This window comes from Harpia harpyja, chromosome 1 (assembly GCF_026419915.1).
Source record: "Harpia harpyja isolate bHarHar1 chromosome 1, bHarHar1 primary haplotype, whole genome shotgun sequence".
Taxonomy (NCBI): Eukaryota; Metazoa; Chordata; class Aves; order Accipitriformes; family Accipitridae; genus Harpia; species Harpia harpyja.
In genome coordinates this window covers 104252615-104540972 of record NC_068940.1, presented here as the reverse complement: position 1 = coordinate 104540972, position 288358 = coordinate 104252615, and the positions used below count along the sequence as shown (strand labels likewise).

At 41.9% G+C, this 288358-nt stretch overlaps 1 protein-coding gene across 2 annotated transcripts; it reads left to right on the top strand.

The window, feature by feature from the left end:
* Nucleotides 1-103125: 103125 nt before the first annotated feature.
* On the top strand, nt 103126-265825 carry CRHR2 (corticotropin releasing hormone receptor 2). 2 transcript variants are annotated; one of them, XM_052807879.1, is made up of 13 exons: nt 103126-103317; nt 117199-117292; nt 151366-151485; nt 190532-190617; nt 196966-197072; nt 213437-213554; nt 217860-218013; nt 221563-221623; nt 228586-228658; nt 245188-245273; nt 248481-248616; nt 250367-250408; nt 264662-265825. In XM_052807879.1, exons 1-13 carry the CDS (start codon nt 103252-103254, stop codon nt 264800-264802), a joined length of 1284 nt encoding a protein of 427 aa, XP_052663839.1. In that variant the 5' UTR covers nt 103126-103251; the 3' UTR covers nt 264803-265825. The 2 variants fall into 2 exon arrangements, with proteins under 2 accessions (XP_052663839.1, XP_052663848.1); XM_052807888.1 differs by lacking the exons at nt 103126-103317; nt 117199-117292 and adding an exon at nt 150780-151223.
* The last annotated feature ends 22533 nt before the right edge of the window (nt 265826-288358 follow it).

Sequence of the window (288358 nt, the reverse complement as noted above, 5' to 3'; positions counted from 1 at the left end):
AAGGGCTCAAACATGGGTTTGGAGAGAATTGCAGGAGGACAGTAAGCAGGGCATGCTTGATGATGCCTGTTGCTCCCCAGGGGCATCCAGGGAGCCAGTTGATGCCACCCACAGATGCTGTGCTTGGATACCTGAGAGACTGGGATACAGAAACGGGCCCTGTCATCACCTCCATCTTCTCCATCACCTTTCCTCCTCTTGATGCTTAGAGGACAAATCTGTCCAGCGTTAGGAAGAGGTCAGTGAGGTGATACCACAGCCTTGGGTGGGGTCTTGGGTGGAGAGAAGGTAAACGGAGAGGGCAGGGGAGCAGCAGAGGCAGGATCAGGAGATGAGGGAGGAACCAGAGAGAAGGACCACAGCTGGGAGCATTCAAGGTTGCAGTCTGGAGCAGAAACGCTCAAGAGCTTCAGTTAGCAGTTGAACTGTCTGTCACAGCCACCTTCAAGTGTGGAGGTAAGGGGACCGCAAAAGTTCAGAAAAGGCCAAATCGTTCCCTCCATCCCCTAAGGAGATTCTGGGGTATATGTTTACAGCTTAAAAAGAGGATGGAGAAAATGGGAAAAGCTTTGAGTGATTGCAGTGAATCATGCCCAAAGGCAGTTTGAGAGACGCATCAAATGCAAAGACTTCAAAGAGGAGCATTTAGGAGGTGCACATTAAGTGCAGCTTTGGCCCCAAGCTCCTTGCAGTATGTTCCAGCAGCTTTATTGTCTCTATAGACTCACAGGCAAGGCTGTATGTCGTTATAAGCCAACACATCCTGGACTTTTATGCGCACCTTGTTGGGAACAGGCCAGTTCTCCTAGAACAGATCCAAAATAACTAGTCCCTTCTGAAAAAACTTGGCTCTTATCATTCTGTTATTTTTATTGGTTTCCTAAAATACTGAGCACTTCAGAGGAGAAACAGATGGGCAAAGATGCCCGTCACTACAAGCTCTCATTTTAATGTTAAATATAATGCAGTTTTTGGAGAATGAGTAGAATAGACAGCTTGGAGGTTACAAAGGACAGTCTTCACAGGAACATAGGAACATCTGTGTGCCATTGCTGCTGTATTATTTTATCCATTTAACTACCTGGCTTGTGTGTTTTTAATTTACTTTAAGCCAAAAACTACAGGATTTTACATTGAAGGCTTAAAGGTCAGACAAAGCTAATTTATACCCTATAAATATGACCTTAACATGGGAGCTCTAAAACAGGATGCAGTTTAGCCTTTAGGCACTTAATTTTCCCAGAAATCTTTCTAAAGCTGGGATGGTTATAAAGGTATTATCAAGGTTCATGACCTTTCCTGAGAAATCTGCATCTGATTTGAAGCAAACCTGGACTCTTCAACAGGTTTGCAAGAAACTGGAGTTAAGCTCGACAGAAAGTTCATGATTCTTATTAACACTACTTTTTGGAAGCCTATCTCTAAAGGAAATTCTAGTAATTTTTTGTGCTAAAAATCAAAGAAAGTGGCAACACCAAAACCAGGTGAGTATAACTTATATATTCCAGACTTCCTGCTTTTAACTTTGGGGTCCAGTGAAGTTTGAATATTTTATATTATTACTTATTAATCCATTACAAGAAAATTATATTCTGGACAAAACAGAGAGTTGTCAACTATTTGCAGGTGGTTCAGGCAACAGATACGGTGTTACCTCTGTCAAGATACAGGACACACAAAGATGAAGTGACGTCTCACAGGGTCTCACAGAAAAATCTGCGTTAGATACATGAGTTAACTCCTAGTCTGGTGTGTTAAATCCACTGGGTTGTTGTCAGCTTGAGTGCTTGTAGGCAGGCCAGTGTGTGAGTCTGTTGTCACTGTGTATAATGTAGGAAGACTGACATTTTCAGAAAGTATTAGGCTTAATTCTCACCTGGTGTAGATAAATCCAACATTTCTGGATGTACAGCAGTCTCAGACTGAGCATCAGCAAATCCACAGCTGTAATAAAACCTCAAATTCCACTCAGTCAAAAAGTCCAGGAAGAAAAGCAGGGCATCTCCAGTGAAATGTGGGCTTTATGATGGCCCCATCAAACCTAGATTGTCTTTGCTTGCTAAAGCAAAGGTAGCAAGATGTCATGCAGGATCCCTGCTGAGGCAATGTTAGCCACATTCAGGCATCTCATCTGTGATTGTTCCTTGCTTCGTCACCAGCCGTTGCCAGCGGATGCTGCAATTCAAAGCACTTGAAGTTGTCAGAGCACTCACAGTGCTGAAATGCTTCAAGGACCAATCGGTTTGGATTCTTCTCTTTAATAGGTTTTGTACTGCATTTTTAAACAGTGCTTTGCCTGGCCCTGGCCGTTCTGCCTCCGAGGTGGAAGTTCAGCTTTCGCAGGCAAAGACAGCAGCCTTGTCCTCTTACTCATACAGTGCTCTGTCATGTCACTAGCCAATTTTAGAGATTGGCAGGCAGCAACAAAAGCGCAGGGCTTGACTTCACACAAGCAAAGCAAGCGGCTGCTCACAGCTTTGTTCTGTTCCTGGCCCTTCCAGGAGTGCTGCGCTGTGATCTAGTGTATTGGTTTTGTGTGGCAAGGTTTTGGCTGCGGGTGGGGTTACAGGGGTGGCTTCTGTAAGAAGCTGCTGGAAGCTTCCCCTGTGTTCGACAGAGCCCATACCAGCCGGCTCTAAGACAGACCCGCCGCCGGCCAAGGCCGAGCCAATCAGCGATAGTGGTAACGCCTCTGTGATAACATTTTTTAAGAAGGAAAAAAAGTTGGGACGGCGGTATTCGGCAGCCGGAGAGAGGAGTGAGAACATGTAAGAGAAACAACCCTGCGGACACCAAGGTCAGTGAAGAAGGAGGGGGAGGAGATGCTCCAGGCGCCGGAGCAGAGATTCCCCTGCAGCCCGTGGTGAAGACCATGGTGAGGCAGGCTGTCCCCCTGCAGTCCATGGAGGTCCACGGTGGAGCAGATATCCACCTGCAGCCCGTGGAGGACCCCACGCCGGAGCAGGTGGGTTCCCGAAGGAGGCTGTGACCCCGTGGGAACCCCGCGCTGGAGCAGGCTCCTGGCAGGACCTGCGGATCTGTGGAGAGAGGAGCCCACGGAGCAGGTTTTCTGGCAGGACTTGTGACCCCGTAGGGGGGCTCACGCTGGAGCAGTCTGTGCCTGAAGGACTGCACACCGTGGAAAGGACCCATGCTGGAGCAGTTCGTGAAGAACTGCAGCCCGTGGGAAGGACCCACGTTGGAGAAGTTCGTGGAGGACTGTCTCCCGTGGGTGGGACCCCATGCTGGAGCAGGGGAAGAGTGTGATGAGTCCTCCCCCTGAGGAGGATGAAGCGGCAGAAAATAACCTGTGATGAACTGACCGTAAACCCCATCCCCGTCCCCCTGTGCCGCTGGGGGGGTGGTAGAGAATCCGGGAGTGAAGTTGTGCCCGGGAAGAAGGGAGGGGTGGAGGGAAGGTGTTCTGAGATTTGGTTTTATTTCTCATTACCCTACTCCGGTTGATTTGTAATAAATCAAGTTAATTTTTCCCCAAACTGAGTCTGTTTTGCCCGTGACGGTAATTGGTGAGTGATCTCTCCTATCCTTATCTCGACCCACAAGCTCTTTGTTATATTTTCTCTCCCCTGTCCAGTTGAGAAGGAGGGGGAGTGATAGAACAGCTCTGGTGGGCACCTGGCATCCAGCCAGGGTTAACCCATCACATCTAGTCAGCCTGATTGATGCAGCAGAGCCTTTCCCCATCGCAATGTGGCAGGGCTCTGCTCAATCCCCAGAGTCCGTAATAACTCTGGGAAGGATGTCAGAGCATCATAGAATCGTAGAACGGTTTGGGTTGGAAGGGACCTTAAAGATCATGTAGTTCCAACCCCCTGCCATGGGCAGGGACACCTTCCGCTAGACCAGGTTGCCCAAAGCCCCATCCAACCTGGCCTTGAACACTTCCAGGGATGGGGCATCCACAGCTTCTCTGGGCAACCTGGTCCAGTGCCTCACCACCCTTACAGTATAGAATTTCTTCCCAATATCTAACCTAAATCGACGCTCTTTGAGTTTAAAACCATTACCTCTCATCCTATCACTACACTCCCTGATGAAGAGTCCCTCCCCATCTTTCCTGTAGGTCCCCTTTAAGTACTGGACAGTCCCTATAATCTCTCCTCGGAGCCTGCTCTTACTCTAGGCTAAACAACCTCAACTCTTTCAGCCTCTCCTCATATGGGAGTTGCTCCAGCCTTCCGATCATCTTCGTGACACCTCCTCTGGACTCACTTGAGCGGGTCCATGTCTTTCTTATGCTGGGAGACCCTGAATGCAGTACTGCAGGTGGGGTCTTACGAGAGTGGAGGGGCAGAATCCCATCCCCCAACCTGCTGGTCACACTTCTTTTGATGTAGCCCAGGATGCGATTGGCATTCTAGGCTGTGAACGCACATTGCCGGCTCATATGGACTCTGCTTGCATCCCCCAGGAATATCAAGAAAGGTTACAATCTGAACCTGTCCTGGTTTTTCTGCCAAGAACCTCACAGTCTTCAAAGAAATGAAGGAATAACATGGATGTTTATATAAAAGGCACTAAGTAGTTATTTTTGTAGCTAATTATTAATAACTGTAGCACCATTCAAACCAGACAGGAATATACCCTGGTCCCTCTGTCAAATCTGCTATTCAAACTTTTGTATTACCCATCAGCCCCTACCCAATAGTATAAATGGTTATTTTTGGCGAGGTGGCTGGAAGAACACCAGTCTCAGGACTGCTTTGAACAGCAGCATGGTGCAAATTGTGCCATCCCAGAGGTCTCTCAAGGGACCCTCTGCTTGTCCCCTCTTTCCTGTTATCACCAAGGACAGTTGCCTGAGTGCCATGGTTGGGTCTAGTTTTGGGGATGTGGGACAGGGAGAGAACATCTCCCTGGAGGAACCTGGTTTTGTAGTGACCATCGCACCCTTAGCACATTTCCCCCCTTGCAGAGCTCCCTGGGTCATTTCTGCACAGCTTGTGAAATAAGGCAGTGGCTCTGCAGGAGGGACTGAAGTGCCCAAATGCCATTAACTACCATGAGGAGTGAATACCCTTATAGCTAAGGCCGGCAGTGCATTTCACTTTCCTTCCTAACTCACTTACAGACTCCCTATGATGAACACTGACAGACAGAGCTAGAAAAGGGTACAGGTGCCTACCACAGGATTTGGACAGATACTTAGAGCTGTGCCGTGCCATTAGATACTATTTAAGCATCTAATGCCACTTGATGAGCCTTAGATACTCGTTACTTTCCTCCTGGGTTGACAGAGGTGCTAGGTAGATCTGTCCTGTTCTGGAAGTTGGGAGAGATGCTCTAGAGCATGCCAAATGGCACAAGGCACATATATGGGGACAAGAGAGTTGAACCACTCGTGCCAGTGTTTGCAATTGCAGGCCAGCATCCTGTTGTTGAGCTCTCGTTTAACCCTGCAAGTTCTGCCTCCCTGGATGCCATCAGTCCTGCTCTTGCCTATGCCAAGAACTGATCCTGAAATGAGCAGAGCTGTACCAAGATGCAGTTAACGAGATCGTGCCTCATCCAACACATAGGTGGGAAAAGAAGACATACGTGCACCTTTCGTATAACAGTTATTGATTGAAATCTTGACCTAGGAAGAAATCTAGGAAGATGGAGAATGTGGACTCTGGGTATAATTGGGCAAATCTCACCCCTTCTTTGTAACTCAGGAGAACTCAGGTGAGTTAAATGTAGGCTGAGGATACCTAACCCATCCATCTCACTTCCCCCCTGCCTCCATGAACCATGCAGAATCGTTGCCTGTCTGCAAAGCCCAACAGATGTTAGAGAAATAGTTGCATAGTTCAACTGTTCAGCATATGTCCCTCTCCTTGGAGACCAAAGCAAATCTGAGCTCCCAACCAATACTTCTTGATTTTAAAGGCAAGGCTCAGTTTGAGATTTGGACATCTGACTGTCTGAGCTGGTTTTGTGCTCAAGAGAAAGCTAATCAATGCAGTCCATGGAGCCTAGAGAGCAGTTAAGCTGAGCAGATTTAAAGATCTAACTTAGGGTGAGCTAAACAGTTCTGTAGGTTTCAGTGAGTGCAATTCCATTACAGTCAATACAACCAGAACCCAAATACGAGTTAGCGAAACCTGGTTTGCACTGTAAGATAGGAGTGAAGTGGTGACAAAGAAGAAATGCATCAAACACCTCTCTCTAATCTAGATGCCTAAAATCCCCTTAAGATGAGACTTAAAACAAGTGAATAAGGACCACCTGAGGGTCAGGAATGCCTTTTAGCAGTTGTATGGTCAACACATGATAAATTTAAGTCTGAATTCTCTTGAGTGCTTCTGGGCCGGCTCTCAAACAAGTGGCCGTTCGCATGGCATCAGCTTCCACTTAAAGGGGGAAAAGGAGGACGTGAGTGAGGCAGCTCTATGCTTATTCAGGTGAAAATTAAGCATCTAAACAGTGACAGTGAGCTGAATTGCATTCAGTTCTTGACTGATTTTTTGCACATCTCAATACTGCCGCTCCCAAATTCCCTGCACTTTCTCACCGCACACAAAAATTGATGCTCCACTCTTTCTTAGCCCCTGTCTGCCAAAACTCTGTGAATGCATTGGAGTAGAAAGGAGCTAAACAATGCCCTATAACATTCTTTATAGTGCTGTTTAATGGTTATCTGTTATAATGCTGGTTTTTACCCTAGACTGTGGCTGTGATGGGGCTGTGTGGTGCTTTGTTCGTGTTCTAAAAGCTGTTTCTCTCTCACATACTTTTCTTTTTGCACTGAGTTGGTTTCTTGCCATTTCAGCAGCAGTAGTGATGTTACTGGAATGTGTAATTTAATACCTTGTAATTGAGACAGAATTGGGAGAAGTGAGGTCTCAGAAGTGCAGTCCTGAAATCTGTAGGTCTCTCCTTGATCAGCAGCTTCCCCAGAGAGAGAGATGCATTTTGCTGTCATATATATGTCCTTTGCAAGGGCTTGCCCTGTGACTTTTACACACTGTATGTTTTCCTGTGGCATTTAATAATTTCTAGTATCCTTCTATATGATAACGGTGGCATGTAATCACATAGGCTGGTTTCAATTTGTCATTGCAGTTGACAGTGCACCTTATAAGGAGGGTAAGGCAAAATGCAAGTCACCCTTTGCCGTGGTTTAACCCCAGCCTGCAACTAAGCACCACGCAGCTGCTCACTCACTTCCCCCCCACCCAGTGGGATGGCGAAGAGAATTGGGGAAAAAAAAAAAAGAGAACTCATGGGTTGAGATAAGAACATATTAATAGAACAGAAAGGAAGAAACTAATGATTATAATAATAACAATAATAAAATGACAATAATAATAATAATAATAAAAGAATCAGAATATACAAAACAAGTGATGCACAGTGTAATTTCTTACCACTCACTGACCTATGCCCAGTTAGCTCCCGAGCAGCGATCTGCCCCACTCTGGCCAACTCCCCCCGGTTTATATACTGGGCATGACGTCACATGGTATGGAATACCACTTTGGCCAGTTTGGGTCAGCTGCCCTGGCTGTGTCCCCTCCCAACTCCTTGTACCCCTCCAGCCTTCTTGCTGGCTGGGCATGAGAAGCTGAAAAATCCTTGACTTAGTCTAAACACTACTTAGCAACAACTGAAAACATCAGTGTGTTATCAACATTCTTCTCACACTAAATCCAAAACATAGCACTATACCAGCTACTGGAAACAAAGTTAACTCTATCTCTGCCAAAACCAGGACACCTTTTTACCCAGAGCTTTTGACAAACTGGGAGTCTGTACTAGAGAGGTATGTGTACAGGACCAGGAGGAAATCTGTTGTCCTTGAAAGGAAAGAGAAAGACTGGAAATTTTTCAAGTATGGATGCAATGCTAATGGGGAGAGAGAGACGAGAGACTAATACTCCATGAGCTGGTATTTCTACTAATCCCAGGATTTTTTAGATCTGATAGACTTTAAGGAATCCCAGTGTAACAGTGTAACACACCTTTGGGACAGAGGGTAATTCAGGAATAAGAAAACACTACTTCAGCTAGGGCAATTGTAACTTCACAACAAACAGCCTGTTTTTGTAGCACTCTTCAGTTTCAAAAGAGCTATGTGATGCTGGTGTGTCCTGCCAAACAAAGAAAATTCAGAAAGAAATTCAGCCTTTTACTCACTTTTGGCCTGACGAGGACATTTTTTTGAGGTTCATGAAGATAAAACTGTAAGTAGAAATGTTATTTTCCTGCTAGACACACTTGGGAGAAAAAAGGCAGGTTGTTTTCAGGAACCTATGGCAAGCGAATTTCCCACCTGGGTAAATACAATTTACTTGTACGTTGCATGCCAGAGAAACAATGTGTTTGCTCTCAAAATTAAATGTATGTCTTGAGGGATTACTGCATCCAAGCTGAGGCTGGAGGCACTCTGATCCTCCCACCATGGCTTTCGGGCATTAAGACACAAAGCAACAAAAGGTGACTTGATCCTGTTTGCTATTTTTCGTCTTATTATTCCACTGATCTGACCAAGAGATACGCAAGTACTGATTTAATCCAGCACCCATTATGCCTGAAGTCAGTGCGTTGTATAGGCATAGAAAGATGACATATGGATCCCTTTATGACCTCTGTGAAGTTATACGCTTTGCACATGCATTCTTCCTTCAATTTGTTACAATTACATTTTATAGATGCAAAACCCAACACAAGATCAAATTGCTTAAACAAAATGGTTTGTGTTGATTCTCGTAATGGAGAAACTCCAAATACATTACAAAAAGAATGAGTGAGTACCACCCCAAAGTGCTTGCAATGGAAGAAATCACTCAACAAATACATAATGATGGAGCTTGAATAGAACTGGAAATTAGGGGTCCATCAAAACTGAAATTGCTGTTGTTAATATTGATGTTGGAACGTGTTTGCAAGTGCTGCTTTCAGTAGCATTTGAAGCTAACTCCCTTCCTCCATGTCTAGCATGGCACCTATTTTTGGAATGCAAATATATTACAATGGGAAAGAAGGGTAAGAAATCAACATCTGGTTTTGTTGGAATTATGAATTTACCATGGATACTGACACAAACTACTAAATTCTAAATTCTTTTGGGATTACATTGTCTTTGTTACAGAGGTCTTGTCATGGCCATCCATTGTTCTGGCAATGGTCAGATGTACTTCAGAGCTGTCTCAAACCTGCGTCCAAAATAGAAGAGGTCAAGGCACGCTACACTTCTTGGTGCGTCCTCTGATCTGAAAAGCTTCAGCCAGCTGGACAAAAGAAAGGTAATGATGAGCAGACAGCTTCTGAAACCCAGTTTCTGCCCGTTATAAGATAATGAACATCACTTTTTTAAGAAGAGCCAGTTTGTATATTTTATATGGCATTGATTGCTGCTTCTTGGGAACCTGGCATTGGCCAGCTAACAGGTGATCTCTGCATATTGCCATCTTGCTGCATGGCCTTTCCAGAAATGTTCAACCCTCTCTCTAATAAGGTTATGAGGAAAATCTCATGTTTTCTTCTAAAGGAGGTACCATGAACCCATACTGCAAAAGGACTGATCTACGCAGTGCCATGGTGTGCAACTTTGGCCTTGGTTCCACTTAGAGAAAAGGACTTAATTTCACCCACATCAGACATAAATGTTTGCTGTGCAGCTTCAAATGTGGATACAAGGCAAAGTGACACCTAAGAGAATGCCTGCTGCAATTTTAAATCGCCAATTTAGATGCACCCTAACTGTTTACAAGCCCGCAGTAAATGGGCTAATGTCAAGAGGTGATGATGAGTGTGCCTGCTCTTCTGAAGGTGGCTTGTTAGCCAATAATTTATGTCTTAAACCTGAGACAATATTGGTTAAGTTAAACATGTCGATTCAGTGGAATTTGGTATCCAGCAGAAATGTATCTATCTGAGGAAGCACTTGAGAAATAAATTAACAGCTCTCCTTTGACTCTCATATTGACATTTCCTGCTCAGTAATAGCAAAATCAAAACAATAACATTCAATTTTGTCAGAGTGAGATATTTGGCACCAGTGCAGCCTGAAAAGAAATTTGGAAGCGTTTTTCTTAGGATAAAAATTCTAATTTTCAGCAACCTTATTCATATTTTTTTAATGACAACTTGAATTAAAATTAGTATGTTGCAGCAAGCCCTACATGCAAAATCTCTGTTTACCTGGTAAATATGAATGTATTTGAATGCCATAATGGAATTTGACTTTATTAGTCACTCTGTAGAGAATATGATAGATGCTGAAGTCTAGCCAACTTCTGTTAGCACTGATAGGCTTATCTATGCTTAGGCTGTTCAGTGTCTAAAATGTGCTAGAGAGATGCATAGAATTAGAAGCTTTGACCTAATTTGGTGTATTCCACCTGGACTGCACTATACACATTGGGGCTTAGGGAAAGATTTAACAATTTATCAGAGTGTCAATTAAAGATAATTTTGCAATACCTATTTCCATCATTTTGGGCCAAAATGTCGTGAGATTTGCACAACTCTCAACCTCAATGCTGGACTTAATTCAGCTCTGAGTGAAATTTCGCAATCTGCTTCAGGGCCCAGATGCTTCCCTCTTCCTTTGGCACCGTGATTTTCTTCTACTGCTTAAAATACTTACTATGTTCCCACAGATACTTGCAACTTGCTAAAAGTTTGTAGAAAACCGAGTATCCCAGAATGCTTAGATAGTCCTTAAATAGTCCCCGTTTAACTCAAAGAACAGATTTCCATGAGCTCCAGGGGACTCTGGGGCAGGATTCACTTGCCTGAACACAGGCATCTGGTGCCACTACCCTACATAGGTATCTGTGGGTGGCTACCAGAGATGATACAGGATTTATGAGAAGCAGCAGAGGCTCTAGGGGCTGGGCAAGATACGCCCACAGTGTCTGAGATTACAATAGGTGCTAAGACATTTAGGCAGCTGAACTGGGAGTTGAATAGGGCTGTACATTTCAGTTCTTGCCACATTTGTTCATTAAAAATGTTTTTGAAAAGGTCTTTTCCCTCCCATCTCATCTTTTCTCTTAATTTGTTCATGTAGTAATCAGGCAGAGCTTGTGCAGCCAAATTTTGCTTTATGCATCCTGTAACAGTAAGATTTATTTTCATAGCCTGTAGCTAGATCTGGCTGGGAACAAAGATGTTTGGGAGCAAGTTTACACTGAAGGGGTTTTTTTGGTTTGTTTTTTGTTTTGTTTTCTTAAATTATCAGGATCAAAGCAAACCCCAGAATGAGGGTATATCTTGGTTAAAACTTGACTAAATCTGGTTTTCACTCATGTGTGACTCGTGTAATGCTCTTGAAATTAAGAACAAGTGAGATGGTAGATCTGCCACCTATTCTAGCTCACCCAGCCAGTTTGTCTTATTTCTTTTATTTGTTGTAGATAGTTAATTAGAGGGAGAGAGACTCTTACAGTGGGTGATTATTCCTTCCCTCCCTTTTTAGCATCAACTGAATTGGTCTCTGGAGACAGCCGAGTCTTTCCATTGCCTGGGAAACTCATTTAGACCGGAGTCTAAACTTAGGGTAGAGAAATGTCCTCTAAGTGACTTGACCAGGGTTTCTCAGGAGGTCAGTGGCAGAGGAAGGAGTGACACTTACGTCTCCTGCAATCCAGTGCACTTTACCATCCACTTTGCTTGAAAGCAGCCTAACTTGTATATACAGCATGAACCAGCCTCTTAGAAATATCTTTCCCATGGCAATTCTTGTCTGGAGAGTGAAAATCTGAGAGGAGGGTGGATTTTTTTAATTTGTGTAACGTGCCAGGATCATATAATGGAAACAAGTCAGTGGCAAAACACTGGGGGAGGCTGAATACAATTCAGAGAATGGAATATGATTCTATATAATATCAACATCTGGGGAAAAAGATAACTTACCAGATACAAGGCAATTTCAGTTCATTAAAAATGTATGTGTGCTCTCCAAACCACACTATCATGGGAAAATTAACAAATATGAAAACAAACTCATCAGGACTATTGCTGTAATTGAGTAAAGGATCCTGTTGTTAATCTGAAACACATAACTAATTCAGAAAGCACATGTCATAGTCAGACACTGTGGATAATGTGATTAACACATATATACATGAACTCAGACTCATTACTGTGCTGACTCTTTCAATTTAAATGCATTGAGTTATCACCTCATTCCTCAAAGGTAACATTCACACCATTCTTAATTATGTCTGGTTAAGCAAGAGTCAACATTAAGGTGATTCATCAAAGTTATAAGGCAGGAAAAGTGATTATTTTTATTACTTTCTGCACTTTTCCCAGGCTGGCCCTACAGCCCAGCTCAATTCTAATGGATAGATCTTGTCAAGTTTGGGATACTGGGACCAGTGATGTCCCTTTTTACTTGTAAAATTCTAGGCTCAATTTCCAAAGTCATTTACGTGCCTGGGTTGATTGCGAGGTGTGCAGGCAGGCTGGGTGAAATCGATTGTAGTCCCATGAAGGGTTACATTTGAAAACTCTGCCCAGCAGTTGTCTGTATCACCCAGTACCTCAACTGGTAGGGTCAGCCCCTGGCTTGCCTCCAGGTGCTCACGCCTCTGCTTTTGACCATTCCCAGAGCCATCCCAGGTTTCAAAAATGCAGGAACCAGGCCAAAATCCCTCCCAGGGGAAGAGTATTTGGATCTATATCCCATTGCATCTCACCGTAGGACAAGCTAAACGGTGTGGCCGCATCTGGTGCAGCACTTCTGTGCCTCTGGTTGCAGTTGTGTCATGCAGCCAAGACCCGTCGCTCCAGTGGAGCAAATTGAATTTCTCTAGCCATAGCGCTGCTGTGGGAAACCAACCTCCAATCCCCAGTGGGTTTTAAACTGATCAGCACACTGCCCTTTCTTCCTCAGTGACTAGCTTTGGGAATCATACTGTGAGGTGAGCCGGTGTAAGAACTACCCTGGAGAAAGAGGGGCTCTGTTTCGTGCATATTACTGCAGGCTTAAATACCTATTGGAATATATTTCTCCCCAGGCCCATGAGGCTGTGAAATAGTCTTGAAGTTGCTTATCGGATGTAGCCCTGAGCTTTTATAGGTGCCTGGTGAGATTTTTCCAAACTGTCTTTCTCTGACTTGAAGATCTGAAGTGGCTTTGCACAGTCTGTAACCAAGGTCTAAATCATGTCCAGTCCAAATTCCCACCAATTGTAAAGAAGAAAAGCCTAATTGCAGTTCATGCACCATCAGGTAAAGAGTCCTGTCCATATGAGAAACAGCAAGAAGTCCTAAAAAGACCTTGTTAAGGTCAGATCTTTAGCTGCTGGAAATTAGCACAGCTTGATTATTACCTACATGCTTCGAGTGTCAAATACCAGCTGAAAACCTGACCCTGTAGCTGAAAGCTCCCTGTTCCGCTTGCTTTTTCTGGGCTATTAGCTGAGTTTGAGTGTCAAGCTGAGTAAAGCCAGCTAATGAAAGCATCTCTCTCTAGAGGGGGTTATGCCTTTCTGTTGAAAGAAATATGTTCCCGTGCACGTCTCACAGTGCAGTGTGGAGATATCCATCCTTATTGCTTCCTGACGTCTGGGTGAAATGGGTTCACCTGCCTTAGGGCAGACGGTTTCCTAAACCACTCATGCATTTGCAAATGCTTCAGGTGGAGGGACAGCAATAAAATGCAGCCAGAAGCATTCAGTGGGAAGGAAATGAGCTGCACCACTCCTGCGTGCTCTGCATGAAGTGGGACACCTGGACAGAGCTGTGTCCCCAGTGAGATGATATTACAATACAGCCAATGGTTCCCTGGGAAATTAATTTTTTTTATGTTGGAGTACGCTGAACCAGAAATAACAGAAGACCTCTTTGTATCCATAGCCCTTGTCCTTGTGATATCTTCCCATTAACCTTATATTTTAATGATCATGAGGCAACCTACGTAGAAAGGTCCAGAAGTTGTCCACCGCCGGTATCTGTAGTGCAAAACTGCCTCACCTCAGGCAAATCTGAGCTATTGGCTGTAACACCCATTGCCTCTGAGATACACCCCTGTCTTAATTTCCCAGCTTATCTTATTGATTTCAACTTACTTAACTAGGTGCATTGCATGCAAAAATGCTAACACGTGCAACCATAATTGTTTTCAAGTATTAACTCATAGGAGCAGCTAAAAACCCAAATAACTGCTCTATCCACCTGAAATTGCTCCTCCAATCCTGCAATGACCTTGCAATACATTTTCTCCTTACCTCTGCTCTGGGCTTGCATCGTGAGTAGTTCCTCACCTACTCTTACAATGTATTTGAAAAGAAATCAAATGTTGCATAGGCAAAGAACCAGACATCTTGTAGTCATATTTCCTATTGATTGGGAAATGCTGAAGCAATATGCAATTGAAGGTGTCTGAAAGGAGTGAAATGCCACCTGGTGACCATCACAATTAATGTACCACTGGGACCATAATAATTAGGAGGTGCCACACGGCAACACAGCACCGTTATCCAAATGGCTTCTGGTTTAATTTCACAAGTGGTTCCATTTTGTCACTTTAGCGGAGTGGCTCAGAGAATTGGGGAGGGATTATATAATTATTCTGCATTCCTTATTCTCTCTCACCCCTACTCCCTCTGCTAGTAATGCAATTTCAAAGTGGGCCAGAAGAGAATGACTAGAGATCTTGAATTTTGTTTATTTTTTTTTTGTTCCTAGTGTTGAGCATCCAAGGCTCTTACTGTATCACAGAAATATGTTTCGAATTGCTTTTTTTGTTCAAGGGTTGATTAGTATTTTTTTTGTTGCATAGGACTGTTGTTGTTTGTGAGCCTTTGCAATCTTTGCGATCAAATATCGCAGATAATGAGTCCTAGTGACACAGTGGCTTGGCAATGGTTGCAATTTTGTTAAAATGTCTTCAAACCCTTCCTAGTTTTCCAGAGATTATTTCAGTCATAGAAGCCAACTTTTGTTTGCATGCTCTCCCTCTGGAAAGAGAAAAGACCAGGGCGACCATAAAGGTGCCAGCTCCAGTTATTCAGCCCTTTGCCTCTTCCACACAAGTGGTTAGTTCCTTTTTTTAACTACAAGGTATTTTTATTATGCTCTGTGTTACATCCCTGAAGTCTGACTTGTATTTTTGAGCTGCCACACTGCTGCCATGAGAAGGGAAAAAAATTAATGAAGTGACCTGTTATCTGTGGTCGCACAAATTTCTTCTGGCCTTTCCTAGGTACCTGCACTTCGACCTCCACTCTCTCCTGTAGCATCACCTGATGATAAGCATTGATGTTCAAATATCCCAGAGACTCATATCTCTATGATTTTGGGCCTGAAGAATTGTTCACTGGCCTTAAAACAGTTGTGAAATGGATTGGTCTTTACAGCCTCTTTGGTCACCAGATGCAGCAGGTACATGAGCAGCTTCTGTTGAGTTTTTGCACTGCACGGGGGTCCAAACACCAGACTCCACCAGCCTTGAGTTGCTGGGCTGCGCTGTTGATGTAGGGCATCTTTAAAATTTGTGACTATTCTTTGTTTTCCAAGACTTCTAGTAATCCTGAGCTCGTACAGGCCGCAGCAGTTTTGCTGGCTGCATCTTCTCCTGGTCTTTGTGGTGCATATATCCTTTGAAGCTTGGAGGGAATAAAAGCAGTAGGTCTGTAAGGAAGCTGTGAAAACCTACCTGAGCTCAGCAGCTTCCCCAAAATTCTGCTTTCTAGCAGTCATCTCAAGGGAAGCAAGATTACATTTGGTGACTCACTGCGATGAGGCTCTCAAGAAGTCCCAGGAAATGTTTTTTGGAAAGCTGGGTGCGCCAAACAGCTGCAACAGAAAAATGAGCGCATTTAGCTTTGACGTTTTTGATGCACAACCAGTAATTTCATTGTTGGCCTTATTATGGCAGCAAAGCACGTATTAACAGGGCATAAATTACTTTAAAAAAGAGAGCAAAAATGTTTACTGTCTTCCTGGTAATGCAGTTGGCCTGTTATATGATCATCTATCAGGCATGACAGCATCTCCTATTTCTATGCAGATTTGTTATTTAAGCAAATTTTGTGTAGGTGCAGGAGGAGAGGGGGTGTTCTTTCTTTTAAGGTACACTTATAATTTATTTAGATCAGAGCTTCCCTGCAGGGAAGTAAAAATAAAATCTTCGTATCTGCTCTGTTACAAGAAGAGAGTTTGCAAAGACAGTCTCATTTCTTGTCTCCTTAGAGACAGCATTGGCAGCGTGGGACGTTCTGTGCCCCCCTGAGCATTACTGAAATTGTGACACATTAAAGCTGTTTGATCAGTGGAGCCATAACCTGGGGTTAGAAGCATTTCCCCTGGACCTAAAATTTTAAGAAAGGCTATTCCAGTTTATGACATTCCTTTCTCTTGTGAGGAATGGTGAGGAGCAGGCAGAAGGCTTAGGGAACCTTTAGCCTTTCCCTTCTCCAGCTAGAACAATTTCTGCCAGGAGAGTGCCACGTGCACTCTTGATTTCCTAATATATGTAGGACCAGGATCACCCTTAGAAGAAAAACAACTCCCAAGGTTGAGCTATGGCTAAGACAGACCTGTTCCTCTCCTGGAGGTGCATACTTCCTTCAACTCTGTGGTGAGTTTTCTCTTTGGAGAGGGACCCCTTTTAACTGGGATGAGCTGTGGCCATAGCGTGGATCTTTACTTGCAGACAGCCCTAGGCTAGGCACCATATCAAAAAGGTTGTGCTGTTCCTTGGACTTGAGACGCTGGCACTAATTCTGTGCAGATCTGCTTAGTTCAGTGCTAAACGAGGTCTCTGCAAAGCAATGCATCCTTTGTACTTAAGTGGTGGAACACCTTCCTGCAAGACATGATGGATGTTAAAAATTTACATAGATTCAAAACGGGACTGACACATTTGTGGTGAGGGAAAAAGTAAATCCATGAAGGCCTATTCAATTTTAAGACAGCATCCCTAATCCAGAAAATCCTTAAGCTGCAAAATGAAGGAGAGTATTTGGTTATGTGTTTGCCTGTTCTTTTAGTCTTCCTTGAGCATCTACTGGTGGAGATGAGTGGGGAGATACATGAGCCTGTGGTCCTGAAGCTCTCAAGGCAGAAGCTATTATTTGCTTGACAGGGGCTGGATATGAGCCTTGTATGGGTCTAAAATACTGCCTGCCTTGCTTATATCCATATTCTGGCAAGAGGAACTGAATCACCTAAAGTAGCTGTGGTTTAAGTTGGGTAGAGATCCCACAGCCACCTCAATTTCCTCCTTGGAAATTGCTGTTCCCAGGGGCTGTTTGAGGCTGCCAAGGAGGACACCTCTTGGGACACTGCTGGAGAGGGAAGGGGATCTGCGCTACCCAGCATAGCAACTGCCAGAGCAGAGGTTTTCTGGGAGGTTTTCTTGCAGGGAGGAGCCCGGTGGGCTCAGGCAGGCTGGGAGTGATGTCCCACCATGGAGAGGGTGGCTCTCATAGTGCTGTGCAAGGCCAAACACAACGAGGGTGCTTGGAAGGCTTCATCACACTTCATTTGGGACATTTCCAAAATGCACAGCTAAACTAGGTGCCCCTATAACTTACAGAGAGAAAGAAGCATTTGATCTGGTTTAGGCATCTGGTTTAGCATGACATGAATGGGACTCACAAAGGAGGGGTCTCCTTCCAAGATGGACAGCCATGCTTAGCTGAATCCCTCTCCTGCTTCTGTGCTAAGAAGGTTTTCCTTGCAGATAAGGACAAACATCTTATTTTTCAGGGAATGAAGGAGTGTGTTGAGGCTGTTGTTGGCCCAGACAAGTCTGGAGGCTTGATTAGTTTTCTGAAGCACTACTGTGGAAGAACTGATGAATTCAGTCCTATCATCTGTCTGTCCCTGTTGCTGTCTGCTTGTTTAGAAGGGGATTCAGAATTATGTTTAGCTGAGATAGATAGAGCCTCCCCGAGCAGGTAAGTCAAGCAGAAGGGCAAAGAGCGAGTCCAGTGCTTGGGCTGTGGGAGCTCATCTCCCTGGTTTGAGAGCTGTCCCCAAATCCTGCTCACTCAGGCTCACTTAACAGGCTAAATTCTCATAAAGGACAACAAGGCTTCACTAGGTTTCTCTGCTGCTTTTCACTTTCCCAGCATCTCTCTACAAAGGCATGGAGCAAAATCTCTGTGCAATTAGTGGCAAAATTCCCACTGACTTCTGTGGGGCCAGGATTTCATGTTAGACCTAATATTGCCTGTAATTTCCCTTCTGATTAAGTTAGTAGGCTGAACTGTTCTCAGTGGTGTATTGAGAAAGAACAGTTCTTTCCACTGCAGGAAATGGCAAGTTCAGTCCTACGTCCTGTACTATTTATAGGAGACCCACATCCTCTGTCCCGCCAGTGGAGCTCCTTTAATGCCGGTGAACTTCCATGACTTCTTACCAATGGGAATCTCTTTCCACTTGGTCCTCAAGCTGCTGGAAAGAATGAGGCCATGATTAAATTTCTCTCTTCAGTAAAGAGCTTCTAAATTTCTTCAGCCTATGAAAAATTTGCTTATCTGAGAAGTGATCACTTCACTGCTCCGTTACTGTGAACCTCAGATGCTAAATCAGAATAATTATGCGGCAATGTACATACACATTTTTTTGCCAGCAGCTGCTTCAGAGCACAGAGTGAATTAACAGGTTTAATTTTCTTTCATGGCACCCAGTTAGGGTGGTTGATGTTATCTGGGAACCTTGCCCAGAGGTAGTGTGTAAGACATTTTACATCTGTCAAATAAGAAATACCTACAAACAAATTCATCCCCCTCTGCTTCTGAGCTCATGAAGAGAGCATGTTCAAAGTAAGTATCCAGAAATCTTACAAAGAACATGAGAAGCCTGAGCACTGACTGGTCAAAACAGGAGAATTCCACAGATTTCTTCCAACGTTTTTTTCCCCTCCAGCAGATAAAATATTTATTGCTCAGCAATTGCAGAAAGGGTAAGCGTGTTGCATCCCTAACTTCAGTTTCCCTTGGCATGGATTAAGAGGGCAGCAGAATTACCAGGCAATCTTAATGAGGCAGGAGGCCATAATTTATATCTGCCTTGAGAGATGCAGACCCACCATCTGTGGTGCACTTTACTGGGTATGAAACTTAATTCAGGAAACCTGATTTCACAGGGCTTAAAGGCAAGCAATTTCCCTGTGCTACCTTGTGACACCAAGTCAGCCTGATTCTTCATCTGTTGCTTTTACATGCTGCCCTCGGAGCATGCCTTGAGACTGCAGGTACAGCAACACCTGTATCAAAGTTAGTCTCTGGGACCTCGCATGAATTTTCCATGTATGTCTAACAGAACCCATTCTGTTTAACCTGTATGTGATGAGAGAGGTAGAGACTAATTTATATTTCCCTGAGCTCACCTGAGTGGCAAATGACCATGAAAATGTAGTCAGCCTTGCTGGTTTCTCAGAGCTGCTGCTGGGGACAGCAAGCAAGTGTTGCATTTCAGTAGATTTGATTCTATATTAGATGTTGGTGGATGAAAGATAGGTCAAGTTTGCAGTGTATGGGAGTCTGGAGTCTGTCCATATCATCCATTTAAACTTTGCTCACCAGAGGTATCATCCAAGAAGCCAACACACGGGCAGAGAGGTCAGAAATCTCCCAGCAAATGTTCTGTAGACTGTGTTGGCATCATTGCAATTTATTTGTATAACCATGTGTTCCTGAGGTCCCAGCTATATACTAGCACTCAACTTTGCTGGATATGTGCCCTCAAAATCTTAGGAGATGCTTGTAGACACATATAATTTCCAACGGAAATAACTGTCCTAATTTCCTCCTAAAGGGGTATTAATATCACAGTCAGCTTCTTTAGAGCTATGGCCTTTGTTTATGTCCTAATGTTTGAAGGGCCAGTGGGAGCCCGTTCACCCCGGAATGGAGCGTGGTCCCAATGGAGCTGCCAGCAGAAATGCAACTATGCCAAGAAATGAGACTGTCAGACTTCTGCTCTGTAGGGACTCTGGGGCATTTGTGCATTGGGAGACTGTTGGTGGTATCTTATACTGCTGGGAAAAAAAGCATGGAAAAACCAACAACCTCCATCCTAGGAGCTGTGTTTAGCTATACCATAACAAAAGTCCTTACTCTTAAGTAATGCCCTCATTTTCCAGTAGGTGAATTGGTAGCTATGAAAAGCCCAGATTGCTCCTTCATGTCTGAAGTTGTGGTCGGTAAAATTGCATCAGGCTCAGTCATTTCCCAGTGGTGCTCAGGCAGGTTTCCATCCCGTAGGAAGGCAATGCGTCTTTCCCGTTCCTCCACACCATCTGCATACAAGGAGAGGGCATGCTGGGATCAGGTATGGAAGTGACTTAATCATTTCTCATGCAGCACTCACAGACCAGAAGCCTATTGTGTAACATGCTATGTTATCCCAATTACAAGGTGGATTTTGCCCCAAAGAAATTACAAACCCTAACCTGTGCTCTCTCTTGTTCTTTAGCACTGGAGGGAGATGGTACTCTCTTACCAATCTGCTCCTTTCAAAAAAAAAGTTTTCCATGAGCTCTGTGGAGTCTTTTGCATGTTTTCTGTTTTCTGTATTTATTTGTCATTTCTGCCTGCAGCTTAAATCAGAGAGAATTGCTATTTCTTTGCCATAGTGCAAGGTGAGCTGGCTCCCCAGTGTGCTTGAGGACCTTCAAAATCTTCGCAGCTATTCCAGCAGTGAGACAGAATGCATTGTAAAATGGTTGCCCGCCACCCCCAGCAGAATTTGAACACGGGAAATATAAAATGTTAGATTACTCAACCCCTAGGTAGGCCAATGAAAGGGAAAAAAACCCAACTCAGCAGCAAAAGCTGTGCGTGTGCTGTTATAACTGGGAAAGGGTTGCTTGAAAAAGGAGTTCAGCATCCTCTAATTTTTAGAAATTAATAGGTGCAGTGGGATTGGCTTAGAACAATGCCCTTTTCTCGAAAGGAAAATTTGGTCTCACTAGAATTACAGTTTACGTACACCAGCACGAGGAAGCGACAGGGGAATCGTTCTGCCTTGCTCCCAGCCAAGTTTCATCTGTCAGCTGGAGATCCTGATGCCAGCCAGTGTCAACTCCGGGTACAGCTGGGGAAGAGACATCCCTTGATCATATGGGTAAATGTACCCCGGGATCAGACTGAGTTAATTGCATTTTGGAAGTAATGACAAAATGCTGCTTTGAGAAGCTCATGACACGGATGATTAAAGATGTGCATTGCACAATGTGGAGTTGGAAACGCAAGCTGAATCTTCTGATTTGCCATCAGAGAGCTTAATACTATATGGGGTTCAGCCGTCACCCTGTTAGCTGTCTTCCAAGATCTGAACAATGAAATGGGCACTTATTTCAGATCTGAGATCAAAAAGTGCATAGGTCAGCTCTGATAGAAATTGCTGTAGTTCTGCATACTCCAGGAAAGAGAATTACCTCTCCAAAGACTGGGGCTGGTTTGGATCCAGGGACACAGCTGGACCCCATTCGGTGCACTCACAATCCTTCATCGCTGGACAAACACCACGTCACCAGTTGCAGGGGGGGTGTTGTGCCTGTAATAAATCACCCAACACTGCATTCCAGGCAGAGAAGCTAATAAATGGGAAAACATCCTGCATTCATAAAACCCAATGATAACTAAAACACAAAGCAACTGAAGCTGGAGCAACTTTACTTCAGCCCTATAAAACTAGGAGTCACACAGAGATTTGGAAAAAGCTTTTTTCTCAACCTGGCAAGTGTCATCTCGAGCAGTAAATCACAAAGCCAGTATGCCTGTGGGTACTGCCTTGGGAGAGCTAAGCTTTAACTGTGATAATCTAGAAAAGAGCAAGTCTCTGAGCCTTCCAGTTAATACAGAAAGTCTCCTGGGTTGCACTGCCTGGTCATCTCTTAGAACGTCAAGGGTCAGAGCGATCAGATTTGCATTTGTCTTGCCAGTCACCAGAGGTGTTAGTGTGCTACCAGCTGCTGATCTAATCTTTCTAGCTTCCATTGCATCACTGCACGCCAGCTTTCATCTGCTCCGTATGAAAGTCCTTACTGGACCTCAGAGACACTCTGGCTTTTCCTTTTTAGGTAAAAACAAACAAACAAACAAAATATTCAGCTTTGCCTGCATGATTTCTTTGTGGTTTTGAAGAGGAATGGGGGTGGGGTTTTTTTTCCAGTCCCTGCCTCGAAAACTATGCTTCATTTGCTTTCCCCAAAGTGCTTGTGATTTGAGGCAAGACCAAAAAAAAAGTATTAAAAAGTGCTAATCTTTCAACCACTGTATCTGATAGGTATGTGAAAGAAGGTGTACAGGAGGACATGTCTTTATTTGTCATCCAGTAGGTCCAAAATGGCAATTCCTAGTGTAGAACTGATCTCTGTTTTGCAAGTACTGGCATGACAACAGAGAAACTTTTTAAAGGCTGTGTCTTAGTTTATAAGAATAAATGCAAAACATCCAAGAAAGGTATAAAAGGGGAACTGGATTGTTCCTGTTGTTCTGCAGAGAAAGGCAGTACACACTGTTCTCATGGTCTGTCTCTCTGTTATTGCCTCCGAGGCTCACATCAGTAATGTGTTGGAGTGTCCCACGTCTTTAATATTCATGTTAATTTTTTTCAGAAACAAAATGGAGAGGCTTCCACCATTGTCTTCCATGGACATGAAACCAGGGTTCTAGATGAAGATTGGAAAACACACCTAATATTTGAGACATCTGAAACATTTGCATTGAGCTAGCAGATGTGAAACAGGACCTATAGAAGACTAGAACCCATCTGTAGAAACTGTTGTCAGGGCACCCCAGCTTATCACTGATGACACTAAGTGGCTGTTTAAGCAACTGAATTATGCTATTATGTACAACTCTGCAGATTAATACCCCAAACAGCTGAGAGAGAGTGGGCCTTTGTGCTCAATCTTGCAAGGGGCTTTGCATCCCTAGCAGTAGGATGAAGAGCTGCTGTTGAGTCTTCTGGTACTGCATTATCGAAGCTCATTCCCTACTAAACACATGTTCCTTCCAACATCTCCACCAGTTAATAAGTTGGAACGTGTTCTGCCTCATATTTCTGGAGTTAAAACAAGAATGTGAAGCACTAAACTACTGCAGTTTTTCACATCTGGGCTAATTACATACTCAATTAGCCCAGGATCCCCGCAGAGGAGTATGAAGAAGTATCCTGGCATAATTCATCTGATGTCAATATATCCTCCTTATAATTTGGCATTACTGTATTGCTAATACAGCATCCCTGTATTCTCAATAGTCTGTTGAGGATTTCCACCCACTGGCTTAATTATTAAGTATGAAGGGACATATTTATTCACATCAGCAGGGGCAATTTGTGACTTTATACTCCAAGTCCTGCCATCTAAGTAAAGAAAAAAGGGGCCAGAGATTGCGCAGAGCAGCACTAATGTTTAGGACCCATCACGGAAGACCTGGGCCACAAAGTTGAATTACCTACTCCTTCCTGATTCACTGATAGGTGATAGGTGCAGTGGTAGGTCCCTATTCTTGCTGATTGGTGACTCCAAGTTGTGGTCAAGTGTCTATGCATCCGGCTCTAGAAGTTACAACTCCCACAGATCAGCTCAGACATTCAGTAACGATTATTCCCAATGAACCCGAAGAACCACCCAAGCCCACTGGCCTCGTGGTCAAAAGACACCATTCCTGGAGTGCGAGGTAAGAAAAGGAAGCAATATTGTTAGCACAGCGCGTGGCTGCCTTTCCTGTTCACCGCAAAAGCTGAGTAGCCATTTCTAGCTGAAGCAAACTCAATCCAGAGCTGGGGATTTTCCGCCCAGGAATAATCAAAATGGCAAACTACTGAAAAAACTCCTTGAAGCTGATACTTTTTTCTCCAAGTCTTCTGAGGTAAATCCTACAACTAGGTCCTTTTCTTGGTCATGTTGTCTTTCTGTGCTGTAGTCACAGCGCCCAGGTGCCTGTCACCTGCCCAGGATTTACAATTGCCTACTCAGGCCTGAGACTGTGAGCCAAGTCGTAGGTCTGTTCTCTTCTGTGATATCCAGAACCACATCTCTGGACTCTCAAACCAACCACAAATACTTAAATGAACTAATTTGTCTCCTCAAATGAATCGTGGTATACATTTCTCACCTACAGTTTTTTTAAAGATGTGATTTAATTTCCTCAAACAGGCAAAAAAGAAACAATATTGATACAAAAGGTGATGCAGCAAAGTTTGCTGAGAAAGTTTCCCCAACATAAATTGGCATAGCACAGAAATGAATCTGGCCCACAGTTAACCTCTAGTATTTGTGGAGCATTTTAAGACCATTCACACTAAATCAGTATGATAAATGCATTTAACCCTTGGATAAATAATTTTGAGGAACAGCAAGCATCTTGGTTTTAATTATGACACTGTCACTTAGGAGCCTGAAGGCTCCTATGTAAATGCATTTCTTCATCTACTGCTCAGTAACTGTCTGTGTGTTTGCTTTTACCTTTCAGAAGACAGTAGTAGTAAATAGGAGGTAAATTGAATCTCTCTTTTCTTAAGGGATAAACTGCCTTCTATTTCCCAGCCGATGCTGTGCCCAAGAACATAAAAAACTACCATAAAGCAGCTAATGTGCAGTATCTTGCTGGTGGGTCAAAGCCTTGGAATATCAGTACTTGCAGGACCCAGATCTTCAAAGGGACTTGACTCCTTCTGATAGCACTGGGGTTTTGGGACCTGGGACATTTATGCGATTGATATTCCAGGCCCACGTTCGTAAGTCACAATGAAAATTTGATTTCAGGTCTTACAACTTCTTTTGAAAATGTTGCCACTTGGAAGCATAACTTATCTCAGCTTAACAGCCTTCAAAAATGATCATACTCTGGCTCCATGCCTGGAACCAAAATGAAAGGCTATCTGTTGGACTGGGAAGAACCAGACAAGCCTTGCAAGGTTAATTTTCAGCCATTTTCATCTGCTGTGTAAAGAGAAGATAAGGGAAAGACAGGAATCAGGACTAATAACAACCCCTTCTTTATTGAAGCTTGTAATCATCCTGTTAAGTAAATTATTTTTATGTAGAGGAATATATGAGAAAGGAATTAATTTTTAATTACACGTAATGCTTTGCTGCTAAGGGCAATACTGAAGCAGATATTTTTGTTTGTGACTATGGTTTTAATAGTACACGTCTCAGACAAGGGTATCTGCAAAAAGTGTGTGAGGGAGACAGAATAGCCTTCCTATTAGAAGAAGGAGAAGAACTGGGCTTTTGGGGTTAGATCTGCAGTGGTTGAGATCACCTGAGCGTACATGGTCTTCCCTAGTGGAAGCTGTGTAAGATTTTGTCTGCAAGCTGTTGAGGTCCTGTCTAACCTCCCTCATCTTTCTTTAATTAACCTTTAATTAGCTCACTACTCCACTGTAGAGGATTCCTCTTCAGGCTTGTGCCAGTCTCATGTAGCCCATAGGCATCTGCTGCTCTTCTACCTATACCTCTCGGTAATGGCTCTTTTGGCATTTGGATGTAGGCAGAATATTTTCCTCCTTCCTACAGGTTGTAGCAGACTCTGAAGTCAAGAGTCCTCACTACCTTCCACTTGTACTCATCTCCAAGTTGTTTAACTTCACAATGACGTTGTGTCCAGTTTAGGTCCTCTATCAGAGTCTAAGAAGCTGTTTTGTTTTTTTTTTTGACAGCTGCTCTGTTGCCATTATCCAAAGTATTTTCAAACTCAAGTTCGCATGGGTCATTAAACAGTTCTCCCTCCCCACGAGACTACTACTCATAACCTTTTTAGGGAGCTGGCTCAGAGGAGGGCTACATTTCTTTGTTGAACGCCTTGCCCATAGGTAAGCCCACACAAGAAGTGATGCAGCCAGAAACGGGGCCAGGGCTCATTGTGCCAATAAACCTCCTACCCACAGTCTTTCCTGTCTTCTGCGAAACTGGTCACTTCCATTAACAAACCACACTTAGACTGACAAATGAAGATGAGCTCTTATCCCAGGGGACCTGCACAGGCTTTACATCTGCTTGCATTCACACAGCAACATGGGCATCTCCTCCTGTCTGAACCATGATGGTACTTTCTCCAAACCATCTAGGGACAACTGCAAGAAGGTCTTCATGGAGCTCTCCTTATGACCTTCTGATATTCCTGTCTTCCAGGGATCTTCCTTTTAACTCACAGAAAGTCTCCTAACACCTTCACCCAGTTCTCACAAGAACCTTTTCAAACTCCGGTTTGAAATCTTTTGCTTTCCTTTCCCATTTCTCTCCCATGCCCTTAATTTGACATTCCAGGGTGGGAACTCACTGCCTGTGGTTAGGACTCCAGATTGCTGTATCTTGCTATCCCTCAAACTTTTCTCCATTTTTAACTGCTTTTTAACAGAATTTCTTTTCACACAATACACACAAAAAACAAGTCTCAGACCTGCCAATTAGTCCCTTCCATCTAGTTCACCTTTGCTCCACCAGATACCAAAAGGGCTCTCTGCTCTCCTGCTTTTGGGGCTGGAGCTTGGGGACTTTACACTCATTCTAGTCTCGTCCACCAGGCTTACACATGGCTGCTGCAATAAAGTCCCGTACTGTGTTTCTTGATATTCAGCATTGAATCACCTTTCTGAGTTTTATTCTATGATGTGAGACCCTCAGACTAATTCCTTCCCCTGCCTTTGGGTTAAACATTCCTGCTGTGTCCAGGCTAATGTCACGCTTCAATGGCAGCAGTGGCACAGCCAAGCTGTGCCTATTTAGGTCTTCTTGCCTGTGCCTTGTGAGTTTCTGACTTTGGTGCTCTCAGTTCGGGCATCCCACCATGCATGGAGCTGAGTGCTCAGGATAAAGCATGGTATAAGGAGAGTCAGACAGAGAACAGGCGCTGGCTTCATGTGTTGAGATGTCTTTACGTTCACGGTGGGTTTGGTAACCATCTGTTCTGCTCTCGCCTACACTCCCAGTTCTCTTCTAGCATTACCAGTCCTGAGATCTCTTTTTGTTTCCTCTCACCATCTCCCTTCAGATCTGCTTTTTGTGCAGACATCAGTTTGGGTTTCCCTAAGGAAAATCCCATTTTCCTCACTTTAGTGACACATCTACCCAAAATTACTCTAAATGTTCTAACAGGGGCCATGTCTATCAGATGGTAGCTGTAGCTACTCTCACACTGCCTTTATTATGTCCCATTTACAATACCTTCCCCAATTTCCTTCTGTCTTTCAGGGGGTATCATGCCAGGGGATATGACTCCCAGCCTATTCCAACAGTCAGAATCTGGGACTGGGGGAAGGCCACTTGTCACAGGGAGCAAACTCTCCCACAGACCATTCTGACAGCTTCTTGCACATCTTCCAGGAAGAAACCTGGAGTCCAGACACTGCTAGATCTTCACTCAGAGACCACTTCTATCCATCTCACATAGTCCCCTTACATAGCTCATCAGTTAGACTTTTCCTCTGTGGGATCCCATTTGCCAACATGCTGATGCAACCCAAAAGCAGCTTCTCCAAGACCAAGAGTTGATTTAATCGAACTGAGGTATAAAGCAGTGGGAGACAATTGTTAAAGTGAGGGGAAGTGAATGCACAAGGTTTTATTACCTACTCTTTATTAAACCCATGGAAGTTATGGTAGGTTGCACTGGTGCTGTTGCTTCCCTCTCTGCGGACTCTTCTCTATGATAGCTTGTGCCAGAGACCCAAAGGCTACTGTCAGTACAGTCTTCCTCTACCTTCTTGGAGGAGCATTTCAGATGTCCTTGGCCTTCCAAAATTTTGGGGCTTCAACTTGTTCACTCAGCCTATTGACCAAGAACTTCCATCCTCCCAGGCTGTGACCTCCATTAATGCGCCACGGAGTCTCAACAGCAGCAGCAGTCAGGCACACCGACACACATGCCGATCAGTCAAAGGTAACACAAGGCTGTCCTTCGCTTTTTCTGCCCCTCCAGTGGAATAGCCACCAGCTTTGTAGCACACTGAAGCCTCTTTGGTAGACAGTCCTTTAGAAGCACCTTGTGCATTTGGGATGTAATCTGCCTATGTGGTGGTAAATCCCAGTTAATTTTTCTACTGCTGACATTCTTTGTGATTTTGCTTGTCACCTTGCACCTGGCAGAGACATCTAGTTACTGTGCAGTGGTTATGTAGTCCCATGACACCACCTAAATCTCCAAACCACCTAAATCTGTTGCCAGTGCTTTCCATACAACCCTTCAGCTGGGTTTTTCAGACCACAGTGTAAGATTGAGATTAGGCCAATCTGAATACAAGTTGTGTGCAGGACTCCATTATGCGGATCACAAATACTCTGCTGAAGCGCTTGTACTTCAGACCTGCTTCACTTTCTTCAAGTATTCATCTCATTGTGCTATATTGAAAAGTAATTGCATTTTTAAATGGGTCTGCATTTAAGAAACCTCCCTGACAGGCTTTACTCTCCTTCATTATGTGCCTCAGAACACCCTGCATGCATGGCATTTCAGTGTAATCAAAAAGGTAAAATATATAAAAACCTTCCTGAAAATAATGAAACATCTTATTTTTCATGATGGCAATAAGTAACTTAAACAAGTTGCTACTTACAAATTGATTTTAAACAGTCTTTTACTTTTTTCAGTGTTTATTCATGGCATATATTTGAGTCATAAAGCTCCCAGAAGAAATGGCCTGGTGTGCTGAGCAATTTAACTAACAATGTTCAAAACTCAGCCCAGCGTTGCTGTGATGGATTGCTGTTGTATTTAATCACTTGGCCCCATGCAAAACAGCTGTTTGGATGTTTTGTTTCAGTGAAAACTTGTTCCCCCTTCCAACATTGCCCAGAGAGAGGAGCAGTGGTCCCCGTGAGCAGGACTCGTGCCATCCTTGTAAGCAACTTGCAGTCTTAATGCTTACTAACCACGGACATGAGCCAAGGGCTCTCCGATGTTGAGGTTTGCAGGAAAGCCACTGTCCCTCTGGAAAAAAAAAGATCCAAGTAGCTTTAGACACCTAAACCAATCTCCTTATGCTTCTTTTAGAGTAAGTGAGCAGAAGAAATCTTTGGAGCAATATTTAGCTGACCTGGTTTAGACATCTACTTTAATATAAGCTGAGCTATACTTGCGGCCAAAGGGAGAGCATGTAGCTGTGTTTATGCTCATTGCAATTTCCCGTCAGCCATCGAGTGAGCCATCTCACCATAGAGGAGACTGCTGGGGAGGCTCGTCCAGCCCAGACTTGAGGTCCCTCAAACATGAGTATTCCACTACCAACTGGGAATGGGTAAGAAGAAGCAATGGACAATGCCTTTTCTCCATTGATGGGACTGGAAACCATGGGAAGACTGCTCCTGGGACACCATCTACCTGAGATGAGGACAGCAATGAATAAAGAGAAATTTTGAGGGAGGAACTAGGGTAAAAAGGCATGGATGGGTGGGTTGGTCTGGGAAAGAGCACAATAAATACAGCATGAGTTGGTTGGGGAAAGAGCAGACTATCATCTGCAGCAAGGCTGAGCAGGGCTTCCTAGGGCTTTGGGGTTAGTCCTCTTACCCGCAATTTCCAGATATACCCTGCCTGTTCTGGGTTTATCCGACCACAGCGTGGGCTCTGGTATAAAGATTTGCCCATGGGCACACGAGTGACTCCAGAGAGCGCAGTCACGTCACTGCAACATCTGGATTGGGGTGGGAGTCCAGGGGACCCCCTGATTACCCTGCCTGGGGCCAGGCCAGGAGCTGCCTCACCAAGGGGGAGCTCTGGGAGACCCGGGAAAATGCCAAGCGAGAGGCAGCAAGCGTCCCTGGACACGCAGATTTGTGACCAGCCCCTGGACTCCACTGGTTTGGAAGCCCAGGAGGACTAGCTCAGAGGCACTGCTCCCTTAGAGATTCCTATATTTAGTCAGATGAATTTCTGCTTAAGAGCAGACAGTTGTCACCAGCTGAGCTGAAAGCAAAACAGATGCTCAGCCCAGCCAGGAGGCCATTACACTATGATTACTATTACCATATGCTTAATTTCCAGCTCTCTAGTGCTTGTCAGTGATGGATACTGTGACCAAAAAGTCCTCAATCCTGCAGATAACTGAAAGGATACAGAAACGTAATTCTCTTCCTTTATTCCAGTAAATCTCTATTGTTCAGGTAAACCATCTGCTCATTATCACATATGAACACTTAGGCCCTGGAGGCTTAAACCCAAATTAGGATAATCCACTGCTGAGCTGACAATGAGGGGTGACATGTCGTAAAATTAATTTTTTTATAGTTAGAGGTATTAAAAAGCCATTCAGTGAAATGAAGTTGTTGTTATCACAAATAAATTACAGTTCAGCAGGAAAGAATTATATTGAAAACTGATTGGCTGTAAAATTAATAGTGTTTTGGGCAATGTGCCTGCTCTTGGCACTTCCATGAAGTGTCAGGCTGTGGCAGTGATCACACCAGTCCCAGACCGTTGTCCGCATCCCACCTTCTAGGAGTGATGTGTTAAGTCTTGCTCCTGTGTATCTGGCATGGATTTCCATATATTGTGGAAGAAAAAGGCACAGTGTTTGTGTACTATCTGGGCAGAGCTCTACAGGGGACATTTGCCCATGTGGATAGCTAGCAGAGTGCCCGTGTGCCTCTTCCATTCTCAAAACAGGGAGAAGTTGTCCCTGTGCGAGGTATTTCCACATAAGCTGTTTCTATTTTAATGTGTGGGTGTATGACAGGAGGAGAGGAGTATTTTGATTACCCAAAGGTGAATTTTATCTTAACAGTCTGGTATTTCAGTTGTAGCGATGTCTCTGAAACAATTGCCAATAATTTGAACAGCAGCGGCCACATCTCCCTTATGCCAACAAGTGCCCTTATATAAACAATTACAGCAGCAAATAAGAGCCAGTACAACTTTCTTCACTTGGGGAACTGGGGGAAGCTATCTCAGATCCTGTCTGTTGGTATACAACATGTCTTCATCCAAGGAAGAGCCAGTTTTCTTACATAGACCCTAGTCTCTTGGAAAAAATCATGCATGAATTGTTAGTGGAAGAGCCACAGACATCTTATTTGCTAAAAAGTCATATCTGTCTTTTGCTCTGTCATATCTGTGTGTAGATGAAAGTTGCTTATGGTTGACACTGGACCTGATTGCTTGAGGACAGCTTGTCATTACATCTTCCCTGTGCTCTAGACAGGGAACCTGTAGTATTTGGTATACTTCAATGAGATGATAAAAGCCAAGTGTGTTGTGTGTGCACGGGGGTTTTTGCCCTCCTGTTCCATCAGCATGTGCCCATTTAGGATAACGTGAACAGGGTTTTTGCAAGAAAATTTCTTTTCGTGATCAACTCCTATTTTGCAGCACTGAGAGTGGCTGTGGGGTCAGCCACGGACAGTAGTCTTGTTGGGAGGGGATGGAGACAACCAATATCCTGCCCCACATACAACATTGATAACTTCTCTCAAAAAGTTTCGTTGCTTCCAGTCTCTCTGTCTCCGTCAGCTTTCTCTTGCTGCCCATCCCATTAAGCAGGAGTGATTTCAATAAAAAGTCCCCAGTGGACTTCCTGATGTCAGAAAATCCTGTTACTAATCCGGATTGCATGGATATAGCAGATAGATACCGTGGTTATAGCCTCATTAAAATTGCGTAGAGAATGAATGGGTTCTAACGAGACCCTTTGGAATACATGTAACTGTGTCAGTTGATTGTCTTTCAGCAAATATCAAGTCATAAAAATGTCATTGAAGTTTATATATATTCAAAGAAGATACAGTAAGTACCTTCTGAGTTCACAAATACTGTCCTTCACAATAAAAGTCTTATTTGTAGTGATCACTCATTTTTAAAGTTGTCCAAATCTGAAGTTGAATTGAAGTTATTGCTTGTTTCTTTCAGTCTCAGAACCAATTGCAAGAGATTTATCTACTTCCAAAATATTTTTGCAAAATATCAGTCCCCGAAGTCAATTAAACTAAAGCTTAGTGAGATATGATGAAATAAAAAATAATTAGAACACACATGTTCTAAAAAAAGAGTTTTCTGGCAAAAATGCATCTGTCCTTAAATTCAGATGTGCAGCAGCCATAGAGCTGAACTGTTTAACTCCACTTGTGATATTCCGATGCAAATATCACAGTGTGAGATAGTAACATGCGTTGGGTAGGTGGTAGCTTATCATGTAGTCTGGAAAGTCTGTCTCCTTAACCTGCCTCCATAGTCAGGGGAGAAGGAGGCAGCTTCTGTGGGACACCAGCTCTGAACTACCTGTTGGGGAACTCCTCGTCCTTCACCGGCCCTTCAGGGAGTCTGGGGAGAGGAGTCTTGGGTCTTAAACATTGAATACCAAACACAGACTGCAGTAGAGATTTAGCATGATGGAAGAGATGCAACAAAGTGCATTTCAATGGCAATTTTTTCAGTGGCGTAAAGGCACATCTTTTTAGAATCACTGCTTCATTTCAGAGGGGAATTTGCAATTTTACTTCCCAAATCTGAGTAAAGAAAAAAATAAACCATGGAGCAGTCATAATAGTTCCCAAGCCACCCCAAGAAAACCCCACTCACAGGACATTTCTTGTTTGTAGGTTTCAATGTGCTTCACTGGGATTGTAGAGAGGCATCTGGGGCAGGGCACCCAGCTGGTCTAGGTGTACCTGGCATGTTATCCGCTGAGATGGACCTCCCTTATTAAACCCATGACACCAAATGATACAGAATCTAGCTTGCAGCTCTGCTCTCTACTACTTATTTTCAGTATTGCAGTGTATCCTGTAAGTCCAGGTTATATATCAGATTTACAACAACATCTGGAGCTGACATGCACTTTCTCAACTTTTAGAAGGACACTGCCTCCCGTGGCTCCATTTGTGTGTCAGAAATGTAAGAAACCCCAAACTGAACAGGCTTTCCAAATACTTTATAAATATACATTTATCCTCAGGCTGCCATGCTGTGTGTGGTGAATGTGCATATGCTGTGTGTGACTAGACATACAAATTTTTAAGCTGTTGATGCCATTACATAAAATCCAATCCAGACTATTTTAGGTGCTGACAGCTTGGGCGATGTGTTTTTCCCATAGCCTGCTGATTTTAGGTCCAGCTTTCTCAGCGGGCACCTCTTTTCTTGAAAAGATAATAAATGTGAAATTATGAGAGTACACGCATGTCTAAGAAGTAAGGAAGGAAGACAGCATGATGCATTACCTTGAATGGGTTAGACTGGATTATATTCTTGAGGACACTGGTGTTTTCTCAATGTCATTTCAGGCTCACCGTAATTGCAGATTCAAGCAGCTCTGAAGGAGACTCGAGTGAGGATCTGCCTTTGGATGGTGCGTGCATCTGCACGGCAATGGAAAATTACCTCAGCAAAATGTGTTGTCACTGAGCAACAGGCTGTTGATGTCAAAATAGAGCTAATTGCTGCCCCAGCTCACTTACTTACATCAGCAGCGTGCTCGCCTCCCTCCCGGCGTTTTCCTTCTCCCTGTTCCAGCGAGGGATGACTCTGTGTAACGCATCCTTACAGCTGCGGTGGGGCCGGGAATGGCACACGCCAGTGATGCAGGAGGAGAAGTGACTGTCAAGGCTGACATCACACCATTGTTCTCATGACATATTGTTCCCAACGAACGCGGCTTATTCCCTGCTTCACGTGCGCTGAGGTCTGTGAAATCCCTGGCGCTGTTCCTCCCGAGGGCTGGCCGTTTCAGTGGGACCGGAGGGATTCATGCAAGGAGCATGAAGTCCTTTGGGACCACTTAACACCAAAGAGTGGTGAAAATAGCAATGACTGATATCTCTGTCTCAGTACTGTAACAGTTTATTTCGCGTGTGTTACCTAGTCCCTAGAGTCTTACACGTTTATAGCCAGAGGCAAGACTGGCTGTTAGCAGAGGCAGGGAATAAAATACCACAGAGCGCTGCGCTTTCAGCAGCCTGCTTAGATTGCTCATTTGTATAGGGCTGGTGCTAATGCCGGACTCAGATCTAGATCTATCTGTGTGCTTCCCTGAAGTTAGCAGTTGGTGGTGTGTCATCCCTTACTCAGCCCCTAATTTTGCACAAAACCCAGACAGACTCTATGTCCTCCCAATCCTGTCTGCTTTGCTCACTCTTTCTGGAGCTCTTTGCTCCTTTCCCTCTTGGGTTTATTGACTATGTGGTCTCTCAGATCTCAAAGCCCAGAGTTTAGGGCTCTGACCACTGCCTCGTGCTTCGCTCCAGATATGCCATGGCTCACACTTTGCCTTTCAGCTTATGGGCCTGTGGCCCGTGTGTCTTCTGCATGCTCCCATCCACACTCAGTGGGTTTTGGTTTTTTCCCTACCTTATCGTTGAGATAAAAACACCTAGTGGTTAAAGGACCCCAACTTCAGCCTGCAAAGGGATCAGACTGCTAGCTCTGAGGTTACATTGGTTCAGTTCCCCTCACATGAGAAATCTCTGCATCTTTGTGAGAGGGCTTTGGTACATGTATCTCCACACATATATATTGTATATAAAGCGTATACTTATTCATCATACATCGGTTGGCACAAGGGGAGAATAGGGAGGCTCTAGAGCTGACAGAATATCATGGAGAAGAGTCATAGTGAGACAGATGTTGGGACCCACATTCAAAAAGAATTGCAAAAAAGTTGTGCAATTACCCTAATTATTCCCATATTCAGAACTATATTTGTAGATGGGAAAGATTCGAGCTGTGACAGCAGCAGGGCTGTAATCAAATGTGCTGTCATGGGTTTCTGACCCCCACACAGCATATCTTGGGTTTGGCTGTCCTTGGTTTGCTCTGTCTCTACAGACTGTCTGGAAGAGTTAAAGTGGGCAAGTAATGAAGAATATTTGCTGCGACCAGCAGTAAAACCATGTGGCAAGAGGAAACACTGGAAGAAAATCTGCCTCATGTTATGACCTGGATGGACACAACCATGATAGATGGTTTCTGTCTGGGAACCCCAGCGAGCAGGTTAGTGTCCTGTCTATGTGCTGGAAATTTAGCTAAAGTCTCTCAGTTTCTGGCTTAGACCTGTGTATCCTTTTGCTGCTTGCACCTAAACAGCATCCACATGTACTGAACAGTGATGGGAGGATCCCGAGGTCTTTGGTGGAGATGCTTTACATGATCTGGGCCAGTCTTCTTGGTATGCCGTTTATTTTTCTTTGTTGACTTTATGAAATCTGTTCATTTCTCACAGGGAATTTGTATCGGGTTATTTGTGTTTAGGATGTTGTCCTTAGGCTGGAAACGCTCTTTTGAACAGGAATGCTGTACAGCCTTTTCCATCTGTACTGTGTTCAGTGAGGAGGCTGAGCTCATATGTTACGCTGAATTAAAAGCAAGAGCCTCCTTATAGCTATATCATCGCTGTCTCGCTGCCATGTAGCAGGTGAAGAGGGAAACACACTGCGGGCAGCTTGTGGTCTGACAGAGACCATCTGTGTGACTGCTGACACGTAATTTAAGCACTTTTTCACTGTTCCCAAGTTATGTTGCAAGAAGAGACATGCAGAAGATGTTGAGGAACTCTAATATAACACGGTGATAGGGGCTCTACAAGCACGTGCTGTCTGGGCAAGAAATTTGCATCTCCCATGCTGTGGGTTTATTATAAAAGGTACCTTCATGGCTTCTTGAAATGCCCTGTCCTCTCCATGGGCCAGTTATTTTTAATGAACTGTCAGCATTTGGCACAGCAAGCAAATCGAGGATTAATAAAAACCTGGTGAACAGGCTGATTTGAAGAACTCTGCTAAACATCAAACATCAGGAATAGGCAATATGAAATAGAGTCAATATGAGGGTGGGCTGCTTTCAAGCACAAAGCCAAGCATGAAATACTGAGCTGGCTGTACTTTTTGTGTTTGTTTAAAATACAGCTTTCAAAACCTTTCTACCTCAGAGGCCATTTACCCCTCTGATATCCTCAGTCATACGGTGATGATATCCTCTGATAGCCTCAGGGATACAGTCATATTCTTAAAACGCTGGTAGTGACAGATGGAGCGGTGGAGGTGTTTCTGGCAACCTTACAACTGACAAATGCCTGGAGAATATATACAGTACCTTGCTGCTGGCCCTTATGGTAATTCTTTTTCCCCTTTCGTGGAAGTAAATGGTGGGCAAATGACAGTCTGTCTTGTTGCATAAGCATTGATCTGCAGAGCCTTTCTACAGCAATATATGCAGGACTACAAATTTAAGGTCTCCATCCTGCAAGATACTCAGAGCCCTGCCAGCATGAGGAGTGGAAGGAGTTCAGCCTTGTTGTATGTCTAGGACAGGCTGCAGGTCAGTGACATAGCTGGTGTCTGCATCAATTTTACTGGCTTTTCAGACTCATGTCAAGAAAGATCTTCCAGTGCCCCTGGGGAGTCCGCTGTGTCATCCAGATAAATGCCAAACATTCACCTTTTCAGAGCAATAACAGTCTCAGCCCAGGACATCTCTAGGGATTAATAACTGTCTAATTTGCAAGAGAGCAGAAAAATCCATACATTGCTGATGGGACTCACACAAGGTTGCATGAAAAAGACTTGGCCCTTCAGAACACCCAGAGAGGCAACTCTGTCCCGCACTGTCTCCAAAGCCAATCCTCACTGACACCACCAGCAGCTGGGCAGGTGGAAGCACCTCTTCCAGTCTGAGCGGAAGGAACACATACTTCACTGGCTTAGGTCCCAGCTGCCTACCACCTAACAGAGCTCAACACACCAACAGACTAGCCAAAACCCCACCTAATTTTACACACCTGAGGATGTGGCAACATGTACAGCTAACCATCAGCAGATGCCTAAGCCTAAGCCTGGATATGCCTATACCCATACTAAAAGTTTTGGTGACATGAACAAATAAAAAACTTTTTGATTCTCCCATTCCATCATGACACAGCTAAAGCTGAGGCACGCACTGATTGCAATGAAAAAGTCATGCATGCTGACAGCCAGCTTTGGGAGGATTGGGGATAAATTCCTGCTTCCATGTTGTATAAATAGGTGCCTCAGGACACTTTTCGATCCGTGTGTCTCAAAGGAGAAGGAGCTCCTAGGAAAAGAGAAGGAAGCACCTTTCTATTTTGGCTACATCTGGTACCAGCGTGATCTTATGGTCATGGCCATAACACTTTATTAGTTGGGTTCAGATCAAGACTGCCCTGTGCTGTGAAAAGACAAAGCAAAGGAGCCTTCCTTCAACAAGCGTAGGCTAATGGATGTCCACTTCCTTGTGGAGCAGCTAAGCATGTTCTGGGATGTTCTTTCTGTAGCATTTTGCAGGCAGGAGTGAACTGTGCATATGTAGTCAGGACCTTGGTGTTGAACCTGGGTTAACCTAGTGTTGAACCTGATTTAACCAGACTTCTCCTGACTGTGGGTTGGAAGCCATACAGCCAAACCATTTTGTGTTGGGCCACAGCAGGACTTTAGTGTTAGGCTGTGTGATCAAGGGTTAATCACCATAAACACAAAGGCCCCATAAGGAGACAGACTAGCTGGCGAGTAGGATGACAGATCCAGGAGCTGGGTATAGGAGACACCATGGCCCAGGGGCCAAATACTGGAGAGACCAGAGGGTCTGCGAGTCGGCTACTGGAGGGACTGTGTAGATCTGAGTACCAGCAGCTGGACTGAGGCTGCAGACCTTGGGGGCTTACAGGTCTGGGTGCCAGCAACAGGGGAGACTGGGATCCAGGGACCAGCTGCTGGGCAGACATAGTGTCTGAGCCCAGTTACTGGAGGAATCCGCGTTATGTGTATGTATTCCACTAACTAACTATATATATGAATATATATATATTCCACTATTTATATATATTTATATATGTGTGTATACATATTGCACTAACAGACTTCCATCCTGATTAGCAAGAAGAGGAATAAGGTGAGACCGCTGGTGCTTGCAGGGTGTGTGTGAGTGCTGTGTTTTCTGTCTGCACTGACCTGCGTGACCAGCCGTGTGTATATATATGTATGTATAGATGTAGTATACACGTGTTTGTGTGTGTACCTGTGGGGAATACATACTCAGCCTCACTAAGGGCTGGACCTGGGGACATGAAGCTGTGGCAGCCTCGCCTCTGGCAGGCTACTGGATTTGGCAGCTCCCAGCAATCAGCACAGCAACTCGTGTCTTCCTGAAAACTTCACATACAGGCTGGTCTCTGCAGAATGGCTTTTTGTTTGGTTATTATCTTTTATTTAGATAGCTCTTCTCTTTCTTGCTTTCTTCCTCCCATCCCTGTGGTATTTGCCTTGCAGTGTCACTTTGTGCACGAGGGATGATTAGACCCAGTTCCCTTCTCGTTCTTCCAGACAAATCCCACTGGGCTGTTATGCAGGGAAAATCAATTCTCAGGGTCTTTTCCCATAGCGTTTTCTGCCTACCAGAGTTAGAGGGATCTAAGTTGGCACTGATAACTGCTAGTTTTGATATAAAGGTGGACAGCCTGCGCTTAATTGCACATGTTACTCATACCAAATTGCATAAACTCAAAACCAAATTGACTTACAAGTTATGATGACAACTTAATCATGAGAACAAACTGCAACTTTAAAACCCTGTGATTTAAATCATCTGTAAGTAAGATTTGGATCTAATAGTGTACCATTCAAGGCTGAACAGCTCAGTAATTGCAGCAGTACACAGAATACAATAAACCACTGGAGGGGGAGAAAAAAAAAAAAGAAAAGCTTTATTCAAGACAACAATGCCAGAAGAAGTAATTACCATTGCACCTCAGGCACTCCTAGGTGTTAGGCACTTCTGTAGCAACATAAGCTCTTCCCAGCTGACTGTGCTTAGCAGAGCTAAAATTGGGAGGAACAAAACCTGAACCAAAATAGGAATAAGATGAAACACGAATCCTCTTCATTCGATCCAAGCAGTAGAAACCAGTGGTTGAAGCAGAATAGCACATACTTTATGAATTTGTCTGGCTTTGGAAGGGTGTTTTCTGAACTGGTGTTTGGAGGCAAAGATGGTCAGTGCAGATGTAACTTCTCCAGTGCAAGAATGAAGTGACCAATCTCACTGTAACATGCCGATCTCTGCTTTGCCTTGCATTCCTGCACACACATTTCTGGTGCTTAGTTAGTTCAGAGATCGTTTTACAGCATGGCTACTTTTCTCTTGGATTTGACGTATTCTCCCCATATTGCTACTCTAGTGGTCCACAAATGAAAGCGATATAAGATTTAGTAGTCAGTCTTTTTTGTGGGATATAAGCTAATGTTTTCTCCTGAGCTGTGTGCTGTACAGGTAGAGTTCAGTTCTGCTTCTATTGAAGCCAAAGACACTTTCCCAGTTTTCCATCAGTGAGATCAATCTTTCTGTGGTTTTGTTCACACTATGGTCACTTTAATTACATCGGAGATGTTATATTTCAAGAAGCAGGCTCTTGCTTGGGACATAAACTTAAAACGGGCGGTCCACTATACTTATGGCAAAAAAAAGCTTTAGGGTCTGCATGAAGATGTTAATGTTTCTGATTTCCTAGATTGCTAAGAAAGGGTGCACTAGGTCATACAGACCGATCTGCTGGATGTCATGTTGTGTGTCCTCTAAGCCCAGCACCAAGGGTAAAACTGAAACATTTCAGTCCCCAGGAGACAGACATTATTTGTGTAGTACATGACAAGAAGAAAGACTTCAGTACAGATGGGTCTGAAGAGGAGAGATTAAACGACAGGCCCAGGTTATCCCACCAGGTGACTAATCTTTTGATAATAAACATGGGGAAAAACACACCAAAAGAGTAGCTATGTCTTATAGGGAAGAAGAGTGGATGTGTCCAGTATCAGGGTGCAGCAGAAAACAGTATTAACAGATTAAGGATATGCAACAGAGAAGCACGAAAATGAGGACAGGACACGTTTTTTGATATCCAAGGATGACATAGATACAGCAACAGAGAAAAATCTAACAGAGAAGAGCTGATAGAAACACAGGACTGGGGAAAGAGAAGCTTAGCAGCAGCATTTGAAATCTGGAATCAGTGAAACGTAGGGATGGCAGTGACCACTCTCTGTCCTGTCATCCGCCCCTGCATACAGAGGCTGGACCAAATACATCAAGAGCATCCCTGATATGTTTGCCCAACCGTGAAGGAACTCCAGGCCTCCTTGGTGCCATTTATTACTTGAAAGCTTTCCTCTGAGTCCAATCTAAATGTTCACATGACATTTTCCTTCCATTTTTTTAGTTCAGTGAATTTGCCTTCCCCCTCTCTTCTGTAGCAAAGGGTTTCACATTGACACATGGGTCAGAAAAATGCCAAACACGCAAGCCGAAATGTAGTTGGGTTCCACTCAGACTTGTTCAAATATGTTGAAATTTCAGACTTTGTCATCATCATTTCGTCTTTGTCATCATTGTCAGAGTGAAAGTGAGTGACTCATTTCAGCTGAGTCCCTAAGCAAACTCAGCCTCTTAAGGTTGTGTGTCCATCTGTCCACGTGTCTGTCAGTCTTCTTTCCAATAATTTTTGAATATAAAGAAACCAAGTTCGAGAGAGCGTTTTGAAGTTTAACAGAGAATTTCTTTCAAGCATTGTGAAAATCAGCACCTGGATGAGGGTGAGAAACCCAAATGAATAGTCACAAAGAAAAAAGCATGAGGTGCTCAGCTTTATACTTTATTTTCAGTGACTGTGGCTTTCCAGTTGGCATGTGTGTAACTCCAGATTAACCAGGGTACTTGCAGTCTTGGGGCTGGTGAGGAGGACTGAGGCAGCTGACTCGGTTGTGGTGGGTTGTGGTGGGATGGTGTAAGAGAAACAGGCTGCAAATCTGGAGGAACTTGGGCTTCACAGATACCACTTCTTCATTTTCATTCTCAGGACATCTGCCCATCAGAAAGGCATGTGGCTGCCAGAGGAAAAAATCTGCTTTGAAAAGCAACATTTGGAAATAATTCTGCTGATTTCAGGAGGCAGAAACAGCTCCTTTCGTACCCTGGGACTACTCATGTTTCTGAGAAGACAGTGGGCAGAGGTTTGGCAGGCTTCCCCAACAGTGATGTGAGAGTACTTTGAACACTGTGAAGTGCTCATCCTTGGGCATGTGATACAGACAAACTGATGCTGGAGGGGAAAGGCTTATGCAGTTTGCCAAGATGAAGGTCAAGCCTGATATTTGGTTGAAAATAATCCCTTTTCGGATCATTTCTGGTGGAGGGTTTATCAGCACGGGTTTATTTCAGTTCCGTTCTTTCTGCCTGTGGAAATAATACTTCCAGCCTCCACTTACCACTTTTAAGCATGAATTAAAAATCTGACAGCTTGTCAGGCTGTCTTGTGTCAGCACGTCCTTCTGCATTGCCAGAGTGAGGTAAGAGAAGGCATAAAGGATAGTTAAGAGAGTGAAGGACTGTTGTGCAGTGAGAGGAAATAATTTCCTGCTAATGCACATGACAAACTGAAACATTAAAAGCAAAGGTCATTTTGGGGGTTGTTTTGAAAAGAAATCTGTGCATTTCTAAATCATTGACTAGTATGCCTCAATATGACTGAATATCCCCAGAGACAAAATGCATCTGGAGTATTTTCTAAAGATCTGCAGGAGACCCTCGTGGGTGGAGCAGGGCAATGAAGCTGTCTTTCTACTCCAGCCAACCTGGCTTGTGTCGGAGACTAAAAAGAACCCTACAAATGTTTCTCTGCCCAAACAGCCACCTCTCCAAGTGACCTCAGAGCCCCAGCACTGCCTGGATTATACATGTCACTGTTTGGCCAAAGTAGTCTGAGGTAAGCAAGGGAAAGAGGCTATCTTTTACTGGACTTTTGCGGGGGGGGATGGACAAGGTTTCAGGTTCAGAGTCCCTTCATTGAGTCTGATGGGAAGCAAAGAGCCCCTGTGGTCTGACTGGAAGATGATTTCATATTAAGCAGCATGAAAGCAGCTCTCAGGGGACAGAAAACAATGAAGATTTCAATGAATTTTTTAAGGGAGGAGCTGGCAAAGGTCATCAAATTATGAAAAGCATTTTAATCAGTAATTAAAAGTCAGGTTTGCAATGTCAATAAACTATAGATGAGAAATTACAGCTGGAAGAGAGGGGAAGAGGAGCTTTTAGAGCACAAACTGTGCAGCATCCCTGAACCAGAACACAGTGGTCCATTGTAGTCCTGAGTGATGAGACCAGACCTTAAAAGAGAGCTCCTGAGCAGGACGATTTTGACTTTTCAGAGAGAAGGACCTGAAGGAAAGACCCCAGGTCATACTCCGTTTGTGGGTTATCTTTTATCATATTTGGGAAGCATTCCTTCTTAAAAAAAGGCGACAAGCTGAATCACAAGACAGATGTAGTAAAGCAACATGTAGAAGTTTGGAGAACTGACTATGCAGAAGTGAGATCAGGGTGTGGGCTACCTAAGAGAAGGCTGAAGTTTGCTACTTTAGGGTAAAAGGTACTTGAAAAACATGGTCCTCACTGGGTAGCGTGGGCTGTGTCTTCTCTCTGTGTGGCCTTTTTAGCAGAGAAGCCAGGAAACAGTGGAATGAGCTAGTGGAGGGGCTCAATGGTATTGACCATGAGCACCCCATGCTATTATGTCAGCTGTGTCTTTACTGAAGGTCTCATATCCAGCAGGTTGATTGGATCAGGGACAGGGACTTGCCAACTGGGATCTCTGTGTTACTACAAGAGGAGGGCAGTGGCCAGTGGGCTGGCAGTTGCCTTACCTAAAAATGAGAGGAGGGCTTTAAAGAAGTACTATCGTACTCCAGAAAATGCTTGGTGGTTGTCACGTATTTGCCTGCTTGTCTTCCTGTTGGCCTCGTCTTCCCTCGGTAAAGCATTGTTTTGTTCAGTCATTTGATTTACTGTTTGCAAGTAGGAACTGCACCTCAACCAGCATCCAGATGGCTCAGGGTGGGACCCCAAGATAGTATTTGTTAGTGGGATCTGAGAATTGAACCCAGGCCCTTTTTGCTCTGCACCTACATCTGCCAGCATAATATTTTACATTAATTGAGGTCAGGCATAAGGGGACTATTAAGAGTAAAAAAAAAAAAAAAACCATTAAAAAAAAATTGTCTGTTAGGTAAGAAATATATAGATCCTCACTTGGGTATTATTTTCTTTGTTTTATAGGAACAGTAGAGAAATTTCATTGCATTTGTAGAGGTAAAGTGGAATTTATCTGTAATCTGCTCCTTCTATTTCAATCTCTTTTGTCAAGGCTTCTCATTTCTATACTCTGGAGGTTAGTGTGTTTGATGCTTGCTCAGAGCAATACACCTACACCCTTCATTTTGACCTTGTGTTCTTACAAATTAAGTCCACTGGCAGCACAAGAAATTGAGCGTTAGTGTTAAACAGGGAGCGTGGAATCATTTATTTCCATCTCAGGTAAAAATTCTGGACTGTGTATGCAGGCAAGGCTGGCACTAAATTAATTGGACATATAGATTTGCTCACACAGAGCAGTGTGCCCAGCCTAGCCACCATTGTGTTCCCTACCACCACCACTCATATGATTAAAGATTGCCTCTCTGCTAAATTTACAAGGTTCTAAATCTTCCTATGTAACCTGCCTAAGGCTGGTTGGAAAGTTTGCTGGCAAAACAACGTGACTTTTGGACAATACTTAAAAAAGCATGGGTTTTTCATCCTCCTCCACCTGATTATACTGGGGCAAAGGAAGTTGCTGGGCTGAGCTCAGCTCTGCAGTGTGTGCCGCTCTCCTTTTACCAAGTGTTACACGACTGAGACTGCCCACAGTCCCCGAGTGCTCTCTTACCTCAATTTCTAGTAAAAAACTTCTTCTTTCATTGCAAGCCCAATGCTTGCCCAACACTTGACCCTGGCACTCATGTTAGCTGTTCCTCTGGGGCTCTGCCCTGTTTGCGAAGGAGGTCTTGGTGCAGGACCAGACCTGCTGCTCACTCATCCCCTAAGCATGAACTAGGAATGATTATTTATTTATTTATTTATTTATTTTGGATTGAGGAAGCAATCTCCAAGTGCTGGAGCTCAAACCTGTGGAGAATGTCCTCCAGTCACCTATATGATTTTCCTAGAGTTTCTTATACTGCCCTTGAGGGTCTGGTAGTAAAACAATCTTTTTATTTTTAGTTTGGAGTGTTTCTGACTATTTTCGTTCTTTTGAAGAAATTAAAATAGTAGTGTTTCTAATCAGTAAATACAAAGGATGTCCCATATATGAAGCAGTTCACAATTTATCTGCCACTAGAAGTTCCTGTCCATTACGAAAAGTACAGTTTAAACACAAATTAGCAGCTCACAAATGAATCTGTAGAGTAAGGCTTCCCTTACTTTAAAAAAAAAGCACTCTTCTCAAAGGTTTTGTTCAACACAGTAGAAAGTATGTCTGGGCAAATACAAAATATGAATAGCTCCAAAGAGAGATCCTTTATTCACAAAAAAAGACTAACATGAGCATCTACTTGCTAATAAACAAGTATCCTGCCCCTCTCCCATAAAATACTGGGCCAGTTAAAGGAAAAAAATCCAGCAAATTTAAAGAAACATTGAAATCCTCTTTAGAATTGTTCCGCTTAACTGGGTCAAGCTATTTTGAGGCTTAAAGGGTGATAGGTTTTACTAGGAATATGAAACATTGATATGGCCAGATTAGCAAGCATCATTGATTTAGAGAGCTCACAGGCCAGGAGTTGGAGAGGCAGTGTAAAATTCTGTTTATGGCTATATCTGGCCAATCACTTGTTTTCCTTGGAAGGTGCAGCTATTTCAGGAAGTCTTGACCTATTAGGAATAAGTTATCTAGTATTAGATATTAGCATTTAGCTTCTTCCTATTTTAGAAGAAGTCTTGATGGTAATTTCAGAGGGCTGATTAAAGATGTTGGCTAGATGGGAAATCAATGATATTGTAAGATCAGGGATTTGAGGAGGAGGTGAGGAGGGGCCAGTGCTGGAGGATCTGAGATTGTACTCAGAATGGAGGGCTGCGAGACAGCAGATGGGAGGAGGAGCATCACTTAAAGCATTTGTTTCCATTTTGATATTTAACTTTCTCCCACTTGCAAAAACCACCATGCTCCAGCTTCTGCTGAATGTGAAAGACTGGGTACCTCAAGCGCCCATGAGCTTAAGTAGCTGCTCAAATACTTAGTTTTTACTTCATCCATTCAACTTCAGGAACCCAAAGATTGAACATTTGGCCTGAAGTTAGTCTAATACCTGGTGCTATGCATGGGACATATATGAGACAGAACTTTGAAGAAAACAGATATCTATTTACCAGCAAGCATATGTATTTGAAAGTAAACTGTGATTGACTGGAATTATGTTTGTGTTAGGCTTTATAGTTAAATATTATAATAACACTGTCCTGCCTTAATTGATGTTCTCACCAAAAATTGCTGAAAATACATTATGTTTACTGCTCTTGGTTGTTTCTCCAAGGAAATTTGAAAGCTTTTGTAAGAAGAAGTTTGAAAGTTGTTGGTTTAAAGAGACAAAAATGGTTGTATTAGATGTCTCCTGTCAGACACTGTGATTTGACCAAGAATAGCTGAGATGTGTAGCTTTGATTTAGCCCAGCATGCCTTCTCCTTGGCTATCATCCTTGGTATTTCCCATCTGATTTTCCCATAGCATCCAGTCTCTAAAGACTGAGTCATGTTCTCTTTATGCAATGGTGTTATGTACTAGCACAGATGAACAAAATCTAGGAAAGAAGCAAATCCCTTCCTGTTGTGGTTTATTCATATTCTGGTAGTGTCCTTGGCCGAGAGCTTGATCCTAAGTATATATATATAACAGCCACATTATGCCTTAGATGACCGAAGCCTCAAACCTCAGCCTTGCAGATACTTAGAGGTCCTAACCAGGAACTGAGACCCCGAATGCTTTTTGGGGGGTTTTTTTGTGTGTCCAGGACAGACTGGGTGAAAGATAGGAATGGTCCCTATCTCTGTTTCACAGTTTGAAAACAACTGTGTTCATAAATGTCTAGACAGACAGCAGTGGGGTTAAAAAATGATCTGGCTGTAACATACATAAAATTCAATTTTTTGTCTGAGGTTACAAATTATGTATGTGGAAGAGCCATGCTTTGGACTGACTCTGATGCCAACAGTTTAACTGGATGTCTCTATCTGTTCTGTACTTCCTTCTCCCAAGTAAGCTTTTTGACCTGCTTTTTTAAACCACCTTTCAGTGAATACCGCATCTTAGCTCCCACTAAAGCTATATTTCATTTTGATATACCTGTTATTTGTAGTTATGCAACATTTTCTATATTAAGAACAAGAATTGTGGCATACAAGCCATTTGCAGCACGCATGATTAGGCATGTGGTATTGCTTCAGCTCCCCAAAGGATTATGAAGTAATGGGTAGTTACTGGTGTCGTGGTTTAAGTCCAGCCAGCAACAAAACACCACGAGGCCACTCGCTCACTCCCCCCCCCGGTGGGATGCGAAAGAGAAAATATGAAGAAAAGCTCATGGGTTGAGACAAGGACAGGGAGGGATCACTCACCACTTATGGTCACAGGCAAAAACCAGACTCAACCTGGGAAAAAAAAAAATCAATTTAATATACTACCAATCAAATCAAAACAGGATAATGGGAAGTAAACGCAAATCTTAGAACACCTTCCTGCCACCCCTCCCTTCTTACCGGACACAGCTTCACTCCCGAATTCTCTACCTACCCCCTCCAGCAGCGCAGGGGGACGGGGAACAGGGGTTGGGGTCAGTTCATCACACGTTGTCTCTGCTGCTCCTTCCTCCTCAAGGGGAGGAATCCTCACTCGTCCCCTGCTCCAGCGTGGGGTCCCTCCCACGGAAGACAGTCCTCCACAAACTTCTCCAATATGAGTCCTTCCCACGGGCTGCAGTCCTTCAGGCACAACCTGCTCCAGCGCGGGCTTTCCCATGGAGTGCCGGCCATCTTGGGGGGCATCCATCCCATCCCCCTGCTCCGGCGTGGGCTCCTCTCTCCCCGGGCTGCAGGTGGGCATCTGCTCCCCTGCTCCCCTCCATGGGCTGGGGGGGGACAGCCTGCCGCCTCACCGCGGGCTGTGGGGGCATCCCCTCCTCCCCCGCCTTCCACACTGACCTCGGGATCTGCAGAGGGGTTCCTCTCACATTCTACTTCCCAAACTCCACTGGGGGTTCTCCTTCTTAAACACGTTCTCCCAGAGGCGCTACCACCATCGCTGACAGGCTCGGCCTGGGCCAGCGGCGGGTCTGGCTTGGAGCCAGGGAAGCTTCTAGCAGCTTCTCACAGGAGCCGGCCCTGCAGAGCCTTCCCCGCTACCAAAATTCCACCACACAAATCCAAAACAACTGGGTAGCACGGAAGTTGGAAAAAAATCTCCTTCGATGGTGTTTTTTAGAAATTCTCTGTAAGAGTCTGGAAGAGTTAATGTCTCAAACATTGTGGTGGGGCAAGTTCTGCTTAAGGACGAACTCTGCATAACAACGAACCCTGCACAGCAAGGAACCCCAGGTGAAAAGAAGCCAGTCACCACAGATCAGCAACAGGATGGGGAGGCCTGATAATGCTGGTCTGATACGCTGAGCAGGGCAGCTCACCATGCATGGCCGGAGATCAAACAATGGTCACGTCTGCAGGGAAGGGGAAGTTACTCCCTAAACGACCCCCAAGCCCACCAACCCATTTCCCAAAGGTTCTGGAAGCACAAACCGAGCATGACACCTAATTAGCCGAATGACTTCAAGTTCTCTCCTGCAGGAGGGGCAAGGAGATGATAAAAGGGCACGAACTGAAGCCCCACGCACTTTGCCCACCAGAACTGGACCCTTAGGCTGGCTCGATCAATGCTGGACACAGGACTGGGGAAATCTTTCTCTTTTCTTTTCCTCTGTCTCTCTCTCTCTCTCCTTTTCCATAATCCCCACACCTCATCCCTTTAAGACATGAAACCGTTGGCCAAGTCTGGGACTAGGAGTGGATCCAGCTTCCCCCAGGCTCTTCTCTGAGAAGGAGCCTAGAAAGCAAGGGGGTCTGCTCTGAACCTCCTGACTCGACGGGAGGGATGTCCTTCCCTGAATTGATGTAGATGGTTACCATGGGTTACATGGTTTACTGAGGTAGTGCCATGCCAATTCCTGTTGAGGGAAATCCAGCCACCTATTGTTAAAGTCTTCCAAGTTCAGGCTGCTTCTGCCATGAATAAAATGTTTAACTGATCATTAGGTGTCATTTCACCTTAATTTAGCCTGCAGGAATTCCGAACTCAACACGACTCCCTGGTCTGTCCAGCCCAGGTCGTGACATTCTCCCTTACAGAAGTCTTGTGATTGTCTGTGTTCTCCATTCTTATCAGGAAAAAAGAGACAACTTATAAGGGTGCTAAATGAGTAAAGATGCTAGGTTCCTAAAATGGACTAGGAGGTGAATAACTTGTTTCCTGAACATGTTCCCCGATAAAGATCTTTCTGTTCTTTGACATTCACATACATTTTTCACTCTTGAATTTTATTCTTAGTGAGAATTGCCAGCATTTGGGGATTGCATTTTACATTTCATAAATCTCGAAATGTCCAAAAATGACAACAGCACACATGGGTATATGTGAGAGTACATGCACACATTATTCATGGCACTAGCTGGATAGAGCGCTTTACTTTTCACTCCCAGTAATTCTTAGCTAAGGCAATCTCACAGCCATAAATTCACTACAGAAAACATGCTAAAACTTAGGCGAGAAATTAGAAGTGTTTAATTCTGAAAGTGTAAATGTATTCAACTTTAACTGTGTGAGCAAAATATGTCTTTTAAATTTCTTACCCTGTCTTATTTTATTGCAGCCACAGTTAAAAGTGGTAGGTACGTCTGAATATAGGGGTTTTAACTGTTACAAGAAGACAATACTGAGGGTTTCAGCTCTTACTGAATCATTTGGCTGAGGCTTGCCTGACCCGCAGGACCCAATGTAGTCATCCTTCTGCCAGTCAAATGTTCTGTCCCCACCACCCTGTTCCTATGCTGGTGTTACTCTACAGGTGCTACTGTTGACTCCATGGCAATGATGCTGTTTGAAATGCCAAGTAACGTGCCAGTGATTCAGGTGGAAGAGCTCCTTGGAAGAGCTCTTATTTTGATCCTTATCTTGTTGCTCTTTGGATTCATTTTATTATCCTAATATATTACTTTAATAGATCATAACAGGGCCCCTACCTGCTGGGTGCCTTACTCCACACACATTCTTAAAATGTGTAAGAAAGTCATTATCCTATTTCCATGGAAAAGTTGCTTTGTTCAGAGAGAAAATGCCAGTTTCCACCATTACGTCATTTGCTAGATGTTTTTAATGAGTTTTTTACCGCTTTACCTAGGGCTTGTCTGCAAAGAATGTTGCTTCTTCCATTGTGTCTCTCCCAAGACCATGGTCTCCCTGCAGGTAGGCATGGTTTCAACCTGGTTAGCATTTATACAGGAGCAGATGAATTTCAATACAGCTTCACCATTTCTAAGGCCAAACCAGACAGTTACATTTGTCTGCACTGCTCTCTGAGGACACAGACAAGCTTCTTCCTCCCCTCCCTCAGAATAGAAATCTTCAGTTTAATTTAGAATCAGCTTCATCTGACATGAAAAATAGAGCTACGTGGTGCTTTTAAGGCAAAAGCACAAACGTTTCTGATATGGTTTGGAGGAAGCCCTGCATGCTTTTCGTTGGTCAAACCCCACACGATGTGTCTGAAGGTCCATCTTGGAGCAAAGTAGGAAACAAGTAGTACTGAACAAAGCAGAAAATAAAGTGAGATACACATTTTTCCTGAAAAATAATCAGTGCAAATGTCACTGAGAACAAAACACATTTCCTACTTAGGAAAAGCCATTACAATGTGACTTCAGGCAGCACCATTAATTACCCTATAGTTGTGAACTGATTTTATATTTAATGATTGAAGTTTTCTGTTTTCACTTGCTGGCATCAGGAGATCTGTGCTGGCATAAAATGCCATTCACTGTCACCTTCTTCAGAGCAAGTCCATGCAGTCAGTCCTCTCTGATAAGCTGAACGGACGGATGTCATTAATCCAGGCATCCCAGTGTCTTCTGCAGCCCCTGAACTTCAAATGTCCGCTCTTCTTTCTGTGGAAAGCTGTGATTTCAGTGAGAGGAGGAATGACTCAAATCTCACTGAGCTTTTAAAACCACCTATGTATTGTTCAGCTGTCAGTAATCCCTCTGGCTTTACAGACTTGGCAGCAATTACTGTGTTAGCTGATACGGAGCAAATCACTGATATTAATTAGGAAAACCTCCATGGGCAATTGTCTAATTTAGACACCATTTCTATTTCCTCTCATGCCTTTATGAAAACACTGGGGCAGCCTCTTCCTATTGCCTGCACTTCTGTTCATTAAAGCATTTCAGAAAGGAATTGAAATATATTTTACCTCTCCATGATTGTTCTCATCAATAACAAGAAAGACATTGCTTGGATTCCAGCACATCACCATGAGCCACAGAAAAGCTCCTTTGTGATGCATAAGAAGGAGAGGGAGCAGATGGAATTATGATATTTAAAACCAATTCTATGGGGAGTTCTCAAATGATAGCAACCTTTGCTACTGCCATTCATTATAGATGCTTTTTGTTGAATGTGTAAAGACAGCCATAATTATTGATTGCTCAGCAGGCTGAAGATGACAGCTAGTAAGAAGTATTAATACCTTGTATAAAGAAGTGAATAAGGAATCTTTTTTTTTTTTTTTTTCAGAGGTTAGGTTTATTCTGGAGATAAATTGCATTTTTATAGCCCTCAAGAAAGTGAAGTGTAGGAACAAAAAGGTCTCCTCACACTTTCCGCCTGAAGAAACACTGAGATACAGCATATTGCTTGTAAGTTAACATTCATCAGTGAATGCTGAGCATTAACATAGAGCTGTTTTGGTTTTTTTCTTTCACTTATCCCAAGCCATTGGCTTCAGTGAAATTACAGCTGATTTATGTCTTCATAAACAATTTTTTAGTGCTTTTGTAGCCCTCTGTACAAACTGTAATTATTGCAAGCATCAGGAAAGAGACCCATGGCTTTAGGTCTTGCAAATATTTCAGTAAACTATGCAGTAAATTTATTGGAAAATAAAGTTTAGAGAGAGTAAAGCTATGTCTGGCTCTTGGTCAAATTTGGCAAATATCTTTGGCTTGAAAAATGTTGAAAAAACATGAATAGCAAAGTGCTGCACTCAGATTTGCTAAACAAAATATTTTTCTATTTCATTTTGAGAACGGTGCTTTGAATTGAAAACTGGCCTTAAAAATAATTGTTTTAATTCCCTTAAATTCATGGAACATTTAATTTCAGTTCAAAAAAAATGATTCAAAACGAGCTCAAATGATTCTTTCTTCCTGTCCTTTTCTTCTTCATTTCAGCCGGTTGGGAAAAAAAAAAAAAAAAATCCTCTCTCCCTGTGCTCAGCCCCTGAGCTGAAACATCCACACTCCTGCCAGCTCTGCATAAACTCCTGTGCATTAGAGTGTTCCACATGTAATCAGTCTGGTTGCCCTGGGATAGTATGAACAGCAGTATAGGATCTGGCCCATAGCATCAGTGGAAAGAGTTGACAGCTTGCAACAGTAGAAACAATTATGAATTTACAGTAGGATATTGTGGATATAAACTGGACTAATATCCTGTAATTCCAGGGCCGTGGTCTGATTTGCCAGTCTAGGCTCTCTGTGGCCAACTAGAGAAAGACAGATTGACCTCCTGAAGGCATCTCACATGGCTTAGCCCTCACTTGGGGTAAGATGCTGCAGAGGGAATGAGTAGGTGGATGTTGTGGTTTAACTCCAGCCAGCAACTAAGCACCACGCAGCCGCTTGCTCACTCCTCCCCCCGCAGTGGGATGGCGGAGAGAATCAGGAAAAAAGTCAAACTTGTGAGTTGAGATAAAGACAGTTTAATAGGACAGAAAGGAAGAAAAGAATAATGATAATAATGATAATAATACTAATAAATGACAATAATACTAATAAAATTACACTAATAATAATAATAATAAAAGGATTGGACTATACAAAACAAGTGATGCGTAATGCAATTCCTCACCACTCGCCGACTGATGCCCAGTTAGTTCCCGAGCAGCGATCCGTGCCCCGCCCTGGCCAACTTCCCCCAGTTTATATACTGGGCATGATGTCACATGGTCTGGAACACCCCTCTGGCCAGTTTGGGTCAGCTGTCCTGGCTGTGTCCCCTCCCAACTCCTTGTACCCCTCCAGCCTTCTTGCTGGCTGGGCATGAGAAGCTGAAAAATCCTTGACTTAGTCTAAACACTACTTAGCAACAACTGAAAACATCAGTGTGTTATCAACATTCTTCTCATACTGAACCCAAAACACAGCACTATACTAGCTACTAGGAAAAAAATTAACTCTATCCCAGCCAAAACCAGGACAGTGGACAAGTAGATGCATGACGTTTAGATGGCTCACGATAGCTGTGGGGAGAGCTCATCCTTTCTGGTTGCTTTATGCTTGTCTACAGCCTCATACAACTCCCTGAATTTAAACTTAGAAAGTGTAGGTCTTTACAGAATTATTGTTAGCTCTGCTCGGGTCTCACCTGTCAGCTAGTCATTACGGGATATCTGATTTTTTTTTACTGAGCCAAATGCAGACTAAAATTCAGATAACTTAAGCATCAAGTGCTGTTGATTGGCACTCAGTGCCTTGGGGATGCAACGTGACAGCAAAGCAAGCAGCTTGTTCATCAGTAAATAAGAACTAATACAGGTGGTTTTCCTACAGCTGAAGTTCCTTTTACTTTGAAAAATTAATTCCATGGAATTATTCTATTCTATTAAAACAACTCTCTGGAAGTATACTTTATTGAGTTATTGGCCAGCATTTTGATTTCCCTCACCAGGGAAAAGTGAAATTTAACACATAAACACCTACTGAAACATTTCCTTTTGCATTGATCAGTATATGACGAAGGTCAAAATGCAGTTGCTATAGTTTTTCACTCTGGTATTACATTGTTTAAATAATGTCATAATATTATTTGTACATAGTTTGCTGTTCACGGGTTTTTTTGTACTCAAGCTGTGATTTTTGTATTTCCTGCTATGCTTCATCATTGTTGTAATACTTTGATGTCAGTAATCAACTCGTACTTTTTAAAAAGCACAGGAATCTGAACACATGCAGCCCAGTTCTGTAGCATTTATCCATACAGAATAATTCTTCGCTGCCTCTGTAACAACTGGGTCTTGCTGCGAATGCTGCCAGAGTAAGATGTAACTCCCAAGAATGTAAGTGGTAGAATTAAAGCCATAAAGTATGGCTTTAAACTTAGGCATTAAAGTATGCTGAAGTGGTTCGGGAGTCTCGTATCTTTTTGATATTCAGTGGAACTCAGATTCTTAAATGCCTGTCTGACTTTTAAAAAATGAGACTTACTCAGAAGATTTCCAGAAAATATGTATTAGCCAGGTATTCTGAAGCAATTTGCTGTATAATATAGGACCATTCCAAAGGGGAAAACAATAAAGTAATTGGTGCTATCAAATGAGTATGAAGGTCATGGGTTGTTCTCCTGCCACATAGCAACATCTAGTCCCCCTCCACCTCCCAACCCCGATGTAAAAAATGTTGAAAAGTTCAAAACTTTCTCCTTTATGTGCTTGAAAGGTGTCACAAGGCTTGAAAACTGATCGTCAAAATGAGAAATGTGGGTCCCCTTGCAGTCATTAGAGAAAAACATCCCCAGAGACTGCCACGAGCTTGGTCACGGGAAGCTCTAAGGACCATTTCCAGTCTGACTGAAACTGGGGTGCCCAGTCAAACTGCACCTTGTGTCTCACAAGACTGTGACTTGTTAGTAAGTTAAGCAGAGCCAAGGGTTGTTCTTTCTCCTCGAAGACAAATGGTGTGGCATGGCTTTTGTCTGTAAACTAAACTCTGCTCTGCACCTTCTCTCCAAAGTGGTGGCCTCATCCATATTAATTCTTAATCTGTTCGCTCTAAAAGCTCGGAAAAGGAAGAGCTATCTGTGCTTATCGTCCTGCTGTTAGGAAAGGAGGAAGGTCTGACTTCCCACATGGAGTGTTCTTACCTTGGGCTTTTTGACTCTGCCCCTTGTGTTGCTGGCTTTTATAAATTGCTGTCTGCCTAATATTGAACACAGATGCATCTGATTCATCCTCCTCTGGCTCAGGGCCTTCCTCAATAGATGACAATCGTGGGTTTGTTTGCCTGATTCTTTAATCTACATTTTTGCACATGTTGCTGTACAGTGACTTGTTTGGTGGCAGGAGAAATCCCTCTTCACCAAATACTGTGTAGCTTTTTTGATTTTAGGGGTTGTGGGTCTTCCAGAAATTTTTGGTGGAGGGCTTCTTAGTCATCCATGCAATCTCTGATTGACTTTGGCAGCATTGGACCATCTCTGTTGTTCCTTAGCTCCTGACAGAACGGTGTCTCTGGGGAGGTGAAAATAAATGCCCAGGACACTACCTGAAAAAGCATCAGCTACAAAAAGAAAGGAAGTAACAAAAGATTAATTTAGCATTGCTGACGTTTGTGAGATATTTGACTATTCTATGCTCAAAAAACTTCAATGCTTTGTTGTGCTAAAGAGAACCAAAGCCCTTTGTCAATCAACACGTCTTACGCCTGGATGCCCCATTTTAGTGACTTAATACACTTATTTTTCACAGATTCTAGAGGAAGTTACTTTTAGCCTTCCGCAAGGACTGATGGTTAATTCTCGTTGTATTTTCTGTCTTCTTTAATTTGATAAAATAAGAATAGCTCAAATCAATCATCAGAAAGGATGTCATACATAAAAGCTCAAAAAGAGATGGTGGGGGAAACAGAGAAGGTGGAATATTAGAAGTGCGAGTTGCCTGAAAAAACAGGAGGGTACTGAGTCACACCGCTGCACCTTGCTTCATGCCAGACACTCTCTTTGCTGTCAGTTAGCCCGTGGTTTGACACAAGCTCTGCCTTGAGTTTCGTTCTTTACCACCATGTGACAATGGGCACGATGGGCAGAGGGAGCACAAAGGTTTATTGATGAATTCAGGGCTGGTGTAGGAATTTCTGCTCTGGTACTGTCAGACTCGGCACCTCCTGCCACAATGGACTCACTGCTTTGCCCCACGTGCTCTCTCGGCATCTCCTGCTCTGCTTTGCAAGGCACCTGGCACCCTGGAAGATACAGTTTGCAGTTTAGCATTTTCCTCCCTCTGAATCATCTCCTGTGACTGACAGTTTAATTTTGAACCTAAATGAGCAATTTCAGGTTCTTGCTGAGATATGATCCTGCAAGCTAAATGACTGATTAGCGTCCGAGTGAATCCTTAGGATTCAGTTAGTACTGTAGCCCAAGCAGATGAATCCCAGAATTGCTATGGGATTCAAAGACCCCTCTCAAATATTGGGCATGCTTGAAGACTTTCTACTTCTACCCAGCTATGCGAAGACCCCTGGCACCACGAAGGTGAGCATGGAAGGGAGGGGGCAAGCTCTGCCTTGGCTACTCCATGCTTATGGGTAAGAGAAAATGGGGGAATTGAGTAGTTTGGGCTGTGAGCTGTTATCCCCAACTCCAGAAGCCTCTCTCAAAGACTATCACCAGTTGTTTTATGAGTAGGGCCCAAGGGTTGTCCTGGGCTAAGCAGGTGTCAGATAATCTGCCCACATCCTCATTACCCCTCGCCTCAAATTTGCTGTATTGGCTTAAAAAAAGATTTCAATAGCTATAATACTGCAGGATAGCCATGTTATCTTTGTACCTCCTTGAATCTTCCTTTATTCCTGGCCTGAGTCTATCCTGTTGCAACTGGTTTCCTTCATCTGCATGTTCATCAACTGGAAAATTGTTTTTTTCTCTCATTTCTGAATTTTATTTTTTTGCACAGGTCTTGTTCACTCCTCCACAGCAAGAGAGAAGTGACATGTCTGAGATATATTTCCTTTCTCCCTGTATAAACACAGTTTCATGCTGGCCAATACTCATATTTTACATTTGACAGTTCATGTCTGGCAATGGAGATCTACTGAAATCACTAGGGATCCATTAAGGAGATGGCCCCTTTTGTGTGAAAACACCATATGTCCATTTCTGGGGCTGGAGCAAAGAGTCCTCCTGCCTTGAATAACACCCAGGAAACAAAGTAAAACTTCTTTCTTAAAACTACGTAATTATTTGGGTGATCACAGGTGAATTCAACCCCTCCTCTGTTGTAGAGCCCCAGAACCGGAGGAGAATCCTACTGCTCTGCCTGAATGGGGCAACAGCAAATCCTGAAAATCAGCTCTTCAGATGCACGTTTCTCATGCAGGCCAGCTAAGCCTAGTTTGAGACACCTGCCTGACACTAAGCAAGTTCTCTGTAACAGCAGGTGCCTGTGGTCTGAGAAAATTCAGCAAACAGCACCGAAACATCGGATAGGAACTTGTGCCTTAATTTTACCACGTTGTCCCTGCTTTTTGACAGAATGACGAAAGCCCTATGACCAGGAAATAAAAAATGGCAAGTGATGCATAAGGAATATCCCCACTCTAACTAACCTTTTTCTTTCTTTTTTTTCTTTTACAGCTCCGTGACTGTGTCCCTGAAGAACAGGTGCCTACATTTCTGTTTGACACTGGGATATCATGAACAGTAAAGGCTTTAATCAGAGACCTGATGCTCACATTACAGCCTGTAAATTCTATTTAGTATGTGCTGAATCCAAGTAACTAGTGTGCTTCAGCTCCATGTACATAAGAAATAACCAGGAAAACACTGGGCTGTTCCTGTTAGGAATAACAAGGGTGGGATGTAGTCGAGGACAACAAGGAGACCATCCTGGATGACCTTGAGCTTTTTTTCCAATGTCATTCTGGAGTTTTCAAGTTGCTATAGTTTCTTTTTTTTTTTTTTTTTTTCATAATTACTGGGAAACTATTTGTACTCTGGCCTCAGAGACAGGGAGCACTGGGAAAGCTTGGCAACTTATTATTCAGTGAAAGAGACTTTCAAAGGAAGTTTGAATGTATAATGAACTGTGAAAATGTACAGGGATTTCTCCCCCTCTCACTCTTTTTGTGAATACCCAGCACTGTGTGGATTAAATGCAAAATATAGGGTCAAGACAAATGCGGCTGTTAAACTGTGCAAGTAATAACTGTGGTCCCTTATAATAAGGCCATATTGCTAAACTGCATCTGCTTAGCACAAAATTATTTCTGCAGTAGGGTGTCCTTTCATGTAAGCTCTGGGATATGGTATTCTCTTAAATGACTGTTTTCTTGCTTGCATTGTCTTCTTAGGTCAACATGTGTCCTGAAACTGAAAGGCAGGAGAACAGGCATGTTAAAAAAAATACAGGGGCAAAAGCAAGTCTAAATATGAGGGAACTTCAGGGTAGTGGTCTGAATGGTAACTTCTGCACCAAGAGTGTAAGAAAGACATATGCCAGCCTCACACCAGATCAGAGGTGGATTAGTTTTAAAAATTAGAATTCATCTTTTATAGCTCCCTGATGTCAAGCTTCCATCCATAGTGAAAGAGGATTATTAGCTGTTGGAGGAGAAGGCAGGGAAGATTTACAATAAGCCTATTAATCTCCAGCAGCACGCTACAGAAGTTAATTTACAGATCCCTGAAAAAAATGCGTACTCAGCCCGCCAGAGTCACAGCAAACAGCTTACCTGTGTGTAGGATCAGGCCTCATATACATGCATGTGTAGGGGAAAGAGTTTGTCTTTGGTGACCTCAGTGCCACCCCTAAAAAGCAGTCTCTGGCATAAAAATGGTCAGGTCTGCCCGACGCTGACTTTCTTTGAGCACTGCCTTGCAGAGCATCCCGTACAGAGCTTGTCTGCGTGGTCCTGATGAGGGACTTCTCTCCTCCTGTGTCCAGGCAGACAAGATTCTTGAGGTATGGAAAACTGGGATACGTGCAAACTTAAAGCCTCTCCATTCTGTTGCTCTTAACGAACACAGGAGGTTAGATAATTTGGCAAACTTCAGCACTGAGTCTAAAGCCTGCTTTAAAAGCCACGTCTCTGGTTATAGGTTGAGGTGATTTATAAAGTACAAGCAGCTTGGTGATTAGCCAATGTTCTACGATCTGGCAGTAAATTTTAATAAAAAATGTAAGACTGCAAGTAATCATGCAAATTAAGGAATGAGGAATGTACATCTGATTTTAATGCTTGCAAAATAATAAAGCTGAAAAATACAAATCTACCAGAATAATATATGCCTGTATGCATAGAGACATATTCAATGCACAGTGATCCCATATATCTTGAATGTGCAGTGGTGAATGTAACATAGAATGGTAAAGAAAATGCTAATTTGACTTTGTAACAAAGAGAGGAAGGCAAAATAGAGGGATGTAAAGCATAGACAGTATTTTAATGGAGAAGAGCAACTTACCTTAGGCTAGTGCCCATCTGCAGTTCAATGAAGCTGTAAAAATGTGCATGCTTGCTAAGATTTGCAACTTGGTATTGCCTCATTACTTGTACATTATGATTTATCTTTGGCTTAGTTGCATCTATAGTAAAAGAAGAACTGCTATATCCTAGGTTGCACTCTTCTCTGCTTCATGACTTCACCCAGTCTTCATCCTAAGGTTTCATGTGTCACTAATTGAAGGAGACAAACCTCCTAAATTATGGAATCTAAAATCAGGTTTTAATTAGATTCAGTGGTCTAGCCAACAAAAACTAAAGAGTCCCGTCTCGTGGGGGGAGGTTGATGTCCTCTCTTGTGAGTAGTGTCAGCTCTCACTTTCAAACCACAGTCTTTCAAACCCAGTTGAGTCACTTCCTGAGCATCAAAAGAGCTAATAATACTAGAAATTCAGTGAGTACATAACTCCTATAGACTCTTTTGACAATCCTAATCTCAGGGCATCTGTGGTCCCATGGAAAATGGGCAGCCCTCATATTTTCCTCTGAGAAAGTGTTAGGAAAAAGGTCCAATATCCCTTCGAAATCCTCCTCTGTGTCAGGGGAAATCCAAAATGACTTTTCCCTTCCTGACCTGTGTAATGTTATCTCCAAAAGAGATAAACAACCCAAAGAAAAGGGCTTGAGTTATTCAACCTGAGGAGACCATCTGCACCCTTAGGCTACCAGCCACCAGCTCACACTGGTGTAGAAAATTTATTTTGTGCGCTACAGGAGTTGGTCAAGTTTCTCATCAGGGGTCATGGTCCCATGTGCTGCTGAAATGCAGTGAGAGACGGCTTCTGTCTCGCAGGGCTTGGAATTGTAGCCGACAGAGCTGATAAAGGGAAAGTGTCACAGAAAAGCTGAGTGATATGCCAGGCTTGCACAGCAAGTCAGGAGTAGAGCCGTGAGCTGAGCCCAGATGGGTTTCAGTGCTGGGTCAGGCTGGTCTGGTACTTTTTAGAAGTAATAAATTCAAATCATATTTGCATTAGCCTAGCACAGGGTTGACAGCAGGGTGCACAAGGAGAGAAGTCCAGAAAGGAGGGCAAATCAAGGGCAATGGGGATCTGCTGGCTACTTAATGCAAACACAGTAACTCCTGGCTATTTGCATTCCGTGGAATCAGAGACATTTGGGTTTTGGTTGCATTTGATGGGCAAGAAGTAGCTTTTTTTAACTCCAGTCTTGAAAAGAGCAAAACCAGAACACTGTGTCAGCATTTTGTCCTGCTGCAAATTCTGGTAGGGTAGATGACTCTGTGTAGGGGGAGGCAGCTCCATCCCTCAGTTAGCCTCGGTAGTGCTGTTGGACCTCCGTTGGGACATTCCGGTTTAAAACAGACACAGTTCTTGTCCACCAGCAAGTAGCCTAACAGAGAGGGGATACATACCCTCCTCCTTCCCTCCATCCACCTGCCTCACTCGACTTTAGCTTCCCTTCAGCTACAATAAGGACTTGTCTTTGGTGGCAGGTGCCGAGTCCCAATTTTTAACAAAGAATTTGGCAGGAACCACGTGAGAAAAGGTTCAAAAGCTTAAGCAGAATCACTGTAAGTCCTAGCAGTCGGTTTATTTTTATTTGTAACTCCCCTTAACAGTGCAGCTGTTTGATGCAAAGACAGCCTGGGGATTATACTGTGTTGCCCCACGTTCATCTCTTCGGTGCCTGGTGGGACTATGGAGCTGTGGGTAAGCAGCGTGAGGAAGGGGTTTATACCAAACCTTGTCAAACCACTTCAAACTACCTGAGGTGTCTTATTTCAATTATCAATTTAAAAATAGAATTGGTTTTTGTTCCCTAATCTACTGATTCCTGCTTGGGTTATTTTAGAATTGCTTTGAGGCTTAGGGGCAGAAAGCATCTAATGAGGATTTAGCTAAATGGATGCTTATCTAGCTGTGTCTCTTCTGTTCTTGAAATGCCGTAAGTTATCCTACACTGGCTGAACTTTTAAAAATATGTCACCAGGTTGCTAGTCAGTAGGTAAAGGGTTAAAAAAAAAAAGGAGAAAAAAAAAAAAAAAGCAAGCCAGAACATACAACAGTGTTTAAAGCTTGGTCAGAAGTTAATTTACCCAAAGCTTATAATCAGTCCCAAATCCTGCAAGTTGTAAATGCTCTTTTTTTCCAAGACCATTTCAAAAGCTGCCTTCTTTCAGGAAGAAAGGGTCAAGGATTTCCTTGGAAATTTGGCCTTGATTGTGTCCGACCCTCAAAGCTTTGGTACTGTGTCATGGTCACCCCCAGCCACTTCTGCGTGTGGCCTTGGCCATCCGCTTTATTTGCGTGTTCCCACAGTCCCAGACTCTACCAGAAAGCCTTGTAGGAAGCAACAACACCATCTTGGCTTTCTATGTGGGAAGTGAGATAGCGGCATTAATTATACATTTCCCAGCTTCTCCCCACTGGCAACAGCATGTGCAAGAACAAGTGGTTATTTAGGGCCAAGGTGGATGTGAGTTTGGGGCTGTTGCATCGTTAGATGGAATCGTTATGATGACAACCAGAAGATGTCTGTTTCTCCAGGGAGTGATCGGGGGAATTTCTGATGCATGTAAAAGACAAGTCAACAAATATGCATGTGCTGAACTAATTTAAAGCCTCATCAGAAATGAAGCTTTCTCTAAACATGGAGGACAACATGAAAGAATTTAATAGCTGTGTGGTGTTTGTCTGCAGACCGAGGAGAATATGTGGAAAATAATATTGTTTCTGAGAGCAGGAAGTCTGAGGTGTTTGGTAGTTGGGGGGGGGGTCAGGTTTGTTTTTGTTTTTTGAAGCAGCTTTCAGGCAATTCATTCAGAGAAGTTTGCAATACAGGTATCTCAAGAATGTAAGTCTTCATGTAAAATTGAACTGGGTTTAATGTGTTTCTCTAGCCGTCGATAAAATGGCAGGGAGAGACACAGAGAAATTGTGATGTTGAAAAACCTCACAAAGCTGAAGAGCCAGGACTGTCATTTTAAGTAACTGAGGGCAGATGAGGAGACCATCAATTTTAAGGAACCTTGTTAGGTTATGCGATTAATGGCTTTTACCCTGCACACAAAGGAGCACAGAGAAACATTGGGAGGTGACAGACCCCAATAACCCAGGCAGAGAAACAATCCCTGGACCCCACTGGTGCCAGGGCTGCCCCAGGAGAGCCTCAACACCATGGGCCACGGGTGACACCCACCCCATGAGCTAATGAGGACAAGAGACTACTTATGGGGTATTTAGAGAAGGGATTAAAGGAGGGGAAAGGGAGGAATCTGGCTGGCTTGGGGGGGAACAAGCGTGGGAAAATAGTGGGATAAAGGGATAAAGTCACGTGTAAACAGTTTGCTGGCCTGGCCATGGTTGTCTGGCCATGGCCTGCTCCAGATCAGTGCAGACTGTCCCATCTCCTCATGAAACCCCATTTCCAACTACTGCCCTGGGTGCGGGGGTCCCTGTTCTGTGCTCGCATGTATGCATGGGGGTCCGGAGTCACTGGAGGCACACCACGGGTCGGAGGACCCGCGTGTCTGTGGTACCAACAACTACGGAGACCAGAGCGTGTGCATGTTGCGTGAGCGTGTGTGTGTCGGTGTGCAATCACGAGTGAACACAAGTCAGACAGGCTGGTGAGAGGGATACGAGGCTTGGGAGCCAGGTATCGGGGTAGCCGTAAGTCTGGGTCAGGTACTGGAGAGGCATGAGACTGGTGAGTTGGCTACTGGAGGGACAAAAGGGTCTAAGCCAGCTCCCAGAGAGACCATGGGGTCTGGGGGTCTGCTGAGAGACACGTTTGTGTGCTTATGTGTCTGTGCATGAGGCAACGGGAGATGGCTGGATCCAAGGGCCAGCTGCTGGGCGGGCAGTGTCTAAGGCCAGTTATTGGAGGGATCCGTATTGTATATATGTGTCACTGTAGGAGTCATCTTGCTCTTGGAAATCTCTTTCATGCACCGGAGTGACTGCTTTTTTCATGATTTTCTTCTCCAGTATCACATTCTCCCACTGCCATCACCCGATGGTCTTCTTTCAGACTAAAATCCATCATCTTTCAATTTCCTAGAACCATCTTAACAACTAATGCCTGGTCTTCTGCTGCTGGCCCCCACCCCGTAGTGAGAGCCCATTCAGAAATATCATACCAGTGACACCAGGTACCACTGGATTATTTCCTAGTTGTTGGCTTATCCTGATCCTCCAAAAACTGTTTGCCACGGCTTGTTTGATCCAAAGAAAGTAATAAACAACAAACTCAAAATAACTCCCTACAGCCATCCATCTAAAAGTAAAATTACTGTTTCTGATCTCTGAATATCCATTTGCAATTTTTAAGGATTGTTTTCAGATTTGGAGCAGGCACAGTTTAAGAAGGAATTAGACAGGCAGATATTTATCTGGCTGTCTCTGTCTAATTTCATTCCTGAAAGCTAATGCTTTTTGTTTTCTGGGTATGGGTCTTTTAAATAAAGAATTTCATATTGCTATGGTTTGCTCTTCTTTTCCTTTTATTTTATGAAGCCAAACCAGTTATTATTTCACAGTGCATTACTGAGCTTTTCTGTCATATTTTTCAGTTTCTTATAATAAATTAAGCTTAACTGACTGGTGGGTAAGTCCAAATTCCATACAAAGAGGCAGGATCTATTTCTTTATTACACCAGTGTAGGCAGACTGTTGTATGTATAGTTTCAGGTTATCCCTTCTTATTCAACAAAGGTTTTGAGCACTTCTTTAAGGGCTTTACTACATTGGATTTATGATGGTTATGCATCTTTTATATGGGAAATGCTGCCTGGAGATTGGGACAGCAACCCAAGAGTCAAAACTGCTAGATGGGTCATCTAAGGGTCAGGGCAACTTCTGGTGAATTGCTGTAGATGACTTCTGTCTTCCTTTCTTCTGATTCCTGTCATGGAAACAGGTAAGAAAATGGAAATGCTTTCCAAGGAAAGCTATGGCTCATTAGACAGCTATCTGTATTTATAGTCTACATATTAGTTGAGTGGAGACCTTTGGTGAAGAACATATAACAGAAGTTCAGTAACATTCAGGGTGTGTGAATGGTTTCAGTTCTGAGACAAAGGTTTGTCTACACCTGAGTGCCCAATGTTTCTATTGCCTAGTTCAAACAAGACATTGAAAATTCCTAGCTTGGAAGTCAGGAGTATCAGGTATCTGCTGGGGAGAAAGGGAGCCACTTGGAAATGATCACTAATCTAGCCTGAAACATGAAATCACCATCCTTGGAGATATTCAAAACTCAGCTAGATAATGTTCTGGACAACCTGACCTAAATTTGAACCTAACCCTGCTTTCACTGGGAGGTCGCACTAGAGACCTCCAGAGGTCCTTTCCAACCTAAACCATTCTAAATTATTATTAGTCTCTGGTCAATTTTTCTTTTATACTTTATTACATTTTGTGATATTTCTGATATTTTTCTTGTCTTATAATGAAATTTAGGAAATTGTGTAATTTTAATAATCCATTAAACTGGAGTACACCCACAATATTGATCTGTGTTTGTGATGGGTAATATCTCTGTAATCTAATGCCATAGCCTATAGCCCTGGGTGCAAAAAGATCTAGATGAAAAAGAAGAGCTTCTCTCTAAGTTGTCTCTCTTGGCCAGCAAAGGCTGCATGTGGTCTTGAAAATCATGGTGCCTCCTCAGGGGAGAACAAATATAAGGAACAGGAGTGCCTGCTAGGTCTGAAGAGTGAAGACACTGATATTGTTGGGTCAAATGAAGTTTGGATGAAGTTTACCTGCTAGCTGTAAGAGTTAATGAAGGCCCAAAACTTGATACAAAAAATTATGAGTGTTATGGAACAACAGAAGAGATGATGTAGATACCTGTTCCCCTCCAGAAATCAAGAGGCAGGCTTGCAAATTGTGATGGAAGAACTTTGGTGTGGTGGGTTGACCTTGGTTGGCTGCCAGGTGCCCACCAAGCTGCTCTCTCACTCCCCCTCCTCAGCAGGACAGGGGGAGAAAATAAGATGAAAAACTCATGGGTCAAGATAAAGGCAGTTTAATAAAAAAAAAAAAAAAAAAGAAAGATTTATTCTCTGCTTCCCATTAGCAAGTGATGTCCAGCCACTTCCTGGGAAGTAGATCCTCAGTATGCTTCAGAAGACGAACACCTTAATAATGACTGCCCTCCCCTCCCCTCCTCCTTTCTCTTAGTTTTTATTGCTGAGCATGATGACATATGGTATGGAATATCCTTTTGGTCAGTTTGAGTCAGCTATGTCCCCTCCCAACCTGTTGCCCATCCCCAGTCTATTGGCCTTTGGGGGTATGTGTGGTGAGACAGGTTTGATGCTGTGCGAGCACTACCTAGCAATAGCCGAAACACTGGTGAGTTACCGACACCATTCTACCCGCAAATACAAAGCACAGCACTATATGTGCTGCTATGGAGAAAGTTAGCTCCATCCCAGCCAGACCCAATACATTTGGAAATGGGGGACATCTTGAATTTATTTCATCTTCTCCTCCTCATTTTCTTTTCTTCCTTCATAAAGTACTATTTTCTGAAGCTATTTAATTCATTGCTTTAATAAACAAGAAAGTGTCAGTCACTGAGCAACATCCTGGCAGTTTACATAATTTTTCCGAGGTTTCTCAGTGAAAGTGTGGATGGGTGCTTTAAAGTGATCCCTGTAAGTTGGATTTGGCAAATATATATATATATATGAGAATGTAAATAAATACAAACCAAAATTAGCAAAACATTTCATTCAAAAAATGCTAGAACAGGATGCTTCTACAGTGTTAAAAGTGTTAAAGTGTTCCAGCTTTTCTGCTATCTGTTTTCTTCTGAAAAAAACCCAAGATTTTTGGTAAATCAACCTAGCTTCTCAAAAGTTTCAAGTTTTTTCAAACAGTGTATTTTTATGGAACATTCATCAGTTTAAAAAAGATCTGATCTACTGATGGTGCTTTAATGAGTGTGATGGGCCCAGCTGTCTTCCAACAACCCAAACTGAGCAGAATAAGTTGTTCCCGTGCCACAAACTTGTCATCTTCACCCCAGTTCTCTGGTAAGCCACGTAAAGGTGAAGACTCAGATCCAAAGGCAAAGTGTGTTTTTCCTCCACGTATATTTGAAACCAAGATCAGCTGACGGCAAATTCCATGATCTTTAATCGCTCAGAACAGATAGGAGCTTTCCTGAAAAATGCTTATGCAGTTTGTTGTTTCATGCAGTTATTTTCAAATCAGCGTCACAACTAGGAGAAATTTAAGTTGGTCCTGCACTCAAGGAGAAGTTTGAGCTCAGTCCTAGATGTGAGAACATGTAACCTGTCGCTGCTGCTCTAGATCCCCATCTACAAGTGTAGTATATGCTGTTAAAATTCTTTCACACTGGGCTGCAAAACTCTCCAGGAATGATTTCTTTTAATTTCTCTTCCCTTTATAAATACCTGCTTTTGCCTAAAGATAAACATGAAAACACTAGGAATGAGGAGAGGGCCATAGGTCCATGTGAGGTAGCACTTCTGGAGGAAAACTGCTTTAGAAACTTAGGCCGCCAGTCCTAAGTGCGGGAGCTGAAGAAGTCTCTTATTCACTAGGAATGTTTCCTTACCCCTTGCATGCCTACTTTGCCATATGCTTTGCCTGTCTTGTGTCAGAACTGTAAGCACGTCCTGGCTCTTTCTAAAAATTCATGCAGTGCTCTTGAGAAAAGCTCCAGTGCCCCATCACAGCCCCTCAGCCCTCCTGACGTACAAATAGCAATGAGGTAAGGAATGCCAACGTCCAGGAAGCAAGTCTTCACTATAATGCACTTTTTATCCTTGGGTTTTGTTTTTAATGCTGTGGAAGAATCTGCTGTGGGTTTAAAGGTTTGAAAGGATTTTGTCTAAAGACTGCAGATAGGTATTTAAGGGCTTGGGTCAGGTAATATTCAAGTAAATTGTTGCAATTGGTGAGTTCTGGGCTGGACTCTCGCCTCATGACAGTGGTAGAGATGAATGTTGTGTATGTTTGTGATGCTTTTTTGAATACAGAGGAGGGTTAAAAATGGACCAGGTTTCCTGATCTCTTAACTTACTTGCTAGAAGAAAATATCCATGAAGTCTGTGAAGCCAAATCAAGATGCAGCTGCAAAAAAGCAACAACAAGTGGTTTTTTCCTTCTTTCCTACTACTCCTTTAATTGGTATTAGTGTGTTTCTCAGTCACAAGCAAAGATCTGAGATTTTAAAGGGCTATTCTTCTTTCACTGAAGTTCAGTGCTAAGCGCATTTTGCAGGTAGTCTCATTAGGCAGTAAAACCAAGAGCAAAAAGATTCTGGTTTCCTAGCTTGTCCAGGTGACAGCGTCAGTGCTTCAGAGGAGAAACAAAACTCTGGAGTCAGAAGCCAGCAGATAAATATACCTGCAAATTGAGCTTTAATGAGAAAAGTGCTTTATGTCCCTAGTAATTACCTTACAGCAAGCAATGAGTTCATCTTGCATGTTCAATGAAAAGACCTGGGTTTTCAAGTGAACGGCATCACTCTGCTTATCAGCATTAAATTGCAGACGAGTTTGCAAGTGTTTAGCATTCAGTAACCTCCTGTTCTCACATGGGGAGGGGCAGAAGAGACTTATGCCACAGATCTGTCTTTGCTTAGGGAGAAAGTATTCCGTCCAACAGTATTTATGTTAGAGACACCATAATCTTCCAGCTGACTCTCTTGTCTTCACCAGCCTCTGTTTAACGCTCAACTCCAGAGAACACTTTGCACCTCTTGGTCATTCCTGGAGTATCTGTTGAGAGCAGATGATGCCTCTCTAGCCCTGCATCAATCCAGTGCGTTATGTTAACAGGTTGCCCTGACTTTGGGGATTAAATGGAGATGTTCTCTGAAATATTCTGTTGTGCATCAAAGGTGACTGACTAGGTGGTTTTTACAAGGTGTGGAAATCTGGAGAAAAGCAGTGCAGTGTGTCAGGGAACAGGACTTAGCAAAGTTCTTCATTGAGAGCTGCTGACTGGTGCTCAGGGAGAGCAAAGCTGCATGGTCTAGGAGAAACTGATGGCTTTCACTCTTACAGCAGAGGGGACAGTCTACCAGAGAACAAAAAATTTAGCAAGTAGAGGTTTCGTTCGGTACAGCAGACTTGAGGAAAAATAAATAGACTGTTTCATTCTGCTTGCTTAGAGCAAGTGCTTGATTTTCTACCCGAGCCCCCAAGGAGCGTTCCTGACCCTGAAGATGGTTAATCAGGACCAAATCTCAATATGTTTTTTAGTCCATACCAGCTCCACGCCCTAAGCTGGATACAGAAGCTGGAGCCAAGCAGGCTGTTGTTGGCTGCAGGGCTCAGGTGAGTGTAACGTGAATGGCTCCAAGGAAACCATGCCAAAGCCAACAGCTGTCTCTGATCACCTTTTCCCACCTATGGGTCTTAGAAAAAACACATGTTGTTCATGAGCAGGGAGGTTGCCCTTCCTAGCTTTCGCTGAGACAGACAGAGCACAGTTTGCACAGAAATGTCATTGTGAAAGTCTGCAGACTGAAAGTGGTTTGTGTGAGTGGGTTGTTTCCCACTCCTAAGTGTGGTGTTGAAAACTTAATAGTTGCCGGGTTGAAAAATCTGATTTGTCAGGAAAGTTTCCATGAGTTCGTATTGGTATAGCAGCAACAGGGAGAAAAAAACCTACACAAAAAACCACAATCAAGTTGTCCATGTGGCTTGCTTTGTGGAAATTTCAGCTAGGTTAATTACTGAGTAACCTATTTTATCAGCAGAGGGCATTCTGAGAATCTAATGGCATATCACCTCCTTGTTCCTGGCAGGTGTCCCTGTCTTAAAAAGGAATTAAGAAATTAAGTGGTAAGAAGCAGAGAGGGACATAAATCCTGCAAAGTAGAACAGCAGGGACTTCAGCTAGGTGGATGTGATCAGCACATGGAATCTGATTATCTTTGGACCCATTAGGCTTCATTATAATAGAGTAAATCTAGAGAGAAAGATGTACAAAAGTAGAGATTCCATCAGGAGACTGAAAAATATAGTAGGTGTCCTCTCATCTGAGACAGAAACTGAGCCCAAGACATGCAACAGAGATAACTTTTTTGTTGATGGAATATACAGTACACATGGTGCAAGTACAAGGAAATAAAGTCTTAGCTGGGATATTCCTGCAAGAACAGGGTAGAATCGGGAGATTGAGTTATATGAGCTCCCGCACCTGACATGACTTTCAGTAAAGGTTATTTACAATTGCAAGAGTACAGAGAGAACAGCACCAGCATAGTTTTTTGAAAGGTCTGCTATTTAAATTAATCCAGTGGGAATAGGTTTCTTCTCATAAACTTCAATTTAGAACTTGATTGTGGTCTCTTGCTGAAAAGCTGCTGTACAGCATGTCCAAGTTATTTTCACAATGCAAAGTTTCTCTGACAACAGGGTTTTGTCAAGCTGAATGGCAGCTTAGTTATTTTTAATTGTTTATAAATTTGTTATTCTCCAGAACTTGAAGCTGAAAGAAAACCGAGGCACCGAATGGGCATGTATTGCTCAAATTTGAGGAATATCTGTTTGCATTTGTACCTGCTGAGAAGAAGATAAAACTAGCAACCCAAGACTTCAAACCACTGCAGAAAGACTCTTTCTAAGACCTGAATTAGCAGACTCAGGCACCTCTGGCACCATTGCAAGTATAACCTAAGGTGAACATAAGAGAGAAAACAATTAATTAATTATTTTAAAATATTTCTACACATTTTTAATTTACTAAGACATTATTAGCAGAAAAATAGTATAGCAAAACGTTGATTCTGGCTTTGTCATCCCATTTGACCAAGCTAAGAGTATTTTAAAAAAAGAGGTTGTTTTCTCTTTGATACATTTTCATTGTAATTTTAAGTGGTCCTGCCTGTACTTTTCCTCTAAAGAGAGCCTAATACAAACACCAAAAACATTTTGAATTCTCCTTTTTTTTATATTTATATCATGAAGCAGAAACTGGTAAAAGCAACCTTTTAAACAGAGAAAACAGAGACCTCAGATGAGACATTAATATAAAGTGTTAAAAGAAAAGTCTTCCTTACTCCACTGTATGTTTTGGGGTGGTATCTGTCATTCATGCTCTTTCTCGGTCAGCATTTCTGGGTTGCAACAAAAAGCCTTGACATTTCCAAGACCTGACTATGTGTCTCCTCCCAGCTTTTCCCAGTCATTGTCCAGCTGCAGGCAACAGGCTTCCTGGGCTCCCACTATTTCTGTCCACTGCAATTAACCCTCTAAGAACTACCTGGGAATGTTTTGTTGTTCTCAGAGACTGAGCAGTCTCCCCTCCAAGAAATTCAGCCTGGTCCAGATAGCTGCACAGAATCAAACAATAACTGATATAGTTCAAGTTTAGAGAATCTTGTTTTATTAATTTTATTTTTATTTTACCTTTAGCAGTTGGCTTGTCGCTGCACATCAGTGTAAATCTCTATAATGGTAAGGAATGGTTTGGGTCTGTCTCCTTCCCTTGTTGCAGACCAGTTTTCTTCAATATTCATTTATCTTTCATTTTTATTTCTGCTATATGCAAGATATATGAAGATTGTCTTGTCTGGTCACATCTAATGAGAAGCTGAACTTTTGATGGACCTGTTAATATGGATTTCAGTGGCTGGAGGTGAAGTGTATGTGAACTCCCTAGTGTTCATTTAGCTTATTTATTTTGTAAGAAGAGAAGGAACAAATAGGCTACGAACTCCTCCAGACAATTTGAAGCAAGGATGTATGTGTACTGCAGACGCCATAAAAGCACCAGATTCTGTCTGGTGTCTGGAGCAGAGCTGGTTCCCGATCAAGAACAAACCCTTTGTGGAGTGCACCAGGGCATTCCCGTGGTTGTACGCGCAGGGATCTTGACTTTTGGAGATCAGTGGTTCCACTAGGCGTAGCAGAGAGGCTTCCACACAAGACACAAAGTGGAGAAAGGCCACCAAAAGCATGAAAGGGATCTAAGTAATAAGCAAAGGCTGATACAAGACATACCTGTCTAAATCTATGTTTCTGAAGATGATGTGCTTTGTGAGAATTGTTGACATTTGAGTGGTAGTTAGTTACATTATACACAAAGGTGAACTCAATTTTCAGAGGGTAGGTGGCAGGGATGGAGGACGGTTGTCAGAGACTCTGCCGTACCTAACAGCCCAGGACAGGAGAACTGAGGTTGATTTCCTGCTCTGAATGAGGCACAGTGGGAACACAGAAAATGATCCGCATGCTGACGGGCAGAAAATGAACAGAAATAAACAGGAAAGACAAAGTGGATTTACGCTGTGTTAAAATTACCATGTAACTACAACGAATGTCTCTCTGTCCTAGGTACATGTTCAGAAGGGGGGGGGGGGGGGGGGACACAGACGGACGTATAATGGAGGATGGGTGAATAGATGGTCATATTTACCCATTTTTTGAGACTTCAGAAAGAATCCTTTTCCGTATGTATTGGAATGATGCATGGGTTTAAAACCTCCTGTTCTACCTGGAATGGCTCCAAGAATTACCCACAAAAAGGGATTTGCCTACCTCAAGTCAAATCATTATAGGAACAGAAAACATTTTTTCACAGTGTTGTGGCCAGACATTGGAACAGGTTTCTTGCAAGTTTTCAGAGCTTGACTGGACAAAGCCATGGGCAACCTGCCATAACTTCAAAACTATTCCTGCTCTGAGCAGCCAGGTCAGAGATGTCCAGACATCTCTTCCAACATAAATTATTCTGTGATTCTATAATAATAGCTTGTTGGCTATTTTTCTCAAGGCTTTCATAACACCTTTTTAAAACAGAACAGGAATTTTTTTTTCCCAGATAGCTGGTGACCTTTTCTGCAATTTGCATGAAAAAACCCAGAAGTTTCAAGGATTTGGGTTTAATGGATGTATTTAATGGTGATCTTGAGGCCTACCTGTAGCAGTTCATACCCCAACACTGCCTCATGCTGCCTAGCAGCCTTCTCTTTAGCTAAGCATTACCTCTGCACCTGCTATTGGACATAGAAGTTAAGCTGTTGGCTTAGCCAGTGGCTTTAAGATCTTTTCCTTTAATATCCGGGATAAATCACAGGAAGTTTTCTAAGTGGATCCTAAAAATCACTTAAAGACTTTGGGAAATGCTATCTTCTATCCCTTCATCTGCAGCTACAGATGATAATTTTCCATGTTGCAGGAGGAATTGTGAGAATTCATGCACCTGTGTTTGTGTGTCATGCAGCTTGTGGTGATAAGTGGCTTTATAAGAGTGTGGATAATTCAATTAAGTCAATTCCATTTTGAGTGTAATGTTACATGCTCCATAAACTCAGCCATGTGGAGTTGCCAGCATTTAAAAATATATGCTCACTTCAGAAATATATCCAGTATTAAAAGTTGCTTTAAAGCTTGCTTAGAAATTCTGTACATAGGATAGGGAAGGAATTAACATCCTCTCCAACTTCCATCAAGAGGTCACCTCTCAAAAGAAGCAGAAATATCATTGGCACAGCACCAGAACTCACTCAGAAAAACTTAGTCCTGGCTTAGCAGGCGGGCAGGAAAAGATGTGTTTCTTCACTATCAGCCCATCTTCAGAGCAGACAGAGAAAAACTTATAACCCTCAGTCTTAACCACAAGTCACTCCAGTACAAGCTCCCATCAGTGGAGGCTTGTAAAGCACACATGGAGAAGGAGAGAAACACGATGCCATTTGCTGGGCTAGGCTGGGCTAGACCTTGAAATACTGATCTCAGCAAAGGGCGTGTATAAAGACATGATAGAAGTTAAAAACGCCAAATGGGTCCAAACAGAGTCAGCTTGATAGATCTGCTTCATTCTGACCGTGTCTCTCTGGTGGCACATTGTCAGCACTGGTGTTCAAACCCTGACTGATGGGAAGCAGCAGAAAGGAGTTTTATTACATCTAAAGCCAAAATAGGATGGACCCAGAGCAGCTAAAGGACATCAATGGTTGGAGCCCAGTGACTGTCAGGTCAATTGTGCTGTGACACTTTGGGAACAGTTACAGCCAAGTTGACAAAGGTGTTCCTGACCAACACAGGACAGAGTTGTCACAGTCCCCAACTGATCAGAAAACCCGCAGATCCTGCAGCTTGGCTTGCAGCCTACGTGACGCTTGGGTCCTCAGGGAGAAAGGCCTCAACAAATACAAAACTGGTCACATTAAAGACCTGTACAGAAATGTCAGCATTCATACGGAACTGTGGCAGGAGTACACAGAACTGATTAACATCAAGGTTGGGGTCAGTCAAGGAAACCAAATGTCATAGCTGCTGTTTAACCTGGCAAACAAGCCTCTAATCTTCCTGCTGAAGTCAGTTGGCAGCTGCAACTAGCAGAGTAAAACAAACCGCTGCAATGGCATTTGCAGAAGGTCTGATCCTGCTCAGTGACTCCTGGGAAGGAAGGAGTAGGAACATCTGGATCATGGAGTCATTCTGTAAACTTACGGACCAGAAGAGTCAGATTCAGATTAAATAGTGCTATGGGTTTCAGGTCAAACCTATCTACCAGTCATTCTCAGTCAATGACTGTGAGGCCTGGGAAGTATGCACTGAAAGTCTGTGGTCACTCCAGGTGAGATGGTCCAGCAGTAAAAATGGGTCCTCTTATCAGAACACCAAGGCCAGATCTAGATGAAACATGAAAGACTTGGCTGACCAGAAAGAGAAGATCATGTTAATGTACATTAAAACTTAGGTAGAAGTTCTTTCCATTTAATGTATTCTCTGTGCCAAGCCTCACATTTAGCAGAGAAGTCAGACATGAAGGAAACCTATCACTGCAGCAAGGATGCTGTCATTCAGAGGGTTGTTAAGGAATGTCTCTTTTCTTCCTTTCACATGCAGCAGTTTGCTAAAAACCAGTACTAGAGATGGAGTGCAGGGTGTGGTGAGATTCATTAGCTTCATACCCATATGTAGGTTTGCTGTCGGCACAGGATCACCCACTTCAGTAGCATCACAGCCTGCCAGATATCCTTGATGGAGGAGTATGGAAGAAACTTTAGATACTGTGGCTGGCAACAAAAAAAAGAGGAGGAGAGATCGGACGCTGAAAGTGAGATGTGGACATATGGGAATGAAACTCTTCTCAGCGCTGGCAGTGGAGATAATGAAGGGCAACAACCACAAATTGCAACTTGGGCAGTTCAGGCTGGACTCTGAGTGTGACGTTTCCATTAGCAGGGAAGGGTAGCAGTGGAATAAGTTGCTCAGAGAAGTTGTCAGATTTCCATCCTTGACTCACCATCCAAGACTCACCTAGACAAAACCACATCTGAGTTAATCTAGTGTTTGTGATAGTCCTGCTTCAAGCAGGAGGTCAGACTGAAGGCATACAGAGTCTCTTTCCAACGAAGAAGGACAGACTTAAGGCAACAGAATATTCATGAAATTTTATAAATTTCTCTGACCATAGTTCCATCTTCACACTCCAAGATCCTTACAGAGTTCTCCAAATCTTTTCTCCTCTTGTTTATTGCTTATCTTTTTGTTTGTAGACCAATCATACTAAGATATTATTGGAAAAGCAGTGTTCAGCACATCAAGATGTGTTGCAAGAAACTCCTGGGAAACCTTGCAAACATAGTTTCCTGAGAACCTGGAGAACAGAACAGAGACATTAGCAGATTCCTCGCTGCCTGCCACATACCTCCTGCAGAACCAACAACTTCAGCAATGGAGCCCAGTTCTCAGCTCATGAAATCTCACATGGCAGCATTACAGCCCACAGAGCTGTTGCTATGACTATGTTTTCTCTCTAGTATGCATTAATATATCTCCTTAGTCACGAATTATTGGGGAGGGATGTTATTTTTTTCTGGAGAAAGGCCAAATGTCTTCTTCAGTTGGTGTGATTTTAGACAAGCAAAATCAGCTTCTGATGTGTTCTTTTATCTTGCTCACTGACACTGTATTTCTGTTGTCTTTCCCTCCACACAACTCATATAGAGGTGTGAGTCTTGTTGAAGAGAATACAGAACACGTCATCTTTGTTCGTATTCCTTTCTTATGACTATCCTGAGGACTTAAAAATGCAATCAAGTTACCAAGGCCTAACTGGTTACCAAACTCAGCTGAGTTGTCTGTGCACTTGTTCGTATCCCAGTGCAAATGACAGGCAATACAAATTATTCTGGACTCCCTTCATTGACAGCTGTGCACTAAAATAAATTACTTCCTACTTCCCACGGGGTTTAAGCATGCACCATTACCACCCAGCTAAAACGGGCAAGGTTGTAGATACCTATAGCTGAGCACATTACCTGGTACTTCATTTGTCAATGCAGAGAAATGGGAAATTTTAGGGCACAGGTCACCTGTCAAGTTTTAAAAGTCTGTTTAGCATAAGATGAATAATACCCAGCAAGCACCTATTCCTTCCCATTATCTGCGCAGAGAATCTAGGCAAAAGCTCAAATGTGGCACTGTGGTCATCTGTATCTGGCTTTGTGAATCCCACTCACTGTCACTTTTAAGTCATCTTAATTGTGTGCCTGACATCTAAGCCTGGGAAGAAAGAGGGGAAAAAGAGGTAACACCTCTACCGTACACTGCCTGTGCTAAGAGTTAATACCCCAGCAAGGACTGGGTAGACAATCCGGATGGTTTCATTATCAACTTACTATTCCGAGTTTGGTTTATAATACCGCTATGTGGTATAATCGACATATATTTCAGAGTGCTGGGCTGATACTACATGATATTCTGATTGAACAAAATGGCATTGTACAGTATCCAGAGGACACATCTCACAAATGAAGAATAAGTTTAATGTCAGAACTTGGAAGTGTCTGTTAGTAAAGAATCACTATTATTTATAGGATATTTGTAGAGTTTTTCAGGCATTCATGTTGGTCCTGATACTGTTGAATATTTCCTGCCATTTTCTGGGTATAGATAAAATGATGTCTGACAATAAAGAAAGATGAAGACAGGGCAACAGTGGCCAGACTTGTCCTTTTGATGCTTGTTAGAGAAGGTCATCTTCCTTTTCATCCCCGGGCCTGTCCTCTACCACCAAATCTCAGGCACACTGGCCTTGTACGACAGCTCTGTCCATCTGAGGTGGGGAAATGGAGAAGATATTTGGATCATTTCCTTCAGCCTTTCACAAAAGTGGATCCCATGATTGCAGACCAAGCAAAGTAGGACCCTTTCTAGAGCGGCACGGAGTGCAGGCTGGCTTCCCTGGTGGGAACAGCCAATATCTGGTCTAGCAGTGCTGGTTTCTTGGCAGGGTTGTAACAAGAGACAATTTTGCATCATGGGGCTTTCTCCTCCACTCTTCTGCTCAAGGAAAGATCGTGGTTTTTCCAGTGACCCATTAAACTGTTTCTTTGGTAATAAATGTTGACAATTAAATTTTAACACCCAAAATATACTGTCTTCTCTCTGGCATTGAGTTGAGGGACCCTCTTACCTAGTCCATCCTACTGCCTCATGTCCACAAAACTTAGAAAAAGCTGAGATTTATGTCAGTTCTTCAAAACTTGTTCCTATGCCTGCCCTAGTACCCTTAGCGAATTGAAATCTTCAAAAGGATCTTGCCGATCATTCTGCCAGTGAGTAGAGAAATGTCCCAATGCCTTCTAGCAGTAACTTTTTTTTTTTGGAGTCCAGCTCTAGTTTTTTCCAAGTGAAGCTGATTTAAATATCCAATTGGCCGTAGTGGCAGTGGTGTACAGAGGGAAAAAGAAGCTGTGATGAGGCCTTCTTTGAAGTGTGGAGTGCCTGGAGAGTGGGAGACCTAGCTTGCGCTGAAGTTTCTGGCAAGTTTTCTATGTGGGATAAATTGGAATTTGATTGACCTTAAGCTGAACAGTCTGAATTACTGACCTGAAATATTTTCTATGGTCTGTCTTTTAGGGAAGATGCCAGGTAATAAACTATTTCTTGCTTCTGTAACTAGCTCCTACAAGAAGGTTGTGAAGTAATGTAGTGTAGCTGTGAAAAAGGAGGGGCTAATTGGGCAGTCCAATGTCAAAGAGGAAGATAAAATCATCTGCTGCACTTGTGGGAACAAAACAATTTAGGTTAGTACTCAAGCGTATTTGCACAGAGCATATTTGAAATTTGTAAACAGAAATATTCCCTAAGGAAATGCAATTCTAATAGCTCTGTTCCCTATGCAAGGAACCAAAATGCACAGCAGCTACCCAACACGTCTTGAACTTCAAATTCCTGTGTTCAAACTGGGTAATGAATGCTCGTAAAGAAAGTACAGACCAAGAATCACTCACAGATGTGATCTGAAAAATATATTCTTTCTCTGGACTGTTGCGCAAAGCAAACATGGTAGGAATACCAGGATAAGACACGGTTTATTTAAAACCAGAAGCAAATATTTGCTGGACATCTCTTGAATATTCGTACTTTAAATGACTGAAAATAAGAAGTATACATACTCAGTCTGCTCTGCTGTTTAAAGATTCTTCATATTAACAAATATCTACTGTATTTTTGGTATTGCTTAAAAAACTTGATTTAGATTACAGTCAGTCACATCCATAGCTATACACACCCCGAAACAAAATAGTTCTAACCTTTGGCTTATGCATCATTCATGCAGGGGAATAAAGGTTTTCTCAGCATAGCAGTCTCAACTTTTTCACTATTCCTGAAGCACTTCACAATTTAGGCTTGTCAACTGTTGACACTGAGGCAGCAAAATGCTACTGTTGTGGGTGGGTGTGGAATTTGAGCCAGCTGTCTCCTACATCCACTTTTTAAAATGATGAACAGGGAGAAAAACAGCCTTGACAGGTTTGGAGAACCTACAGATCCGTACAATTACTCCTGCTCAGCATGATTTGGAGCGTGTGAGGTGGACCCTTTCTGCAGCTCTGCACCCAGTGAATGAGTACACAGGACATTGGGCTGTGTTGATATGGGGGCTTTGTTGCAAGCCTTGTTTTCAGATGTCAGCACTGGATTATGGAAGAGAATTTTGAGTATCCTTACCTTTGAGCACTGCCAGAAACATTGTAATTTGATAAACAGAAGAGCCCCCAGATTTAAGTACAAGGTTATATCCTTTCATGCTATAGTTCATTGGCTGCACACACAACAGTTAGATGACCAGGAACTGTAACTTCACTTAGATTAGATTTTTTCTTGTGTACTTTTGTTATGGGTGAGTAAATGGGTTCCTTGGTAGTGCCTAGTACCCTGGCATCACACCACATACCTCTCTGTGCTAGTGCCATCCCAGACACCAACAACCTCATGTATACATATTACTATCTTCATCCTGGATTTCTCGGTGTCCCAGAAGTTTCGTTAACCTGTCAGTAGAAAGTTCAGTGAGGAGAGAGTGATGGACTGTGTATGTAAATTATCTCTTGACTGCAGGAAACAAGCAATTTCTGGTACATTTACATATCTATTTGCAGAACTCTCGTTTGTGCTGCAGCTTTGCTAATGCTTACATATGGGACCAAATCATATCAGAACCCTTCTCATTTGTTAACTAACACCAGCAAATAAATTAGATCAAGAAAGGGCCTATAGAAGAGATTACTCTGATAGAGGCTAATGGGATCCTAAGAAGGTTTGATCAAGAAATTCCTGGCATTTTTTTTTTTTTAACCCTGCAAAAGTATCAGCTTTTTTATGGAAATGAGCATAGCATTTCAACAGGGCTGTAATGTGTGGTCAAGGAAGGGTCTGACTAAAGGAGCAATAGTTCACTGTTTATTCCAGGAGCTTTGGGACTGCAATTCAAATCTCTCCTGTCAGATTTAGACCAGGGACTTGCACTCAGACTCTTCTATCACTGAGGGGTGCTGGTGCTGGGTGTAACATTTAGTCTTTAATCAGTCAGTACCATCTAAGAGCACTTTAGTGTAATAATTCTTTTTTAATCCAATCCATTCACTGTACTCTGGACACTATCTGCTTTAGCTTTCTGCTTATTTTCAACCACCCAGTTTTCATGTTAGCTGAATAACAATAATAAAACAATTATCAGAAATAAAAGGACAGCTGTACCATTGCCCAAGAGAGAGCGTTGTGTGGGTATGTGTGTGTCTGAACAGGCTTGCAGTAATAGAGAAATGACAGCTCTTCTCCCAGTCAGTCACAGTTCTTAGAAATTTAAAGACTCAATACACAGAAAACAACATCCTGGTTTCATAAACACATGCACAATATAAGAAAGCTCTCTGGAGGGAGCAGAATCGGACTGCCACCAGCAGTTACATATGAACTAGCTAGCTGCTGTTGTTAGTATTATCACTGTAGGACCCTGTCAGTACCCTGGAGGGAAATTTGTCAGGAGGTATGCTGCAATAATACTGCTTGAATAATGGTCAGGTTTGGTTACCAGTCACTCTGACCTGTCCAACAAGGCCAAAATTGCTAGTTCTATAAATTGCATAGAGTTCCTGCCTTTCTGAATGTGAGGAAAACCACAGCAGGAGGGGAGCTGCAGCTGCTCAGCGGAGTGCTGTGAGCAAGCATTTACCCTCCATAAAAGCATGTGGGGCAGCAGGATTGCCTACAGCAGAGCAAAATCCCACGTCTGGTGTCGACAGCTTGCAGTCACTGCTGTTTCAAATCCTTCACCCAGCGCAGCTCAGCACTCATGGGGTCCCCCCAGTAGTTGCTGGTTACCCTCTGGATGCTACAGCAAGTCTGGAGGCCACCTTAGACACATCACTCTACTGGCATCTCTGGGGTCCTTGTAACCCAGTGCTGTAGCAGAGCAGAGCTATCTATAGGTGCTGAACAAGTCTATTTTTAACCCCACTGATGTCCATAGCAGCGTTACTAAAGATAAGAAGGTGTGCAACAGCTCATTTTTAATGAATATTGCAAAACAATCCCAACGAAAAAAATCCCTCATGATTAGTATTAGCCAAGTAAATACAGCTGACAGGAGACTTTACACAACAACTGACATAAAACATTACACAAAAAACCTCCTCCCTCTTCAGCAGGCTCCAGTGGCTTGGAGGACAAAACAACTGCTTGTTCTTCAATTAAGCCTAGTTTTTAGGAGCATAAAAGCTCATTACCCAGAAGAGACTATTTACTGCTAATTGCTCCTTTCAGATTTGTAAACATGGCTCTTTGCAGTACAAGGATAAGTCATCTGAAGAGTTATTCTCTTCCAAGGAGGACACAGAAACCTACCACAACCTGTCCAAACAAGCTGATTCTTCAATGTCATACATTGCATTCTGGCAATAAACTGCTTGTGAGCAGTCTAGAGAGCATGGGTTACTTCCTGAACTGTTTTGATAGGAATTTCAGGGAGAGAGAAAGGCAAAGGAATAATAACTGTTGGACAAGGGCAATTTACAAACAGAAACAGGAGAATAAATCATTCATTTAAGGTTATTTGTTCATTCTTGATTAATGTGTTACAATTCCCTTTGTGCTCTCTTTCCCTGAATTGCCCTGATCAAGTTATGGTTGACCTTCTTTGTCTTTTTAAACAAGGCATTGACTTTGTTTCTATTTTTATTGAACTATATAATCCCTTTATGGACTTGGTGACATTAATATCCTCAGGGGACTGTCTCGATTCCAAGTCAGTGAGCTGTTTTGATTTCCTTTTCCCATATATACACAGCAATGGCATTACTACTGGCAATTAATTCAATAATCCACTGGATTGAGGAGCACCTTTCCAAGAATCTTGTGTGAAGTGTCATGTGAATACATCAAGCTTGATTAGACTTTTAAACTGAGCATTCAGAACTGACAGAAAGATTTGTGGTTTAGCAAATATAAACAAATATGCAGATTTAATCTGCCTTAGTTTAGAGCTGAAGGATTGTTATGAAAATATGAAAAAAACTAGAAAGATACCACATGGTTTTTAATCCATAGGATTGTGAAGATTATTTAGTTAAAAAGATCAGTCTAGTGGTACACAGCATAATTTAGTGACCAAGGGGACAGATCCAAGGTTGGGACAAGTGTTGGGATATTGAGATTATTCAAACTTCCCATGCTGACTTGGGCACCAGTCGCTGACCAGTAGGAAATGCTGAAGAGATGAATCTGACATCAGAAACACTTTCTCCTCTTGATTGAAGCACTTCTGGCTGTAGTTAAGTGCTGCCACAAAAATGGGGTTCAGAGCCCAGAGGATCCCTGGGGATAGATGTCTAAATCTCACACGGCAAGGGGAGGCAGAGGAATATATTCTTGGATTGTTTCTAGGATTTGCATTAAATATTGAGGGGGAAAAAATGCACTGAATTCCAGGTCTGTCAAGGTTTCCACCCCAAGCACTGCACAGTGGTTGACTTGTAAGGCAATTTAAGCAACATCTGGGGCAAAACTGCTTGCCTGAACCATCCTGACTGTTCCCTGCTTTGCTTCAGTTTCTCACAGAACACATCCCTTCTCTTTGAGATCTTTCCTCATGCTCAGATGAAAACAACCTGACTTTACTCCTGGCGAAGCCAATGCAAAAGGGCTGACCTTCAGTGCTGTATCCTTACCCCCTTTAGTTTCTCCGACACTGAGAAATTAAAGCATGCCAGGAACAGTTTCTGAAATATAATGGTCTCTCCTATCAATGCAGAGTGTGCTGCTGGGCACAGCTGAGGCCTGAGCCAACAAGCATCTCCTGGACAGGTCAGGAATTAACAGGCCAGCATCTGTTCCCAAAAGGCCCTTTGGTTGTGGGCCCCCTGTTTAATTCAACAGACATGGGGTGTTCTATGCTGGTTGATCCCCAGGGCCAGGGAATGCATTTAACTTATGGATATATATGCCTGCTTGGACTCTGTTGTACTGATGCAATGCAGTTTTGAAACCAGGACCACAGGTATCCCCAAACAAATGGCACCAGATGAGTGGCAGAGAGCTGCTTGCTTACCTGCCATATCACATTCAACTAGCCCACAGCCTTGTTTAGCACTCCCTGGAGGTCATTACACACGATCATTGTTTTAGACTATGCTAATGTGTTAGACAAATTGCTTTTGAGGAATCATGTATATCCAATCCTTCTCTTTTCCCCAAATTTTCTGTCCAAGTGACCTCCATTTTCAATGGGGTGTAATTTGTCTGCCTGGTTTTATTTTGTGCTACTGTCTGTCACCACAGCAGTGAAACATCCTCTGTATAAAATCAACAGCAATGGTAAAATCTGACTTTGACTTGAGCTGGAAAAGAATTGTGATGCCTGGATCTGCTGTTGCACAGACTAGTTCAGTATCTTCAGCTTCCTTTACCTCGAGTTACTGCTGGGCAAAGGAGGACAGACTTAGACTCTTTAAAGCAGTCTTTCTAAAAATAAATCTACTAAAACACTCACCATGAGGGTCCTGCAGCTGCTGGGATTTCAGTGAAGAATTTGAAAGTCTGGCTCCACCTTCAGGGTCAAAAGCCCCATGCTGACACAATAGGGAAATGCAATGGTAAGTGAGTATCCTATGGCACGGACAGGCAGGCAGTGTTCCCAAACACACACTGCTATTTTTAAAGGAGAGTTGTCTTATGAAACATATGACTTTATGCTGCAGTCTTAAACAGGAAACATGTATGTGTGTTCTTTTAACTGGGTAAGTAGAAAGATTGCATTAATTACTGTATTTGTGAATGTTTGAAATGGAGAGACAGTGGAGTGGACAGAGTACACCAGGCTAGAAAGGGTTGTTGGGAAAGAAGAGCAGCATCAAGTCAATGCACGGATATCCTGAATGAAAAAAATGTCCCTAAGACTCCTCAAATTTTCATAGCTATTGTATTTCCACTATAAACTCTGAAAACCTGATCAAACAAGCTTTCTGACTCTTCCTTGCTGGCACACTGCAGAAAGCAATCAGTGACTCACGATTTGTTACATAAATTCTTTGATAACTCTGTGCTACCCACCAATATGGAAGAGAACATTAATTTCATGCCACTCCACGATTCAGTGCTGCCAACTCACACCCTTCACTGTGAGTATCCTACTAGTTCACACTTCACTTATTTCTCCAGCTTCTGCAGGAAAGCCATTGGAAAGAAACTTAGTGAAGAAAACCTACAGAGCCCTCCAAATTTCTTCTGCCCTGACTGGTTATGGAGATTCCCGAACACTCGATGCAAAGAAACCAGATAATCCCTATAAATATAGGAAAAGACTTGTAAATAAGCATCTTCAAAACTCCCCTTTCAAAGGACTTCTTATGATTTCCAGAAATTTAGCATTGGCAACACCAATTTTTAAAATTGCTTCCGATCTGTGTACTTAGCAGAAACTGCCCGAGAAGCAGGTCAGATGAGAGTGTGTTAAAGCATGGTACTGGCTTAGCTTGCTGTTTCTAATAATAACAGTTCTTGGATAACTTTTCATCAGATCTTAGTAATTACAGTCAAGATTAGCTAACTCTAATAATTAAGATTTGGCACTGAGGTTTTTTTGTTTGTTTGGGATTTGGGTTTGGTTTTGTTTTGTTTTTAAAAAGTCTTTCCAAGGCATTTCAGCAATGAATGCAAACCCTGATTTATGATGCACAATGGAAGAAGGAGGAAAAAAACCCAACCTATCATCTTTTCTTTTTTGGAGTTGATTCACTACCTGCTGGGTATCCAGCAACCTTCACTGTGACCAGTATTTCAGAAGTGTGATAGTTATCTAAGCAGAAATCATGGTTCCATATGGCATTTTCTGCAGCAGCAAAGACGGTTCACGCTCCTTCACTTTTCACTTCCATGTTTATGTCAGTTCACTTGCACCCTCATTAAGCTGTTATAACTCTTTGTGAGTCAAACTGCAAGCCAGATCACTAAATCAATTGGGGTAAGAAAAAAAGCACCAAACACAGGTAAACCCTTTTACTGACTATTTCTACCACTTTGCATTTCAAAAATACCACCTAAAAGCTCCTCAGGTGTGCTGTCTTTCAGGAGGATCATATAAATGTCTTTGTTTGACCATAAACTCTAAGTTCTCTGGAATTTAATGTGGAAAATACTATTGCCGTGGTTCAGGCTGATTTGGCAAATATTCTTCAGCTCCATCATCAGCTCAGCCTTTGAAGGAAAAAAACATGAAGTTAGAGACCATAAGTTCTTCTTCCAGTAAGTGCTAAGCAATCCAAGCTTCATTTGTCTTGTTACAGAACTAAAAAGAGCTGCATATTGGAATAAAGGAATTACAGTCCCCTGTCAAGCTCACTTTCTTGCATTTGCTGGATATATAAGGATATCCAAACCTGATCAGCCTGGATTCATTCAGTTAATGTCTCCTGGCTGAAGCAAGATATGGGGGAAAAAAATACCTGTTAATGTATAGCTATTTATTAAACTTCTATTTTAACCTGCTGGTAGAGTAATGCTTGGCTTAAACATCAAAAGCTTATCAGTATCACTTATAAGTCTATACATGTAAGTACTTCACAGGGGAAGTTCCAATTACTCATTTGAATATATGCTTCTCTTCAACTTGTTCCACAATTCTGTTTTCACTGCTCTCCAGTGGCACAAGATAATTTTTGTTTCCTTCATTTATAAAAGTCTCTCTCTCTCTCTCCCTTCACAGATGAGGTTTTCTCTGCAGTGGGATTGGTGGCCTTAGGACTTTGGTGCTATGAGCTGTTCAACATGGCTGCTGATTAAGCCACATCTCGACTACTGAAAAATTGCTCACCACTTTGTGGGGGTTTGGCAGTCTTTGTAAAGCGTTGGTGCTGTTCCAGGTTGTAGTAGACAGCTGTCATGCAACAGCACGAGCTATAAAATGCCTTTGTCAGGGAGCAGCAATGGCCAGCTGCTCCCTGCGGTGCAGAGAGCCAGGAACTAAGAGTGATAAACCAGCCAGCAGGACTAGGACCTCCCTGGCCAAGATCCTGCTTCACAGCACCCCAAAGTGAGGCAAATCCAGAGACGGCACCGAGGTTCAGCCAAAAGTCGAAATCATCAGTCAAGTTCACGCTGATGGGGCAAGTCCAAGGTTAAGCCAGGAAGTCAAGGTTTGGATCAGGTCTAGCAGTAATAACCAGAGTCAGACACAGTCCTGTGATTGCCATGCAGGTCCGCGGTGACAAGGTAGGTCCAAGGTCAAGCTGGGAAGTCAGCCTCTGTGTCAGCATCTAGATCAATGGCGTCCATGTCCAAACACAGCTATGACTGAGCACAAGACAAATATTCCTACAACATAACTCAGGCCAAGGCTGAAGGACCAGGACTGAACTTAAATGGAGCCCATGAGCATGGGATGTTCACAGAGGCCTCAGGAGAGGTTGGTCAGGGTTGATAAGGCCCATTAGTGCTCTCAAGACCCTGGCAGCCTGTTTCTGTCCACTGATTATAAAGGGAACAGAGACAATAAGCTCAGACACCTGCAGCTGATCAGATGAATCTCACATCGGATCTAACATCAGTGTTTTCCTGAGTCTGTCTTGATTTCTGGTGGAGCACAGCCTAAAATGAAGCCCTGCTTCAGAGGAAACTTTTCATCCCAGTTAGAAGCAGGGCACTTTTGAAAACTGGAATTTAAATTATTCAGTACTATTTAGTTTCCATCAGAGGGATATACTGTTTTCTGTATGCAGAAGAGAGTAACTGAATTAGGTAGTGCCTCCTTAAGATCTCTTAAGATCAGTTTGCTCTTGCCTGAAGGGTGTGAAGCAAATGGAGGCCCAAAAAAATCCAGCTTGATGCTGCTGAAATGCTAGAACCAAAGACTCAAATAAGAAACTGTCTCCCTGGAAAGTATAACAGGCCTTATTTATGAAGGTGGTATGAAGTCTTCTAGAACAGTTCGACTGCTCAGTCTCAGATGATCCAGATTTCCTTATTGTGGTACTTCGTTCTTACTGATGATTGCCATATTTTTCTCCTGGTAAGCCTCTGTAATCCATGCATCTATCACCTTCAGGCTATGGGTGACTCATTGTTACCTGGACACCAGCTAGTACAGGACATGAGGATTTGTATCCCCATGGCTCTGTCAGTTCAGTGGTTCTCACACCAAGGTATGTAAAAGCCTAGGACAAACTCCTGCATGCCTCTGCTATCTGTCTATGGGACAATCTGCTCAAGAAGTTCAAGCAGTGCCGTTTCCTGGTTTTCTCCAGGAAAGATTTCAACTTCTCACTCTTGGAGAAGATCTCTTCCATTTTGAAATTCTCCCACACTTTCTCTCACCACCACAAAACAAAATAACTGAGCCAAAAAACATTGTAGCCTTAAATACATTCTGAATCTAAGAAGGAGAAATGCCAGAAAATCTGTACAATACTGCTGTTGCTCTTGATCGTATATGGAAAGCAATAACATATTATTGTGATAGCTGACAGCATCTGTCTCCAAAGCAGATAGATTATGGATACGTCTCCCGGGAAATATCTACGCTCTGCAATGTGCTGCCAAGGCTGAGATATTCAGTCTAGTCTCAACCAAGCTAATTCTGGACATGGAAACAATATAGTTTTGTTAGTAGGATGTTCCACTCAGATAAATTAGCCTTTCTCGTTGACCCATCATAGCTCCATTTTGAGAGGGATATGGCCTGTGAAACAACGAGTTTCCATGACTGTCATCCAGAGCTTTCCACAGAAAGGACAGCACACATTACTTTAGGAGACAACAATGGCAGACCCATGGGTAAAACGAACTAGTCTCAGAAGAAGTAAAATATGCCAAATTACACAAAGACTAGTCGTGGCTTCTTGCTTCATTGCTAGAATCAACCTAAGTTTATGCTGATTATTGCACTGGAGTGAGCCCTGATAGCAGTCCATATCTGCTAAGATGAAGGTGTTCATGTCCGTGAAGATTTTTGTGCCGTCAGCCAGATTCCCAAGGTCAGATGGTATGTCTTTGCATTTAAAAACCCTTAATAACCTTTTCTTCTATGCATTTGCCCCTTCTATTTCAATACATATTCCGGTATTCCTTATTAATTCTATGTATTTCTGTGTTTTCTATATTTTCCTTTCTCTTTCTGGGAGTGTATAATTACAGGGAAAATATACTTCTACCTGTTCTCCCCAGTTTAAAGGGGAAGGAAAATCTGATTTGTCTGCCCCTTTCCTTAGATAAGAATCTCTTGCCACAGCTACACACTGAGTCCTCAACACCTCCCTGAGTGGGAGCAGGAAAAGACCTGGAATTTTAGGGTGTGATAATGTCATGTGGTTCCTGAGCACAAACATGCTACTTCTAAATCAGTCTTATTTTTGACCTTAACTGTAGCTATTGAGTTGCAGGTAAGGAGTTGTCTCATCCAGGGAACTCAGCATAGTGTAAGCAGTTCCTGCCTTCAGCAAACTACACAGCCAAACATAGCGATGCACAGTAAAAGTGAAAATCCATGGCAATTACACAGTGGTGTACTTATGGATAAAATACATGTGGGAAAATGATTTGGAGGGATGTGGACCCAAAGGCACAGTTTATGGAGGGAATGCTGTCATCCTCATTTAAACTATTTTTCTTTTTTTTTCTCCTCTTTCTTTCTGGCCCCATATTCCTACCACAACTTCATAGTACCTGTTTCTACCCAATTTAATAATGCTTGCAGGACTTTAAACATTCCAATTGTGTTTAAATCTTTGGGAAACACATGGCTTAATTAAAACTAGAGAAGGAAATAGATTTTCTTTTTCACTTGAAATTTGGACAAGTGAAAACAAAATTCAGTTTTAAATGGATAATAGAAAAACATATTTCCCCACGAAATGAAACAGCACTTGAATGCTGTTTGTTTGGGGGCATTAAAAATGTTTCATTATGATTTCTGCTGTCTTTGTTTCATGGGGAATAAAGTAAAACAAAAAGCTCTTTTAAAATGGAAAACAAACCCTGCTGCTCCCGAAAGACTGACAAGAGAATATTTCTATGGATGTGTTCTATTCTGATTTTTCAATACAGTGTTTTAACAAACTTGACGTATTTCCATGATACATTTTTCTTTTGACAGATTGACATTTCCCAGTGGGAAAACATTCCCTAGGAATGTTTCTGATGGGTTGTTTCAGATGATCTGCAGTTCTTAAAGTAAAGGCACAACTTGTGGGATGCTGAAAAGATTTATAATAATTCCATGGGTTGGAGGGGGGGAGGTTGGAAGCAGACAAATCACTGCATTTTGTGTTCTGCTTTAATGAATCACATAAACAAATACTAGGGCTTAATGAAGCAGGTGACCTGATGCCTCTTTATCATGAGAACACAGCCACTGTAGAAAATCCTTAATGTGAGACTTAATGTCTTGATTCTTAATAAGCATTCCCCTACTAATCTCTTAAGTCCCCAGATTTAAATAGCTGCTCAGAAGCTCAGCAGACTGAATTTACTCTTAGTGAAAAGTACACTTACTTAAAGGCGTTTATTTCTTGAAAACAAATGAGTGAGATGATAGGGACTCAGCTTTTAAACTGAGACTGATGAGAATTACCGCCTTTTCCATGTAACGATGGCAAGACCTGGCTCAGTACTTAGGCCATTTTAAAACTATGAAGCTGTAATCTCACTGGCACTAGTATGAAACTAGAATAATTTCAGCAAAGCTGACTTGCTCCAGCCATAGCACATTATTTCTTTTCTGCTTCAGATGATGTTCTCACAAAGGTCTGTATTTTTTCATTATTTAAAAAAAACCCCACTCGTGTACTTTTTTGTCCTCTATAAAATGACTGCTTGTTTGCACTATTGCTTGTACTGACAACCTGTCTTTAGACATTGAACTTTTTACTTAAATGCATGAGCCTGGGAATCATTATGTCCTCAATTCTGAAACTAGTAAAATTATTGATCTTGGACCTTGAACTATCAAAGAAGGACAGGAGAGATTGTTAGCCAGTGGACTACAAATGTGCATGGTAAATACAAAAAAAGTGGTTATTTGCTATGTTATCTTATTTTCGTTTCACAATAGTATTCTGTTGCAAACACCATGGTTTCTGAAAGATTTGGAGCCTGCAGAAGGTGATCAGAGGACATTTGTTTACTGTTTCTTTCAATTCAAGAACTAAGAGTTGTAAAACAAAACTACCACGGGTCAATCTCAAAACCAATGGTAGAAAATGATTCTTCACACTACATGAACTGTGAAACTCCTTGACACAGCATGTTGTGAAAGGTAAGAGTATACATGGGTGCAAAATAATGGACATATATAAAAAAAAATATGGAAAATGGAATGTATGTGGAATAGACAATTCATAGAAAAGTTATTTTTAAAAAAGCTGTTAATAGTTTTTAAATGTAAAGACATACCCCTGACCTAGGAAATTGCTGGGACAGAAATTGCAAGAGGCTGGGTAAATACTCCAGGAAAGTATTATCTGCCTGTCCCATTTTCATGGTAGTCATACAGTCCTAGCCCATGAAATGGAGCTAGACAGTCCTTTGTTTTGACTAGGCACAGCTATCGTTATGCAGTTATATAGCCTATGGTGCTTTTACAACACTGCAATTTCAAGGAGGCTACTCCTCCTTTAACCTGGGGATCACTGCTGTGCTCACACAGACCTGTCCAGGAGTCAGTGGCATCTGCATTTTCTGTTCATTGTAGTCAATTTTTTTTCATAATCATTTATGCCTTCTCACAGTTGAGGAGCCAGGTACATAATTTCAGACTTCAGTTCTGGAAAGAGAGCGTGTGTTTACCTGTGAAGGTTTGTGAAATTGAAGTAAGTGGAGCAGATGTGCTTGAAGGATGAATCTGAGATACAAATGTTTACTCAACACATTTATCCTTATCCATTTTCCATTGCTGTGTTTCCTCAAGCTCTTGGAAAGTTTATCAACATGTTTGTCATTGAAGTTTCCACTTACTTAAAACACCACTGCCTGTTGCTACACGAAATTAATCCAAAGACTGCAGCCTATTCACCTGACTGCAGACCTATTAATAACATTCTTTGCATGCTTCAGTAATCACAGACAAGCCATACATCTAATAAGTGCTTTTGAACTACTGTCAAGCTCCTTTTTAAACCTCATTAAGATTGGATTACTTGGTTATATTAATCCTGGCAGCCTTACGCCAGTGGTCCTGACTCATACTGGTTATTGTAACATATTGGCGATAAGAGTACAGGAAACGGCAAATTCAAAACCGAGGCTGAAAGAAAGAGAAAAGCAAGAAGCTGTCCCTACGGCTCTTCTTGTTTCATAGTGCTATCCACAGGTCAGATGAAGTTAGGAGCCAGCATCCTGTGCTTTCAGCATTAAATTATTACGTAGTTGAGACACATAAAGAGTTGCCTTTAGTTCACTTCCAATAAGCTCAGTAATCAGTGCACCCACCATGCAGTGGAGGGGAGGTTTCTGCCTGCCATCCAACCACAAAAATATTTCTTGTTGATATAAACACAATGTGCTCCATGTTTTGCATACTGATGCTGCATTTTATGGTAACCACAAAAACATCCTGGGTCTTTCCAACTTTACAGGTAGGGAAAGCAAAGAAGAGATGACTTGATTTAAAACACAACATGTCAACAGTGAAACCTGTGATTTGAATTCCTAGCTCTCATGCCCTTATGCTAGCCAGTAGACCAGGGCAGTCTTTCCTCCATTTTATGTTTTGGTTTTTTTTTCCTGAATCTGAGAATCAAGATATCTGATACTTGGTTAGTTTCTGAATATTGTGGGAACTACACAGCCTGGAAAGCCTCATGGTGTAAGTCTTGCAGTATGGAAAGAGAGAGGTTAGAGGAGGCTGAAAATCAATGGGCTTCCTACACAGAAAGACTGGCATAGTGTGAGAATGCAGAGTATTATATCCTAATGCTTGGCAAATTTGAGACAATCTGCTGTTTGCATTCTGACAATCGCCCGTCATAGGCTTAGCATGGTGAGTCTCCTTTACTGAACAGAGGAAGGAGAAATGGGCATTCCCAAATCTTGCTCTGAGTCCCCTTGGATATCACTGAGGAGACATGCTGTCAAAAATGAGCCCTTCTTGAAGACAGCACCACAGGGGAGAGGTACTGCTGAGATGGCTCATCTGCTGATGATGGCAGATTAACAAGAGGCAGATGTCAGGCATATTACAGTTGCCTTTTCTTGTTTTTAAACTTTACTTCTGTAACCTAGAGTCTTATTCTGTAAAGGACTTCCCCACTGGGCTCACTAGACTAAAGCCTGCTGTCTTTGTTTTAATCCTGATTGCTGCTTAAGGTAGAGGAACGTGATTCCTCTGGATAGAGGGGTCAAGGGATCAGTTGGGTTTTGTTTCCCTCTGCTGCAGAAATTATTTATATGGCAAGTATGGTCCTCTTGCCAGAAAAGGGGATAAATCCTCTAAAGCAGGCAGTGCTCTGTGGAGAGTCACTCAGCTGTGGGAAACTCCCTGTGCCATAAATGCCTTTTCCTTTCCTTTAGTAAAGCTATTTTTGTCTGTGTTTCACTCTGTGGTCCTGTGAGCTTTGTTTATCTTCTCCACAATTTTACTCATGAGCCAGATCAGACTGTTGACTCACTCAGCTTTCTCCTGACTCCATTTGGTTGATAACACCCTTGGCAGGGAAGTATGTAGAAATCAAGTCCAGGTATTTGAGGAGCAGGATGTGAACAACATCTGGCTCCTAGTGTAAATCACATAGGTAGAGCATAAGCTGACAATGACCACAATCTACTGATAACTAAACTAAGCCCCCTCAGGAGTTCTGCAAAGATTTTTCCCAAAGGAAAAATGTTGCCTCTACATGTAAAATAAATGGCAATGAAATACAGAATCGTAGAAAAACGTGAGTTGGAAGAAGTCTCTGGAGATGTCTAGACTAACTGCTGCTCAAAGCAGGGCTGACTTCAAAGTCAGGCTCAGGGACTTGTCCAGTGAGGTAAAGAAAATCCCCAAGCTTAGTTTTTAAATAGATTAGTTCCCTGTGGCACTGACAGGAACTCTTTCAATCCCTTTTTCTTAAATAAAGTAGAATACATTGGAGTTCTTTCCAATTTGGATCAGAAGAGATGTGCTGGCATGGTACAAGACAATGTTGGTTTCATTCATTACTGCTGCTTGCTTTCTGCCTCCATATATGGAAATTTCTAGATTTTTAATTTTTATGAAATATTTTGATGTTCAGTAGGTCACTGCAAAACTTGTGGAGCACATGCACTTATATCTAAATTTTAAGTCAAGCCTTACAAGGATGATGTGATTTTGCAGTCCAGCTGCATTTTATCGTCATACCTGTCACTGATTCACAGGATGGTATGCAGGAACCACTGTTTTCAGGACATGTTTGTATTTGTATGTATCACCATCATCCTGCATTTTTTCATGTGGATTGAAAGAAAGGTCTGTGAGGTCTGCCTGTCATTCGGCCAGTATTATTGACAGTCACAGGTACTTGGAGAATATTACTCTGTCAGTCCTTGCATGCTTCACCCAGCTGTTTCAAAGATTTCAAATGAGAATGAATAAAGCCTTTGTTAAGTCTGTCAAACACCTTCTGTATCTGTCCCTGCAGTCAAAGAGAAGTTGAACTATTTTATACATAAAATTTCAGTCTTTCACAGACTAGAACTTATTTTTTCTGAGAAGAAGCTCTAGATTCAGTCAATTGCTCTCATCAGCTTATCTGGAAAAAGAGTGTCTTGCTTGCTTTCCACCTAAAAAAGAAGAAAACAAGACAGAAATTACACACCCTTAAGCATTTCAACTGCAGGTGCCTTTAGCTCAATCTCTCTCCCTCTGTTTTCATTAGAGTGTAAATTGCATTAGCCCTGACAATAATCTTTTCCTTTCCTTTTCATACCTCAGTGTGTAATGCAGCATTTATTGACAAACAGCCAATACCCAAGGAACTCAATTTCTGAGCAAAAAGAAATTCATTATTACCAATTCTCTGATAAATAAGCATGAAATGATGCATCCCTTTTCTGCTCTCATAACTCATTCTTTCATATCTTAATAGTAGAATTAGCTACTTTCACAGATACTTCAGCATGACTTTAAAGGAAACCCTTCCTTTTATGAAGGTTTTGGCAGTAGAGCTAGCTCTTTACCCTCATACTTCACGGTGGGAAGATGAAAACCTGAATACATTTAATTCTCCTCTTAGAATAAACAAGGCCAGGGTTCCCTTTCCATTGCCAGATAGTGTGGTACATTATGTTCTTCCAGGTTTGTTTGGTTTCTTTTTTTTTTTTTTTTTCAAAAAACGGCTGGAGAATGTCATTGATAGGAACATGTTACAACTCAGTACTCCACTTTGAGAAGATCATTGTCTTTCTTACAGTAAGAAAGTGGTAGAGAATGACAGTTCTGGAAAAGGTGAAAGTAAAGGCAGCGCAAAGGGAAATGGATGGGTCTCTGGGCAAGCAACAAGTCCTGCTGAATGATTTCCAGTACCAACCAGTGTGGTGTTGTGCTCTGATGTATCATTTGCTCGTAATCATTGAATGCTATGCCCTTTTTCTTATAGACAACACATTTTCCAATTGTGTTTGTAATCCTAGTTTCAGGCATCTGGTGAGACAACTGCTTTTTGTTATTACTTACCAACATGGCAGCCCCTTTAGCTCCTGTGATGGAGGTCTGGGATGTGATGCTGAAAGCCCAAGGACCCAAATCTGAGCCCATTGGTAACTTTACAGAGGACAGGTAAGAGGATCAGGGAAGGTAAAAAGTGGTTGTGGAGAGAGTGATCACCATTTGCTTATGTTCCACAGCTTTTCAGCTTGACATCTGCAGAGCCCAGACATGCTAGAGGAAGCTAGGGCTTGGATGGCTCAGTTTTTCCCTACAAATTGTCTAGAAAAAAACACTGCTGTGCAAAGGATAGTTTTCAGTTGAGACAGCAGCTCAATACTGGCTGGATTAGAGAATTAGGAGACTAGATGGATGAAAAGATGGTTAAGAAATACAAAGTAGTGAGCAACCAGCATAAAAATCTTTCCCTTAAAGAGCTGGAAGGACATTTCTGGAAGTGCTTGGATAGCTTCATCTCTGCTGAGATGAATAAAGTGGTGGAATTTTACAGGAATGCCTTTGCATTTTTATGAGATGTTTCCCTTGGTAATCTACAGGCTGCATCCACCCACTTTGTCACCTTTTCTGCACTGTGCATGGAAACATCAGGGTAGAGCTAGTAACGAAGTATGTGGACCCCAAAAGCCAAATCTTTTTTATTGATAATGTACACAGCTTTATCCTTTGGAGGACTATGGAGGATCCACTGCTAACTTCATCTAACCCTTCAGGTCAGTGGTTTCAATACTGACATATGTTATCTAGCCTGAAAAAAGTTCAACCATCCTAATCTAAGGTAGCATAAGTAAGGCCATTATTTCTTTATAAAATAAGTTGTGAACCTCCCAAAATGACTCTTAGTGAAAATGAAGACTGTTGGATCTAAAGACATCTGATGCAAAGAACTCCTGTGGAAAGGGATTACGACTGATCGTCAGAAGGGCTAAAGGAAATGAGCACAAGCAATCTTGGCTGAGCCACAGTAAGCCTGCCAGCATGTATTTTAATTAGATACTGACTGAGTGCATGAAGCATTACTCTGTAAAATTTCATACCCCAAGCTATCAAGTTTGAAACTGCTGTAGCTGATTGCTGCAATACTTAGGACCAAATTAACATGAATGACTAAAAGGTCCTACAGCTCTCCTGCCTGTAAGAGCTCTCATATACAATAAGGCAACGCATGCAGCTTTTATTCAGATTCTGGGAGACAGATGTTCATTATACGCAAGTATTGCCAAAGGTGGCACTAATTAATTGCTGTGAACAGGATGGGTGTCAGAAATCAAATGCTCTCATGCCTGAAGATGATGCTCCTCAGTAAGGATTTAAGCATGTTGGACCAGATCTTCAGTCACTGTAAACTGTCATAAAACTGTGGCAAGGAAGAACAGCTAAGTATATGGCAAGTAATAAAATTTGCAGTGTAATTTCTTCTCTCATGAAAGATTGGATGGGATTCATCTCATCTGACTTCAGCTATCTACAATGCAGCTGTTCCCATCTGAACTCACTGCTCTCAGCTCCTTTCGTAGTCAAGGGAAGAAACGGTCAGAACTGGGATGTGAGTCAACAGCCTGACTGTAGACATTGCATTTAGGGTGTTGTGAACTGAGGCTGGACTTCTGTGACTGTATTGATTAGATATCCACTGACTATAAATGGAGAGTGGATAAACCAGATCATCTGTAGGTACATTATAAATAACAACTTTTATTCGGCCCAGTCCTACCTATAATGGCAGTTTGTCAAGCCAGAAAATTTCCTAGGAACCGATGTCTCATTTCCTACGCACTTTTTTAAAATTTCAGTGTCCTACACTGGACATTTTATGAATGTCTTGCTCAGAGACTGAAATATTAACAGGAAACTCTGCTTAGTATGCAGTCTGTCTGCTTGCATTTATTTCTATTTATCAGCATAATTTCTAGACCTATTGCTTACCAAATGGAGTATTGTACCGCTGCTGACTCTAGTAACTAGCAAAACTGAGGTGATTGAAGGGCAAGAAGTAAAAGGAAAAAAACATTATGTGCAAGTCCCTTGTTTCTCTTTCCTAACAGAAGATAAATAATTTGTTTGACTATCAGTTGCTTGGCAGTAAGATTTTTGCAAGCAATTTATATACCAATGCAAATCTTGTGAAAGCAAACTCGACGGTCGTATTCAATAACTTCAGGATAAGTTTTATACCTATGTGTCCAATCTAAGAGTCCTAACACACAGGGATTCCCAATTCTAATTTTTTCTGCATGGATACATATGCTTACGTGACCAATATGGCTTCAAGTGGCTAACTTTAGGCACCCAGAAAGGAAAAAATGCAGCAAGCACAATCTAAAATAGAAGGCAGTTATTCCTGGGAAAAGAGCGATGCTTTTCTTCAGGGATGACACAGCACTATTAGGATAGAGATGAAAAGAAATAAATTATGTTGACAGCTGAATTCTAGGCAAGTGGATGTAGAAAATCCCCATTTTATGCCTTCTTCCACTCTCTAAGCCTGGTTCTCCCATGTGTACCCCCAGTATTACTTCACTGAAATCCACATGGCTACAAAGTGTAAAATTGGAGTATTATTGCTGTGGCTGACAGACAAATATTTGTAAAACTGCTTCTGATTCATTTACCTGCCAACTGCTGAGTCAAATTTTAGAGGTTCCTCCACTAAAGCTGACAGTGTCAGGCAACTATTTGAAGAAATATCATGAACATTTTTTGCTTGTTTGTTTGTTTGCTGTGCTGTGAACTCCCAGAGAGCTTGCAACAATTCTTGGGGAAAAAGAAAAAAAGAAGTGATTTTCAAATATTTCACTACAAAAGCTAAATGAGCAGTGTTGTCAGATGATGGCAAGAAATAAAACAGACATTGCATTGGCAAAAGGTTTTTCCAAGGAAATTCCTGACATGCTGAGTGTAGTGATGTGATAACCCCCCACAAGGAAATCCCAAAGTGACTTGGCAGTTCTGGGGCCAGAAATTGCTGACAACTCAGCTACTAAAATAATTGAAACCTCAAAGAATTCAGAGCAGCCTGCTCAAGGGAAGGATCCTCTCAAAACTTCATCTGGTGAAACTGCACTTCAGCAAGGAAGCTTTCAAAGGCAATGATGAAGCTTTTGAGAAATGACAGACTGAAATGTAGGGAAATCAGTGAAGACCTAATTGAATTACCATGTTCTGGCTGCAGTCACCTGCCATGTGCATACACTCAATCCACAGCAGAGGCTAAGCATCTTAACTTCTCTGTTTCCCTGAGACTTGTGATGGGCTGGGAATATGCAAACTGTGAAAACATGGTTCAGCTGACATGCAGTGCAGGATTCAGTACAAATAAGACACGCTGTATTTAGATGTCTCCATGAGAGCTAGGTGCCTCACCCATTATAGATCTACTCCATCCAGCCAGTGGAGCATAGACAGTGAGCCCCAAAGAGCTATCTCTGTTAGACAGAAAAGTACTTCTTAGGTTTCATTGGGTTCACTAGATCTCCACTGACTATGATATGAGCTCAGCATTAAAATATGGAGACACCTGCATTTATTTTTCTCAGTCCATGAGGGAAGTCCTGACCATAGTAACCCATTTAAACTGCAGGACCTGATTGGCTGTCCGAGCCTCAGTTCAGAATGAAAGTTACTATAGCATGAAAGGTGATATTGAAAGCTAGAGATGAACAAGTTATTTGAGCCAATTACATATGTTGCAGAAAACAAAAATCTAGACAGATTAATTGAATCAGAAGGATTCAAAGAGAAAGGAAAAAATGAGGAGAGGAGTAAGAGTTTTATGAATCTCTTTGCAAACCAGTAAGTCTCTCACTTATATGCTGTATGTTCCCAAAAGTATTGTAATAAGAGCTCTTCCTATTGAGGCCTGAACAGTAAACTATAACATTATTTCAAGTTAAAAGGATTGGGGATTTGGACCTCAAGCTTTGTTATTTATTTTTCTTTAAGACTGCTGATATAAAAATATCACACCTTGGAGAATGGGCATTGTTTGAAGACATTGCCTGTGAAGTGGGAAAACAAACATAAAATTTAGGAAACAGCACTGAAAACTACATCCCGCAGAAAGGACTACAACAGAAAAAAGATGAGTCAGATTTAAGCATAATCAATGGATTAAAGTTGGATGCAGAAAGTGTGGGTGTCAATCTTCATTTGATTGTCTAATGCCAGATCACTTTCAGCATCAGTGTGGTAAAATATAGGTTAACACTGCAATCTAAATGCAAAATGCAGAATATATGTCTGATAAAGTAGTGAAAGAGAGAGGCTGAATAAGACGTTCCTGTCTATTATTTGAAAATCCAAGATTTACTTCCACAGAAGTAACTTGAAAGTTATTTGGAAATAATCAAGTTGTGCCGACGACCCACCAAAATGTCAGATCTACTTAGAGGGTATCAGCATGGCTTGAACTTCTGAAGCCAAATTAGGTACTTACTCTCATGACACATTTTCCTCCCCGCCCTTTTTGTAAAGGGAAACATTTCCTGATAATCCATTTAACCACACTTTAAAGTCCCACTGAAGTAATTCCAACCGTGGCACAGGTTTATAGAGGTCTCAGTGCTTAGATAAGTATGGATGGGTCAAAGTAAGTGCAAGTAAGGATTTCCTCAACTGGGATCTGTATTGTCATTTGTGTAATCAGTAGTTCCTCTTTCTCCTTCATGTGATCCATGCAAAAAGGAGTAGCTTATCCTTCCAGTGAAGCACAGGAATAATTTCCTGGATAACCAAGGAAACCATGGAAGGAAGACACCTTGAGATATGAAATACAAAGATAGCTGTATCAATAAGTACATGTCACAGATCTCTGGATGATGGTAGTATCACTCCATGTTTGCCCTGTCCTTGTAATCATCTCTCTGCAGTAGATACTGGTCTGACTATCTTTTTAAGCCCTTCCTGACAGGTCAAACTACCTTCCCATCACATATGATATGGACCAGCTGGGAGTGCATTGACCTAGGTACTTTTTCACCTAGAGAAAGGTGAAGGAAAAAGTGTTGTCCTGCAGTCAATACCCCTAGATTTTTGCATGAGATGTCTGCCAGGCACTGATGTCTACAGCCCCTTCCAGAGGACAAGGACAGAACAGCACTAGTAACAGCAATGATTTAATGACAACTGTGGTTTGTGATAGGATCTTCTCCCTCCCCTTGCCCCAGGGTGAGATACTTGAGTTGCTGGGATGTATTGCCTTTGTTTTCCCTTGGAGAGGGTCCTGGGCTGAGAGGAGGCTCCATGCCTGCTGGTTTGAACAGGAAATTTGTCTCTGAAACTGCTTTGTCAGGGAACTTCGGGACCCCCTCAGAGCAATGGTGTCCAGGCTGCCAGTTGTTCTTCACAGCCTGCCTGTCAGCTGGAGCAAGGCACCTGAAAGTCTGACTGCAAGGCACCCAGATCGGCATCTCCTGATGTGGCAGCTTTGCTCTCCCCCAGCCAGCTCGGGAAAGAGGAGCATCTGGCAGTGCCTGCAGCCACCAGAACAATTCGCCCAGCCCATATGGGCTTGGTGCTACCTTAGGTTTGTGGGACTCTAGGGAAGCGATGAGCTGATTGCATTGCCTTGGCAATAAGATGTGCAAAACACTAAGCTGGGGGTACTGCCACAAGGAAAAGCCCTGTGTTATTCCATGAGAATACTGTGTCCACATGAGTTCCACGGTACAGAAAGTCAGAAAAATCTATTTTATGCCAAAGGGGTGATGATGCTTCCACCTCATTTTCCTCCTCTCCCCCCAGTCCCAAGGTTTATACTACACCCCAGAGACTCACTATTAGGAGCCATTTCAAACAATGGAACTTTCTTTAAATATCACCATTTTCTCCTCCATCCTACTTAGATTCCTCACTCAAGTGTAATTGCAAGTACTAGCTTGCTGAAGGGGAAGAAACTAAATGCCTTTACTTTGTCAGAGTGAATTCTGTTACACTGAGCTGTGCTCGTTACCAACTCTGCCCACCATTATTTCAGGAAATCATTACATTCATTATTAATAAGAGCCCTCCAGCTAACTTTCCAACCTTGCAGACATTATTCTGGTTTCAAATGTCATCATGTGCTCTTTTCCCTATGGCATTCACTCATTTTGTAAGAAGCAGGGGAGACTCCTCCCATTCTTTTTCCCAGCCTGACCTTTTTCAGATCTGGCATACCTAGATCAATTCACTTGCCTCTTTGAAACAGAGCTGAAACTGATGCAGTCAAAAGGAGACAGGGCAGTACAACACTTTCAGAGATTTGTAGCTGTTCTGAGCTGTCACAACATCTCTGGAAGGAGTTTAACTTTATTAATTTAGGGGATGAATAAAACATCCAATACGTACTTAAAAATGGATCCACTCAGATCCTGCACAAGAGACCTAAAACCTATCTGAGGTCCTGAATGGGGACCCAGTCTGTCCACCGTCCCCAAAAGCCTTATTGCAAATGATTGCATCATTTGATTGCTGACAATAGGAGTAAAACCTGCATTTTGCACTGAGTATAGAGAGAACCTAGATAGAGGTTGAGGCTAGGGTCAGCAGCTGAACCCAGGCTCTTGGGATGTTTTGATCCACTGAAGGTCTAGCAAAAAGTGCAAGCACCACTCTGCATCCAACCAGATGTCTGTGATCACCACATACTCATCTCTTCTTGATGCCAGAGCTTTTTCAGTCCAGGCTCAACTTCAAGAGGAGATACAGAGTGTGCTCATTCAAGATACTCATAGGACAGATGCAGCAGCTGGAGCTCAGCCCCAATAAACTGACCTATTGCTTAAGACCCACAGTGTCCCACTTCTCAGATAAGCACTCCAATCGTGTCATCCCTGCCATCGCTCTGCTGGTAACATATCCATAAGAGGGCTCTGTATCTCACCTGGAAGGACATATTTGATACTTTCTGTTGGTTCCTTTTACTCTGAAACACATCGCATCCCTCTGAAAGGTCATCCAGTATTTCAGAGAGACAAAGTTGGCACCTGTTTCTGTCCGATTCCACCCTTTGTGTACTTATGTCTTGTGTGATGTTTGTGCTTATTATTAAAACTCTTTATCAAGTTACTTAGTTGTATTGTAGAAACTCCTCAAGGTTCCAGACACGGCAAGGTCCTTACTGTGTTAGATGTTACACCAAGAGCTGGCCATGCCCTTCCTCCAGTGAGGATGCCTTCTGTACGGTTTCACCACTGAGAGAAGTCGGAATACTTGCAGGCTTAGAGTTGAAGATATGACTAAGTTGTTTCAGGAGCTTTAAAAAGAAAAAAAAAAAAACCACCACCAAACAAGCAAGGGGGAATCATCCTTGTATGGGCATGGTTGCAAGCAATATCTGAAAGTCATTTGGGCAAGAACTGAACAATTGGATCCATGCCATGATCCCATATGGAGACTCTCTCCATTCAGCTGATCAGAATTGTCACGTTCTTCTCCTGCATTCCTGAATCTCTGCATATTGATCTCATGGGTCTTTGTTTCCTAAAAGAACAAGGTTTATGTTTCATATGCCATATCCACATGCATGAGTGTGTATGTATTTCTGTGTATGTGTCTCTGTCTCCATTTTAACTCTGACCAATTTCACCCATAAAGCCAGACAGTATGATGAATAATCCTTAAAGTTTTGTAAAAGGAGAAGACTGAGAGAAGAGTCCCCAGGCGCACCATGACTGAAGAAAAAGCTGCAACATGAGCTCAGCCCTTTAAAGAACACAAGGGGATCTGAAGGGGAGTGACCTTATAAGCAACGCAGTCAACGAAAAGCTTTGGTTGGACTTTGCAATCAGCTATAAGAGGAAAAGCCCTGGAAACGAGACCAAGGGAATGATTTGTTTAATCCTTAGATAGTCACAATTTGGGGATGTTTTGTTCTGTTTCAATACAGCATTTAACATTATGAGGCTCTGGCTCTGGACAGCGCAATAAACACAGATCAATCATAACAGAAAGCCATGGAGAGGCATGCTGGAAAACCTTTCTGGTTTCAGGGCAGTTGACCTATGTCTGTGCACATGCAGCTTCAGGCTTCCTTTACCAATTCTCATAAGTTCACGTAATCCTGTTGCGTGAGTTTCCAGTCCTGGAGGTGGATGTTTAAATGCAATAAAAAATGGTGCTGGATTTATTCCTCCTTTTGCATTTTCATGAAAGCATTCATATTAATTGGAAGAATGCAACTTTGGGTTATGGTTTTGTTTTCTTTTAATAATGAAAGGAAACAAATGTTGGTGTGCAACTGACAGGGGAGGAAAAACTAGGCAAGCTTAAATATTTAAATGCATTCAAACTGTTGAATAACTGGAGGAAAAGAGAAAATAATGCTGCTTTTTGAAAACTTTTGCTGGTGTGTTAGGAAGATTCCAGGTCTACTAGTGTATATAAGTGCCCGTCTCCTTGCTGTGATATTCACGCTGTATTAAGTGGGATTCCTGCGTGGGATTAGGGTTGTAAACCTCCTTGTATGTGTTTTAGAGAGGGTGGGAAGCTGTTGTTTTACGGCTTTCTGAGCAAATGACAAAAGGCAAAATAATTCAGCAAGGCCCCAAAGAAAGACGTTCAAGTAGGTCTGCTTCTAAGTAAGGCTTGCTAAGCTTTTGCAAACTCTGAGAATTTGTTGGGACTCTTTCCTCTGTGCCACCATGACCTTTATGCCAATTGATTTTGATTTAAAAAAAAGCCGAGGAGGGTGGTCGAAAGGCAGTGTCTCAGGGAGGAAAAGGCACCATCTCCCTGAAAGGAGACCATTGCAACAGGTGACTAGGGCAGGCTTTGCCCATCAGAGGTGATGGGCAGTGTATGACACTGCTCCATGCGGAAATCCAGCAGCTGGGCTGGAAAGGAGCAGGTCATATCTGCTCCTACTCCAGAATTGTGACTGAGGCTTGTGTGCCTCAGGACACGGCTGGGCTTTTGGGGACAGTGCCAGCTGCAGCTGTGGGCAGGTACTGACTGTGATTCACAACACAGCTGGCTGTTCTCTGGAAAGATGGAATGGTGCAGAGGAGAAAAAAATCTTATTAGGCTCATTGCTGGCACTGGGAAGACCAGGGCTTGGCCTGATGCCCACACTCTAACAATACCACAAATGCATCCATTGTATGGAGAGGCCTAGCTGGATGCAGAAGGCAGGGAGTAATTAGTCTCTGTTAGGCCCAGGAACTTATGGGCCCCAAAAGGATTGGGCTTCCAAATCTGTAAGACTCCAATTCCTTTAGCACCAACAGCCACCCTAGGGCAATAGAGCAGAGGGCCAGGAGCCCCCTGGGCAAGTGTGTCAGTGTGCATATGGCATGAAGATATGGGGTGACCTTGTTTTGCCTTTGCTTGCATAGGGGTCCAGTCTGGCAAGTATCCGTAGATGGGAAGAGCAGGACAAATGTCTCTTGTTTCAGAGACCAAGTGCACAAGAAACAGCCACACAGGCTGCTTTTGGGCTGCCTGGCTAGGAGGATGTACATTCCCAGCTGAGACATGCCGTTGGGGAGTCTTACAAGGCTTGGTGCTGGGGAAGAAAAGGCTTCCCATTGCAGCTGGGGAATAGCACAGGGGATGCTCCACAGGCTTGCAGATTTGGGGGAAGGTGCGCTGGTGAATTTGGTGACCAATAGGCTGGAACTCTTTTGCCCCTGGGGTACCCAGCAAGCCTGGAGAATTGCTCCTCATTATCTTGGAGGTGGAGGTCCTCATTGCATCTAGTAACATTGCATCTAGGGCTGGGTGGATGTCCCCTTACTCCTGAAGAATTGGCAGGTGGTTCTCACTGCACACACGGTGTCAGGGAGGATTCCCCCTCCCTTCTCAAGGCTTGTAGGGGGTCCACAATACACTTTGTGCTTGGGCAGTGGGGGAAACCCATTGCTCCTGAATATTTATGGGTAATGGCGTTAACATTGCACCTAATGCCTGGTGGGAGAGGGTGGTGGTGAAGGGATTCTTATTGCTCCTGAAGGATTGGGGGGGGGGGTGTCTGCATTGCACCTAATTTTGGAAAGGGGTACACATTGCACCTAGGGCCTGGGCAGGGAGAATCCTCTTGTTCCTGGAAACTCTGAGGTAGAGAAATTCCCCATATATCTGGGGGGGGGGGGGGGAGCGGAGGAGGATCCCCGTTATTTCTGGAGGCTTGTGCGGAAAGCGTCCCCCTTGCACCCAGTGCTTGGGGGAAAGGGATCTCCATTGCACTTAGTGCTCGGGGAGTAGGTTACCCCATTGCTTCTGGAGGGCTGTGGGCAGTGAAATCCCTATTGCACCCAGTGCCTGGTGGAGGGGGGAACCCCTCTTGCGTTCCGTGGAGGGGGAGAGGAAGGTCCCCCTTGCTCCTGGAGGCTTTGAGGGTCGCGGTCCCCCGGGGAGCCCCCAGCCGCCTCCATCCCCGAGGCATCCTGGGCGGAGGGCGGGCTTGGCTCCCCCGCCCGGCTCCCTCCCGCCCTCCCTCCCGGGGGTTTGCCCTGGGACGCGCCGGCGGCGCTGGGGCTGGCTCCTCGGCGGCGGGCGGGCAGGGGTCAAGGGCAGCAACCGGGGGGAGATGCCAGCGCCGGGGCAGCGCAGGGGCTCCGGCTGAGCGGGCAGCGCCAGCCCCGGGGAGACCCCCCTCACCCCCCACCTCCACCCCGGCCCCGCCGGCCACATGGCGGGGCGGGCTCCGCAGCACAGCCTCCCGGCGGCGGCGGCCGCCGCGCTCCTGCTCTTGCCCGTAAGTGCCGAGGCCGGGGAAAGGGATGGCGCGGGGGCAGGGAGGGAGGGCGGGGGACGCCCCGCCACCGCGGGGAACCCACTCGGTCTGTGAGGGAAAGCGGGGGCTGTGCCCCGTCCCTCACAGGTCCCGCCCGCCTCCGGGGGTGTTGAGGGATCCGTCCCGGTGGCCGTTACCCGCTCCCTCACAGATGCCGCCCCTTTCCCGGGCTCTGGGAGACCCCGTCCGGGCGGTGCTTGACGGCTCCCTCGCAGGTCCCGCCTGTCCCCGGGCACTGAGAGACCCCGTTTGGGGACCATTACCCGCTCCCTCACAGGTCCCGCCTGTCCCCGGGCACTGAGAGACCCCTTTTGGGGACCGTTACCCGCTCCCTCACAGGTCCCGCCCGTCTCCAGGCGCTGAAGCACCCTCTCCCCGTGGCCGCTCGCCTCAGGGTCCCCTCAGAGTCCCTGGGCTGAACCATGGCCCTTCTTGCTGCCCCCTTCTCTGTGAAAGTCACGTCCCTGACCCCTTTCCTTGCCAGAAAAGGCCCAGCACAGGGACCCCACCGGGGTCGCAGCTGCCTGCCCCAGAGGAAAGGGGTTTTCCTGCCAGTGGGTGGCCCTGGCTGGTGCCCGTGGTCCCCACCATCTCGCCCTGGTGCCTCTCCTCGCAGCATGCGCTCAGCATCGGTCGCTCTTTCACCGCAGGGATCGGCAAACAGGGGTGGCGAAGGGCAGGGCTCAGCTCGTGCGTCCATCCAAGTGTTTGCTCTGAGTTTCTCTGGAGTCAAATGTAAGGGAGGCTTTTCCTCGTGGTCCTTCTTCATCACAGGCTTCCTGCTGGGTGATGCTGGGATGAGGTGGAGATAAGCTCGGCCTGTGTCAGACTGGAGTTAAAACAGCTTTCCCAGCCCACACGCCTAAGTCAGGCTGACTTCTTTGGTGGCTTGTTTGTTTTAAGCGATAGTTTTAAGTGTGGTAAGTGATATTTGCAAAACTAATGTGACAGGTTAAGCAGGAGGTACGTCGATCTTGTGCAGAATTTGTAAAGGCTCTTCCCGCAAAATTAAAACATGGCAGTGATCCTTCTGGACTGTAGTGTAATTGGCCCACCTTTAACATTTCCTTAGATAAAGAAAGAAAATCTATTTCCATATGTTCTGTCTTTTTTTTTTTTTCTCTCTGTCTAATTTACAAAGAAAGATAGAGGGAAGCCAGGTCAGGAAAAGCAACAGGCTCCAAAGGCAAGCAACAATTTAATCTTAAAAGCTTTGCAGTAGCTTTCTTAGAAGAGAGACAATATTTTCTCAGCTCCGCCAATGTCTTTTTTCCCCAGTCAGAGATCAGTGCACATGGGATCAGGGTGCCATGGGTCTACACACTTGCTGTTTTCAACTCCAAACCCGTTCTTCCTAATCTTTGTTTCTTAGTCCTTCTTCTCTTCCAGGCTCTGTTTTCCCTTATTGATTTCTTTTGGTCCATAAAAATATTTCATCTTACGTTTAGAGAGGGGGACTTCTTGCCAGTGAGGTTATCAAAAGTACCCAGGTACTGAGAGCTACCCAATTCTTTTTCAATTGATCAAAAAATGTCATGTGCTTCCTGTGTATATGTAATCTATGGACAGTTTTCCCATTCCCCTGTAACTTTGCATTTGAATTATTTATGTAAATTCTGGTAGTTACATTGCTGCTGTAAAAACAAAACAGCTGCATTGAAATTAAAAAAAAAGAAAAAAAAAGTAGCACAGATTAAGAATCAAAGTGTCAAGTTTCCATAAAATGCATTGAGTCTGAGAGAAATGTGTACTTTGAGTGTATTCTGACTGTGCTTATATAGAAGAGCTTGTTTGGATGTCGCATGCTTGCATCTGATAGAGACTTATGTGTATGCCTGTGCGGTATGTGGAAGTAACGCTTTGGAAGACAATCTTCAGCCTCGTATATAGAACAGCTCTTGTTGCTCCAGTTGTAGCAAAACCAGAGCTTTTACTGTTCTTTTGGGGTGTGTTTTCATCTGTGAATGTTGTTGGTAAATCTGTATCTCTGCTTTACAGCTGGATGAAACTTTGCACCAAGAAACTCAAGAGCAATGTTTTAAAACTTTGGCTCAAATCCAAAGCTCTTAAGTTCCTGTTTAACTTGAAAGTACTTGAAAGTTGACTCGAAGTCAATGGCTCTGTTCACATTAGTGGATTTGAGAAAAGGCATAGCTGCTTATGGGAGCAGGCCTTTACGTGATTGAGGAAGCTTAAGTTTTCCCAGCAGCTGAGCAATTGTGTCTTATGGGAGCTGCAGGTTTGCAACACTTATGAAATGAGGCAACTTTCTAGTACAGAATTAGATCTGCCATGTGAAAATGCTGGTGCAGATGACCTGTCAGATTTCACAGGGCTGGTCAGCAAAAGGGTGAAGACTTGCACAGCAGGCTCTGAGATTTATGTTCTCTTAGAGGGTTTCTGTACATATAATACACTAGAAAATACATTTACTTGCATGTGAAAAACAAATGATAAAACAAAGGCATATGAATCTTTTGACATTTTGATATACAGTTCTTGCTGAGTTCACGTAATTTGGAGGAGGGAGGATTATTCATCAAAAACAAAAGCAAAGCTTGCTATAATTCATATGCTCTCCTGAAGCTGTTAAAACAGCCAGAGCAGTTTGAATATATCAGCCAGTGGTGACAAGTTAAATAATATTCCTGGTCTGAGACTGCCAAAATTCAGTCCTACTGTGAATTAATGCAGCATAAACATTTCATCATGAGAAGCCTTTCCCGGTGTAGTATGTTGGCAGGGTTTAAATCTGTAGCCATCTTGTGGTAATTACTGGATATTTGAAGGAGGTAGTTGTATGCAAGGAAGAACGGCTGACGTTGGCTAACTGGTAGTTTTGCCACAAAACATTTCAGTGATACTCATAGCTGCCCTTAGCTAGAAAGAAAGCTGTCTTTAGCTTTTGTTCATATAAGGCATCTGCTTACATATTGTTCTGTGAAGAGCGGAGGAGAAATAATGATTAAGTCCTCTAAATTCTGTGGCCTTCGTACTGCAAAGCAGAGCAATGGTGCCTGCCCTGCTTCTCGCATGCCTCTGCTGAAGCTGGTGGAGGAGGACAGTGCAGGGATCTCATTGCAGAGTGTGCACTATCAGGTGCATGCTTGCTTCGTTTCAGTCTCACAGGTTATATCTCTACTAGTACATTAAGATTGCCAGGACAGCTCTTCAGCCTTCAGGCCAAATGCCAGAGAGTGGCTTGTGCCCCTGCTGTTAAGCTCCTTCAGCTTCTAAAATGGGGAGACTGTGTGCAAACTGCCCATTGAGAATGGTCCATGGTGCAGCCTAACTCCCAGATCATTCCCGGGAGGGAAGTGTTTGAGATACCGCGAGATTGCCTGGGGCAAAAATGTGGCCAGGAACCATTCTAAAAATTTAACAGTATAAATGATTAAGTACTTAAACCAGACTTTTGCACTGTTTGATTTATTAGCTTAGATGGGGTATGCTGTACTCGCATTGCTTAGGGCTCTCAATGAGTGCCTGAGGGAGGCATTTTCCTCTAAGGCAAACTCTTCATTGCTTTGAATTGAGCGATCAGCTTTCTTTGTGTTAGAGATTACTGTGGGATCCTGCTGGTGGTGTGATGATCTGAGAGATTCACAATGAGAAAACCAGGGTAGTGAATGATACCAACTTTTTAAGGAAGTGTGTTTCTGCTTTTTTTTAATTTTCATTTTGCCCTATATATTATTAAACCAAATATTTTAAAAATACTATATTAGAACAAACATTTGCACATTTCTGGATTTTTTTAATAGTTCTGCAGATTTTATTTTTTGGGAAGGGGGGGAGGTGAGCAAATAGGGGTAGTAAAAACAGGCTATGCGTGCTGCTGAATCTGATCCTTTTTAGTTGATGTTACTTTCAAGTTTGCAGCACTTGCAAATCCAACAAGGAGGCTTTGGGGAAAAGCTGGTTTACTTTAGATTAAAATTTTATCCAGTAAATTACATTTTTGCAGGAATTTACTTTTCCAGTCTGTGTCTATAAATTGAAACAGATAGATCAAATCTTGATAATGTACATATCCTTCTTTCTTTTAACCTACACCAGTTTTAATCCCAAATGTAGTCTGTTCTCTCTTAAAGTGCAAACATTAATTCTTGGATGTAAAGCTGGAGCTGTCCAGCGAGCCACAAGGCACCTCCTTGCCTCCTGTAGATATGCAATGACATGTATCAAAGTACTGCATAAATATTGTCTTTGCCTCCTTATCTTTCTATTCGTAACAACCAGCTTTGACAACTAAACACTTCCTGCTGGCTTGCTTTAACAAACTATTTCTTTATACAGAATTACTTTCTTTTACTGCTCACCCTTTTTTTAATCTTAATAGATTTGAAAATAGCTGTATTTGATTTGAGCTGGTAAGTGTTGGGTAGCAAGCTTCATGCATTCTATTTTTTGTCTCTGAAAAGTTTGATAAATTTTGCTGTGGCCCTTATCACAAGAGAAGACAAACAGAAACTAGTAATTTACCATTGTGATCAGTCAGCTAACAAGTACCGTCCTTCAGATAAACAGCTGCTTGAATTTCATCAATCATATCCAAATGTATGAAAATTTCAGTTCCAGTTTCTGGTGCCAGTGTGGGGATAATTGTTAGATGCTTCCTGCAATGCTCTGACATATAGCGTGTCATGCTTTTGTAAGTACTGATCAGTTCTCTGTGTCTGGGATCATTTGGATTGGCTCTCACAAGCAGAAGTTCTGCCGGCTCTGCATCATCTTGACAAAGGCTGTGCTGTTTGGGAAGTGCTGTGGTGGTGACAGGGGCATTCTGAGAAAGCCAGTTCGCAGAGGTGGGTTTCGACATTCTATCCTGACCTCTGGCTCTTGAGTACCTCATTGCTGTGCAAGTGAGCCCACGTTGAGAGTCAGGTGCTGGGAGCGTGCTGCTCCTGCCCATGCATGTCTTGTTCCCCAGATTGACAGCTCTATTGTGGAGCTAAATGGGTGGAGAACTTGGAAGCTGTCCTTCTCTGGGAATGATCAATTAAATGGCATGTGTTTATACAGAAATGCAGCTTGTTTTCACTAAATAAGAAAGAAAATCCATTTGGTATTTCAAGAGCTGAAAAGTACTTCTTCAAAAGAGCTGTAAGAAAGTGAAACTAATTAAAGCTCTGTAAACTTTTGTGTAATCCTGGCTGAATAACTATCCACTCTGGGTTGTGTATGCCATGCCGGGAAAGTAAATAGTGAGCAATGCAGATGGAGATTAAAATACATTAGCTGTCCTCACTGCAATGCTAAACCCTTGCCCTGGTAATAGTAGCTGAAGTGCCAGAGAACTGGAAAGGAGCCACCTGCCTCCGAGGGCTATGGGATAATCTCTCTTGCTGTTACCCAGGTTCCTGGGATGTGGGAGGCTTTCTGAGTGCTGTTATCTCTGCGCTGCCTTAGGTTTTGGAGTGCTGTGCTCTAGCAGGGGTGGCTTTTCCAAGTGGAAAAGAAGGAGGAAAGAAGGTGAAAGTGAATAAAAGGAAGTGTGCTGAAGAGTCCGAACAGGTTGCCTGCAGGGCTGCCAGGCAGGCTCTGCTAGCAGGCGTCTCGGTACATGGACTAAAGTATCAATTCCCTTTGAGTGGCAGTAGCAGACTCCCACAGCCCAGACATAGCTTGGGTTTCAGGAGACTCATGCCAGCAGAAGCAGAGAGGTGGCCTGTGAGCCAGCACCAGTGGCTGTACTTTGCAGTGTGACCATTACAGGCGTAACCTTTCTGCTTGCTCGGTTCCAGTCCCCAGGGCTACTTAGAGGAGCGCTGTGCTCCTGCTGTTTCCTTGTTCTGGGGGCGAAGATGTCCAGGGACCAGTCTGCTCCTTCTGTTGTTGATTGATTCTTTCAAAGCAGAGAGGAAGGCCAGCGTTATCCCTCTGGCTGGCAAGAATGATGTCTCAGAGCACATAACAGGATTTTGGCTAGGTGAGCTCCAAGTCAGATGGAGTAAGGATCTTTCCTCATCCTGCCTCATGCCCTGTCTGCTGGGAGATCAGCTATTTAGTCCACCTTGAACTTGAGAGACCTTCCTAGGTGTAACAAACCCCTACTTTCCTAAAACAAGTGTCTTTTTATGAAAATTTTCTTGCCAGACTTAAAGTATTTCTCTCTTTTGGACAGAAAAAAAAAAGTTAAAAAGAAAATTCTATCTTTAAATAAAAAAATAATTTTAAAATACCTTTTCATAGTATTTGGTATAATATTTTAATTCTGATTATGTGAACAGAGTCCAAAATATTAGAAACATGAGTGAAAAAAACCCTCAAAGCCTCTAGATTGCTGATTATTGTTCAAGATACAGTCTGTAAACTGTTAATTACAGCATTGCCAATAGAAAGGGTTTGGGAGTAAATGTGATCTATTATTCTTTTTACCATAGGGCTATATGTCCTAGAATCAAGGAACTAAAAAAGAATTTATGCTGGAAGGGACTGCTAGAGGTGTTTTGTCCAGCCTCCTTCTCTAGGCAGGGCTAATTCCAAAACCAGATCATGTTACTCAGGGCCTCTTCCAGTTCAGCCGTGAAAATCTGCAAAGATGGAGATTTCACAACATCTCTGAACCTCTCTTCACAACGTCTCTGAACCTCTTTTCCAATGCTTAGCTGTTGTCATGGTGCATAATTTTTTCTTTATGTCCTGTGAGATTTTCCCTTGCTGCAACTTCAGAATGATGCCTGCCTCTTGTCCTTTTGCTGTCAGCTTCTGAGAAGAGTCTGACTCCCCTATAATTCCCCTTCAGGTAGTGACAGACTGTTGGTAGACCTTCTCTTGTTCCAGTCTTGGGGTTAAATTTCACTGTGATATGTGCTTTTCACATACTAAAGGTGAGCTTCAGACAAAAGTTAGCAGTTTAAGGAAGAAGCAATGGATGGAGAGAAAGAAAATTAAGAATAAGCCAGTGAGGTGGCACTGGTAATCAGCAGTGAACTATCATGAAGTCTTGGGTCAAAGGAACATTTTATGGAGGATATAGAGGTACCATTGTTGACATTCAATGGATAGTGAGAGCAGCTATCACTAGCTGATTAAAGTCTCGATCTAGAATGGGAGATGGGTTTTTACATTTTTTAGGTGGGAGCATGCTGGCAGAGACCTGAAAAACAAAGATTAGGAGCTCACATTTGATGAGCTAGAATTAGCAGAACCTGTGAAGGGAGGTCTTGAAGTGTAGTGTCAGTGTGGTAATGATGGATGGGTGAATGATCTTTGCAGAGACTATTCAGGTAGGTAAGAGTTTGCCTGGGAGAGGTAGCTGAGCTATTGGCATTCATTTGGGCAAATGTGACTTTTAAACTTGAGCTACTCTGGATTCCCTGCGTGTTTTGTCTCCAGTGTATAAGTCATCTCATCCTAAAGTGCATCTTTAAAGCAGAAGTGATGGATTGTTCCTTGATAGTGCTTCCTTCTTCCTTCCTCCCTAATAGGAGCCTAAAGCAATGCCTTCTGAAGTGAGTGAGTGAGGTGAATCACATTTGAGCTGCTGAGGGGCTTCATAGTAATGTGAATTGGTTGGAAAGAGTGGGGAAGAATTAGTCACGGGTTTGGTGTGAAGACCTAGGAAAAGGGTAGACATGAAGGCAGGAGTGCTGTGAAGGGCTTGCTCCCCTTCCAGATTCTGAATATGGTGTACAGAGATATGGGGAATGAAGAGCAAAACTCTTTAAGGATGTGAAATTCAAAAGTCATTCCATTAAACAATTCTATTTGAAGTAAGCTGTAGCCTGTGATTCAAATGTTATTTTGCTCCTTTTTAATATCTTATGTTGCTCTGGAAGGACATGGAGGCTTGGTTGGACAACTTCAGCTCATGGGTGGCCTTAAACGGTTTTTCTTTGTATGCTGTGACTCAGAAAACCACTTAGCACATGCACGGTTTTCAGTGGATGAAGAACCTCCCCTCTACACCCTTATTCAGCAGAGCATGTAGGCAGATGCTTAATGAAGGCAGATCTCCAAGTTTCAAAGACAACAGTGAAGTTCAGTGGTGAGCTTAGTGTAGCAGATGTTTGAGTTTTTTAAACTTATTTCTGAATAAAGATGAATTTAATTTCATGCTTAGAACTGCCTGTGTTTAGTTGCTTTATTGAACTGAGGTCCTACTTCCCATTCCATGCAGAATTATGTTCTCTTTCTCCAGACTTCCTGGAAGAGCTGCAGAATACATGCTGGCCTCTAAGATTATAGAGCAATGTCTCCTGGATCATTTGGGGTTCACTAGCTAGTAGCACTGTTTTATCTAGCCGCTTGGATTAACTTAGAGACAAGTAATGACAGGGAGTTGAAAGAGCTGAAGGATGATTCGAAAAGGAGACTGTTTTTCTTGAACTGCGCTAGCAGTCTTTCCTTTTACTGTAACCTTAGCTGGCTCAGGTTTCAGGTTGCAGGTTCCTGTGAAAACTTGTATTTAGACCTTCTATGACAAATGGAAATTATTTTTCTGGTGAACCAGAGCCAAATGATTGTATACTGCCAAATGCCACTGCACTAGCAAAGTTAAGTTACTGAGTTGAGAAAGGCCAAAGATATCTTGAAGCAGAGGACTGACCTTTTTGGTTCTTCAACCAGCAAAGTATTTCCACTGTGCTGGCCCTCTTAGCACTGTCCTTTAATAAGCATCTCTTGTGCATACATCTTGTGTACAAAGTAACCGCATGACAGTGAATATAAATCCATCCTGGCCACAGAAAAGACTACCTTCTCTTCCTCTCCTAGGCTGTTCTCTTGTTTTCCTTCTTAAGTAGCATTCTTCGCTCTCCTGGTTGTGCATATTCCTTCAGGTGATTTGTAGTCAGCAAATATTCTGGCTCTCCTTATTCTCTCCCATGTATTGCCATCTCTTGTTAGAGAGAAAGAGTTTCTCAGATGAATGTTGGCATTTGTTATAAGTTCATTCCACTGAATACCTGGTGTTTTTCCCAAAGCATCTGTTTTCACACACAAGTACTGATGATGGCAGGAACCCCTGCCATCACTTGCCAGATGCCCCCCTGCCCTGGAAACTCCCTAGCTGTATTTGAACAGAGTATGGGTTTTGTCAAGGAGGTGTGGGATTTGCTTTGATTTTGCTGCATTGAGCTCTTTCACTAATTATATTTTCATGGTTAAGTTAGATGCATGTGTTTCCCTAAACTGAGCTTCTGTGGACACAAAACAGTGTGGTTTTGCATTTGATTGGACTGCTGCTCTGAGACAGTCCTTCCCAAATGTTTAGGTGAACACTTGATCTCATGGTAGAAATGGTGCATTTGGAAAGCTTAACTTGATAAGATTACCTTTGAGTGAGGAGTATTTCTCAAATTAATTTATTGGAAATGTCTAATTAAAGAACTAAAAATTAAATACAGGTTTTCTTTTTTTTTTTCCTTTCTTTTTAGTTCTGGGGCAAAACTACGAAGCGGCAGCTTTCTGTGTGCTGAAGGCAATTTCACTGCACTGTTGATGTTGAAACAAGGTAGAACTTAAGGCCTCAGCACTCCCAGATGTTTTACCGAAAACCCTGGGAGGAGGTGCAGCTGGAGTCTTAACAGCAGTGCAACTTCACAGAAATGAAGGGTAGGCATAAGCATCCTCCTAACATCATCCATGCCGTTACCATAGATGTCTACTCAGGAGGGGAGAGTGCTTTGCCTTTATCAGGAGCACAGATGGCTAGTTTAGTCTCTAGTTTAGACTGAGACTTCATTTTTATGTGGCAATGGAGACATGAGATGGATCCTTCTCTTGTCATGTGTGGACTGAGGACATGTTTTGTGGTTGACAACTACAAAATTGTTTGGTGTTGGAAGGTCACTTCGTCATGCTCAGTAAAAGAAAGAAAATAGTAGTACTCCAGATAATTTTATAAGATGGTTATATGGTCCTGTCTTCTGTAGCCATCACCTCTAAAAATGTTTTTACCTCTCCTTTTGTATTTAATGTCTAAAGAAAATTTAGAAAGGTTCCATCTAAGTTACTCTGTCCTTATAGTGGGTGAGACCCAGCTAATGCAGTCAGTAGAGGTCAGCGACTAATTCATTTCAACTTAAAGATTTAAAATATGGCAGATGAACTGCACCTGAAAAATTCCTACTTCTCTTCCTGAATTACAAAGCAGTCCCTGGGTGATCAGCTCAGCTGTTGCTCTCTCTATTTTGAAGTCTGAGCTAGTTGAGATAAATCCCACTGCTTTTCTGTGAGTGGCTTTCTGATGAGATGGTGTTACGGTTCCACTGCATGGATTTCTCTAGGACCTTGTAAGTATTAGATACTACATTTTTTTAAAAGGGAAAGGTTTTGCTCTGTTACTTTGAGACTATGTCTCAGATGTCAGCACCTCTGCTTTTGTTCAGCATGCCACCAGCAGGTGTTTTACAGGGAGGCATAACAGCTTTTTCTAAAAAGGTGGCTTTTATTAGACAACTAGGATATGGCATCTGGGAATTCTAATATGTGAGAATAGGAAAGAAGAGCGTATGCATCTGTCCATGTTTGGCAGCATTTGCTGCCTCCAGCTTACCTTCTCCATCGTGGCAACAAATGTTGCACTGTCTTGTGTCATCCTGTTCCACTTCAGCTCTTTCCTTTAGTTTTCAGTCATGCTGACTTCATCCACTCTGGTGCTTCTTATTGCTAGATATTTAAACTCACAAGATGCTGTCCATTGTATCTCTGTGGTAGCCCCATGCCTATATTGACAGTTTTGGATCCTATTCGTAGCTTTGGGGGCTTTTTTATATTACTGTAGCCATTTCTTACATGTTTGAGAGAAGAAAACCTCTCCAGTGCAGGTGAATTACAGTACCAGTGTTCATTTGTTTTTTATCTCTCTCTCTCTCTCTCTCTCTCACTGCTTAGTAGAACTCAATAATCTTTCAAACCAGGACTCTGTGTTTATTGTTTTTAAAGTTAAGTTACAAGTCCTCTCCAATCTGCATGAAGCAACCATAAATTCTGGTAGGAACTGAGAGGAGGCAACACTATGATGGGTCAGATATTCTTCTATGCCCAGAGCTCTCCATATAGATCCATTGAGGCATGTTACATATATCATATAATGTTGCATATGTATTTTTATGACTTCATGTTAGGAATTTATGAGAGTACTTGTGTGACAAAGAACAAATTCTGCATAAATAAATGTTTGCAAGATTGGAGCCCTTCTGTTTGCAGAGGAGCACACACTACTATTAGTGTCTTGCAACTTCGAACAATGTAAGGTAGCAATATGTTACTCTCTCTTAGGTTGTTGCCCTTTTCATCTGCTCTTCCCATATCTAGAGGTGATCTTATGGTGAGTTCCTCTGATTGTGTCTTGTAGTTGCATGCCCTCTGACAGAGATGAAGACCTTTCATGGATTAATGAAGAGCAGTGACCATGGCCAAGGGGAAAGGTCTAATGAAATGACCACAAGAGACACAGACGGTGACACACTAGAGCAATTCATCCACTCCTTTTCTGAAAGTCCTCTCAGATGTGAACAGGAAGTTGACCAAAGGCTCCATATATTGTTCTGAAGAGTCAGAACTGGCCTGCAGACTATTAGTTGTTGCCCCTGCTTTAGGAAGTAAAGGACTCCTTTTTACCTTAATCTCTGGCTCAGTGCATTATTTTTATTTGTTCATAAATGTCCTCAGTGGCTCAGAGAAATTAAGATAGATATTTCTGTGCATGTTTCAGGTAAATGTGCAAGGCAACGTAGAACTGATTTGGTGGCAAGAGGTCACGGAATAGTAGCTGTCTTAAGAGAAATGCAGTTTGAGTGAAGTAGTGCATTAGTTACTCAAAGCAACTAATATTTCAAAATATATATACAGTCACAGGCCCAATTATTTATCTTTAAAATTCTACATTACTTAAATGTTTCTTTTTTTGCTGTTCTTTATTATTTTTAAGAGGGTTTTTTTAGGCTTTTGGCACTTATCTGCTTTAAATACAATTTTTAAAAAGTATCACACACAAACTGTTCACTGAGGTTAGCGGAGAGAAAATGAAAGCAAAAGTAACATAATATGTGGAAGGCGCTTTTCCCTCTAGCCAAATGAACCTAAGTTGACCCTAAAGCAAGTGTGACATTTAACCTTTCTTGTTCCTACACATGCTGCGCTAGGCTTGACCTCTGTCTGTTCTTTCCCATCATCTTACGAAGCAGACAGCTGAACATGCAGTGTATTTACAGTACATGGAGATGTCTCAAGTTTCTTCTTTGAAGTGAGACAGTGATTTGGCCTGTGAGGTAGCAGAGGGGCAGAGGGATAGAAGGGAAGAAATGCCTTTGCTATGTCAACTCACGTGACTGGGTCTGACATGAGACATGACCACTACAGAGTTTGCTTTCTGGCAGGCTCGGCTGGAGTTCTGTGCCTTGTAAGATGGCATTTCCCCTGACTGCAGAACAGAACCATTGCCTTTCTCTGTCTCCTTGACCTGACCATGCATGGTGAGTACCCTGGAAGGCCTTGCTGTGGCAGGCAGGAGTTTGAGTCTTCCTGGAGGAGAAACAGCAGCTTCATGGTGTTTATTTGAAAAGAATGAAGACTGAGAAAGGCTTTTTGTATCTCAAGACTTCCTATTTTGTAAAATAACAGCAAAGTGAGAAATAGATAGAAATGTTGTTGTACAAAGAACGGTTGTTCTTTAGAGACCAACATTGCTGATGAATTCTATTGTCATTATCATTTACTCCACTTCTTATTAAGTGACAAGGAATTCAGTGACATAAAAAGGGTTCTGCAATCACTTAACACATCTTAAAGCACCGAAATGTAATGTCAGCATTCAAGGAGTATGGTCATTTCCCTAAGTAAAAGCTGCCTGTATTATGTTAGAGTCATTCTGCATAAATAGAAAAGCAAAGGCATTTTGTGTCTTACTGCAGCTTTATATCCCCTCAGAAATAGTTAGGAAGATTTTGTTTCATAGGTTGAAAATGGAAGTTTCTGTCATTGATGTGTCACTCCTGAATTTTCTCACCACGTTTAGTTCTGCCTTTCTTAAAGGACTTTTCAAGAGCTTCTCTTGCTCCAAGCAGTATCTGAACTCAGCTGTATGTTGAGATGTACAGTTCTGTGGGCTTCTCTCCTCTGTCTGCAGTGGGCATTTCAGTATTTTCATTTTTGAGTGTGAAAGTGACAACATATTCCTTGGTTTCAACTAAATATACTTATCCTAAAATTTACTTGGAGATGTACTATTGTCCTGTACTGAACTTGCAGCTTTCTTGAAGTGCCCATGTTGATATTATTGCTCTCTTTCTCACTAGCATTTGCCCTCGGTGGAGGGCTCAGCACTCTGAATTCTGAGGGTCAGAAACTCATGTCTTTTTTTACTGGCTGAAAAGAGCCAAGGATCCCCTTATGGGGATGCCTGCTTTTCCTATGCAGTCAATGGAAGCACTTTCCTCAAGCCTTCTGAATTGCCCTTTGCCAACTGCTGTCTCTCTTGAATGTGTAAGGATCTTTAGCACCTATGTAACTATTAAAAGTTAGTTGAAAAAATTCCACATGTGATCTTTAATGGGGTGTGATTCATCTTCTCTATTTTAGGCATCTACTTTTAGGTGAGATAAATTGTGTCCTGGTTTTGTTAATGCTATTGACTAGCTCCCACAAGAAGAGGTCCAGAATAGGTGGTTCATTTGTAGTTGCCTACATTTAGTCAGATGAATGCCATTTGATGTCATGGAGCTAAGCAAGTATAACCGTAGATCTTCTCTGTCATGAGGCGATGTCTGTACCTGAACCAGTTATGAATGGAAACTGCTATGAAAGTGCTGGGGATTATTGTACTCATGAATGAGAAAATCTATTCTGTGCTGCTACTTTACTGTTTTGTTTTGTTTCTGTCTGTTCATCCAGATAGTTCTCCACTGTGAATCTTCTGTGAACCTGCCCTTGTCTGTTCTGCTGGAAAAGTACTGTGAAGCTTTGTCAGCCCGCACCAATGTCACAGGTATTTATTTCTCCATTTTTTGTTGACTTCCATTTTCAATGTGTCCTTGCCTCAGGAACATCTTTTCCTGCTGAGATAAACATAGTGCCTCCAGCCTTGGATTTTCATTGGTGACAGCGTACAGTGGTGTGACATGGAAAGAAAACTTTGAATTTTGCACACCTGAAGAGAGCTTCAGGTGAACTAATAATGACAGCCCTTTTTCATAATTTAATCTGTTAAGCTGACTATACTTACTGACTGACATGATAGTTGAAGGTTAGTACAGTTAGAGTGTCTGTATCCAGACTGGTCCAGACTTGTTGCCAAATGCTGTTTGCATTTCTTCAAGTGCAGCATGGGACATCCAGGATGAGTAGGTGAAGGTAGGTGGATGTGCTAATAAAATCCATCCCTTGTGTGGCATTCACTGTAGAAACTGTGATGCTCTGACCGGACTGACAGCTCATATAAGCTGGGGATGAACCTTGGATCATTTCAGCCAGATCAATGGAGTATTTACCATGAAAAACACCAGTTCTTCAAATCAAAACACAGTACATATATTTAACCACAAACCTTTACCATTTCTGTTTCCTGATCCCACCATCAAGTCTCCAACACCTGACTCTAACTTTTTAGGTTAGGACAGAAGGCTTTTCTGACACAGAGGTAGGGCAGAGGCACTTAAGGGCACTGACGGTGGAGTAAAGGAAATATTACATACTCTCTAGAAGGCTAAGGCAGACAGCAGGAAGGAGTGGGCGGAATATGGCGCCTTTGCTTTCCTCATACCAGTTTTTGAAAGCAGGGCAAAGCACTGATTATTGTGCTTGATTCTTGGCTAAAATGCACCAGCACAAACATGACACTGTAAGAGATGTGAAACTGGATCCAGCTTTGCTTCAGAAGTGGGAGAAGCACACTTGGAGCCACTCCTCTGCGGTGTGACTGGGAGGGTGTGCTGCAATGAGTGATGCTACTGGGGGAAAAAGTAAGTTTGTTTCTTTCCCCTTCACTTCTCTTTCCCCCTGGTAAATCTTCATGGAGGGAGGAGTTTAAAATATCTTATAATAATGTAGATATTATCATTCAGCCAGTTCTCCAGCCCTGAGAAATGACAAAGGAAATGAGGCTCAAGGAATAAAAAATCTTTCTGTATAATATAACAGATCAATTGTGTTTTACTCTGACTGTATCAGTTCCTTAAGGACAGTAAGCTGATGTCGGTAAGCTGATCAGACTGAGGTCTGAAAGTTGTGTTGCCTTAACTGCCTCTTAATTTGCATATAAATGGGTGTGTTGACCTGTGTTATGAATCTAGCCTGAGCTCTGTGACTTGTGCCATTGTGTTCCAGGGAGCAACTCTGCCTCATGTGGCGTATTTGCTTGTATAAATTTTAATGACCATCTATTCCATTCTGTAGCTGGAACCAAAGGAAAGGTAGATGAGGTTCTGTGAAACCTTCCATAATTTTGGACCTTTCCTTCAGGTGTTCTTCGCCTTTTGAATATTTTTGTAAATATTATTGTAAAACTTGTCATTAATTCATAATGTATTTTTTCTTGTCCAGAGCTTCTATTGCAAAAAACCAAATTTCACACCAGGCTGTCTTAGAAATTGGCAAACAATTTACTTGTCAATTGTTGACAAAAAAATAATTTTCTGGGCTATTTACATGCTGCATGAACACAGGGCATCTTCTCAGGCTGAGTGCAACTACTATAATAGCATTTTTATATCAAAAGGAAAGAGAGAAGTCACAGAAGCCTCTCTTCTATTGCATTATCATTGTAAGGTATCACTGATCAAAAAGGTAAAGCACTGCTCTAAAATTAATGAAACGTGATTGTTATATAGAGACAATCCAACGTGCAGCTTTTCTAGAACATACCTTCTCATGATGCTTGTGACCATAGCCCTTTCTGCAGCATGCTTCAAAATCCTGTGAACCAGTATTCTGCTTTGAGCACAGGCTTATACATATAGTAAACCCCAAAGCTGCTTCATGTTCAGACCAGTTGGACATAAGTGCAGACTCAGGCATAAGCATGAAGTGAACTTTGGGACATACTAGGGACAAAAGTTCACTTTTTTGCTTAGCATGGGCTGATGTACTTTTCTCAGTGTGGTGGATCATCAACATGGTGCTTCTAACCACCACTACATGTTCTTTTTGTCTTCTATGACAATTGTAGGATCTTCAGAATGGTCTGGACTCCTCAGCTCTAAGTCTTCTCATTAAAAATAGAGGTCTGCAATACAGTGATCTCCTCTTCATAGTCAGTAAAGTTCTAGTTGATACAGTTAAATTCCAAACCATGATTGCATCCTAAACTAGGATCTAAAACAGAGCAGAAATGAAATGCTTTTTCTTTAAAGGGATCCACGGATAACAAGCTCCTGTGACTAAGTCTGCTCTAATGTGTTGATGTCCAAAATTAGATGAGCTATGTGCATCCTTCATTTTGAACCCTCATAGCAGTAAGGATGTATCACATTGAAACATTGGTGTGCTCCATTCAGCTGCATGGATGTATAGAACCAGACCATAGAGTCTGCAATGTCTGAGTCTTTTCTTTCTGGCCCACGTCTTTTGGCACAGTGCAGAAATCATATTTTAGAAGGGAAAAAACCAGCAAAACCCAAGGAGACCCATATTGAATGATCTTTATTTATAGCTGGGAGAACAGTAAACATTGAAGTTTTGTAATTGGTTATCTTCCCTGTCTCTTTTCCAGAAGATGCTGTTAATTAGTCCAATATGTTAATTTCCTCCCCCTATAATTACTAACTTCACCTCCCAAATATGTTCACACTAAGTATCCCAAACAGATGGCATAAAATGCTTTTGAGAATTTCATGTATGTGCAATTTCACTGAATTGCTGAGTGAATGACATTGAAAATTCAGTCTGAAGTGATTTAAACCAAGCAATGCTTTTTCAGAGTTGGAAGGCAATATAACTCACTCTGTCTTTAGGGCATTCTTTCCTTGAAAAAATCCCTGGATGACATCTTCATGATTGCTTGGGTGCAGCTTTTGAGCTTGATGGGAATACGTGTTTGTATTTGTGGACCTGAAGAAGAATTTTATTTAATTATTATTTTGCTTTCATATATGAGAGGAACATATAAGGTTGAAATGGCAGGATTTTTCTACAGTGACTAAGATGAAGATGATTCTGATGTTGTAATCTCCTGATACGGTTTGGCTAGAATTACAGTAATATCCAGGATGACCAGATGACTGTAATTGTATATATCTGTATGATACATGCACTGAGTTATAGCTTGAATTTTTATAGGAACTTAGAGGAAGTGGGTCCTCAGTTCACACTGATATTCCATGGGCTTTGTCATGCTTCCCTTCACATCCTTTGAGTTTCCCATCTTATGTGTTTCCACTAGAGACTACAAGTCTTGACTTACATCTGATCCTACTCAATTTTGACCTCCATTGAAATCTTTTGATCCCACTTTTTAGTCCATTGGCATTTTTGGCCACACAATCTTTAAGAACTTGTCAAAAGATGATTTACCTGAAAACAGAACTTTTGTCCAAAAAATAAACCAGAATGTGGACGGCCAGTGCTACTGTGCTGATTGTATCAGTATAAGAATTACATTCTGTGTTTTCCTTCTCTTTCTTACTCTTCAGTCACTTTGAAGGTTGTAATTTGCATTTATGGTGTTGAAGGCTATTCAGACAACCCAGTAAAGGAGAGACAGTAGATTAGATGTCATGCATTTCATTTCATGAAGTCCTGGGATACACTGAAAGGAAAAATGGTTTGTTCTCCCTGGTGACTGGATCCTCTTGAGGTGGGGGTTGGTTCCTTGCCCTTATTCTGGTCACTTTGTGGTCCGGTGAAAGACTGTTGTCTCACGGAAATGGTGTAAACCCCTTGATTCTGAGTGGTGCAGGATTCCACTTGTACAAATTCTGGCTTGCACTACTCTGATATTGTTTTCTCAAGTCTCTGGGGGAAGCTCTGGTTTAAGGAATGTGTTGGTGGGGGTGGAAGGAATGTATCCAGGAGTGGATTCCAACACACAAATCCTCAAAGATGCTCATCAAGTCTCCAACTAACCTGACATCACTTGGAGATTGCCGTAATTTCCCCTCTTGCTGGGACACTGTTTTATACTAGAGGCTTCTCCAACATTTACAATACCACAAAACTGGGAACGTATGAAAAATGGTCTTTTCTTAATCTTTGTTGAACCTCTTTTTGTCATAATATAACCCTGGTAGGCAGCTAAGCACCACAAAGCCACTCACTCGCTCCCTGCCCCCGGTGGGATGGGGGAGAGAAACAGAAAGGTAAAAGTAAGGAAACTTGTGGGTTGAGATAAAGACATTTCAATAGGTAAAGCAAAAGCCATGCATGCAAGCAAAGCAAACCAAGGAATTAATTCACTACTTCCCATTGGGAGGCAGGTGTTCAGCCATCTCCAGGACAGCAGGGTTCCATCGTGCCTAACAGTGACATGGGAAGACAAACTCCATCACTCCGAACATCCCCCCTTCCTTCTTTTTCCCCCAGCTTTATAGGCTGAGCATGACATCATATGGTGTGGGATATCGCTTTGGTCAGTTGGGGTCACCTATCCCAACTCCTTGTGCCCCCCCAGCCTGCTCGCTGGTGGGGTGGGGGGAGAAGCAGAAAAGGCCTTGGCTCTGGGTAAGTGCTGATCAGCAGGAATGAAAACATCCCTGTGTTATCAACACTGTTTCCAGCACAAATCCAAACCATAACTCCATACTAGCTACTATGAAGAAAATTAACTCTATCTATCCCAGCCAAAACCAGTGCACTCTTTTAGACCCTACACCGAATCTTATCCAACACATCTGATGTAAGTTTGCACTATTTCTCCTGGACAGGCTTTGATTGGTGTCAGAGTCCAGTACATTCTGACCAGGTTCTTTTAGATATTCCACATGTGGAGGGTATGATATTTAATGACAGATTTAGTTATTTGAAGATATTTGATGTTCTGATTTAGAAGAGTGATACAAAATATACTGAAAAGACAATACAAATGTAAGTTACACTTAGGAAAATATAGCAATTGCAATACACAGTTCAATCCAGTGTGATCCTCATTACTGCTCTCTCTAATATGCTCACCATTGTGACACTGGGTGTCCCCAGTCACTGGGGAGGAATATGTAGGTTGAAGCCAGCTCAAGACCGTTGCACTCTTCAAAATTCTTTTGTTAGTTGTTTAGTTTTTATACTCTCTGTTGGGCTGAGCCATATATACATTCCCCCCATGCTGGTCTGCCTTTCAGGGAGACACTCACACTCTTTTAAAGAACTCAGGGAGAAATATTTACACCACCAGCTGATCCACTCAACTGTTGATAGGTGTTTATCTAAAACAAAGGCCACCCTCCATCCCCTTTGTGTTGAAATAAAGTCAGCTTCTTTGCAATGGTTGTGGTCAGTCACACCTTACATTATTCCCTGAGCTTCACAGGCACATCACCCCTGCCTATCTATCTCCTCCGAGCTTTCTTCCATTGTGGGGGTTTATTGGTCAGTCACAACTGGCCAAAGCAAGGTTCATTCTAGAGAAGGATTTATGAAATCTCATGCCATTGTGAAGCATGAATCAAACTTCTCTCTGGTCGCTGTCACACTTCAGATAACTTCTTAACATGGCTATCGGTGTTGAGCTACCAAAGACGACATCTCGCCTAGAGGTCTCATGTAAACCAGCTACAGATAGCCTTATGCTCAACTGCTGTGGAATAAGTTATTACCACTTTTCAGAGGAAACTGTTCACAAGTATGCTAGACAACAATAAAAGCAACTTAGGAGAGGGAGAGAGAGCATGTGTACTCACATGTCTTTGCATGTTATTTTAAGTGTATATTGAATGACAGTAGCTGATAGTGTGTGTTTGCTGCATAGTCTTTGTCATTCAAGCCTAAATTAATGAGATTAAGATGCAAAAGGGCTCCTGCCATGACAAAAAAACCCCCAACTACATACAGAAGGGTTATTTCAGACCTTTGAACACTGCTTCAATATTATGGATCTGGTTCTGTTTCCAGCTATGAGAAGTACATATGTACAAAGTAAATATGTGTGTATGTGTGTGTCTTGGGGGGAGTATATGGATGTGTTTGTGTTTTTGTATAATGGTGGCAAAACCACATTGGGGGAAACTAGCATTCTAAAATGTGGATTTCTTGTTGAAATGAAAATTTGAAAAATTTCTTTGGAGAACCAATTAAATACATAACTTAATTTTATCACTATTTCATAGATTGCATTTATCTTAACATTAATTTGAAATACTCATGCACAAAAAAAGTAAAATATTGTAAAACTTCCTTTCAAATGTTAAAAACCGTCAAGTTCATTTTTCAGAAAATTATTCTCCATGATTTTGATACGAAAGAGTTTGAAAGCTTGATGCTATGTTTGTGCAGTGTTTCTGCCACCTTGAAGCTGACCATTCATTACAATGCTTTTGTTTCCATCATTTTTTGTTTTGATGTTGTCCCCATACAGATCTGCCTGTGTGAACATGGCACAAGGGCAAGTGTCTTTAAACAAGGTTTTATAACAGTTGTGAGATAATGGACCTTGCAGACTCTGTGAACAATTTAATTTTTAAATGATTCCTGTCTTCCTGGAACTTTATTCAAATAAAATGTAGCTTTCTAGGTTTGTTTATGGAGGATTTATCTGTGCTACTTTACTGGAAAGGGTTTTCTCATCTGTGGCTAGAAGACTTTCTTTTTCATCCATATTGTTTGTACTGTGTTCATTTCTAACCCAGAAGCAACACAGGTCTTTTCTCAAGGCAATATTCATGCCTATTGTAAGGGTAGTGATCCTATGTATGGCCTGTTTGTGTGGGGGAAAGATATTCAGTGTTAAGTTGTTCAGTTCAAAACTTGGTAAACAGCAATTAACTTGACTACCTGGTTAGATTTTTCCCTTGGTTCACTCTTTATATCTGATTGGAACTTGTAGTGATCATGAATCTCTGCAGATCAGACAGGTGTGACCACCTTGGGCTTGCAGATATTTTAGTATGGCTTTATGTGCTGGTTATAATACCACCATCCTGATTTGCTGTTAATACAGGCTTGATATTGGGTAATTTCTGTTTAATGCATGTATAGAGGTCACCTCTGTGAACCAGGCAGGTGGGACTGAACCTGGAGTTTCAGAGCAAAAGCTAATAGCTGAAATTAGAAGTGCTTAGGAGCCACTGCACTGTTGCTGGAGGTCTCGTGGATTTATAGGCTGGGACTCATCTCACAAATTGCACATCTGAATGTTTGTGTTTACATGTAAGTCTGAGCTTCTGTTATTGTCAGTGGAACGGGATTTAGTTGCCCTTACATCAGTGCCCAGTGCTCTTTAAGATGCTTTAGGGTAACCAAGACCTGCAGGGCTGACAGATATGACACAGAATCTACAAGAGACCTGTGCCCTCTAGAATAGCCGGTGCTGGCTAGAGGGATATCTCAGGGCAGTAGTGGCAATAGGTGCCTATGTGTGGCCATCTGAATCCTTCCTTAGATCTCCAATGACTGCACTAGATGAACTAGATGAGTTGAACTAGATGTTCAACTCAATCTAGATGTCCCTATACAGGCACTTCCACACAGGAGTTTCATAGAAATCTTCAAATTGAACACCATATAGCATGTAGTCTGCAAGATGGGAGTTAAATCCACATTTGTAGCTCAAATGCATATCTGAAATCTTCTCTGACAAGGTGATTTAATCACAGATGCTTAGGCCACCAAAAAAAGTTATGAGTGTTTTGCCTTGCTGCCCCTGCTGCTGAGTGCACACAGGCTGTAGATTTTGCTTGGCTGACTGTTGTTAGTTTTTAGTAGTCAATTTCAATCAATCATTCTTTCAGTAGTTGAAAGTTTCATGACAGACAAGCATATCTGATAACTTGCTTTCTATCCAGAACTGCAAAGGTGAGGCACTCACTGCTCTAGGGGTTATTTATTTCTGTACATTGCACTATTCTGTTTCTTGGAAACGGAAGATTTGGCCTCATTACATCTCTAAATATCCCTCCACAGTAATGGCATGGCGGCAATTCTCACTGTTTCCCTTTTGATTTTCCCAGCAGGTCACATCAATGAGCACTTCCATTTATAATGATACTTGGATGAGCTATTCATTTTAACGTATGCTTTGCACTTTCTTGGCGTCAGCCTGCTGGCTGAAGCTACATACACTGCTCCTGCAGCTGCCTGTGGGGCACTTAGGAATGTCCTTTCATCACATTCACACAACCCAGTTACTGCTCACAGGCTTAAAGTTAACCTTGAGCATCAGCATTTGCATGATCAAAGCTCAGGCTAGACACAAGCAATCTTCCTAGCACTTCCTATTTTCAGATGTTGCAATAACACTATTTAAATAGAGGTGATGATGTTGGTTTACTTTCCCAATGCCTCAAATGACATACCAGGCAGTCTAGCATTGCTTGCTTGTACTTCCCAAAATAAAGCTGACTGTGTTGTATGTTGTTGCACAATATATATTACTGCCACGGGTTCTTATAATTTAAAAAGTTGCATTTCTTAAGTCTGGTGCAGTTCCAAGCTGAGGATATGGAAAAACTCTCATGTATTAAGAAACTTTGTAAACTTGTTGGACAACAAGTTCTGTGGTCCACTAGAGAGGATTATTTAGAATCATAGAATCATTTAGGTTGGAAAAGACCCTTAAGATCATCGAGCTCAACCATTAACCTAACACTACCAAGTCCACCACTAAACCACGTCCCTAAGCACCATGTCTACTTTGTACATTTGCTGTACAAAGAAAATATTTGTGATGGTTTGGGTTGGGTTTTTTTGTTTGTTTGTTTGTTGGTTGTTTTTGTTTGTTTGTTTATATAGTTTATGGATGAGATATATAAACGTATCTAGAGGTCCCCACATTTACCCTAGGTGTCCAGAGGTTGACAAGTTCTTCCAAAATTTACAGCAAAAAATCTCTAAGCTTTGTAAACAAGGCTGTAAAGTGCTCAGCTATTATAGTGACAAGAGCCACACAGGGAGTTTTGGTTTTTTGGGGGGGTGGTAGGTTTTTTTTCACAAGTAGCTATTGTTTCTCATCTGGCCATGTGTTGTGATTCTGCAAGTGAAACGTTTCAGTAAGAAGTTGCTGCAGTGGCTTGCTCCCATGAATGGATGCTTTTGCAGAACCTCAGGAAACTATCAAATGAAGTAACCTTGGCTTAGAAGAGGGACCAACTACACCAGAAGTGGTGCTAGTGATTTAGGATGAAATATCAACTCCCCTGATACCAGTAATCACTTTCCTCAGACTTTACATTATACAGGAAGATAACAACCCTCTAAACATCTTCATCAAAATGGTCTTTCAATGGCATCAGCTCTGAACTTATTGAAAATCTGTAGCCCGTCTGTCTGGAGTCACTAAGATTTTGGGTATATGGGTCTGAGGAAGGACTGGAGAACAGGATTGCTGATGGTGTGAAGTCAGGGCAGATCCCATGATCCTGTTAGATACTAGAAGCATTTACAGTGATCAACCTGATGGCATTGTCATGGTGGTTCCATGCTGCCAGCCTGGGACGCTGTGAAGAGTAAGGGAAGAGAAAAGTGAACAGTGTAAAATTTTGGAGGAATGCAAATAAGACAGGCATACCTCATTAAAAAAATACGTTACAGTGGGAACATGCCATTGAATTTCGTTTCATATTTCAGAAGAGTGGCACACCTCAATCCTGGATCTGTCACTTCTGCATGATATGTTCTCAGCAGACTCTCGGTAATGACTGTTACAATGCCATACTTCATCAAATACACTTAAATCTTTGAATTTATACGGTTGGTACAATAAATACCATTTGCTGAATGTGGTTTCTAAATTAGATATAATTTTTTGTACACTTGGCAGATAAAAATATACTCTGTAGAACCTCTCATTTTGTCAAGTTCTACTAAACAGATGGAGTGCCTTTTCTGTTCACATGGAATCACGTCAGTGAATCTGGTCTTAAATGAAAACACCTCCTGTCCTTTAAATCAACATTTCTCTCTAGGTTTGTGGGTTGATGAGCCCTTCGAGCAGTGAAATAATGCTGTGGCCAATGTAGAGAGTAAACCCACATAACAATAGTGTTACTACAAAGTGCACTGTTTGGAAGGATGGGTGGTTCAAGAGAATGTCTAAAATACATAGTGCTGGAGGATAACTATTATTAGGAATGGGAGAGACAGGCTAGAATGGGAAATTTTTGTTGTTGTTTCCGATTTCAATAAAATGCTCAAGACCTTATGACCGCATGACTGAGTTGGCTATCCAGTTTAGGAATGAGCCTCTAGATGTGCTCTTGTTGACATGCAGTAGTTTTCTTGCCTTTGTCTCCCTGCTTTTGACAAAATGGCTGTTTCCATGCTTCTTTTGGAGGAGTGTCCCTGAGCCACACTCAGAGCCAGATTCACCATATAGACAGACCAAGGTGAGACTGGGCTCCATCCATTTCTTTGTGAAGCTATAATTGTAAACTCTGTATGTCTTAGGCCCCTGTGTATAAAATCATACCTGCCAGCACTGTCTTTCTTACTTCACTAGTGTCTACTGAAAGCAAAAAAAGTGGGTGACCTTCTACCATCTATTATTAGTACATGCTCAAAGCTATTTGAGAATCCAGTGGATGGTCTGAGGAAGAGAAGGTGGTAGGATGCTTCATACTTGCAGATGCATGGACTTGAATGAGAACATAAGACAATGGATCAGAAGTTCAGCTTGCATAAACCACCTATTGTAAAGTTGCAGCTGGCAGCTCATCCCTGCTTGTTGAGCTCTCAATTGCATCACTTGGTCAACCTTTTCTGAATAAACTCTTATGCATGGAATTGATTTGCCTTGGCCTCCAACCCTGAGGTGGGGACATCTTATTGTATAGTCCCCTGTATGAAAAAATAGTTAAGCACTAAAGCTAGTCAAAATGCAAAGCTGACCTGTAAAGTTCCAGCTCTGTATTGTTCAGCTTTCTCATTCCATTACAAAATAAGAACTGTTTGATTTTTTTTTTCCTCCAGGCATTCATCTTACTCATTAAACTGTCAAAGTGTGGAAGCTGGCTGTGTAAGAAAAAGATAATGGAAAATGTTAACACGGTTTATGTAAGCCACTAGGACCTGAACTGTTCAAGCACTTCACCCTGTGTATATCTTGTATGAGAAGACTCATACACTACAGTGATACACTCCACTGAGCAACGTTACTCGTGTGCATAAACATGTTTGTTAGACAAAAAGTTTGTTTATGGATGCAAATATTTCAAGTGCACATACCCATAGCTAACACAGACAAATGAGAAACAGATTCCTAAAGGTGTAAATACTATGTGGTATCTCAACTCCGTTAATGTGCTACAGGAACTGGATGTCGTGACTCTAAATAGCACAGCTGTAAAAAACCTACTAGCCTACCTGTGGATTTGTTTGTCCTCCCTAAAACCCTCTAAAGAACACCACAGGGAACCGTACCATTGCAAGGCTCTGTCTTCATCCTGTTGAAACTCCATCTTGTGCAGATGCCCTTGGTACATAAGGCCAAGCATTTAGAAGCTGATCTCTTGACTGCTAACACTGTTAAATGCACGGAGGTTTACCATACCAGAGAAACCTTGTCTTGCTCATGAAATCCTCTGAGATGAATATGAAGGCTGGGAGAGTGCTTATGTGTCTCCTGTTCCTGTGTTCTTCCCTAAGCATCCACTTACAGCTGGAGACAGGAAGATGTAGTAGGTGGATCTTTAGTCAGAACCAATAGGGCTGTTCTGGTATTTTTAAACAAGCCTATTTTTTTATTGAGTATAGAGGCAGCCTAAGGCCCACTGAGCTGCACATGTCTACTTTGCAATATCTAGAGTTACAGGAAATTAATCATACTCCTAAGAACCTTCTCTTTGAAAGTATCCCTGAGGTAATTTAGCAGTATGTGGAATACTATTACTTTCTGCCTTCTGTGTAAATAAAGGGGAAAGAGTTAATACCAGAAGGGAGTTATAGTTGCAATTTCATTATTAACCTGCTCAGAGAGACTGCTTGTGAGTTTATCACTGTGAATGTGGGTATGAAATCTTTAAATGAATCCTCTATGTGTAGCCACACTTCAGTGGGCATCAGGTCTTTGAAATTTGTATTAGCAAGCTGAACCCAAGATTTCTGGCTAAGGTGGGTGGCTTCTTATCTGAGCAATTCACTGTGGGGTTTTTAATATACATATATGTATAAAAATATATACTTATATACGTATAAAAATATATACTTATATATGTATAAATATATATAAATATCTGATTATTTTAAGAATGAAAAGTCACTGTGCTGAAATTGTTCTTCTTCCAGTAGCCACTGGGTGAACTTTGAAACATTTGAGTTCTAGGATTTTGGAGTATGATGGGTGTTTTTTGCTGTTATCTCTCCAGAAAAATAGATCCTGTTCTCTTGCTTGAGTTAATTTAAAACTTTGCACAAATCTCCATTTTCTTCATGGATAAATAAACTCAATGATTTATGCAGGGTGCTCACCAATTTTTCCCCCCTGTTTCTCCTAGAGGTTTTAAATTCTTGAGTTTCAGAGGGGTGAAATGCTATTTTAAATGCCACAGTTGCCCCCTAAAGTGCTGTCATTTCTGCTTGGGAGAGACTGCCCAATTCACTCAGACCAGGCTGGTGTTCTCTCATGTTGCTTTGATTGATTACTGTTCTTCTTTTACTTAATTTCTTATGAAGCCTTCTCAGATCCAAATGTAAAATTCTTCTTAGCAGAAAAGATACAGTTTTTCAAGTTGATATAAAACAGCTTGTTATGCTAGTTAGGATACAAATCTCTGAGATAAGTGATACAGAATTTCACCCAGTATATGTACTTTTAAAAAAAGCAATGATTTTTTTATGAGATGACAATCAAAGTTAATATAGCTATATATGTTATTAGACTTTGGCTACTATTTCCCTAACCTGGAGGATAAGATTATATGACCATTTTCAACAGGGAGACAGAGAGTCCAGGGGCTTCAGTGGAAACATGCACAGTAGTAATTATTATGCCTTCTATTTTTGTGTTATAATCATTAGATTTTCATCAATATCCAGAAGAAAATGAAATAAATGTGTCCATTTTATTTGAGAAAACACACAGTTGAGCAAAAATGTATGCAGCATTACACAGTATCTGTTACTTTGTTTTTCTGCAATCCCATAGTCCACAGATGAAACAAGCAAAGAATACTTGATTTTTGATCTGCATTGCAGATTTCGGAGCACTTTCTAGCTCTTCATCTAATTTCAGGAGGCCTGACTGTTATGGATTATTTTACTTTAAGTCCACCATTTTCAGTTACTTCTTGTTTCCAGTGTTACAACAAATAGGAATATTTTGTTCTGTTTAGCTTTCCATAATTTAAAGTTTAAAAAAATAATAACGAAAACATTCTTACAGAATCCATGGAAATTGAGGAGTAGATATTTTTATCTCTGTTTTATATATGGTGAAAAGTTAAATGGTTTGCCAAGAATTCAAAGCCAATCACTGGAGGAATATTAGAACTTGAGACGTTCTCACTCTGCAGCCTAACTGCAGTACTTGGTTGGTACTAAAAACATAGCAATTAAAAGTAAGCAGCTGACATTTTTGCATTGCAAAAGTTTTAAATATCCTATGGTAGCCTTGCAAGCCCACATGCAACATGAGAACTTTCTAATTGATGGATATAACTGTTCTTGCTTTTAGCTGGAGCTCTTATGTGTTGATATTTTCATTTGATCTTCTTCAGAGATCTTGGAGGCCCAAAGGTGAAACTGACACTTATAACTCCATGGAAAAATAAGGGATTAAATTTGGGTTTCGGTGGCTGGTGTGAAGTTCCAGGGAATAGAAGTAATGATTTTAGGGAAGGGAGTGCTGAGGTGTTCACAATGAATAATTATTCAATGCCTATTGGAAACACACGTAGGGCAAGTGAGATAACTTGCCCAAGATCACAGCGTTAGCTAGAAGTAGATTTGAAATTCCTGTCTCTCTGCTCCATGCTCTAATAACTGCTCTCTTCCCTTATGAAATGTGGTACTTGCATATTTTAATGTAGAGAAAACAGGGTATACACATGTTAGCATGACAGACAGTGGCTGGCACGTTATATGCTGTAGAAACACCTTTATGCCATACTAGCCCACAAAAGACCATGCCTGTCCTCTTTATCTGTTCCATGTATACAGCTCTTGATGCATATGTAAATGCTACTGATGGTTGTTCTGAATTGTCATGGTTGTTGGTGTGTTCATTGGATAAATATATTAGCTTAAGTAAATAATGGTCAACGTAGACAAAACTGTTGTGGAGAGAGTAATAATGTGGGCAAGCCAACAACTACAGAAGTCTCACCTAATCATGTCCAGCCTTCATTTGATATATAAAGTTGGCTTTGAACAGTAGCTGGAAATTCTCAAACACCTGAAAAACTCCTGACAGGAGAAAACAGAAACACAGGCCAAGTGACCTGAGTTAAAGAAAGCTGTTGAGTCATTCTGGTCCTGAAGGACCCCAGTGAACTGTTTCAGGATATTCTGGCACAAAACCTAAGAGAGGGTCAACTGCAGGATTTACCTCAGAGAGAGATGTGGCCAAACACCTCAGCACATGCGATTATAGATTTTAATAAGAGACAAAAATGCTTCTAGCCTTGTTACCATGACAGCCTTGGGTATATAAAGCACTTTTCTTCCTGGAATCTCTCAGAGTGTCTGTTAATAAGCATCAGAAGTGCTACAATCTTAAGCTCTTTTTTTATTTCTCTTCCTGTCAATGCAGTCTGAATCAGTGGTTTCCTTCACCGTCTATACTCTGTTCTTGGTAGCTCATTTGTTGTTGGGCCAAGTGTTCTGTGCAAACATGGAGGCTCAATTCTGCTCCCTCATAAACAACAGTGTGGGCCAAACACTCTTTTCTCATTAGTGTTTCTTGTACTTCTGTGGCTGCCAGCAGGCTCCATCTTGGAGTGCCATCACCTCTGGCTTCGGGTAGTGGAATACCTCTCCACATGCTTTTTTTCTCCTATACTTTCTTTATTATTTTCAAGGCCAAATTTAAAACATCTCTTGTTTTCAATTGTTATTTTTTTATTTGACCTTTGTCCCATGATTGCATTATACCTTGCAAATAACAGTTCTGCTTTGTAATTACTACCCTTTGCCCTCTCCAGCTGAGCTACCAGAGGGTGGAGGAGATGTGGCCCCATTAGCTAAGTGCTACCAAAGACTTTGTTTGGGGAAGCAATGTTTTTCTTTCCCAGGCTGTATTATCATGTTGAGTAATTTCAAGTCAGTGTTGTTTCAATTCCTTCTTCCCAGTGCTTTCCTCTTTATTTATTTTTTGAAATCAGGAGTAGTTGTGAGAGAGTGTCTGCTTGCAGATAGGTGTCCTTGTCCCTCACAACTCTGCAGCTGCTGCATGTGTTGCATAGCTGTACTTTATTACTCTGGATTGTGTGATTGTGATTGCCTGTGGTGAAATAAATCTGCTGTTCCTTGCAAGTGAAGAGATTAGGCTGAGCTGGTTCCTGATAGAGAGCAGAGAGGGTTAAGAGTCTGCTAATTTGGAAATTTCACTGCGTAGGAAGGGGCTGAGAAGTTGGAGGATGGATGGACTATGTATCTTTCTTCTCTAGGCTTTTCCTCTACTTTCTCTCCTCTTTCTTCCTGCTCCTTCACAGACTCCTGAGATAGGATATCCTATCTCTCACTCCAACCTCCTCTTTGGACCCACAGATCCTCCTCTACATCCTCCTTGTTGCAGGTGTCTAGAAATCCCCACCAGTCCTTATTCATCCTTCTGACCCTGTCAAGCTCTTTGAAAGATGGGGGTGATGGAGATGAGATAGAGCAGGATCTAGAACTGGGCTTTGCTCTTAAGATCAGGGCTGGGATAGATAACTGAGAGATGTTAAGGTTTTCTTCTGGTGCCATTTCTGCACAAGCTTATTGGTTTAAGACTTAATGGAGAAGCAATTGTCATGAGATATTCCAAACAAGATTAAAAAAAAAAAGTGCTTTTAAAACTTATATTTGTATTAATTGGATGCTATGTCAAGGTCAGTTTAAATCTGAAATCTTTTGATACATCTAGAAAAGCGGTATTTTCAGTACTTGTTAGCATGCCAGAGTATTTAACAACAGACACTCTTAAAAAGTGTCAAGAAGCACTTAAACATGAACTTCTTAGTAAATTAAATATGACCTAGATTAAAAATAACAACACATAGTAGCAGAAAAGCAATATAAAGGTAGTAGTGAGAGTATGCACCTAATTTCAGTGCCTTTTCTTTCAGTTCCCCTAATGTACTGAGGGGTTCCCAAACACTAAATATAATTACAGTTAGAGTGTTTGCTGTTCCTGTCTGTTTAGGAATTTCCAACACAAATTCTTAAGGCAATGATAATATAAAATTTCCCATAGGCAAAAGCAAACTTAAAAAAAAAACCCAACACTTAAATTCATAATAATTCTTTTTGCTAATAGATGTTTAAGTGAGAATAAAACAAATTTTACCTTTAGGAAGATTTTTACTTTATAAGATATTGAAAATATTTTGGAAACTACTTTCAAGAGCATTAAAACTTTCAGAAAAGATAAAACAGACCTCACTTAACTGGCTAATTTTTTTATTAAAAAAAAAAAAAAGAATGTTAGCCTGGAAGAAAAGCAGAAGGATGTTTTATTTAGGGTACAGTGGTACAGTCAGATAAGTACTTGTTATCACAGCCGATTTTTAAGAAGGCATTTCTTCCCTCTCCTTCTTACATGCTGAAACTGATTCAGGCAAAGACAGTTAGGTCTCAGAAAAGACGGAAACTTCTCAGTGTGTGCTACTCTTATCATGACTGACCACATATATTTTCCAGTAGTTGTCTCATCAGTTGACAGCCGACTCCAATAAGAGTATAAAATATATGCAGTGAAGACCAAATAACCCTCAGGGGGATCAATAATAATCTTATAGCCTCTTCATTTCCAGGCATCCATTGGGCATTGGTCGGTGGTGGAGCTCCCTCTCGAGCTCACCAGTTCCATTCTAGACTCATCCCAGAGGAGAAACCTGCTGACTCCCAACACCATTTAGAACAGGGTGAATGTTTTCCTTTAATATTCCTTTCAACTCCAAATCATACAGATTTTGACTTTAGGAATGTGTTTAATTTCAATGATTACTGCCAGAGGAAAAAAAAAATACCTGGTTTTACATAAATGTAAATGTTTTCTTTTGACAAAGTAAAAACTTTGACATGTTTGGAAAATCCATGTATTAAAAAATCACATTAAATCCATAAATGAAACAAACCTTCTTCAAATCAATTTCTTTAAGTTATGCCTAATCAGAAAATGGAGAGGCTTGTCTAAGTAAATTCAGACATTTCCACACTTTAAAATAAGTAGGGTAAAAATCACTCTCCACTGTGGATGCCTGAAATTAGGTGGGATTAATTCTACCCCACTTGTTTGTATAATGAGGCCTTTTCTCTGCTTACATTGATTTCAGTGCTATTAAGGTATCATTGACATTTTCTTTTTGTAGCCTTTGGCCTGCATTTTTGGGGTTTATCTCATAAACGGAATAGTAATTATCCAAGGAAAATTCTGTTCTGAAGAACTATGGGGTTCAATTAGGGAAAGCAGCAAACGCATTTCTAAGAATGATCATAGAATCCTAGAATCACTTGGGTTGGAAAAGACCTTTAAGATCATCAAGTCTAACTGTAAACCTAACACTGCCAAGTCCACCACTAAACCATGTCCCTAAGTGCCACATCTACACATCTTTTAAATATCTCTAGGGATGGTGACTCAACTGCTTCCCTGGACAGCCTGTTCCAGTGCTTGACAACCCTTTTAGTGAAGAAATTTTTTCTAATATCCAATCTAAACCTCCCCTGGTGCAACTTGAGGCTGTTTCCTCTCATTCTATCACTTGCTACTTGGTATGTAACGTTTCTTTTCCATTGCTATGGGCTTCTGTCCTGCTTCCACAATTTGTGTACCACTAAGGATCATTTTCAATGATTCATAATGAAGGAATCTAATGGTGAAGAGATACCATTTTTTTATCATCAGCACACTGTGGTGTAGATTATGTAGTTCAGAAACATTTACTTCCTCTTGGGGTCACGAAGGTAGGGGCTGTTCATGCTTTTGGCTTCTGAGAATTGAAATGGTTGTTAAAGTGCAGATAGGCTTCTTTGAAAACATTACAAAATGCCTCTTTTAGCAGTAGGGAAAAGGACAATTTGACAGTATAAACACAAGGAGGGCTGGTTATGTTGCTGCAGCTGGGAGAGGAGGATGCATGATATCTGAAGCAAGAGAATAGCTTGTAGGTAATTGAACAAGGACAGGAAAGATGTAGGGTCTGTTTCTCTCTTGTTGGGGCCTTGCACGAAACACTTTGCCTTCCTGGAGCAGCACAGTTCACCCAAGTGTGTGTCTACCTCTCAACTAGTCACTAGTCTTTACAGACCAGTGGTGCAGTCAGTATGCAGAAACAGGCACCTCCAGAGGGGTAGTTCCCATTATGAGCAAATCATAGGATAAAATGAATTGATCCATGGAGGCATTTTATTCCTCTGCTGGACATAAATGGAAGGTTACCAGCTTTGTCTTGGAAACCTTAATTTTCTATACCTCACTCTCTGCAAATCCATGTACACTCTGTGTACGTAGATTCCCAGCTGCTTTCTAGAATAATAGTTTTTCCTTTCTTTTTATTGTTTCAGCCCATTAATGAAAGCTTTTAGGAGACCAATGAGTTCTCATTTTCTGGGGCACTTCTAATCTCAGAAATGAAAACTCAAAGTCTGTCTTGTGGTTATAAATCATATTGTTATTGTTATTATTAATTTTCTTATTATGATAGTATCTAGAAGCTAAATCAGATCAGCATGTCTCTTGGGATAAACACTGGGCAGATCTCAACATCCTCAGAAAGGAAGAGGTTTTTATCCTTTAAATAGTAAGAGTTTATAGTTGCATGTTTGCTTCCTTCCTTCCCTTTGTATTTATTCTGGAAAGCATGGGCTTCAATGAGATTTTCTGTTCTTAACTAATGCTCTTAAAATTACCTAAGTCCCAAACTGATGGGCTGTATTAACAGTAGAAGTGTAAGCTCTGAAAAATAAAAATCTATTTTCTATGCAAATGGAATCTATTCAGCAGAAAATCTGCAAACTCAGCACATTGCAGTAGCTGGATATTTTTTGAGTGCTTTGTATGAATCTGGCATTTTCTCCAGCAATGCCGAGTTTTTAGTCCTGAGCAGTTCAACTCCTACTGGGTCCAGAAAATGGGGCAAAATGGGTTGTTTTGGTGCTTTTGTTTAGCTGGTTAGTTTCTTACAGCCTCCCACATGCTTGATCACAGACCATTAATTTGTGAAGTCAGCAAGTGCCGTTATGGCCATTTACAGTATATACGTATATGTATACTGTATATATGTATATATAACATACTGTATATGAAGACAGCTATTGCTTCAGCTTTTCCACAGTGTGTTTTACTGGGCTGGGCTGTAGCATGAGACAGTGTTGTTTCCAAATTCAATTAATCTTAGGCTTAAAGCAAATCACAGAAAGGTCAGTCTCACATGAAGGGTGTACAGCCTACTCTAACTCAGTGCTACGGGTACTGAACACATTAAAGGCGCATTCAAGACACCTTTTCATTCTGCCTGTGCCCACAGTTGGGCATGAGCAGTTGTCAGCTGGGTTAAATCATTTTAGTTTGATCTCTGCAAACTCCTATGAAGAACACCAATTCTTCTGCAATATAGATAATTACCTGCATGAGTACTTCCTACTTCAAAGACCCTGGTGGTTATTTTGGGGAGCAGGACACAGCTACACATACCAATGAAATGAAAAAGTGCATTTGATCTCACGGGGCAATGCTGGTTCTGTTGTCTGGTTTGTCAAGGCCTATCCATCAGAAGGCCCCAAATGATGGCTAGTATTAGAGATTAAAAACCCAAAGTCATGCTGTTTGAGTTATGTGTGAGTAAAACTGTGGAAGTTATTTCTAACTCATTGTTCACTTTTCTCTTAGTTGGTGCTATTGGTTGGTGAAAACCAAACATTTGTTAAATAAAGACACTGTGATTAGGAACAGGATTCTTATGTAGCCATAATAAAGATCGTCATGGAAAATTGTACAAAAATGAAAGCAAAAGCAAAGAAGGCCCCAGTGGAAGTGTTCAGCTCTCCACAAATTGAGGCTATTTTTACAGGAAAGATTTTCTAGGCCTGATTTTTCTTTTATATTCCCTACAGATGGGATTCCTGTCCCTATGTTTAGACGTTTATAGTGCAGACATGTCCCAGTGAGCAGGTCAGCCCAGGTTGCCTTTATAGTTAATGGTAGGAAAGAGAAACTTTTAGAAGACAATTTATCTGACCCAATTTAAGTATCTTCTTTATGGTGACAGAAATCATCCCGTAGAGTCCACTGACTGCACTGACTAGATCCCTCTTGACTTTTAGCGGAGCCTAGAGATTTCTCTGCCACTGACAGCTACTCTATAGACTATTAAACTAAGACAAATGATCCCATCTGCATCATCTGTAACTCAGAGGAGAACTGGCCTGAGCAATGCCCATCTATCAGTTCTTTTATGGACTACTTGGTTTATATTTTCTGCAGATTTTGCCTCCAGCAAAGACTTTTAGGGAACATAATCCATAAAAACAAGTACAATTCTTCTGAAGAAGAGTGTTGTTTTCTTCTAAAAAATACAAATTGCTTCTTATTCTCAGAAGTTTCTTGTAAGGAGGTTATTAATTTTTATCTGAAGCGGGTAACATGGGCTGTTCTTTCTGATGGTTGGACTCAATGATCTTAAAGGTCTGTTCCAACCTAAATGATTCTGTGATTCATCTCCATCAAGTAAGGTTATTTCAAATGAAACCATGGCTTTCTTGGTGTGGAGGAACACTCAGCTGTTGATTTCAGTGGGGACTGGAATTTTAACGTTAAACACACAGGACTGTATTGGAGGAATTACCTTCGCTCGTAATCAGAGGTGGAAAAAGAATTCATCTCACCTAACTTCAGATATGCATAGTGTAGACAGCTGCAATTAAGTCAGACACCTCAGGCTCCTCTTATGAGCAATTGCTACTGCTGTAGCATTTATACATTCATCTGATTTAAATGTACACATTATAATGAGATGTGCCCAGTTCTTTCATAGGCTGTTAAGGGAGTCCAGGCAGTTAATCTTGCCGGCAGAGACTGCTTGCACATCCACGTGATATGAGTCTTCTCACCTGGAGCTTCCAGTCGTGTTTGCAGATGACCTACTACAGGTCAAAGCACAGAAATTTTATTATTAACTGTAATACACCAATGATATCATAAAGGCCTTTAGGATAAGCTAATCAACACCTAAAATTTAAGAATCCCAACTATTTATTTCGTTCAGGAAACTGCAGATTTCAAAAAAGTCTAGGAAACTCATGTAAACTCCTGCTCCAGATTTTACACATTTGTTCTTCTCCCATCTACATTTTCTGTCACCTGGCAAACTAAAAATCCCATGGAATTCAGACCAAGTTATTGAAGTGTAATTTAAATGACCCCTAGGGTGTTCCAGCCCAACTAGCTAATCTCATATTCAAAGACAGAAGCAGAGTTACAGAGGCCAAGAAAATCCATTTGTCCATTATCGTAGGTAGCTTTTCTGTCTGTGTTAGCGTATCTCAAAGGATCTGGGATAAAATGGTCATAGTCAGGACTGTTTATTCAAGCTGGTGTCCTTCTGGAGGTGGACATCTTCCCATGAGGCCTGTGCAAGCTGCTGTGCTCTCTGCATGTAAATAAAGTTCACTTTGGTGGGGTCAGGGAAAAGAGAAAAGAGATTTTGATTTAGGATATACCTAAGAGTTTGGCTGAGCAGTGAGTGACAAAGGTATGGGGCAAAACTGAGTGAAACAGGTCCCTACAGCTGGTTTTCCTCATGACAAAGGAAAGTCCACCCTTGGGATGGTCAAAGCTACTTGTCTTTTATTTTGACACTGGAAATACTGCCCTAAGAAAAGATTTAACAAACTGTTCCATACACAAGACAATTTAGCTTTAACTAACTCAGTCCTTTTGATCACAAAAAAAACCCCCAACCCCCAAACAGGAAAATAGAAACACTTTATCAGAGATTCTTAATTGGCAATAGTCTGTAAGTACTCATGGCAGTGTGGACATAGTGTGCCTCTGCCCAGAGGGGAATGGAAAGCCTTACATGATCTCCTCTTTCCACGGGAGCAGCATTAATGTGAAAAGGATGATCGATCCATCAGTGTTTCCATCAGGAGCAAATTGAAACAGCCAGGGAAGTTGGTCTCGAGGTGGGGAAATAAGTTGGAAATCAGATGACAGAGGTCTGAAAGCACACTTACTTGAAAAATGAATTGAATTGTGCAGTGATTTCAGAGTGAAACGATGTGGTGATGAGGACAGACCTTATTTTCCATCTCAAACCTGTAATCTCTTGTGCAGTTGATAATCTTGTGTGTAAAAGGAAATTTTCTGTTCAGTGAAATTAATCTCTTACTGTAGCGACATTTTTGCTGTTGAAGAAGAAGGGGCAGTAATACGCACTTTGTCCACATGCAGATCCTTGTATGAACTAGTTAACTCTCCTGTTTTGGTTGTTTGGTTTTTTTGTGTTCAAGTAACTATAAACAGGTTTTCTTTTATTATGTTTTAAAACTCAATCAAATGTTTCTTTTGCAGTAATGGAGAATTAGGAGAGCCCTCCAGTGGCCAAGCAAAAGAAACCAACATTACTCTGGCAGTGAGCCAAACAAGTCTAGAAACTAGGGGGAGAAACATGTGCTGCATATTTCAAAGGTAGTAACTTCCAGTCCTGTTAAGAATGACTTATATCCTGCTTACATTGGTCCTTTGATCCAGAAGAATTCCATAGCACTTGACAAACTCTCTGTCTATCCCTGAATGAAATAGTATGTATTTATTCATTCATCATTTCTGTCTAGGAAGGGCTATTTGCATGCAGGGGAAAATACTTTAGGGATAAACTAATAGGTTTTATATTTAATAACTGTACAGGAAATGAACATGAAGATAATTTGGGCCTCACTGAAGTAATTCTTAGTATTCAGTCTGCAATAACTGCAGAAAAATCTTTTCACAAAAAATAATTATTTCTTCATTAAATAGCCCCCAAAGGCAAAGTTGTGATGACCAGGTGCTTGTTGCATGTAGTATTGCTGTAAATGATGATTCTGATGATTTTATTAGCTGGGGAAGGGAAGAAGTGCTGAAAAAGAATATCTTTTCCAGGCATCAGTCTGCAGAGTTTGACATCTACTTATGAAAACTGCCAATTAGCAACATCATAAATGGCTACTGTGGCTGGAGGTAGGAGATTTTGAAAGGTTAATGAGGAGATTCAATGAGTCCATAAGAGAAGCAGCACTTGCTTAGCAATAAGATGATAAGTTATCTTCTCTTTGCAATTGAGTGTGAGAGCATATGAATGACAAAATGTTTAATCAGAATGTTACATGTTTTCCCAAAACTCTTTCTTTAATATTCATTGGGATGAGATGTGCGGTTTACCAAATACAAAACAGATTAACATGTCATGGGAAAAGAAATCCAGCTGTGCTGTCAAGTAGATTGGAAGTGCCACACTTCCCAGGATTAATTTTTTGCTGCACCCGTTATTAAAATATCTATCTCAATATCAGCTATTTTATTTTAATTGATGACAGTTACATGTATTTTACATCTATGCTGAAATAAATCTATTTTAATGTTAGTGCTTATTTCAGTCTTCAACTGTTTTGCATTGAATTCTTAGGGACTGATCCTTGGCTTCTGTAAAAATCCACTGTAATCAATGCTGATGTAACCAGTTATAGATTGAGCTCTCCCTATCTAAACACTTGATAAGAACAGAAAAACATTGTTTTTGAGGCTTTTAACTGTTTTCCAAGGTTTATTCTTACTCTGAAAGTTCTCATCCATAAAATGGACGCAGTTAGTTTACAGGTGGCTCAAAATGTATGTTTCAGAATGAAAGATTCTATAAGCTTTATACAAGACCAGTAAAATTCAAGGGAAAACATAATATATGCACAAATAAGTGTGCCTTTCAACAAAGCAGCATTTAAGTCCTGGTTTAACAAATTACCTCTACTTACCAAGCCACTCAAACTCCTCCTTAATTCCTGAAGTCAGCAAAAGTTAGGTGCGGGTTTAAATTTAAGCAGTGTTTAAGCACCAAAGAGCCCATCAATGAAACTGACTTTGAACAAGAAAACAGCCTTTACCAAAGAGCATATCCCCCAATGATGGGCATGCTTAGAATAAAACCCAACAAAACTAATGATAAGCCTAATGCATATGTTTCAGTATTTTACAGTGTGTCACTATAATGTGAACAGGGCATTTTTATTACACAAAATTTTAAGCTGTGTGATCTGAATGATCTTAAAACATTTTTCTATTACATACGGTGCAACAAGTGAATATGATCACACGGGCTACTTTTTTTCAGAAACTGCTGTATGTGAGCATGAGTGTGTGTGTGTACAGTAGTTCCCCAACACAATTCATAGTACACAAGGCTGAATGAAATGGAGGTGTTTCTCTGCCTTCAGTGGAATTCTTCCCCATCAAACTACCTCTACGAACAGTAGTTAATATAATTTATCTTGTGACGATAGCTTAATGTAGGCATTTTTGTTTCAACTTTGAAACTGTGCTGCACTGCATGATTTGTCCTCTTCAATTTATGCCTAACTTATATCTACAGCTCCAATATCCATCTCAGATATGTGGTGTGTTGGCAGGAGAGAGCTCTGTCTAAAGTACAAGTGTATCTAACCATCTCTTCGGCTGAATTGCATCCTACTAAATAGGATATCTAAGAGTTACTAATCTCCAAATTAAATGAATCATCATTCTCTGAAAGTGGCCATTTCCCTGGAGACTGTTAGAGAGCCTGGATACCTGGCTTAGTCTAGACACCCAAATTTTAGATGGCTGAAATTAGGTGAGATGAATCCCTCTGCTGCTATGGACTTCTCAAATATCCAGCCTATACCTGTGCAAGACCTGAGGTACCCTGTGGTACAGAATCAGAAATATTGGCCCTGGTAATAAAAAGGTCAAAGGGTAGTGAGTCAAGCTAGGGAAGAGATCTGAAGGGAGGTAGATGGATTTGTTATCCCAGGAGGTAGCCAAAATGACATAGATAGCAAGGGTCAGTGATTCTAGACAGAGGCACAAATTAATGCTACAGAGATAATGTCCTTCCATCCATTCTATTCTCTTGGGGCTGCAACCTCATATGGTAGCTGTTTGAAAGCGCTTTGCAAATCACAAATCAGGGGGTCGTTAAGTTATTTTTCCTCAGTTATAATTGTCCTAATAATATTATGATAATCCATTTTCATGCCTAATCATTCCAGCTTCTGTCTAGTGTGACTGGACCCTGTCTCACTATCTGTTACAGAATGATGCTCTTGAGGACTACTGTCTCACTTCTTGAAGTTGGCATGACTGCTCATGATTTCTTCCATTTAATTTCCAGGCATTTTCTCTGGTGGTTGCTGACTGTCCTGGAGTCCTTATAATAATCAGCTGGCTAGCAGAGAGTTCCAAATCTATTATACAGTGTTTGTATTGTATTGGTTTCCTCTTGTAAATAATTACGTTAAATTTAAGACATGGAATCTCTAAGCATAATGATATGTTGCTAGCATTGTGCTAGTCCTATCATAACAAGACATTTTTATTCTCAATATGTTTAAATTAAAATATTTCTGTTTGATCTCCCATGAAATGATAGGCCCAAACTCATGGGATTACAGTTGCCAAATGCTCCAGGGAGACAAGGTACTGTGGGCCAGTGGGGAAGACCTCAGTGAACAATTCAATCTTTGTTCTAAGCATCTGGAATGGGATTCACTTGACTAAATGCAGACATTTACATCAGTCTAAGTTGTTATATGTTCCTCTTACAGACAGAGATCTACTCAGGGTATTGGATGGAACTGAGGGCAAAATCAATCTCATCCTAACATAGGTGATTACAATAGATCTGGTGAATTGCATTTTAAAAGTTCCTATTTCTTTCCACTAGCTGCAAAGGAAACCTAGGTTGATTGGCACCTCTGGAGGCATCTGCACTGGAGATACTGTGAGAGATGTAACATATCTAGAATTTCTTTCCTCTCTGAGAGGATGTTATAAGCATAACAGTTCAACCAAGAGAAGAAAATTGTCAGGAAAGCTTCATTTGCTCTACAAGGCTGCTACTTGTGCTACTCTTTGTTTGTGTTTTAGGAGGTTTCCCACATTTATGAAGGATTCAAGTTTGGTAACATAAGGAATAAAAATCTATTACATAGGGTAAAGCCTAAGTAATAATAGTGAAATACTCTCCCTAGTAACATGCTGGTGGTGGGCTTCTTCCCTTCTGTGGAAGGTCCAGTTTTTGCTCAGTCTAATATCCAGTAGCCTGAGTGGAGTGAGTTACATATTAGAAGATGAAATGCTTATAAGAAAATTTGTTATTGTTGCTCCTTGTTGAGTTTGACAATGGTGAGGTGCTTGTGGGGATTTAGAGGAGCAGTGTGCACTGATACTGTCCTGCTAGCTGGAATTCGGATTAAGTCTTCAAGATTATGTGCCCATGCATACATATCTTTGAGTGAGATCTGATCAGCCCTTATAATCAATGGATATCTGAGGCTCTGTTTGGTTGCTTAGATACGGGTGTCCCAGAACATTTGAGATGCTTGAGGACAAAATCCCTGGCCTCCAGCTGCTGCTTCAGAAGGGGTGGGTCTTCCCTAGGTCCTGTGTTTATCTGCCAGCCTCATGTGGCTATCTCAGATATGCTAGAGTATCTCCGATGGTGCTGGATATGTATTTTTGGGCAGTTGAATCAAAATCTAGATCCTCCTTGGCTATAATGGCAGCTTAGATAGCTCATGAAAAGCAGAGTGTCAAAGCAATCTGAATCTGAGAGCTGGCTACTCTGCAGTGTTTAAATTTGTTACGATTCCCAGATTTTGCACCTGGGTTGGGCAGAGATGCCCAAAGGAGTACATAAGCCACTAGCCCAGGGTCTCAAAGCCAGACTGCTGATGCTTCTCAGAAAAACAAGCAAATATGAGTTGGGTGGTTTAAAACTATGAGTTACAATACTGTAGCTACAATGCTGTATGCTGGGCAATAAAGGCAAGACCCATAACCCAAAGAATTAATTATCTTACTGCATATGTTAAGGTTGTTTAGGATGCCCCAGTAATTAGATCATGGCAATTTGGAGCATGCTGCTTTTGTTGGTGGACTAAATAATTTTCTGAAGCATCTGATTTTGGTCATTGTCAGAGATGGGATACTGGGCAACATGATCCTATGTTATTTCTACCTTGTCTGCTTTCTGAGCTATATGATGTTTCAAAGTCAGTTATCATGCAGAGTGTCTGTGTGTTTTCAGAGGAAATGGGGGATTGACCTCTGAACATTTTATTACCCTCTACCTTTTCTTTCTCTGCTTCCTCCTAGCTTAAGACCATATGGGATGACTACTCAGATCTTCCCAGCATGCACTGAAAGTCAGCACAGTGAAGCAGAGTGGGAGGCAGAGAGAGCAAAAGCTTGTCTGGCACAAGAAACCTTGTTGCCTAATGTATTGTAAGGAGGAGAGCAGGGCAAGACCCCTGATTCTATACATCTTATTTGGCAATGGTCCCATTGTACGTAACAGAAAGGAAGTGGGACCAATGAGACACATCATCATGGTCATCATTTGTTCAGATGTGACCTAACCCCTCTTTTTATTTATTTTATTTTATTTGCTTATGCTGTAAACAGAGGACCGGGCCATTGCCAGGCATAAATAGATGTATAAAATGGGTCCTTTGTGTTCTTGTATGTCTGTGAAGTGCTGACCCTGAATTTGACCATGTATAAAATCACAGTTATTCTGGAATGCATATTTCTGTGCTCTCATATGGTAGATGATGTTCTGCACATTCACCCAAAACACTTCACTTCAAAAAAAAAAACATTGGCAGTTTATGAGGGTGTCAAGGTTGGTTCTTTTGTGTGTTCTTATAATCTCCCTGCAATGTCTCATCATTTGTCTCATGTAACGTGATTCACTCGTACAGGTTTTATAGCTGTAGAGAATAACAAGTGTATTAATGTGCTGAAAGACATATATTAATGTGTAGCTACAAGCCATTTATTATTTATGCTGTTGATTCTTTTTACACCCACAGTAAATATTTTCTAACATCAGTAAAGATGCAAAGATTCATCACCACAGACCTGCATTTTTTAATTTTATCTCTGCTCACTACAGTCATACTTCATTTCTAGCATCATAAAGGATGTCTCCCATTTCTAACAAATGAGTTGACCAACAGAAACAAAGATCTGTATTTATCTATGTCTCATATTCCTCTCCACATACAACAATTTGCAACTCTGCACATTCTGTGTAAATTTCAAGTACATACAGTAAGGACTAGATTTTGATTAGAAGGGTAGTACTCAATTTGAGAAGTGGTTTTCTTTAACAATCTACTCATGTAGCAGAGTATAATTCATTGTGAGAAGCCATAGCGTGATGTGGCAAAGATAGCTGTATATGACATTCCTATGGTAGTTCTAGAGGTGTACTGTCTGGGAAGATCTTTAAGCTGTTGTCAATCTCTTGCTGCTTGAACTGTCTTGCTCCATATGGTATGAGGCTGTCTTGTTCCCACTCTGAAAATTGCGTTTACATTCATTGCTGGCATACCTTGAATGAGAAGGGAAGATAAGTATTTACCAGGTAATGATCATGTTGTCACTGCATTTGAAAGTGCAGTCAGATCAGTTTTGCAGTGCATGTTGAGAAGGAGGGCCTTCAGGTTTATGGTTCAGAAGCCACTCTGGTAAATTAGTACCTTCCTTAAAGTGTATGGTCTTGCATTCCTTACCTAGCTGAATAGTCCTACTAACTTTAAATTCAGATGCTGAAAGATCATTGCAATAATTAAGGATTACTGGGGGACATTTTTCAAACAGAAAAAGGAGAGATGAGAAAACACTTACTGTGCCATTTGAAACCCTCCTGCCTCATATTTAAAGGTAACAAAAATGTAGAGGTAGGCAAATGCAGAGGTAGACACTAAACTCCAAACTAGATCAGCTGGGCTGTACAATCAATTAGTTGATGACCCTGTCTTTCTGCCATCAACCTTAATTCTGCCTCTTGATTGTCCTCTGGGGATTTAAAGACTTCATTTCTACAAATAAGACAGATGTTTCTTTCTCCTCCTCTTCCTTCTCCTTCATCTATCTCTCTGTCTGCCATTTTTCCATCAAAACCAGGGTAGGGAATCCTTTCTTTGAAATTCACCTCACTTTTCTTTCCCTTGCTGAGGATGTGATAAACATCATAAAGTGCTCATGGCATTTCACATGAACCTGTATTAACACCATAAGGGCCGGACAGAATTCAACCAGAAGGTGTTGTACTTGGCCTGCAGACCATAACACACTTTTGAATCAGTTATTTGGCTATGTAGCTCTCTTGCTTATCTCACGCTCCAAACACAGATCCATGACTGTGTTAACAGACCAATTTATAGTGTTAGATGATGAGTATGGATGTGAAATTACTTGGATTAAAGAGACCCAAAGAGCCAATACTCAGACCGTGACTCCATTTGTTACTTCCATATTGGTGAGGTAAATCCCTGAAAGCCAATAGAACTGAAGTAAAAAGGGTATTGGTGTAACCAGGTTGTTTGATGAGTGATGTGCATTTCTTGTCCTAAGCTTGTGTTGCATACCAGAAGAGATGGTGACTTGTGCCTAGAAACCATGAGCTTTTCACATCAATGGATAGGGAAATGGGCGATAAAACCATTACTGTAGTGGGAAAAGAAGGCTGGATGAGGTACAGTGGGCTTTTCTTTCTCTGACAAAGGGAAATGAGGAGAGAAATGGTGCTTTTTTTTCTTCTTTCTTCTTTCCTTTTTCCTTTTTTTTTTTTCTTTTTTTTCAATACCCATCTTGGATATTGAAATATATAGTGATCTCTTGATTTTGTGGAGGTTGAGTGTCTGGGGAGAAGAGGTCCCTCTAGCAGACATGACCAAGGATCAGTCAGCTGGTTCTGGAGGTACTGTCACCCCACACAAACACATACGTTGGCTGCCTGAGTTGGCATAGAGCCGAGTTTTGGTGTTGCTGGTTAAACAGCACAAGGTCATCCTTGTTAGTCACTGTTAGTGGGGCAAACTAAAAGCCATCCTCTGGCTAATTCTACCAACTGTGGGTTGGGTTGGAGATTAAGAAACCAGCTGTGTAGCAGTGGTGCAAGGGCTGGTATATAAAAATTTCCTTTACCAGGGAATATTGTGTCCCATTTATGAGCAGAGCTCCTTCCTTTACTAGAAGAGCTGTAGATCACTTTCCAATACCTCTTCTGTAAAAGAGGTTTACTGAGCTGTGTGTGTGTTTACATGTTTATTTGTCTGTCTTGTTCACTTCCATAGCCTTGCATATTCAGATGCTCTTATACTGATTGGTTGTGCTTATGTCTTGCATATGCACCCAAACAAACCAATGAATACCACCACATAGAAACAAGCCTACTTTTAAGTTGACAAAGTTTTTCTGCCTGCCAAGTGCAATTACTAGCTTTCTTGGGTTACTCAGTAATTTTTAAGGTAGACCTCTGCTACCTACTGCCTGGCAAGATCTAGTAGTTACATGCATCAGATGCATCATGGAGGCATACTGCACCAGCAGAGAATCAGCAGTGTCAGCAGCTACAATATTTCTGTCAATCTTTCATTTCATTGCATTTGCTTCTTTTATAAAGAGCAACATTTTCACATCAAATAAGTCAAATTGACATGGTCAGGATTTGACTAAATCCAGCCGGAGAGAAACTTTCACTAAGTAGTTGATTGTACCCAGGGAAAGTTGCAGAAGTAGCTTTTCATGAAGAGGCTACAGTAGAACTGGGAAGGGATTATTAAAGAATGGTGCTGATTTGTTGACTGAGGAACAATAAATTATTTTCTTCATTCAGACTTACTCCTACACAATTTGTTCGTCACCTCTATATTTATTTCTGAGGTGGGTTTTTTTGGTTGTTAAATATATGGAATACAATAGTATTATCTGTGTGATATTTACTGCTTCTGATTTTCTAAAGTTAGCTGAACTGAAAAGATGGCAGGAAGAATTAGTTTAGACTGAAGATTTTCTACCTCTTCTCACTTAAATGAAGAAATCATTCTCTTAATCCTGAAAAAATATTTAGTTTAATCCAGGGCTGTTGTTTCAGGTGTTAACCACTATAAAGAACAGTTTTGAAATGAAATCCAGCTTAGTGTTCGACTCTGTAATATCTGAACCATTTGAAAAATCTTCAAGTGTTTATGCTGGAAAATACAGGGCAGCATTTAGGAACATGAAACAATTACCAAATTTAAAAGTAGTTGATTTTTGAAACAGTCTTTCTTTTTGTAATTTATTAAGTGATGGATTCCTCCAAAAATTCAGGAAACTCTAGTGCCCAAAGCCTCCAGCCAAGTTTTTGATTCCAGTGTGGTAGGTGCTGCACAAATAATGTGATAAAATAGACAAGGCAGACAGTAGGTGAGAAATGAAGACTTTTGGCCTGACTATGTGATTTGTCCCCTGCAGAGAGGCAGCAGAAGTAGAAAAAGATTATCTTATCAGCATCCTGGACAAGTGCCCTACTCACTGATCAGTTCTGCCTCAGTTGAAATGGCTGCTGGGCTCAGTGATGCCATTGGGCACTGACAAATGCTGTCTTCTGAGAAGATCTCATAGCCATCACTGAGATGCTCTGCTTGAGGAACAAAAATAAATTTTCTGAACTCAACTGCACTGTCAGAAAGAAGAAAGAAACTTAAAGTGTAGAGTTGAAGATACTTTGAGGGATAGATGTCTGTGGATTGTTTAGAGGTTTAGAGCATCCTTTATCTCCCTCACTTTAAAGTTCAAGAAAAAGGTTTTTTTCCTCAAAGCCCTGGTTAAAGACAACCAGTATGTTGGTGGTGGTCATGTTGTGTGAATGATGCTAAAGAAATTTTCTCTCCTGCTTTTGGGGATTATAGAGATGCATGGAACAAAGAGATCTGGTGGTGTTGACAAGGGTTAATTTGTTGAAATGCAGATTTCTCAAGAAGGGGTTGCAATTTTGGGAACATTCACTTGGGAAAGAGATCATGGCTCCAGAGAGAGAAACAGAGAGATGCATTCACTTGCCTCAGAATATCATGCTGCCTAGAGAGTTAGGACACTTGTTATCTTTGTGGGGTTTTACATATTTAAAACAAAAATACTCATCCCAAACTCATGATGGCACTCCTCCCTTCTTCCCCCATTGCAATGTGAAAAAGTTAAAAAATCTCCAGATTTCCAGATGGCAATATAGTGTCCTGGCTAGTTCTCTCATCAGCACATGTTGTTAATTTATTTGCCATTCTAACCCAGTGATTTTTTCTTTTTCCTTTCTTTGGATAACAAAACTCTTTTGGTCCTTGAAGACTAAAAAATAAAGCCCTTCAATCTTACATATAAATAAAGGGAAAGTCCAGCCCATTGCAGGGTGGGAGGTAGATGTTATAGGAAGTTCTATACCGCTGCTTTGAACTCAGTGTAAGCACCATGTCCGGTCTAAAGCTGTGAACACAGACTGCAAACAGGAGTTCATTTCTGGATCACTTTCTTTCTGTCAAAGCTTCTTTATTGTCCTTGCCTTCTGTTTCTGCATTAATCTCATATCCTGATGCAGAAAGTCAGAAAGGCTGTTTAGGTCCATTCCAAAGCTCTCCTCTGCTCTCTGTGCCTTGCCCTACTTACTGTTCACCCCATCCCATCTGCACGAGTGGCTAAAAGATGTGTTGCCTCTGTGCCTTGCCTCTCCCAGGCTGGGTTCCCAACCCTTCTCTCACTCTCCCCACTCTGCCTCTCCTGTGGGTCATTACTTCAGATTCCTTTGTTCTGATGCCTCCCTTCTATCAGACCATCTCCCTCATCCCAGCTTTTATTTCTTTTCTTTCTCAAGGCCTGCTCAGCATCCAGTACTGCAGCTACTGGACTGGGTCCCTTCTTCCCCCTCCCTGTCTAAGCATCTCTGCTTATCCTCAGTTCCACACAGTAAAGGCAGGAATTGCTTTGCTTCACAAAAAGCAAGAGGAGTTTTTCATCTGGTGGCTTTTCCTTTTCTCCCTGGCTCTAATTTGCAGTGAGTATTTTTGCAAAAGTGCTCATCCCCGAAGCCAGCAATAAAACTCTGTGTGTGCGCGTGTGTCCGCGCGCATGTGTGCGTGTGAGAGAGGGAGAGGGAATGAGAAGAGGGAGGGAGAGAAAGCAATACAACAGTCTGGCAATGTGAGGCGGCATTGGAGAGCTGCTAGACCAGGGAAGCTGGCTAAGAGACGCAAACCCCTTACTCTGGGCTCAGCGTGATCCCATTGGTTCCTGAGCTGCTGTTTTAAAGCAAAGAAGAGCCTGGAGGATTGAACTGCACAGCCAGACGCAGACTCTCAGCCAAGTTGTCAGCACGCTGGGAGGAAGAGAGGCTCGCACACACAAGATTGCAGGGTGTCCGCAGCTTGATGTTCATTTGTTTCCAGAAAGGAAGAAAAGAGAGGGGAGAAAAAAAAAAAACCAGAAAAGGGGAAAGGAGCCTGATCCAGTCCAGCAGTCCTGGGGCAAATAATGGATGTGACCATATCTCAGTTCATCTTAGAAGAATTTGATGTCAACTGCAGCCTCCTGGATCGTTTACAAGAGACTTTTTTAGAGAGTTCCTCTATCCCTTTCCTGGGCTTTGATGGTAGGAAATGTTACCTAGCGCAGGGCTCAGAAAAGCTTTATAAGTGTTAGGATTCAGTTTGCTTTGTGATGCAAAGTGTGTCACTTTTGTATTTTCTCAACTGCTTCTTTTTCCCTTTCTGTCTCCTTTTTTAATGCAAAAGGTCCGTACTGCAATGCCACCACTGATCAGATTGGGACCTGCTGGCCCAGAACCTCTGCGGGGGAACTAGTAGAGAGACCCTGCCCGGAGTTCTTCAATGGGATCAAATACAACACCACGAGTAAGTACAAACTCCTTTCTTTCTCCCACAGATCTGGTGTTGAGAAGGCGCATGGGGAGATCCAAAATATATTTTCCATTTAAAAAAAAAAAAAAAAGAAAAAAGTGTTTGCCTGGGAATCAACATTTCCTCCACATTCCAGCCTGTATATTCAGAATTCCTGCCTGGAATGATGCAGATTTCTCAAAAGCACAGAGTTTTGCACACCGATTCTTCTTTACTTAAGCGTATTTAAGTAGATCTGGGCAAAAATATCCTCTGCAGTCTAAGGAGAGTATACTGTGCTTTGTATGCTTGTTCATGTGTAGATATGTGTAGCTGAATATATTTGTAGCAGTGCTTCAGCCATTTGGATAATTAAAGATCCTTTGGCTTGTGAAGTACTTAGTCTTAACGCCTAAGAACTGTATTTTGAAAGGACTCTCACTTTGAGAGGCTGTTTGTGTGAACAAGGGGACAAACTGGGCTGGAAGTTGTATCTAACAAACAGAAGGCTGAGGTCTGAAATCTGTTTAGCAACTTCATCAGCAGTTGGCTTATGAGGCTGGAGTGGCTGCATCATTACTGCAAGGGAGACAGTAGAGGATATTATAAGGCAAGTAATAATCAAAGCAAGGGAGCATGGGGGCTCCTTAGAAATCTCTTGGAACTGATGTTTTATTCTTAGAGGTAAACAATCATGATGACTCACTAAAAATTTATTATTCAGGCTGTTGGACCCAGGCACTCATTTCCTTTTCCTTATCTGTCAATACTGTTTGGACCTTTCATTAAGAGTTTTTAACATATTAGTTCCAGGTATGTGTACCCACTTGTTTGTCACTCATTTTTTCAGACTACTCAGTGTGCTTTTGACTGCGGGGACATTTCATTCCGTGTATCACTCTGAACTGTTGCTCAGGTGTTAGTAGTCTAATTTTTAGGTAGTGTTAATTTTGTGGGGCTAGCATTCTTATTAAGTCCCATAAAAGAATGACCCTGTCATCTTAGACCTTGTTTTTTAGCTTGTTGAAAGTGAATTTATTCTTTCCCCAGCTCTAGGTGTCAAGGGTCAGATAACTAGACAAAAGGTCTGTGTATTTGCTATGCAAAACAAAGCCCTCTTCCAGATTTGTTCTTAGGGACCAGCTTCTGTCATCCTTGACTTTGAGCAGAGTAAGGAAGTTACCTCAGAGAACTGCAAGATCATCCTCAAACCCTATATTCTCTGACCTGTGCTCTTTGCAATAAAATAGGTGGGAACATGCAAAGGGCTGGGTTATGCTGTCTTTGATTATAGCAGGTAGTCCACTACCTTTACAGTCTCGGCTGAGATCAGAAGAAAATTTCTGAGAATTAAGGACAGCTCAGACAAGAGCAAGTGTATCAGAATAGACCCTAAAAGAGCAGCCATATAAAAGGTACCTCAAAGAAGTATGGCCTTTTTTTTTTCCCATTTCCTTTTTTTGGTGGGGGATGTCAGTATTTCCACTGCCTTATTTTTGTTTCTCCAAAAGGAAAGTGAGAAGGAAAAAAAAAAAAAAAAAAAAGAAATGCATTATCGATGATTCCTTATTTATATCATAAACACAGTGGAGAGAATTTAAATGCTTTTCCTGTGCATGGAAGAAAAAAAATCTTGAATACCTCATTTTATTTTGATAAACTCTGTTAATGCTTTTAGTAGTTCATCAGTGACCTGATTTAAAGTTCTTCCCTGATCCTCTCCTCAATGGTGGCTACTGCTTGTATTACAGTGCTAATAAATTTTCTTAAATTCATTGCTCTTAAAACAATGGCATGTTAATTAAATTAAAGACTGATGAAAATATATTATTGAAAAACTGAAGAATTATTTTGTCGTAGTCTGGGGAAGTGGACATTTTTCTCCTTTCAACATAAAATGTGAGTAGTCACATTGAGACAATGTATGTCTGCAAGACTGATTGGTAGTGCATACTGGTGCGCAGATGTGGTAGCATACCTAGCTTGCAATAGAGAACTAAAGTACACTGAAGCCACTGTAAGCGGCTTTCAGTTGATTCTGTACTCTTCCATGTAGCTCCTCCAAGTTGTGGCGCAGAAAAGGAAGGGAAGGACTATACCGAGATTCGAATCAACTTGTAAAATCAGTAGCTTCTTGGGCAATAGTAGTTGGTGATTAAGGCTTGGGAAAGCGGTAGGACAGCAGGTTAAGATTCGAATACAGAGGTGCAACGTCTTTTGTGATTTGAAAGATGTGGCAATTAGTACATGCAGAACTTGTCCAAATTTTGGGAAGGCCAAATACTGATGTGGTCTGACTACTTTTACTTGCATGGTTTCACCAAGTTAGTTTGTGGGCTGACTAGAGGGCCATTTGTAATGAGACTCAATGTGCTTAAAACCTAGACTGTGCACCTTGTGCAGATAATAAAATAAGGACAGGAAACTGATAAAAAATGGGAAATGGTTCTTGCAAATTTCAGAGGTGAATAATCCAGCTACAAAGTGAAGGTTTGATCAGGAGATGGCTTGGATCAACGAAAGATTTCTGCCTAGGATCTGTAGTGTAGTTTTGTTCTGTTTCATTTTGCACTTTGGTGAGGCAAAGGGAGAAATGATGGTGTGTAATATTCTACTGAACTGTACTGAAATCAGACAAGTTTAGAAAAAGCACTGTGCAATGCCTTTCTTCTACTAAGGGCTTATCCAGTTCTAGGTTGTAACTCAGCCATTTATTATACTGTCATTCATCCTGTGTTTGTGAGCTGCCATCTTTTAGGAACTATAGTGCATCTTTACTTTGGTTCTCTATGGCTGTGACTATATTACTCATTCTAATGCATATAAAATTTTTGGATCAATTTCAGTGATTTTTTTTTTTGTTTTAGAAATAAAGCTTTCAAAGATTCCAAGTTCCTACCAGTTTCATAAAAGTAGTTCATCAGCTGGAGGGAATGAACCCAGTAGCATTCCCCATAAATGAAAGCTTTTGCATTGTAGACACTAGAAAATCCAGACTTGGAAGTACCCAAACTATATGAAAAACTTATACCAGACTCAGTCAAGCACAAGACGCTGATCCATGACAAATCAGGCAGCCCAGGTTCTGGTACTCATGGGGCTGTTTCTGTGCCTTCTTGTAGTCTCTATGCACGTAGTGTATGGAATTCAAGACAAAATGCGACAAGTAGTTCGCATCACCACAGATGAGCTCATCAAAGGCTTTGGATGGACCTACCCTGGCTTGGTATCCATCTTGTCAACTGTCATGCTTTGATTGTCGCTCTAACGCAGAACCCCTGTGCTTGGATGGGGAATGCTATCAAACCCCGCAATATGCCAGCAAAGTTTAATGAAAGAATATTTGAGTCAAAAAGCTTAAGAACAAGAACTGGTATGTAAAAAATCCCCTCCTTTTTGCCACTACAGAATAAACTGTTTGCGTAAAACATTTCTATTCTAACTGCAAAAAATTCCCGTGGTGATTTTGTGCCTGTGTCTGTGTATCTGTATGTCTCTTGGGAACTGCTGAGTGACTCAGAGAAGTTTCAGCTGGATTCGTAAAACAAAGTCTGTCAGTCTGTGAGTATTTTTCATCTCTGACACTTCGTTGTTTTGGTGTTTTTTTTTCTCTCTCTTTATTTGAGAAATAAAGTTGTGCTGACAAATCAAGACCTGGTTACCCTGCAGTATGATTTGTGAATATAGGCAAAATATTCTTTGACCAAGGATCTGAAAATGATGCCATCCACTTACAACTTTGCAATTTTGCAGCAAAGCTTATGTATTATTCTCAAAGAAGAAAAAAAAAAAAGGAAAAATGTATGTATTGGTGCAGTGCGTGGCTGTGCACTTGTCTCTGCTCAGGTTCTATATTTAGCTAAAGATGACAATATCATTGCTGCCCTCTAGATGTGTTTATGCTTTGGCAGTGTGAAGCTTTTATTCTTGTTTTAGGAAACAGATTAGTTCACTTATTAGGATATCCTGAAGCTTGCTTAATTCAGCAAATGGGCAGTAATGAAACTCTTTTTGCTGCTTGCAAAAAAGTGGTGGTACATGCAAGTACTTACAGCATGTTACAGGCTAAAGTTTGTCTACTTTAACTCTTTCCTTTCCCTACAAATTGCCCTGTGCAATGGGGAAATCCAAGATTAGGTGTTCATCTGATGGACGATAAGTGTTGACTTCTGTAGCCTTAGCTCAATGATTTGAGTTTGTCTACAACAGCTAGTGCAGCAGAGGGATATTCTATGGTGAGACTTGTATATCAGGGGCTGCTCAGCTTGGTTTGTGCTGGTTGCAGGCAGGAGGTGGAAGCATTGGAAGGTCTCCATCTTGCAGATTAAGACACGCAAATCTACATATTTCTAGGTAGGTATCAACAGCTAATTTAAGCTGTAGTACAAGTTAGTGGAGCTCTGATTGATACAGGGGATGAAGCCTAGAGAGTTACTCAGCTCAACCTCAACGTACAGATCAGTTCAGTAGCCCATGCAAAAGTGCTAGTGCCATTTGATATGTCCAGGCATATTTTGCCAGGTGTCTAGTTCCTGTTTCAGAGGGCCCAGGCCTTGTGCAGGTTTGTGTTAATCTTCCAGGCCACATAGGTGTTGCAGATACTCCAAGGCAAATGATACGATGCCTGTGTTTAAGCAGCTGAATTAATCCTTGGGTATCTGTCGAGCTGAACTGAATCCACACCTGGAGACTGAGGTCAGACTGCTTTGTGATCAACAGGAAAAAAGGTCTCTATAGCTCTAACTCCCTCTCTGCAAATCTTACGCAACCTGCCCCCCCCAGGTATAGGAGAGCTCTTTGACTGAGATAGATAGCTACTTCAGATGAGTGTTTTGGGTACTGCAAAAAGCATCCTCATCTTCTCCAGGGACTAGACTGCTGAAAACAGGCACATAAACACTGCTAACCTTGCATTGATGGGGATTTGGTGCCTCCTTGCCTACTTCTTGTTCTGAGGGTGTGTACACCATCTTTTCCTTGATGGCCGTGTAACCAGCTGCCCTGTCGAGAATGATTTGGAGAGGGTTGGTGACTTAGCAACTGGGCTGTTGTTCATACGGATGGACATAGGAGAAAGAGCCACTGGCAAAAGTATCACAGTTGTACCTATTCATATGGCTTACTCCACTCTGAAAGAAAAATCCCTGCAGTTCTTTATTGTCTCATCTTGAACATGGGCAAATAATCTTTTGTATGCTGAGGGAAGGGTGAAGAAGTGAATTGATAGCTCTTCTGTTTTGCATCCCCCCTCTTTTGAAAGGGGTTAAAGAGATTATTTAAGTTTTAAAAGAGCAAAAGAGCTAATTTTCATAGGTCGAACAGCCATTCTTTTATCAAGATCTAACCTCTGCTGCTTTTCTTTCTCATTAATTATTGTTCAAAGTTCTTCTGGAGTGATGACTTCAGCTTGCATATAAAACCTGAGCCTTGCTTGGAAACCGTTGGTCACAGAGTCTTGTTCATACAATATGGGTAATACGTGTCCTGATAATTACAGAAATGTGCACTTTTATGAGTGGCTAGCTTAGAGGCTCAATTAACATTTTCACTTGTGTTTTTATCTCATGTATTTTAGTGTCTTGAGCACTTCTGTTGATCCCATTCACATGACTTACTTTTTCCTCAGAGGTTATTCTGGCTTGATTTCTAAAGGGCGCATTTTTGAAAGCTAAGTCTCTTTGTAAAAGACAGAGACCCTTCATGGTCTAGTGGCCTTTCATCTTTACCGGAGAGAGAGAGATAAAATGCCCATCAACACAGCCTTGTCAGCATGAGTGGTGATTCCTAGATGTACAGCTGGATGCAGCGAGGAGATGCAGCTGAGGTGTGGGCTGGGGAAACGGACAAGGTGAGAGGAAGCATCCCGGTCTGAGGGGCAGCAGACGCTAAGAAATTCTGGTGCACTGCCATTTGGATTCAAGGGCTCTATATATTTAAAACACATTTCTGAAAGAAGAGTTTCAAGATCAAATACATGACTTGCTCTTTTTGTTAGGCAATGCATGCGTGTTTTCAGACTCAGAAAAGTACTACGAAGCCCTAGAACTAATCCCACCTCATCCCTCTTCTGCAACCTTGTTAGATGTCCAGAAGGCTTTTATTGCACTGGACTGTTTAATGACAGAAGGACATTTGGGGTAAGAACAGATGTTTTGTAGCCAATTTTAATTATGGACTCACTGCAAAAAATCTGTTAAAAAAAAAGAGTTTTCTTGCAGAAGCCATGTTTTAGCCATCCTGGGGTGACCAACTCAATATTTGTCAGCTAGAGAGTTAAGAGTACATGAAAGTTAAAGAAAGGAGACAGACGAGAAACCAAACAAGTAAGGCAGAGGAAAAACAAGGCTGGAATTGGAAGCCTGGGAGAGGGAATAAAACATAATGTTTAAGCTCATAAAGCTTCTCTCCGAGAAGACCAAATCTGCAGTTGATTAGGCCAGCTTGACTCCAAAGCATTGTATCCAGATTAAGATTTCAACCATCTTTGTTCATTTTCTCTTGCTAGTTTAGGTTGAATTCTTCCACAGATACAGCAGTGGGAGGTTCTTTTTATTTCAGTGCATGCACAGATGGGAGAGGCTTTACTTTTTTTCCTCAAGTTTTTATTTCTTTTTTCTTTCTATTGTGAAGCATAATTTGTGGTAAGAGATCACTCTGATTTTGCAGTTTGGAAGAAGAGTGTTGAAAAAAATATTTAAAAGGAGGAATGAAAATAACCCATCTTTCTTTCTCCCACTACTATCATCCTGTGAAGTGTGATTTCTTCATTGAGCACAGAATAGGAGTTAATTGCATGTATTAAAATAAGAAGATTGTTAATGTTACTTCGGTCATGTTCAGGGACCTTTTCTCCAGCTAATTAAACACTAATTAGTATTTTTGTTCTTCACTAGTAAGTTATGAGGTGGCTTTGCTATGATCCTTTGTGTCTGATTGGGATTCTCCTAAGTTTAGGCTTGACTTTTGAGGGAGACCACACATTTCCCAGAGCCAGGAATTCCTGCTGCTGTTCTGCACCAAGCCCATCTGATCCTCCGCTGAAGTCAATCAGACCTGAGAGCAGTAGCAGGAGGCCCAGTCCCTTGCTTTGCCCTTCAGCGGGGGCAAACCTGAACTTGTGGCAGAGGGGTCATCACCCAGGATTGCTGGAAAAAGTGGCTTGTTGCAGCAAGAGAGCAATGACGGGTCTCTAAGAGGGTCTCTGAACCTTGTGGGCTTCAGCAAACACAGGGTTGCCCACATTGTTTTTGGAGGCTTCCATGACCCTTTCTCTAAGGAAGCTGCCCCATCCACCTCTCTGTCACTTGCATGAGATAGTGAGCTGTTGTCTAAGCTGAGAGCAACTACCAGCTGGCAAACAGATGGACTGAGGTTCAGTTTCTTCCCACAAGTTAGAAATTAGACGATACTTGCAAAATCATGTGCTTCTGGGGCCAGGGGAGGAGTGGAAGAGGGTATGGCTCAGGAACATACGGGGAAGAGAAAGAATTAAATATATTACAAAGGGAGACAAAGCAGGAAATCCTCATCTCACAATATCAAAATGAAAGGAAAAAATCCCACCCAGCTACATCTAGTGTGGGGACTTCCTTGTGGATGTGGGATTTCTTGTTTTATTCTGCTTTATGACCCATTTTCCGTCCAGCCAGGCTGTGGGAGGTCTGAAACCCTGCCGGGGAAAGTGGAATGAGGCTGTTCTCTCCAGTCGCTGAACACCTGAGACTATCTGCGATTCACTGGGTTTCAGCCTCTGTGTTTATTGTCGCAAAACCTTAGGGAGAGTGTCACTGAAGGAATGGTCACCCGTAATTCCTCCTCTCAGCCACAGGGTGTCACTTAAAGTGCAAGTAAAGTAAGTGTCCACAGGCATCTGCACTGAGTCACTTGGGGGTGGAAATGATGGATGAGGTAAAAGAAAACTGGTGTGAATAGTGGTCCTGGACTTTGTCCTGCTCTAATTACCGACAGTGCTGCCTCTGCAGCTTTGCCATCCTGCTGGGTGGTAAAAGAGACTGTTGTGGTTTAACCCCAGCCGGCAACTGAGCACCGCGCAACTGCTTGCTCACTCCCTCCTGGTGGGATGGGAGAGAGAATCAGAAGGGTAAAAGTGAGAAAACTCGTGGGCTGAGGTAAAGACAGTTTAATAGGTAAAGCAAAAGCCGCACACACAAGCAAAGCAAACCAAGGAATTAATTCACCACTTCCCATCGGCAGGCAGGTGTCCAGCCATCTCCAGGAAAGCTGGGCTCCATCACGCGTAACAGTTACTTGGGAAGACAAACGCCATCACTCCAAACGTCTCCCCCTTCCTACTCCTTCCCCCCAGCTTTATATGCTGATCATGACGTCCTATGATCTGGAATCTCCCTTTGGTCAGTTGGGGTCAGCTGTCCCAGCTGTGTCCCCTCCCAACTCCTTGTGCCCCCCCCCCAGCCTGCTCGCTGGTGGGGTGGGGGGGGAAGCAGAAAAGGCCTTGGCTCTGTGTAAGCACTGCTCAGCAATAAAGAAAACATCCCTGTGTTATCAACACTGTTTCCAGCACAAATCCAAACCATAGCCCCGTACCAGCTACTATGAAGAAAATTAACTCTATCCCAGTCAAAACCAGCACAGAGACTTACCAAAGTGAAGTAGGGACAGACACAGGGGAGGAGAAGGTGGAGGGTGTTCCACAAGGAACCCTACTGTCCCTGCCTTTGCAGAGCGCTTGCTTGGGAGCAGGTCAATGGCTCAAGGTAGGTGGTTGGTGGTGGTTTCACTAGGGCTGCTCTGAAAGGCTAAAGGAAGGGAAGTGCTAAGTTTTGTTCCGAAGCAGGTGTGTGTTATGTTAGAAGATGTGGAAGCTATAGGAAGCATAATGTAGCCATTCAGGGGTGAAACAACTCTATCAAAGAAGCTTAAGCAGTCAACAAGAACCTGCATTTGGATGATACAGGGATTCCTCCTTGCTGTACACACCATGTTCGTTGTTATACTGCTTCCTATTGCATCAACATGATCTCTCATGCCTGAGTGCTGTCCCCTGGCAGAGACTGTTAAATTCTCCCTGTGGACCCTCAGGTACTTGACAGATGCTCTAGGTGCTCCCACTTAACAAGAATAACAAATAGGTATATTAACAGTGGGACAGCCGTGACTGCTGAACTTGCCTGTTGCACATGGGAAGGGTGTTCTGCACATCAGTAAGTCCATTGACCAGTTTTAGATTCTTCGTATTTTCATCTGTGTTCTTCAGTGACATGGAAGTATCTTTGCTGTTTATGTAATGGTGAATCTTTACGACTTCTGTGGCTTGGAAGACTAGCACTTTAAGCTGTGTCCTGGTCTGAGTAAAGTTCTCAGACTCCAAAAGTCACGCAAGGCTTTGCTCACAGTCTGCTGTCCTGTGAAAGGGAAACTTTTACTTAGTTTTGGACCCCAACATTGCTTATGACTTGACATCCAGATTAGAATAGCCATTCTTAGTAGCTTGAGAAGGTGAGGAGAAATATGGTTTCCCATGGAAATTGGAGGAGAATGCATTTTTAGTATATATTTTCCTTTTTCAGTGCAGTTTCATTCCCCTCAGATGTTATTCATGGAGTTTGTAATTGGTAGCTCTTGGGACAAATTCATAAAATCAGTAAAACTCGGATTGCTTTATACTGACTTCTTTGTCTGCAGTGCTGGAAATAACAGCGGGCCAGATGCTGCTCTGTATGAGACTTGTGCAATGAGAAGCAATACACTGAAGCAAACGATAGGAAGAGAAGCTCAGTATTTTAAAAAAAAGCAGAAAAACCCTCCAGATCTCATGAAGAGTTTTCCCTGGGAAAATGGAAGAAGAAAGGACCATTCCCAATGCAGTTGCATTGTCCAAAACCCCTCGTGGTTGGAAAGCACTGACCATACAGTGACATAAGAATTAATGCAGTTCCTTATCCTCCTGAGTCAGCCAGGGAGCAAACAGAGATTTGGAAAACAGAAAATGTGTTATGGAAATGAGGCAAACAAAGAAAATAGGAAATTATTTTGCTAGTGCATCATCACCCTTTTAACTAAACTTAGATGTGAACTCCTAGTGATTCTTTTTCTCACTGCTAAGAATTTTAAGTTAACTTAATTATTGCTGAATTATTCCAGTAATACCTGATACATCAGCATTTGTGTGTTTCAGGGTACATGATGAGCAGTCATTACTACTTGCAGAATCTCCAGGCTTGCCACATTGATTGCAGCTTTGATTTTCAACTAGAGCAGCTAATGCAGAGTTTGGAAGCACAGAGTATTTTCAAGGATACTAGTTTCTGTGTTGATCTTAATACACTTGACCAACCGAATGCTCTGAGCTCTTCTTGGAAACCAGTGGGGACAGTAGGTGTTTAGTTGCTGGAAATGGATTTCTAGGTATCGTAAACTGGGGACACCCTATTCCTTTCCAAGACAATAGAGTAAAAGGCAGGGGATGGTGGGGGTGATGAGAAGCAGGGGCACTTCAGAGCGACCTCCCAGTGTTAGGCTTCCATAGAGAAAGCACCTAGCAGGTTGCTGCTCCTGGTAGGAGTTTCTTCTGTCCCAGGAGCTATGAGGGGAAAGAGAGAGAGAGACGCCCTGACTTGGGAAGCCCTTTTCTTCAAGGGCTTATGTTCCTGTTCTGAGAGCTCCTTGCCTCAGGATGTGGATGGTGACATCTTTGGTGGGAAGTTGCAGGGATTTGCACAGTTGTCCTCTGAGTGGCGTGGGAGCCAGGTAACTCTGCTACCTGCTCACAAAACCTCTGTAGGGTGAACTCCTTTCATTCTTCCTTACCAGCTCTTTGTACTAATGAAAGCCAGGATCCCATAGATCCGCTTTTGGTTCATTTTGGCCATCTAATCTGATCTGAATTTCCCACTTCACATAAACCTCATATATAAACTCAACCACTTGCCCCATTACTATGCCAATAGTTAACAAATGTCTCCCTTTCATTAGGCCTCTCTAAAAATGAACATTTCCACCTGTCAGCTGGCAGCACTGCGCCAAAGCTGACTGTGACTAAGGAAGCCTTCTTTGCAGCACTAAAATAAGAAGGCTTTCAGTTTGTTTTGTTTGAGAAGTGAGGGAACAAAGTTCTATTTGGATCTGCTTTCTGTTTCAAAGCCTAAGGCTCAAAAAGGACAGGGATGAATCCAAATGCAGCTATGGCAGTGCATTGCATTGCCCAGTCCCAGGGAGAGAGGCTGTAGCAGTATGAATACTGAGTTTTGCTGCTGTTCTTATTCTTTCTTGGGGAAGAGCTAAAAGGTCACCACAAAGGTCTTATCTTGTAACGAAGTCATCCTTATCCATCTACAAACCCATTCTCAGCCTGGCCTTGTCTTTTTCATCCTAATCTGTTCTTAACCCCTTCATCTCTCCTGTATTCATTGCACGTTTCTCATGTAAAATAAATTCCAGCAACAATAATATTAGTAGTTTTATTCTTACATAAGCACTTTGTTTTATTCCTTCAGTGAATGCTGAGGGCAATAGAAGGGTCTCTGAGCTGAACCGGAGATGTGAGTGTGTCAGAAAAGCACAGGCGTCATAGTGGTGTGTTTCAGTTTATAATGGCATGGGAGTATGTAAAATGCTCTCCTGTAACTAGAAATATGATAAATAATAGTTGGATTTTTCAGCACATGGGTATAAAGTATTTCCTAAAGATTCCTATTTTACTGATTCCCTGTTAGATCTCAGCTGCAGATCCATGACTGAGTTACTGTGATTACACTAGCACACAGACAAGCAGAGGTGTAACACCTAACCACACTCGTTCCAATTACAGAGCCTCAAGAGAATTTGTGTTGTTATTTTTTCATCACTTCTTCAACTGGTTAGATGACTGCATGCCTCCTGTTTGCCTTCAATGCGTTACCTCTTCTAGGCTCTCTGTCAAAGCCCCAGCGCCATTTTCTCATTCCCTGCAATAACCTGACTAGGCACAGAAAGTACCATGAATGGGGTAGACACATGAATGAGTCACTGATGCTCTGGGACCATATGGAAATCGACTGTGTGTTCACTCAGCTTCTGGTAAACCTGAGCTAAAATTCACCTTCTGAAATCTCAGGGAAAGAAATTGATTTCACTGTGGTAAGTCAGTTATGTGTCCAAGTCCGTAGGCTCAGGAGTAGCTTTGAAAACTTTACTCTGATTTTACCAATACCTTCTGGAAACAAAGTGTTTCTACTGATTTTGAGCACTGAGCTGAAGAAGTCCTGGCTTTGCTCGGTGAAAATGAACATGGTGTGGCAACATGATATATTGCAAGTTGGACTAGATGAACTCTACTGCTCCTTCTAACCAGCATTTCTGTGGTTTTATGTTAGCCCTACAGATTTCAAATGGATCCTTCAGTCATCTCTATCACCAATCTTTTGTTCTTCATGGACACCTGTGACATGGCACTTAGTGGTGGTGGTTTTTAGTTTCTAGGACACTTGAGCTATAAGCAGAATATGAAGAATTGGTATTACATGATGTACAACAGAGTGAGAATAGTCTCAGTCTCTTGTTTTGATTCCATATACCTATTGATGTGTAATATGCAATTTTTCTCCACCATTTTACTTGTTTTGCTTCATCCTTTGCTTGCTTTTAGGGGAATCAAGTGAGAACCACAGGGCACTGACCTTTGTACAGTTGCCATGTTACTTTAATGAAAATCAGCTGGAAAAGGCAGGGCTAATTGCTTTGATTTAATCCTGAAAAGTCAATGACTCATTGATGCCTAAAAGCTATCTGCTCAAGGTAGAAGGACTAGATAAAAATAGCTTCCTTGAGATGAATTTAAGCAGTTTAAGTGCTAGAAGCTTCAAATGTCTAGGCCCTGAGTGTTACATACTGCTTGCTGGAAACTTGAATTCTGACTTTGGTATCTACATCCTCTTCTACCTCGGGGTAAGAGAAATAAACCTGCTGCTCAACTCGCAGAAGAGAGCACCAATGACTTGCTTCAGATGTACCTCTGACAAGCCTGGAGATGCATCCAAGCAGTGAGCTTAATGCCTGATGCAGGAGCCCTGCCACACCTGAAAGATGGCACTTTCTGAGACCATCTGGGAAATGTGTAGAACAGTTCTCAGAATTAAAAGATTTTTCATCTCACTGGGACTGACTGGCTTCCACTGCTAATTTATTTCTCTTCTGCAATCACGAAGGTTGCAGGAAGAGTGGAAGTATGAGGAAAAAAGGATAGAGGAAGAGCAGAGCATCAACCAAGCAGACTGAGAATGAAAAGGGAGGTTACTGGTTGAGGTGAAAGTGAGCAGAGAGACAGAGACCTTGTGCCTGGAGAAGAGCGTAAGTTAAGAGTCGCTGTGGGAATGGGTGAGGGTGGAGTTCCTACAGAAGACTTTAGTGAACAGGTTAAGTGATTTAAAATGTAGAAATGCCATTGTGCAGGAGCAAGACCTGGCAGTGTAGCATGGAAAGTTATGCAGAGGTGAGAAGCAGCAACCAGCTCCTAGACAATTAAGGACAAATTGTTGTGAGGTTACATGGAAAGATGGCATAATAGAATACAGGTGGGGAATTGCTCAGAAGTTAGTGCTGTCAAAAATGCAGTGCATGAACCCTGACAGAGGGATGGGGCAAACATCAGGAGACATGCAGAAAGCATTTGTGGGGAAGAACTGGAGTGCCATCCAAGCTGGCTGCCAGCAGGCAAAAATCTGAGCTGCCATCCCAAAGAACAGCAGGTGAGAGAAGGGAATTGTTGGTTAAGTACCAGATATAAAGAATTAGTGATACATGCTGTACTGCATCGAAGGCAGGCAGCATAGAATAACAGACACAATTACCAACAACAGTGCCACCAGAGTCTCTGAGCAAATTAAAACTCAACAGAAGAAAATGTTAGAGCCAGCGTATGTCTTGTAAATGAAAAGGTGATGTGCGGCTTGATTTTTTTAGCACGTTTGGCCTCAGCACTTTCTCTCTTTCCATGCTCCTATGGGAAGAGATGTTCACAGACTAGTTTCCTTCATGATCTTTTCTTGCTGTCTCTCCTCTGGCTTTCTTGTTCCCGGAGTCAGTGGGCAGGCATGTGACAGGACTGCAACCTCACATTAGAACTACTTAGGTTCTTACTATGTTGCCTTGAAAGAGCAGCTTTTAGTGTGAATGCAAAGACTTGCCTGACTATGGCTTGCATTGATCCATCTGGGACATCACTAACACGTGGGGTTGTTCTCGTACCCTGCTGCAGTCAAGAGACAGCGTTTGTGGTTGTGCCAGTTTGAAAGGGATAGGACTAGGGTGGTTTCAGGCCGAATGCAGCTTGTAACTGTCAAAACAGACAGTAAATGAGACCTATTTCATACTCTGCAACTGACCACAGGCAAGCTGCTTCTGTCTACTGTCCTTTGGTCTTGCCCTTTGTAAAGTAACTCCAGTAAATCAGGAACTCTGAAGCCTTTCAATTCTATAAAGACTTCTCTGCTGCTTTTTTGGTTTAGAGTGCAAGAAGTTCCCTGTTAATATGGTACATCTATTCCTCAGTGTCATTAATTTCTTTGGGGCTGAGAAGGACAGTTTTGAGGACAGAATCTGTGTTTTGCAGTCCTTTATAAGAGTTTTCATACGAAGACTTTCAGACATACAAAGTGCTAAGCAGGCAGTTGGATTTCAGTATCTTAATATTGTTGTCTCCAGCACTCTCTTTCAGCAATAAAAATCTTCTATTCTCAACCCAAAAATGTGAACTGAATGGAAAGCATCCCTTTATGTGGTCTGGGAAAACAGGTTATTGTAATTAACGTCTTCAGAGTTGCAAAAATATCCATGAGCTTGGGTATTTAATCTGTGTAAGTGATCGCTACAGTTACCAATATATTTCTGTGTTTAACCATATGTTTTCACAGCTCACCTGTATCTCTTTATTTTCATGCCTTATTGTCTTGGTGCAGATCTGCTGGTCTGTAGCACCTGCGATTTTTCTGTGTGCCAGAGGAAATGCTTAGTTATCAAAATCATGTTTATTCAGCTATTCAGTGCTCTTCTCTGCAATGCAGACTTGTTTCCTAGGCTACATTTGCTAGTATAATACATATTCTGTTGTCAGATATCCCATCCAGTGGATTTTGCCTCATACCTTGATCCGGTGAAGATAAATTATTGAACCCTCCTGCTTTATCGGTGGAGATTGTCTTCATTTTCCATAAGCTGAGTTTAGTTTTTCAAATATTTTTTTCTCAAAATACACTTCAAATACATCATGCAACATTGTAGCACAAAGGAAGAAGAGGAATTCAAACTCTCAGGCAATGGTGTGAGAAAGTGTGTTAGAAGAAAACAGCCTTTGATCAGGCTCTGCATTGCCTTTTCATGCTATAACCAAAGTAACGGTATATGGATTCTCTGAAGGCTTATTGCCTGTTTGATATCAGCCCCATGAATGCAGTCGGAAATTGTCTGTCTGTGAGCAGCGCAGGTGTGTGATAGAGGGTCACAAGGGTCTGGGCAGCCCACAAGCGTAAGAAATGAAGTGGTAGTGAAACCAGTAGCTTAACTCTAGGTTAAAGAAAGTGCAGAATCAGGGCTTATGCTTAAGTGAGTAAGTAGTAGAAGGAGAAACAGAGCTATTGTCAGGACGAGGGGGGAAAGAAGAAAAAAAAGTAAAGAAAACTAGGAATGGGGAAGGATTAGTTTTTTACTGTGCATTGTGGGGCTCTGATGCATCAGTGGGTCTGGCATAGCCTCATACAGAAGCTGAGGACTGTCTCTAGCTGTTCATCCCACACCCCAGCTCACAGACACTAATCTGTTTATGAGTCAGCTTCTGATTTGCTTCAGTTTACAGCAGGTATTTGCTATAAATCAGTGTCTTTTGAGTGCCTCTAGTTAATGATCATCTTAGCTTTCTGCGCTCTGGGACAAGACAGACAGCTAGAGCCAGTCAGTTTTACAGTTGCAGTCCTTATCCATGAATGGATGTCATTAACTTGCCCCTCTGTTCAACCTTCACAGCTATTTCCATTGCCAGCAATGACTGAGATGAGCTAATTACACAGATTATGCAGTTTTGCTGTACATAATACATATAATTTTGTAATGAAGGAGTAGTGCTATGTAGGAACAGTTCATATAAACCTGCCTTTGACTACAATGATCTGGCAGGAAGCTTTGCAAGAGAAACTTTGCATAAAAGAGTTAAACAAGAGTCAGATCACTGATAGGGAAAAAGATCTCAAGACATTTCTGTGTTCTTCTGGAAGTGCTAATATATCCACACAAATGTTTTTTAATAAGTAGGTTTCAGCCTCAGTATTAGCCATGTCCTGAATGCTTAGATGAATCTCATGAATGCATGCAAATGTAAATGATGCTTTGCAGTTTTAGAATAATTTATTTCATTTGTTTTCAAGATCAGGCAAGAGATTTTTTTTGTTTGTTTGTTGTGTTATTGTGTTTTGTTGTCATGGTGTTGTTTATTTGTTGCATTATTGTTTGCTTCTTCCTGTATGGACCAGATTATTGATGATTATTGATAGTAAAAGTTGCCTTCATTTTGCTTGCATTGTTGTGGTGCCTAGGGATCAGATCTTTTTTTGGTAGGCTCAACCATCAGTTTCTGATGCTCTAGCCCAGCTAGGACTAAAAGGCAGAGATGTCAATGCTTGGGTATGCTACTGCAGTCTCACTGCCCAGTTTGGCTTGGTTATGTTCCCATCACTTCTCTGTAAATACTCCCTGCAGTCATGATTCTCATATAGCTGTTTCGGTAGTGATCTCTGGCTGTATTTTAAGCCACATGTAAATGTTTTAAATTCAACACATGATCTATAGCTAAACACACTAACTGGTTTCTAGTCTCAGAAAACAATTGGGATTCAGTATGCTGACTCAAAGATATTTTTATCTCTTAACAGCTTAGTGAAGCAATATGGAGAAATTCTCTCTTCCTGCAGCACATATCCTTTCCCAAAATAGAGACACCAGACTAAATTGATTTGTTATTTTTACCTGAAATTCTAGGTTGGTTGTCATACTTCAAATGTTTTCAAAATTGATCTTTCATTGAAACAAACTCACTGATCTGTAGTAATTATCTTCATTTGCTACAAATATTTTTAAACTTTCCTGGAGTTTCTGGTATCATGTCCTATTTAACGTGGTCCTTAAAATTCCACAGGGCTGTGAATGCTGAGTGTATGTTTCTACCTTCTCTAACTTAGCTCCAAAGATGAGGCTTTTAGTTTTCAGTCAGTCTGGTGCCATCAGCTGATTGTCAAGGGACTGTACCATGATGCCTCCAGGCTTTCCTTCACTAACTGCTCTCCAGTCAACAGATCTTGAGGAACTTCAGTTTCCACTGTTTCAGCAGTATTTGTGAATCCATTTCCCTCACAGTTATCAGAAGGGAAGTTGTCTTTTTACACTGCTGTTTCCACAGGCTATTGGAAAGGGCAGGTAGCGAAGCTCTGGCTGTTCAGGATTTTTTTTCCCTTTAACCAAGTAGGACTCTCCTCACGACACTGTGAATGTCGCTAAAGGAACTAGCACTGACATACAACTGCATGAACTAACTGCTTGCTTCTGTTGATCCAGATGTTTCATCTGGCTATAGAATGAAGTGTTTTGAAAGCTGCAACAGTTAAGGATGTGTTAGTGCTACTATACGGCCCACAAAATCCTTCTACAAATGTATTATGTGTAACTCGGTCTTTAAGTTTTGAGATCAGTTACTTTGTTGGATCATGAGCAACAGTATTTCAGGATGGGAAAAATGTGTAAGTAAGTGGAAAGCAAGTGGTAAAAAGAGAGTAGGTAGAAGGATTTAAAGGAGGATTTGTAAACTTGCTGTGGTCACATGTAATCAAATAGCATTCTCTGCAGTCTGAAGCATCTTGTGAGTAGTTCTCATAAATGATTTTCAGTACTAAGATAACAGGCATTTGAAGTAATTGGTATATGTGCACTGCATTGTAAATGTATTTAAACAGAGATAATGAGCTATATTCTCTTAGACTGAACTAAATCCTAAGTAATTCTCTGAAGCTAAATGTTTCTTCCTATCGTATTCTGGATGAAGGATGTACAATCATTTAACAGCTAATTATAGTGATTAACTTAATTTCACAGATGATGACCAGAAGAAACTGTTACATGATGTATATTGCATCCCCTTCATGTTTCAAAAATAACGAGAACAAATTTTAGTTAACATTGTACTCTTATTAGAAAGTCTGCTAACCTTCTTCTGTTGATTGATCCAAAGATAAATTCTTGTGCGGGGGAAAGGAAAAGACATTTTATCCTAAACACTTCATGTGTAATTACAAAAAAGAATCTTCTATCTATATAAAGATTTAGATTCTATTTTAAGAGGAGAAGAGTTAAAGGGTAGTGCATCAAATGATCTCATTTTACATGATATAATTAAGATCAGGTTATTGAGAAGAAAAAAATTCTTGGTAATGATTTCCTTTAAAGATTCTTTAATGGGAACTACTCCAGGATGTTGTAACTGTGTAAGTAAGTGACAGTAAAGTTGTCTTTCACTCACCAACATTTCATTTGGGAAGCGTTATGCAGCAAATCTCTCTTTTTAAGTTACAGCAGGTGAAATGAAGGTTCAGCTGTGAACTCCCTAATCTACGTTTTTGTTATGGATAGGTTGAGCCTGGCTGTTATATAAGTGTCAAGAGCACTTATGTAAAAGCCATCCTTCCCTTGGTGTGCTCGCTGTGATCATCGCTTCTTTGGGAATGCAGGTTTGTTCCATGCTGTGTGGGTTTGATGGAGGCTAATGGCAACTCTGTCCTGGAACAACTGTGTTCGTTATCAGCTGTCATCTGTGACTGGTTTTCTTTGTAATGCTATTTGCAGTCTTCTCACTGTCTGGCTTGGAGCCTGCACCCTACCTCCAGTTTTTTCTTCTTTTACTCTGTCTTCATAACATTAGCTCCTAGAAACTTAGGAAAGGTCCTGTTTTCAATTTCATGTGAGTACATTTTACAGCACAAGGAGGGCCTGGGTTTCTGAGGCTTCTGCTACTCTAACTGAAGTCAGTGCTATACAAAACCTCCAGATGCCACTTCAGAAGAAAGAATCTAATTTGGAAGACTCAAAATGTTCTTTTGTAGATATTAATCCATCACTACTCCTGCTAAAACCACAGAGGGATCAAAGTCCAGATTCAGGAAGTATTAACTTCTCTTCTGTATCTATGGCTTGCTGCATGGTCACCCCCTAAGGTGACCCTGCCACATCACACCCTTCCTGAAAGAATGTACAATTCCATTTAGATTTTATTACTCTAGAATTCTTCTAGGGTCAATGCTAGAAAACTGTAGCATTGTACTTGCTGAACCTCCAGATCCAAAGTAAATTCTTGTTTGGACTATATACATGAAGTGGGATTTATCTCACTGAATTTTAGCCATCTCTGAATGATGATTAATCTAAGCCTGTCTTCTGAATTCTATTTCTGGTCAACATAGAAAGATGCATAGACCAAATCACCCTTTGGACATGCCCATCTTTAGTAATAACTCAAGAAGGTTCCACATCTGTACTGCTTCTATGATTAAAAGCAAGTATGTGAGGAAAGCCTATTTTACCTTGGCTTGACAATGGGATAGGCTGCTTGAATGGACTTTGAGAGCCATCATTGCAGTGCAAGCAAAAGAGGGGCCTCGTAGAATTCTTTAGACGTAGTTTGCGACAGCTAATTAGACCGCCTTGCCAGACTGGCTGAGATGCTGGAACTTAGAACTTAGTACTATGGATCTTTGTACCACATTTTGTTACTTTTTAAAAAACTTTGTTCCTTTTCTTTATTCCTCTCCTTCTATCTTGTCTAGAGATAAGGTCTGACCCATATATGGAATTATATGTCTTCAGGGGTGGCAAATGTATTACTGAAGGAAAAACTGCAGGTCTTCCAGAAGGTCTTTGTCATTTTGCATTACTCTGTGAAAGGGAGATGATAGAGCAGTTGGAGGTAGACTGGGTCTCCCTGTTGCAGTGTTTTAAAATAAAATTCATAGAGTAAAAATGGAAACAAACAGTGTTAGAGTTTAATAGAACAGCACTTAGTCTCTTGAGGCACTGGGCCAAAATGAACATTTCCAATGGAAACTGTAAGTGACTGCTTATTTTTCTTACAGAAGAGGCTTCAGGATTTGGATGCTCATTTGTGCAGAAGTTTTATGTTGCACTGCACATTTTTTCGTGTTCACATGAAATTAAAAGTAGGTCCAAACTGTCAAGTTAACATACTTTTTAACAATGTTATGTAGCTTTTCTGTACTCCGAACATAACGTGCACCTGAAGGTTGTATTGCCATAAAACGTAATTCACTGTTCTCTAAAGGCAATCAAAGTTTCACCCTACTTAAAAAAAAAAAAGTATCAGTTACCTTTTAATTTGTCTATCAAAGAAAACAAGCCTAATATCACCTCTTCCACATTTGCTATATAAGCCAGTAGCTCCTTGTTATTTGGCAGATGAAGTCAAAGCTGTGTTGCTTTGAAAAGTGTTATAAATTTAAGACACTTTTTCATGTACTTTGGGTTCTTTAAAGTCCAGTGCAGTTTGTCTGCCCATTCATACCTCTCTTTTTTGGGAGGGTTTGTTTCTGGGGGGTTTTGGGTTTTGTGTTTTTTTTTTTTTTTTTCCTTCTACAACACAGTTCTTCATGGCAAACTTGGGATTTAAGATTTTATGATTTGGTACCAAGCAGAACATGAATTAAGCAGTCCTTACTTGAATACCCAATGGTTAAATAGTGCACACTCAATTTGCTTTCGGGGGGTTAATTTTGTGGTTGAAATGGAAATGGCCTTGTGGATAAATCTGCCCCAGTGCAAGAAATGTAATGTATGCATTTTCAGTAATGTTTTTCTTTTCATAAGAGAAAATCTATTACCAGAGAAGGTAGTATCTAAATGGGAGAGAGTCTAATCTAAATGGGAGAGATTCTCATCTAAATGGAAGTGAATGATGAGCACTGAACACTTCTCCAAGGTAAATGAGCGCTTTCAAACATATTTTACTTGATCTTTTTGTTATCTTTGTTGAAAGGAAGTGGTAAATCTTTTTAAAGACACCTTTTTTGCTTCTATTTTCTAAAAAATCTTCTTGCATTCTCACTGTAAAAAACCAGTCTTAGTGCCCATCTTCCATGTAAGTGTGACAGGAAACCTGCAACTATTGAAAGAGCAAGCAAATTCAGCTACTGAATGATGAGAGCTTTCTATGGCATCCTGCGTTATGGTCCTTTGTGCAGTTATCTGTATTAAACTGTAAATCTGATGTGTGCTGAAGCATCACCAAGTCTTTTATCCTCTTTGAAACACCTAGAACATCTTCCTCCACCTCGAGTTCTTGGCTGATGTCCTTGCTGGATGCATCATTTGTTTAGGGATGGTGCTGGGGTAAGAAGACTGTCTTGCTTTCCTCTCACCTCTTTCTTTCCATCTTTTGTTTCCCTGGTGCCTCATTCAGGCTTATATTGTCCTTTGGTAACCACAGTAGGCTCTGCAGACTGATCTGGATTAAAAAAAAAAAACAAAAATAAACAAACAAACAAAGAACCAAACCCAAAGCCTACACATGCCCCATTTTTGTTGGTTATTTTCAGTCTGGATCCAAATTATGGTGCCTCTTCAGAATTCCTGGAGCCAGTGTTTTCTCCAGGAAGGTGGTACATAAACCTGTGGCTGATAAAACCAACAAATTTGGGTTCTGAAGGCCTCAATTCTAGAACAAAAGAGAAGACTTTCATAGTCAGCTTCAGGAAAAAAAAAAAAAAGTGAAATATAGGGAAAGAAGGTTTTCTTTATCATTAATATAGTCATCTTCCTTTCTTGGTTAGAACAAGTTCCTTCCTAACAATCACGGAAGTGGAAGGGGAATTTTAGCTTTCTGGGGCAAGGGACTGATGGCTTAGAAACCAGCACAGACAAACCTGGGCTGTAATATTCACTTACAGTATACATCCTCCAGTCTCTTGCAGGACTGGAGAAATTAAAGCATAATAATTATAACTAGAAATAAAATTTACAAAGGTGGCCTGAAAGTGAAGAATTAAAGGTATCAACAGTATGACTTTAAAGCAAACTAAATAATGTCCTTCTAGATTGGTACAGAGTGAGAGGAACTTGCTTGGAAATTAATGAATATAGAGGAAAAACCTGACCTAAGTCAAAACAATGAGAAGTGTCATTTTTAGTACTCTGAGAAGTGTCTAGAATATTATGGGGGCTGTTCTGTCCTTTTTTGTACTGGGAGGAGATTTATGTCACCAGCATAAGATTAATGTCCTGTATGTAAAGCCGTGCATGTAACTGTTAACTGGGTGTGCAGCATTTGCAAGGTGTGCAATGTTTTGTGCCAGCATGAAATGACTTAGTCTTTCCATCCACTTCCTTGCAGTCATGGAACTGTGTGGTGAATTAATCGAAGGGAATAGTGTTCTTTGCCAACTTTGGTAGTACCAATTTTGGACACAGAGTATCACCAACCTTCAGTTTTCAGACACCTCAGTACCTGTAGGTGACACATAACTGGCTCTGGGAAGTTTGCGTAGTGGTACCTATTATATAGCTCTCCTCTGGTGGGTGATTGAGTTAATTCCAAACTTGATCAAGGACCCACAGCAGTGCATGTTTAGAGAGCATCTTCTCTTCCACTGCAGGTTTGGGAGCACAATTTCTGTTCTCGCTGTACACAAATCCATACCCCTGTTTACTGCAGCAGTTCCCAAAATTTCTATTGCCATGGAGTCTCTGTTGCCTTTTGGCTCTAAAAGGCTGCCTAGATGCTTCTCTATTACCTTGACTCTGGTGCTGGAAGAGAAATACAAGGACATCTTCTCTACAGGGTAGCCATGGTCTTTCCCTGAGGCAGGCTTCCACCAGAAGGTAGTTTGCATTCAGGGGATTGAATGCGCTGTACCATTGTAAGGATGGTTCTTGGCCTGGTTTGAAATCCTGATCCTTTTCATGGTGAAGAGTGTTACAGACAGCAACAAGATTGCATGTATATGGGTCTTAAAAAGATGCGTGTGATGATGTTGAAGCTGCCACAATGCATTTGCCAGGCTACAGTGAACCCAAAACCATGTGGAATGGCTCAGAGATGGCCTTTCCTAGTTGAAATGAGCTCAGGCTCTTAAGATTCATCAGAGAGCTTAGCCAAGAAATGAAGCTGGTGAAATGCTTTTCTTAGATTGTCACAGCATGCGCTGACAGCACCCATTATATGCTATAAAATTAGAATAGACTTTAAAATCTTTTTTCTCCCTCCCATGCCATTTCAAACCCCAAAGAGATGATAATTATCAGGTGATGATAAAGCACCTTCCCACATAACAGCAGGTTTTCCAAATGAGCAATGCATTGCATTAATAAGGTTATGCCAGGGGAACAGCCTCTTTTCCTCTTTTCTACCTGCCTAAGCTTTTGCAGATTATTCATGGTCTTCCTGGCCAACACGTGATCGCTCAGCTCCTCATGCACAGGGGGGTTTCTTCTGAGGAGAAAGATCACTTCTGTGTGGGGTGGGAGATGTCTTGGGGAAACTGGACTGAAACAGAGACCTAGAAGCACTGCAGACAGTCCCATCTTGCACTCAGAGTGCCAAATGCGTATCTTTGATCTGCCTTTTCTGATTCATAAGGTGGTGTGTGCATGGAAACAACCCTTACAGAACAATATGGTCCTTCACAGTTCCCTCTCAAAATTAATCTCGTACTTTTCCGCTTCCTTTTTGATATCACTTGCAAAACAAATTTCCTGGTATCTGTCCAGTACTAGCATACATTAGATGAAATATTATTTCTCTCAGGTTTCTGATCTCACTTAAATTTTTGACGCATGCTGTCCTAGAAGAGAGGATTGGCACGATTCATGTTTCATGCTACATTTTGGGAAAGCATGCAAATGCAGCAGTGTTTACAGCAATGGAAGCAGTAATATAAAGTGTAGGAAGCATGGTTTAAGCAGCTGGTGGATTTTCAAATTCATGCTCTAATAAGTAGGTACATTATCAATGTAGCACATGGTATAACTACAAAGTCAGCTAATGCCTGCCACCCTCCTTACCAGATAACACATCTCTTTGGACACAGTGTTCTCCATTGCAGTGCTTTGCTCAGTTTATGTTATTTATTCAATAAACGTTTTTGCACTAGTTTCAAGGATGGGAAGAGCAAAACTGATAAACAGGGAGGCAAAACTGGAGCTCAAGCCCAGTGCTCTTTAAGGTAATTTCTTTAATGAAAATTTCCTGTTCCTCATTGTGACCATGTAAGAAAGATCTGAGCTTGGTATTGCTTTTCTCCTGGTAAGTGTTTTCATGCAGTTGTTTTTAAACCTTATTCTGCTCCCCAGTGGGAGAAGGGTATTTATAGGGAGAGACAATCAACAGAAAGTGTAGCGCTATTAGTAGCTGTAATAGGACTTTATACTTAGAAGTACTGTTGTATTTCCCTGTATCTGCAGGGACTTTCCCATCTCAAGCAAACCTAATCTGTGATAACCTGTCAGAATAGCAGTCATGTCCACAATCAAAATTCAGGCTCTTGGTGTTGCTGAATATTTTGCTCATCCTATAAGATAGTATGATTATGGGGGATTTTGGTGTTAAGAAGAATCAAGCTGACTTCACAGAAATTGGGAGAACTTGCCCATTCTTATCCCCTTTTTGGAGTTACATTTTTAGAAGGAGAATTGTGGCTCAGCCAAATGGGCTTATATCTGCCAAGAAGCATCTGGAATTTTTATGCTCTTATATCAGGTTTAGTTATGAAAGCTGGCAAGCATGACTTTGGCAAATGGTCATCCGTCTCGTGCTTGGAGTCTTTTTTTTTTTTTTTTTTTTTTTTTTTCTTGTAGACAGTCTGTTGCTTCCCTGCACTCCCCTGCTGGATATTTAGGCTTGAGGAAGACATGGTGCTTTCTGGCAACCAAACACAGCATAAGCCGACAGTAGCGTATGTTGCGTTTTTGTCCAGACATCCTAAGACACGCAAGTGTGACAGAATCTGTCTGAATCATCCTGTAAGACTGTAATTTTCTAAAAGGCAATGATTCTTATAAAATGCTGGATCTATGATCTGCACAAGAGTTTGACATGAAAAAACAACCATCAGAGAAATCCCTGTAAATCCGAACAACTGTTCTGATTCCCGATGGATGTTACTGTGGTATAGACAAAACCCCAGTGCTGACTCTGTGATAATCAGGTTTTGTAGATCCTCTTGACCTTTTAGCAAGACTCATTCCCTGTGTTGTGTGTGGTATCTTTCCTTGTGTTCCTGGGTTGCTCTTATTTTCTGAGGGCCCTTGCCTCTCCTGTGTGGTGCTTTCCTCTTGCAGCCTCTGCTGTTGGACTGAAGGTTTCATCTGAATCCCATGTCAAAAGCTATTTGAACTTTACCAGGCAAATATCACATGAATGGGCTCATTTTGGAAGCCAGTCCCATCCCTAGCCATCATCTCCTTCTTTTGTCAGCCACGTTGCTCTTTATTTTTGCAGAGCTCTGGGACCAGGTCAGGATTCCTGGTGAACATTGACTCTATGGTCCATCATGAACCATTCGTACAGCTGCTGTGCTTTGCTTATGTGATTGCAACTCAGATTTCATAAGGTCACCAAATTCCTGAATAAATTCCAGGCAGTGAAGTCTCTGTGACAAGAACATTTCTCCCCACATTCCCACTTACCTCAGCAGAAATTAAACTAGAGGGAGGCTGCACACTGGGACTCATTTACCTCAACAGGCTATACAAATTGTCTTCTCGAGTCATTTGTCGTAGGAGAACTCCAGCCTTGGGCTCCTTTGCCCTCTCTCCCACTATTGTGTTAATCAGATCATAGTGCTTCTCAATTCCACAGTGTTTTACTACTGGTAATAAAGTACAGTTACACCTCTCATTGTCATTGCCATCTCTCTGTGTGTTCAGTAATTATGGCAAGTGACTAATTGAATTCTAAATTTCAACTAAGAGGCAATTACTATAAAGATCAAACATCATTATCAGCCTGTGCCCTGACAGCCTTCCAGAAGGGGGTTAGGCAGGGAGTTTCATAGCTCTGTGCTCTCCTAGTCTATCAGGCTGAGAAACAAATTGTGCTTCAGCCTTGGGTAATGACTTTCCTCCTCCAGACTCGGTGCTTCACAGAAACTCGCTACCACTACAGAACAATGGGAGAATTAATGACCTGTTGAACTAACCAGCAGGGAGAACCTTTTCTTAGGCTACTTTCTCACTCATGGGGGTTTTTTTAGGTATCTATGTGGGTGGAAGTTCCCACGTGTTCTGGGCCATAGAATTTTTCCTAGTAATTTGTGCATGATCCATATGAACACTAGTTGGATGATAGCCTATGTTTCTTAAAACAATTACATCATCCAGACTCGAGTGAGGGAAGTCTTTAAAACAGACATAGGAGTGATTGTTCCACATCAAATTACAGGCCGATCCAGGCCAATATTTTGTTTAGCCCAGACACCTAAATTTAGTTGTCTGTATGAAGGTGCTTATATGTGCTCTAGGTGATTAAGTTCCCCCTATTGCAAATATAGATGTAGTCAATAGAAGAAAAATTCAGCTCCGTAAAGTAAATGGCCACTGATCAGCTGAATCTGTCTAGACTGTGCTGGCTGCAATAACTAGGGGTCAATTCACTTGCTTAAACTTAAGAATTTAGCACTATTTGGATGGTCTGGATTGAGTGGATGTCAGGGACACCATGGGCCATCTCAAATAGTGCTGGATGTCTATCTAGCAGCATGTACATTATAACCTTTACTTACATGTGAGCATCTGCATCATGACATCAGAATTTATATGTCTTAATCTTGAGCTCATTTTCATATGTAGAGAGGAGTATAAGAATAGGACAAGCATGAAGAAAGACTGCTCTAGGGTGCTGTTTTAGTTTCCAGAAATCCAAGTTTCTGTGACTTTGCTGAACTAGAAGTGATATCTGTGCATGCTAAATGAGTGACAAATGTTTAATCTTTCTTGTGTGTGATACCTGGCCTTTCAGCAAAGATTAATTTGAATAGGTGTGTGTGGAAATGTTAAGCCCAGCATGAATTTCAGACTTTTATTTTGCAACAGTTTTTTGGGAAGTCAAATAAATTGTGGTTTCTGTTCAGCTAGAATAAAGAGGTTTGGTATTATTTTTTCTTTTTTTTTTTTTTTTTTTTTTTTGTGCCAGCAAGCTGGTGAAGGGAAAAGGTGGTAACCTGAGGAATAGTTCAATACAGATTGCTTCATAATCTCCCTCTTTTATCTTTCTGCTTAAAAATACATGCAGGCCTGAGCTGAAAACCATTGGGTTCTATGTGCATTCATATTTGCATATGTGCTGTCTCAGGGAGTTAGCTGCAAAGTGCCAATAGCCTTGAGAGTTTGCAGACTCACCCTGCATCTTCATCTCAACTTCAGCACAGTAACACAATACAGAAGAAAGTAACCTCCATTTGTTTCAAAATTATGAACTTTGCACAGTATTACAGGGTATACTTTTAATTTCAGGCACTGCAGCACTTTTTGACAGACACTAGAAAGAAGGGATTATTTTCCTTTTTTACCCTTCCTTAGTGCTTTTGACACATGTGGCCCAAACTCTGTCATGTCAATCAGTATGAGGAAAAAACTGTGCACTTGCATGTTTGTGAAAGCAGGATTGCTTTCTGATAACTGAGCATTTATCAAATGGTAGTGAGCCTGTTCAGTTTTCTCTCTCTCTCTCTCCCCATCTTCTTGGTGTTCCCTCAGCTGTTTCTGTAACAGCATGGTCCTGGCATTTCAGAACAAGAGTTTTCTCGATTACAAGACATGAAATAAATAATTTCCTAAGAAAATTAACAGTATATGGGGATAATAATTAGAGAAATGAAAAATAATTCTATTTTGTTGAATGATTAACAGGAGCTGTAAGGACATGTGACGAAGAAAGCAGCTTCCAGGATAATTCCCCAATCATCCTTCTGAGGAGTGATTGTTTTGGGAAAGGGCAACCATTTGGGGGTTGCCTGCCATTGTCCACACCTCAATCCTGAAACAGTTCAAAACAAAGCTCGAAAGAAACAGAATACGCACTATCAAAGAGATGTATTTTATGGAACAGTTTTTGGTAACCCTGGAGGAATGAAAAGAGTAAAAAACATTGCAAGAAGTTGTGTTTGCATTTCCTGAGGTGAACTCTGTGGCATTGACTTGCAAGGGGTTGGAAAGTCAAAAAGAATGTGTACTTTCCTTTGTGTGTAGTTTTATATTAACAGATATTTCACTGAGCAAAGTTGAAAAGAGCCACTTTTCTAACAGCTTTGCACAATTCAATCTACGGGATCTTTCTTAAGGTGCTAAAATGGCAATGCTTGCTGCCAGGCAGCCCCAGCTGAGGACAAGAGTGACCTGCTGAGCACAGTGGAGATACATCAGAATCAGAAACTCTGGACTGGAACCTACTTAGGTCAGTCACGGGAGTTCGGAGAAAAGAGGTAGGGGCACAGAGGCCAGGCTGTGGGTCCTGGAAATAGCTGTTGTTAAGAAGGTGAAAGCATAGCCCAAGATCTAGCCACAGCTCAACAGTGAGGCACATCTCAGAAATGAGAAGCAAGGGAACAGCTGGCTGGCCCAGGAAGGAGATACATGTGTGATCCAGGTCTCAGTTTGTTTTGCAGTGAACAGGGCAACACACCAAGTAGGTTCCTAGCCAATCTGTCTAGGAGGCAGCCAGGCGTTGCCTGGAGAAGATTTAATAAATGTTGATTCTTGGACCTTCACTTAGGTGAAAAATAGGAGATGGAGAAAGACATACAGAGAAACAGAACTGTATACCTTGGATGCCCTTTTATACTCCTACAGTCTAGCAAGCATTAAACCTGCTCAACTTGTCTAAGGAAAGTTGCATTCAGAAGTGCTGTATACATAACTGAGAGGGTCTGTGTAAGAGTGGGAGCAAAGGTGTGGGCAAGACTATAATCTTTATCAGTATGGCTAATGGAGTATGCCTTGGGGTAGAAATCCAGAGAAATGTTTTTCTAAACTGAAGAAGTCTGGAGGACTTCTAAAAGGTTCTGTTCCTGCCTTTGCTTTTGACATGTTATATGACCTGGGTGAATCACTTGAGCTTTTTAGCAGACAGGAGATCGATACAGAAAGTGAGCATAATTAGACTGCTTGAGCTTCTCATAAAGCATTTTAAGACTTCTTGGCAAAATAAAACAATAGAAAGCTGAGCAAAGTTTCTTACGTGCTTGAAAGCCTGAAGAAACATCAGGTTGGTGAGCTAGACAGAGTTGAGGTCAGAAATATTTTTCTAGGGGAATATTTTTTGCCTAAAGTATTATTTATCTGCCTTCCAAGACTCTTCCATAAGTGCATTATAATTCTACATGAATGTCAAAAAAAACCCAACCATGACATCTAAGAAGACCTCTCTCTTTGCACAATGCTTGGCTTTCAGGATGATGTTGGCTGATGTACAAAGTAATAAGCATTGGTTGGATAACTGTTCTTTCCTCTCCTTATTTTTGTCTGAATATCCCTCATTCACAAATAAAGTATGTGGAGAGAGATTTTTCTTTTCAATCTCATGGACGTCTGACTGCTGTTACAATTATACCACTGTCACTTATGATTTCTAGAAATAGCAAGCAGTGTACTGGTGCATTGTGAATCCTACCTGGCTCTAGCTTGTCACTGCAACAATCAGAAGAAGCCCACCAAAGAGGAAAGATGGCAAATGAATAAATAATTTATAGCCCCATGATTCAGCCCCTATTTTTAGAGGCTTGCTGTTTTCCTGAGACTTTGAAAAAGGGCTAAGAATAGTATACACATAAAGTGATGTATCCTTTATGCAACACAGGTTTTTTTCTGTCTCATTTGATCTGAATCCTATGAAATCTGAGCAGCCAATCTAAGGAATTTATATCATGCAGTTCCTGGTGGATTTACTGGGGATCATGGTGGATGAGTACCCAAGAGAAAAATTTTTGCTTAATACCAAGCAAAGTGTCTTATTTTGAACATTAAATGAATAAAAATTATTTGGAGGAGACATTGGGAAAATCTCGCAATATCCCAGTGATTAGGACACTCTGAAAGGAAGGAATCCATTGAACTGTGTTCAAGTTCCTCTTGAAGTCCAACAGTGGAAGGACCAAAGTCGAAGTACTCCATGTTGTAAGTAACTTAGGGGCTACAATGTTCAACACTGGAATGTTTCATTTTGTTTTACTTCTGTGTTCTCTGAATTTTTCTAAAATTTTTCTTTTTGGAGGGTAAAACCTGGGTCCAATTTACCAGACTTAACAAGTGATTCGCCCCAAAACTGTATTTCAAAAATAATTTATTCAGCTCAGAAAATGTCATCCAGCTTTAAGCCTGGCACTGAGACAAGACAGGTTTTCTCCACTGTCCCTTCTAATTTTAAAGGCCAACATTTCACAGAACCTATTTTAATGTTGCAAATGTAAGGAAAAACCTCACTTACTTGTGCTTGCTTTCCATTGGCAAACTTTGCATTGTGTTGGGAGCACCATTAACTGGCTGCTCAACAGCCTGCTTTGCTGTGGCCTGAAGCCAGTGTAGCAAAGGACTGGTAAGATGTGCTGAACAAGGCTAGTTGCAAGTATTCTGAAATTACAAGGTTGAACTCTGGCTTGTGGTAAATATGCAGGTTTAACCTACCCAGAAAAGGAAGGCAAGTTATTCAACTTGGTCAGAGGGCAATGCAGAGGCAAAAAGAGTTTAATAGTTGTCTTAAAAAGGAGGAAAAAAAAAAAGTTATTTAGGATATCAGCAAAAAAATTCCCAGTGGAGAGATTTAACAGACTGTCTGAAATAGTTTTACAAAGCAATTACTAGATATTCTTGGGGCTTACATTTTTTAATCTGAACTGAACAAATCCTGTTGGTAGGGAGATGGATGACATGACCCACTGTGCTCTTTCAGTTGGTTACTGCATCTGTGATTCTCTGAGATTGCCATAGTTACTGCTAACTCCACTTTCCAAAACTTTGTATTTTCTAGGGAGTTTGTTCAGTGGGGGTTCTGGTTTTCTGGTTGATGGACCCTTCATTTCAGCTTGGCTGACAGCTAACATGGATCAGCAAGCTGTCAAAGCAGTCAAATACCCTTAGCTGTGCACAGCTCAGAACTTAACAGACTGTGTTTTATTTATTTATTCATTTACCTATTTATTCCCTTCACTCCAGTAGCAGATGAACTTGTCTCAAGATTATAGGGCCACTCTGTGTGTGTGGGATCCAGGACCAGAGGCATAAATAGTTAGAGAAGGCAGATTTCCATTTTAAAGTTGACTGGAAATTTAAACCTTGTCAGAAAGTCATCTACATGAGACACAGCAAGATGACTAAAATCTTTTTCAAAACCAACTTAGTTCCAGTTGTCAAGGACAAGATCCATTACAGTAGTGCTTGCCTGCCGTGTCTGGAATTGTCTTTCACCCACTAATGACTGGAAGGATGTGGTTACTTCCTGCTGGGAATTACATCCACTTACCTTTACCTTGTGCTCCTGTCTCTTGTTTGTTTCATCTTTTAATGGCCTTTTACTGACTAAATACAAGCCTGCCACCAGGCCAATCTATACAGATTGAGTTACCGCTACCTAAAAGGCTTTATGTTCTTCAACAGGGTCAATTAAAAAAAAAAAAAAAATAAAGTCACTTATCAAATACTCCTCTTTGCATATTCCATTTGGAAACGCAACATCATCTGCTGTTAGAAATAAAATTAAGGTCAAGGTTTTACCTCTTAAACTGATGTAAAACAGTGACCCTAAGCTGTGTTTTAATGTTGTTCCAGAGGATAATAGTGTCCTGTTAATCACAGAATCACAAGATGGTTGAGGTTGGAAGGAACCACTGGAGGTCACCTGGTCCAACCCCTCTGCTCAAGCAGGGCCACCTAGAGCCAGTTGCCCAGAACCACGTCCACATAGCTTTTAAGTATCTCCAAGGATGGAGACTCCGCAGCCTCCCTGGGCAACCTGTGCCAGTGCTCAGTCACCCTCGCAGTAGAAGAGTTTTTCCTAATGTTCAGATGGACCCTCCTGTGTTTCTGTTTGTGCCCATTGCCTCTGGTCCTGTCACTGGGCACTGCTGAAAAGAGCCTGGCTCTGTCCTCTTTGCATCCTCCCTTCAGGTATTTATATACATTAAAAAGATGCCCCCGGAGCCTTCTCTTTTCTGGGCTGAACTGTCCCAGCTCTCTCAGCCTTTTCTCACATGTGAGGTGCTTCAGTCCCTTAATCATCATGTGGCCCTCCATTGAGCTCTCTCCAGTATGTCCATGTGTCTCTTGTACTGAAGAACCCCAAACTGGTCACAGTACTCTGGAGGCAGCCTCAGCAGTGCTGGGTGGAGGGGAAGGATCATGTCCCTTGACCTGCTGGCAATACTTTACCTAATGCAGCCCAGGATACCATTTGCCTTCTTTCCAGCTGGGTAGCCCCCAGCGTATACTGGTGCACGGGGTTGTTCTTCCCCAGGTGCGGGACTTTGCACTTCCCCTTGTTGAACTTCATGAGGTTCCTGTCAGGCCATTTCTCCAGCCTGTCAAGGTCCCTCTGGATGGCAGCATGACACTCTGACTTTATCAGGCACTTCTCCCAGTTTGGTGTCGTCTGCAGACTTGCTGAGTGTCCACTCTTCCCTATCATCCAAATCATTAATGAAGATGTTAAACAGGACTGGACCCAATATTGATCCCTGGGGTACACTGCTAGTCACTGGCCTCCAATTAGACTTTGTGCCACTGATCACCGTCCTCTGGGCCTGGCCATTCAGCCAGTTTTCAATCCACCTATTGGTATAGCTTTTGCAGCTACTCTGTGTGTGTGTGTTTACTTTTGTCGCCTGGTGTTACTGGTTATCAGTATTTTAAATATAATCTTCATGTAAGTGCTTGCAGTTTTGAAGCAGTCAGTCATACTGAATACTAAGACTTATCACAGTCATCCAAATTCAGTGGTTTCTAAGTAGCAGCAAAATCGCAGTTGGGATCACAAATATTGACTGTTGCTGTTCCATTTGCTGGTTAGACACTGAGGTCTTTTTAGATGAGTCTCTAGCAGTGCTGTTAATAAAGAAGTGTAACATGTTTGGAAGGAATTCATTTTGCATGAGTTCAGGTAGCTAAAAGTCACGCTACTGTTCTGGGATAAAGGTCCCTGAGCTTAATTGTGAAAAACTGCTCACATCCCATGCCAGTTTTCCGAGAACTAGTCTTGTCATACCAGTACTGAGTGGCAGGGATGCTGAATAGGGTTATGGGCAAAGCTGTAAACAGAGTTTGGATGTCTCCCCCCTCATGAAACACCAGCTATCCTGAGTGTGAGGAGTCCTTCAAAATGAATAAATAAAGTCTGCCAGCTTCTCTCATGTCCTTCCATGTCAGATCAAAATCATTATCCGTTATTAGTGGTGTATGGGCTGTTTGGGGATACATTGCTCAAATCTGGGTTGATCAGCTTCTTTTTATTTAAACAACAGATATGCTGGGGTTTCTTAAAAATCTTGTTTACCTCAAGACCAGGCTGAGTTGTGATTACCGTGATCAGTTTTTGGATAAATGCAACACTGTATTTTTCTTCTCCATTCAAGGAGCTTTTGATCTCCAGCTTGGAATTTCTCTCTTGCTCTTAAATGATTATACTCCACTAAGAAAAGATCAAGTTCTATATAGTAGTGTGTGTGTGTGTATGTGGGTATGTATGTACAAGCATATATGAGTGTAGTTATTTGATTGTTTCTCGGACTTTATTCAGAGAAGAACCATAAAAAATCAGACTGAGCTGGGCACGCCTTTCCCAAAAGCTGGACTCGTGGAGATTTGGCACCATACTGCTTCCTATGGTATCCTCACCACACTGCTCATTCCTGAACGCTTAGCAACAGGAGGTCATTTCTGAAGACCCTGTGAAATCTGCAGTGGTAAAAGTTCCCTGCTTGCTGAAGGGACTCTTAAGGACTATTTAAGCTAAGAGTGAACAATGACACATTGCTAACAAAGACTTTATGAAGTGGGTTGGAACAATTTTGTTTGCTAGGACTTTTCAGCAAGCATTGCTTTTACGATAGCTTCGTACATTGAAGAGTCCCTGTTCCTGCTATGGGTGGCTGGTTGTAGGGAATAGGGTTTCCCAGTTCTATTCCTGCCAATGCTTTGTTATAGTCATGCTCAAATCTTTTACCTACCTCTTTGTGATGTGATACAAAGTTTTCCAGAAATGGAGATCCCTTTCACATCACCTTAGAGCCCATGAGAACTGCAAATGTTGGTACTTCCACTGTCTTTGTGTATGTGCATCTATATTGTGTATGGAGCTGAAATGTTGGCTGGTGTGTAGAATCAAGGTCTGGCATTGAGCTGTCAAAACAGCAGCCACCACTGCAGACAAGGAACAGTAGTGGAAAGTATTGCAGTACGCTGTCTGAGGGGCTCTAATCACTGCTTTTGACTCTGGGAACACTGCCATTGCTGTCATCGGCTTTATTGATAGAATATGACTATGATCAGCATGACTGAATCAGTCCTTAGAGGAAATATGAAAATGCACATGTTACGCTGGCTGGCCTGGAGGGGATGAAATACATTTAATGGAAGCTAGCAACCTGAGTGACAGTCTGAGCCCTACTGGATATTTCTTTCTATTCAGGGAGTTCCCTTTTACCTCCTTGCCCGTCCCCTGAACTGATGGTGAAGCAGAAGCAACCAAGTGCCACAAACGTTGCTAATAATCTACAACAAAAGGAAATCAACATTTTCAAAGTCAAAGAAGAGGCCATAGACTGAAGCACAGAAATGAATATTGGATGATGTGTCAAAAGCTATGTGTAAAATGGCTGTGTGTTTCCTGTGTCATCATGAGTCATCCACTGCTCAGTATTCATTTGCACGAAGATTAAATCTGCTTGTCCAGTTGTATTATATGGGTGCAAGGGCACACAGAGCACAAATAACCACAAGTTATAACTACCAAAAATGTCTTTATTTTGTGTATCTGTTCTTTAGAATAAAGTCACTAAGGAAGGAGAAATTATAAGAGAAAGTATACTGAGTTCTTCAGTATGCCATTTGTCTAAGAAAATGAAAATTGGCACTTTTTTTTTTTTTTAACTAGGAAGAAAAGAAATAGTGCTAATAGCTCTCATTAGCTATTGTTGCCCTAGAAAGATCATGTAACGGTTCTTTTCTTTCTGGGTGTTCATTGTCTGTTTCTACAATGGAGTTCTCCATCGTGACTCTTCCATTTTCTCTGTATTTTTTCAAGACAGTCGTTAAGAAAAACTGAACTTAATCCAGTCTCTTTCTGTACACAGTGTTTTAAAGCAAAGGGCAAGAATGCTTCTAGCACAAAGCACATTAATCCCAGTTCTCACTGGAAAACCAGGTGAGAAGGAATATTCTTTAGCATGCTCAATCACCAAAGAGGTCATAGAAGTCTCTTGGTAAGATCACTGACTGTTGGTTTCCCTCTTCTCTTTCTTTACATACCCTGAAGCTGGGGGACACGTATCTTCCATTGCTGTCTTTCATAGAACCAATGTATCTGTCATCTTTTTGGCATCTCTTTCCTGCTTTGATTAGTGCTACAACTCCGCATGTCCCAGTGTCTCAGTCTGTCGTTGAGTCCAGTGTCTGTTATTGTTTCATCTTCTCTGTGCTGTTTTTGACAGTAAGTAGGGATGCTGTGAAGCAGCTGTTTGCTGCTGTGAAAAAGCCTAAGACGATTATTTGAAGTTGCCATTATTTTATCCAGGGTCTTCTGTGCAGAGGTACATAAACGCACACAAGAAGTTCAGCACATGCCAGATGTTACTGTCTGTGAATGCAGTAAGCCTCTGTCTGGTGCATATGCAATTGGTCCACTGTTGCCAAGAAATGCTAGACTCACTATATGCCATGGGATTCATCAGTGCATGAACAAGAGCTGCATCTTCCAGATGCCTGCAGTGAGGCTCTTACTCTCTAATATTACCTCACTCACTAAATCAGATATTTCTCCTTTAAAGCACTGGGTAGAAGATCTGCATTATGTTAGTAAAATAGATATATGAAAATACATTCAGTATGATCGGAAACTTGTTTCCATGTGGCTATTAGAACTAATGCTGTAATACATTTGGAAAAAAGAAAAAAGACCTTTGCTTTGGGGTATAAATTACTTATGACTACTAGAGTTTGGAATGAGACATTCCCAGAAGTCAGATCTACTAGCCGCTTTTGTTTCCGAGAAGTGGCTGATACTGGAGGAGATTCTGGACTAGAGAAATTCAGAGTTTGATTTTATCCTCCTCTCGTTCAGATACTCACCATGTAAGAGTCCGGTGTGACAACTCATACACCCAGATCACTGTTTCGCAAAGAACTGCTTTGATGTGGGTGTTGTATAGGATTCCTGCATTTGCACTGAAAGAGAGCTGAGAGGCACATTTTGTGGCTCCTAATATTCTAAGTGGAGGGGTTACACAGCAAAATGGAGGTGGAAAGGGATGGCATTTGTTACACTTGATCTTGCTTTTCTGATCATGATCTGTTCTGTAATAATTTTTTGGACAAGAAATATGAGACACATTTATCCTTCTGAAAAGAAGGTTTTAATGAGCAAGGAAGATGCAGGGCAGGAGGCAGAGGCATCATGGCCTGATAAGGTAGAATACATGGTTTGTGATGGTTCACAGCTCTGCCACGGTCCTGCCAGGTCATTTTCAGGAAGTCACATACACACGTCTTGCTTCTGTTTCTGTACCTGTGAAATGGAAATAACAATGAGAAGAGCAGAGGAAGAAGTTAGTGTGGATGGGGGGAGCACTCCTAATATTTGCTTTCTTTTTCAACTAAGAGCAATGTTTGAAGGGAGCCTTGGCGTCAAAGGGGTCTTCTTTCCCTAGTTTTGACACTCCCCCTCTCTTTCACCCAACTTCAAGCTATTCTTGTTTTCTGTCAATTTCTCATCTAGAGGGAAGTCAGAAAAAGAAAAGTGGTTTTCCTTTTGCATGGATAAATAACTCCTTGATTCAAGTGCACCTTTCCCTCTCAGGTACTTATGTAGAGCCAGTTGGACATTCTAAGGGTCTCATATTGTTGATTGTGTTTGTGGTCCCCATGCCTGAGCTGGAAAGATATGGCAAGGGAAAGGAAGAGTCAGAATGAATAAAACAAGGGTTTCATATGAGCACTATATTGGAAGTGGGATTCAACATCTGACTAAGCATCAAATCTTCCCACTCAGTGTCTGGAGAGTCAGACATTTTTTGCAGAGACTCAAAATCAGCAACCATTCTGCACAGAGAGCTTCAGCACCGGCCAAAAGGAGGGGCCAAATACAAGGGTTTTCAGGGATGTTAACTTGGATCCAACCACCTGAATCCCGTTCAGACCTGGTCTCAGAGGAAGGGGGTAAAAGATGCCCCGAGATATATTTAGCGTGGGATGTTGAATAATAATAAAGAGAGCAGTGAGGAAAGAAGTCTAATCACCTGTGTAGCCTCCAGGGGAAAATTGCACAGGAAATGGCAGTCTATACCTGATTCTCCAGTAAGAAAGAGAGGGAAGTGTGTGAATTTGTTTGTAAACTAGTTACAGAAACCAAAACTGAGGTCCTTAACCTTTAGCACAAGTTTCTGTAGTTGACCCAAATGTTACCAGTTATTTTATTTTATTTTGGCTATGTCACTCCAAGAAGAAGCAGTGAAAAAGTGCAAATAGACAACAGCAATATGAAATTCAGTGATCTGTATGGATGTGGTGTAATCTGGAGCATCTAGGTGAACTGTTCCTTGTTGCTTTCTGTGTGGACTTCCCTTCTCTATAGGAAAAAGCACCTTTTCAAAAGTCTTTCTACTTTTTTTTCAATGGCTGTTGTCAGCAGCACTTTTAGAAACATTCAGTCTGATGCTTTTATTTGACATCTTATTTTCTTGATGGCTGGGTGCTGAACTAGCACTGAATGACCATGGCAAAGGCCCAAGAAGAAATTGCGTAAAGGGCAGCAAGAGCATCATGAAGAGTTCATTAAGAAGATGTCTGTATGTGTCCTTTGGGGATCTTTCTGAATTTCCCATTTTATTTTAATTCCCTTGTTTCTAAGACACAGTTCAAAATAAGTATGGAAAAAACCTATTGCTTGGGATTGGATGTGCTTTTGATGGGTGGAGGAAGGTAGCTTGTACAGCAAAACTGCGCAGTTTTCTCTCTGAATTCCTTGGGATGAATAGGAGTGCTTGCCAGAAATGGAACTCCCCTCCTTGCCCCCAATATTACTATGCGCAGTGCCCATTGCTCCTCAGAGTGACATTGCAATTGGACATGAAATCTGTCTGCTTCAATAAAGTAATTCATGATTTTCACTTACATTCTGGGAGAACTGGCACCTTGGAAAAAGATCAGAAGTGGTTTCTTTTTCATAGAGGATGGGTGAACACATCCTAACCTAGGTGTATTCATTTCTGAAATCTGTTCAGAGACATTCTTGTGTGGTCTCCTCAGCCTGCCTGCCCCAGGGTTGGGAGATGTGGTTATCTTGCTCCTTTTCCAGGTTCTTTGCAGAAGTTTTACCAATGATGTTGTTGCACAGGAAGACTCTAGAAAATCAGTATCTCCAGGAATGTTTCTTCTAGTTTACAGTGGGATAAATGGGAGAACATCAATAAGTTTACCATACACATACCATTTTCCCAGGTGGAGCACTAAAGACCTAAACCTTTCTGCCCATTTTTGAATACATCATTTAACTGCTTTTTAAAAGACTATACTAACATTGAGCTTTCTCTTGCAGCACTGTTATACCTTTGCTGTCTTCTGAACCTGTATGCTATAAGAAAACATTATCAATAAGTATCTTTAAATATTTGTTGTCTCTAGATGCATTTATGTCCTTTATTTCTCCTCTTCTCTCCTCAGCAAGCTGTTCTAGTCCTCACAGAGGTGGGATAAATTGATTTGCCTTGTAAATAATCTGTTTCGTTAACCTTTTCTTAAATCTGTGAAATTGCTAGGCTGTTTAAAGTCCAGTACAGAGTGTTCATCTCTCTTTTATTTTGGTCCATACCAGGAAATGCCTACAGAGAATGCCTGGGCAATGGGACATGGGCTTCCAAGATAAACTACTCTCAGTGCGAGCCTATTCTGGATGACAAGGTCTGTATTTTTCCCTTCATTCTTTTCAATGACATTTCTCAGCATACGTGAATGCAAAGCTAAGCTTAAGTTTAACATACTAATTTGGGACTTCTGACACAGATTCTGTTTCTGTCTCTGCAACAAATCCTCCCTGTGAATTCAGGCAAATCACTTATCCTCTCTCCATATTCCCTACTCACATGTTTTTTAAAAAAGGATGCTTTATTACGCTCTGTCCCTGATGCTATATGTTTATGCAGATCCTTCCTAGCTTTGTTCAGAGCCTACAGCTGCTACAGTAAATATTAGTAATAATAACAATAAGACCAAAAGCTTCTTTGGCATTGAAAAATAAGCTTTCACCAGCTGATTCCACCCTGTACCTGTCAGTTCTGAGGTCTCATCAACAACTGGCCTTTCCAGATCTCAGTGTCATTTTTCCTTCAGCAAATATGTAAAGGGGCAGCAACAGACAAATACATAAAAAGCAGACTCAGGTCCCAGCTGTCTTTAAAAGATTGAGCCAGTCTTGCATTATATAGGAGTTTACAGAATGAAGTTAGTATATAGGGTTAAGCTCCTTCAGAAAGGCAAGCTATTATGCCAAGTCCTTTTCTTGTCAAATGTCTCAGCTTTTCTTGAAGGTGTCATAGACAGTCATCCTCACACAGTTTAAACCTTCAAGCCTTTCGTGCCATGTTCTCTTTCTCTTCCTCCTGTTTTGAGTGCTATGCTGGGACACAAGCACACATAAGCTTTGTGCTGTCTCTCTGCCAGGGGTGACTTTCCCCTCTAAAAACCAGGGTGGAGCCCAGCAGCTCAGGCCTCTTTGTGTTTTGGGGTTCTTTCTGCTCATTCTGTCATTGGAGTTGTGCCATGCCAGTTGTGAACAGAGAGGAGGAAGACAAGGTCTCACCTACTGAGGGCTGCTTGCAGAGCTAATCCAGATTTAGTACTTGGGAACTATCTGGACTAGTGCAGTACCCAAAACAGTCATGATGTGCTTTGGCTGTGGCCCAGCATCCATCTTGTAAGATCCATGTTGTTGCTGAATGTGGGCTTTGACAAATGAATCAGAAAACAGATAACTACACACCAGCTGCTGAGGAGTGCCTGCTCTTACCCGCTAGCTAGGTAATTTGGTGGTAACTCACCCCCACACACCTCCATTTGCTAGAGGCTTTTAGAAAGTAAGAAAAAATGTACCAGTACAGGACTGCCATCCGGAGGGACTGATACACGTTCAAAGTGGTCTAGCATAGTGGAGAGGCTCCCATGGCAATTTAAGCTGATCTAAGTCGGGACCACCCCAGTGCAGCCGTTCCTTTCATTTCTTTCCCACTGAAAATGAAAAACTAACTTTTTGCTGGGTCATCTTTTGGATTAATTAGTTCCCTAAAACATCTTATTGCATTATTGCAGGTGTGCTGGGGCCAGCACAAGCAAGGGGACTGAAAGTGTGGCTGGGGTTGAGGGGGACAGAAGACCATCTCTGACTGAAATGGATCTGCACTTCTGTGAAACTACCGTCTTAAAAATGAACAAGAGGGGGGGTGTGTAGCAGCCAGTGCTGACTTAGAGAACGGGGAATAGAGCTGGGCGAAGACTTCAAATCTTTGATGGGGTTTAGCTGGTATGGGAAACCTGAGCTGATAGTAGCAGTCTGCTGTACCAGCTCAGGAAAATGCTGCTGCATTTTAATGACACTCTTTGTGTGTTTGTCTGCATGACTTGAACAGTTGCTATCTCTGCACAAGCAGATACCGAGGAGTTTTGTTTGAAGAGGCTGGAGAAGTGTTGTGACTAGAGGACATGATTATTTCCTTTACTCTGTTTTTGCTTTTAAAAACTTTGCAGCTATGGTGATAGCTTAAAACTTCTTAAATAGCATGTTCCTTAAACAGATGAAAGTGCAGATGTTCCCCCACCCTTGTTTGCAAAAGCTTAAAAACTCATTTATTAGATCTTTAAAGATTTGCGACAAGCTTTGCAAATATTAATATTTGTGAATATTTTTGAAATCTCTACATAATGCTCAGTGTTACAGATGAATACTTGAGTTGCTTTGTGATCTCAGAAAAAAAAAAGAATCCCTACAGATTTCCCTAATCCTCCGTTTTGATTAAAGGTGAGATGCAAGCATACATGTGGGTCTATTGTTATTTATTGACTGATCCTAGCAGATGCTAAGCATCAGCCAGGAGGTATGCCCTGTGTTCTGTGTTTATTTTTAATACAGAAAACAACACTACTTTCAAGCTTGGCCACTCACAGCCAGAATGCTAGAGACTTACATGGTTTGACTTCAAATGCAGTGATAGATACATGGGACAGGAAAGCAGGACTTTTCAAGATCAACCCTGTGACCAGTGCTACATGCTTTATGACAGAGTGCTGTTGGTAATGTAGCAAGGGAAATTTTAGTTTTTTTCAGCTGAGGGTCAGTCTTAGGGGGCATAAGCTCCTGTAACACACATTCACTGGATTACATTAATACATCACTGCTTTACTTGCGGCCAAGACCTGTGGCAGTAGCTGATAAAACTGTGCTCTGGGACTGCTTTGCTCCTAGATTCCCACTTTGGCTGGGATCTAGTTGCCTGCATGTAGTTACATGGTGTAGTTTAAAACGCCCCAGTGTATCTCCATGCATGTCAGGTGTGACATAGGCCTTCTGGAATACCTGTGTCCTTCAGCAGGAGCAATTGGAGGTCAGTCATCGGGACCAACTAGGAAGCATAGCGTGTCCTGAGTGCACCTCAAGGGGCACTAGATGCCTGTGTGTGCATAACTTTCCAGCCCTTGCTTCAGATATTGGTTTAGATGTTGGGTAGATACCCACATGTAGGTGTCCTAACGTCAGACTGAATCCCATCCTCTGAACAATCAGTTAGCTCCTTCTCCAGGCACAGGAATCAGGTACAGAAATCATTTTGATCCAACTGGCTGTTTGATGGCATAATGTGTGACAAATGGAAAGCTTCTACTCAGCCTGCAAGCTCCTGTGTCAAAGAGACCTTTGCTGCGTCTGGCACAAATCTGTGCTCTTAGAAGACAAATGAGAGTCTCAGGCAGCAAAAAATATATCTTAGTCTCCAAATAGCACTATAAATTAGGAACTTTGGTCTTGTCTATGTGGCCTGTGGCAGCTGGATATGAATTTGGTTCTGCTAATGTTTTGAGGTGGCTTCAAGCTGTGTAGCTGAGTTAGCACCATGCTGGGCTTAAGTTAATGTATCCTGCTTAGGAGCGCAGTCACATTAGCCACAGCTACCCATCTTCCAGCTGGCTCAGAACAGGAAAGCAATGAACTCAGAGGCATCTTGGATGACAAAGATACTTCCCAGTTGCTTCTGAAAGTCTTTGGAGAGGAGATGTAGTGTCTTTAAGCTGTACTGGTGATGAGATCATCCTGGCAACAGGAAGAAATCTAAAGTGACTGAACTGGGAATGGAGTTCAGAGCCTCAAAAGAAGACATGTGCTGTAGACACTGGCAGGACCTGTCAGGAATTTCTGCTGGAGGGAGAAAGATCCTTGTCATCTGGATTGCTACGAGTGCTGTCGTTAGGTGGTTATTAGTTCAAATCATTAGCTGATTTGGTTTGGATAGGTTAGCAGTCACGTCCTAGCTAAAGCAAAGGAAAAAGTCCTCTAGACAGTATGTCTCCATCATTAGCCTGAAATCTGGCTACAGGGAGCCCAGTGTGCCTTAGATTTGCAAAGCCGGTGCAAGTAAAGACATAAAGCTGTGCTTCCTCAGTCTACCTGGTAGAAGCTGGCTGGAAGATAACTCTGCACTGTCTGATGTAACATGATTGTCATGCATAAGGTACATGGAAGAGGACTCCAATGATGAGACCTGCTGTGGTCCAGAGAGCACAGAGTGTCCAGACCACCTCCTTTTCTTCTTTCTAATCTAATGACCCTCCTCCTAAGCCTGAATACGATTTAAATCTGCATTTTAGTGAAGTGAAACATCTTCCTGGAAGCAGAGAAATATTGGGTAACAGTATAAGGTTGTTACCATTTTAAATGTTTCAGTCTTCAAGAGGGTGAGACAGAAAACAGTTATGCAAGTATTTAACATGAACTGAGCTTTGGCCAACACATGACTGATTCTGGGCACGTGTTTTTCGCCCCGAAGGTGGTGTCTCCAATTCTACCAGAGATGCAGATTGCATGTAGGCTGGTGGAAAGTGATGTTGCCACCTTGTCAGCTTAGTTTTTCATAGGCACTGAGGCAGTTCTTGTTTCTATGATATTTGAATTTGCCTTCAGGAAACCTTGTTAGTGTCAGCAACAGAAAAAATATGTGTCGTGCCTGTTTTTCCTTCAGCATCAGTGCATCAATGAGGAGCTTAATTAATACTTTTTTCCAATTAATTTTCTCATGTTTTGAACCTTCTTAAAACTCGAGTGAAGTTGAAGTAGTGGTTAGGAGCCAAAGGAGGGAGCTGAAGGGTCAGATTCAAAGAGCAGGATCCTTGGCCTGGGAGAAACATTGTCATCTTCCAGAAGATTTCTAGCACTACATGAGCAATTCTGGACAATGCTCTTAGTCATATGGTTTAGGTTTAGGTAGTCCTGTGAGGAGCAGGGAGTTGGATTCGATGGTCCTTGTGGCTCCCTTCCAACTTGAGATATTCTGTGATTCTATGAATTAAGCAGGAAAGTAAATAAGGAAGGCAGTTTGCCAGGGCACTAGCTGAACAGTACAACATTGCATTTCAGGTAGGCACATCAGGTCAAGTGTGTTTTCTTCCCCTTTAGGTGTCCCTCTGACTTAAGAATAAATAAAACTCAGTGTGGAATTCAGATCTTGTAGGTTTGGGGTTTGGTTTTTTTTCTCCTCAAGGCTATTCAGAAAATGGGCCTGCACATGGGGAAGTTTATTTTAGGGGATTTTATAATAGACTTAAAAATACCTTACATGGTTGAGTTCTATCCAGAAACAGCACATTACTCCATGTGCTGAAGATATAGGCAGGTTTCATCACAAAAATGATTCCAAGAGCGCTTGCTCGATCTCTGGCAAAGTGCTGGAAGATGCTATCTTCACAGAACAATGGAACAGATTAACTACAGCTGGTTGTTGTAGTTTCATCCAAACATCCATTCACTGACAAATTCCTTTGACTGGAATAAAATGTTAAGGGAAATTATTAGAAAAAATGAAACAAAGGAAGTCCAACCAAAATTAGAAAACTGATGCCATTTGTAGGATTTTGCTTTTATATTTTTATCACAAGGGAGGAAATTTAGGTGGTTCATTTTCAGAGGTCTCCTCCTGAAGGAGGACAGCGTCCCTAAGTGGGGAAAGATCTGCTTAAGCTGAAAAGAAACAAATGCCAAAACTAATAAATAAATAAATAAGTATCTTTTTTCAGGGGGATTTATTCTTTAAGTAGCAAACCTCTGTCAATTTTTAACCAGCTTCAGTATTTATCTGAACAGTGGTTTTCTACTTCTTCCTATCCATCAGGCAAAGAGAGGACATGCTTCTCTTTTCTCTGAAGCCAGCAGCCCACCAATAAAGAATGTTCCAGTTACTTCAAGGTCAAATTTTGGTCACATCACTAAATTCACTGATTTAGGTGGGAGCACTTTTGTACTTAATTTTTTGGTTATAGGATCAAGAACCTACCAGTAATCTCCCCAGCATCCTAGGAAATAGACACTAATACATTAAGTTTCACCACACTTGAGTCGCTGCTAAAAACAACAGAATCTCTGGTTCGTCAGGCTCTCTCAAAACTGAAGGGACACCACCAGATTCCAGCTCTTTCAGTCTGCATTGGTTCTGCCTCAATTTGAGAGATAAGGATCGTAGCTTGCAAGAAATGTACCTCAGAGAAAAATCGGCCCATATGGAAAGGGCTTATTATTTATTCTTACTGACAACTGATTTATTTTTGTATGAAAAACAAACCATTTGAGTAGGAAGTAGCATAACCCGGCATATTAAGATCATGCAGTTTCCTGAGAAAATAATGTTTTATAATTTTTGAAACTGTGACAAGATGTGCCTTTGGAAGCTTTGTCACCCTAAAATGACAAAGTTTTAAAATAGTGTAATAATGAAAGTAAGAAATCCTGAGGAAATTGCAGAAAAAAAGGGGGGGGGGAAATGGTTTTGCTGAGATTTGTAAGAAACTGTGGACAAATCCCAAACTGAAATGAAACAAAGCCTGTACTTCTCTGCCTGGGCAGCATGTTTGGTTTATACATAGGCATCAGCCCTGTGGCTATTATATCATTTTAAAGTCAAGAAAAGTAATTACTGTTTCCTAAACTGATTAACTGTTCCTTAATGTCAGTGCTTAGAGAGTCATGCTGATTTAATCATGTTATCTCTTTACCTCCAGAGGAAGTATGCGCTCCATTACAAGATTGCTCTCATCATAAACTACCTGGGGCACTGTATATCAGTAGGGGCCCTTATAGTTGCCTTTATGCTTTTCTTGTGCTTGAGGTGAGTAATCTGTTTGCATGCTTCTAACTTGGTTGGGTGTGTAACACTTACCGGGTTACTCAAGCCCTCTAATAACACTGTCCAGGTCGTGTATGGTCTTGAAAAATGGTCATGGCTTTTATACTCCCAAGCATGCACGTGGTTTCATTGACTGATGCATTGGATGAGCTGTAATGGTGGCGTCTGTGTGTAGGACCTAAAGCCTACTTGTGTTCAGGAAGAGAACTGTATGTGATTTATTGATGCAGTAAAAAATTCAGTGAGCAGAGAGTGCTTCATTAAGGGAAACCGGGATTTGAGTGTGTCAAGTTGCAAGTTTTGGGGGCAAGTTTTCTTTTTTTATAAGGCAGTGCATAGTAACATAAGGCATTTTTCATTCCCTGACACGTAATGACCAGATCTAGACCAAAGGAGATAGAATGAAATCTTTCCGTTTTGCTTTGGGTTAATTTCAATTTTTATTCCATTAAAGAACTTCAAAGTTTTCTTAAATAACAAGAGAAACATCTTTAGAGGAGCTTTATCCCCATCAGTGCTCATGAAACAATGAATGCAAATCAATGAAACTGCATAGAAACACTTCCCTTCCCTGGTTCAGTGGTACAGAAGGGAGTTTGTCAGGTCAAATGGATGTGTCAGTGAAAGAAAGTCTATGAAGAAGAGTTAGGGGTACAGGGAGAAGAGAAAGGACAGGAGGGAAGGAAACTTAGTGGAAAGTAATAAGCAGATGTGCATCAGTATTGTATGTACACAGCCTGAGTCACAGGAATATATTTTAATAGGTGTGGTCTGGTTGGATATTTCTGTATTATTTGTTGGATTACCTGACTGGTATTTCTGTGCTATTTGTGCTGTCTTGTCTAGGAGCGTTCAGCCTGAGCTTAGAACCAGCTGCACTAAGTGCTATGCAATGATAATCCTTGAGTAGCAAAGGAGAAACAGGTGGAGGACCCCCCCGCCAGGATTACAACATGATGATAGACACTGACCTAAATGAAAGAATTAACGCTTTCCTAGAGTGGAGCATCCCTACAAAGTCTTATGCTAAGCCTTCCTCTTGACCATTCCTAACAAGAGGGTCTTTATTATTAACAACAGGAATCTTCTTTCACCCCAGCATCTATAAACAGAATAATCCGTGCTAATGGGAAGAAAAAAAAAGCTTAAAATGTTCAATGGGAACTTATATGGTTCATCAGTTTAAACTTCCATTTCAACCTTTTTTACTGTGCTTATAATGCTAATTCCCATAGTGCTTGGAGACCTGAATTAAGTTACACCGAATAAAGAAAGCAAATTATTCATTGTAACTATATTCCCTGCTTTGAAGCTGAATCTTTTATAAATGCTTGAGTAAATAATGCAAAAACAATTAGATAATATGGTATAAATGTATCCAGCTTCTAACACAGAAGTGGCCTAGCTGATTTCTTTCAAATTGTTCTTCTGGTATTTAAGATTTGACTTTAAGATTTAAATTTTGCACTTAGCTTCAGCATTGAAAACAACTGCAGCAGCTAAGTACTTCCCTGTACATACTGTGAATTAAGATAGTCCATCTTTTCAAATTCCCACTGTATCATGCAAAAAATACCTAGTGTCCAGCCAGCATTAACCAGCATGAGCTACCTCAGTGTCCGCAGAGTTACACCGGTTTTCAGAAGTTCTAAAGATGCTCCAGTGAAGGCAGTCCGGATTCATGTTGCATTACAGATTTCCCCTACGCGAATTCTAGGTTATGCACATCTTCATCACACTTGCCTCTTCAAAGTGTCCCAAGAACAAATCAGTTTTGATAATTGAGTCCTATTATTTGGGGCTTTTTTTCCTGTTTTATTTTGGATGGAAGATGGCATCTACTAATTGGGTGAAATGAGAGAATTAGATAATTCCTGGCTAAAAAAACACTAGAAGACCCTGAAGGTTAGATCTGATAGTCCCGCATCTTGGCCCAAATTAGAAATCTGTCAGTTCCTTATTCCTGCCCCACTCCACCCATCTACCTCACTCTCTGAGTGCCTGCTGAGGATGAAGATAGAGAAGACCTCCGGGAAGGCTCAAGTTCTACAACTGCTCCATATTTTTAAGCTTCTCACCCGTCACCTGCTTGATTTTCCTTTGCTCTGCCAGTGTAGATGGAGTCCCAAAAGCAGTCCTATCTGAAGGAAGAGACTGGAGCACACCTGCTGTATTGGAATATAACTTCTAGGAAGGCTGTGGGATCTTTGACACTGGAGGTTTTCAGAGCAGGTTAAATATCTGGTTGGCATGGCAAAGAGTATGGCTTTGGTAATCAACTAGTGAGACGGGTGTTCTGCTTTTGGAGATGAGCTTCGCTGTTACTGTTGCTGCCCCAGCCCAGGTAGCTGCTGCATTGTTGGGAAGCTTAGTCCTCAGTTGTGCTGAAGTGGGAAGGGGGAAGAACTGGAACTAGTCCATATTCTTCCAAATCTGTCCTATGTCATCTTGTCCCCAGCTCCTGTCTTCCTCAGTTCCTTATGCAACCCTCTGTCCTCCATTCACAACCCACCCTCCACGCCAGTGGAAACATTCTGCTGTCCTAAACTCTAAGGAACCATACGCCAAAAGATATCCTGAGGGTCAGAATCTCAGATGTAGCAGCGACTAATAAAATCATTGGCCATCTGTGTGTGTGCTGCCAGGAGACCCTGACACAACTGGGAAGGGAGGAGAACTCAACCAGGGACTCCCTTTTACTGTGAAGACCTATTCCAGCCTTGTTTTCTCCAGTTCTGTCACATATGAGCCAATCCTTCTTTCTTGGCTGTGCAATGAAAAATAAGCCAGTAAACATTTCATTTAGCACCTAAATAATAAAAAGTGAAGCCCAACCTACGGGAGAGGGCTTGATTTTTGTTGGCATGCTGACTGAATGGTAATGAGTCATTGAGATAGCTCCTAAAGGTCTAAGTCAAGGACAGTTCCTCAAGGTCCGAATGTAGGTGGTCTTAAAAGTGTGAGAGCCATGCTGTCTTTACAATGCAAAACAAAACAAGCACACAAACAAAAATAAATATGTGCCGTAGAGCTGCATTGACCTCCAACGCAGGATCTGGAGAGATTTGCTCAGGGCACTTCACAGGGCATTGTTAAATGTATCTGCACTACCGTGAATCTCATAATCTCTGTGTTCTCATTAATAGTAAAGGTTTGATCTGTCCCTCAGGTGCACACAGGCAGTTCCCGCTGACATGGTTCTCATCATCTCACATAATCACATTCTCACACTAGTAAAGTAGAAATTTTCCATAGGAGGAATCCTGCTATCAGTACGATATCAATCAAGCTGAAGGGGGGGGGGGGGGGAAGGCAAAAGGATTAAAACACTTCTTTTGTTCTTTTGAATCGTATTTTTTCTTTACTGTTTCTGATAATGCAGAAATGCAAATTACATTGTCCTGGCTTTTTCCTTGTTATTGTGCTGTTATACCAGCCTCTGAGGTGGAATAAGAGTCCTTTGTAAAACTCCTGACTTGTTATTAAACAATGTGCTGGCAATGGCCAGCAGTGACCTGACTGGATTCAATCAGATGTTTTATTTGTGCAGTAGTGACCGAAGGAGGAGTGTGAGAAGACAGGTATTTGTTCTTGGAAAGATGTAAGTCCCTGCTGATTTTTTAATCCAATAAAGAAGGATGGTGCTGAAAGGAAGGTAGGCTGAAGATTAAAAATGACATGTCCTTCTGCACAGGTTGCTGGATAAAGGCAGTTCTAAATAAAACCAAACCCACAAATATTGGAATAACATCTTTTGTCACTAGTATGGTGGAAATGAAAACAAATGGAGGTTTTGAGGGAAACTTTGCTTTCTTGTTGCTCCTAAATTTACCTCTTTGTATTTCCCTTTTAAAGCATCTGATTTTTTTTTTCTCATAGGCCTGAGGCAGAGTCTCCTTTCTTTCTCATGATTACAGCCAGATTTCCTAAATCTCACATACTGTTTCTCCGAAAAGACTGAAACATTTTTTTCTTGAAACAGCGAAGTCACTTTTTTCCCTTTTTTTCTTTTTTCCCCCTAACTATCTCCCAGGGTTTAGGAGAGGAAGATCTGCTTTCCTTTATCCTCCCCTCTTCCAAGATCCTTTGAACTGCCTCTTGATCTTCAGTCTGGCGTGCAGTTGGTGAGACTGCTGCTGCAGGCCTCTGTCAGTAAGAACAGAAGAGTTTGATTAAACGATTTGTAGAAACCTGTCAGAAGACATGTACAGCAGGTTTCACAGAGCAAAGTGATCTGACACCTATCAGAGCCTAGATAGTGAGGATATATCAAGTGGGTAGGTGATCTGCACAATTAGTACTGGTTTGCACTTAAAAGTCATGTGGTATCTAATGTGATTAGAGCAGAGCGGACTCCGGATCTAAGGCACAGTCCTCCCATACATACCTTTCTGTCGTGGAGCAAGGGGAAAAAGAGCAAGTCCCAGGACAGGGCATCAACTAACTGAATTCATGAGTTCATGTCAGTGCTCTATTTCCCCCTTCATGTCCTGGCTTGCCACCTAGCCTAATTAAGTCTATTCCATCTGCCACTTAGAATAGCAGAGCCTTAAATAATGATTCAGGCACATGACATTTTTTAAACTTCATCACCGGTAATTGCAGAGCATGTGTTCCATGGGTGCAATGGCTGTAGGTTTGGAGACGGCACCCTGTCCCACCCTGTAGTAGTCCATAGTAAAGTTCTCAAAGCAAGGCAGGAATGGAAGTGATGGAGCTCTGTAAATAAGCACATGTGCAATGAGATGGTCTTCTTTGAATACAAAACATCTGAAGTACCTGTACTGCCTGAAACCATGTGAAGTGTTTCATCTCACAAACTCAGATAAAGGACAGAAACTCATTTCCCATTGATTAACCTTAGGCCAATGTCTTTGCTTTCCACTGCCTTTACACACCTCCTTCTCATATTTGTATGACTTGTTCTTTAGACTCTTTGTATGGAGCCTACCTAGCGCAAAAACCACAGAGAGCAGAGCCCTCATGAAGTCCTGGAATAATACCAGTAATTAAAAGTGTGCCCAAAGAGCTATATTCTTAAAATGTGGAAGGTTTCATAAGCTGTATCTGAAATAGTGGTATTGTAGCCTAGCAATGTGAAGGCTGGCAAGGAGTGTTATTGCTGCCTATAAATACATCACTGTTGGATAAACATTAGAAACTGAATTGCTACTTACAATCAAGGACAATGTCAGTGCAAGAAGAAATGGGTATAGACAGTCTACAGATAGACTTGTGAGTGGATATTAGAGGATGATTCCCAGCGCACAGAGTGGAGGGGTCCAGGAGCAATGTAATGGAGGAAAAATTTAACTTGGAGTTAAACTAGAGTTTCAGGGATTTATGAGGGACTTTCACTCAATGACTTTCTTGACCTGAGGTTTGGAAGGTCAGGAGGCCACTTCCTATCCTGTGCTTGAATATGTTCCTAGTGGTATATTTCTGTCGATGCCAACATTTTAGTCGTGAGGCAGTGTTTCTGGAGACGGATGCTAACTTGTTTAAATTCTGGTAATAGAACTGCTCCGTGCAAGATTAGGTCTATGTTGACTGACTAGCTTGTCAGTCTGTGCTCTGTTCTCCTTTTGATGGTGATGGAATGGGTTTGGGAACGGTGGAGCAAGCCTTGCAACTTTTCCAAGGTTTCAGAGGAAGGAAGAAAACAAAGTTTGGTCTTTACAGTTTAGATATGAATCATGCTCAGGAGTGCAATTTACTTCAAAAAAGAACATGTCCTGAGTCATGTCTGAGAAGGAAAATCTGAGAAGATGTTTTCAAGACTAGATGTTTAGAGTTGCCCACTACATATGCACCTGCGGGTGTTCAAGTACTAAATGTTCCAGTTTCAGTTTTCATCCAAGGAATTGCACATCCACATCCCTCACTAACTCCACTGTAGCTGTTCAGCACCCAGCCACCTTCTCTTCTGTCTAATCTAAAAGATGAATACTGCTGCTTCACATTAGTCTGTCAAGTAAAACAGAGAGAGGTGGAAAATCCCTGATTTGTGTCACCCCTAAATGGGCCATGTGCACTCCTGCTAAATGCAGACTGCCTCTGCATGTTACGGAAACAGCAGCTTCCTTGGGGAGGTGCCGAGGTTGAACCATTGGAAACATTTCCGCACGCACAGTGAGAACCATGAGGCTAATATTTAGACCCAGTACAAGGATGAATATTTGGAAGGAGCAGGCTATGAATGATCCTATATGGTCTTTCCTGAATTCCTGGCCAAATACTCAAAAATAATGAAATATTTCACACATGTTTTGGTGGAAATGAGGCCAAGGAGAGTGTGAACAGCAGCATCAGTGCCTCAGACTTTCTTCTTTGGTTTATCTACACAGTATCTGCAAAGGTAGATAATTTAATAAACATTGTGAATTGTATAATTGTATTAAAAGCAAGAAAAACATAACCCCTGAATTCCCTAGCTGGTCATTTAAATTAATTTTCTTTTAGATTTTTTTTTATAATCCCACAAGGGGATTATGAATGAGGACATGCTGTGCACTCTTATATTTCCCGAACAGTAGCTGTAAGCCAGATTAACCACTATCAACTCTCCGTGTCCGGCTTCTGAAGTCCTAACTCTAATTTGTGCAATCCAGCTGCAATGGTCACTCTTCACAGAAAACATTCACCCTTCTACAGTCTGGATGATAACTACAACCTGTGTCAACAGGGCAATGTCTTAGATAAACCCCAGAGAGCTGTAGCTACGTACTGTGCCCCTGCTACTCTAAAGCTAGTTTGTTATGGTGTTCTAAAACCTGAGCTGGAAGGTAGCTTCTGCTACAAAGATACTTTACAGTCCCGTTTCCTGTTTGGTTCAAAAATGACGTGACATCTGACCTCCATTTAGCAAAGCAAATTAGAGCAGATTCCTAAATCTTTTTTCAACCAGCTAAACCACAAGCACGTGCTGTACTAAATGAAGTCAGCTGTATCAGACTCTGTCATTCCTGTGAAAATAAGGGAGGAATTTTCTCCAGTGGAAGAGCCGATTGCACAGTCAAGATTGGAGCTATATTCTTAGACTGCAGTATCCAGTGACTGGGTTTCAATTACCCCATATTTAACCATGTAGTTCTCCGGGGCAACATTTCTCTTTGTACACTGACTAGGAACAAAGCACAGGCTGATGTCGTGTCCTATAGTTATCCATACTGTTCATCGTTAGCGTGTTCATGGGTGGTTGCAGAGGGCCATCTTTACCCCTGTTCAACATCCTATGCGGCCAGGCAGTGCTGGGCACAAACACTGACAGTGAACACCGTCAGTCTGGTCCTGTCCTGGGGCTGTGGTCCTGTTCTGTGCTGTGTTGGCTGCATCCTTCCAACCCTAGGAATATCAGTGCTTTAAGCCTTTGTGTCTAAAGCAGGCAGAATGCCCCCTGTCCTGTGATTAAAAATTGGCTTGAAGGCAGAAGAAAGAAGCTTTGGAAAAGGCTTAGTGGAGCACAGATGGTTCCACAATGAGTTTATTTTTAGGGTCTATGCACACCCTAAGCACTAATGGAAGCTGCTGCTTCTCCTCTTCACCTGAGCATTTCACCCCTGTCCTCGTAATAAAGTTGTTATTCTCTTCCAGGCTTTCGCTCTTCCCTTGCAACTGCCCCTTGCATTTCCTGTGGGAATATTTATATTCCCCCAGGCAGCTGCCACCAAGAAGCTCATTTTCACTGCCAACATCTCCAGCTGCTTTTCCCATCTGTAAGCATTAGGAGTACCAGAATATATGCACTGATTGAACATGAGCATGCGGGGCAAACCATGAGGACCTCAGGGGAGGCCTCCATGTGGATGAAAGCAAATAGGCCATGACAGGCACAGAGCCTGGGAAATAACTTGCTGTTAGGTATTCTTCCCACTCGATGCCATTTATGGCTTGTCCATGGGCTTTGGCTGCCCTAGAAAAGACTAAAGGGGAAAAATATTTTTTTAAGTATTGTCTGTGATTCTCCTTCCTGCTTGTTCAACAGTTATGGAATGGGAAGGACTCCAGCAAAGTGTGCTCAGATTTCTCCTGCAGACTGTTTTCAGACAGAATTTGGGACAGCAGTCTTAATTGAACATCATTATTAATGGAATACTACATGAATTAATAGAAGGTTTCCAAGCTTCTTTAATAAAGTTATTTGCAATTATTTCCATGCAGATGATTCAACTAATTCAGCTAGCTTTCAACCATGCTGGCACATTATGATGATTGCTAATGTTAATTGCTTGTGTCATGCTTTGAATCAGAAAATAGTAGCTCTGCACATCCCAGAGGAAAAATACCTTTTTATGGATAAAGCAAGAAGAAAAAACATAAATCAACAGAAAGGCTACTTTGAGTTTTACCAGTGCTATTTTAGAAACCCTTTTATAGTGCTCCATTTCTGAATCAGTGAGGCCACCTGTACAGAAAGAGTTGATAAGATTTTCTGCCTTTTCAAATCTCAGCATTTCCCAAGTCAAAAGAATGGATTTTCTAATTCTCTGCTTTCTGTATCCAACCACACAATTAAGGCCATTTGACAGAAATAATTAGCAGAGTGTGCTTTCTTTACCAACAATGAGCTCTTTCTGCCCACCTCTGCCATAGGCTGCAGTCAACTGCTGGTGAATTTTGTTTTTTTTTTCATTTGCTCCTATTGTTCCTAACGCGGAAGCCTGGTTATGACACCCTGCACACCAAGCAGTTCAGGATGCCAGTGGTGTGATACCAAGTCAGGGAATGACATTTGGGCTTGAAACATGGTCTGTTCTCAAATCAAATATAGAGGTCATTACGTGTAATTTCCCACCATACACCTGGCTTTTGATTTACTAATTAGGAAGGCCAAAGAGAAGTATGTTTGCTTTCACCTTAATTGCTTCTTTGTGTCTAACCTCCTGCTGCAGAGCTGAAGCTAATGATTTTATGGGGCTCTCTGTGTGTGCAGTGAGTGGGAGGCATGTGCTCCCAAATCATCTTATCTGGTTCTGGCCAGCACAACCAGAGACATACTCTGGGACTCTCAACTCACTGGAACACACACATTTTCCTGTACCATTGTCCCCAAATTCCTGTAAATACAGAATCATAGAATAGTTTGGGTTGGAAAGGACCTTTACAGGTCATCTAGTCCAACCCCCCTGCAATGAGCAGGGACATTTTCAACTAGATCAGGTTGCTCAGAACCCCATCCAACCTGACCTTGAACACTTCCAGGGATGGGACCACCTCTCTGGGCAACCTGTTCCAATGCTTCACCACCCTCATTGTAGAAAATTTCCTCCTTATATCTAGTCTGAATCTACCCTCTTTTAGCTTAAAAAACATTGCCCCTTGTCCTATCACTATATGGCCCTGCAAAAAGTCCCTTTCCAGCTTTCTTGTAGGCCTGCTTTAAGTACTGGAAGGCTGCTATAAGGTCTCCCAGAGCCTTCTCTTCTCCAGGCTGAACAACCCCAACTCTCTCAGCCTTTTCTCATAGGAGAGGTGTGCCATCCCTCTGACCATTTTTGTGGCCCTCCTCTGGACTCGCTCCAACTGGTCCATGTCCTTCTTATGCTGGGGGCCCCAGAGCTGAACACAGTACTCCAGGTGGCGTCTCACCAGAGTGGAATAGAGGGGGGGAATCACCTCCCTCAACCTGCTGGTCATGCTTCTTGTGATGCAGCCCAGGATACGGTTGGCTTTCTGGGCTGCAAGTGCACATTGCTGGCTCATGTCCAGCCTTTCAGCCACCAGTACCCCCAAGTCCTATAATATATAAATACATAAATATTTACATGTACTTATATATAATATATAAATCTAAAGCAAGGTACTTCATAACTCAGTCTCCTGTGAAAATATGCTGTCACTTGCTACACTCTTCTATCCAAAGCCTCACATCATTAGCCTTCAGGCAAGTGGCTGTACTCTGAACAATGACTCCTGGCAAAAAGTCCTGCCTGCCTGACATGAGGACACCTCTGCCCAAACCAGCAGGAGGAGTGGCACAGCAGCAGGACTCTTGTGCGGCTGGCCCTCAGCGGAAACTTGCCTTGTCAGAAGCAGTCGTCTGGAGGTGACTCAATAGCAGGCAAAGCACTGGTTCTTAAGAAATCATGAGGAGCCAATAAACCCTTTCATTTACAGAACCAAGATGATTCCAGTGGCAGTATCTTTTCTCCCTCCAAGTCAGAAACTGTAAGCCCTGCTTTTCTCTCCTTTTCAAGGAAATCCTTTTCCTTCTGCCCGCCCCTTCACTCAGTGTAACATAGACCGTCTGCATGTGCCTATCTGCCACTACTTGCTGTATTTCAGGGGGATATTTCAGGCCCAAAATCTGCTGTCAGGCACAGCCAGAAGTGAAATTGCTGCATGAACTGTGCTACTTCAGGAGCACATGTTAGAGATACACTACCAACCACTCCTCCCAGCTTGCTCCCACAGCCCATGGGACTAGCAATTTCCTGCTGTCCAGTTCCAGGCTATTCCTATCCCTCCTCCCTGCAACTCCCAAAGGACAGGAGGGAATGTAGTTTTGAAGAAAAGGCTCCTCATCCAGCCCTTGAGAGGGGACAAGCAATCAGAGAAAAGGAACCAACATAGACAAATGTATTTTACGGTGAATAACAGCTTATGAGCTCTTCCTTCCATAGTGTTAGTAGAGTAAGCCATGGCCTGACCCCAGTGAACATAAACCACAAAAGGAGTCCAGTGACTCCTGTGAGGAGTTGGGGCCACCAACAGGGTGATTTAATGTGATTAAATGTGGTCTCTGTATCAGGAATATCTTAAAACCTCTGACTGCCAAAAGCAAGGAGGTAAGAGCAAGGAACAACTAACAGTCTACCTCCCCTGTTTCCCATACTGTTTCCCAAACTGTCTTTTACTGATCACCTCTGGGAACTGAGTCACAGCCTACATGGCTCATTGGTCTGACTGAATATAGAAGTTCTTATGTCTTTATGCTGTGGCCTCAATCTTTAAGTCTGTTCTGACTGAATTGCTGCAACCTCTTTTTTTATTCCTTCCGTCCATGGACCCATGCACCAGGGAAGAGTTAGTAGAAGAGTCCAGCCAAGACCTTGACCAACACTTTTTGTCTGAAAAGGATCAGGGCAGGAAACAAATACAGAAAAAGGCTCTTTAATGGAAGGCCGTAGCCTCAGTTCATGGTGTCTTGTGATGTGCCAGCCTTCAGGCTCTGTGGGATGGTGAGTTGTGGTGTTGTTCTTGGCAGCTGGGCTACACTTGCACCATTCAATCCACATCAAGGGTTGTAAAACAAGTGGAAATGGCATAAACAATGTTACCTGACATGGAGATGAATATGAAACTTTCTATCATCTGATCTTTTAGGCTAGGTGACTTTAAATGGCTCTGTAACTCACAACTTCTTCCTAGCGATGCTGTAATGGTGTCTGAAGCAGCAGTTCAGCACACAGTCCCCTCATCTCCCATTTCTCTCCTCTCTCACGTGACCCTTTGCCCTCTTGAGAAAGTAGCTCTCTGCTGTCTGTGCTCTCATTTTCCTGATGTTGTCACTGCCACACTCTCCAAACTGTGGTATGTCCCTACGGAGGTAAGAATAACCCCAAATTTCTTAGCTTCTGAGTTGTGAGGGAATGCATTCATGCCAATCACTTTGACTCTAGGAAAGCTCAATTCACTAACTTTTAATACAGCTCAGTGTGTTTCAAATCCCACCTCCCGCCAGTTACAATGTGATGTGAACTCCTTTTCAGTGCTGCCTGTGAGGACAGTTATTGCTCTTTCTGGAGCACAGACTTGCTTGCTTTGTCGCTCCACAGAGTGAAGGCAATAATTAATCAAGGAGAAAGGAACTGTGGAGCTCATTGTCACAGAAGACTGTTACGACTGTTTAACAAGTTTTCAGAAAGGGACAGGTCATTTTCATGAATAACGGGTGTATTTAGATTTAAATTAAGACTTATAAATTTAAGCAAGCTTCCATCTACCAAGAGCCAGGAAGAGACCTGTGGAGGACAAATTACACCTGTGAGTATTATGCATTTCTTCCTCAGGCCTAGAGATGAGTGAGTATGACAAGGTCAGCTTTGTCCTTTCACCAAACATTAGCTGTGCTTCAGGGCTCCTGTTACTCACTAGCTTTGTTGCCCAATTTGGGACATGTCCTTCATTCACTGTCCACCTCAGACTCCAGTCTGGCTAACACAGATAAACTTTATGCACAGGGTAAGCTCCTGAGCCCAGCAGAACAGTCTCATGTGAATAGTGTCTGAAATGAGGGGCCCCTCATCTCAGTCAGTATCCCTCTAGATGCTTTACCCACACTAAATTATGATAATAACATTCACCAGCAGTGCTTGTAAATGAGAGCAGCTTTCTCAGGTGGCTGGCAAGAAATCTTTCCCTTGTTACATCAATTGACTTAGCTGCAGTCCTTCACTGCTGTGCCCTGCAGCCTCCACACACTATATTAACCCTGCTGTTTCTCCCTCCCCAGTATGAACCTGACACATTTATTTCTTAAGCTTTTCCTGCCCTTGGCTATGAATTGCATTATTGCCACTGTGATTTCTGCGCTAGTAGTAGTTAGGAGACAGAAGCAAACAGAAACCATGTGCTCTGGGCTCTCTACAAACAAAAACAAACTTTGAGTCTCCAGTTGGGCTCTTACTAAAAGAAAAGGAAAGGGAAAAACAAAAAAAAAGGGAAAAGGTTAAAACCATTCTGTGCCTGGGGTCACATCACTGCCTGGGCCATTGAGAAACTCTTGCAGCACTTTCAGACGTGGGTTTCTCAGCCTGACTATACTGGTGTTTCCATTAAAACCCTAACTGCTATTAACACCAGCAGAGTAGTGACCCAGACATCACAAAAGCAAATCCTGCCCCTCACCTTTTTGTGCTGCTTTGCCAAGACAGCAATGTGGGGAAAATAACTGGGGAGAGACTGCAGCCAGAGAAGCAAAATGCTTGCTCTACAGCCTCTTCTTGTTCAGTGCTCTGTTAGCCCCAGACATGAAGCTTTTTAGCAGGTGAAAGCATCTACTTTACCATCTGTGCCACACACAGAGTGTCTCAGAAAGGGAATGAGGCCATGATACAAGGTTGCTGTTACCCAAAGTATGGCTTTTGCTAAAGGTACTGGTACATGGGAACCAACTGTTCACTGACTGTTTCACGTCCAATGCATTATTTGACAAGGCTTCGGGCTTTATGTTGATAAATTCCAGCTGCTGGCCACATTTATACTTTACTAATTTTACACCAGGAACACATGTTTGCTCAGCACATGTGGCTTTTTGAAAACAAGGAGAGTTTTGATCATAATTATCTGTAGAATTTGGGAGTTCCCAACATGGACCAGCCCCTCTTGCTCTGGGTCCTGAACAGACGTCACTGAAAGTTTGCCTCTGTCCCAAGCATCTTGCAGTCCAAACAAAAGCCAATGGCAGAAAATAATGTTGTTTTGATGACTAGGATCCTTCTGGGGGGGGAAAGGTTTTTTTATGAACTGAACCAAAAAGTCTACAACTATTTATTTGATCCTATTTGCCTCTGTGGCCAGTCCAATGTCCTGCTGTAAGTCTTGTGGGAATAAGGTTTCTTCCAGCCAGATTTAGTGATTTTGCAGCATATGGGATGATTAAACTACATCTAAATGGAGGCGTGCAGCAAGGATTTTTTTTTCCACTCCTTTATTTTCTCTTTGACAAGAAATACATTTGGGTGGCAAGTGTGTTGGATCTGTTTTGTTGTTAGAGCTCTCAAAAGCAATTAATTTTTTGTCAGTAACTCTACAGTTTGACCTGAATTTCCTCAGTTTCTAGTCCCCTGCCTCCCTCTCCCCCTAGAAGCAGTGTTTCAAACTCCTTCCTTAATCTGCTAATCCTTAACCTGAAGGGAGTGAATAAAACATCTAGATGAACAGCAGCTGCAGGACATTTATGTGCAGAATGATCAACAGGGAACAGACCTTAATAGCGTGTTTCAAAGTCTGTCCAGAGCCAGATAGGTTCCTGAGGTTCAGCATGAAAGGCAGTAGGTGTTGCTTGCCTAGTTTCTTTGAAAGCCTAACCATGAACCTTTGCCTTTTGTTAGAAGTGAAATTTTCAAAGTGAGGCATGTCTCTGAAATGTTCTCTGGTAGCACAGGTTACACTGAGAGCAATGCTTTGGGATTTTGTAGCCTAAATAAAAGTGAATGGATCTGAGCAGCTGGAGATTTGTTTTCCAAATTGACTCCAGTCATGAGTCACTGAGGCTCTCAAAACCAAATACCAATATCTTACCTGGAGCCTGAGTTGTTAAACTCAGAAGCTATTTTAACATTGACTTAGTAGGGTTATACCTCTGAGCATCTTTCTGTAAGTTGCAGGATCTCATGTGTGGGAGGTCTTCTATTTGGTTTTTTGCTGGATTGCTGTGAAATCTTCAAGAGATTTGTGAGGCTGAAGGACATAACAGAATTGCTGCTGGCCCTAAGACTGACTAATTGAGTCCTAGGAAAAGTGCAATAAGTGTTTTATGATAGCAAAATAGTGTTTGTTATTAAGAAGTCTGGCTTGTTTGTCATGCAAAAGACCTGAGGCAACAGTAAAGTTGGATTGTGCCTTCTCTTTTTACTGTCATTGGGATGAGCTACAGTCAGTTACAGTTGAGCAGGTTTGAGAATATCACTTTCTGTGTTTGCCCCATGTTATTTGACAGCTTTCTTTGCAAGCAGGGAGACTGGTACAGCAAATGCAGAATCCTAACGTGATGATCCTGGGAAGCACACTGGCTGTTTGAACCCCTGTAGAAGTGATTTTAATAACTGGAGTGGTTTTCATTTAGCTGAGAAAAGAACATTTAATTGAAGAGTCTGTAACTGCAAAACTGCAACTTGGCACTTGCCTTCCTTTACCATTTCACAAAGAATGAGAAGACAAATGATCTTGTCTTAGGTGACTGAATCTGTAATGAGTAACTTTCTGTCTACCTTCGGTGATAGTTTGGTTCTGGCATCAGCATCATGCACTGGATGCAACATCATGCAACATGTCTCCTGGAGCCTTTTTCAGCAGCAAGCACTATTTAAGATATCCTCTCTTTTTTTATGGCACTGGGTTCCAACTTATTGTAGCTCGTATTTCACATTGTGCTCATACTTTACATTGCATCTGAATGGCGGCTGGGGAAGGATGAAAAACAGACACAAATATTTTCTGGTGAAGGAGAATATGCAACTCTACCTTGTTTAAGAAAGCTTGGTACAGCCAGCTAAGCCCAGGACTGAAAACCAGGCAGTCCATGCTCTCCTATTGCATTCATGGGTCTGAAAACTTTGAACTTCACACAGGTGAGCCTGTTCAAGAGATTAACCAAATGTAAACTATTCCAGTTTTGCCACTCCAGCACAGATATTTGTCACCAAATCTTCTATGAAGAATGCCACAGACTCCAGTGTTTAGGGGCTTATCAATTCTAGTTGTTCTAGGGATGGAGTGGAAGGGAGCAAAAATTATAACCAAGGATGAAATGACCACTTGAATATTTGAGTCTTTCCAGTAGATCCTGTTTCACTTGCTTGAACTGATTCTTGTCAAAGGGAGCTCCTCATGTCATCAAGACAAATTGCTGTACATGGCTTTGCAAAAGTTATGCTGTGGTTTCTGGAAGAAAGGTTATGCTGTGGTTTCTTTTTGAAGCACAGATTTTGCCATCCTCCTGTTGCTGTTTTCTATTTATGTCATTTATTTGTGTTGTGACTACACTGCAAAATCAAAGTTTTGCTTTGGCACTGGCTGTGCAATTTACCCTGAGAGCCAGAGAATGGGACCAGACCCAGATATGCTTGCTGGTAAAGAATTAAGCTACAGACAGCCTCATAGACTCTTATTGCTGACCCATTGGACAGATGAACCTCCTGTTTCATAGTAAGAGGGGTAATGGAGGGTTTTGAGGTTTAAGCCCAGACAGGAACTGGGCACCACAAAGCCGCTCGCTTACTCCCCCCAGTTTATAGATTGAGCATGACATCCTATGGTATGGAATATCCCTTTGGCTAGTTCAGGTCAGCTGTCCTGGCCGTGCTCTATCCCAGCTTCTTGTACACCTGCTTGCTGGCAGAGCATGGGAAACTGAAAAATCCTTAACTTAGGATAAGCGCTGCTTAGCAACAACTAAAACATTAGTGTGTTATCAACATTATTCTCACACTAAATCCAAAACAAACTGTACCAGCTACTAGGAAGAAAGTTAACTCTATCCCATCTGAAACCAGGACAGAGAGGGATAAACCATGAGGAATTTTGCAAGTGAACAGAATTAGCTTGTTTGTTTTATATAGTCATTAACATGTATGTGTATATATTCACGATATATGATGATTTAAATGTATTTCCCTGTTTAGGAGTATCAGATGCCTACGGAATATTATCCACTGGAACTTGATCACCACATTCATCCTGAGGAATGTGATGTGGTTTCTGCTTCAAATGATAGATCACAACATACATGAAAGCAATGAAGTAAGTGCGTGCTTGGAGGTAGCATGTCTCTGCCATGTAGTTTGGGGGCGGGCAGGGATGCTGAATTTGTTCATCTGGTAGAAATATTACAAATGACACCTATTCATTCACATGCTCAGAGTGACTTTCATATCATTTCAAAAAGATGAAGAAAATGAGCTTAGATTTGCTAAATTTTCATTTATTTCCTCATTACTGAATATCAAAGGGGTTTTTTAAAGTAAAAATCCCACCCAAAAGCTTCTCTCATATCTTCATTGACCATAAATACTTTCCAAATTTATACACTGTGAGACACAGTATTGTGCAACACACTAAATGTGGTCGTTCTTGAACATTTTTGTCAGAGCATCTTGCAGTGATGTGCACCTGGATAGGGAAAACATTAATTCCAGAGGGCAACATCTCCATCAAGAGATGGGTACAGAAATAATTGATTTAGCTGTTGAGGCTCTGAGTCAGCTACTTTGTCTGATGACAGTGGGCACCTTGCTGCCTAGAGCCAGTGGGACTTACAAGAAAATAAGAAATAGGGCCTGAAACAGTACAATTTTTGCTTGTTGCTATCTTTGTGGGGTTTTTTTACAAAATTCCATTTTTATGCCAAGCCCTTCTTCACCGTGCTGGCCTTGAGCATGAAGTTCTTTGATCTGGGCTGCATCCAGCAGCAACTCCCTGTCACTGAAAGGGATGGCTCATTCCTCCAGGGACCCAAACACTTCACTCCACCTCCTGTTGCTTCTTTTGCACTAGCTCTGTTCCTTTTCTTGATCCCCTGGAGAGGACTGAACCCTTGGAGACTGAACTCACTAAAGTGGTGGAGAATTAACCTAGCCAACGAAAAGGCAAGGAGGAGTTTTCTGCTGGCATAGCTACCTAAGTCAGCTTTCTGATGGGTGATTGGGAGTCAGAGACAGTTCAAGGGACCAGACAGATCCACACAATAAAAAATGCGAAGGCTGAAGAGGGCAAGAAGTGGGGCGTCTTTTTTGCATGGCATTGAGCACTCTTGAGGAATACAGCATGTCACCATGCTCCCATTTCTTTTACTCTCCGTGTTATTTCTTGTTCACTCAAGTAACTCCCAGCTGCAGATGCTTGTCTAAGTGAGGACATTGAATCAGTCCCTATGTAAGCACTGTAGTGCCTCCCCCTGTTTAGTCACCCAGCAGCCCCAATAATACAAGGATTTTGGAGTGGATTAAAAGCATCCACTCCAAAAGAAAAAGCATTTTTCTTTATTTTCTTCAGCAATAATTCTGCATTTCCTTGTCAAGTAGTCCTTTTTGATAGTCCCTTGGCAGGGTTTTTTACTGTTTTCTTTCTCTTGTAATATTCTTATAGTGGAGTATTCTCCTTTGAGGTCCGTCCCCTGATATCTACCTCCACAATCAAGAAAAAAGTGTGCTACAGACACACATTCAAATACATACACAAACACATCCCCCTTCATACTCTCTTTCTTTGGAAAGCAGGTGGACTAAAGTGCCTGTAGGTTATGAGTTGGATCCATAGCTGGTATCAGTCAATGTGGCTCCACTCATGTAGGAACTGGTCCTGTAGAAATTGAAAACCACCCCAGGAGCCTGGACATCCATTCATTTTAATGTCAGCTGCGCACTCACCATCCTTGGTTAACTTTTCAAATGTAAAATTTGACATCTGAACTTTAATCTCACACTTTGGGAAAACAAATAGAAAAGTCATTAGTACCTAGATAAAGAAGTCTATGCATAACTCTGTATTATTATTCAACCAGATGCTCCTTTGAGAAGATGTAGCTTCTATTAATTCACTGCTTGCTTTGTCTGTGTTTCTGACATTTTCAGACTACGGAAGATGGTGGTATATGAGCTTTATTGTTGACAGTTTTATGCTGTGTGATTTACTCTCATGACAATACTGCAAATCTTAATACAGATTTTTACAGTTATTTAGGAAAAATCAGTTGGAGTCAGGCACTCAAATGCCTTTTAAAATGTGACCACAAAGTGCCAAGGAAAATATAAACCTGCAAATATAAGGACAGATCCTTACATGCCTCAGTTTTCATTAACTCATCCTTTCTCTGCAGAACATTACAGTCTTTTTGGGAATGTGCTTTATGCAAAGTTAGTGATAACTTTGTTACGTTCTTATTGTGGTATAAGTCAGAGTCAAAATAACACCACCAAAATCAATGGGAGCAACATCATTTATGCTAGGATGTGATCTCTTCTGTGCTGATCAGTGGAGAACATTTAATGTGGTTACAGAAGCATCAAGGACTCAACACGGAAACATTTTGCATGAAGTTATAGTGCTTATGTTAATAAATCAAGAAGAGGAATTGCTGAAGATATCTGGAGCCTAATGGTGGATACATGTGGGGATTAAGAATCCTCGGTCAAATAAATGAAAAGGTATAAATTAATGAGTTCTGCTAATTGGGTTTATTATTCAATAATAATAAATCCACAATTCCAAAAGGAATTGCTCAAAATTCATTTTATTCTGGTTTCCTATGGAAACGATGCAGAGGGAGATCTCACCACCATTATGTGTATGTGTCTGTATCTGTCCCAGTATCTTCCCAATCCACCAGCCAATTCCACTCAGTTCTGACACAGGAACAACAGGCTCAGGTATAACTAATTTTTACAGTTCTTGTGAAAATGAGCAGCTGTGGAGAGGATAAAAACTGTCTAAGTGTTGCAGCTGAGGGAGAGAGGGGAAGAAGAGTCTAGACATTATATCAGAGAATTTACATGAGATTGAGGCCACAGGGAAAGATTTAATTCATGGTTATACCTTTGAAAAATTGAATGTGAGACTAAGAGTCTTTGGAAATCTAGTCTTACTGCTTTGGGGGTCAATCAGGAATGGAGCCAAAATATTTGTTTGGTGTTAGCCAAAAATAGGGGTTTTTTTTGGTTTGTGGCTTTATTTTCCTTTGCTTAGGCCAAAAGGAGGAAAAAAAGAAACTTTAATTTCGTTTAAACAAAACTTTGAAAACAAAATATTTCATCTTCTTCTGAGTTGTTTTGTTTTTTAATCTTATTTTAAAGATGAAGCCAATCTAAATTTCAAATCTTAATGAAATAATACAGAAATGAAAGCTTTAACACATCCAAAAGATTTCTTCTGTTTATTACAGCTCAATAAACAGAAGTGATCACAACTTGTGAATGGGCAATCATTTTGTAACTGTGTTTCTTCTCTAATAAATTCTTAGTCCACAGAATTTTGTTGGATTTGATAGTGCATCTGCTGGTCTGTTGACTGCCTAGAGATCATCAATACCTCATACATATGAAGTCTGAAATAAAATTAACTGAGGGTCAAAAGTTTCAAATACTGTAGTAGAGTTAATTAAAAGGCTGGAGAATGGTGAGACCAAAATGACATCAATGAACCCAGCTAACATAGGTAATTAATGTCAAGCTTCAGGGAATACACTGAATGCCTGCTGGGTCAGAAAGAAATTTTCCCAGACTTCTGTGTGTAGCACTATGGAAATTACCATCAGCACTTACTTGTGATTTATTGATGTGATGTTACCATCTGCCCCTCTACAGCTAATTGTGTATTCCATAGCTGTGCTTTCACTGCACTGCCGTTAGGAGAAGATGCCTTTACTGATACGTTAAGCCTGACCAAAAATTCCTGTGGAAGCTATGGCAAAATTCAGAGGTGATGTGTGCAGTGATGTGACTTACAGACTGAAGCAGTAATGGCAGGAATAGAGGGGATGAAGTAGCTGATAAAAGCATATCTTTAAAGTAAAATATCTTTTTTCTAAATGTCAGCAGTGCTCCTTCCCTTCAGTGGAAATGAAGTAAGACTGTGACATTAACTTTTATCTTATATTTTCTTTGCATTGCTCAGCAGGTGGGTTATACTGCCTAGGATATGTTTAGACTCTTATGTCACCTTTGGATATGACCCTAGGCTATGGCTGTACCTCTCTGAAAGATCATCTGTAGTCAAATGACTTGCCTCCTCTTGTCTTCTTTCCACACAGCTGCTTCTTAAACTGCTTGCAAACTGCTGGTGTGGACGTGCCTTATGGCCTGTTAACTTTCCAGACATGCTTAGGTACAGGAGATCCTGCATGTTGTGATCAAAGCCAAGCCCCGGCAGAAAGTCACAGACATAGCTCTGGGTTCCTGACAGCACCTAACATATTGTGATTCCAAGTCACATGTATAAATCTGCATCCCATGAATGAATTCTACCATTGATTTTTAAGGGAATAACAACATACAGAATCTTTTAAATGTTCTCACCATGATTTTAAAATATTCTTTTCTGTTTTCTTTCCAGCCCTGGTGTCGATGTATTACCACTGTCTACAATTATTTTGTGGTGACCAACTTCTTCTGGATGTTTGTGGAAGGCTGCTACTTACACACTGCTATAGTAATGACTTATTCCACAGATAAGCTGCGGAAATGGGTCTTTCTCTTCATAGGATGGTGTAAGTGATTTGTGTGTTTAAAATGGTTTTACGTGGTATCTGGCATTAAAGTGATAAAGACAAGAGTAGCAAGAATAAACTTTAAAAATACCACTGTGGTGAAATCTGACATTCAAACCTAACTTTGTCAGAACAACATGAAATCAGGTTTAGTTGTTCACTGTGGTGATGCCATAAAGCTAATAGGTTATTGCTGGATTTACCTTCTTCATTTAGATCCTCAGGCACCTGTTGTTAAGGAAAGAAAGAGAAGTCCCAGGCTCAGCATTTTGGGAATGCAGCAGTTCATACCACATCCCTTTGACTTTGATGGGCAAAGCAGTGATCACAACCCCTTATACGCTGCTGCTCAACACAGCATGAAACAGAAGAGGCACTGTCCATGCCCTATGGACCCCTCAGTCTCAAGAGACACTTCTAAGTGAGGAACTGACTAGAAGAGAAGCCTAATTATCTGCCAGTCCAACTTTACAGCCGTCTTTTGGACTGCTGAGGGATTTGTTCCTAGAAAACAGCCTTTAACAGAGTCACATGTCATCTTTGTAATATCCTTGTGGCTACTCAAAGACAGAAAAATAGGTCATTGCATGCCCTTTACCTCATTTCTACTGTGTCAGCCCGGGCCAGAGCAAAGGCTGCTCCTTTTCCGTAGCTACGTCAACATAAGCTGGTCCATCAATACCGACTGAGAACTGACTGTTAGAGTAGCAGTCCTGCTGAAGAGGATGTAGGGCTTGTAATGGATGCAGGCTGAGTAGAAGCCATCAGTGCCTTCTCATCATGAATAAGGTAAAACACATACTGGGCTGCACTAGGAGTGTGGCCAGAAGATTGAGGGAAGTTACTAATACTTTCTACTTAGCTGTGGTAAGGTTGGCTTTGGAATACTGTGGTCAGTTTGGGGTCTTTTGGGTCAAAAGGGATGTGGAAAAACTGGAGATTATCCAGTAGAAGGCTGTCAATATGATTAGGGATCTAGAGGACGTGACCTGTAAAGTGAGGCTGAAGGAGCTGAGCTTGTTTAATCTGGCAAAGAGGAAGCTAAGGAGGGATTTGTTAGGTACCATGAATGATACAAAGGATAATTACAAAGATGACAGAGCCAAATTCTTCTTGGTAATAGCAGATGTTATAAGAAGGGGACAATGGCCACAAATTGCAGACTGGGAGGTTCCAGTTGGACATTAAGAAAACAGAAAACTTAACAAAAAGGTAGTGCAACACTGGAACACATGACTTAGAAGCTGTAGAATCTCTGACCCTGGAGGTATTGAAAATTCAGCAAGGCTAAGCCCTGCCTGAGATGAGCTAGTCTTGGTAGTTCTGCTTTGAGCAGGAGATTGGACCAGATACCTTCAGAGGCCCTTTCCAACCAATATATCCATGATTTGAATTTGGCCAGGAGAGGTTTGGCAAGACAAACCCCATGCGGACAGCTTGTTCGCTTGAATGCAAAATCTGAGGTCAAACAGAACTAGTGAATTTAGCAGTTCTTTTCTGTTAAAAGAAAAAAAGGTGGAAAAAAGTCGCAAATATTCTCTTTTCTGAAAGTAGAATGACATTTTGTTCAGAATTGCCTCTTCCTCTCAGAACTGAGCAGAAGTAATTGAATTGCAGTTCTGAAGGCAGAAACAGCCTTTAAAACAAAATATGTAATTCAATCCAAAATCAAATGGGAGGAAAGAGGAGTTGTAATAGAAAGAAAATATTTATGTGGGGAATTGATTCAATTTTTTTTCAATATTTTTCAGTTCTGTCACCAAACTGGAAAATCAGCTGCTCACACAGCTCTCACAGACACCGCGACTGGTTTGGTCCCTAATATTTTCCCTCCCTACCTCTCTCAGAGCCTTCTGGGTCTCTGATTACTAATGTAGGAGTGGTGTGAGCCAAATATACCTTTCCTCTCACCCTTTTGGGTGCTTTCTGGCTCTGCTTTGCCTTCCCATACATGATCTTTTACCAGCCTCATTCTCAAATCCCTTTTCTTCACAAGAAAAAGAAAGATGTTTTGCTCTAGGAGAAAGGACATGGCACATTTTGTCTGTTCATACCTAGCAAGAACATGGGGGAAACAAGTGCACCAGACCCTGTGAGTCAATGGTGAACAAGCTGGAAGACAGCACAATCACTTGCAAGGTACAAAAGCCACGAGGGGTGGTGGTGCAGGAGATCAGAGCTGCACTATACTTCTTGCTGAGGTTAAAGATGACCATTAAGCAGTTCGGTCCCTTCCCTATGGTGTTGTGGTTCTTTCCACTCTGCTTCATCTCTTTAAAGGCTTAATTTCCCACAGAAACAGCAACAAATGGGAGATTAAAAGGCAGTGTTAGATATGAGGATGTGCTGACTCCTACATGAGGGATTAGGTCATGTTGAATCTTGAATTCACCTTAGAGTAGCAGTGATTTCAGAGGAATGTGAACCTGGAGGTTGGAATGAGGGATGGAGCTGGAAAGGCTTGTCTTGTTTGGTTTTGCCTGAGTTGACAGGTTAAAGGTAAAGGGGAAACAGAGAGGGGAAACACTCCTCCTCCAATTTTGACATCAATACAGTGTTTGGTTGAAGAATGCCTGGGTGAAAAAGTTCCTGTTTCCCCCAGAAGGTCTGTGTCAAAAGGTCAGCTCCACTTACTCGTCCTCATTTCCAGTTCCCTGCTCCAGCAAATCCCCCTGAAACCGGCTGGACTCTGAAGGCCTGACACAAAAAAAGCACAAGAGCAAGGCTCTGGACATGGGACAGGTATAACAATTGAATTGGAAAGGAGAGGATATGGCACTGCAGGGATATTAAGTGTACAAATACACCTCATCTGCTGCAATGAAGTTGCACGCCCAAGGAGCACTACCGGAGCACCTTCTTGGGATAATTGAGAAAGCAAGCCCTGTAAAGCAAAATGCATGGCCTTGATGAGAACTCACATGCAGACACAGAGCACACTGCATATCGTAGGTAGAATGTTACATACAAAGTTAAGACTAGCTGGATCCTTTAGAAAGGGCAAACAATGAATGAATTCTGACATCGCAAGATATCAGAAGATTCTTTCTCATAATCCTGTTTCACAGGGAAGAGTCAACAAAAATGCTGAAAATTTTGAAAATGGGCTTCATCCAAAGAGCCCAATAAGTTTACGAGCTTCTTCCAGCCTGGGAAATAAAAATCTAAACACCCACCTCCAAGTGATGTCTCTACGGTTATGCCATATCAACTGCAGGAAAATTAAAAGGGACCGAAATTGCCTTTAAGCCAGCCAAAACTGATCTGATCACTTATATAGACATATAGGTATACACATGTGTTTGTTAATAATTTTTTTAACTTTTGTTACTGGTACTAGAGTTTTCGCTTTTTGAGATGATCTTTTTTTTTATATACATAGAGGGGTCTTAGAAATTGTGACGTCTCCAGTGTACCAAGATAGGACCACTTGTATTTAGAGTCTTCCAGCTCATTAACCAAGAGTCTCCTTACTCAAATCTGAATCTACATCTGTATCATCTGTACATATATGGGTTGTGATTAACTCCTGATTTTTTGCTGTTGCAGGTATTCCTTGCCCAATCATCATTGCCTGGGCCATTGGCAAGCTATATTATGAAAATGAACAGTAAGTGATGTTAACATTTATGTTTATGTGGCTCTCTAAATAAATTAAGAAATGCCTGCAGGTTGAATTGGTAATTTAGAAATAAGGCTGATTGATTGATAGGAAAGAGGAAAGGTCACATCACCTCCATCCAAATCCAGATCATCTCAATTTTCAGAGCACTACTTGAGTCAACTCCTGAAAATACCTTTCCCAAATATCCTTGGCCAAGCTCTGAAGCTCTCATTTGATATCTCTTTACATGGTTTACAGTCAGGGTAATCTCCTTCAATGGGAGTTTTGCTTGAGTAAGACCTTGGTAAAAACTACAGTTGAGTGCTAAAGGATTTAGCCTTCTCAGTGTGCAGAATTCATTTGACAGTCTGCCAAGAATAGTCTTATGGCTGGAATTTTTGCATTTCTGTTTCTGGCTTTTCCAATTGGAAGCAGTTAGTACATGAAATTGAAAAACATGGGAGATAAAGAGGCATCTGTGTTTTGGGAATTTTTCCCCCAAACATCAATACTGGTCAGGTATAGCTCAGCTTGTAGTTTTCAACTAGTGTTTGGATCAATGGCTATTATCTGTTACAGCTCCCTTTCCTAACCTTAAAAAAATTATTTTCTCCATGAATCTGTTTTTCATATGACCACACTGTTTGTCTGTCTGTAGTGCATCTGATTAAATGTAAGTGCCTACCTTGTAGGTGTCTGCATCTGCACTAATCTGTGGTCTCTTATGATCAGCGGTGATCAGTCAAAACAGTAAATGCAGTCAGGGGTGCATTTCATCTCATCTGGAAGGAGATGTCCAAGGTAGGTTGGATGAATTAGACTTACATGCACTATTTCTCCTGACTATAAGGGAGATGGATAGGATGACTGGCTGAGCTTTGGGCATCCATGCTGTAGGCTTGGGAGGAATTTTGTCGTGCACTACTAAGTTCCTCTTCTCTGCTCCCCATAAACTTTTGAACCCTTGACCAATCTCTCTTCTGTAGCTTTAATGGTGATAATCTAATTCCCAGGAGTTACACATATTGGCAATCAGACAGACACCCTTTCACTGAGAGATGTGTGATTTTGTGTGATTCCATCCTTGCCCACAATAATCATACAGGAGAATTAATACTGTAGTCTCAAAATGGCAAGAAAAACTTCAGTTGGAACCTGTTCCTTGGGTGTCCAAGTCAATCAGGCCTGGAAGATAACCTCACATTACCAGATTTCCCTAATTTCTATGTTCACAGACCTTCTTGTTTCTAGCTGAGTCAAGGATCACAACATTCAGGGTCTGCTTCATGGTCAGGTTCCTTGTAGCCCTTACCTTGCACAAGCCAGGGCAGCATGGCAGCTGTCCCATTGTGCTGAAGTAGGACTTTCAGCTCTAGAAATAGAGCTGAAGGAACTAGTCAGCTTAAACAGCACAAAACAAAATAACCAAAACTTGTGTCTTGAAACCTGGAGAGGCAAAACACCACATGCTTTAATAATGGTGATGCACATTAAACATTCCTGTTGTGATTGAGTTCAACACCAAGGTTTGAACACCTCACTTTGGAAGACTGCTCATCACTCCCAGAAGAAATAATGGAAAGTAGGACCCCTCATAGAAACGTGCCACAACAACTGGTATTGCACTGCACAAAGTGGATAGATGGAGAAACCACTGCATACTTTCACCATCATTGTATACCCACAAAGTGAATGTGAAAGAATCTCTCTTTGATGTATCATGGATATGAAGAAAGACATGACATGTTTACATAGATATGTGTGCCACCTTTCACCAGCGAAGGTGTAACTGGCCCAGATCCTGCACAACAAAAGAAAGGGGGACACAAAATACAGTCAGCAGGGCAAGAAAGACAAAGTGATCCTATTTGAGATGCAGAATATCCAGGCTGTTCCTGTTGAGTCTCTAGGCTCAAGCTCTCTGCCTTGGGTGGATTATCAAATGGAGCTTCTGCTTTTAAATCCATGTCATGGACAAACCCATACACTCTAACTTATATGCATAATTTACCTCACATGCTTACTGATAAGGGAGACACCAGGTTACTCTTGGTCAACCCAGACAATTAAACCTAATGTCTTGGGATGTCTTCACCTTTCTGTCTTTAATGCTGGTGTTTGCCTTGGAGTGAAACATTCACATACATCCTCACTGCACATCATAGCCAATCCAAATGTGTTGTGCATTGAGAAAGTGCAGAATTTGGCTTCTGCCCACCATAGTAACGGCCTGGAGCCTCAGTGTTGTGCTTGCTTATTGTCAGTGGTGGGGCCAAGATTCATGTACTTTGCTCGAGAAATCGAGACTGGATGCTTCAATAGTGCCATTCCTTTGATCTAGCACATGCACCCAGGCAGGCAGGCAGAGCTGTTGTAAATGAAGAGCTGATAAGGGCATTAAGCTGTAAAGCAAAGGCTACGAAGTGAAATCTGCTTTTTGCATTTGTAGTAATGGCATATGCAGAGGACACTCAGTAAACAAACCGAAGCAAAACAAGAGATGAATAACTTGCTGAGGGCCTGTCAATTGTCATAAATATTCAGTCATCTTCTCAAGCATTAAAGTATGTGAAACTTCAGATAGTGCCTGCTCACTGCCTCCTGGCCTGAGGGAAGGAGGAGATTCTGCTAAACAGTCAAACTGAAGCACATGTAGGAATGTACCTCCAGTACCTGTGTGTGAGATGTGCACATGTGTGTATTTAACTTACTTATGGTCTATTCTCCTTTCCAGCCCATCAGCCACTGGGACAGTTCAGACTAAACTTTGTGGCATTTACAAAATCCTTTCTCTGTACTGGGATGATATAGAAATCATGCCTTTAATTTGAATTCTGTAAGTGTGTGCAAATATAAACAGATGAGATAAAACTAATCCCTGGCTTTGAGAAATAATTGCTGTCTGGATAGTGGAGTATCTCTCATGTGAGGAGAGGCTGAGAGGGTTGGGAGCGTTTAGCCTGGAGAGGAGAAAGCTCAGGGGGATCTTATCAATGCTTATAAATATCTTATAGGAGGTTATGAAGAAGGTGGAGCCAGACACCTCTCAGTGGTGCCCAGTGACAGGACAAGAGGCAGTGGCATAAACTGAAACACATGAAATTCCATCTGAGCATCAGGAAACACGATTTCACTGTGAGGGTGGTAGAATACTGGAAGAAGTTACCCAAGGAAGTTGTGGAGTCTTTATCCTTGGAGCTACTCAAAAGCCAACTGGGCACAGCTCTGAGCAACCTGCTTCAGCTGACTCTGCTTTGAGCAGGGGGTGGACTAGACAATCTCCAGAGGTCCTTGCCAACCTCAGTTATTCTGTGAAAACAGGCTGCTCTCCCCAGTCAGCCTAGCTGTTATGCTCCATTCATATTGACCACTGGGGAAATCATGTGTTATTCCCCCATGTGGTTAGACCTAGCAAACTGGACACATGCAGAAAACATGTACTCTCCTGCAGCTTCCAAGACTGTTTGGGTATCCCAGTGGACAGCCCAAAATTCAGGACAAAATGCGAAACTCCTCTTCTTCACCTGAGTATGCATTTCAACTGTAACTTAAGTTTTTTGGAGGTTGAACTGGAGTTCAAGTTATGTAGCTTATAATAGTTTAAAAGCTCAAACTAGCACACAGGAAGAATGTTAAGAAAATGCTTCAACCAACTTTTTCATTTTTTCATTTTTGTACTTAGTAGAGACCGTGTTCTGCATAGTGAGACAAATATAATTGGTACTGTGGCAAATATCCTGTCTAGGGTTTAGCAGTTCTTTAGCAAAATCTGACAATGCTGAAAAAAGTACTCTTAAGTCTCAACAAAAAACCCGAAACAAATGCTTAAGAATTATTGTAGTCATTTCATTGATGGACAGTTGGTAAGGGGAAGAACATTAGTAAGATCTAATTAACAATAATGATAAAACCAGTGGTGGCTTTTGTTATATAAAGAACTATCAGAGAACCATGAAGAATATTAATTAGTGCTATTCAATAGAAGTGTGTTTACATATCTGAGTCTAATCAGAACTGTCTTCCTAAATTGTCCTCTTCAATATTCAGGGAGTGTTTGTTTATTCTTTCAGAGGTAAAAAAGAAAATGGCTTTTATTTCACACACATGGAATTAAAATTATGAAGCACCAAGTAATTTTCAGTGGTTTAGGTTTCTCTTTTTAGTTTTAAAGAAATGTGCAGTGCTGATCTTATTGCAGAAATAATGGCTTATGTTGGATTTAAAGTAAGAGTTAAGATGACAGGCAGAAAAGTTTGCAATATCTCAGCAAAGGTTACAGTTAGACTGTAAATATGAAATACAGCTAATCAAATACAGACATATGTAATGTCACTGGCAAATATCTGTCCTCTCACCCCTACTTGCCTGATTTAATGGGTATATTAGAAATGTTTAGATTACAATATAACAGATCTGTTTTATAGCCTAATGAGATGAACACCATGCTAGAAAAGCTGCTTTTTTTCCCCCACTAAGTACAAAAGGAACCTGTAGCATCAAGCTCACTTGTAGATGCCTGTGTTGTAGAAGTCTACCTTTGGCTACAACCTTGTTTCCTCAAATTGTGTGAAAGTATGTATATACACATGATGCTTCGCTCAATGCAACTTTGGTCTAATACTAGGCTTCAGATAATAAATGTCAGCATTTTGCTCTTCAGTATGGGCTTACAGTTAAGCAATATTTAAATTCCAAAGAGCAATGAACAGCCCTTGTCCTGGAACCTCATTTGTGCTCTACCAGCTCTGCTCTAAATTCTCTGCTGGCTTTTTATAGCCCAGTAAGTTCTGCCACATGCCTCAGTCTGCTTCTTATTAGTCCGTCTGCTAGATTCCTCTGCTAGAACAGCCAGCTTCCCAGAAAATCCTGTTCTAATAGCTCTTGGTTCTCTGAGTTTCAGGCAATAATGCCCTTCAAAAACCTCTCTTAAATGTAGGTCTTGCAAGTTCTGGAGCGCTGTGTTTCCTGCCTTGGCATATCTTGTAATTCATTTTTCTTCATATCTTTCCATCTCCTTAACGAAAAACAAAAACAAAATCAGTTTCGTTAATTTAAGGCTGCCCTGGGGATTCTTCTTGGATGATAAATTGGGTGGAGGAAGTACCTTATTCCAAGTCTTGCTCTCATCACCAAATTTTGGAAGATAAGTTGCAAAATAATTGATTTACAACAATTTGCAGTCAGTGGACCAGGGAATAACAGACATGTTTTATATTTATAAAATATTCAAAACTCTCATTCATTTGGAACCTAAAAGATGTAGAAATTGAATCAAGAAAAGGCAAACAATTGTGTGATACTGAATTGTGTTTCTAGATACTTGCTGTGTATCTCAACATTTCTGTACAGTCAGCTCAGTAAGAGCATTTTGCAATGGACAAACAGCTCCTTCTGTTTTAGCAAGCAACACATTTCGGACAAAGGCTTTGGGGGCATTATGTGATTCAAAAGAATTCCATCTGAACCATAGCTTTCCTTATCTCAGTTTATTTGCCTTGAACTCATGAAGTCATGTCTTACAGACTGCAATCTCTTTGAAGCAACAAGCATTATTTCTTGAATACTTGTAAAAGTGCAAATCTACATCTGTCTCCATGGTCTCCTTGGCTCAGGAATTACCCTTGGTTTTATGTCTCCAGTGGCACTAAGCTTATCTTTTGTCACAAGGCAAACACAGGAAGGCATAACTTTTGCTGTGTAGACTTGGTATGTGGTAGCCACAAATGGGAAGAACACTCTCAGATCCTTGAACTCCAAAATCTACTTCCTAAGGGATCTGGAGCTCCAGTGACCTAAACCTTAAGGCATTATGATAGCAAAGTTGTCTCTGCTTGGTGGAACCAGCATCCAGACCATGTGGCTGTATCTGCAATATTAAATTAGCAGGGCCTGGAATCATTCCTGGGGCTGGAGTCCAAATAGCATGGAGTAGTTCACATCCATATTATTAAACCCTCTTGGCCTCCAAATCAGAGTAGCTGCAGTTTGCAGACTATTGGGAATGTCCTCTGGCTAATTCTAGCTCCAGATTTGTTCCCCAGGAATAGTTTCAGAGTTGGCTATTGTTTGGCCTGGGCCAAAACTGCACCAAGGAAAATGTAATGGTGTAAATGATTGAGTCCAGACCTGAGCCCAGTTTCTGATTCATTTACTGACATAAATATAACTGATTTATTACTCTCAGTTAAGAGAATAAAGTGAATGTCAGTATGGGTTCCTGTGAAATCAGAGGCTTAGTCTGTTGTATAACACAGCAAGGTGAAAAACACGTTATTAGTGGAAATTAAAGTCAAGCCAGCACTCAGTCACACATGACACAGCCAGGCTCTCTGCTAGTTTGAGGCCCTTCAGTTTACCTGTGGTTTCACCTAACCTGAGTCGATTTCCCTTTGGTAATGTTGGATCAGGTATTTGCTAGCTTCAAATGATGTCTCTGTCCTGTATGCTGGATTTGGTGGTCACCAGCTTGGTTCAAAGCCAATGGGAGGAACTCCTTATTCATCCAGTACCTTACTTAGACAGCATTTCTATGCAACTTGAGACATATTTGATGTAAGTAACAGCCCTTACTTTATGGAATTTAAGTGTCTCTGGGCACTGCAATAGATAACAGATTTTTTTTCTTTACACAGAATATTTCTTTCATCCCTTTTTCAGACCCAGCAGGACACAACTTCTGCATCCTTCTTATAGCACATTCTCACATTTCTTGGAAATATTTACATGGGCAATAGCCAAAAACATAGTGAGAACATGATTGGTCTAATGGGAGGGGAAAATGGGGCTCAGATCTGTGTCCAAAGAAAAGGTGCGACTTTGTCGCAGAAAACTCAATCACTTGCCAATTATGCATATGTTTAAACAACTCAGGGAATAAAGGAACATCTCTCTATGGTGTCCTTGATATTACAATCTAAAAGTGCATTCCCCTTTATAAATGATTTTCTTATTTATTTTGTTTCTTACAGATGCTGGTTTGGAAAAGAGCCAGGGAAATATATCGACTACATATATCAAGGGCCAGTGATTCTTGTTCTTCTGGTAAGCATGTATGTGAGTGGAAGGACACTGCCATCTCCCATTGAGGGATAATTTCATAGGCATCTGTGATGTTCCACATCTACTTTTATGTAAAATAATCGCAGTGGTCTGTTTCCAGCTGTTTTCTTGACCTTAGACCATTCTTTCCTCCTCCCTCTGTAATGCTGTTTGCCTTCCTTTGTACAATGTTTTGAGGTGTGAGAAAGAAAATTTCAAAAACAGGAGGTATGTTACAATATCTGCTCATCCACTTGAGGGTCTTGAGAACTAGAGCAATTCCATCATGCACATTGATTAGAAAAATATAGGAATCATGTTAAGGAATTGCATCTCCTTGTACAGTCATCTACATCTTCTACATTCCCATCATTGCTGTGTATTTGTTTGTTAGCTTTCCTGTTGTTAAGTTTCCTTCTCAGTGCCGCCCACAGTTAACAAGCTGTTTATCTGTTTACCCAACGCTCTGTGTCCTGTGCCAAGGAACAGTAGGCAGAGGAACAGGGAAGCTCATTCATAAACCATTTTGAACCATCGACAAAAGTGCAGTGATGCTTTCCCAGAAAATACTGGGTGTAAATGGAAAAGATCAATGCTATTAAAAAGGACAATGATGAAAAACCCGATCCTACTCTTCCACTCCCTTGCAGTAAAAGCCACCTAGGAAGAAGGCAGATGTCCTAACACAGAATTCACAGGGCTCAGTGGGGTTCCCTCTCTTAGGGAACCAAGACCTGGTATAGCTGTCCCTTGTGCCACTCCAACACCCTTGGAGAAGGTGCAAATGCTCCAGAATAGGCAGCCGCTGACAGCTTTTTCACGGCTAAGAAGCCTTGTCCTCTCACCTTGTCAGTGCTGTGCCATTCGTGTGATTCAGCAGGAAAAAAGCATCTCTGTTGCCTAGGAAGCCAGCTACTAATCTGAATGTTTCCTAACCTGAAATCAGGAGAGTTAATTTCTGTGTTAATTGTTAAGATGCAGCAAACAGATCACATTGTGCGTAGCTGAAAAGAGAAAAAACATAATAGGAGTCTGCTTTTATGTAAAAATTCTTTTCTTTATGTTCTAAGGAGAGAAATACAATCAGTGCGATACACGCAATATAATAGTGTGTCACCAAGGGAGACATCCCAAAAACACAAACAGCCTCACAGTAAATTGACTCACTGATACACAGACTAACTCACAAACAAATCCTATTTAGACAACACAAGGCAGCAGGTTTGCAATACTCAGAGAATTTAGTTTCCACATCATTGCCTAGGAGTCTGTGAATCTGTGAATCTACCATAACCCCTTTAGTCAACAAGATCTGGAAAACCCTTGGATGGCATTTCTGGCAGATACCATAGGTAGCTTAGAGTCATGAAAATAACTGTTCTCCCCAGAACAGCACTTTCTATTCAAAGACCCCAAAGAGGCACACAGAAAATGGAGGTACAGTTGAAGGCTGCCTCTTTATATACAGGTCATTATATCTGCCTCTAATTTAGAGCAGCCTTGAGACCCCTCTAAACTGAGCCAATAACTATACTGCCCTGAACTGACAATGTGTATTGAACCTTTCTACATTGGCCTGCACTTGAGCTCTAATTAAAACACAGATGAGATAACAGTAATTGCACTGTGGGGTGGAAAGCAGCTGATACAATTTAGAGAAGTAACGTAAGGGCAAGCCCTTCCTTCCCTCTCCTTATTGTTACTCCCATGAGAAAGCACTTCTGGGTGAGGAAAAGAGCTCTCTGGAAATAAAATCTAAAAGGCAAATCTGAAAACTCCTGTTGCAATGCACTCCTGATTGCTAAAATGTGCCCTCTCCTTTTTTTTTTTTTAAACTGACAGTTGAGTCTTGTGTTTATAATTAAAATACACAACTCCACAGTGTGTTAAAGCAGCTTGACAGGCTGCTTTTTGATCCTTATGCGAATAAAATCAAATTGTATATAATGACTCAAGCATCACTTATTATTATTGGAGTTACTGACCCTTTCAAGGCTGCCATGAGAAATGCTGGATCAAGAGCACTGAAGTTTGACATCCGCCATGTACTCAGGGCAACACAGTCAAACATCACCCCTCCCAGTATGTCAGTATGCCTCTGCCTTAACATAAATGGGGACGAAGTGCTGCTTTCCTCTTCCCTCCAGTGAACAATGGTCACCCGAAATGGAAGACACAAAGATTTCAAAAATAGTACAACTCTGTGACTTCCTTCAGTCACAGCTAATGAGTTGGATTTGAACTAATGAAGAATTGAAATGTTCAACTGAAGTTCATGTTTAATGAAAGAACATACAATTCTGTGAGACAACCATCCCAGTGTACTGCTGGAAAGATAGAGACACATGAATGTTACTAGAAGAAATTAAGGTTATTTCCTAAAGAGTGCTCACACTAAAAGCTAAAAGTCTAAAAACTCCATCAAATTACAGTTCCTGACTACATGCAAGCACTTAGCCTGTGGCAGTTAAAAATGGTTTCACCCACTTTACTTAGTTAAGAGCCAAGTGCCCAGTGTACAACTCGGCTGAGGTTTGGTTACCTGTTGGACAAAGGTAGCATCATTATGTGTTCAAGAAGCACCATTATACCAGCCAATGGCAATCTGATTAGAGTGCTTTTGTTGGTAAATATTCTTAGTTCCAGAGGGATAAAACCTGCCTCTAAAGATGCCGAGTCTCTTTAAAAGATAGGAGGTTTTTGTCTGTCAAATATTATTTCCACTGGTTTTGATTTCTCATTTTCTTGCCTCTATGCATTGAACTGCTGCATCATAAGAGAGCATAACACCAAGAAACAGGTCATGCAGGAGTTCTAAGCCTCACTGGAAATAAAGATTGGCCAAAAATAAAGCCCTTTGATCATGGCAGCAGTCCTCAAGTCCATCTTTAAACCATATTATTCTCTGTTATATCTCAGGGTACAAAAACTTTGAACAATGCCATAGAGAGATTTGTCTGATTGCTTTCCAACTTGTCTTTAGAAGAAACTTGAACACTGACTTGGGCTGAAAAAACAGGGAAACAATTTCAGAGACAATTTCAGAGAGAATTTCAGAGGCAAAGGAAACTGGGTATAAATGCTGATCCTGCATATTGGCGAGAAACCTGTATTTTTATTGACAAGAAATGCGAGGCAGAAAATGTAGGTATTCATCCTTCTTTGTTTCATTCCTGAATGGATTTTGGCTTGAACATCTCGCAGGAGAGATCTAACCATTCAGTACATTGGATGCTTTGAAATTCAATTTCTGATAGCACTAGAAAAATACACTCTATTAGGTATTTTCTCTTCAAATTAGTGGTTTTTTTAAAATTCTGGTATCTTTCCTCAGAGTGGTATAGCCAAGTTTTAATCACACATCCCTCTCTGAAGGTAAAGAAGGGGCAAAGGGTTGGAAATACATGCCAGGGACCTGAATTTCAGCCTGATTTTAATAAGAAAAATAAATTTCTTATGTGCAATTTTAAATGTAATCCCTGTCAAAGAACTGGTAAACCATGAAAACACACCAAGATCAGAGGACAAACGTCAGAAAATAGGCACCAGAGGCAGTTAACTGATCTGTTTTTTTCTCAGTAACTACTGTTGTGAACTGACCCCAGGTATGAACTGCTCTGCAATATTTCTCAGAGCTAAAATTGTATTAAATTTTCAGTTTTTCGAACAGGCAGATCAAATATTTAGTTTTTGTCAGACCTTACATTCAGCTTTAATAGATTTTTTCCCTTGTGCTTAAGAACCGAACAGTTTTGTAACCTCTGCTTTTTGGGTCTCATTGAAAATAATTCACTACAATCAATTAACTGCTGGCGTAAGTGGGTACATGAGCTGATATGAAGACCTGGAGTTCACTTCTGTCTCTGCCTTCATCAGCTATTTACTTTTAAACAAGTTAGATTTGCTGCTCTAGGTCTCAGTTTCCCCAGCTATAAAGCAAGCTTAATGATACTTATCTTTGTAAAAGGCTTTGAGATCCCTGGATGACAAGTACTGTAGAAGAGTTAAGTGTCCTTAAGAAGATGAGCTTGTCCTTACTGCAATGTGGAATTTTGCTCAGGAGACAGCTGACACATGTGCTGAAGTGGTCTTTGTGATGTGCTAATCATTAACGACATAGCGTTTTTGTGGGGGCAAGATCAAAGCTTGCCCCAGTATTCAAGGTGTGACCACACTAATGGATTTTTTGTAGCAGCATCCTGTTCTCTGTTCTATTTCCTTTTTCTTTCTCAGTAATTCCAAATATTTTTTGTTTCCTTTTTTGAGTACCACTGGGAACTGAGATGAAGTTTTCAGGGAGCTAGTGTAATTCCAACATTTCTTTTGTGAATGAAAATACCCAGAGCTCATAACTCTTCATGTAAAGTTAAGATGATTGCTTTACTTCCCCATTGTGTTACCTTCATATCATATGATTTCATGTGCCATGTTATTGCCTGGTTACTTAGTATTGTGAGTCCCTATACAGCTCTTTGCAATCAGCCTTTATTTTTGCTATCCTGAGTAGCTTAATGTCACTAAAAATCTGTCAGCCTGCTCTTCATTCCCTTTTATAGATCACTGAGGTCTGTGTAAAACAGCACAGATCTACCGGTAGCCTCTCTCCATTGAGAAAACAGACTATGTGTGTGTGTGTGTGTGTGTATATATATATATTCCTACCCTTTCTTTCTTATATTTCCATGTATAATGCTCTTCCCTTCAAACCTCTAACAGCCAAGTTTCTATAGGAGCCTTTGGAGAAACAAATTTGAATTCCTTCCAAAAACCTGAGTAGACTGTCTGCTGGACCTCCCTTGTCCCCATGCTGACTCTTTCAGAGGACTTCACAAACCATGTAATTCTTCCCCTTTACACCTCATTTCTACAAATGCTTTTCTTTACAGTGCTTGCAAAGAATTTGTCCAGCTCCAGCTCAGTTTCAGATTATGGGATATAGCAATATCTTATATATAGCAATCACTGGCTGATGTTGTGGAAGACCATGTCATGGAGAAACTTTCAGTAAATATCTGAGTTTGTTTAGTTTTTCAAAACCAAGACTGTGGAACGATATGGTGGTTTTTTATAAGTATGTCACAGAGGAGAGTGGAGGTACTTAAGCTTATTAGTATTATTGACAAACAGGAAATTGTCATAAGCGACCATTAATATGTTTAAACTAAATTAAGAAAACTTCTGGCATTCATAGAAGTAGGCTTCATTAGCTGTCTTCCAATAGAAGTAAAGGAATAGTAGCTATTTAACGTTGCCCACTTGTGCAAAGGATGTTTCAATACAACTGTTTACGCTAGCTATAGGACTTGACTCAATAATTCTTCCCATCCCGTGTCCTAGTTTATCAGTGTAATGATACTGTACAGTGTTCACACATTAATTTTTTTTCTTGAAATGTGCTGCTTTCTGCTTTTGCATGATTATCCTAACCCCATATATGCATTTACACTTCTGAAGAGCAGAGCTGTCTTTCTGCCATCCTGTTACATACATCTTTTTCCAATATGTCTTTAAAAGTATTGCAGGTAGGGGAAATAGGTTTATTAAGCAAGTTAACCAATATTTATGGATTCCATTCCTTTCTGATATTGTCCAATAGATAAAATTTGTAGTGAATCTTAATCTTTATCTTCACTTCCTTTTGCTTGACTGTAACACTCCACTCAAAATGTTGCAGTCCACATTGCTAAAGTTCCTTTCTTTTGATCTAAAAAAGTCAGAAAGGTTTGTTCACTTGCCATTTTATATATGGAAGCATTGCACCTATGTATGTATCTATATGCATTTCATATTTGTTTTTTCTGAAAAGCATTCCCTAGTTCTGTGCAAGCATCTTCCTTGCTGATATAATTGCTTCTCTGAATATTTTCTTACTTTCTGCTGACTCTTCACACTTATTCTTCCAGTTCTGCATTGCTCTGTTCAGAGACTGAGAATTTTATTTTTATTCTTATTGATATAACTTTTTCATTTTCCCTTCTCCTTCCTGTCTGACTGGCTTATGTTTTTTCTCAACCACTGGATTGCTGATTAATTTAGTTTTCCTATTGATTTTTTTAAATTTCTTTCTCTTTACAGATTCCCAGTTCTTGCACTGCTACCAAGGTTGTAGTTCATGGCCTGCAAACTGTTGACATCCCTGAGTTTTTCTTGCAAGACATTTATCATAATTTTCACTGATTTGCAAGCATGCTGTCATAGCTACACATAGGATAAAGATAATATGCTAATTTGATTACAGTCCATCCAGAATTTATCTCCAGTTCTGCCATCATTCCTGTTACTGTCTTCCTGTTGTTTACATTTTGTAGCTGTGGAGTCAATACTGTCAGACAAGGTATCCAATACCATGTAGCTTCCTACAATGTCTCTTTCTTTCTATAATTTCTAATTCTGTTTGTGAGATGTTCCACAGCCAATAAGAAACTCATATAACCAGCAGCAGTTGCCCAGAAAACTTTCTCCAAAATTCATCCTGTCAAGTCACTCGGAATACTTTCCAGAGAGGAAATGACATTCCATCAGTGAGTTGCTGGACAGTTCCTCTTTGGAGGAAGACTATCTCTTGAGTCTTGTGGTTCTTACTGTCAACACATGGCAACTTGAACTTGCCACGCCTGGGGAACTGCCAGGTGGACTATTCACAGCAGTATGCCCATGGTTTAGACTGTCGTGTCATCTTGGTCATTTTCACTGTGCTGACGTGATGAGTTGGTTGCCAAGGGGCTACCACTCCCTCCCGGCAAGAACTCTCTGTGTGCCAGTGTTATTTTTGCAAGGGTATGTGTTTACTGGTGTTGCAACATTAAGTGTGTTCCTGACTTGTCAGGTGAAATAGTTGGAGAGAAACCCTGTTGAGTCACATGTGACTAGAGACCCTATGGTAGTTGACTTGACTGGGGAGTGACCTGCAGCGTCTTCCTTTAACAGAGCTTTTTGAATACAAGATGTTTCAGGAGAGCCAGAAGGACCAGCACAATAGTAAGAGGATCACAGATGGGGTTATAAGATTGCAAAAGAGTCTGTGGACATGTTCATGCATGATGCAGGGCTCTAGTGAGGAAACAGTGTGATCCCAACTAGAACTGGAGTTGTGTTTGGACTTGTGTTTAGGTGACAGTGTGAGCAAAGGCAAGGGTCTGTGTGCTGATGTGTAACACAGACATTAGGTGACGAAGGTGTCTGTTCATTTACCATTCTCTCCCTTCCCCACCAAAATACAACTCCATCCCATACAATCTTCAGGATGTGTATAGTCCTGCTCTGCTTGCCTGAAGAGTTGGTCTTTCACTGCTGCTCTAGGGAGTCTCTTCCACAGTGTCCCTGATCATGACCATCCACCACATTATGCCTCACTCTTCTTAATCACATCTCATTGTCCCTGATCAGATAGCATTTTCCAGCACTTTGCCGTATACCAAAAGGAGTCATTGTGGTGCCTGTGACCTTTGAAAGGGAAACTTTTGTGATCATAGAACGGTTTGGGTTGGAAGGGACCTTAAAGATCATCTAGTTCCAACCCCCTGCCATGGGCAGGGACACCTTCCACTAGACCAGGTTGCTCAAAGCCCCTTCCAACCTGGCCTTGAACACTGCCAGGGATAGGGCATCCACAACCTCTCCAGGCAACCTGGTGCAGTGCCTCACCACCCTCACAGTAAAGAATTTTTTCCTAATATCTAATCTAAATCTACCCTCTTTCAGTTTAAAACCATTACCCCTCATCCTATCACTACACTCCCTGTTAAAGAGTCCCTCCCCATCTTTCCTGTAGGCGCCCTTTAGCTACTGGAAGGCTGCTATAAGGTCTCCCCGGAGCCTTCTCTTCTCCAGGCTGAACAACCGCAACCCTCTCAGCCTGCCTTCACAGGAGAGGTGCTCCAGCCCTCTGATCATCTTTGTGGCCCTCTTCTGGACCCACTCAAGCAGGTCTATGTCTTTCTTATGTTGGGGTCCCCAAGGCTGACTGCAGTACTGCAGATGGGGTCTCATGAGAGTGGAGTGGAGGGGCAGGATCACCTCCCTTGACCTGCTGGCCACACTTCTTTTGATGCAGCCCAGAATATGATTGGCTTTCGGGGCTGTGAGCACACATTGCTGGCTCATATTCAGTTTTTCACCTACTAATACCCCCAAGTCCTTCTCTGCAGGGCTGCTCTCAATCCACTCATCGCCCAGCCTGTGTTTGTGCTTGGGATTGCCCCAACCCATGTGCAGGACCTTGCACTTGGCCTTCTTGAACTTCATGAGGTTCGCATGGGCCCACCTCTCAAGCCTGTCCAGGTTCCTCTGGATGGCATCCCTTCCCTCCAGCATGTTAACTGCACAACGCAGCTTGGTGTCGTCAGCAACCTTGCTGAGGGTGCACTGAATCCCACTGTCCATGTCACTGACAAAGACGTTAAACAGCGCTGGTCACAATACCAACCCCTGAAGAACACCGTTTGTCACTGGTCTCCATTCGGACATCGAGCCATTGACCAGAACTCTTTGAGTGCGACCGTCCAGCCAATTCCTTATCCACCAAGTGGTCCATCCGTCAAATCCATGTCTCTTCAATTTAGAGATGAGGATGTCATGCAGGACAGTGTCAGACACTTTGCACAAGTCCAGGTAGATGACATCCACTGCTCTTCTCTTATCCACCAACAGTATAACCCCATCATAAAAGGCCACTAAATTTGTCAGGCACAATTTGCCCTTAGTGAAGCCATGTTGGCTGTCACCAATCACTTCTTTATTTTCCATGGGCCTTAGCATAGTTTCCAGGAGGTTCCACTCCATGATCTTGCCGGGTACAGAGGTGAGACTGACTGGCCTGCAGTTCCCCAGGTCTTTCTTTTTTCCCTTTTTAAAAATGGGGGTTATGTTTCCCCTTTTCCAGTCAGTGCAAACTTCCCTGGACTGCCACAACTTCTCAAATATGATGGGTAGTGGCTTAGCCACTTCATCCACCAGTTCCCTCAGGAGGTCCCATGCACTTGTGCACCTTCATGTTCCTTAGATGGTCTCAAACCTGATTTTCTCCTACAGTGGGCAGTTCTTCATTCTCCCAGTCCCTGGCTTTGCCTTCTGCGTCTGGGGTGGTGTGGCTGGAGCACTTGCTGGTGAAGACTGAGGAAAAAAAGTCATTGACTACCTCAGCCTTCTCCATGTCCCGCGTAACCAGGTCTGCTGTTTCCTTCCGGAGAGGGCCCACATTCTCCCCAGTCTTCCTTTTATCACCGACGTACCTATTGAAGCTTTTCTTGTTGCCCTTGACGTCTCTGGTCAGATTTAATTCTCTCAAGGCTTTGGCTTTCCTAACCTGATCCCTGGCTGCTTGGACAATTTCTCTGTGTTCCTCCCAGGCTACCCGTCCTTGCTTCCACCCTCTGCAGGCTGCCTTTTTGTGTCTGAGTTTGTCCAGGAGCTCCTTGTTCCTCCATGCAGGCCTCCTGGCATTTTTGCCTGACTTCCTCTTTGTTGGGATGCATCGCTCTGGAGCTTGGAGGAGGCAACCCTTGAATATTTACCAGCTTTCTCAGGCCCCTCTTCCCTCCAGGGCTTTATCCCATATAAAGGCCCTTTCTGAGAATCATGTCAGGAAGTATGATAGAACAATTAAAACAAGACATTAATAAACTGGCAGACTGTTCGAGGTCAGGATGACAGTATATAATGCTCCAGCTAAAATGACTGCTCTGATGCTAATATGGGTTACTTAATCCTGGGGTCAATTTTACCACATTGCATGAAAATGCAAAGTCTAAATAGAATAATATTTACATTTCCTGGGAGTGAAGAGGAGGGAACATTCTAGGAAGCACAGAAGTAAAAGCTTTTTGTGAAGCACAAAATAAGAAGCCCAGCAGAAATGAGCAAAATAAATGCTAGTTGCCCATTAAACTCTCAAAAGAGAAGGAGAAGATCTTAATGACTTCCCATTTAAACTCCTGAGCTTAAGGAAAACTGCAAAGAAGCCTTCAGAGTCAGCGTTCCCTCTTTTGTACATCTTGGAATGCTTTGGCTATTTCATCTCACTAAGGGAGATAAATTTCCTCTCAAATGGAGTTTGGTTTTTTATGACAGAAAATTTTTATGACTGAAATCTTTCACTGAAAAGTTTCTTTTGGTTCAAAAGAGCTTCTGGGTTTGGATGTTCAGATCATAATTGATCAGTGCCAAAACAGATGGTCCAAATGCTTTTTGGATCACTGGCTTATAACTCCATTTGGGGGCTCTGAATTTTCATTTCTATTTGGAAATGGAAACACTAAACTTCCAAAGCCCTGGCAAGGTATGAAAACTACTTCTTTCCCATCTGTAGTTGGAGAGGGTCTTATTCCAGCAATAAGGATATTCTTAGCACATCATAAATAAAAGTAAGAGAATAACAAGCTGGTTTATTCTGTCTTCAAGACCTCACCTTTGGACTGATTTTATCTATCAATAAATATCAAGGGAAAAATCCTTGGTACTATTTTCCATTATGAAGCAGAAAACATGTATAAAAAGAAATTAATAAAAATATCAAGTGAGATTAAAAATAAATAAAAAGGATGCACTGCCTGTCATCATTCTCTTAAATGTCCATTCGTCAGTCTCCATATATGGAACTGATGTGTGGGTTTTGTTAGAGCTGTCCAATTCTGAGAGAAATTAATTTGTTGACACAGAGCTCCAATAATAACAAGAAGGGCCTTGACAAATAATTATGTACTTTGCTAGATATGGTACAGAGGCTCTTTTCTAGGAAAACTCACTTTGCAGTAGTAAGATCTTTCTTCCTTTGAAACGCTACTATATATATATATATATAAGGAATAGACACCAGACACTTCATCTTCTTTGCTTGTAAATCAGAATCAATCTGGTAGTCACTAGAACCGTATGGATTCTCTCCAGCTGAGAAAAATAGCTCCATTTTCATTTCAAAGACTTCAGCTTTTGCAGGCTGTGTGCAGCAGCCTGTTCCCTGTTTGACTCCCAGATTGTGTCTTCTGTCCTGAATGAACTCAAGCTACCATCCCTATGAGCTGTGGTATCAGACCCAGTGTGGACAAACGAACAATAAAAATCCATCTGATTATGCAGTGAAAATTGATCTTCACGTTAGACCTCTTTGAGTGCTACTAAAAGGTCCTACTGAGCCAAATGTCTTTCTGAAATGAAGGAATGTTCTTTTAAAAGAAATCTTTAATATTGAACACACTGAAATGTGTTTCTAGTAGGCAAAACCAGAAACAAGTATTTTGTTGTTACCATATTTGCATTTTTGCCTTGGAATTTTTTGCTTGCTAAGCTCTGCCTTTGAGAAGTTATCCTATTCAGGTCTTAAAGATCTTTCAGAGAAACCTTAATGGAGACAAAAGGGAACCCATGATGTCGGTGCCTCAGAACATTTTTTAAGCTTTCATATAATACAATGTCACAGATTCTCAGTAGATACAGCCACATTCATTCAGTTGAAGCTCAGGTGGGATACCCAAGGACAATCTGAAGATCACTGGATGATTTGTGTGGGAAACTGGTTCAAGTCCAAGCACTATTTATCCAAAACCACTCATTTAAAATATGTCAAATGAACCACCATTAAAAAGTGCCTCTCTCTACTGAATATAAATAGAGCCTGGGATAACCAGCTGCCTAGAATTAATCTAAAATGAAATTATGCCAATCTCAGCTCCTTATGCTTTTACTCTTCTTATACTCACTGTGTGATGGAATCACTGCATAGGCAAGGCCAAGTCACTTCACTTTTCTGTCTTATGTAGCTAACCTAGGATGGGGAAGAATTAGTTATTCTTTTTCCTGAAGAAGCCTGTGGGATGAAGCCAGTAACAGGAGCTTTGTGCATAACAAACCAAAAGCTGAACTCATGTCCTGTCATGGTGCGATGACAGCTGTGGAAAGTAGCTCTGTGCAAAAGTGGAAAACCAAGCCTTGAAAGAGCTGCATACATTATTCATAGATTCTAAAACCAGAAGGAGATGTGAATGATTTTTCTAACCTTACTTTATGCATAGAAAAGGCCATAGGATTCTCCTGACCTGATGATCGTCTTTGCATCCCAGCCATCATCTCTTGGACTGATATATATGACACATTTTTCCTGTACCTTCCAGCCAGCCCAGGATGCTCTACTTCCCCTTGTCCCATTTATCAGCCCTTTTAAAAAAACAAGACTCTGGTTTGCAGGGAAAGATGGACCAAATTTTGATGTTACTTTTTTCCTGCCCTCCTTCTCTTGGAACAGGTTTCTCTTTGCTTTTCAAGCAAATTTATTTTCTTTTCAAATTTTCCTCCTTCCTCCTCATGAACTGCTAAAGTATAGTACTCACTCCCAATGGGTGTCGTAAAGATGAAAACAAGAGGAAATTGAATTAATGGATTAGACCCATTCAGGGAGGAAAAGCTCACTGAGGCAGAGATGAGTCTCTAATGCCTGTTTCAAAAAGTCCTCAGAGTTGCCTGTTGCTGAAAGCTAGGACTGTGTACTTGGGCAGTGTCATTGAGTATTTGTCTTCGCACTCTTTCTTTACACGTCAGGGTATGCATGGTGATGAGATGACTGGGTGTCAGGTCTGACATTTGTCCTTAGGTGACTATCAGGGCTTTGACAGGCATTTTAAATTCATTTATTAAATGTTAGCAAAGTGTAATTGTGTGAGCAAATGTCAGATCTGGAGTTCAGACCAGTTTAAACTTGGGACCGTCTCTAAGAATCCAGAGGAGTTTGGATGGATACAGGTTTGCTATTTACAGAACAGCCATTTATGAGGATCAGAACAGGAAATAAAACTCCCAGGTCTGAGTTTGTTTCTGCAGTTAGGTAAGGTGGAATTTGAGATCAATGTTTCTGGAGCCTTGGGTGAGCAGTGGGACAGATTTTCTGTTATTACTATAGCACCAAAGTGCCAAATGGGTTAAGGCAGCCAAGCATTAGCCAAAGAAGTCTTATTCTGTTCCTTCATGCTTTTCCAAAAAATCAGTGTGACTTTGTATTCACAGCTGTTCCACTGGGAAATGTTAAGGCTATCAAGATAGGATTTATTTAATCTAACTCAGAGGAGAGATCTTTTTGGCTAAACAGATGCATAGTACCTTTTCAGATGCTCTATCAGCCCCACATGGGTCTGGCAGAGAGGATACAGATCCTCTAGAAAGCCCATGCAGTTCGGAAGTAGTAGTTTGAGGTGAGGCAGGATACACCATGGCACCAAAAATGGCTCTCAGTGACTGTGTTTAGGCAACTAAATGCAACCCTGTAATACAGCCCTATAATATACGCCTTCCCAACAGGTCTGCCTGTGCAAGTTACATAAAGAGGCACTTCAAAGCAGGGAGAGTCATCTCATGCTGAAATAAACATCTCAAACAGACAGGAGGAACTATAACGTAGAAGTAGCTATTTTTCTCTATCGGTTATTTAAGGAGCTTGTGGTAACTAGCTCGGGGTAGATATCTACCTTTGGGCCATCTACAAAACTACTCAGTTTTATTGCAGGCATGAGACCTAAAGCATCCTCTCCAGCGTTTGAAAGATTGCACAGCAAAGGAGAACTCTGGGAGAAAGACAGAAGGAAACCAGTGTAACAATAAGATGTTTGCAAGACCATCCACCTTGTTGACAAGTACATGACTACAAACATTAATGGAAGAGGCAGGGTGACGGTCACTCTGAAATGCAGACTTGAGATTACTGAGTACGTCCTCAGGTGGATTTTAGTGTCTGTCTTAAGACCCACAGGCTCGAAAACTGCCCAGGTGACTAAGGATATGCAGCATATTCAATGCAAGAACTAGGAAGAGGACTCAGGGTGAGTGGCCGATGCCCCTATTCTGGCCTCAGTGTTCCTCTCTCCTAGAAAATATTATAGAAATGTCCCTAACAGGATTTAGGGACTGACACCTCTGACACCTGGGCAGCTTGTTAAAGTAAGCACCAATGTATCTACCTTCCTGTTGCTGCTGTAGACAGTTGTGGTCTCTTATCAGCCCTGTGTCACATGTACCAGTGCCACTCATAGGCCTTAGCTATGCAAGAGTACCTCAAATGCTCCTGTGGTCTGTGCTTGGGTAGCTGAATTGTCTCCCTGAATGTGGCCTCCATGGGGATGCTCAGCTTTTGGTGGTACCCAGCACACAGTGATCTTCAGCTGAGACAGCCAGTATTACTGCTGCCAACGAGATGAACAAGCCAGCTGTCACTGGGGATCAGTGCAAACATATCTAGGTGAGAAGTATTAATACATCCTTTCTGTATGTCATCATTGGTTTCTTTCTGCAACCCTTGGATAGGGGGAGCTTAGGGGAAAGAGTGGGAGAATGAAAAATTGATTTATATAAAATAAGAGTATTTCTAGTGAAGTAACTCCCAAACTTTTCAGCTAGCAATTCTCCTTCTGGACTTATGAATCACACTTCTGCAATTTAATTTCAGAGAAGATCAAAATCCCTAATTTTTCTGTTGCAGCCTGTGGCAATTTGAATTTCCAGTTCCCTGCTGTCACATCAAAGTAGGACTCATGAAACTTGAAATGCTTTCTCCAGTCCATTTCATCATGTTAATCCCATGTGATTAGTCCTACTTATATGTGGAGCTTGCCCTTGCCTAAGAGTCTATAATTCCACCTGGCACCCTCCATTACAATTGCAAAAGTGGCAGGTTTTGGATTGGTGCCTTTTTTGCATCCTTGATAGAAGTAACCCAAACCTGGCTCTGAGCTGATGAAGAACCTCAAGATTTCATAGCAGAATTTCAGAGGCAGAAGTTTTGTTTCTGTGGGTGAAGGACACCCCCATTCACCTCTCCCTCAGTAGAGACTGCCTGAACATTTCTCTTTCTGTTAATGAGGAATGGTGCAGTCACCAATGTGAGGAGTTTAAGATTCAAGTCAAACCAGTGATATGAAGCTGGTTTTGTCTCTGATAAATAAAGTGAGAACCAGTTGACTTCAAGCTCTTAAATATGACAAAGACAATTCTAGCAAGAACAAATATACAAACTGCACTGTTTTATTTATTTCTTATACTCCCTTAAGGCTCTACTCTGCTAAGAAAATAATTTCAAAAAATGTCACGTTAACTCCTAGAGCAGCATTTTTGCATCTCATGTAATAAGTGTTTAATGTACATGAGGTATTTAAAAGACATGTAGAGTGTGGTGCTTAGGGACACGGTTTAGTGGTGGACTTGGCAGTGTTAGGTTAACGGTTGGACTCAATGATCTTAAAGGTCTTTTCCAACCTAAATGATTCTATGATTCCCAACAGTGCCAGTCTCCCAGTGTCTATTCAGGTGCTTATTGCACCATTTGTTATAAACAATGTTGCAGTAACCGCAGGGAATGATATGATGGATGCCAAGATACTGTAATCATGGAAATATACCACAGTGCATTGGAAAAAAATGAGTATATTTTAAGAACACCTTTAAATTGGCAGCTCTGCTACAGCGTTCATAAATAGTTGGAAGTCAATCACAGAATTGTTGCATTTATAAACTGCAAAGTGCCAGGAGCCCTGGGACTCTGGAAATGCATGTGAGAGAAATATCTTCCCACAAGCTTAGGTTGTGACCTCAAATTTCCTGAGATAACAGTTCTGTAGTTCTGACAAGTGTGCATCACCGACAATTTTGAGACAGATCAGTACGTTGTAAGCTACCCTACTTTATGTGTTGGAAGCAACCCAAAACTTGCTCCTAGGTGCCAAATCCTTCTGCTGATCACAGTCTACAAATCAGAGTCAGTTTTTTTCTTTCCTGTTTACACTGAGAGGAAACTTATGTAAGAAACTCGCTAGCAGATGCTACAACAACAGTAATTAGAGCAAATCTCAATTCTCAGTGGTGAGATTGTAACAGAAATAATAATTACCTAGCTCAGCAGATTAAAAGGGGAAGGGGTAAATCCATCATCTCACCTTTAAGACAGTGCAAAAAATAGGCATTTTTCAGGTATGATTCATCTGCTTTGTTTTAAACGTCTCTTTTGGAGTGCAATGTATAGCCTCCACTGAATATAAAGGGAGTCCGGTGTGACTAGCTCACATTCAGATCTCTGCAATGCAGCCTTGTACTTTGGGTCTGGAGGGCCCTGCCTAATCATTACAGCCTGCTGTGGAATGGGAGAAAGGTTTCAAACGCCTGCCATATCAACACAGCACAGTGCTGCCAAATACTCTGTGCAGGGAGCCTTGGATGAGCTCAGCCACAGACAGATGCAAATAGGTGAACAAATCCCACCCTTAGTTCCTTCTGACACCGAGGAAAGGAGTAAAAGGGAGTAAAAATAAGTTCCTTGCTGGGACCATTATTTTTGTACTCCATCTTCATTGCAGTTTCAAAAACATTAATAGCTGTTGGAAATTTGCTGCATACTCTGATATTTCTAGTAAACTTCTGAGTCTGTTGCAATCAATGCTAAAACCAAGAGATTGTTTTCAATCAGACTGGAACGGCAAAATGTGCCTTTTAAGGCGTATCACATCCTTTAAGCCATTATTTGACTCACTGGTCTTATTTTTCCCTCTCTCTTCCTTCTTTTCCAGATAAATTTTGTATTTCTATTTAACATAGTTAGGATTTTAATGACAAAGCTGAGAGCTTCAACCACTTCAGAAACAATACAGTACAGGTAAGTCAGCTGATGCTTCTTGCTATTTCTGGTGTTAATAAAGAACTGCCTTGCCTGCCCTGTCCTTGTCCCACCTTTGTCTTTCCAGATGTCACTGTTGATCTCAGAGGGTGTCTTTCTTGCCCCTTGAGCTCATACAGTTAGGTACACAGTATATATTTTTGCAGGCTATCCGTAAAAGCGTGCCTGCATTTTTTTCTGTCCACTCCATTTCAATGTCCAAACAATGCAAACAGCCTAGGTTTACAGGCACAGAGACACATGCACTGCTGCAGCCACCAGCCTCTTGACCTCCTTCAGGCTTGCACATGCCCCAACACACACATGAAATTTCTCCCTTCCAATGAAATCTGAAGGATTCAATTTCAAGTGAGGATAGGAACTTTATCAATTTCTGTATGTACACAAGCATATGTATTATTTTATGTAAATATATCATAACTCCTTTCACTGATGACTAGACCATTCATTCAGCTAATCTGGAGAATCAGTGAAAAACCGTTCATTCCCTACTAGTTTGCTCCTCTGTCCCAGTCCCTAGCTTTGTCAGTGCAGAACACTATATTATCAAGACTTCCCAATAAATCATGTGCATATGCATATTAAGATCCCTGTTCATACTAATATCCTAGCAGAGCCAGAAGTAAAAGAAGAGCAGAGCCCGGGCCAAAACTCTCATATCATCTCTGTAATCAATAGCAGTATCATTACTGATGATTACTGGGTGCATACAGGTATTTACAGTAGGGTTTAATGTTCTTTTTAAAGCGAAGGGTATGGGAACGAAGGGCAATTGTGGCCTTTCCCTTCAGCTGGTACTAACATTAGTGTAACCACTCGGGGGGTTGCATCGTGGAACTGATCCTCAACTAATCATTACCGTTATATGGGGTGGCTTCTCAGGTAGATCAGTTCCCCGACCTGGCTGACTCTGCAACCCCACAGGCACTAGCATGGCAGAAAGGAGAAGACAGGAATGTTTAGCCCAGGGCAGCAGAAGGAAGGCAGCCTGGCCCCTTCTGGCAGCAACATGGGCTTAGATCAGCCTAAACAGTCTAAAAGCAAATTCTTAGAGATCGGGAGATGCTGCATGCCCTTCCTCTCATAATTTGCAGTATCTTGCAAGATGTTTGGAGCATTTATGGACAGACAGGTCCTTACACTGGGAAATAGCACAGGTTTTGTGGACTAAGGTTCAGTCACAATCCTATAAATCATTTGTAGATAAAATCTCAGTGTATCAAGCCAAGGCTTGAATCTTGATGTCCTCAAATGAGCCTGCTCTTGACTTTGGAGGCAGTTTTGCTGCAGTAATGGGGTTTTGTTATTTTGCCTGATTCCTTCCTTTTACTCCAGTCTCGGGTTTGGGGACAAATGTGAAGTTAATGCAGTGGTCTGACCTTCTTGTTCAGACTCTTCTCTGCGCATTTCCTGAGAAATGAATACCCCTTTTTCATGCTCAAACTTCATGCCATAAAACTAAAACTACAATGAAAAAACACTGATTCAAATCTCAGTACATTTTTCTCCCTGCCGCAGTTAGCAGGGAGCATTAGAGATACTATATTCTGAGGCAATCTAAAGTAACTGCCTTCATCCCTGAAGAGATGACAGTGATCTTATCCTCGCTACAAGCTCTGTGAGGGAATCTTCTTTTTCACAGCCTAAATAGAAACCCTAATCATGCCAGGAAAGCCTGGAGCAAGCCTTGCTACTCTAAAGCTGAGTAGTGCAAACATTTGTTAAGCAAGTGTTAAACGATATGGCAGCTACTTTGTTAAGACTGTTGTGCTATCCTGACACTGGCAATGTTTTTCTGCTCCCCTGCCTGCCTACCTGCCTCTCTTTAATCTACCTGTTACAGCATTATACAGAGATTTATACAGACTTAGCAAAATTGCAGTCTTCTGTGTTTGTAAAGTATCTAGCACAAGTGCTGTTCTGCAGCTGACATCCCAGGACACTATTATAGGACCAGTAATAAAGGTTAGCCCCTAATAATTCTGTTAATAATTCCTTATGCTTCATTGTGCACTTGTGTGCATTGTGTGCATTGTGCTTGTTTATTATTTATAAGACAGCCCTAAACAATTGTGTTGGGTGTGCAGGTGTTGCAGAGAGACAGCGAGCATTTATACTCCAGACAGAATCAAAAGATAGGAGTAGATCAGGTCTCACAGGCACAGCATTCCTGCCCTGGTCAGCAGCTAGATTGTGTACTTACCACATTACCCTGAGGTGTAAGAAATCACTCATTGGGGCTGCAGAGAATCTCAAGGCTTCAGCCTAATGCAAGCCTCATTGACAGGACAGAAACTGTCTGGAGGAAGACAAGTGAGAAAGGGAGGGATATAAAAAAGGTTTCCATTTGTCCCCTGGAGTTCAGGGTGTGGGGACAAACAGCAGGATTCAAAGGCAAATGCTTTCCCAGAACAGATTTCTCCAAGTGATCAGGCACTGGTTAGAAAGTGTTAACTAGCAAACTCACCTGTGGCTTCACAGCCCAAAGTGGAGGCTGTCACTCTTTCCATGCTCCTCTGCTAAACTCTATCCAGCCTTTCGGACATGGGATCCCTTGGGGTCCCTCTTAAATATCCTCTCCCAAGCCCTAAGAAACTTGTGTTCTTCACTGCCTGAGGACGCTAGGAGCCTCCATCTGGGGTTACGCAATAAGCTGGTCACAAACCTTGGGACTGTTCCTGTGCAGGCAGGCTGAGAAGTGTCTAAAACTTGGATGGCCTCCCAGGAAAAAGCTCAAATTATTTGGCCATTGTGCAAATACAGGCTTGCACTGCTATCACTGCTCTAGCAGCATGCCTCAAGAGATGGAGGTAGCCACAGGGAGCACCTGTGTTCCCTAACTCCATTCACTCATGTTAGGCACTGGACAGAAGTTGACATGTGAATTTCTCTCTTAAAATGCTTTTCCTTCAGTGACTGTACATACTGGACAGCCCTGAGCAAACATGTCTTAGGCCATCCTTTGTTTTCTGTTTGACATGTGCAGGTGCTGAACTGCCTTAAGGAGGCACCTAAGTTCCCTCTCTAGCTGATGTAGGTACTTCACTTCCCTCTGAATTGCTCTGAGACTCATCCTCTCTCTCCACTAAAGGAGTGATTTGTTTGGATTGGGCCAATCTACAGTGGTTCAGATAACACCATTGTTCTTTCTTGTGTTCACTTGTGGTTTTTGTTTCCTGCCCACAGGAAGGCAGTCAAGGCAACATTAGTTCTTCTGCCTCTGCTAGGCATCACCTACATGCTTTTCTTTGTCAACCCTGGTGAAGACGACATCTCCCAGATTGTCTTCATCTATTTCAATTCCTTCCTGCAGTCCTTTCAGGTAAGAGAGCAAGTTTACAGCTGGTATCAGCTACTGCTGAAACGATTCTCAGTGCTTTTCAGGCATGAAACTTACGGCAATGAAGTCCATGAGAGAAATGTTAGTTGAAAATAGCTCAGCTTTGTTTATGTTTATGTAATAGATACATAAGCATGTCATATGGAGTGGTGGTCTCCTCTCAGGTGTGTACTGGAGGGATTCATCTCCCTTAACATCAGCACTATGTTCAGTCTATAGCTACAGCTCCTCACCTGGGCTCCATCTAAAGTCAATGGAGAGAGAGATGTTTCATTCTATCCTAAACTGCCTGAGAGAGGATGATGAATCACCCTCCCGAGGTACCTCTCTCTTCACAGAGCACACAGTGAGCTGAGACTTAGACTAGATGTTGCTAAAACAAAGGGAAACAATTCCTACCTGTTGGGCTCATTTGATTAAGATATTAGCTATATTGCCCAGCCTCTCGCTCCAGCTGTCCTGCAATGGTGCATGCACTCAGCCATCAGACTGTACCAGCTGAGAACTCATACCCTATCTCCTCCCTCCCCTGAATTTAACAGAAGTTCTGCCAGGATGTAAAAGGCAGTGGAACAGGAGTAATTGCCCCAGCTTTCTGGATTTGGCACAAACCCAAAAGTGACTGAAGACCTGGAATGGTGTTTAGCCACACATTTCTGCTTAGGTGTGTCCTACAGCTTTACCTCTGCTTAAAGACCTTCTTGAAGTAGGGTGGAACTATGTTTGACATTAATGTTTTACCTCTGATATCTGCAGGAACAAGCACTCTGATACCCAGGATATCAATACAAATATACAGCACACACGCTGTCAAGCCAAATCTAGGGTTATGGGTTACAAAAGTTTTGAGCTTTGGATTACTGTTTTTACCGATTGCATGTTTAGCTTTGAAACACAGAGCATCCCACCAGAAATCGCAACTGAACATCCAAAATGAAAAATGTCCCTTTTAATCTATGAACGAAAGAACTTTAGCCTTTACCGGTGAACCAATCCACACTTTTCATTCCCTAAAATTAATTGTATTTCTTATTTGCTGATGCTCAATATCTCAAAAAAATTCTACACTGCTTATTTTATTGTTAGCATTACGAAGAGATATGTAAGAAAGAAAGCACAGTGAGTCTCTCCTTTATGGTGACAATAATTACAGTCCATTGCTGAAAGCAAAATGGGTAGCATTCCACTCAGATGAAAGTGTCATCCTGCTGTCATCTGAGCTTCCATTATAGTCATTACAATCTTTGCAGTCATTACAGGGGTCTAGTCACTGCTGTCAATAGATTCCACAGAGCAATTCAGCTCAGATGAATGTAAGCAACCTGATGATACACTTGCCCACACCAGACCATCTAAAGCCATTTGACACCCCCCTGTAAATGTCTGAGACATCCACATAGAGCTGACAGGCATCACATAGTACCTCTGAGGGTTCTGTGCCATTTTGGGGAGGCAGCTGGAAGCTGTAGTTACACTTTAGCACAGCTGAAGTGGCAATCCCCTCTATCAGTGGAAGAGTTGTCTAGATTCTAGCTCTCATGTCTCACCTGTGAGCTGCAAGACACTTAGTATTTTCTCATGATGTTGTAGGGTAAAGATTTCATCTGTCTAGAAGTGGATGATCTCAACAAGATGATGGTTTTGCTCAGGATGATCCCAGGATAAAACTCAGTCCCTGATTCTGTGTGTTAAAATACTTACCTAATATTTGACTGCTTTCTGTTCTTTCCAGGGTTTCTTTGTGTCAGTATTTTACTGCTTCTTGAATGGTGAGGTAAGTAGTGTCCCCTGCTGTCAGTGTAATTAGTTCTCGGGAGGTAGAACTTACTTGAATGCCTGATTATAGAGATGAGATGTTTTCACATGGTGTCATAGGCCCATCAATCTGTTGCTCTTGCAGAAGTTTCTGTTAATGTGCGTCTGAATTTCCCAGTCCTCTCTGTAGGTGTCCTTTGTTCACAAAGATTTATCAAATTCAGGTTATTACCTGGGAGGTCAGGGCAGAGGAAAAGAAGTCTTCTCAGATTATAAAAGTTTTTGTTCTTCATTTTAAGACTTCTTTGAAGTTTCTCATTAATTACAAATATGATTTCTGGGCATACGCGAGCATTACTTCTGAGCTGGCCTCTTGTTAAGGATATGCTGCAGGTGACCCATTTTTATAATGGGATTGCCATGCTGAGTTGAGTGAGTTAGTTTTTCTGTGTGGATATCTATCTCTGAGTGATCAATGCCTGTTGTATTTAGAAAAGAAGGTTGGGGGCAGGATCGGTGGTGTTTCACAGAATTAATTTTAGGTACTGCTACTCAAGCAAGAAATGTTTCACTAATATCCCTCAGTGTTTGACTTACACCCCAAAGTGTGAGAGATTTATATCTTTTCCCCTACTTACACTGCCACTGTCTCATTTACCTGCATTTAAGTGTGTCATCTTTGTCCAGTTAGAATTTGTGTCTCTGCAGAAATTAATTCCATGTCTTAATTATTCCTGCTGTATTGGTATATATTTTGTTTGTGCTGCTTCTTAATTTCATTGTGGGCTATAAGAAAGAACGGGCATGTCTTCTCACCCAGCTGCTCTGCAATATTTTCTATACTTCAGCCAATGAAGCACCAGTTTTTGTTGGTTTTTTTTTTCTTTTCTTCATTTCGCCTCTTCCCCACTAATTCTGAGGTGATGTTAACAAGAAGCAACACTGCTTTCTCAGGTTAGGCACATGCCACTTTTATATACTGGCAGCAGAGTGTTCTCAGTTCTCTTTGCAACTTTCCTTCAATAGATTCTGACAACTCCATTTGCCTCAATAAATAGGGAGGTGAAATCTTCCCCAGAAATACAAGCACCTTAACTGTGGGAATACAGTTACCTCAAAACCTTGCCATATATCTGAGTTGCTCGTGACGATACTTTGTTTTTGTGAGCCGCTGTGCTGCACAATCTGATGAGGTTAAAGGCACCAGAAGTCTGGCATGTCCCTTCAGTACTACTTGTCATATTCATCATGTTTACACTGTTAATGCAGAAGGCGAATCTTCCATGTAGACAGCAGGCTTTTTTTCTTTTTTTTTCTTCTTTTTTTTTCACTGGTGTCACAGTGAACATCAGGGGCTGGAACCCAGGCCACATGATTTCATAGTCAGTCAGGACGTTGTACCACCCTAGTGCACTTCTATTTTGTGTACTTGGGCTAGGACCAGTTGGCTGTTCATACCAGGCTTTCACTCTTTTGGCTGTTCTGGGATTCTTTCAGCTGTCTTGTAGTGTGGGAGAAATATCCTCTTCACTACAGCAGTCTGAAGTTCTCTGTCCAAGGTCATGAGCCAACTTCCCGTCTCCTGTAACTTAAATGAGTTCAGACTTAATCAAGCTTGTTGAAAGGCAGGATGATTCACCTCGTGTACTTCTATGCCTTGATGACAGTCTATTGGCAGATCTGGAATGATTTCCATAACTTATTTTCCCAGCTGTATCACACTACTATTACAGTTGGAATGGGCATTTCTGGGGGAGTCAGTTCAAGGTTAAGATACCCAACTTGGTGATGTAGGTGATCTTGATTCATTTCCCTAAACAAAGATTTCTACTGTCACTTGAGAGGCTATAGAGTATCTGAGGCATCCATGTGGGTCTACCAGATATGATACAGGATCTGTAGAAGATTCACACCTTCTACTGGGAAGTGGGAAGCCAAGTGGGCTACAATGGGGCTTCTCAAATGGCTCTCTGTCACTAATTCAAGCCAGTCCATACAATCATTTTCTTATCTCAGACACCTCTATTTGCTCTCCTGAACAGCTCTAGTCTTCACTGACAGTATGGACTAGCTCTCCACTGACTATTATGCATGCCTAGACACTCTGCTCACATGTAGACACCTACAAATAGCTGAATTTGTGAGCAAAATCTTCCCTGTAGCCATATGTTTGCATCTAACGTGCAACTTCCACTTGACTAGCTAAACCATGGCAACTCCCTAATTACTTCTTTGAGGTATGACATAGGTCTAAACCCCCCAAATATTGCAGTGTTTTCTGTTTCAAAACTGTGAAAGAACTTCGGACTCAATGTACTGTGGGAATGTTTTTGAAGTATCATAGAGGTTTTAAAGGGTGACATTTCCTGCTCTGCTCTAGCTTCAGCTTTGCACAGCTTAGAAACAAGTAGCAAATTCAGGGAATTTTCAGAGCTTTCTGGGTTTGTAATCATATTGTCCAGAAAAAACAATTGCATCTTACAGTATACTATTATAAAAGCTCTGCCTTGTGATAGTGCCTATCCTCCGTAGATCTCCACATACTCATAACGCATTCTAAAAAGAGCTTGTGTTTCCCAGATCACATCCTGAAGGCTACATCACAGCACATTGCAGAAGCTTGCAGTAATGCTTTGTTTTGCCTCCTTGTGAAGTGAGAGGCCTGTACAGGCTATGTTGCCAACTGAGGCATACATGAAGGCCTCAGTTGTTAGCATAGCAAAAGTGTGTTTTCTTATTGTAAACTTCCATGTCTAAGCAGTGAAAGCCATACTGATTTACTGCTCAGTTGGATTTGCAGTACATTGTTTTCCTCAATTATCTGCTATGAAACAGCCTGTATTTATTTCTTTAGTGCATGTAAACAGCATCACATCAGAAGTACAGAAGTACCAAAATACCATTTGCATTCTCTTGACATCAGTTGCTCTCAGAGAGGCATCCCTGATAGAAGTGGTGATGAAGATAATGCCACTCAATCCACATGAGGTACTGGCACTCTTGGTGAGATCCACAGCAGATTTTGCTCTAAAAGAGGAAAATAGCCTGTAAGTAGTAGCCTTTCAGTAGCCTGAAATCTTTATAAATATCACTGAAGCCTTGTTGAATTATTATCTCTTCAGTGAGTCCAATATTCCTGTCTCTGTGATAGAGGGGCTGATGACTTGTTATCTCAGAAGGTTTTAAATACTTCAGGTTTTCCGGTTATGACGGAATTGGGTTCTTTAAATGCATGTAATAGTCTTTAACAGGTTATTCATCCCACACAGTGCCAGGCCTGCTCTGAATGATGACACAAACAAAAAGGCTAGAAAATCTATTAATTTAAAGCTTTAATGATGGTCTGATCTCAGCTGTATCTCCACCACTTCGTATTTGATACAGATGCCACTAGGTACTTGCAAACTCCCAATAACTGTCTGTAGTAGAGCTCAAGCAACATGGATTGCAGTAGAAAGTTATCAAAGTTTCTATCTTTCTGTCAGTGTTCTATCTGTGAAGTTTGGCAAATGAAACAGAAAAGAGTGTTTTCTCTGTAACATCTTGTAGCCTCCCTTGATTTAAACAAACATGTCCTTATGACTTAGAGTGTTTCTCTTCCTATGAGCTATTTTGCCCCAAATCACAGGAGTTACACAGCTGTGCTGCTTGAATAGATCTGATGTTCTAGTGGAGAAGGCAGCGCCTCCAGCACTCAAACTGAAGATGGCACCTTGGTAATACAAGATATCACCATAAAAGGTCTTGGTCCTGATTTTGCAGTGATTTGGTCTGACAGTTCAGCAGTGGGATCACTGAAAGGAAAAAGTGAAGCTATTAAATTGCAGTCCTTGCAAAGAATTTCAAATGGGACGAGTTTATTTCCTTATGCTTTGGAGCGGGCATTTGACCTGGGAATACAAACATCTCCCTTTCCCTCATTTCCACAACACACAATGTTTCACACAGATCTTGGACTAGCTTTGTTGGCTGCAGTGAGAATTAAGCCTATGGGACAGGTCTTGAGAGAGTATTTATCATTCGGGCCCCTCTACTGGAGGTATGATCCTTCAGATTTTGAATATGAATGTCTTTCCAAGCCAACACATTATACACAAGTTATTCCAGTGAACCTAAGGAGAAGAAGCAGTTTAGATCCCAAGTTGACCGTTTTTTTATGTTTTATTCCTTCTGAAAGGTTTTCAAGCTGTTTTGAACAAACTGTGTGTGCCATGGATGGGCATGAGACGCCGTTGGCACTTGACTCATATTAATTTGTCTAGAGACTTTATGGAAAAAAAGGTGTATTTTTTGGACACAGAGAAAATCTACTAGCACTAGGGGGCAAAAATATGCAAATTTCATTTAATCTGAGCAGTAAAGAGCATCTCTGGTCTTGCAAGAAAATTGAGGATGAAAGGCTTCTGACAATTTGTTATGAAAAATGGCATAATGAAAAATATGTATGCATTTACGTTAAATGCCACTTAAAAAGAATGAATGTAGGTTGTGAACTTCTTTTTCAATGACTGCAAAAATCAAGATGCTCCTCAAAATTTTTTCTATCAACTCACAGATCACAAGTCTGAATTTAATTTCACATAACAGTGGACTAAAAAAAAAGTTTAAGATGGAGTTTTTTGGAACAAGGATAGTTACAGTTGCTTGAAACTGTGCTGAAGAGAAAGCATTTCCACAAAACTCCTGTTGGACAATTTTTATTGCAGTTCACTAAAAAATGTTTAGGTTTCTTTAGTTGATGAAATTCATTCTACCTGGATCAGTTTGCTTATAACAAGATAATAATGTTTAATCAGGGATATGCTTTCATGGTATCTCATCCTTATGTAAGTTTGCATGAGAGTATAGATCCATAGAAACTACTAAATCATCTCTTCAGCCACTGTAGTACAAGCCAATTAATTCAATCCAGTAACTGAGCTTGATAGCATGTGTTTAAAGCCTGTCCTTTGAAAGGGTATCATCTGGTGTGGGATTCATCTCACATGGTACCTCTGATTTTTCAATGGTACCTCTGATTCTCAATGATCTTGAGAACTGAATGTTGGATAAAAACATCACTATCCTATCCAGGTCACAGCCAGACCTGAAACTGAAAAAAGGCTCGGTGAAGGTTATAGCCTTTAGGCATATGTAGAATAGCCTTATAATTGTTTGCATGATATGAAACCCAGGAAAAATATTCATTATAGTTTCAGTACCAAAAGAGGCTCACTGTTACTAGGCCAATGAAGACAGTTGTCACCTTTGGCTTTTCATAGGAGAGCCTCAAGGAAAGACAACAGAAAAGGCAATAGTGACACTCACTAGAACTATAATTGCTCTTTGTTGATCTCTAGGCTCACAGCTCACTTGGGGCTTCTTCATACTTTTGTCTCTAGGGTCTTCTTTCAGTTCTTTAGTATGCACCTTCTGCTCACAGGCAAATGGGTACAGCACTCCCAGCATTTCTGTTCTCTCTTTGACTGATTCCAGATAAAACATCTTTAAAGGAAGATGGATCTTCCCTCCAGTTCCCTTTCTAGTGTGGTATGTACCTTCTCAGCCAGATCTCATTGCTAATGATGGCTTTCTCCTGAGAGAAAATAAAAGTATTTCGGAGAGAGGGGAAAAGTGCGTTTATAGTGTTTCATATTCCAAATATATCTTCCAGTATGGTTGTGTTAGCTTTGGTCTTATGGCTGCTGTTTGCTGGAGTCTGGAGGGGCGGAGGTCAGATCTCAGATGCTGCAGCATCTCCCAGAAAAGGAAATAAAATATTTCTGGCCAGCCACTAGTAAACCTCCGGAGGAACGAGAACTTCACTGATAGGGCTGGCTCTTCTCCTGCTACCTCAACAAAGACATGATGGAAACAAGAGGATAATGGAGGAAGGATCCCTGCCTCCAGGGAACACCTATCCTTGTTATTAGGTGCTTCATGTCATTTCCTACAGCCACCAGTGCTGATCCCTCAGAGAGTTCTGTGATCCTTGGAAACCTTAGCAACCATAACGGGAGATAATAACACCGCTGCACCATAACAAGGTGCTTCTGAATGAAGGTGACTGTGTGTGAGAATGACCCAAATTTATAAAGTGATAGTGCTTGGTGAAGGGCTAGACAGAGAAGAGCAGTCTCCACTATCAAACTGAATGAAGGGAACAAGGGAAATCCTGATTAAACATGGTGAAAAAAAATCATAGTGAGGATGTTTAGGCACTAGAAGAGAGGCCCAGAAGTGGTTTGAGATCTCCATCCTTGGACGTACTCAAAATGACTGGATAAGGCCCTGACATAATTTCAAAACTGGATAAAATTTCTATGCTGGACTTGCTTTGATCATGGCATTGGACCAGAGGCCTTCTGACGTCCCTTCCAACCTTAATTATTCTATAATTCATGAATCCTGTGTCCATAATAAGGTGGCTGTCCTTCATTTCTAACCATGTCCTGGAGGGATACATAAGTAGCAAGGCCTGTGTCTGAATCATCCTGCAAAGCATGAATTCTTAGCTCAAGCAGGCCTCAGATTCTAGTATTATCTGGTCAATAGCGATAATCAGCTATGAATTAACATTTAAAATAGAAAGCAATTAGCTGACTTGGAGAGAAACCATAACCAGAGAGGAATAGAACAGGTTACTTCATTAGACGGCACTGTAAATTATTCTCACAACAAGGTGCAAGGCAAGGATAAATATGTTGGGGGTTTTTCTGTGTTGACCCTTTACCCAGGCACCATCTGTCTTTCAAAATCTGTTAAGCTCAAAGTGGCTTACTTTGATCTGATCATCTTGCAAGGCTATTCATTGTAATTGCCAGCTATGAATCACCACCTAAATGGTTAGTCATCCACCTGCCCATCAATCTAAGCAGACGTCACATTAATCATTCTGAACCCAAAGGACATGCATTAAGCGTTCCTTCAAACCACTGAATAAATATGAATATGGGGGTGAACTAGAGGGCTAAAGTTTAATTCCATCTCCCACAATGATTGCTTTCTGAGCAAAGGTGCCCAAAAGTGCTAGTATGAGTACTACTCCTAAATGCCCCTGAGGATGCCTGGTCAGTACAGAGTCAACTGAAGGGATCAAACCTTCCCTTTGGGACCACCAGGCAGCAGTTCATTACAGGACTGCAGTCTTCTCTCAGTACCCATCTCCCACACCCAGATGTGTTCTGGTAGAAAGTCACCTTCATTGCTGTGACTCCAGTAGGTCTCTTCAGACTGAGGTCCTGCCAGAGAGAAAAAAATGAGAAGTCCAGGCATGGTGAAAGGTAGCAACTGGTCTGAGGGTCCTTCCCCACCCCACCTTCCTTTTCACTACACCTCTGCTGTTGTGAGCGTGACTCCAAAGCGCTCCACAACAAAATCACAGAGGCTTGAGGTGGGCTGATTGCATTCATGGCGTCCCTCTCTAGTGGTTAGTTCTGGTCCTTTGTGGCCCAGAAGAAAGAAGCAGCATTTGCTTCCACCCCAAAATGTGTGCCAAATCTTTATAACTAGTCAGAACTGTTCTAGCTTCTCAAAGAGTTATATAAGATAAAAAAATTGCACTGTTGTGATCTTAGAAACAAAACTTCAACATCCCAGCCTGGCAGGTGCTGCAAAACTATCCACCTGTTACCAGGTTGTATGTAATTGCTGCCAAAGACTCCAGCAAAAAAATTAATTGCAGACCAGTTAAGCAGGCTAATTTTTTTAGGGAGAAAAAGAAACTTAACAATGTTACATAAAATAGTGGTGTGATATAGGCTATTTGGGAAAAAAAAGTTCCACCTGAGCTTCATTTTTGTTTCCTTTGAGCCTTGCAGATTGTTTTGACTACATCCCTTCCCTACCTTAGGAGGAGTAAACACTGATAGTGGCATCTTTATAGAGATGTTTGGTTCGATTTTTTTATCTAATGGTAACGTGACCATCTTTGGCCTGAGAGGTTGGCTCTACCGGGAGCCTTGTAAAGCCATACCAGTAGGGCGAGAGGTGGCTCTAGGACATACATATAGTTGCTCAGTGATGTACTTTATTTACAAAAAATAGATAAAGACTCACTCCTATCTCTCTGAGAGTGTTAGCATTCCTCATCTGCAGATCCCCAGGTCTGTCAGTCCAGTGGTCTCTGTGCTTAGGCTGTTCTGTTTCTTTGCTTCCATTCACGACTGCACTTAATCCTTCCAAGGATCTGGAGAGGCTTGACCCATAGGCTTCTTCACAGCATTTACTATTAAATCCAGCATTTACTGTCCCTCCACCCTTGAGGGACACCCTAACCCTTTGAAAACTTTCAAGGTATCATGTAAAGCATCACCTTACATTAGTTTAAGTTCTATTATGGAATGGACAGGATTTTTGCCCCTAATATTAGACATCTAATACATACACATATGCAGTTGAGCTGATCACCCTCAACTTCATTTACAGGCAATGATTCACCCAAATGAGGGTAGATTTCAACTGACCTGTTTTAGTTGTCTCTTTTTGATGAACTGTTGCCAATACCTTATGGCCTTTCCTATGTCTCTACTGGATAGAGAGAGAGAGAGGCCAGGGCTTCAGAAACTACATGAAGGTGGACTACACTGCAGAGTGAGACACAGCGAGACCAGTGTCTTGAAATTTAAAGTCTGCATAGCCAGTTCCCTTTTGCTAATCTGGACATTGCTTGAAAGTCCCTCTTGCTCCTCTGTAGCTTACAATAAGATTGAGTAACTCTTCATGAACTTTTCCACAATTTGTACTGCTGTTCATAACCAAAGATGTTTAAAGTCCAAAGTTATTCTCCAGTTACCTCCAACTGCAGCACAAAGATCTGAAACATGGCACAAAGGTGCTTAAAGTGTAGGTGGAACTTGATGAATTCATCACTGAAACCTATTTTTATAGAGCAAAAATCAGTCTGTTTCAAAGGCCATTGAGATCTATATAAACCTTTTTCATTTATTTCGTTTGTCTTTGGATGAGGTTTTCTGGGAGTAGAAAGTTGCATATGAGCAAAGCAAGAACTTAATTAGGATTATGTAGTCACAGACTACTGAACACCATGATTATTCTATAGTCAGCGTTAGGTATTCTATACCTGTTGTCCCTCTGCTCCTCACTTGTTAACACTTTCATGTGAGAGATGTTCTCTGGGGACAGAGTATGGCAGCATCCCAATAGTCTTACTTCCAGCTTCCATTACCATGACAGCTCATTTAATCCTATTCATCTTATCAGACCCGTCCTTTTTACCTACATTACTACTATTATAGTTCAGTATTACATCAAGAAGCCCCACATGAATGCGCCCCTTTGTTCTAAGCACTGTGTAAATGGATCAAGCTTTCTTCCTCTCTGCTAATAAGACATGACATTTCTTCCAAAAACTGATTTTTAATGTCGCTAAAGGCTCTTTCCTCAGCTCATTTCTAATTGATGGCTGCAAGAAATTAGCCAGCAGCCAGTGTCTAGCGTAAGTAATAGCAATACAAAATTGATGTCTATTTCATCAAAAGCAAACCTTTTCTGCATGTTTTCATCCTTCTCTCCATCTCTTTCATTCTTTCTGTTGTTGTTCTTCTTCTGAGGAGGAGAGGTTTTTAACTAGTTTTATGATCAGATGTGGGTTTTAGTGATTTTTAGATGTGATCTGAAAGTTTGAGAATTCCTTGGTTAGGTGATCCAATCAGGAAAGAAAAACTATCACCCACTGACTTCTCTCCATCCCATCACTTGAATTCTTTCTCTTGACTGTTCTAAAGCAATCCTGCTGAGAGCAGCGCCCACACTCTGTAGGCACAACTGTGTTGGTAAATCTGATTTGAGCACATGTTCAGAAACTGTGATTATTCACAGTACACAAAGTGCAAAGAACTGAAAAGGGTAATTCTCGGAGAGTAACTGTTTGCAAGAAAAAGACAGACCAAGGGTCAACACAGAGAACTGAGCTCTCTGCTCAGCAGCAGGGATGAACTTTGTCATCTCAAGCAACTAAAGTTACATAGAGGTGAAGCTGATAATTTGTATTCCCGGGGCTCTTTGTTAAGCTTTAACCACTGATGATAGCCTGTACACATCTTTGGGCTATTACAGGCACGTGCTGTTAATTTCAGGTCATAGATGTGCTAATGCTGACTCTAGGACATGGTACTGACTCTACAAATGTTTAATGGATAGAGGTAGTTGCTCTTACGGAGAATAAAAACCAGGTTTGAAGTTGCTATTTTGCTTTATCTTTTTCTATTACTCTTTTGCTGTGTAATACCTTTTTTTGGTGTCTTTTTTAACATGTTATAGCAGTCACAGCTGGTTTTCTTTTTTCTTTTCTGACTTAAAGCTAAGCTAGCATTTTGTTTCTGAGTTCAATTGTAAGAGATAAATTTGAGCTTAACCTTTTCTGCTTGCGCTTTTGTCCCACCCTAATTGCAGTGAATTATTCTGTCATTAAGAAATGCTTTCAGTCACCCCTATAAGTGCAGAGTCTATTCCATGTGCCCAGTCCATTAGGAATGGCTCCAGCTGTACAAGAAGACAGCATTTTTGTTACTATTTTTTATCCTTTCTCAAAGCTTGTAAGCAAACCATATCATAAAAGCCATTTGGACAACTGCTTGTTTAGACTCACATCTTTATCTCCAGGTGACTCTTTTTGACTTGATTGGTTTGAAGCACAAATGATAAATCTAATCTGGCTTCACTGGCTGAGTAAGTATCTGCTCACACAAGTTGCTCAGAAACACAAAAAGCCCACCGGGTGACTCCCGCTTTTCATGACCCAGTGAAATGCTGCTCTAGGAGAACCTGGGATATAAGAACTCACAGGACTGCCAGTCTGCTATTAACGTCTTTGGCAAAGACTGTGCTGTACACAGAGATTTACTTTCTGCTTTTGCACCAGAAATGAAGAAATTCACCTCTTTGAAGGACTTAAGTGGATCACAGGCTCTCTGTACAAGGGTGAATTTCACTCCAGCAGAAAGGGGGTAAAACTTTTTCTAACAATATCTCAGCATTTGGTGACATCTGGGCAGAAATGAGCATTCGAGAGGCAACATCCCTCTGCAGATCAAGTCCCATGTTCTTCATGGGACAATTTCCCACGGCAGTGGTTACCCCTCTGACACTTGACATGTTGCTTATACCATTTGCCTTAGGTGCCCAACATTTAGCTAAACTGGTTTTGTACTCAGGAGCAAGATGGAATAAGGACTTATTCATTCCACATATCCAAGTCACCTCCTTAGGGGAATCATCTCTCTCTCTCCATTGTGTATTGAAAGCATAAATAATTGGCCAAGACTCAGTATCAAGCTTTCAGATGAGATGCATCTCCCCTTGTATGTACTCTGGCATATGTATTTGCCTTTGGGTGTATATTATATCTCCCCTAAATTCAGAATCAGAAATATATATCCCTTTGCCACTCCAGGTAGAGCCATGATAGGTTTGCAAATAGTGGGCATCCAGGAAAGTGCAACACCATGACACATCTTTCCACTGTTTCTCATGTTTCAACAGGAGGGTTCAGTGAGCCAGTGAGGTCAGTTTGATGAGACAGTGAAAGTCAGCAGTCCAGGCTGGCTTCTACTGTAGTAGTATATGACTGAGTCAGCCCATCCTGACTCTGGCTATCTCATGTAACTATCTCATTTCAACTGACCAAACCCCATCTTGAAACTAGTTGAGGCATGTTGTACCTACTACTACATAATGATAGGCTCTTTCAGAAATCCCCTGCACTGTTGTTTAACCACATTATTCTCATTCTCATCTCAAATTCATTCATGATGATCATACTCCTCCTGGCAGTGCTGTTTTTTAATTTCAATTCTTCTTTCATTGGATGTTCACTCTTCCCCTTCTCCATGCAAGCAGTCCTATTCCCTCATAGTCTTTATTTTTCTAGGGTCTGTCCCTGTGTCCCCCCACCCCCCATTAAGGTAAAAAACATTATTTTATATTGAAGAAAGTCATTGATTCAAAATCAAAAGAAAGAAACCCAGTTTGGCACTCTCCTCACCTTACTATAAACATCTGCATCTACTTGTCTTGAAAGTCAGATCACACATAGCTGAGAAAATAACTAAAGAAAGAGATCCTCAGGTCCGATTTGCCCAATCTGTGCCTTCTAGAAGGGCTCTGATAGAAAAGCCACATTTCCAGGTTCAGGATTCCCCTGACAAGGCACCAAAGAGGGCAATTGCAAAACTGTTTTCCAGGTTGATACTCACAAACCTGAAATGGAGTGTATTTCATGGACAAAGCTAGTGATGGGAGGGGATTTTTTTGGTGCCAGACCACAGCACTGCAGAATTCCTAAGTAGTAGTTCTACAGACTATGGGTCTGTCTAAGTCCCTGAAGGCCCACAAAGAAATGGGAGGATTGAAACCATCTGAGAGAAAGAGTGCAGATACCCCCTTCCCATATCTTCTTTATGAACTGTTGTATGTTTTAACCCTCAGGCCATAATTCCTGTTCATCTAGGACACCTAATACTGACAATTTGTGGTTTGGGTGAGAAATACCTCTGCTACTAGAGCTTATCAACTCATTTGAGCGCCCGTTAGATAGCATGTTGGAGCTTGTCTGAAGTGGTATTGGGGAGTGTGTGTTCCTCATGTTTTGAGTAGACATCACGTTGTACCTGAAGACAAGCCCCAGGCTTTAAAAGGAATGGAGAAAAGCAGTGGAGTGAGTGGCTGTGCACCTTTGGACAATTTGTTCCAACACCATCTTCCCTGCAGTCCCAATGGTGATTATAGATACACCCAGGATGGCTTTGACCTACCTCACTCAGGTGCTGATAGCTGAGAAGCTGTGTCAGCATGGTTTTCATACAACCTGTGCAAGCTCATCCCAGCACTTGTACAGTTGCCATGGTAGCTGATCCATGTTGAGGTCTACTCTACAACAACATCACTGCTATTAATACCCAAGCTTTAGCCTGCCAGGGTAAAATGGGCATAAGAGCACTCCTTTACTTTTGAGGGATGCAGTGAAGATAAGTACATTAAAGATTGAAAAACATTCAGGGTAAGATATCAATATTGTCTAAATTTAGCTAAATTTATAATCCAGACATCTAAAACAGAGCTAGTTGTCTAGACTCACTTTATAACTGATGAAAGGAAATAGGTATTTTTCATCTGACCACAGTATCTGGCCTACTGAGGACATCTGCTTTAGGAGGAGGTAAATCATACCCTTTGACCATACTGACTGGCTCTCTCTTGGTCAGGAAGAGAGCTATGGGTCAGAGAGCTATAGGTGTAATATCTACATTAGGTTATTTATAACCCCACCTTCTAAACAAATGTGGTTTTGGCAAAGGAGGCTCTGGACTGATATAGAGGTTGTATGTAAAAAAATGCTCTTTTTTCCAAGTTGACTTGATTTCAGGTTGGCAGCAGAATGCCAACATCCTTACCAAGTGTCATGAGTACAATTACGTATTGACTGTCCAAGAAGCTGAGCCCAGATTCATCTCACCTGATTTTGTAGGCTTACCTAGCTGCCTAGGTTAGGGGTCTGAATTGCTCTCATCTCTACAGGAAGCAGAGATCAACAAGAATATCCAGAAATTGGTCTAAATGTTTCATTCCAGGTTCTGACTTTGAGACTTCTCTGCCAGTGATTTGGCAGCAATTGGCTACAGTCTATGTTAGCAGTATCTCAAGCCTTCCCTCCCATTGCGTTTGAGGCTAGGATTCCTGTCACTTGTCTTTCTCTTGCTTATATACATATCTGAGATAGAGTTCCTGGGCTCTCTCTATGGTCCATGCAAAAAAATATACACTTAAAGCTCAAGATTCATCTGGCCTGTTTGTAAGCACCCGCTTGAGGATGCCCTTCTGTTGACTGTAGAGTAGCTCTCCACTGCCTATACCAGGTTCTCACAGGGTCATGTGTGTCTGTGTTGTAGACATAAATGTTTAGTTAGATCATCTGTGATTCTTCATATACAAGGGAAGCAGGAGCAACTATAGCCCCTGCGATAGGTCTCTCTAAGACCTCCATCAGGTGCTTGATTCAGTTGCATAGGCATTTATTGCCATTTGAAATGCTCTGGGGTATTTAAAAGATCAGATATGAGACATGAGATACGTGAAACCCATGCTTTTCCCAGAGTGCAGTACCCAAGAGAATACCAAGTGAACTAGATGCCCATGGTTAGGCAGCTGAATCAAGTCCTGCATGTTCCAGTGGCTTGACACCTATCATGATTTGTCTCAGTGCTGTCTAGTGTCCCTTTACAGAGGACACCTGAGTATTCTAAGTGTTCATATTCTTTCCTTTTTTTTTCACCAGGTCCGTTCTGCTGCCAGGAAAAGATGGCACCGCTGGCAAGACCATCACTCCCTCCGAGTGCGTGTGGCACGTGCCATGTCTATCCCCACCTCTCCAACACGAATCAGCTTCCATAGCATCAAACAGACCGCAGCTGTGTGATATGCCCCGCACAAACACGCAGCACCTGGTGGCCTTCAGGGTTCTTCTTTCTTCACTCTCCCCAAGCCCCTTTCTTCAAACTTTCTTCCTTTATTCTGCACTGCTCTCTTTCACATTGAGGTGCCCATCATATTTTTGTGGACTCTCATCTCCCATATTTGTGACGCTGCTTTAAGGCAACCAGGCAAAAGCCTATTGGAGTAGGTGGTGGCAAAACAGATTCAAAGAAGAAAGAGATTCAACACGGACTACACCTTGTGGAAGTTGACAACACAAAGTCTAAAACAGCACACTGGCAGGAACAATCAATTTTTTTCTCCTTTCTTTTTTTTGTTTTTCCCTTCCGTATTGTGGTGAACAAAGACTGTTTTTAACATACTGCCCATCTCACCCTGTACATTGATTCCCAATGATTTCAACAGTTTGGTGTATAGATAGCCCATCTCTTGTTTCTTTGTAAAAATTTCTTCCCTGCAGAACTGTCATTTAAGAACACGTGGCAGCAAGAAAAAGAGCATTGAAAGTTGGTGTGAAAAATCCAAATTTATCTACCTTCCCCATTTCTCCCTTTGATAGGCTGGGAGTTGGCCAGGGCATCGCTGGACTGTTTAACACAGGGCACGTTGCCTTGCAAGAACCATGTCCTCTTCATACACGAAATTTTGTAAAGGATAGCAATGTCTCTAGATAGCTCTACAAAATATCCTTATTCCTCTTAGCCCCACGCTTTCAACACAATGTAAGTAGCCTTTGGAAAGTCTTTGGTTTTTTTCAGCTAAGAGGATTGGGTTGGGGAAGGACAACAGAACATGTTTTCTGGGTTTAAAACATATAAAAGGGAAGCACTGTAAAAATAATAATGAGAAGAGGATGTTTGCATTATGAGGATAGTGCTACATGCTGCACAAAGATTATCGAGCATTTTGAACTAGAGCAGATGTATCTACTGGGCTTTTTATGTGATGTTAAAAAATTCTGTATATTTTCAATAATAAACACTATTCTGGGTTGGTTTCAATAAAACCGGGCATCATTTTCTTTACTCTGGAAAGGAAGAGGACACCTATCTTGAGAGTGTTTTTGTATCTAAGATCAGGGAAAGAAATCCCGTTTGATAATGAGCCAGTAAGAAGAACAACCTCATGATAAAATCTGAGCAAGAGGACGTTTAAATGCAAGATGAATTGTCTCCCTTCTCAGCTCATGGTGTTACGCTGGATCTCTGTCCCTCTGCACTCCCCTTCCCCCCATTGGGCTTTGCAACAGCAGAAATTAAAAAGCAAGTTCTGTAATATATTCTCCATCACCTCTATCATATCTCACCAGTGCTGGAGTAATTTGCTCTTTCCACTCTAGCATGCTTATTCTGAATTTTCTTCACATGTTTTAGAGGGCTTTCCAGCACAAGCTGGATTTAAATCTCCGGTTTTAAATTGGTCTCTCTCTAGTTTTCAGGACTCCACATGGCTGGAAAATATCTTGGAAGACACTCATGTTAATCCTCTGCTTTTGGAGGCATCCTGTCCTAACAGCTCGATCACATTCAACTTTGAGCTGATTGGCAATGCACAGCAAATTTAAATTAACGAATTCAAATTTTGTAACTTTTCCCTCTCCTAACTCTTATTTGGATTCATGTGCCTCAGTGAGATAACTGAGGGAGGAGAGAGAAGGGAGATTTGAGATTCTGTCTAGTTAGAGCTATCATCTCTGCCAAAGAGGAGGAGCGGGGAAGAGTCTTCACATAGCCTTCCATGTGGCATGCCAACTAGTAGGATAGATCCCAGCGTGGCAGAGATACAGATAAGATTGGAAATGTGCCTGCCTATGCCACTCACTGCTGTCAATGCCCTGAGTTCTGCAGAGTGATCCAGACCGTCTTCATGGTGGCTGGGAAACAAAAGTGTCTGATGAGAGAGGACTGCGTCAGTGCTTTTATTCATTGCATGCATCACAATAGCGATGCACAGCCTCCTGGCATTTCGCATTTGAAGGGACAGATATACCTACAGGTTAGAAATACGTGGATTGAGTACCACTGTGTTTGCTTTGTCTCTAGGCCAGTCTGGGAAGAAAAAGGGATTTGCAATGCAGCAGATACTGTCAGAAATTGCAGGTTATTGTTGCTACCAGGAGTGTATTTTCACAAAAAATAAAATCCTTTTTCCAATTAGTATTGGCCCAAAGCAGAGATTTTCAGTCCTTCCAGCACTGGGCCCTGCTTCAAGCCAGCCTGGTGGACATACAGTATTAATGGGATACCGCTTATGTTAATTCTGAAGTGATTGTCATGCTAACACATACACTATCTCTACTTGTTTTGCCATGGAAGCTTTCTGAAGTCTGTCATGCCTGAGGTACTGAGAGCCACGACCCATTTTCTCTAGAGCACTGTGATGAAAAACCAGCTTGAATTTCTACCATCAGCCTTGTAAGAGCAAGATTTCAGGCCATCCCCAGAACGGCAAAAAAAAATTATTTTCAGGGTGGCTTTTTTTTGTCTTAGCAGAGAGCGCAGAGCAGGGGAGAATGATGGCCATAGATAGGTGTGTAACTCTGAACACAGCATATTTGGGGGGGGTCATAAAGGCCAGAATTTGAGAAAAAAAGGCAGGGTATTGGTTATTACCAGGCAGTCCTAGGGGGTGACTGCTTTGTGGCAGCTAGTGGAAGGAATATCATTTACACCAGCTGAGACTGGATACATGGGGCTCAATCCAAATCTCTTCACATTATATACAGTGAGCTCTAGCTTTTCTGCACGTGGCTGCCCTGCAGGCAACGTGTGACTAGTTTGTAGGCTGCCTAACCTGTCAGTGGGCACCAAACCCTCCCGGTTGGCAACAAGAAGTGGAATATCTGTGTCCTGGAGCTCATGTTCTGGTTCCTCTGGAGCCACAAGCTAAGGCACACAATTTGTGGGCCCTCTGCATTTGCAAGGTGGTCACCATCAGTCTATTTTCTAGGCACAAGTTTCAAGCTTCTGGAAGGACTCTTACTGGTGTCTGTAGAATTGGTGTCAGGCTCACATTTGCCTTCTCAGTATTCCTTTCTGGTTCCCAATAAAGAGGCAATTTAAAAATTGCCTTTCTTTCCCTTTCTCTCCTCCACATCATGGACCAGGCAGACCATAGGGCAATCAAGACCTCCTGATGAAAGCTGCCATAGAAACAGGGAGTGGTAAGTAGTCTCCATGGAAATAGTGCTTTGAAGGCTGGTTCTCTTTCCCCCAAGCTATCAACTGGTCAATATCATCTTATCCTTAAGTTCACCTGTCTGCCTGTATCCTTCATTTGGTTTTAGTAGGTGCAGTTAAGATCCTGCTCAATACCATAACTATGAGTCAGTATAGCCCATGTTAGCTGTGAAATCAACCTGCCCTTCACATTTCAGGGTTGAAGAGCTAGGATTCATCCTGCGTTTTCCTCACTGCTGTGGACATGCACCCAGCTCTGGAGTACACGTGCAATCCAGCAACACAGCAAAACTTTCCCTGCACTGGTTTCTTCCCCCTATAGTGGGGTATATTCTTTTTCTTAATAGACACAGAAGACAACTTTGTGGGCACAACTGCATCTGCCCTTGGAGTGCTTAGCCAGTGACTGACTATTATCCTTGTGCTGTGAAGCCTACCTTTTCTCAGAAGAGACTTCCTAGTACTGTAGGGAAGGGATCATCTTAGTCATGTGTGTCTCCATGACGCCTAGCACCATATAGTTCACAGCCCCAGCTGGAATCTCAGGAGCAGTATAAGTAACCAGGGTGACTGTCATTGGAAGGGGGGAATTGTCCTGTAAATGCAGCAAAAGTACAATCTAGGCACAAGATACTATTCTTCCAAAGACCGTTCTAGAGGGACTCACTTGACTTTATGTAGCTCTTCACAAGTCTCAGCTGGAGCTAGTTCCTTCCGTGATCATTGGAGAACTGCTCGATACAGTCAATGGAGTCCAAGGTATGAATCATCTGATCCTCAAGTAGATGGCTATGGGAATTGCACCCAGCACCTATTTTGTCCCTTGACCTTAAAGGCCACCTGAGTTACTGGCTTTTGTAGAGACAGACACGGTGCAAAATTTGGTAGCATGCATCCCACACCAGTGACACGGACTGGGATATTGTAGCCAGTAAGAAATAAGGGGGTGGTAACGAGTCCTTTTTGTGCTCTTCACAAGAACTACAGAGTCCAGGTACCAGCACTGGAACTGAAGAATTGCCAGATCTGTCTAGCCCTGATCTAGATGCTGTTAGCCATGTGTCTTTCTAGTCCCGTGGTGTGGCTACAGAAAGAAGTTAGTCTTATCTAGACCCTGTGAAGTGGACAACCAAACTTTTGAAGGACTGTGGTGTAATCCATATACCTGACCTCAAATCTATATTGTCCAGATCAAATCCAGACATCTAGCAGGTCTGAGTAGAAAAGAAATTTGGCAGCTGAAGAAGTGAACTAATGTCTCTGACAACAGACGTTCAACCGCAGGGTTTGCTTTCACAAGGTCCTTTAGAGCTTAGAGTCATTGACCTCACAGTAAACCACTGGAATATATGGATGCCAGGGCACCAGCGTTGTACCAGTGTTTTCAGGGCTGTTTCTGGGATGCCCTGTTTTCCCTCACAATAAATATTCACTAAACATTTAAGATCAATAAATAGATATATACACCTAAATGTGGTCTCTGTCTCAGTAGGTCAGGTGTCTGATCTCCCATTACACTTGGTGCATACCTAAGCAAATTGTGCAGTGAATTCTGCAGAGCTGCTTAGCTGGCATTCAGGAGGCCTCTGCTTCAGGAGGAGCTCTTGGCCTCGCTGGATGGAACACAACTCTTGGCCTTGCTGATAGCTTGATTCAGTTGCCTAAATATAGGCTTCTAGTATCATTTCACATGCCCCAGGAATCCCAGCTGCCTTCTAGTTGTCAGACCAGAAAAGCAGCTGTATGGCCTGTGCAGATGTCCCACTTTCTCTAAGCTCTTTCAGATGGAAATAGACGCTTAGGGATGTCTTGTACACTTGTCCACTTCCTCAGCTACTTCTCTGATCTTCCCCTAGGGAGAAATCAAATTGGACAGGGTCAAGTCAGCTAATCCAGGATCCTGCAAATAAGCCTCTCTCAGCTACAGACAGAGTGTAGGGAGACCTAGTTAGCCAAGGAAACTAGGAGGGACTATGGTGGTTTTTCTTCCAGCCATGAGTTCGATGCAAAGTGTGCTGAAGCCAGTAAGATCTGCACTGCCTAAAGAAATGAGGCTACAAGGGGCTCTCTCCTTTGTCTGCTATTAGGCATGGTTCGAGGGTAAAAATATGATACTTTTTATTTTACTAGCACAAACAATTTGAAGAAGATAAAAATAACCTTTTTGACTCTGCAAGTTCTCACCCATAGGAGTTTGGAGGAAGTTCCCAGTTCACTTAACTGATAGCAATGGTGATACTCTTGTCTCTGCCGTACTGTATAGTCCCACTGGTGGAGAGCTGACTTCTGTCATCAACAACATTTGGCACATCCAAGCTGGGATGACAGAATGCTCACCATTCCTCGAAACACCAGCCAAGGTAGCTGCTGATGCCATCCAAAGGCATGGTGTGGGATCAAGTCATGGGGCTGCTGAGAACTGAATTCATTTGAAGTAAACTGTTTGGAAATCATCCCAGGAGAAAAATACCTGGGAGCAAAACAGATAAGCAAGAGCTTCCATTTTCCCTAGGTAACCTTTGATAAAAATGCTGGCTGAGCCAGAGGTGAGCCACACACCCTCATCTCAAGAAAGCAAGCATTTCCAAATTTGCATTGGCACATCCAAGTAAGCCTATGGCTGCCTAAGGCACCCTTCAGGGATCACCCCAGCTTAGAGACCAAAACCTTGGCTGGACAAGAGGGCAGGAACAGGAGCAGGTGGGGAAGCGCTGGCCTAGGTGCACTTCTGGGCCAAGGTTCCTGGGTTTCTACAGGGAGGAGCTCCCGTCTCTGATGACAAATTTGCCAGTCAAACCCGGCTTCTTACCTCATTTTCAACTACACCTTCACAGGCTGGAGCCATGTCTCCGAGAGACTTGTCTCCTCCCTGCCTTCCGCACCAGCCATGTCCCCCAGCGGTGTTTGGCCTCCAATGGCACTGTCCATTTCCAAGGTCCAGGGGGCTGTGAGGGATTTTCATGCTGTCTTTGAAGAGTGACTTAATGATTTGATGACTATTCAGGATACCTGTGAGCAGAGCTACTGAGATGATCCAGGGGAGTCCCTTGGCCTCATGTGTCCCCTCAGGAAGGTGAGGACCAAGTGGCTGAGGAGCAACCCTGTGGAAAAGCACCCAGGGATCTCGGTGGATGATGAAGTGAAGCCAAGCCAGCTGTGTGCCCTGGCAGCAAAGGCAGCTAACAGCAGCCTGGACTTAAAGGAATTGATTATTCCCCTCTACTTTGCACTCATTAGACGACAGTTTGGGCCCCCACAGTACAAGAAGACGTTGATAAACTAGAGCAAGGTCAGCCGCGGGCCACGAAGACGCCCAGCTCTGGAGCACTTGCCATGTGCAGAGAGGCGAGGGGAGCTGGTTCAGCATGGGGAAGAGGAGGCTTTGAGGGACCTAATAACAGCCTGCTGGTACCTACAAGGAGGTTACTGAGACCACAGACCCAGGCCTTTCACAACGGTGCGTGGCAGGAGGGCTAGAGACAACAGACAGGAGTTGAAACAAGGAAGGGTCAGATCAGCTATAAGGAGAAAGTTTTTCCTCAAGACAACAGTCAAGCAACGGGACTGAGGATGTGCAATCTCCATCTCTGGAGATTTTCCAAGACCCAACTGGATAAAGCCCTGAGCAACCTGGTCTGCAATCATAGCTGAGCCTGCTGTGGTCAGGGCATTGGACCAGAGACCTCCTGAGGTCCTTTACAACCTGAATTATCCTGTCATCCTAGTAGTAATATAGTCAGTCATTCCACTAACACTACAAAAGAATGAATATGAGTGTTTTGGCTGCTGTATTTTTTTCAAGTGCACCTCAGGTGTCTTGGAAATATGCTGATACTCCCTGTCTTCAAAAGAAGCGTCTTCTTTCGCTTTCTCCTGGCAAGGGTGCAAAGATGAATGAAGTCATCTCTTTAAGCAAAACTATCTCCTTTACATCGGGATGCCTTTTAAAGCCCCATGTCTCTTTCAACAAAATAATCATTCACAGCACAGATCTGGGATGATTCAGATGTGGGTTTTGGATCAGCAGGAAAAGTCGCAGCTATGCCAGGAAAATGATTGTGGCTATGATGGACTGACAAACTCTCTGTGTGTGTGTTTATGTTCCAGTGTACGCACATGTACGTACATGTCTAATTGCAAGTGTGTGTGTCCATGTGAAGAAAACTGGTTCAAGTTACTCTTGATTTATAACATATTATGTACGAAGAAAACAAGGCTTCTTGTTTTCAGTGAATCATTATGGAAATGAACATCCAGAAACACTTAAGTACTTGAAACAGAATTCATAAGAGCACTTCCAGGAAAATGCTTGCAGTGCTAAGTGTTGCAGCCAGTGCATGTGCCAACTGGCATCTGAGAGCAAGTGTAAGCTTACTTTGGATCTGGACTAATTGCTTCCTTCTGACACTATTTAAATCTTTTCACCCTCCTCCTTTGCAATAAATCTCCAGTCCCAGCTTGCAGTGGAGACGCCACATTGATTCCTCCTGACTATTCCCTGAGGGAGTCAGTGATGCTGCACTGCAGTTCCTTGGATGTAGGGATGTCAGCTTAGGGATTGGGTTTGATACAGAGGAATCACTATGGAGGCTTGTATCAGATGGCAAATTTCATTTTAAATGCATGGTTTCCTAGCCTCCTCTGTCATCTTGTGCTTCCAGACTGAGCTCCGACCCCTAGGAGATACCAGTAAGAATCCCCTGCATCTGGCACAGAGGGTCATTAAGCATTAGTATCAAGCATTCTGGTGGAGCACACATGGACAGTACTGGCCATCAGACCACAGTAGCACAGGTTTCAAGGCTAAAATGTCAAAGCACAAGGAACGAACATAATGAAGATTTGCCATTCTTAGCAGTCACCTGGAAAACCTGGCAGCAGTCTGCTGGAGGATGAGGAAGAGAGAGACACGAGACCAAGACCACCTACATGCTGGAAGAAGGAAGGATGTGCCTCCAGGGCATAGAGCTCAGTATGGCTTAAGGACCAGAAAGAGAAAAAAGGAATCTCACTCCGTGGTCAGGTGGAGGTCCAATTTCAGGTGAGGGTCACAAGGATGAACACAGCAAATAGGCAGTGTCCCCTGGACAACTCTTCCCAGTGTGGGGAAAAGCTCAAGGGATGCCAGGGATGCCAAGGCTTCTCCTCAGAGTAAGGTCACTTGCTAACTCTCTTCAATGCAGCATCCTGAGATGAGCAAGTATGAGAAAGAAGATTTTGGACATCCTTTTAAAGCCTCACACTTGAACAGAAACTCAACTCAGTGAAGCTCCCACATCTCTAGAAGAACTTCTCCTTTCCTGCCAGGTCTGGAGGGGCTGGAAGCAAGTCCCTCAACCCCTTTTCCACTATGAACATCTTGGCACTGACTAACAGGGTGATGCCTTGGATGATTTTCTAAGTGTCACCTGTTTAATAGATAAAGAAGTCTTGCAGCAGGCTGTTTGGGGGATGGATCATCGGTAGGTTTGTGCTGAGGCAAATGGTGCTGTTTTCCTGGCTGCCCCTTGACTTGCAGAAAGATTTCCTTACGGCGCGTTAAGACAACTTTGCTGTCCCCAACACCGAGCATTTGACTGCAGTGTGCGCAGAGATGGATATGTTCACGGCACCTTGAACGAAAGAGGAGTTTGCATGGCATGAGCTCTGAGCTGGCTGGAGAGCAGGAATAGCACAGCCCTTAACCCATGGTACGTGGTACATAGCTATGACTTCCAGCAGTACTCATCACCTTGGCTACGTATTACACCGTTGGTAATGTGCTCTGCAATGAGAGAAGGTGATGTACGCAAGTGAATGGGTCTTGGGTAGAAAATGTGTTTCGATGCTGGGGCTGAGTCACTCAGGACAGTGTGGAGCAGGAGGCTGGGCAGAGAGGAGTTGTGAAGGGATGTAGCCAGCTTCTGGCCACTCTGGTCTTTGGTCAGCCTCACTGTTTTCTGCCGTGTTTGTACCTACTTCTGCAGAGGGCCACCACAAGGCTTTCTTTTTAATCTATGGAGAGAAACAAAGCACTTTGGGGATTACAGTCCTCTGAGTTTGCCAGCCAGAAAATGGTATTTCCCTATGTGGAAAGGATATTGTCGGTTCATGAGTGTGAAGGATTCACATAAATCCTTCAAATTTTCATAGACTAGTTCACTTTATTCCCTTTCTCATTTAATGCCATAGAGCTGGAAGATAACAAGCATCTCAGGAGAAACTTTTGGAAAATAAATAGAGCATATCTATAAATTATGGACTGATGGCAAAATATGTAGTTAAAACAAAAACCTGCATCATCTGGATAGTCCTGTTGGATTCTGCATTGGTTTCTTAAGTTTCTCCACTTGCTAATTAGTGTAGTAGAAAGAAAATATTTCTGATTAGTATAATTACCATAGAGCAGTGCTATAGTGACCCTAAGCTATGAGAAGCCAAACCTTTAAAAAAGAGCTCATAAAACTTTAATGAGTTTCCCAGGTGCTAACGAGCAAGCCAGCTTCCATGAAGGCTATCTGTGCTCAGCAGTCTCCAAAGGCTCTGAAATGAACCCTCTGACCCTTTTGACACATCTTTCCTCTGCGCTCCCAGGCTGCAAGGGGTCATGTCAAAGGCTGAACCAATTAATTGCACTCTGGATATTGGCATATGTCAAATGAGTGATTCAGTCTTCCGAGGTGGAAAAATGACAAATTATAAAGCTGCTGGCAAGGTCATAAGAAACAGCACCAGCACCCTGCAGGGATGCTTTCCTCAGGGTCCAGCAGTACTGTGTTGATTATTGGCACGGTGGCTAATGAGCTGCCCCATCCAGGCTGCGCAGGGAATAGTGGTTAACTTGGGTCATCCCAATCCTGGCCAGCCACATCCAGCCTGAAAGCACATTTAGACAGTAGAAATTCCGAATGTCCTTCAGCTGGCTTGCCTGTGATTTAGTAGTTGACTCATTTTGATCTTGGGGATGCTCACTGATTGCTGACTTACAGCTCAGCGGTTCAGCCAGAGGCTAACCGATCAGCTGCCCTGCCAACCGGTGGGTCCTGACACATTAACTGATCACCTCCGATGTCTGAAACAGAGATTGCTTCTTCCTAGCACAAGGGTGAGGCAACTCAGGAGCAGTATGCAACCAAAGTAATGCAGGCCACAAGGCCAGTCCAACTGCTTGTTTGTGAGATCTGGTGATTGCCATGGTTTCGTAGCTCCCAGGGATCCCAAGAGCAGCCTTTCTTTAACAAAAGGATTGCATAACCTTTTGGGGAAAAAAAAACAAAACAAAACAAACACAAATCACGTCACCCTATGCTGTTTTGCCACAATAACAACACTCAAGTGAAAGCTGGAGTTCACTTTGAATATCTAGTGATGGTTTTTATTAGCCTTCAATTTGTTTGCATGTATGTATATGAGCATGCATGGGGTTTTGGTCCTTCTGTTTACTTAAGATGTCTTATGGCTAAAGAGCAACTCACCGACCAAGAAACACTTGGCAACCAAAACAAGTGCTGGATTGGGAATCGGACCCCTATGCACTCTTCCCACCTCTCCTGTAGACTTCTCATGTCACTTCAAGGAAGTTTCTTTCCATATCTGCTTGTATTAGTTTCTCCCTGCATTTGTCTAGCTTGAGCACTTGGACTGGAAGCCCTTTGGGGTACAGACATCTCTCAGTGGCTTTCCATACAGCATCTAGCAACTAACACAGTGTGGGCTCTTTTTTCGATGTGCAATACCAAAATACAAAAAAACGTAATGATCTGAGAGGTGTACAGCTCAATCGGCATCTGAAACCTACCGTAAAATACTGGGTCAATATTGTCCATCTGTGATTTAGCACAGCCATCAGAGGTGTGAGTTGTATACATTGTGCTAACAACAAGCCCCTGTTAGAGGTGGCTGGCTAACAAACACACTGTCATCCCAAAGTAATGTACATTTTTCCATGCTACTGGCCAAATGTGTTTTGGCTTCTAAGCATGCACATAGGCACCTAATGGGATTTGCAAACATTCCCATATAGGCTGAGTACTTAATTCCCATTGACTTCTTGTGGAGTTGAGTACATATCAGGGTTAATTGACTTTGTAAATACCTTTACAGGTGCTTGTGTATTTTTCAGTGTATACATGCTTTTTTTGAAACGTCTGACTGGTCTACTGCAAATATCCCTTGAACTGGATGGGAAGGCTCTCCTGGACCTCAGCATGCTTTGGCTGGACACATCTGTGTCCCAGTGAACAAAACCAGCCATGACGGCCGGCAGTGCCCAGCTGCTGAGTGCAACCGCTGGTGCCAAGTCCCCCATGCGCTGCAGAAAGCTCCATGCCTTCATCGATGCAAAAGAATTAATCATCACAGGCACCAATTGGTTTCTTTTCTGTTTTGATAATTTAAATCTGACCTACTGAGAGCTTTGAAGACACAGATCAAGCTTCTGAACACAATACCGTATACCTTGGGAAAAGAGCAAGTGGGAGGAACAGCACTGCTCTTTTTCCTGAAGCCATTTTGGATTTCTTTGCTGGTGGTGTATATGAAAATACATAGAGGAAAAAATCTCTGTTATTTTTCACTTGCTCTTTTTAATTTACGTGAGTGGGCTTTTTTTTTTTTTCTTTCTTCAGATTTTTTTGTAGGCAGTGTTTCCATTTTGCAGAGGTAAGTAAGTATGTGCAAGTGATACCATTTATATATCCAGCTCCATCACCAAATCCGTTTAGGTTGTTGAACCAGAACAACATGACATTTTTCCAATAGATAGCAAATTCATGTTTCTTTCCCAAAAGGGAATTTCACAGGAACTGAAGCTATTTGCAAAACTGGGTTAAGTGAGGCAATAATTTTGACTGAAGGAAAACACGTTGTTCAAAATGCTGTTACTGATGACTAAGAACTGCATTTCACATTTTTAAAAATTATCTTTTTTATTTTAAAATTGACCAAATTCTTAAAAAAAAAGGATTTTAAAAATAACTCCTATGTCAAATCACAGGAAGACCTTTACCTGGTGCCTCCTTCTAGTTTTCCCAATTTCTCCAGCATTTGTGGATCAGCAGAGGAGACTGAGATTACTTCTGCAAATATCTACAGACTCTAGCCCTATGATGAACACCTTGTAAAAATGGGAGATGATTCTTACTGGTTCTTCTTTTCTCCCTTAGACATCACAGATGAAAGCTGCTTAACACATCTCCCGGTCTATCTGCGTGCCACACACTGCCAGTTCCCAACAGGACTCTTCTGGGTGACTTTCCTTACGTGACACTGACAGCCCATGGAGCAATTGTCTATCTGTCACTTCAGTGACCATGATTCTTATGTTTCCCCTCCAACTTGCCCAGCCAGCATGTGACAAAACACAGACTTATTTCAAGCTCTAAAATTTGCATCAGCTTTGGACATATTGGCATAAAGATGCTTGCCTGGCTTGTACAGCTTCGTACTAAGGACAGTATCTTTTATTAGATTCATTCACGCCACTGGAAAAGGTAAATGAGCTTTGGGTACATAAGTCCCTCTTCTTCACATACAATAAAGCAAAGTTTTATTTGGCTGACGAGTAGATTTCTTTAGAAAAAATGGAATTTAGCTTTTTAAAAAATCTTTCTCCTCCTCTCTCCTGCCAGGTGGTATGCAGCACACTTTCCCTTTAAAACATTCAAGGTACTTTCTCCTGGATTTTGCAGCCAGTTGTCATCTGAAGAACTGATGATAGCTTCCCCCATCAGAAAATGAGGAGCCTGCTAAGAGCACGTCCTCCCCAAACCACATTACACTGGTGTTCATTGAAACTTTGAAAGCCAAAATGACCATCAAAAGCAAGGGAATGTCCAGAGAACTGGAAGGATTGGCTAAATGGATGGTGTCCATTTAGCAGCTGCTTATTCCATTGAACTGCTCTAAAACTCTCTTCCTTCCAAAAGCATCACTTACAGCCCTTACAATCCTAATGCATTTTGGTGTTTTACCCTACAAGTTATCTCCACGTGTTTTTGTGGCTGCTTTTGGCCTCAGTTTGCCTTGAGGTTATAGGTGAGTCCTTGGGAGAAACTTGGAAGCATTTTCTGCCTTGCGTGTGGTGATAATACTGCCATGAGTTCAGCTAGAAGCCTCTGAATTCCAGCCAATTCAGCATCCGCTCACTTTATCCATGGTTTCTATTCTTCCAGAAACTTTATGCTTATTTGTTGATTCTTGCTTGGCATCGTACTCTTCATTTCTCACATGGCTAGCTCCGGAACAGAGACAGCTAAGTCTTCCTTTGCCAAGCCTCCAGCATCTCTGAGATGCCTCCTCCAGCTGGTTTCACAAGGGCATGAGTTTTTATTGGGACTGCAAAGAATATGAACCCAACTGGATATGATCCTGCCAGCAGCATGCTCTTCAGGGATGTGAAGAGACTATGGGCCAGAGAGAGTGATATGCAGAGAAACAGTGATTGACTTGTAGAGAAGGAGTCAATTCACAGGCTGGAGCAACAAGGACCAACCTACTGGGCAAGATGATTTAGTGAACAACCTGACCAGAGGAGGGGAGAGATGGTTGATCTAAGGAAAGGCTTGTTGAGAGCAGAACAAGGGCTGGGTGTAGAAACAGTGTATATGGCCTGCTACCATCAGTACATGCTGCAAAGACTAAACGGTTTGAAGGAATAGGAGTTTGCACAGAAAATAGTCAGTCCTGGGGTTGGAGTAGGAAAGTGATGTTCTTGCACTGGTCCTGAGGTCCATCCTGTGCCTGCAAATTTCATTGCCTGGGAGAAGTAGCACACGACAACGACACAAGCATCCAATGCTGTAATCGATAAGGTTGCTTGAAGGTTTTGTTTCAGCTTTGCCAATTTGCATTTTCTCATTTTATTAGAGTTACTCACTTTGCATGTTTTACACGCTCACTGGTAAAAATCTGTGACTAGCAATATATCTCCACATTTGTGCTGTTCTCCAGGCTAACCTTCACCTTGTTAACAACAGCTGGCTTGCTCATCCTCATTCTTTTCTCCCACTTGGTGTACACAGGCTTTCAAAACGTTTTTGCTTTGGTCAGCATTGACAAGTATTGGGAAGTTGCTTGCAAAGCAATAAAGAGAAAAAGTTGCATAAAAATCTTTTATCAAAGTTGCCAACATCATAAATCTTCTAGGAAGCATCCAGTTCCCCTCCTGCTGAACTCATAAAGGCAGAGATGTAAAATGAAACAGATCCAATCTGCCACCCCTGCCAACTCACTGCGTGCCTAAGGATTGAAAGGAAAGCCTCAAACTGCTGCAGACCTAAAACTCATCACGTGACTCCTTCAATAAATCAGCCCTTCCCACACACTCTGAAATTATATCAGCTTCTAGCCACAAGACATTTATGATTCATATGGGACAGGCTCCTTGCGAAATGATTGCAAGCAGCCCCATCTGCAGCATAAAACCAAAAGCCTGTGCAGTCAAAGTCAATTAAAAAACAAATACATCAGACCTACTGGTCCCTGTTTCAGCAACGAAGGATCACATGCTTTTCCCTATCAATTACTCATCAGCATCATTTTGAATGGTGTTATTTATTAGTTGTTCCTATCTGAATCAAGAACCCAAACAACCGAACTGTCTCAGCTCAGTTATTTTACACTTTACAGTAAAACACAGACAATTTTGTTGGCATGACAGTGTCTGTATAACCCTCTAGTATGCTGTATACATCCCATCTGTGCCCATGCTGAAGGGAGAATCTTTTGTTTGCCTGGGCCAGATGAACATCTGCATCCAGAATCATGTGAAAGACTCACCTTAAACTCTGCAGAGATCATGCCGAATGTGCGTAGCTGTTACCATAGAGAGGGCGTTCGCTGCATGGGATTCCAAATGGGCTTTCAAAAGGGTGGAGGTTTCCCAAGTGTCTTGTTGCTGTATGACAATGCAGGAGGTTTCCTGGCTCGCCTGTGTCCCAGCCTAAGAGACATCTCAAATCTGCTGCAGGAGCAGCGTACCGAGCATCCCAGTTTCTACCCCTCTCCAAGGGCAGGTCAAACTCACACCTCTCCATCAGGATTCTCCTGGCTGAGAAGGACACCTAAGTTCGGGTGTCAGTATGCAGGTGTCTCCGAGGAGCTGGTGTCTTCAGCTTCACGGTAGGCGGTGGAGGTCTCATCCATGCGGTGAGCACGGTCCAGAGAGTTGTTGCTCCTGTCCACATGCAGGGGTTTGCCTTTGGGTGACCCCAGCAGCTCCCTGCACCCCATGGGCTCTATTAATATTCCCACTGGTTATAAGAGGAGCTCAGAGGTTGACTCAGACACACCTGTGGGTTAAAAGCAGGTATCTCCTGAGCTAAATCTCAGAAGCTGGTTGACTGACTCGTCTAACCATACCTGCTAAGTGCCACCTGAGATGGCCTAGGGTGTCTGAGACGTCCGCATGGGGTGGCAGGGGGAGAAACCAGAGGCCATGCAGGGCTCCAAAGGTGCTAGACACCAGCAGGTGAATCACTTGTGTGGGCTCTTCTGTATCACAAGTACCATGTCACATTATCATATCAAGCCAAAGAAAACCACTTTGTATTTACTTAGCCTTTCCTGTACCTCCTGCTCTTCATTTGCAGTTGAACTGCCCTGATTATCCCGCATTAGTCACCCAGTTTTCTTCTCTTTGTCATTTCCTAAATAAAGACATTTATTTATTTTATCCTTTTACCACAGCACTGGACAGCACTAGGAAAAAGAGAGAGCAAACCCACGAGGTTATGCCTCTTTCTGCTGCGATGACTATCGGCACAGCGCAGCAAGCAGAGACCAGCACACTTGCAAACCGAGATGGATGTAGGCTCGCTGCTGTAACAAGACAAGCCGGCTTGAGCTTCGTCTCACAAGCTGGTAGTGTAAGGAGAGGAGACAGCAGCAAAGAGCAATGATCGTGAGGTAATGAAGGGATGGACAAAGAGGAGCTCGCTGGTTTTTTCTGTGGTACAAGCAGGTGTCACATGCTGGGATCTCAGCCCTAAGGAGTGATTGCAGGGATAATAGAAAATGGCACTGGCTGGGGTTCACCATCATCAAATTACTTCTCAGGAATGGAAAATAATATGTATATTTCTTTAGAGAGAGGCAGAGGGTGGTGAGGAGTTGAGTTTGGGCTTTTTTTGCGGTTTGTTTTCTATGCCCCCTGCTTCTCTAGTATCATTAAGCAGAAAGGGGGGGGAAAAATGAGAATAAAAGCTATAAAATGGTTGTAACTCATACACAATGCCAAGGAAAACATTCCAAAGTTACAGTGCAGTTTTCCATTGTAAAACCACTGGCTTTGGTTGGAGGCTGAAGAAAGAAAACTCCATCAAAAGCAACTCTGAGCCTTTTCTGACTCAGCTTTTGGGCTAGGATGTGTCATAACCTCTGGAGCAGACACATGCCTGGTCAGCAAGTGTCCTGGTTTCGGCTGGGATAGAGTTAATTTTCTTCCTAGTAGCTGGTACAGTGTGTTTTAGATTTAGTGTGAGAATAATGTTGATAACACACTGATGTTTTAGTTGTTGCTAAGTAGCAATCCTAAGTTAAGGATTTTTCAGTTTCCCATGCTCTGCCAGCAAGCAGGTGTACAAGAAGCTGGGAGGGAGCACAGCCAAGACAGCTGACCTGAACTAGACAAAGGGATATTCCATACCATAGGATGTCATGCTCAGTGTATAAACTGGGGGGAGTTGGCCAGGAGGGACTGATTGCTGCTCGTACATTGGTTCAGAGGGTGGTGAGCAACGGCATTGTGCATCACTTGTCTTTTCTTGGGTCTAATTTCTCTCTTTTTGTTATATTCCTTTTCATCACATTTATTATTGTTGTTATATTTTTATTATTATTATCATTATTATTATATTTTATTTAATTTAGTTATTAAACCGTTCTTATCTCAACCCACAAGTTTTACTTTTTTTCCCAATTCTCCTCCCCATCCCAGTGGGAGGGGGGAGGAGTGAGCGAGCAGCTGCGTGATGCTTAGCTGGTGGCTGCAGTTAAACGATGACAGTAAGTTAGAAGGTAGCATCTCCTGTGAAGATGGCAATGAGAGAAGCCAATGGTCTCGTCTCCAGCAGTCCCAGGACAAGTCACCCCTGTGGGTTCAAGCAGCATGCAGGTGGGACATTGCTCCCATCTGCCCAGCCTGGGAAACCGGCAGAACTTGCATAGAGCCTCCTTTGGGGAAATCAGCAAGGGCATCACGGACATTTCTTCTTGGGTGACCCTTCGTAATAGATCCCACCGTTCTTACGTGGGAAAAGGAGTTTGATGTGTCTCGCTGTGCAATTTAGCCCTTTCTTAATTTAAGCTTTTGCCAGAAGAATCTGGTTAACATTGAAATAAAACCCTAAATAAATTTATATTACTCACTCAACCTGAGATACATGAGTATTTGTTATGATCCTTAAGTAGTTAAAGATGGCTATTTCAGGAGACAATCCACGGCACAAGCCCATCTTTGGTGCTCTGAAATGTTTTTGTGGGGGAGGCTTCAGGGAACAGGAGGAGTCTGGGAAGCCGGAGGCAGAGATGTGACCACAGTACATTTGTAAATGCACACACTAAAATAATTTTCCATTGTTGCAGGACCCCGTGGCTGTAAGGAAAGAGAGGACAAAAAAGAAGTGAGTGCCGTACTGGGTCAAACAAGGGTCCATACAGAGGTGAGCATGTGCCTCCTACAAATGCTCTCATCTGTGGTCCTAACCCTGTCAAGAGCAATATGTACACGCATAGCACTTCCCTCGATTCACCTCTCCTGAGCCCATTCTTCTTGTCACCTTCTTTCTTTTTGCATGAACAGCAATAAGGAAACAAAGAAAGAGTGGAAGATGGCAACAAGTGCTTTCCTGAGGCTGTACCACACACTCTTCCCCATCTTCCCCATTGCATATCAAATGCCTTAAATATTCAGCTCTTACTACTGTTCTGGGATAAGAAATGGCAATTAATGCACACTAATATGAGGGCTGAAATAACGTAAAAAGCAGACCCTCTCTAACCCCAAACTCAGTTCAGTCTCTATGTTCTGCTGCCACCAAGTTGCTGGGCTCCTTAAGATTTAATCATCAGTCAACAATCCCACTACAGCTTGGGTTTTCTTGGTGTGGATTTTTTTTTTTTTTTCTAAATTTAGTTGGTTGGTTGGTTTTCAGTGGAAGGACCTCTTTGGGGGTATGTGTCTCTATCTGGGTATCCAAGTCGGGAGGAGTGCATCCTTACTTGTATCTCAGCTAAAGCAAAGGCTGCACAGTAAGTTCACCCTTATTAAACCTCCCTCAAATATTCTTCCAGCAATTGCTGCTGTCTCATGAAACACTTTCCTAAAGATTTGGCAGGCAGAAAATGCCTTGTGCTTTCTGCGGATAAGTAGCGAGTTTCAAGGTAAATGCACAGCAATGAAACAAAGCATGGTGACATCTTCCCGGAGCCCAGGAAGAAAATCCAGGAGAAATCTTGAAACCTTGAAATCTTGAAATCATGCTGCAGATTTTGCAGTCTTCATGCAAAAAGTCTTAGTGCCCTGCAAGGGCCCAGTGCCCTGATTTCCTCTTTCTTTTTGGCCCCTAGTGATAGGATAAACTAAAATCAGTAAGTTTAACCCAATTTTGTGTTGTTTTAGGATGTGGTCGTGCCCTGTGGATGCCAAACTCCAACATTTACTGCAGATACAATGAGGACATGTATCCTACAGATACTGGAGGCAAAGGTGGTGGATAGAAGGATTCATCTCAGCTCATGCGGGATGTCCACGATGTAGAAATCTACCTTTGAGGTGCTCACTCAACACAATGGAGAGGAATGGGCACTCTGAGGCCATGGCTCACCTTTCAGTTTACAGACACCTTCCCAAGGCACAGTGGACTCCATTTACTATACCATCAGCTTCTCTGTTTACTGTAAAGGGAGCCTCAGTGACTAGTGAATTGAAATGACCCATATTCTGAACCTGATTAAATCCACTGGGATTATTTCATTGGTGTACCACTTCGCTTTTATATTAGCATAATGTAAGGATGAATCATGTCTATTGTTTTCTATGGAGCTCCTTTTGATCCAGAGTGGCATAAGTGGGAGGAGAAAACTACTGATGATATCATTATCCTTCTAGAGGAAAACATCTCCTGAATCAGACTGTCACTACAAATTTATTTTGCAAAGCTGAACATTGAAATATTTATTTTATGCTACCAACTGTATTACTGAAATTTTACACAGACAAAAGTACACAGAAGAAAAAAATATTGAAAATATCTATCCTCAAAGGAAACAGTAGGGGTAAAACAACCTCTAACTAAAAAAAAAAAAAATCTCAGATACTCAAAAACCTCATTATTTACTGTCTCTTTTTCATTCCATTTCTACAAAAGCTGACGGCAGGAGTGCTGTTTTTTCCTGTAAATACCTAGTTCCCTCTGTCTCTTCTTGCCAAAATATGGGTGTCTCCTGCCATAAGAGATGCGCAAGAGCATGAGACATACTCCTGGCTAACCGATATGACATGGGACTTGTATGTGGACTTTCAGGGGAAGCAGCCAGAGGCCATGAGGAATATTTCAGGAGGTCTTAAATGGCAGGGAATGCCTACGTGCTGGTAAGTGAATGAAGCCCTTCCATTTGAACAGTTCTTGGTACCATTCACAGTGTGAAATAGATCTGCATGGACTACAATGGGAGTTGGAAGTCCCCACTAGAGGCAAATGTCACGCTCGTATTTTACTCTTCTCTTCTACAGTTTTACTCCATTATAATCCCAATGAATCATCCTGCTCTGATTTATATCAGTGTACACCCAAAACATCTCCTGAACACCCATAGGATTATTTCCAAATCATACTGGTGTTAATCACAGGTGAATTTGGTTGTGGAATTAGCTCTAATTTAAAGAATATATGGGACTAGAGTAAGATCTAGCACAAATAATGCTCCCTCTGCCCTTTTTCTGTACTTCAACCTCACACTTCAGTAATACAAAGCAATATTGTACTGTTTTGATGAGGTGCCTCCTCCCTATCTACATGTCTATGTATCCATCTACCTGAGGCACCAAGGAAACATAGTGTACATAGGCATCCTCTATAGGGGATGGACAGAGAGAGAGTCTGCCATAAGAAAATGTAAATTTTCCTGGTGGCCTGACTAGTTGGCAACCTGTGCATGCATACACTTGTGTGTGGATACAGGGGAAGTATGGAGATGGTGGTACTAGCTTCACCAGCATAAAGCCTGGTCAAAGTATACAAGTCACACAATACTTCCCTCATGTAATCCTGCTTTGAGCATTGCAGCAATACTGTTGAAACTAAATACAAAATGGTCCCACTGCAGAAATTCCTCTCTTCATGTTACCTTCTTCTGGACTTCAAGATACAAAGCATAACACAGTGAGCAACATAGCAACTCAAGCAGATTTATATATTTTGGTTTTTTTCAAGAAAGAAGCAACAGCATGTGGAGTGAAGTCAAATTAAAGAAGTTATTCAGAACAAAGAGGTGACCTTGTATTTCATCTCTGATTAATGCAGGTTATTTATTGTTGAATAACACCACTAAGGACTGTACTTTGTGTCTAAGGTACTATTCTGTCTATAAATAGACAATGCTCGAGGCTGTTCAAAAAAAATATAAAAAATGCAGAAATAAAATTTCCCAATAGTTCATGTCTTGGACAAATTAATCTCAGAGTGACTTCCAGTGGAATAGAGGTCATGGAAGAGAAAGTACATTGAGATTTTAGAGGTGTGTCCTGCCTCATCCCAGCATACCAATGTCACTGCTGTTTTGCTGGAGGGAAGCAATCTTTGTGGAAAGACCTGAGATGACATCCTTTTTAATGAATAATCCAGATGTTGTTACTGGCTTGAGGTCTCCCAGCCTCCTCAGCTACTTGGTAAAATACCCAGATCCAAGAAATCAGAGTGTAGGCTTGGTACCTGGATCCCAGCAGAACTAAAGCGCTTGTGTGAATAATCTCTTTGTGAAGGAGTCTTCTGCAACAAGGGCTCAGAGCAGGCGTTGTCCTGCGCACAGCAGAAGGGGTTACCTGGGAGTGCTCTGAACAGAAAGAGATGCTTGTAGACACGCATGATCTGCCTTGTTTTAGACATCTGCTTTAGGATGAGTTGCAGCCTAGCTCCTATCCTATGTCTCCATCTCCACTGACTGTAAAAGAGGCATGGAGACATCTATATTGTAGATGACTGTGTCTTATCCTGAGCTTAATTCATGTACCTGGAACTGGGGACTCTTTGCCATTTGAAATACCCCAGGGTACTGGAGGCCTCCACATGGAGCTAGAAGGTATGACAGATAACAGCCAGCTAGGATAACCCAGGTGGGATACCCTAGGGCATCTCCAATAGTAGGAGATGCTATGTCTGGGCAACCGAATCGAGACTCCTGTCTGTGTACTGTACCGTCTTCTTAGTCTCCTCCACATGGCATTTTTCTTTTTCTGTTAGCCCCATAGAGCCAAGATCTGTTATGATCATGACCTGGCATTGTCCCCAAGCACCTCACCACCTTTAATGTGTTTCTCCCTGGAAACAGAGTTGTGCTGTTTTCGAAGTGTTGTAGGTCAAGTGGAGACACACGAAGGGGTCAGAGCATTTTAGGTACCTATTTCTGCCTGCGTTAGGCACCTCAGTGCCGTTGAATATCACAGTCACTTACTCCAAATCATGTGGGAAGTCTGTGACAAGGAAACAAACTGAAGCCACGTCTCCCAAATCCTAATCAGAGCTACCCCTTTCTTTGCTAACCTAGGCAATGAAGAACAGCATTATGGCTCATGGTTTAACTTCGTAGAACAGGAACATCTGCATTAGGATGATTTTTTTCTCACCTGCACAGATACAGATGAGCAGCACCGCAAGCCACGTTGCCTCAGGACAAATGGAAATTTCCCTCTTGTAACCTCAGGGAGTCCCTCAGTATTTCGAATGGCCCAGGCCCACTTCTGATGACTTCCCTGCACCAAGGCAAGGGAAGCCCCCTCCTCACACATGGTTGTGAGACTGCCCTCATCATCATGGCAGAGAGGCTGGTCAATGTGCCTGCACCTGCATGAGAGGTCAGTCCTGGGAGACACCGTGCGGAGCTGGCCCTGCAGAAATGTGTGCAACAGAGACGCTGCTCAAGACATTGTGCACAGCTGCTGCAATACCCCCTTAAAACCCTTTGGCCCCGGGAGATGCCAGCGATCCAACCCAGGGTGCTAGAACTACTCTGGCTGTGACTGGATCCACCCCATCCTAGCCAAAAGGATCCTTCTCCAGCCCCAGAGATGCTGCATATATCATGAAGACCATGACCACCCCAGTTAGAAAAGGGCTGCATTCCCTGAGGATGGAGGGCATTTGATCTGGAAACACTGAAATACAAATTCGAGCAATGCTGATCTTCTGCAGAGTCACTTTTCCCCACTTACGCCACTATAGTTTGGCCCATGCAATTTAAAACTATGGTTTAGCAACTTAGGAGTGTCTGCTACACTGCAACTACTTCACTTACCAGTCCCTGCTCTCCCAGAGAGAAAATATTTGTCGGTGTGAGAAGAACACAGGAGAGGCCAGGTGACACTAAAGTGCTCATTATCGGAGAAAACATGGCAGTACTAATTGGAAGCAAAGTAGAAAAAAAGAAAAAGAAAGGAGAAAAAAAAACCCAAACAACCAAAAACCACTGAGGTAAGACAGTCCTGAAGACAACACAGACCAAACCATGGTGAGCAGAGGATGGAATCACAGCATTCTTACATTCTGGTCACTCACAAATCAGCAGAGCTGTCACTGCTGACCTCACCTTTCTTTCCCATGAAGTGTCAGCCTGGTCAAACACAGGTTTTCACTTGCAGGTCAGGTGGGTTAAGAGTAAGAGCACAAGGTTACCATCCATCAGTTGAACCTTGCTGCTGGATTGCCATGTTCAACCCTGTAATCACAGCCAACAGGCAGCTGTGCTCTGCAACGGTATGTGTAACAGCTATAGCTGACTGAATTGCTAGCAACAAGGATTTTTTATGATCAAGTGTTGCTTGGATGGTTTAACTGGAAAACCTGCTTCTGTCAAAAGTCAGTCATTTCTACCACTCTGGACACAAGCTACCTTTGGCAATGAAATACTGCACGAGCATCCACAGCATCCAGCTCATGGCACTCATCTTCGGTAGAAAAGTCTCTTTTAGTTAATTGCCCTATGCTCCTTTTGTGGTCAACAGAGAGCTAGTTAACATCATCAAGAGTCCAGAGCGTGACTTATCTCATCCTAAAAGAGCATCTGAAAGGGATTTTGAGGCCTCTCTAAGTGTCTGTTTCTCTCTGTTGGCAATGAAGGGAGCTAAGGGGGACTAGTCCAGCTTTAGACATCTAGCTGAGGTTGTCAGA

Coding starts and splice junctions, on each gene's coding strand:
- CRHR2 (XM_052807879.1), top strand. CDS start 103,252: ATGGCGGGGCGGGCTCCGCAGCACAGCCTCCCGGCGGCGGCGGCCGCC. Junction 151,486..190,531: donor GATCAAATACAACACCACGA/GTAAGTACAAAC, acceptor GGTCCATACCAG/GAAATGCCTACAGAGAATGC. Junction 245,274..248,480: donor TCAGAAACAATACAGTACAG/GTAAGTCAGCTG, acceptor TCCTGCCCACAG/GAAGGCAGTCAAGGCAACAT.